Source organism: Peromyscus maniculatus, chromosome 1 (assembly GCF_049852395.1).
Source record: "Peromyscus maniculatus bairdii isolate BWxNUB_F1_BW_parent chromosome 1, HU_Pman_BW_mat_3.1, whole genome shotgun sequence".
Classification (NCBI taxonomy): Eukaryota; Metazoa; Chordata; class Mammalia; order Rodentia; family Cricetidae; genus Peromyscus; species Peromyscus maniculatus.
In genome coordinates, this window is record NC_134852.1 from 139,683,574 (window position 1) to 139,971,931 (window position 288,358).

The 288,358-nt window shown below is 45.1% G+C and overlaps 1 protein-coding gene, 1 non-coding gene and 1 pseudogene across 5 annotated transcripts; all 3 read left to right on the forward strand.

The window, feature by feature from the left end:
• The first annotated feature begins 25,436 nt into the window (after positions 1-25,436).
• On the forward strand, positions 25,437-153,650 carry Plpp4 (phospholipid phosphatase 4). Of its 4 annotated transcripts, none has more exons than XM_006976991.4 (7): positions 25,437-25,575; positions 74,793-74,901; positions 82,805-82,895; positions 87,314-87,377; positions 89,283-89,407; positions 140,006-140,176; positions 153,073-153,649. In XM_006976991.4, exons 1-7 carry the CDS (start codon positions 25,520-25,522, stop codon positions 153,270-153,272), a joined length of 816 nt encoding a protein of 271 aa, XP_006977053.1. In that variant the 5' UTR covers positions 25,437-25,519; the 3' UTR covers positions 153,273-153,649. The 4 variants fall into 4 exon arrangements, with proteins under 4 accessions (XP_006977053.1, XP_076409692.1, XP_076409686.1 ...); XM_076553571.1 differs by lacking the exon at positions 25,437-25,575 and adding an exon at positions 74,457-74,478; XM_076553577.1 differs by lacking the exon at positions 140,006-140,176 and having other exon boundaries at positions 153,073-153,650.
• LOC121826930 (U6 spliceosomal RNA) lies at positions 149,740-149,846 on the forward strand. Its single transcript, XR_006069091.1, has one exon. It is a non-coding gene; the product is annotated as a U6 spliceosomal RNA (small nuclear RNA).
• Positions 153,651-227,395: 73,745 nt separating the features above from the next.
• LOC102927206 (26S proteasome regulatory subunit 4 pseudogene) lies at positions 227,396-228,713 on the forward strand (annotated as a pseudogene).
• Positions 228,714-288,358: the final 59,645 nt, after the last annotated feature.

The following is a 288,358-nucleotide window of genomic DNA, read 5'->3' on the forward strand; positions in this document are numbered from 1 at the left end:
AAAAACACTGAGGACACTTTATGCTGGAGAGGATGTGGAACTTGGGGAACTCTCCTCCACTGCTGGTGGGGATGCAAGCTTGTACAACCACTTTGGAAATCAATATGGCGCTTTTTTGGAAAATTGGGAATCAATCTCCCCCAAGATCCAGCTATACCACTCTTGGGCATATACCCAAGAAATGCTCAATCATACCACAAGAGCACTTGCTCAGCTATGTTTATATCAGCATTGTTTGTAATAGCCAAAACCTGGAAACAACCTAGATGCCCTTCAACTGAAGAATGGATAAATAAATTGTGGCACATATACACAATGGAATACTACTCAGCAGAGAAAAACAATGACATCATGAGGTTTGCAGGCAAATGGATGGATCTAGAAAAAATCATCCTGAGTGAGGTAACCCAGACTCAGAAAGACAAATATGGTATGTACTCACTCATAGGAGGATACTAGATGTGGAACAAGGATGACTGGACTGCTACTCATATCACCAGTGAGGCTACCTGTAAAACAGGACCCCAAGAAAGACACGGGGATCACCCAATGACAAAGAAATGGATGAGATCTACATGAACAGCCTGGACATGAGTGGGAGCAATGAACGGCGAGGGTCGAGGGAAAGAGAGTGGGAAATCCCACCTGGATCAAGAACAGAGAGGGAGAACAAGGAGTAGGAAACCATGGTAAATGAAGACCACATGAGAAAAGGAAGAAACAAACTCCGTCTCTTGTGTCTTACAGAGAAGGCTTTGCAGAAAGGACTGGGAATCCAGGAGGGAGAAGGTGAATGAAGAGCTGCAAAAGACCAGTGAGTAATCACAGCTTCACATCAGCCATAAGGAAAGCAAGGCTGGCATGAAGAGGGCCAGGCCTCTGGTCTCTGTAGGCAGGGATGCTTCCTTGACCAAGGGTCTTGTGAGCCAAGGCCAGGTAGCAGACCAGGCCCAAGCTCTGAGAAAAGTTGAGAGGAAGACTATTTTGTCTAGAAAAATCAGCAAGAGACTTGGTGGTGTGATCCCACATTAACTTGGATAACAAAATCAACTTCAGAACCATATTGGTTTCCTAGATGGTTGTACAGAACAATGCCATGTATTTTCCAGCATCCATCTGTAAGAGAAGCCAATTTAAAGAAAAAAAATATCTTTCATTTATCTAATCAAAATGATATTGTTGAACTAATGGAATACCAGGACAAAGGCTGGGAAGGCAAACCATTTGGATTTTTACAAAGCCTGCATTAGTAGAGTGGACCTTAATGGCTTCACTGTTTTTCCCATCATAGTTACCAGATTTCAAGGGGCCTCCAAAAAAAAAATTGCACTCCCCCTGAGGGTGATGCATCTGCCTATTTTTCTCATGAAATTGGTAACGCCAGGGTGATCTTATTCATAAGAGTTTCCAAACTTGAAGGATGCGGTTGCCATGGCAACTGATGTAAACAGACAACTGGAATCCCAGGATGAGCAGCTGCCTGGAATACTCCTCTCTCCAGGGCTGCCTCTGCATCTGGGAAGCCTTGTCTTACTGGGATTTTGTAGGAACTACAGTCTGCCTTCCAACCCCAATACAGGCCCGATCTGAAGCCCTGTTATTTTGGGATGCAGTCCATCCATAAGAATGCTTACATACTTAGCATCCTTACAACAGCAACAACACCTATTTATCAGCCACATCATAGACCTTGTCAGTGGGGCAAGAGACTTTCGTGATGGTAGAAGTGGTTTCTCCAGGTGGGAAGCTGGAAAAAAGTTTTAGAACCATGATGATTGAAGAGCCAGATACGAATGGGGTTCACTGCTGGAGTAAAACTGTAGACCGCTGTGCTCCCTAAAACACAGCAGAGAATAGAGACGAAAAGATGTGATGTCATTCATTTAAATGTTTTTTAGTTATTTGTGTGTGTGTGTGTGTGTGTGTGTGTGTGTGTGTGTGTGTATGTTTTACCTGCATGTATGTCTGAGTACCATGTGCATGCCTAATGCACTTGGAGGCCAGCAGGGGGGCACTGGGTGCCCTGGGACTAGAATTATAAATAGTTGTGAGCTGCCTTGGGGGTGCTGGGAATTGAACCTGAATCCTCAGGGAGAACAACTAGTACTCTTAAGTGCTGAGCTATCTCTCTCCAGCCCCAGTGATATCATTCATTTAAAAAATGTTTATTAAGCCTCACACTACACGCCAGATCCTGTTCTAGATTCAGGGGATTCGGGTGCTGGGAACAATGATCTATTGGTTAGTATCTTGCTGACATGTGCTTATAAGCAGGGTGTTTTCATAACTTTCTCAGCGTGCTCTTAATGGAGAGAACATCTTAGGATCTATCTTGCTTGGTGTCCTGAGCATGCTTAACACATATTGTCAACTAAACAAAGAAGGTAGGAGCGGTGGCAATGGGTAGGAGGAACATTAGATTTCAATGCCACAGGTGAATGACATTTCCCTCTGTGAGCCTGCTCCATTTAAAGAATGGAAATCATGCTCACAAGGTTGTGGCGTGTGGTGTAGTAATGGCCATGAAAGGGCCAGGGCATGGCTAGCACAAAGGGGCTCCCTGGAAGGAGACCTACAGCCTGGAGCAGGTCACAGGGAGGAGGATGGAGCCACATCAGGACCAGATCACACAGGCATTGTGGATATGCTGCTCATTTGAACTTTCCCTAAAAACAATAGGGAGCCCCAGTGAGGGTTGGGCATTGTTTGGAAACACCATCTGCCTGCAGCCTGGAGTGGGAAGGATCCTTGGCAGGCTTTGGGTATAATACAGGTAAGTCACAACTGTGACCTCTGTGGGGAGAGAGGCTGAAAAGGAGGGCAGCAGATACACCCTGAGGCTTCTCAGGAGGTGCAATTAGCAGTCTCCATGCTAATTAGCTACTGTGAGAGATGTAGGGGAGTACAGAGACACCCTGATTTTGTGGCTCATGTGGCTGGCTGGAGAAAGAGGGCCTCATCTGAAATATTGAATCGCACAAAGGGGAAGAAATTTGTGGTCAAGATGAACCTTGGCTTTGGAGATAAGGGGTCTGTGGCTGACCTGAGTGAATGTCCAGGGGCTCTGGCAGCTAAGGCCTGAGGACCGTGCGCTTCTCTGAATCTGGACCCTGGCTTAAGATTTAGTCACTGTAACTATTCTCGTCCTTCACAACTCTCCAGGCCCTAGCTGGTCACTTTCACTCAGAGGTGTGTAGAGAATGGACAGATCTGGCCCTGCTATGGTGTGGGAGTTTAGTTCACAGATGGCCAGGGTGTGGGCAGGACAGAAGTGAGTAAGTAGTCCCAGCTACTCAGGATGCAGATGCAGGAAGATCACAAATTCAAAGCCTGCCTGGGCGACATAGTAAAGGTTCAGCTTGGATAACAAAGTGAGACCTTGTCTTCAAAGTAAGAAAATCAATGAATAAATAGCTAGTCTGCATGATGCCTTAGGTACAGTACATGTGCATGCGTGGATGCGCACATGCACGTGTACACACACACACACACACACACACACACACACACACACACACACACACACACGCAATGGCTGTTCCATGGGTGGTTGGGGAAGGCCTTCCTGAAGAGGAGACATCCCAATACAATCAGAAGGATGAAGGACCTTGGGCAAGTCAGCGTCCTGGAGCATTGGGTTTAGCACCTACAGATACTGCCTTTCTTACAGACTGATTGCTTTGTCCCGGGGTGTGCATAAAGCTGCATAGACCCATTGCTATGGGCCAACACCTCAGGAACCCTCCCTGCTCTGACCTGGTGTGTCACAGTCCTTCTAAGATGAAAACATTTTCTTACTCCCCGGGAGTTCTCTTAAAATCGGGAATCCTGGCCGAGAAGAAGAGTGGCCCTCACTGACACACTGTGGACCTTCTAGCCATTTCCTCAAGACTCAGGGTGGCTGGTGGGTAGGTGGGGGGTGAGGGGTGGGGGGTGGGGATAAGGGGCGAGGCTTTGGTAGCACTGTGTGTCATAGCCACTAGAGGGCTCATGACTCACAGACTTCAAGTCATACTATTTATAGCTCCCATAGTCACTCTTGACACTATTGCGTTAAATGGAGCCTGGTCCTGTAATGTTCAAAGTTGCTATTTAATTATACACCATCATCAGACCATTATAAACCCTTCTATAATAGCTAAACATTAATTTTATAAATGTTTAAGTGTGTTGTTCATGCAAAACTATTCAAATGCAGATGGTTAAATCAAATTATTGACTTCATAATGTTGGATGGAAGTTTTTACCTTGGAAATTAAATTTCCCCATTAAAAGTTTTCCTTTGTTACCACCCTCCATCAGCTGCCGGGTTCCGGTTCTGGCCCCACAATGTGCTTAGTTTTTCCTTGACTTCTGTTGCCAGATTTGTGAAGGGCCCAAAGTGTACGTAGCTTCCAGGTCCAACCAGAAGTAAGGAAAAAGATGGGTCCACAATGGCCAGGGAGCGTGGCAAAGTGGGTCACTGAGCGGGAGCGTTCACACAGCTGTCTCCAGGTTAACAAAGTGTAGGCGAGGCAATTTGGATTCAAGACCAGCCTTTCTCAGACGGAAAACAAACTCCACAGACACCGTGGCTCCTGCTGATAGAAGGTCAGAAGGGGAGCATCAACCTCTCTCCTGTGGAGCACACTTTCCCATGACCCTTCCTCTGAGGTCTGTCACTCAAAGAACAGTGTGTTCATGGCCACATTGCACAGGGATGCTCCAGCCTGCTGCCTCTGGGGGGTGGGTGCTTGTCCTCACTGGCAGCAACTCATCCATCACTTGTCACAAGGACCTTGTCACCTGAATGGCATGGGGACTTCAAGGTCTTCTTGAGAGAAGAAGCTATTTATTACAAGGTTGTCGACACTGAAGTAAGCATCTTTAAAGCTAGACTATTATCTGTTTATTTGGGTGTATGTGTTTGTGTGTGTCCACACATGTGATTGAATTTGTGGGCCCAAGCATGTAGAGGTCAGGATTCCACACTGAGTGTGTTCTCTGGAGCCATCCACCGAAGTTTTTGAGATCAGAACTCTCACTGGAACCGTGGGTTCACTGATTTAGTTAGGGGGGCTCAAGCCACTGGAGTCGACCTGTCTCGACCTCCCCGGGACTGGGATTACAAACATGTGCCACAGTGCCCAGCTTTTTACTTCTGTTCTGGGGCTTGAACTTGGGTCCTCATGCTTACTGCCCAGCCCGATCCCCATAGACTGTCCTCTTTCTCTCGGCTACCTCACCTGCTGCCTCTGTTCTGCTGCACACAGGCTTGTCCATCCTCTTCGGCATTTCATGTCTGCCCTGTGCACACTCTTCCCCTCTCTCCTGGGTTGGGGGAGATCTGACTGGAGGGACCACCTCTGTACTGCAGGGATCTTAGAGAGAGGAATGTGGAAGTTGGAGGTTTTAACAGCAGGCTGGCTACTGGGAAGAAATGTTGGGGCAGGCAGCCGCTTACGTTGAAGAAGACTGATTTGGTTACACCCCTGCCTGGCTACCCACCGAGTCGGTGAGTCCCCTTTTCTCTCTCAGTTTGCCAACCTCCGACTCACAAACAATTGAAAAACAGTTAAATATCTGTTAAATACTTAAAACTATTTATCAAATGCTATGGATAATGGCAACGGTAGTAATACCAGTGACATGTTGTTATCTTGAGTCCTGGTCACAGTCCATGTGCTGTTGGCATTCTGGATGCATGGTTTCATTGAATTCTTTCCACACCATATATCTCAGGTCTCACTGCTCTCATAGTTCAGACAAGAACACAGGTTTCCTGAGGTTGGACCGCTTGCCTAGGGTCACACAGACAGTTAACCATAACTGAGTCTAGATATACTCTCAAAAGTCTTAGTTAGGACAAGGAATAGATAGACTTTGTTTCACTGTGATGCATAGTGGATTGGCCCCCTTTTCCACACCAGGTTCCTTAAAGTCAGAGGCTTGTAAAGCACAGTGTGCTGGCCATCATACAACACTGTGTCGGGCCTCACAGGACAGTGTGCTGGGCCTCACAGGAGAGTGTCTGCTGCGTAGGTGTTTGGTGGCTCAGAATTTTCATTTCTAACAAGCTCTCAGGTGTGACATTCCTGCTGTTCCAGAGGCCATGGGGTGGGAAACAGTGTCCTAGACAGACAGTAACTGCCGATTGTGTGTTGACTGGAGACATTCAACCACAAGGACCTGTCTTATGTACACCTGACTTATGTCTGATCACATGACTAGGACTCAGATGTCAGCTTGCACAAAATGACACTGTCTTTTCGGCAAACCTGCAGTGTGCTAAGTTATCTGAATGAGGTTCAAGTTCGAGAAGAACTTAGAAATGCAAAGCAGTAACTCTGCACGCTGCTCTCCGCCTCACAGAGGCCAGGACGGTTCCCGGTTGTGACACTGGGCCAGAAAGTTCCTCACTTCACACTTCTCTTTCGGTTCCAACCATGTCAGAGGGCAAGTCCTGTTCTGTGCTCCCTTTCTCTCATCCTCATTGAAGCCATGGCTTCATCTCCCCAGAGCCTCGGGGCAGGGCACTGTGACTAAAGTGTAAGAGATGGCCGCTTTACCGATGTGTTTTATTTGCTGTTGACACACTCCATTAACACACCAACAAGTAGGGAGGAGGGTGTGGGTGGATCTGGGAGGAGTAAGGGGTGGGGGATGGGGTGAATATGATCAAAATACATTGAATACATACATGAAATGCTCAAAGACTAAAAGTATGTCAGAAAAACATCTCTTCATCAATGTTGTTATAAGATTAAATGAGTTCATATTTATAAATCCATTAGAAGATTATCTGAAACATAGAAAATGCTATATAAGTATTTGTGAGTAAATACTTTCATTGAAGTGTGAAACGCGTTGTCTAAAAGCAACTAAAGGGCAGAGAAAAATGTTCTGGTGCCCTAGGGATGCCCTTGCCCTCCCGGTCCATGGCCGATTTTATAATCCATGAAGGCACATCCCAGAGTCCCCTGACTTAGCCACTGCTAGTGTTATTTCATTTTTAAACAAGATACTGTGTAGATCGTGCTGGTTTAAAACCTGCTAGGTAGCTAAGGATCACCCTAAGTTTCTATTTCCTCTTGCCTTTACCTCCTAAGTTCTGCAATTATAGGCTTGCACCCCCATACCTGTTTTATTCGTGCAGAAATTGGGGATCAAACCTCAGGCTTTGAACATTCCAAGAGAGTAGTGTACCAATGGAGCTACATCCCCAGGCCACGTGGTTAAGAGTTAGCATTCAGGGCCGAAATTTATCTTCCCAGCCTGGTCCAGTTATCCTGGAGCAGCCATGGAAAGGCGGTGGATGGTCAGCTCAGGTCAGGCAGCCAGAGTGGATGTACGCATGGAAACCGAGGGTGGCAGTCAAGGCTCCAGTACCAGGCTGGCCACTGCCTTCCTATCTTCATCCACTGGGCATCTCCAGGAGAACAGTGGTCCTCTGTCATCCAGGAGCCATTAGTGGGCAGGGACTGTCTAAGGCTATGAGAAATGGGCATGCTGATGTGATCAGGCAGATGTTCTGGGTCACTAGGGAGGCTATGGGGAGGGGGAGCTGTGGGTTCAGGTGGGAATGTGCCCCTGTCTCTGTTGCTAAATGAACTAACCCTTTGACATAATGTCCTTCTGACCTGAAATGAACTTCATCTTAATCCCCCACCATCTTGTTCCAACAGGCCTCTCTTCCGTGACCAGGGACATTATTTAGTCCAGAGCAGACCTAGAGCCTGTGTTCCCAGAGACGATGAGTCAGGAGGACATCTACATTTTTAATAAGTGCATTAGCGACCCTGAGGCAGGGAGCCCTTGGAACACACTTTCAGAAACCTTGCTTCCCTTCTTCCAGAATGGAGGTGACCTCCCTCATCACTGCGGATCCTGTTTTCATTGCCCCGAAGGTCCCTTTTGAGAGGAAGAGTGGAAAATGCCACCAGCTGGATACAAATGACAGCATTCCAAGCGAGAATGAGTTCATGAGCAGAGAACTGCTTTCCCCGTCTGAACTGTCATTCTTTGGGTATCAATGAATAAGTACCTGAATTACTCTTAGCTGATCCTTTGGTGTGCCTAAAGTCTTAAGCTGTGTGTGTGTGTGTACAAATATTTGGTTCTTATGTGTAAAAATTCCATTCTTGGGAGCTGGAGACATGGCTCAGCAGCTAAGAGCTCTTGAAGCTTTTCCGGAGGATCGGAGTTCAGTTCCCAGCACCCACATTGTGTGGCTTACTGTTACTTACAACTCCAGCTTCACAGGATCTGCCACCCTTTTCTGGCCTTATAAAGCACCCACCCATGCATGGACTATACATGCATAGGTACACATACACACAAATCAAAATAAAGCGAATCATTTTTTAAAAGTCCCAATGTAAGCTTCTTTGCCACATTTTAAAAATAGGAAGCCTTCTGTTATTAAAAATAGGAAGTATTCTGTTATTACAGTCCAATCTCTGTCTAGCACCCCCTACCCCCAATTTCCTATTTCCTATGGGACATCTACTCCATATGGCTTTCCACTTAGCCTAAGTGAGCTGCCAATCAATGACACTGTGTGAGCCACGGAAACGAGGAAGAAGAAAGTGGCCAGATGCCAGCTAGCATTACATGGCCCATGGTATGAGCTTTGCAAGATGCTGTGACTCTCAGGCTAGTGCTTTAAAGACAGCAAAATGGAAATTCTTGCAGCAGGGGATTTTTCTTATTGTACCAAAGCATACACAGTGCAACACTTACCACGTTGCCCATTCATAAGTATGCAGTTCCACAATGTTGCCTGCCCGTCGTCACCATGCACTTCCAGAATGCTTTCACCTTCCCAAACAGATTGCCATCACTGAGTGAACGCTGATGCCCTGCGCCCCATCCTGCAGGCCCCTGCCAGCCTCTACTATGTTCTTTGTCTGTGTGTTTGACTCTTCTAAATACTTCTTGTAAGTGGATTCCTAAGTATTTGTCTTTTATGGTGGCCCAATTTCCCTTAGCATAATGTCCCCAGGGCTAATCTCTATTGTAGCTTGTATCACAATCCCTTTTTAAGGATGAGTAATTCTCCATTACGTATCTGTATTATTGTGTGTATGCACACACACATTTATACTTATACATACATACAGTTTTGCTCATCTATTCATCTTACCTGGCCTTGCGTCATTTCTACCTTTTGGCTGTTATAAATATTATGCATGTGTATGTTTAATAACACCAAGCACTGAATCCTTTCCCACTGTCCACTGCCAAGTCTGGCTGAAGTTCCGGAGCTCTCGGTGGCTGTGGCGTGGCCTGAATGACACTTGACGGGAGATGCGCTGAGCATATGACTACACTCCCAGCATCTCTGGCTGAGGTCTCCATAGCTTCTCTCGAGGCTGGATTTTTCTCATGTTCAACAGTTTGGAAGAAGGACTCACATTTCCCCCACTGAGATGTCACTTTGTATACTTTGGAAATGTTTTGTTAGTATTGTTTAATTGAATAAGACCTAAGCCTTGGACTGTCTGGAGCCATGGAAATTTTGGCTCCTGCTGCAGCCATGGATAGAGGGTGTTATTATAACTATCAGGCTCTGCATGTGGCTTGTGTTGTGTTTACAGTTTGTAGTCAACAGGGAGCTCACAAAGCCCAGCAGAATGGAGGCGAGCTCCTGGAGAGTTGTATTTGATATTCAAGAGGAAGACATACTCTGTTTATTAATCGTCGGATGGACTAATTATTCTGTAGGGAGAGTTGCTGGGTAAAGATGCCTGAGCCACAGAGGCAGGGCCTGTTCTGTGCAGCTGGCAGGAATGCCCCCTCCCACTGTCAATGCCAACTGTTTAGCAGGAAGAGAGCAGATGAGCAAGTGTGGCACATTCAGCACCTCCCCTTGCAAGGCTATTTGAAAGGAGCCGTCGTCCACCTATTCCATCTCAAGGATGGCTTTATCAAGAGGTAGACCTCCCTGCCAGAGGAGTGTGTGCACAGACCAGAGGGCACCAACTTTAGCTGTGTTAGCTTGTTTGTGGTCCAGGCCCCTGGGGATGTAGTCGTGTCTGGGTCTCTTTCTCATTTTAAAGGTGGCAGGGAGATGCCCTCCCCGGCAGGGCTTCCCAGGGCTGCTTTTGAAGACAATTTTTGAAAAGGGCTTTGAAGTGACATGGAGCTATCCTCTCTTCCTGTTGAGTCTCTTTTAAGTCAACCTGGTTCTCCAGTCTCTCCCTAAAGCCAGCCTCCCTCTCCTGGTGATTCTGGGAGGCGACGAGGCCGAAATGCTGTGGGTGCAGCCTCATCAGTTGCCTCCTGTAGCAGGGCAGCGGCATGTCCTTCCTCTAACACAACCCTTTCCTACCCGTCCCCTCTTCAGCCATGTCTCTTCTCTCGCTCTGAGGCTAATCTAGCGAGTCTGAGCATCTGTAATTAGGAGCAGAAAGCCTCATTGGCTCTGCTCAGTCAGGAAATGGGGTCAACCCAAAGCCTGAAATGCTTGCTCCTTCTGAAGGGCAAACCCCAGTGTTGTTGCAGTTCCTGCTACTGACTTCCAGAGAGCGCCCAGCTTCCCGGGGACTTGTCCAGAGAGGAGGTGCCCCTTGTCTCTCACTAGGTGGTACAGCGGCAGGGTGAGGGTCTGGGTCCTGCAAGCTGAGCTGCAGCCATGGTTTAGGCAATTTTGTTTCTAACCTGCTATGGGGGAGAAGAATGATGTAACAGCAAGCATTGCACATGAGAGAGAATACACCAGAACTCGGTGGAATGGGGAAAGGCTGAGACTAAGACTTGGAAACCAGCTAACCCCAGAATCCAATGATAAGTCTAGAGTTTACTGGGGAAACCATGAGTTAGTTATTTAACTTCAGCAAAGCCTCGGTTTCCTGATCTGTAAAGGGAAGGGAAAGAAGGAGCTAAGGAGACCCAGTTGGCAAAGTGCTGGCCACTTGAATATGAAGAGGAAATGAGTTTTCCTCTTCAGCACTCACAAAAAATGCAGGGCATCACAGTCCGTGACTGTACCCACCTACTCTGGGGAGGTAGAGACAAAGGATTCTGGGGCTTGCTGGACAGTTCTCTTTCCACATCAGTGAGCTCCAGGTTCAGTAGGAGACCTTGTCTCCCCAAAAACAATAAGATAGAGAGCAATGGAGGAAGATCCCTGGTATTGACCTCTGACCTCCACATGTGCGCACACACACACACACAGAGAGAGAGAGAGAGAGAGAGAGAGAGAGAGAGAGAGAGAGAGAGAGAGAGAGAGAGAGAATAGAAATCTTTTTTCTTCATGAGTTTTTGTGAGAATCCCATGAGGCAATGCAGGAAGATATAAGCTCTAAGTTGCCAGCGATGGAGGGGGCGGGGGTGTTCCTGACACTCTTTGCACCTGCCCATGCCGACCTGGGCCTTGTTGTACTGTCCCCTCCCTCCCACTCCCTAGCACCCTTCATCTCCAGCCCACTCCCCAGTATCCCTCATTTCTTTCTGGCAGGCTCTTGGTTGCTGCTTGCAAGTACCTCTGCCTCCCTGCCAGGGCTTTTTCTGGCCTCATCATATGCTTGGGCAGAGCTCCAGGAAAGCCAGATGTACTCTGTATTCTTACCCACCCCCATCTCCCCTGGAATGGCCCTAGAACCAGATGTTGTTGGATAAAAACATTGGCCTCCATTGGATCTGGGTGGAGGGTGAAGGTGACTCGGAGGCCCCAGAACACCGAGTCTCACCTGCTGACAGGGACTGCCTGGACTGTCCCTTCTTCTGTCTTGTCTCCTACAGTGCTTCCTGGTATCACATCCAAATAGGCTACAATCACTCGTACCCATGTCTTATGATGGGCTTCCATAGAAACGTGAGCTAAGACACTGACATGGCCTTCCTTGCCTTGCTTTATTTCTGCATTCTCTCTAGATCAAATGTGCTATAATTTAGAAGTGGACCCAAGGGCCCACTCTGGTTGAAGTCTTGGTCACTAGTGTGAAGTTTTTATCCATGAAACTTTAGAGGGCAGGTCCTAGTCGGGGTTCTTTGAGACATGTCTCTGTAGAAGATTGTGGGACTTGGTCCTTCTCAGTCACCCCTGTGTCCTTAACTACATTTCCACCACAATGTGCTGACGTCCGCCATTCTCACTAGAGGCCACCCAATCTTAGAACTGGAACCTCAAAAACCACAAGCCACGCCCAACTCTTTTCTATATAAAGTTACTTGGTTCTGATATTTTGTTGTAGTAATGCAGAACTGATTAACACAACACGGAACAGAAAAAGAAGTCTTTTCACAGAATACTAACAATGGATTTTTAAATGTCTTGCTTTCCAAACACAGTATATTTCAATCAAACTATTCTAGAAACATGAGGGAGACAGTAGTGGCCTGTGGAATGAGTCACTTATAAATCTAATAACTGCTTCCCTTCCGTATATCTCAGGCAGGCAGGAAGCAGCAGGACCCTTTGAGAGGACTGAATCGTGCCTCCAACATGGGGCATTATGCTGATGGGCCAGCTGCACACTTTACTTGGCACAAGTGTCCAAACTTGTCACAACACAGCTGACAGGTTCAAAGGGACAAGGGCATGCATTGAAGTAACAGTGCAGTCTTCCTGAATGCATTCGATGCAAAGAGATATGGAGAGGGTAGAAAATTAAAATGACCTGCATGGAATGCAGTACTTCTGATCATTGGCACCTTCATGCAAATGCCAGGCCCATGCAGGAGCAGAAGGTGGCAATCTCCTCTAACATTTCTACAAAACTCAGCCTAGAAGACTGCACAAGCTTACTTATTGGGGATCTCTGATGCACTAAAGGTTAGTATGCTACATAGGAAAGAGCTTGTTCCTTCTTTTAGTATCATTCACCGCCATATTTTGATTGAGACTCTAGAAGCTAATTTGCAACAATCTTTTCTAGTATGCAGCTTGCAGGAAGGCCAGCCCCTCCTCCCTTCAGTCTTCCTGTTCCAGGGGAGATGGGTGGACACAGGCAAAACCAAACTGAAGAAGACAATCACCAAGGCAGCTTTGTAGAGAAGCTTGTCGTCGTCGTCAGCTCGTCACCTGAGAAAGGAGTCTCAATTGATTGAGGGTTTGCATATATCAGACTGACCTGTGGGCATGTCTTTGGGGATAATTGGATTATTAACTGATGTAGAAGAACCAATCCCACTGTGGGTGGTACCATTCCCTGGGCAGGTGGGCTTAGGCTGCATAATAAATACAGCAAAGCATAAGCCCAAGAGAGAGCCAGCGAGCCCCATTCCTTGATGGTTTCTGCTTCAAGTTCTTGCTTGAGTTAGTGCCTGACTTCCCTCAGTGATGGGCTGTGACCTGGAAGTATAAGCCAAATAAATCCACCCCTCTTAAGTTGCTCTTGGTCAGTGTTTTATCACAGCAACAAAAATCAAACCAGAACAGAGCGTAGCAGCCAATCGATCCCACCCTGGCAGAATGATGATTTCCAAAGTAAAACCTGCTGCTCTGTTCCCCCAGTGCTGGCTGATCGCCACATGCTGTGTGCCCACCACTTACATAGCTCACCTCACTGGGCGCTCTGAATGCTCTGGAGGGCAGGTGTAAATACTCTCACTGTTCCACAGAAACCAAAGCACAGGGGTTAGGTCACTTGCCCAAGGTCACATGATAGAGAAGGAGCAGAATGTAGTCTGTTGACTGAAGAACACATCCAAACCACAGCCTTCATGGGCACAATGATGGACAAAGCAGCATCCACTCCGCCTGCTGCACCCCACCTGTTCACCACCTGATCCTAAGGGCACAGAGAGAAAGGCTGAAAACGACACCACCACCACCCCTCCCCCGCCCCGGAATGTGGCATCTTTCTGTCTATGTGCAGCTCACGGGACTCCGATGATGGTGAGCAGTGTGCAGCCTCCTGTCCTGACCTGTGTGACAAGCTATTCCATGCCCGCAATACTCAGCATCTCTCTCCCACCAGAGGTCCAGCTCTCCTCAAATTTTCGGTTATCACAACTCTTTGGAACCTTGTGGTATAAATAACAAAGATAAGCTTATGAGAGGGGGCAGGCATTTACTGAGGAGGCTGCAAACTCGTCCAGGGATTGGTTTTTCTTTCTTGTTTTAGATTTGCGCAATGAAGGGATGGATTGCTCTCTCAGGCTTCCAGTGGCTTCCCTGCAACAAAGACGTGTCATTTTTTAGGTCTGAAATTAAGACCCGAAGTCCAGTACTAACTACGAGACCAAGGAAGGTTGTGTTCATGCCTAATGTTCCATGGTGGTGGAGGAAGGGTTTGAACAGAGGTCAGCTGACTCCTACATGACCCCTGGGTGCTTCGCATGGCTCTCAGGGGTCAGTGGGTGGTCTGTGGGCTAAGGGACCTGGGCTGGCCTCCAGATGCAGCAACAATGTCTAGATAGTGCTTATCCTGGCCAGCCCCTGAGAGGAGAATTGGTTGTAGATGTAAGGGTGTTCCCATCTGGTGTCAGGAGGTGGGCATCCATGGGACCTCACCCAGGAAGCCATCTGATTCTCCTAATAAGCATGTTAAAAATTTGATTCTATTGGCCTCAGACCCCATTCCTCTATGCTCTACTGAGTGGGTGGGATTTTGGGCCATTGGTCCAGTATTCTGGGGTCATGGGAAGGGCTTTAGTCATTGCAGGGGTGTTGGCAGACAGTTCTGGAATTGGGATGGCAAATTGAGCACACATGATAAAGGTAAGGCTCCAAATCAATACAGGGTTGATAGGAAGGTCCACACCTGCTTATAGTCCATCAGTCTTATGTCTGTCAAATTAATTTCATCCCATCCAAACTTGCCTTCATCATCACGGCGGCTGGGATTAGAGCCTTTATGCTATGTTGCTGCCTGGCTGCACTAGTACTGACTCATGGCCAAGATCAAAATTCGTAAGATGAAGATCTTTAGCACCCGAGGCTGGGTAGGACCTGGTGTCAGTCAAAGAAACAGTATGGATTTACTAATTACAAAGGAAAGACTGCTGGGGGATCTGCTGGTTGCCACTTAAACTGTGCAGCCAAGTTTAGTCCCGTCAATAAAAGGACAGCCCTGGAGTCCTGGGCTCCTGATGTGAGGCAATGTGAAGCGTGGAGACAGTAGAGTGATGGAGTGATGTAGCAGTGCCCCGCACGCTCAGCCTGCAACAGACCAAGTGTTTGAACAAATTGCACACATAGGCATTACTTGGAGCTGGGGTAGAGAAACAAGTTCAAAATACCAGGAGGCAACAGCCAGACGTGGAAAGCATGTTGATTTGACCGGGGGCATCCTGCAAGCCAGGCTGCCTGGGTTCTTCAACAGCTCGGTGCCATGAAAAGGACTGAAGATCCTTGGCGACTAGATGACTGATCATTGATCAGATTCTGTGTGAACTGTAAGATGTGTTTGGAGAGGCTTGATGACTGGAGGGGTGTTGGATAATGCTTTGGAGTTACTGTTAAGTTTTGTAGATGTTATAATGCTATTGTAGTCATTATGTAGGAAAAATGTCCTCAGGCCACCCATTCTGGAGATGTCAGAGGTGAAGATGTTCAGATGTTTTTAAATATTATCAAATGATGTGGGAAAGAACTGTATATCACCATCAACACACATACATATGGATCTCTCCCTTCCCTTTTCTCTCGCTCTCCTTAGCTACCTGTCTCTATAAAGGTAGGGGAGTAAAACACAGGTGGTGACTGTTAATACCCAGGAGGGCCAGGTGAGGCTCTATGCATGCTCATTGTGCTAGTCTGCAAAGTTTTAATATCAAAGTAAAGGCAGGAAAGAAAAGGACCCAGATGATTTGATCCACACATGTGTTAGTAAAGATCCTGTAGGGTGGGCTCCTCATCTGTTTCTGGGAGTAACCAGGGGCTGTTCTAGCCATTTATTCCTTGTCCCAGAAACCCTTACTTTAGAGATGGTGGTTAGTAACTCTACTGCCTCTACCTATTGGTTTATTTTCTGCTTTAACTCAGAAGAACACTACCAAAGAAAATCTTGGCTGTTGTTGGCATGGACTGGGTCGACCATAGAGTACAGACATCATTGGCATTTTGGACCGGATGATGACATGGAAGGGGAGGGTGTTTTCTGATCACATAGACAAAGGGTGGAGGAGGGGAGGTGTGGCACCTGTTCTCATTAGCGCCCTTTACGTGGAGAAGGGGAAGACGTCTTGTGAATATCACTTATTACTCAAGTGTCAGAACATCTTGTGTCCTGGAATGTTACAAAACAGACCTGTGAATTAGGTAAGGACATGAGCCTCAGGTAAGATGGGGAAGGGACCAGTTCTGTCCTAATGACATCACTATCTCTTATTGTCCCCCTTTGACAAATTCTGGTCACACTCATGGAGTATGAGAGGATAAGGAGGGAGGGAGTTTCTTTGGGAAGGCCATTCTGGCCACACTCACTGGGTCAGTGTCTGTGTTTTTAATGTGGCTTGATCACTCTCACCTTGTTTTGTGGATGTTGATCTTGCTTCCCTAAAAAATTCCTCTGTAGCCCCTTTTGTCCCGGGTATCCCCCAAGAATCCTTTGGCGTGGTACCATGTTTGGCACGTGTTAGATATTTGGCTGTCTGTGATAGATAAAGTCAGGTCTCAGAAACAGAAAAAAAGTCAAATTGTCTTAAAACTAAGAGTGTAGTTTCTCATGTAAATCACATAGTTTCTCATATAAGCCAGGAATGTGGTTTCTCATATAATCTGGTGCTCTTGGCTTGAGGCACAGATGGGCTCTGGACCTCATCTAGCATCAACAGGACCCAGTGTTTCCAAACCACTCCTCTTCTCCATATTAATTCTCAGATTCTAAAGGTTAAAAGATGCCTGCTTCAGTCCTCCATCATCCGAGGTCTGAGTCTAAAGAAGTAAGGTTTCCTCAGCAGCAAGGTATATTGTCTATCACCGACTCTCCCTGAATCATGTGTTTATCTCTGGACCAATCACCTTGGCCTTAACTGGTCAAGTTTGAATTAAATATGTACTTCTGAGTCTATTAGGAGGCCAGCTTTGCTGGAAACACAGGGCACAAGAGTAGGAAAGGTGTGGTTATCTTGATTAACCATTGATGAGGGAGGGATTCCTGGCCCAGGGTGTAAGGATGGAGGACACTCAGCTTCTGAAGATTAATGGGCTTTTTCCCAGCTGCATCTGCTCACAGCCTGGGGAATATGACGCTGCATGCAAGGGGTGACAGGAGGCAGATTCCGAAGCATCAGAGAGTAGGGCGATGTGTTGACCTGTTTGAATTATTATTCCAGCAGGCAGGGTATGAATGCCCAACACTGATGGGCATATACTGTGCCAGGTTCCTCTGCTGTGAATATTCAAGGTAGGTCTCTATCTTAATAACAATCAAGATAAACACCCACAGATATGCCAACAGGGCAGTCTAGAGAGTCTTTAAGACTCTCCTTCCAAGTTATTGTGTCAAGTTGATAGGTAAAACTAGCCATGCAAGGGGTCTGTAGGAAACCCCCAGAAACTGGAAAATACCTGAGATATGTATTTATTTTTGCTGCTAAAATATAGTTCTTTTGCTGCTCACTAGCCAAATGAGGAAACCTTATATTGAGGTCATTCTAGGTCCTCCTTGCATCCCTTGAAGCACGTGATCTTGGGCTCCTTCCATATCCCAGAGTGGTCCCCAGAAGAAAAGAGGAAGGACAAATGGATGCTAGATTAAAAAGCAATAGCTGTCTACTCTCCTCCACTCAGTGGCTTCAAGAAAGTTGTCACCAATGACTTTCCACCAATGACTGTCAACTTGTCTGTCTGTCTGGTGCAGTTATCTCTGTGGGGACATATATGTGAAGTATATGGTAAGTGCTTGTTCTCTCATATATGTATCACTAAGATAGTAAAGGAGGGGATAAGGCAAGAAAGTGTGAATGGGATAGGATGAAGCCCTGGGGACCTGTCCTGGGAGGAGGGACATTTCTTTTGCTAAAAAAGCCGTATTTACAGGAAATGTTTTCAGACACCCCGAAGATACCCTGATTGGATGCGCTGCCCTCCTAGGCCACTTGCTCCTCTGTCGGAATGTGTAGGTGTCTGATTCAGTAGAGTCTTTTGGTAGAGTGAGTCAGACCCCAGCTTGGTCCAGTTCCAGGTCATGAAAGTCTGCATTAAATGCCCCCCTCCAACCCATTTCCAATAAGATAGTCTTGTGCATACCAATTCCAGTCACTAGAGAAGTGCCAGTTCATAGATGTGGGGTTCAATGCTGGAACTGCTGCTATTCAAATGTATTTGGGGTCAGAGATCATTTGATTTGATAATTACTAAAGCAGAGAGTCTTGACTTTATTTTTTTTATGATGCTTTCTGGGAATCAGATTAAGAACTTAGCAACCAAATAAAGATGTCTCCCTGATATTTTCCAATTTCTGGGGGTTTCATACAGACCCCTGTGTGGTTAGTTTTGACTGTTAACTTGATGCAACCTAGACTCACTTGGGAAGAGAGTCTTAATGAGTGTCTAGATCGGCCTGTGGGCACATCTGTGGGTGTTTGTCTTGATTGTTAGTTGAGCTAGGGAGACCCACCCTGAATATGGGCTGCACAGTGGAACTGTATAAGAAAGGAAAAGGCTAGCTTAACATTAGCAATGAGCAAGCAAGCGTTATTCTCTCTGTTCTTGATGTGATAAGACTAGTGGCTTGAGTTCCTGCCTTGGCTTTTCTGATAGATAGAGACCTGGAATTAAAAGCCATAAATGCTTTCCTCCTATATTCTGCCTCTTGTCAGGGTATGTGTATCACAGCACAGAAACGGAACCTTAACAAAATCTCAGCATTGAACATACATCGTGATTACAGAACTCTACAGCAGTGGGAGTCCACTTGGAGCAGTTAGTGAGTACCAGGTCACGTAAGGCAGGGTTTATCCATGGGGTGGGGAGGCAGGGGCAGTGCTATGTAAGCTGTCTATACAAATTCACAACTGAAAAGATGTTACGAATATTTTTAAATTATATATATATTTTAAAAGTTCCTTGGTATTGGCAATCACAGAGCAAAACCTAAAATAGATGGATTACACACACACACACACACACACACACACACACACACACACACACACTCAAATCCAATTGTTAGTCAAAGACAAATTGCTAGTCTTCACCAAGGTGCCAAGACAATTCCAATGTGAAAATACAGTCTTTCAACCAATAGTACTAGAATAATTGGATATCCTTATGAAAAAGAGAACCTTAGTCACCACTTCATCCAAAATCCAATTTAGGTATGACATGGACCCAAACAGGAGATCCAACGTGATAACATTTCTAGAAGAAAATGTAAGAGACAATCTTTAAGAGTGTGGAGTAGGCAAAGATGTCTCAGGACACCCAGCGATAGTCTTAAGAGTGAAAATTGAAAGATTTGGGCTTCCTCATAATTGAAAATGTACCCTTTGAAAGGCATTGTTTAGAAAATGAAAAGTTGAGCCAAAGAAGACTTATGTAATTTATAAAACTAACAAAGAATATATTCAGAATATGTTATAAATCCCTTCAAACCAATAATAAAAAGCAAAAGTTGAATTTTAAAAATGATGGAGAGATATGAATAGAGACCTCATACCCATGAAGAAAAAGAAGGTGAAGATTGGTGAGAATCCACATGAAAAGATGCTCACTCCCATCACCCACCAGAGACATGGAAATCCAAACTGCAGAGAAATGTCACTCAAGATGTAGCTGCTGACAGGCCTGACTGACAGAGCCTGGGTCCTGATCCTGCCCAGACTCCCTGGGAACAGAATTAGCTGTGCACCAAGCATAACCATTTTTGTCTTGTATGGACGTTGCAGGATTCTGATGCGTGCAAAGAGGAGCCTGTTGGTAGCTCCCACACAGAGGTTTCTCTGTGGGTGAACTCGGAGAAGCAGCATCCTCATGGTCCACATGACCAATTTGAGAATAACAGACAAAATCCCACTGGGAAGGAAAAATCCTCAGCATTTCTAAGAAATGACACTGACTGACTCATTTATTCATGCATTGTCTCCTTTGGTGGCCTGACATCCCCTCTGCCGCTCTGAAGGACTTCGTTCACTTTCTGTGTGTCTCAACTCTATTCCTGGAAGTGGGATAATTACTTTTGATCACATGGAATTTTGCTCTATGCACAGTGGCGGCAAGCCTGGTGCTAGGTTTTCAGTGGTCTCCTAACTATTACTGCTAGGAGGCGGGTGGAGGGAAGGATAGAGAGCACTTTATTTGGGAAAGAGAAGATCCACTCCCCCTTTCTTCCCCTAGCCCCCTTAGCTGTATTTAAAGGTCTACTGTGTAAAAGAATAGACATTACATTTATTCTGTGTTGTCCCCAAAGCATAATTCAGACCCATGGAGCTCGGCTTCAGGCAATTCTGTTTCTATTCAAACAGTCGATCTCTCTTGAAACAGAACAAACCTCAAATGAATTCTATGTCTCTAGAGGTGTCGAGTGGACAGGCACTTGCCAGGAGATAATTCATGAGCCAGCTTAAACTTGATGACCCATTAGAACTCCCTCTGGATCCTTGATGTTTTAGGCATGCCAGGCAACCCCAGTAGAAAGGCAGTTTGTGGGACCGTATAGGTAAGGCTGACTGTGTTGGCTGCCTGTTGCTGGGATACACAATGAGAGCAGTGAGGCAAGCGCCACTCATGCACAAAGGGTAACTTTTGGAAGTGAGATTGTGAGTTGTAAATTTTGATCCTTGAAGGTGGATTTGGGCTTTATTGGGTTCATCATGTTAGACAATCCTGCCGAACACCGTAAAAGGTGAACGTAATGGAAGCATGACTTCAGAGTGGGCAGGCTGATTTTCCTGGTATGCCTGTAAACTCAATATGAAATACTAGAGTGTCCTCACTCAGTGCCACTTGGATGATGTGTACAGTCATGAAAGTGCTGTGGGAAGCTCTGTTTCACAAGTGTTCCATTCTGGAGGGATTTTTATCAAGATCAGCCTCACACTTTACTGCTGTGGGATGATGCTTTTGTACACTGGTTTAATAAAACGCTGATTGGCCAGTAGCCAGACAGGAAGTATAGGCAAGATAAGCAGACAAGGAGAATTCTGGGAAGAGAAAGGCTGAGTCAGGAGACACCAGCCCACTGTCCAGGGAGCAGCATGTAATAGCAGACAGGTAAAGCCATGGAACACGTGACGACATATAGATTAACAGAAATGGGCTGAATTTAAGTGTAAGAGCTTGTCAGTGGCAGCCTGAGCTAATGGCCGAGCAGTTTTAATTAATATAAGCCTCTGTGTGTTTACTCGGGTCTGAGCTGCTGCGGACCAGGAGGAACACAGGAAAAAACTTTCAGCTACAGTATATATATATATATATATATATATATATATATATATATATATATATCACTGAGAAACCACGATCCAGGTTTATATAATAAGCATAACTAGAGCCTTCTTCTGACACAAGACTTGGGAATGTGGAAGAAGAAATTATTAAGGCAGATGACAGGGTGCTGAAGGCCGAAGTGACGGGGAAGAGACTGGGAGGCTGAAGACAAGCATTGGGAAAGCCATCCAGCTTTGCTTTGGTCTGCCCTACAGTCTGTATTGGCAAAGGCAGCTGATAGGCAGCCTATCGTGGACCGCTCAGAACACATCTCTTTTACCAGACATCACTGATTGTCTAGAACACAGGGTGGGGGTGGGGTGGGCACATGACATTTAGATGTCTTCAGTCTGCAGGGTCCTGACACAGAAGGTTGTTCACTACCTCATCCAACATGCACTGTGCTCCAAAGTATCAGTCATGTCTGTAGACTCACCTTGGCCCCATTCACAGTCAGGGGCTTTGGGATGAAACAGTGACCCAGACCTGGGACAAGCAATCCATCATGATTTTCAGGCCATGGTTCTTGGTTCAGGTTTTGAAGCAAGAATGCCAATCAGCAGTGACTCTTTTGTTAGGAGTCATGGAGTCAAGGCAAGGGTCTTGCTCCCAAACTAAACCTGAGTAATAAAATTCTTGCAGTCATCTTTAAACTCTTAGGAGTCCAAAGAAGTCCTTACAGGACAGATATAGCTAAAAGCCTGGAGAAAAAAAAATCAAGCCCTGATGGTGCTGCTTGCAATCTGAATGGAATGGAACCCGAAGCTGATAGGACCATAGACCTTTCAATCATTGGTCCTTATATGAATTTAGGTGGGAACACCTGTTGCTTGCTATGAGGCTGCTCTGACCGCAGTGGCTGTCCACAGCCAGGAGACAGGACCAGGGCCGGCAGGGCTGGCAGAACGTCTGTACTGAGAGAAGCTGCTGAGTAGCGACTTCCCTTCAAGGCAGGCTTTCAGTGGAGCTGTCTGAAGGCTAGAACACAGGGCGGGGAGTGGGGTGGGCACAAAGCTCTCTCAAAGGTGACGGCTTTTCCACTTCCAGGGTGGGCAGCTGCACAGAAAGGCTCAGATGACAAAACACAGCATTCACGCAAGCATTGAATCAGGAGTGGGGCTTGACTGGGCTGCTCTTTAAAGTTCTTTTTTCCCTTTTATTGAAAATAGACTTTCCCCCTCACATAATACATCCGGATTATGGTTTTGTTCCTCCTCCATCTGGATCCACCCTCTTTCTGTCTCTCATTAGAAAACAAGCATAATAATGAAATAAAATATAATATGATCAAACAAAAACTAACACATCAGAACTGGACACAATAAACATTAGGAAAGATAGCCCAAGAGAAGGCACAAGAAACAGAGTCCTGCCTGTTCACACTCTTAGGAATCCCACAAATACACTAAACAGGAATTCATATATATATGGACCTGGAGTAGACCCATGCAGGCCCTGTGCATGCTGCCTAAGTCTCTGTGAGTTCATATGAGCTTTGACCATGTAGATTGAGAGGATTTTGTCTCACTTGTCTATGTGGTTGGTACTCCACTTCCCTCTACTCCAGGGAAGAGGTGTCCTTCATCCCCTCTTCTGGCTCTTACATTCTTTCCTCTTCCCCAGGGTTCTCTGAGCCCTGAGTGGAAGGATTTGGTGTAGACATCCCATTTAGGGCTGTTGTTTCAAGGTCTCTCACTCTCAGAATAATGTCTGGCTGTGGGTCTCTGTATTTGTTCCCATCTGCTGCAGGAGGAAGCTTCTCTGCTGATGGCTGAGCAAGGCACTGGTCTAAGAGTACAGCAGAATGTCATTAGGAGTCATTTTATTGCTACTTTTAATTTTTTTAAGAACAGTAGTATTTGGTTTTACCCTGGGCCCCTGGGCTATCTTGTCTCAGGTTCTTGGTCACCCAAGCAGTGTCAGGTATGGGTTCCATTTCATCGAATGGGCCTTGAGTCAAATCAGACATCAGTTGGTTACTCCCACAAGCTTTGTGCCACCATTGCCCTTGCATATCTTGAGGTAGGACACCTTTGTAGATGAAAGGGCTTGTGGCTGGCTGTTTCCATATCTCTTTTGGTTTGAGGTCACATGCCCTTTCAAATTCTTTCTCCGGGTAACTCGATTACAAATAAGAAGTGCAAGACATAATACTTATCATGACATAAAGATGGCACATGCCTATAACCCCAGCATTTGGAAGACAGAGTCAGTAGGATCAGAAGTTCAAAGCCAATCTTGCAGGCTACATAGAGGATTTGAGGTCAGCATGCCTCGAACAGACAACAAATATAAACAGGGTTCACGTTTTGTGATCTCCACTACAGACCCTGGCGAGTAGGACTGCCACAAGGAGGTCCCCACCACCCACCCACCTGTCTCACTTCTCTGTGTGTGATCGGTGCACTACTTCCCTCCACTCCAGGGAAGAGGCGGAGTATTCATCCTCGTATCCAGCTCCCCACTCTTCCTAGCAGCTTAGTTGGTGCTTACAGTTAACTGATGTCTCAACATTAGGATCCTTGTTAGCACCCCCCCCCCCCAGAACACGTCTACCTGGCAGCCTCAACTGCAGGCCACCAGAGTTCACCAGGGGTCTCCTGTACCACTCTGTCAAGCTGTGGGAGGAGAGCTGTCTTCATAGCAGTTGCCAGGCCCAAGTCACGGGGGACACAGAGCGACCTCCTTTCCTTCTACAGCCTCCCTAATCTCCCCGCACGTGATCTCCCACGTGCCCAACTATATATGACTATATAGTCATGCATGCATTTGTTCGTTCAGCAATACACTCCAAGCACCCATGGTGTACCATGGACAAAGCAGCCACTGCTCCCGTGTCTTCAATTGCTGGGATGGTGCCCCTTCCACACAGCCTGGATCCCTCCCTAGGGTGCCTTGGCTCAGCCATCTAAGGTCTGGCATGTGCCCTTGGGAACAGGGTCTGCTTACTCTGGGCTGATGCCCACGCCTTCCTCCCAAGGCTTGCTTTCTACCTACTCCTACTTTGGTCCAAGTCAGAGATCCAGATGCCCAGGACCAGAAGCCAGTTTCTAATTCATCCCCACTCATAAAATCCTGGAGAGGTCTTTCCTAAAATCCAGGAAAGGTTTGAGCTCCCCAGAGACAACCCAACAATTATGACTAATAACTCCAACAGGCGATGGGGAAGCAAAGCCAAGACCTAGCTGGACTCAGGCTTGTGGTTACCACCCCCAGGCCACCGATATTTATACTTGAATTTTTGACTGAGTCCTGGGGCCAAGGCTCCTGCTTCTACCTGCTGCCTAGCTGCCTAATGATGGCCTGCCATGTGCAGGCAGGGATGCATCAGGAGCTGCTTTTCACATCCACAGCACAGTAGCAGCTCAAAGCCACTGGGGGTGGGGAGAGTTGGATGATGGAGGAGAGGAGAGATGGGGTCCCAGATACTACCTAGCACTGGTGGCGGGGACCTGGGTTCACTTTTGCGCTCAGTCTGTGCCAGGGTTTTTGTCTGCCTGTCTGGCACCTTCTGAGAGAAAGCAAAGCTCCAGAGCAATCTTGTGGGAACTTCCTAGAGTCATGGGTGGGAAAGGAAAGAATTTAAGGTTGGTAAGGTGTAGGGAGGCCAGAAAGTGGGAAGGAAGAAGTGTTCACAGGTAGGGCCAGAGGATGTCCTGAGCGACAGAATCCCCAAAGCACCCATCTACTTCATGCCCACGTGCGGGCGTGTGTGGAAGGAGCAGAGAGCAGGAGCCGGAGTCGCGGGCTGGAGAGGAGGCGCACAGGGAACGCCGGCAGAGCGTGCTGCCGGGCGGGCGCAGAGCCCAGGGGCCGCCCAGTAGCTGGGAAGCCACGCAGCGCGCACGGGAGGCCGCGGTTACAACAGCGGGGCTTCCCCAGGCTTCCCCTCCCGGGTCGCAGGTGCCAGGCTGGAGCCCAGAATACAGAAACTGCACTGGGCGCAAAGGAGAAGGGAGTCCCGGAGGCGCCCCCGATCGGCGGGATCGCGAGTGGGACCTGGAGCGGCCGGTGTGGTGTCTGGGTATCCGGGAGCCCAGAGCGGGAGATTGGGGCTGAACCCTCCCCGCTACCCCCACCCCGCGCCCGCCTCCCGCCCCCGCCCGCGGCCTGCAGCGCGCCTCCCTCACCGCCCAGGCTCTGGCGAGCCGCTCGGGCCGAGCCGTGGGAGCCACGGACAGCGCCAGCTGCTGCTGCGGGAGCTACTCCGGCTGCACCATGCGGGAGCTGGCCATCGAGATCGGGGTGCGAGCCCTGCTCTTTGGGGTCTTCGTGTAAGTAGTGGTGCGCCGCGGGAGGGGACCCAAAAGACATAGCCTCTGGGAGCCCCAACTTTTTTTGAGCTGCTGCATCCCTCTGGGGCCTGGGTTCGAGGATCTCTTCTCGGTTGGTGCTTGGGATGTTCCCTGTGGGATCAAAATAAACCCTCTCTTCCTTTTCTTGGGACCCTTGGTGCACAGTGATCCTAGCATGCCTGCCTGGGACTGGGACCTGCTTCCATAGTAGCCCCTAGTCTGGATGCGTGTCTGGCGGCCCCTAGCTCGGGTGCCCCAAGTCTGAGTCTTTTACCCAGCCCTGCACACCTGTCCCTGGGATTCAGGATGCTGTTTAAGACCAGGTCATGCAGCCTGGCCGGTGCCCTAGGGAAGTTTCTCTCTCCTGTGATCTTTTGAAGCTGATGATGGCTGGCTGTTTTTGCTCTTGGCCCCATCTCCCGCCACCCCATGCTGTGCCCGGGCTGCCAGGGTCAGCTTAGGAGACTCCTTGGATGTGGCTCCTGAGCTGCCCGCCCTACAGAGCACCCTCCCAAGAGGTGTCTGCGTTACTCCTCTGGCTGGGAAACTGTTGCCATGGAGGGCTGAGCAGGTCAGGAACTGCAGCTGGCTGCGGGGCTGGGGACACCAGGAGCTCTTTTTACGTGTGGGTGGGTGTTCTTCTCCTGAGGGGCAGAAGCCCTTCAGGGACAGCGTTGAAATGTCCAGGTTGCACCTGGGAATAGTTATTTCCGAAAAAGGAGGGAGCCTGGCAATTCCTTCAGCGATGTCTGTGCCTCCTCAGGCACCCGGACTGCTTCTGCTTCTGACTGGTCCTAAGGCCCACCACAGCGAGCTTTCTCATCTCTCTCATCTGTCTTGTTCAAACCCACCTAGTAGCCAGCCTTAAGCGCCTGTCACCAAGGCCGACACGTCTGCACGTGTCCCTCCAGTAGCAGGCGGGGTTTCCCTCTCCCACCATAGCTGGTTGACACATTTTAAATATTAAAGTTGCACAGACTCTGGATTTGCTGGGATCTCGGGGTGTGTGTTGGGGGGAGGTCCCATAAGACAAACAGGACCCCCCCCCCCCGAATTTCTACCCCAACCATGGCAGATGTGTGTGTCGTATCAAAGACTACTTCTGCATCTCAGGGAATATGCAAGGAAAGTGATGCTTTTTTTTTTTTTTTTTTTTTTTTTTTTTTTTTTTTGTGTGTGTGTGTGTGTGTGTGTGTGTGTGTGTGAGCACGTGCACATGTGTTTAAACTAGGGATTAAATTTGTCCTGAGGGTTCATCCACACCATCAGGAAAGGCTGGGAGCTCTCCAGATGCAGGCCACCCCCGCCCCCCAATGCTGCCTTCTGACTGAACACTAGTGTTATTCACTGGGAATGAGGAGCGGGAACTTCAGTTGGATCTTGATGCATTTGAAAAAATGAAGCCCTTCCCATCCCCTCCCTCCAGCTCTCTACCTTTGGAGCAAACGTTCCAAAGAGTGAGTGGTCTCTGGGCAGATAGGCTAAAACCCAATTCAATTATTACGTGCTAAAAATGATAGATGAGTGTTTAGTGCATGGTAGAATCTAACGTTTGTGGGAGGAATGCCCGTACCCCCCCCCCAAAAAAAAAAATTCTGGAATAAAGTGAAATAGGCCCGTGGGCTAGCTGCTTTAATTGCTTCCGGGGATATTTTCTCTAAAAGGGTCTAACCACATGTAAAATATTTATATGTTCTCACATTTCCCTTCAAACATACTTCCGAACACTTATGAAATGTTTATAAATATACAATGGCTGGTGTAGTGAATTAGAAAACTTGGTAGATATTGTTTATATGTGTCTGGCTTCTTCTAAGATTGTTATGTAAAACAAACAAACAAACATCACTTTTCAGTCTTTTCTCCAGAGTCCCCTCCTGTGTTACTCAGTGGGGGATCTGCAATCACCCCCTACTGCAGGACACATATGGACATTGATTGTGTTTTGGCATGATTCGTAAGTGTCCTATGAAATTGCAAATATTACTACCAAGACCAGATTGGCACTGAAGGCAAGCTGGGGGTGGAGGTTCAGGCAGATAATGGCTTCCGGGAGAGCCTAGGAGGATCGGGGACACAGATGACCCCTTGTTTTCTCAGATAAGCTCCTGGCACCTTGACAGAAGCTGGCTTTGGGAAGGGAGTTTTCTCCTTCCTTTTGGCAGCGCTGTCCTGGGGAAGAGACTTGAGTGAAGACTCCTTGTCATGAAGATGGTGGTCCCCAGAGCCCTGGACTATTTGGGAAGTCCCTCCGGGCAAGCTGGTCTCCCTGCTACACTGACCAGTGTAGATGATGTAGTTCATCACCCGTTTGAACTTGTCATGTCTGTCCTCTCTCCCAGGATGAGAGGCTGGTTTTAAACCAGAGAGAGCAGGTCCCCTTTGTGCTAGCTCATGCTCTGGGGCAGCGGTTCTCAAGCTTGCTAATGCTGCGACCCTGTAATACAGTCCCTCATGCTATGGTGACCCCCCAGCTATGATATTACTTCGTTGCTACTTCATCATTGTAGTTTTTGCTACTGTTATGGATTGTAACATAAATATCTGATGTGCAGGATATCTGCTATGCGACCCCTCTGCAAGGGTCATTAGACCCTAAAGGGGTTGTGACCCACAGGTTGAGAACCACCACTCTAGCCAATTCCTGGACATGTACCTGCCCTCTGGTCACCTTTCCCTGCCTGGAAGCAGGCCTGTCATCTCTGCTGATGCCCAGACTACTCCCTGTAGGCTTTAAAAGAGGGCTAGTGAAAATGTTCTGGACCCATGGGCCTGTAAGCTGTCCCTTGGTGACTCCTGAGGGAAAGCCCTTGGTGAGGAAGTCAGGTATGGTGCCCAGGATTTGCGCGTTCAAGTCCCAGAGAGGATTATCTGCTGACGGTCTCGGACGCGGTGCCTTTGGGGCAGCCCTGCTTCAAAACTTAACAAGGGAACAACCACAAAGGAACAGCTGTAAAGGGCAATGCGTCTGGGGCTGCGTATCAACTTCAGCCTAACAGAGGGTGACGTTTATGGGAACTCCACGGTTAGGGAACTTTAGAGGGCCACATGCAGCTTTGAGGGGACAGTGAGTGCTCTGATGCTGGTGGGCCTCAGGGGTCCTGTTGGTCCTATCCAGAGACAGGGATAAGCTGTCACCCAAGACTCCAGGAGAGAATCAGCAAGTGTGTCTACAAATGCCAGCAAGAGCTGGACCTTGCTCATCCGCTCTGAGCTCCTGGTCACCAGCTCTGGGCCCTAGGTTTGCTGGTACCAACATTCCAATAACGTTTACTGTCGTTCCCAATATGGGGGCTCCCATTCATTGGGGGGACGCTATATGTGAGGTGGTGATGAAGGCTGTCACATATGGGGGCTGGAGAGATGGCTCAGGGGTTACGAGAACTTATTGCTTTAATAGAAGAGGACCCAAATTCAGTGCCCGGGACCCACATTGGGCATCTCACAAACATCTTTAAGTTTAACTCCAGGGGACACAATGCCTTCTTCATGTTTCTGCTGGCACGTACACTCCCACAAGTACATACCATACACAGGCATACACATCACGTATGACATTTGTAGGACTCCAGCCTGGGTTGGTTACGGTAGCTTGGGCAAAATGCTCAGTGTACTGCAAAGGAGGGGTAATTAACCCGGGGAGTGATGAGAAAGAGGGTGGGGACAGATGCCAGGGAATGTTGCCCGGAGTTGACTGCTCACCTAAGCATCCAGTGCCAGGTGTATGAGGCCGGCCTGGGCTCAAGGACATTCCTGCAGAGTAAAGGCCTGGCAGCCTACAGGCATAGTCTGGACTGGGACCAGCTCGCCAGGTGTGGCTGCAGGCTGTGGTTTTACGGACAAGGTGGGATGTTTTCTGATGGGGAGCGAGCCTAGAATGTAAAGAGACTGTAAGGAGGCCTGGTAGGTGTGTGTGTGTGTGTGTGTGTGTGTGTGTGTGTGTGTGTATGTAGGCCAGAGGTCAACCTTAGGTTTTGTTGCTCAGGCACTGTTCACCCCACCCCGCTTTTTTTTCTTTGACTGTCTCTCACTGACCTGGAACTTTCCTAGCAGTCAAGGCTAGCTAGCCAGTGAGTCCCAGATATCCACCTGCCTCCATCTTCCCAGTGCTGGGACTCCAGTCATACGCCACTATGCCCAGCTTTTTGTTGTTGTTATTTTTGAACCTGGGTTTTGGAGATCAAACTCAGGACTTCAAGCTTGCGAGGCAAACACTCTTCAGACTGTGCCATCCCCACGGCCTGGCTCTGAAGATTAGAAACAAAGCCATCTGCTCGGGTATTGGCCTAGGGGTGTTAAGGGACCATTCTGTTGGTCACACAGGTCTTGTTCACTTCCGTGGGTAACAGTGTGTGGCTCTGCCGTTGTTGCTTGGCTTCCCCGCAGAGCAGGGACGGACGTGTGTGAGCACCTCTCTCAGCTGGTCTCGTCCTGTGCTCTGTTGACTCCGTGCTTGCCTGGCACTGCATTGCCAACAGCTGCTCTAGGGTTTGAGACACATCTCAAAAGGCACACCCCAGCATTTCTTTCGCATAGGCCCATGGGTTATGAAGTGCTGAACTGGACTATGGGTAACTGACACAGGTGGTCAAGAGACCACCCTTGGAAGTAGCTTCCTTCTGCGCTGATGCAGCACACTCAAATTTCTAAGAAAACGACCGTCGGGAAGCTAGATCAGAAGGTATCAATCCAGCCCGTGGCCAGATCACATGGGGAACCAAGGGGGAAAGGCAAGAAGATGGAGATGTGTCTTAAACCCTAAAGGCAGCTGTTGGCAATGAATATTCCCCTTTAAGGGTCTCTCTGCTTCTTCTCTCCTTCTTGGCCATTTGAAATAGCTGCCCTCTCTGCCCCTGCTAAGGGATTAAATGAGGCCAGGCAAGGAGTCCTAGTCCATGGAGCACTGGGTAGAGGCATCGTGACTTTCCTTAGGGGAGAGCATGGAGCTGTATGCCGACATATATAGTTTTGAGACAGGGCCGCCAGGACAGTTGTCATGGAGGCTCATGATATTGCAGGTGGACTCTGGGACAGAAGGTAATTCTCTGCTAACTGAGATGTGGGGCATGGCTAGCTACTGCAGCACTAGCCTATTTTGTGATAGCATACCTGTAGTAGTTTTGTCGCCATTTATGGCAAGATCCAAATGATGTATTGGAAGCAAAGTGGTATAACAGAAGACCATGGGCTTTGGAGCTATGTGGGTTCATGTTTGGATTTGTGCTGTCACTAATCAGCAAATTGCTTTGGACCTCTGAACCTTAGTTACTTTATATGAGAAGTGTAGATAATAGCTCACCAGATTTGATTAGAATGGGTGCTTTTAGTGCCTGCAGGAGATGCCACTCTCTCCTCTCCTCGCTCTCATTAATCCTTATTACATATATGTAGTGTCTGTGAATGGCACCACGGTAGAGTGGTTATGACTGTGGCCTTTAGCCTTAGGTTGCCTGAGTTTCTGTTCTGATTTTGCCTCTTATAAACTGTGTGAGTCTTTGGGCAAATTATTTATCCATCTTAAAACTCCATGTCCCCATCTGTTTAATAAGAATATGTAGCTATATTCATGAGCATCAGGCTTGTGCTTATTAAGTGAGACGGTGTTTAGCTCATTGTAGGCATTATAAAAAAAGCTACTGCCATCATTGTCCTTTATTAAAACAAATCCATAATGTGAAGAGAAATCCTGTAGATAGATAAGAGTATTCTTATCATAAATTATTTAGTGTGGGATTTCTAGCAAAGAATAAAGTCCTTTAAGTATATTACGAGGGATTTCTTTTAGCCTGACCAGAGTTTCAGCTTACCATAACTCAACAAGTCCAGCTCTCGTAGCTTGATCATGGGTCTTGCTATCAGATGAGGTGGAGAGCTCAGCCCGTGGCTTCATAATGGGGACTCAACCTATGGACCTTCGTAATAGCAGTTCTGAGACAGTGGACCCAAAGTGTCTCCAGTACATCTGTATCAGATAATGCATTAATGGAAACAGTCTATTCCTATTGCCTTCAGAGTCACTGAGTTCAGTTAGACCCACGTTCAGGAGCTTTCTCCATCCAATACCCTTTTGCCTTCATCTATGCATGTAGGAGTAAGTGTTCCTGAGCATGCCTTCTTGCCCTGGAAATGCATCTTATGGACTGACTGACAAATAGTGCTTCTGTTTCAAATAATATTGGCCACTGTACAAGAGATGACTGTGCCCAGAGTTCTCAGAATTGGTGGTACTTTCCCACAGGGAGATGACAAAAAGGGACCATCAGTTTCAGAAGTGGTGGATACCGTTATCTCAGTTAGTTATAAAGATGATGCCCTTTATGAGCCTCACAAGGCTTATAAAAGCTTGGCACTTCTATTTTTCTGGGGTAGTATTTGTATATAAAAATTATCTCTGTAATATTGCTTCTTTAAAAATGATCATCTTGATGCCATGTGTGGAAGAGCTGCAGACCCTGCCTATAGACAGCTCCTCTTGTTCAGCCAGGACCATGATGGGGCTAGGGGACTTTGAGGTTCTGGGGATAAGGAAGAAGATGCTGCAGGAAGCCTGGGACAGCTGCAACACAAGTGACTCCGTAGGAGCTGGGGGCTGGCATTACACTGTTTCTACTGAAAACAGAGGCCCAGAGAGTAGGATCCACTCAGAGGGCATTTAGGTCACTTTCCAGAAAGCTAGGGATCAGCTGGTCAATGCCGGATGCTTCCATCTGCCCTACCAGAGGGGTTTAAAGGTATATTTCCATTGAAATGGGAGTTTGAGCCTATGGAATTGTAGTGTTCGGCTGATTTGACCTACAAAACTGGAAATTTCATTTAGTTCAATCCAAAAATAACATACACAAAGGAAAGTACCCTATTCATATTTGTGCAGCAGCCCCCACCTGCAGAGCCTACTGCCACAGCCACCCTAACACAAGTTTTTGACTCAACATGAATGGACTCACGGTGTGCAGGCTTCCATGTGACTTTTGTCTCGGCATGTGACAGTTCATTCCACACTGTCGAGAGCACTTGTTTATTCTCACACCACAGAGATACCTATGCATGCCCGAAACCCTGCTTAGTTACTCATGTTGCTTGTTTTTAATGGTTTTGACAATTAAACATAATGCTGGTATGATTTTTGACAAATCTATTTGTAATTAGGGGGAGCTATACCTTGGGTGAATGCACTTTTTTTCTTTTAACAAAGTGATTGGCTTCTCTTTGTCCAACAGGAACTCTGAAATTGCAATCCAATTTGTATAGCACCTTACTTTCCCTCAGAGAGTTGCTCAGAGAGACCTACAGCAGCATCCCACCCTGTAGAAGGGTGTACATCATGACACATGGTCACATAGTTAAGCCCTCACTCTGTTAGGGATAAAGATGAGATCTTACCCAGGAGAAGTGCTGTAAATGCAAGTTGATGTAATATGTGATGGATGCCTAAGACAGCATATGATTAATGTTCAAGTTCATCTCTTCATTCCCTTTGTGTGACAAAACTTTTTCTGGGGAGATGCAACACACATATCTACTCACCCCAGATAGTGAGCCCGTGATACACCAAAGTATGGATACCACCAAAGTCCAGCCTGGTGAACCAATGCATTTTATTGGGGTTACTTATAGGAATATGGGTGAGGGGTTAATTACAGGAACAGAAATGACTCAAAGACAGCTGCATCACCAAAGCCCTCCCCAGCAAGGGTGACAACTCCCAAAAGCTAGGATCCTGTAGCACACAGCACACCTATAGGTAGCTCACCTGTCTGAAGAGGGTCCCTTCCAGGTGCCCTGGTTGCCCTAAACCTCTTCCAGGAAGCTCGGCTGGTTTCTGCATCTTTCAGGCAGCTGATCTGCTCTCAAGTCTTCTTTGTGGCTTGTCTTGTCTGGGTGTCTTCTTTAAAACTCACCTTTCCTGTGTCTGAGGAGCACTCTCAGCTTTTATTAGTTATCCTGGCAGAGCCGGGGCCTAATGAATTTGGTCAGTTTCAAGAACTTCCTGAAGCTATTTTGAGTTGTATTACTTTCCTGTTTGAGGAGCTTCCTGCAGGATGGAATGTTTCAATCTCAGAGGAAACTGTTACACAACACCCCTTCTTCTCATCCTTCCTGTGACTGAGCTGTGACAGACACCAGTGAAAAGATGCCTAATACTGAAGAGATGCCTAATACCACAGAATGATAATAATAGGATGCATGCAGCTCTCAGGACCACAAGAGAGAGCTGAGCCTTGTACTGGGATTTAGAAAGTTTAGGGATGAAAGAAGTCATTGAGAAAATGCTGGTATGTGTTTACATGTAGGTAACTTTAATTGGCTTAATGTATATATGGTGGCTATAGGAAGGGGGTGACAGGGAAGAGCTCTAGCACCGACTGTGCCTCTTGTCATGTTAGATGACTGGATCGTTGTAACCACTCAGGCAGGAAGTGATATTCTCATTTTACAGAGTGAAGAGCTAACACCTTTCATATTCAGAGAGCTCCTACCAATCAATATGAAGAGAGAAAAACCCCTCAATAGAAAAATGGGCAAGGGCTATGAAGAGAGATCTGCTGCAAACACAAAGAACAAATCTACCTTTCAGCATGTGACTTCTGTAGAAATGCTAGATGTGCCGCTGCAAACAGCTCAGTGACATCGCATGCAGATGAGCCCAGCTTTTCAGGCGTGCTGGGAGACGTAAACAGCCATTACAGTTAGTCATTCCGGTTGACTATCTCTTGACTTGGACGACACCTAACAACTATCAGTAAGTGATAAGGCAGAGGACAGCAGTGTGCACGGATGTTTTCATGGGGTGATGTGACACATTCAATTTGTTCTTCTAGTTATGATACCATCCCTCTAAGGACCCACAATAAGACACCTTAGTGGTGGTTTTTGTTTTTTGTTCAGGGGTGGGGTGGGGTGTGCTAATAGAATTAGATAATATAAATTTGGTGGGTTTTTATCAGGCTACTTTGTCGTTTCTTTGTTTTGTTTTTCAAGACAGGGTTTCTTTGTGTAGCCCTGGTTGTCTTGGAACTAGCTCTGTAGGCCATGCTTCATGCTACTTATATTTTAAATAATTTTATGGTAAAGATTTATGATTTTTATGCATAACCAGTAATAATCAACATGGATATTTCCTGTTACAGAACACACACACACATACACACACACACACACACATACACACACGAGTTCTGAATGTGACACTAGGGTTTCTTTGGTGATTGCTACAGGATATTTGAAGCGGGAATGTGCCTTGAATCAATCTTTCTGCATTTTACATCATATAGAACATTTAAGAAAACTGAAAGCCTAACATCCCAATTATAATTTATGTTGGAAGGGGTATTTGGTCAGTGATCTATTGCTGGGAAGAGACACCATGATTAGGCAACTTTTTATGAAGGAAAACATTTAATTTGGGCTTTCTTACATTCAGAAGTTTAGTTTATTATCAAAATGGGGAAAACATGGTAGCATGCAGGCTTACATGGTGCTAGAGTAGTTGCTGAGAATTCTACATCCATGTCCATAGGCAGCTAGAAGAGAGAGAGCCACTGGGCCTGGCTTGGGTTTTTGCAACCTCAGAGCCCACCCCCAGTGACAAACTTCTTCTAACAAGGCCACACCTGCTCCAAAAAGCCATACCTACTCCAAAAGGCCACACCCCCTAATCATTTCAAATAGTGCCACTCCCTGTGAGCCTATGGGGGCCCTTTTTATTCATACCACCACATTTCACTCCATAGGCTTATAGCCACATGGTAATGTAAAATGCATTTAGACCAACTTCAAACGTCTTCATAATCTATCCCAGTCTCAGCACTGTTGAAAAGTTCAAAGTCTTTTCTGAGACTCATGGCAATCTCCTAACTGTAACCCCCTGTGAAATCCCCTGACACTTGCCTGGCTTAAGTGGCTTTCCTTAGCCATGGAGGAATATTCATAACTCCTTTCTTATATCCTTGACTCTAAAGCCAGAACCACGTGGCTGAAACTGGCAAGTTCTGCTGCTTACTGAGGCTGTAACATGGTACCCTAGTTCCATTACATCTACACCAGCTTTCTGTTGTCAGTGATTTCATCCATTGCTTAAGCTTTTTAAAAATTCCTTTCCACAAGTTGGAAGCTAAGCTGGATGGGGTCTTTGCCTGAGGTCACTGCTCCCTTTATTCCATTGAACATCAAGCTTTTCTTTCAACTTCTTATCTCCTTAAATCCTGTATTTAGCTCCATTTTGCTTCCTGGTGTTCCTTTTCTCCTCAAACTGTACATTTTGTATTTTTGCTTGCTCAGCTTGCTTTTTTAAAAAAATTATAGATCTGTATAAGAGTGGCCACGGATAACCACATGACAAAGTCAATACTAGGCTGTATTGAAATCTCTTCTGCCAACATTATTAATCTCAAACTCTTCAATTTAGCCTCAGGAAGAATTTTTTTGGACCGGACAAAAAACAACCACCTTCTTTGCTAAAATATCACAAGAACAGCCTCTAGGCCACTTACTAATATTCTTCTTTCAAACCTCTTGAGCCATGCTGTGATAATTCATCTGCATTACTCTTAGTATCACTGTCTTCTGGACTTCTACTGGTATGGTCCATGAGGCCCTGCTTAAAGTGTTCAACTGCTTTCCTAATCCAAAGTCCCAAGTCTACATTCTGCCAACAAGCAGCATGGTTAGGCTTGCCACAGCAATACCCTGTTTCCTGGTACCAGCTTCTGTTTTTGACAGTGCTCTCTTGCTGTGAAGAGACACCATGACCTAGGCAACTTTTATTTTAAAAAATGCATTTAATTGAGTCTTGCTTATAGTTTCAGAGGTTTAGTTCATTGTCAGCATGGTGGCATCCAGGCAGATATGGTGTTGGAGAAGTAGCTGAGAGTTCTACATCCAGATCCACAGGCAGCTGGAAGAGAGAGAGCCATTGGGCCTGACCTGGGCTTTTGCAACCTCAAAGCCAACCCCCAACAAGGCCATACCTCTCTATCCTTTCAAATAGTGCCACTACCTATGAGCCTATGGGTTTCATTCGCACCACGACAAGGGACATTGACAGAGGCAGCAGGTAGAGTTAGAAATGGCCATGGCCCTCTTTCAGAAGCAATGTTGTAACACATTGACCACAAAATTAGTCCTGCCCCTTTACTCTAAAGTTCTGTAGGGAAATACATTGAAGTGCCAAAGTAAGAGGCATAAAAACTTCACCTGTAAAGACTTTCATTGCAATGGTACCTACACATCTAAGGAAGTATGTATGCTAAGTAAAATGAAATGGATCAAAACTCAAATGGTCCACTTGGAAGATGGCTTGCAATTACAAACACAGAGAGAATATAACATTGCTATTTAAAAAAACCTCCTTCTGAAAATCTTTTAAAACAGGTAGATAAAATTTTATGATATATGTGATAAAAACATTGCACAAGGTTATCCCAGAGTCACAGCTATTAGAAGTGTGTTTGACTTCACAAATGCTAGAAAGGATGGCAAGGCGGACGTGTTGTAAAGAGTGCATTTTCCCCCAAAGAAAGATGAAATGCTTCCTGAATCCCTTCATCTACCTCTATCAGGACCACTCCCTTCACTTTTCAAATGTAAACATTTTGGCAACCAGCTTTGGTCTCATAGTGAATTGCCAGCCTAGACTAGAGAATGACCCCGTCTCAGCCTCACTTTCAGCCTGCAGAAGCCCCACAAGAGTTACCTTCTATTACAGGTTAATTTTCCCTACGTTCTTTATCTTGTAGATATTTTCTGTCTGGGTAAATTATGCTTGATTATTTTTACTAGCTGTCTGGATCCTTAATCTATTAATCTAGGAATAGAATTTTAGAATATTTCATTATTTATGTGACAAACAGCATTGTGATATTGTTGCCTAAGAAGCTTTTACAGTGGATTTTTCTGGATCAAAGCCCTTGTGTAGTTTTTATTTATCTCTACAATGACAAGCTAGCCATTCAAAATGGTCTACTATCTATATTTATGTGTCACCAGACATGTGAAAGTTGACCCTTTTTTTGGTCTAATGCTGGATGTTAAATTGGTTTCTTTTTGCTATCTTATCTTATGAGTAGGTGTGTATGTTTTTGTGTGAGTGGATACTACATGTGTACAGGTGCCCGCTGAGGCAGAAGAGAGTGGTTAGTCCCTTGGAGCTGGAGAAAAGACAACTCTGAGCCACCCAGCTTATACTGGGAAGGGAAATTGGGTCCTGTGCAAGAGTCACAAACACTTGTAACTTCTGAGCCATCTCCAGCCCCTGTATAGGATGTAAACGTCTGTTATGTCTGGGAGGAACTGTAGCATCTGCTTCTCATGTCTCTGTATTCAGTGTTGAGCATCTTCTTACCCACACACACTTGGTCTTCAGTAAAATGTCCAGCTTTTCTTTTGTTCATGCTTCTACTGGATCTCCAGATTGCTCTTCTTGATGTGCAGGAGTGCTCTGTGCTGTGTGGATGCTATGGTTTGAATGTGACATGTCCCCCTTGGCTTATGTGACTGAATACTTGGTCCCCAGCTGGTGGCGCTGTAGTGGGAGGATGTGGAACCTTAGGAATTGGGTCCCTGCTAAAGGAAGTGAGTCTTGTCTTGGCATGGTGGGTGGAAAGAGGTGTTGAAGTTTATAGCCTGGCTTTTCTCTGCTTATTGGTCATGGAGAGGTGGGAAAGCAGCTGCCACACACTCCTGCCCACATGGAGCTGACTGTCACCAGGATTTCCCACCATGGTGAGTTGTACCCCTCCAACCATGAATCAAAGTAAACCCTGCCTCCCTTAAATTGCTTCTTGTCAGATATTTTGTCAGAGCAAGGAGAGAAATATCCAGTATGACAGATATTAGACCTTCACATATTGCAAATGTTGTCTATACCTCCATGGTTGGCTTTGAAGTTACTTTGTGATTTCTATTGCTCACAAGTTTGGATTTTCATATGATTAAAACTGCCATTTTTCTCCAGTACGATTTCTTTCTTATTTAGAAAGTCATTTCCCACCTAAAATAGAAATATTCTTTGTAGTGTCTAGTATTATATGCTTTAGTTGTTTAATATTAATTCTCTAGTGTAATGGTTATTTCTTTTAACTGTGTGTTTGTGTGCATGCTTGTGTATGTGTGTATTCACAGGTGCACATTCATGTTGAGGACATACAGGGGAGGCCAGAGGTCATGTCTTCCCTAGGTGTTCTCCACCCTAGCTTTTGAGATTGGTTCTCTCACTGAATCTGGAGTTCAAGCATCTCTTAGGGATGCTCGGGTCTCTGCCTCTCCAGTGCAGGGATTACAGGTGCACACTGTTGCCCCTGGCTTATTACGTGGGTGCTGGGATGGACTGGGTCCTCATGTTTACACAGCAAACGCCTGACCAACTGGGCTGTCTTCTCTCTCTTCCCTGTCAGACGGTTTCTCTGTCATGAAGAGACTCTAGTTTGTCTCGGTGACACTTTTATCAGAGGCAAATATCATATGTCTGCAAGCTTGCAGCTGGGTCCTATTCAGATTTTCTATTTACCTGCTGTGATTCAATTGACATTTTAATTACTGTAGTTGGTATTTTTTAACTATTCTGATATACATATATATGTATGTGTGTATATCAAACACACACATACACATATCACATATGGAGAGAGGGAGGGAGAGAGAGAGAGATAGAGAGAGATAGAGATAGATAGATAGATAGATAGATAGATAGATAGATAGATAGATAGAGAGGAATGAATGAGAATATCTTGAGGCAATGCCCCCACCTGTGTGGAAAGTAGAGTAGCACAGTGGTTAGTGATGTAAGCTTCTGGTTCAGAATGTTCTAGGTCACAGTACTTATGTGCTATTAACTAGCTGTGAAAACTTGGACAAGTTACTTTCTCTTTCTGTGTATTGGTTATGTAATTATCAATATGGATTAATGATGGTGTAAAAATAGCTTCATTGTATTGAGATCAAAGGCTGTAGCTTACTCATCTATTTAGTTATGATTACCGTTTTCTGTGTGGCCATAGATAGTGAATTTTAAGAGTAAATGTACACATCTTGAACATAATGAGCAGTTTCTGTTTGGTGGGCACAGAGTTCTAAATATACTAATGCAAGTTGACTTTGCTATTTAAGCCCTTACAAACGTGTTCTTCAGTGTAGCCCTTTAAAAGTGATGGTGGGCTCTCTCCATCAGAGGGGATAATTAAAGTCTTTGGGTTGTTTTATTGTTGCTGTTGAGATAATTGTTGTTTTGTCCTATTGATGCCAGCATTCCCTGTGTTTCTTTTTGTGCTATTTTATATTTTGATGCTTCCCTCCTGCTGCGGTGAATACATTCCCAATGTTCCCAATAAGGACATGTTAATCTCCAGTGTAACTGTGTTAGGAGGTGGGGCCTGATGGGAGGTGGGGCCTGATGGGAGGTGGGGCCTGATGGGAGGTGGGACCTGATGGGAGGTGCATAGGTCCCCGGGCTTCACCCTCATGGTGGTTGGTAAAGAGCCTGCTGCTGTCAGTTCTCTTCCTTGTCCTCATCTGCCCTTCCTGTCCCGTCTTCCTTTTTCCATGGAGTGATGCAGCACTATCCACATTGGATCCTGTTGTGATTCAATTGACATTTTAATTACTGTAGTTTTTTAAAATTATTCTGATATACATATATATGTATGTGTGTATATCAAACACACACATACACATATCACATATGGAGAGAGGGAGGGGGCAGAGAGAGAGAGAGAGGAATGAATGAGAATATCTTGAGGAAATGCCCCCACCTGTGTGGAAAGTAGATGCATATCCACATTGGATGGATATGCAGGAGCACTTCTGGATTGGACCTCCCCCAAACAGGTTTTGCTTGTTATAAATTACTCAGTCTCTGGTATTAGGTAATAGAAACAGAAAATGGACGAAGACACTCCCAACCTCATGCATCTTACTTTTAACTGAGTAACTAACAATATTTTTGTTACTGTTCCTTTTCTCTATTAGTCATTTGCATGTTATAATTTCTATCAATGTGTTTCTAGTTAATGCATCGCTTTTACCTCCTGATGAATTTATTTTATTTTATTGCTCTTATTTTCTTTCACATCCTGACTGCTCTTTCCTCTCTCTCTTCTCTTCCCAGCCCCTCCACTACTTCCTCTCTCCACCTCCCCATCCTTCTCGGTTTCTCTCCAGAAAAGGGCAGGCCTCCCATGGATATCAACCAAACTTGGCATATCAAGTTGCAATGAAACTAGTCACTTCCCCTCATAATTAAGGCTGGGCGAGGTAACCCAGTATAACAAAAAGGATTTCAAAAGCAGGCAAAAGAGTCAGAGGCAGCCCCTGCTCCCACTGTTAAGAGTCCCCCAAGAAGACCAAGCTACACAACCGTAACATATATGTAGAGGGCCTTAGGTCAGTCCCAGGCAGGCTCCCTGGTTGTCGGCTTAGTTCCTGTGAATCCCTATAAGCCCAGGTGATAAAACTAATGAAAATGTCATTTTTTAAATGAAATTCCTTATTTTGAAGTTTATCTAACATTAACATATTTCTATATTACCTTTCATGAGACTAATATTTATACAAAATATATTTTGTATCCTTTTAATTTCAACATATCCTTTTTACTCTCTTAGCATTTTTTAAAGATGTTTCTTATAAACAGCATTTAGTTCTTTCTTTAATTTTACTCATGTGGCCAGTCTCTGTCATTAGTTAGAAGTGTTAATACATTTACAGTTAATGCACTAATATCTATTGTAGGTTTAAATGGATTATTTACTTTCAGTTTTCATTTGTCTCATCTATTCTTTTTTTTTTTTTTTTTTTTTTTTTTTCCTGGAACTCACTTGGTAGCCCAGGCTGGCCTCGAACTCTCAGAGATCCTCCTGGCTCTGCCTCCTGAGTGCTGGGATTAAAGGTGTGTGCCACTACTGCCCAAGTCATCTATTCTTTTACCTTCTTTTTCTACAGTCTCTCAGGTTTGTCAAATACTTGTTGATATCCTCCATTGTATCCTTTCTTTAATGTTAACTTATACCCTTCTAATATAGTTTGCTAGTTTCTCTAGAGATCAGGGTGTATTTTTGCTAGTCATCATCATCCTTAGGGAAGTACCACATTTTCAATGTAAACATCTACGACAGCATCCGTCCTTCTTGCTTTTCAGCCTTTGGTAAATTACCCTAGACTTTGTTTTAAATTATAAGTCCCATAAAATATCCCAACAATCTTTGCCTTGAATTTCATAAATTAATCCAATTGATAGTCTTTGTAAATATTTGCATTTCCAACACTTGATATTATTTCTTTCAGATTTGATTTTCCGTTGGGAATTGTGTCTTTTACGCTTGAAGAATTTCCTTTCACGTTTCTCGTATAGTTTGCTGGGAATGAATTCTGCTGGCTTTTATTTCCCTGCAGTTGTCTTCATTTTGATTTTACTTTTAAAGCTATTTTGGCAGATATAGAACCCAAGGCTGTCAGTTTTTTTGAGCGTTTTGAGGCTGTCTTTATCTTGTTTTGCGGGCTCTGTCATTCCTGCCTTCATTGCCACTGTCCTAAATATCGTGTATTGTTTTATTTGACAGCATTAAGGCTTTCTCTTTGCATTTTGTTTTTCAAGCAGTTTGACTGTGATGTGCTTGAGTTCATCCCATTTGCATCTTCCTTGCTGGGTTCAGTGAGATTCTTCAAGCTCTGGCTTTCTTTCTTTCATCAACTGAATAGTCTTAAGATGGTGTCCCCCCCCACACACCCATATCCCTTCTGCTTCTTTCCTTTTGGATCTGTATTAGACTGTTTGCTATTTCTCATAAGCGTTAGGTACTCTGTTTTGTTTATTCCTGACTTTTCTGCCTCGTGACTCAGTTTAAGGGATCGTCTTTAGACTGGCCTTCATTTTCACTAATTCCTTGTTTGACTGTGTCTATTCTGCCTCTGAGCCTGGGTGATGCGTGCTTTATTGCAGAAGTTCCTTTCAGTTCTAGTTTTTTTGAAAATCTGGTTGTTTTTGTCAGAGCTGTAGTTTCTCTGTTGATGGCTTCCATCTGTTGGATTGTGTACATTTCTCTTTATCCTCCTTTAACATTTAGACTAGATAATCCTTACTGCTAATTCCCACCTCAAGACAATTCATAGTTTTGATATTTCCCCCCACCTTGATTGTGGGTAACATCTCTTTCCTCTCTTTGCAGACCTTCCTATTTTGTTTTACTCGTACAGGCGTTGTGGCTTACACACTGTAGAGACTCGGGATTGTTAGTCCCCTCTTGGAGTACTGTTTACTCGCTTGCACTTGCCTCGTGCCTTGGCTCACCTTTGCCCTCAGAGCCGTGGCTCTCGGCTGCCTCAGCCGTCACCTTTGATGGTATGTTGTACACTTTAATCCTGGGATGTGCTTTGTCCTTCATTTGCCTCTTTGGGATTTCAGTGGAAAGTTACAGTTGGAGAAATTTCAATTCCAGACTTACCTGGCAGCACCAGTTAACTGCCGAAATCTCGGCTGGACTCTGCAGGCTGCAGCTGTTCCTTCTCTCTGGGGTCCTTGGAGTGGCCTGTACATTGCAATTTCTGAGCTACCAATGAGTGGTGAGAAACTTTTGTGCATAGTTTGGATCCCTCCTGTGGCTAACCTCCTTTATAGGGAGGTTTCTTTAGTACATTAGTCTTTATTTCATTCCCGTGCACTTCATCTTTCCCATATTCCTTTACCTGTTTTGGCTAACCGATTATTATCCTTTGAGGCTCTTCTGCCTGGGTGTGGATTTGCATTTACGTTTTCATTCTTACCAGCAGTGGTTTTCAAGGAAAGAAAGAGAAAAAACATGCCAGGGGGTTCCATCAGTCTTGAACTGCATGTTTCTTTAATAAGTTTTTTTCAGTCAGGTGGCGATGGCACACACCTTTAATCCCAGCACTCAGGAGGCAGAGCCAGGTGGATCTTTGTGAGTTCGAGACCAGCCTGGTCTACAGAGCGAGATCCAGGACAGGCACGAAAACTACACAGAGAAACCCTGTCTTGAAAAAACAAAAAACAAAACAAAACAAAATTCAAGGGGGCTGGAAGATTGCTGAGCAGTTACGAGCACTTATTGCTCCTTCAGAGAACTGGCATTCAGTTCCTAGCACCTACCTGGTGGCTTACAGCCATCTATAACTCCAGTTCAAGGAAATCCAACATCCTCTTCTGTCCTCTGTGTCCACTAGGCTCCCATGTGGTGCACATACATGCATACATGTATACATTCAGGAAAAACATTCATACACATAAAATAAAATAAATCTAAAAATTTTAAAGGTTTTAAAATGATTTCCAAGGGTTGTGGGTATAGCTCAGAGTTAGAACATCTGCCTGACTGTTATAAGGGCTAGGGTTTGATCCCCAGGGGAAAAAAAAAAAAGAACACTTGGAACATAGTTTATGTGTTTCATCACAAAATTGTATTTAGTGAAAAACCATCAGGATGTGGTACTGTAGCTCAGTTGGCAGAGTGCTTGCCTAGCATTACAAGGTTCCTTCCTCATTAGCATTACTTCCCCATTACTATACAAATCAGGCAGACCGGCACAGACCTGTGACTCCTAGAACTTGGGAAGTAGAGGCAGAAGGGTCAGGAGTTCAGGGTCATCTTAGCTATATGGCCATTTTAAGGCCACTCTGGGCTACATAAGACCCTGCCTCAAAAACAAAACAAAATGACAGCAAAATCACCATCAGTTCTCATTTCTATCATGAATATATTTATGGATTTTAGAGTCATCATTCCAATGGTCTTGCTCTGCCATCTAAAATTCTATGTATTTTCTAAATTCAGTACAGACTTTACTTATCCGGAATGTTGTGTCACTCCATATCAGCCCCAAATTAATAAATATAACACTGCTGACAAAAGTCCCTGAAATTCTCAGTTATGCTTTTGTTTAAATAATTGACGTACTTGGCTTCTGGATGTGTTTACCTTTAATTCAGTCTGGTAGACAATTGACAAGCTCTTCAGTCATCAATGAGAACATGCAGAGTTAGACTTTTAAATATTAACACCTGTTTATGAAAACCTATATGAAAGACAAATACGTTGCCATTCCGTGATATAAGAGATCCTGTCACTGTTTGCTAAAAAAACACAAACAGTAACAGGGAATGGGGTGGGAGAAGAAAATGATAGCATTAAATCACTTCATGAGTTCTTACTGTGTTCCTGGCTGTGTGTGATAAGGCAATTGGCTCCTGCTTCATGGATTCGCAGCAGCTGTGTTTGCCTGCATGAGACCCGTACAAGATCAAGCTAGCCAAACTTCCAGAAGAGACAGGGAGGAGTTCACCTGGCCCCAACCCTAACTGAATGGTTATTGGTCCTTGATAGCTGTTTGGGGAGTGTCATAGTTTGTTTCTGCTAACTTGACCCAAACCCAGACATAGCTGGGAAGAGGGAACCTCAGTTGAGGAATTCCTGTGTTAGAGTGGCCTGTGGGTCTGGGTGAGGCATTTCTTAACTGTTCATTGCTATAGGAGGACCCATCCCACTGTGGACAGTGTGGTCTCTGGGTAGGTAGGCCTGGGCTGTATAAGAAAGAGAGCTGAGCAAGCCAGAGGAAGCAAGCTGGTAAGCAGCGCCCCTCCATGGTCTCTGCTTTAGTTCCTGCCTCAGCTCCTGCTCTGGCTTCCCTTGACGATGGGGCATAAGCTATAGGCAGGTGAACCTGCTCATCCCCCTTTGGTTGGTGCTTTTGGTCAGGGTTGGATCTTAGCGATGGGGAAGCAAACTAGGACAGAGAGAGAGGATTGTTCCTTGCAGATGCGGCTGTTGGAATGTTCCCACACGCCAGCGAGTGGTCTCACATCCAGGCACAAATGGGCAACACTAATTGCACTTAATAGATTATTAAAAGACACAGCAGAGGGGGGAGGGAGGGAGGGAAAAAACAATGTTAGGAAGGAGAAGGGGCAAGTTGGTTGTGGGAGATCTGGAGGAAGTTAGAAGGGAGAAATGAGGAGTGGATATGATCATGCTTTATTATATGCATTATTAAATTCTCAGGACAAGTTTTTATAATAAAGTTTATTTCTAGGAAGATAATTATTATTTAACTCTTTAACTCTATGGGTTAGAAAGATTTTTTTCTCCCTACTTTTTTATTTTCAAGATTATAATTTAATTGTTTTTCCATTCCCTTTCCTTTCACCGAACCCTCCCAGGAAGTTTATATGTTCTTTTTCTCTTTGATGATGAATTCATGGTTTAAAGAGGCTAATGAACTCACCCAGAACACACTCCCAGTAACTGAGATGGTCAGTGCTTTGCAAAGAAATTTGAAAGTGAGTGTTTCCTATGTTGGGACAATTTACACGAGATTTGATGGGAAGAGGAGATGGGACCAGCTGTGAGGCTTTCTGATAATCAAGTGACCCTGATGACCTCAGTGGAACCCTGGACATGAAGGACATGGACATGTTCTGAGCAAATGGAACTTTGATAGTCCCAGAATAATGCTAGATGAATTGTCTTATGCCCATTATCTGAGCCAGGAAAGGCCTTGGGAAGTATTTTGTATCTTTTTCCTTTAAAATGTTTTTATATCTTCATCATCATCATCATCATCATCATCCAGGGAGCTTTGTCAGAGCATTGTCCAGTGGTAGGGCCTTTCCTCCTCCTTTGTTACAGAAATGCAAAGTTCTGCAGGTGTGGCCTTGTCCTCCCCACCCTGTTTGTCTTTATGTACAAATGTTTTGAATGAATGTATGTGTGATATGCATATATATCCATATATTGAATTTGCATGTAGTGGGGGTTCATGTGTGTGATGCACATGTGTGTGGAGGCCCCAGGTTACAAAGTGCCTTTGTCCATTACTCTTTACCTTCTACCCTGAGGCAGGCTCTCTTGTTCAGCCCAGAGCCAGGCCACCCCCTGGGCAGGCTCTGAGAATTCCTGACTCTGTCTCCTGTGCCAGGCCACCACACCCACCCCACACCCACCCTGCTCTTTCATAGGTTCTGGGGATCCAAACTCCGGTCCTCACACTTGTGTGGCAAACACTCTGCCTGCTGGACTCTCTACCCAGCTCCTTTCCTCTCTTTCTTGGGGTCATTTGAATGTAGCTGTGTTTCTTGGCAGATTTCAGGGTGGTACCTTGGGCAAGCTTCTTTTCATTAAAAGCAGATCTTTCCCTAAAGGAAGGCCTGGTGTTCCCCTCAGCATAGGGAATTATGCTTTCCTAGGAAGCACAAGAGCTGTGTCACAGGCCCAGGGAACAAGATAAACTCCAGGCTGGGGTCTTTTCACGTCCTTGTCTTCCCAGAGTGAACTTTCCCATGAGTCTTTGCTTGGGGAAGCGATGAAACCTAAGGTTTGCTGGGAGAGGCACTTTTTTTTTTTTTTTTTTTTTTTTTTTTTTTTTTTTTTTTTTTAAGAATACAAAGACCATCTTGAAAAGGCCAAGGACTCTGAGAGTGGCATTTCCTCATTTAGGATAATATCCTTGGCTTCACCTCTGTTGCCCTGTACAGATATGGCTGAGCCCCCTTGTGTCAGGTACTGCATGAGGCCCTGGAACCAGGGTGAGTAGGAGCGTGTGCTGGCTTCGTTACACCATTTGGTGCCGTGGGGGGACAGCAGGGTCCTGAGATCCTAGGTTGTAGTGAGGCCAACCATACTTGCCTGGGAAATTCGGCGTTGCATGGGGGGCTTGCCAGGGGCAGTGAGGGGCTAAAGGCGAGCTGGGGACTTGGGCAGAGCTGGAGCAGGAGGAGAGTTGCGGGCATCAGGAAAAGGCTTCATCTGTGGCTAGTGTGCTCTCCTCTGTGTAGCCCTGCTGTGGCTCTGGCTACCTGGTCTGTCCTTAGGGCTGCTCTCCCATGGGTCCTAGTGGTGGCTCCTCCTCCTCCTCCTTCTCATCTTCCTCTTCTTCCCCTCTCCCTTTTCTTCTTTCTCCCCTATTCCTCCTTTCTCCATTCCTCTTCCTTCTCCCTTTCCCCTCTTCTTCCTCCTCAATACTCCTCTTTTTTCTCCCTCCCCCCCTCCTCCTGCTCCTCCTTCCCTTCACCTTCCTCAGGTGAGGCTCGTATACTTGATGTGCAGTGAAACTACCTAAGCCACCACGACATTGATACTCTCAGTTATCTCACATGTGAGAAACTGGAGCTTGGGGAGGGACCCTTTTCCCTGTGGTCATTTGCCAGTGGGCTTCTTCCCATTCTAAAGTCTCTGTTGCTGCAGGTGGATGGAGCACTGTCTCCTGAGTCTCTCACACTGCAGCCGGTGCATCTAACAAAGCGGTATCCAGATAGACTGGACTTGAATGGCAATGATCCAAGGATCTGAGCCAGAGGTCCTGGGATCAGTTCTCCATCTCTTTTTGGCTCCTTCATCCTCTCCTTCTTCCGTTCACTGATCTACAGAGAAGAGGTACAAATGTGTCTACAGGATGGAGTCATCCAGGCATACACGCTGGCAGTTTTGCCTGGCACATAGGGAGCAGGTCACACATTTCACCAATATCTTTGTACTCTTGAGAGCTGGTCTCCAAGCCCCTGTCTTTACCACCAGTACATGTGTGCATGTGTAAATATGTGTATAGGAAGAAGAAGGGAGAAAGGAGGAAGAGGGGAGAAAGAAGAAAAGGGGGAGGGGAAGAAGAGGAAGATGAGAAGGGGGAGGAGGAGCAGTCATTGCTAGGACATGTGGGAGAGTCACCCTAAAGACAGACGTCCCCATGTGCAGCCACAGAGGCCAGAGGAGGGTGTCAGGTGTCCTGTGCTATCACTCTTTGTTTTATTCTGCCAGTGTAGTGGTTTGAAACAAAATAGCCCCCGTAGGGGGTGTGGCCTTACTGAAGTAGGTGTGGCCTTGTTAGAGGAAGTGTGTCATTGTTGGGGTAGTCTGAGATCTCCTGTGCTCAAGCCATTCCCAGTGAGTCAGACTCTTTCTGACGCCTCTAGATCATGATGTAGAACTCTCAGCTCCTTCTCCAGCACCATGTCTGCCTGCATACCTCCATATCCAGCCATGATGACAATGGACTAAACCTCTGAAACTGTAAGCCAGCACCAATTAAATATCCTCCTTTAAAAGAGTTGTCGTGGTCATGATGTCTCTTCAAAGCAATAGAAACCTTAACTAAGATATCCAACCAGTCCTCAGTCTCTGCCTGCTCAGCACTGGGGTTACAGGAACACTTGACCACACTTAGTTTTTTCCGTGGGATCTGTGGATTTGAACTCAGATCTTCATACTTGCTCAACATACATTCTTACCCACAGATGTCTTCTGTGTCCCTTTCCCAGTAGCCCTCTTGTTACTTGGACACTCTCCTGCCCATGTAAGCCATCTGCTTATAACAACTGTCTGTCTTAGTTTACTACAATCTTGGGCTCTTCTTTAACAAGCACGGTGTCTCCTTGGATGTCAGAAGACCTTGTTAGAAAGCTGTCTTCCCTTGAAAAGCCAAGCCAAAGTGTGTCAAGGGCCTCGGCCAGAGCCTGGGGAACTTTCTGAGTCTTCTGTGTCTTAAGAGTAAGTTGTGGCTTCCATTTTCTTCTCAAGAGTGTGAGCAATGTGAGCACCTGTTTTGAATTAATCCAGAAGAACAGTACAAAAAGAAAAACCAAGAAAAAAAATATCCTCCCAACTGCTCTGTCAGCACTTCTAACTCATGCCCGAGGGCTCCTCCTTCCTTCTTTGTGAATCTGAAGGTATGTCAAGGAGCTTTTGGATTCAATTTAGTTATTCCAAGTTTAAATACAAGGAGAACTTGGTGAGGGCTGTGGTGGATGCTGCAGACCTGGATTCCTCTTCTATCTCCTGTAAGCAGGGACTCAGATGCAGGTCTGAGTCTGGACAGGGCTGAATGAAATTTTACACTGGACAGTTCTAGTGTAAGTACAGACCAACGGTAGTTATGACCAGTCTGGGTGCCATTTATCTATGTGGCCTCGGGTCAGGACAACAGTCATCTTTAGGATCTGAGATCTCTCTGGCCCAGGGGCATGCCCAGGGGATAGTAACTAACTAAGTGAATAAATGATGGACATGAAGTGCTTTCCAGTCATATTTTTACTGACTGGAGAAAGACACCATCTCTGAATCTCCTGTGCCTGAGTACAAGATGATCACGGCCAAGGCTGGGGTCTCAGGGTCATCATTTTTTTCCCAGGGGGACACATACTGAGGTAAGGAGTGGCTTCAAGATGCTCTGTGAAGTTTTCAACTCTACTCCTCCATCCTGACTAGTAGCTCTAGACCTGTCCTCACAGTATTTAGCCCTTTGGAGGCTATGCATAAAGGACAAAGCAGGATGGAGGTGTAGACATGTAGGTGACTCTGGCAGGCTTCAGCCCCTTTCTCCAGGTACCTAGGTGCCTGATCCATCTCCCCAGGAAGGGGGGCTCCTCCTCCTCATGGCTAAGCACCCCCTTGCAGAATTACAGCTCTGAAATGAGTTCTCCTCTTGAGGATCCTTTTCTTTTATCTTAAATAAAAGATTACTTATGAAACAAATATAAGAAAGTTATATAATACAGAAGGAAAACTGGAAAGAAAATGAAATTATTTATGAGCCTACTACCAAGAGGAAACAAGTTAACATTTTGATTGTATCTCTTTAGCTTTTTTTCCCTCCCCCTTTCATAATACAAAACATTTCTGCACAAAAGATGTGCTTCAAAATAAAGCCCCTTACAGGCCGCCTCTTCACATGATGTTGGACCCTCCTTGTTTGCCTGCCTTTTGAGGATATTCTCCTTCATGTGGTTTTTTGCAAGACCATGACAAAGGCAAATAAGTGAACACAGCCAGCCCACTGGTGCTAGAGGTGGCCAGGCTTTCTCTGATTTCCCCAGGCTGTAGAGAAAACCATGACGGACATCCTGGTCCACCAATGCTGTGAATCTTGTGCTCCTCTGCTCAATTCCTTCAGGAGGAACTTCTACGGCAAAGGCTTTCCCTTCTACCCTTGCCAAATTGCCCCCATAGAAAGGCCAATCCATGTCTCTTTATTGGCACCTGATCTGACTGGTTCTCCCCATCCGTCCTGCTCAAATGCCCCACATGGGCACCCTTTCATAGAGCACTCTCTGTAATTGTCCCATGCCTGTGTGTCTCCCCATGGCATTGACCTATATGCCATAGCATGCTTGAGAAGGTCAGAGGCCAGCCTGGGATATCCGTCCTCACCTTCCACCTCATGGAGACAGGGTCTCTTGGTTGTTTGCCATTGTTTGTACCAGGCTAGCCAGCCCACAGGCTTCTAGAAATTCTCCTGTTTTCATCTCCCATTTCACCATAGGAACACTAGGGTTATAGACTCAGGATACTGTGCCTGACTTTTGTGTGGATTCTGGGGCTTCAAACTTGGATCCTTAAGCTTGTGTACCTTGGGCATCATCTTCCGAACTTTTTTGTCGTGGTATTGCCGTCTGAGGTGATGCTATCTATCTCTTATTGCCATCCCTGTTTATTGTAACGAAGTCTTTCCCTCTACTGCCAGATCCCCAATAACAACATGTATTTTTAATTATGAAATCTCGCCCTTAGCTTAGGCTTGTCCCACTAGCTCTTACAGCTTAAACTAACCCATTTATCTTAATCTGTGTTCTGTCACGTGGCTCGTTACCTCATCTCTCTGTATTGCTCATGCTGCTTCCTCCGCCTCCGCCCCACATCTGGCTGGTGACTCCACCTTTCCTCTTCTCAGTGCCCTCTGTGCCCAGAAATCCTGCCTAGCGATTGGCTGTTCAGCTTTTTATTAAACCAATCAGAGTGCCGTATCTTCACCGTGTACAAAAAGATTATTCCGCAACAGTTTATCATGTCTTTGCTTGGCAGGTTGCACTCTTGCGGGTGTGGGGATCGTTCTTGTTGGGGGGATCTTTCTTACTGGGGGTCACTGCTGTCCTGCACTACTCTCCACCTCGACTATTCCTGAATGCCTGCCTTCCTTGTCTCGTATGCAGGATGTGAATATCATCAGAGACACTCATGATTATCATGCCCTAAAAAGCCATTAACAGTGAGGCTTGGTGGCACACACCCGTAACCCGGCACTCTAAAAGTGGAAGCAAGGTGTTTGGGCTTGATGCCAATCAAAATGACTGGCCACAGAATGTCCGTGAGCAGCCTTCAGCTAGTTATATAACGGAGGTGGGAGGCCCCTTTCCCAGGGACCATCCAGGGGCTGCAATTATTATAGTTTCTTATAGCATAAAACCACTTCCCTTTCCTGAAAGGCTAAGATGGCAGGTGTCTAAAGCAGGTCACGCTTCCACTTCTGACTGGCTGCTGATAATCTGCCCAAGGTCTTGAGAGGAGATAGTTAAAACTACGTGCAAAAGAAGAGCAGCTAGGCCAGCCCAAAAGCCTCTTAGAGTATGGGTCACAACCCCACGTGGGACTGAATAGCTGGATATGGTGGTGATGAAAACCTTAACAAAGTGAAAGATTTGCAAATGCTCGATAACCAGTGACATGAATTCAAAATCAAATGCCTAATTAATGGAGGTGGCTTGGGCCTTGCTTTCCCAGGTTGCACTGCGCAGCTTTACCACAGCCTTGGCTCTGAATGCACGGCTCACACACTTTGTCCTGTGCAAGCCGTCCCACCACACAATGCCAATGACCTCGACTCCAGTTTGTGACAGTTGTATGTTACGAAATGTAGTGCTTTTACTATGCATACTGAGTTTTCAGCTCTATAGAAACATAATGGTTTAATTAGCGAAAACATAGGCTTTTAGTAGGTGCCTTCCATTATTCCTCAGCACGTAAGAATCAAATTAGTATATCTTTGGATTGTATTGCATTAGACAGATAAGAACTTCCATCTTATTAATGTGAAAAATTTGCTTTAATCTTTAATCAGGCAAAATCATGTCTGACAAAGAATTGTTTAAAATAAATTTCTTTATGAGATTTACCAGTGAATGTTTGATTTGCATACTTACTTTATATACTTGTATTCCTCGAGTCCCATGAAGATTTCTCAGATGAAAGAGGTTGCTGGTGGGAAATGTTTAGGGAGCCCAGTTCTGTGCGTGTGAGTAGCTCTCCAGTGCTCAGTGCCTGAGTCTTCTGCATGCCTAGAGACTTGTTGGATTGCATCTTATATAATAGACAGATGGTCTGGGTTGGCGAGTCCCAGGTGAGATAGTATAGGTAGAATAGTCCTGGTCACCGTTCTTCTGTGTGTTGATTCCAGGGTACAAAGGCCACTCTTCCTAGGTGGAACAGGAAGTGCCAACTGTGACTCTGCATCTGGGGCACAGCTGGAGTCACTGCCAAGAGTTGGGCCTCGGGACTCTGAATCTGCTCTCTTCTGTGTAAGGATTTGTCAGCAACTTGAAGGCAGGCTTATCAAATTTATGAATGACACAAAACTGGGGTGGAAGACTAATATGTCAGATAATAAAATCAAGATTCATAAAAATCCTGAGAGGAATGATGGGCCTGTAACTAACAAAATAAATCCTAATAGGATTTGAGCCTGCAGCTGGCTTGGGCTGAGCTGCCAGTGCCTGCCTGCCATGGAAGAACATGGGCAGTTTGGGGACCTAGGAAAGCCTATGAGTTTTCCAGATGTTAATTGCAAGTTAATTATGCCCCATACATGATCAACAGCTGCTCTGTCTCTCCTTCTACTGGAGGGATTTCCCCTTCTTCCATCCCATCCCTTTCTTTCTTTCCTCCTCAATTTCTAAGGGTTCCAGGCACAACTGGGAGCTGAAAAGGACCTCTTGCTCTCTAACTTTCCCTGAACCCACTCAACAGACTCCCTTTGTTGTCCTTCCAAGGGCTTGCTTGGGTGGCCCTCTCTTCATACCGGAGTTCTTGTCACATTTTATAACCAGGCTCTCATGGTCTGCCTTGCCTTTTGGACACAAGGTTACTGGAAGGCAGCGACTAGATCTTCCATACCAGATGTTCTGCTCCAAGAAAAGGCATCACAACTGGCACAGAGGAAAAGCTGGTGGTGCCGTGCCATTTCTTAGAACTGGGGAGAAGTGATGGGATTTCAGGTGGGTAGTCGGGATGGTAACAGATGTGGGTGAGGGCTGAGCTGTACCCAGGGTACCAAAGAGGTCATGTGGACTCTTCTGAAGGGCTTCTGGGTAGCTCAGTAGACATCGGGGAGAAGGGATGGCTTGGTTTTTGAATGAAAGGACTTTAGAATGACTGTGAACTGCCACCTGCTGACCTCCAGTGCTGAACTCTGGAGAGGGCTTTGAAAATGGATGTGGAGCAGTCGGGAGGCAATGATAAAGAAGTTCGAATCCATCTCAGACTCTCCTGAGCTTGCCCAAGCATGAGGCGATTTATATCACCTCTGCCAGCCTTGGTGCTCTTACTGCCTCAGTGAGGTAGAGGATACCAAGGCTTTCTTGGGAAGCCTGTGGGTGAGCTGTCCTCAGGAAGACTCTGAGCCGTGCTTCTGCACATCTATCTCCAGTGTGTGAGAGAAGAAACTTTAGTTCATGGCCTTGGTAGACTTTGTGTCTGTTAGTAGAGTCCTTGTCTGCCCTCTCTATCCATGTTCTTGCATCAACAGCTGACCCTTCACTGTTTCGGGCATGACTCACTCTAAAATAGTGCCAGTCAACCAAGGATACCAAACATCCTTCTTGAGGAAGTGTGATAAGGAAGGGCTTCACCGATCAGAAGCTGAACAGCCTGGTTTGAGTCCCTGCTGCCCTGCTGTGTGGTCACGGTCCAAATGCTTAATCTCTCTAACCTAGATTGTAAAATGGAGTTAGTCTCCAGTTTTGTAAGACACTCTGCACAGGCACCTTCTTGACAAAAGATGGCTTCTCTTTAGACTGGAGTTCCCTGAGGGCAGGGACTATGCATTGTTCACTCTAGATCTCAGTGGCTGCCATGACCTTCAAGTCCAACAGATGTGTGCTACTCTCTGTGTCTGCTCAGAACTTGGGTCTCTGGTGTAAGGATGGAGAGGAGCTTTGGTCTCCTTTCCAAGTCTTGCTAGGTACCACTTGGAATGGCCTCTAAGGTGGAGGGACCGACTTCTGTATCAGGCTGGAGTGCTGCCTGCTGGCATAGCTCACAATAAATGGGACCTCCCTCAAAAGGGGAGCTGCTATTAGGCTGCAGGATTCATTGGCAGGACTCAACGCGTGCGCGTGTGCGCGCGCGCGCACACACACACACACACACACATTTCTGGTGCTGGATACTGTAAATCTCTTATTTAAAAAAAAAATGAAGAGTCCCATTGTTACTGGTACGTTGAGAAAGGAAATAAATGAGGCAAAGATCATGTCAAGGAAAATTCCAATAAAAGAAAACAAGTAAAAAGAATAAAGAGGCATGCCCCACTGGCTTCTTCAGTTACAAGAGGCTCTGTAAGGAGGCTCCTTGGCAGGGTATACCACCCTGGATGCCCTGGATTGGGAACCCCAGCTTAATTCATCCAGAATAAGACAAGAGCAGAATCTGAGAAGCAGGCAGCTGCCCTAGGTGTCCTGTCCTGCTGTTCTCTGGAACTAAACGCCATGCACAGACCACCCAAACAGCCCTTTCCTTTATGGAGACACGAGGGTTTAGAGAGGCTGGTGTCACCCTCCATGTCATGCCACATCTGGTGGATGGGTTGAGACCAAAGCTGACTTCTGTGGGTCTCGCATGCCCACCACAGAGCTGATGGATGCTGTCAGCAGTGCCGGGTCAGGCCAGTCCCAACAGGAAATGGTTTTCTTTCCATTTCTGACAAGATTTCTTGCTTCTTCCAAAATGCTCCTTTGAGAGACGTAAAACTTGAGCCCACTTTACCTCTCAGTCTGTCCCCACCTTCTCTTCAGTAGTGGAGACAATTCGCTGCTGTGGGCGTGGGCTCTGGAGTCTGAGAACCCCCATTTGACAATCTGTAAAAACAGGCTTAATACTAATCCACAGTTCATAATGGTTGAGAGACTGAAAAAACATGCATTTAAAATATCCAGAATTCTGCGCAGTATTTAGGGTGAAGCTGTTGCAAATAATACTGTTTTGATACCCTATTGATATTGAGAGAAGAATGGTTCCTGAGGTCTCAGAGCTGTTAGCAAACATGGAAGGACTCGGTTTTCATGGTGGCTTCCAGTATCCTTGGGGTATACTGGGGAGGTCAGGATGTCTACTTTGACTAGACAGGGAGCAAGTCCTCACTTGGGGCCAGGTTACAGTGAGTTCTCAAGTGGGACAGGTCCAAGGAGCTTGCTAACTTTGGAACTGGCTCATGAGACATCTGTGCATTACTTCCCCTACCTGCCTAAAAGGCAACCTACCCCAGATGTTTCCTATGAGGCATGTCGGCTCACAGACGGAGCTGAGCCCTGGCTCAATAGAGGACTCACAAAGTATCTGAAGCCTTCTTCACTGTCTCCATTACATAAAAATTTTCCATGCAAGTAATTGCAGAATAGAGTAACAAGGAGGATAATGGGGGAAGGTAATTGTGGATAAATCAGCTTGATTACACTCTTTCCCAAACTTGATTACCTAAATTTGCAATGCTGTACAAAAAAAAAAAATCTTTGAAACTGACTAAGACCTTTCAATAATGACTGTAGATTCTGGGGAAGTCTCTACCAAGTCCAGCAGGTCTGGCAACAGGTGAGGAATGGTGAGAACAAGGCTGTTGCTTCTGCGTTTTATATTTCAGGGTGAGCCAGAGAGTGATGCTGTGGTAGTTTGAAAGAACATGGCCCCAAAAAGGAGAGGCCTTTATTAGGAGGTGTAGCCTTGTTAGAGGAGATATGGTCTTGTTGGAGGAAATGTGTCATTGTGGGGGTGGGCTGTGAAGTTTCATATATGCTCAAGCCACACCCAGTATCTCAGTTCATTTCCTGTTGCTTTTGGATCAAGATGTAAGGACTCTCCGCTCCAGCTCCATGTCTGCCTGCATGCTGCTTTGCTTCCCACCATGACGATAATGGACTAAATTTCTGAACTGTAAGCAAGTCACTCCAATGTAATGTTTTCCCTTATAAGAGTTGCCATGGTCATGGTGTCTCTTCACAGCAATAGACACCCTAACTAAGACAGAAGTCATAGTACTTTTCAGCACGGTGGGAAGGCAGTTCATCCATGGACTTGGCATGTAGTTGATTAGGCAATCCCCAAACTGGGTTTTCTAACTGTTAATAATTACTTGTATTAGCAGCCAGTCTAGGGGAGGGAACTCCAGAGACCTGATCCCAGTTCTGGTAGGAATGCCATGCTCCTACTTGGGGCTTATCTTGCAAGTTTCATAGGAAATCTTTGGGTGCACAGTTAGAGTCTCCAAGACAAGTGGGGATTCAATACAAGAAGGCAGTGGGAACCTAGGGAATCCTAGAGGACCCCTGTGAATAGAGAACCTAGAGATTGATGAGAACAAGCCCTGGAAGTCAGGGTCTCCATGGAGCAGGGGTGGCCTGCATGGAATGAAGGTCAAGTCTCAAGATGGCCTCATGGGGGTGACATTATTCACAAAGAGACTGGATGGAGAGAAGTAGAGCTGGAGAAGAGGAAATGAGCAAAGAGAGGCACAAAGAGCCGGAGGACAGTCCCCAGGGAGCCTGGGATCAATGCTTGTCCTCTGTAGGTGGGACCCTAGCTTGTGAAGTGACTCCACATTGACTGTGTATTGACATGGTTGGCTACCATTGTGCACCAAACTAAGGTGGGAATAAATAGAGAGTAAGTAGCAGCTGCTTTCATGAAACTTGCCCCTGGGTGCTGGTTGTTGTACTTGTCAGAACTCTTTTTACAGACGATAGACCAAGACACAGAAATAAGATGGTTTTGGCCAAGGTCCAACCCAAAGAGGCGCATTTCAGGACTCAGACTTTTCCTTTACGGTGTCAGGCTTCAGGTGAATGTATGGGTTTGTAAGCAGTGGAATGTCCATTTCACCCCGCCAGGAATAGCAGCACTGAGGGGTGGGTGACTTTCCAGCAGTAACAGGGTTAATGCAGGTGAGGCAGGACATGTTAGCTCCCACAGCACTGCTCTGCATCCTCATATTGCCAAGGGCTCATCCTCTTGTGTCCCCATGTTGTCAAGCTGTCACGTTGAGCCCACTCATGGCCACGACTACTCTTCGACCATATTCCCCAAAGACCCAGTTTGCTCCTGTCAGCTGAATGCCCCCAGGTGGGTCAAGAAGCCGCTTTGTAACTCAGTTTCTCTCTCTGAAAAATGGAGCTGACTGCCTACTTTGCACAGGTGAGGAGAGACCGGGATAAGGTGTCAGAGGCATCTGGCAGAGTCAGCAAACGATCCTCTGGCACCTCCCCTGTTGCCCCCTCACCCCCTTTTCCTCACGGATGTCTGTGCTGAGATCTCATTTACTCTGCGTAAAGAGGAGTGTGTGTGACTCTAATTTATCAAACCTTGTCCTCAGAGCTCAGAAGGCCAGTGTCCCTTACCTGGGACAGGGGAGGGCGCTCGCCACACCACACTCACAGTCAGGAGGGAAAGCACAGTGAATGAAATCTTCAGGCTTCCAATCAGTCCGGGAATGCAGGTTGCCATTGGCACCACCCACATTCAGGTGGTGTCTTTCTTCAGTTAAACTTTTCTCAGAGGCTGGCCCAGAGACGTTTCCATGGTGCTGTTTCCCTGTCAAGTGGAGAAACAAGATTAACTATCGCAGAAGCCCATCTGCCCCTCAGCCCAGTGGCTATGAGAGCAGGTTCCCAACACAAATGGAGTGGACATCTACCTTGCATACAGCAGGCGGCTGCTTCTGTGTCTGTCTGACTGGCAGCTGGCATAGAGGGGTGCAGACCCAAGGTAACCAGAACTGATTCTTTAACAGGATCCGGAAATTCAGGTGTTGATGAAAAACTCCTGGTTTTTTAAATATTGGCTGTGAATTACATTTTTATAACACCGAGCAGTCGAAACCCAATCTCGCAGCAGGCTGTATCCAGGCTGCCAGCCAGCAGCCTCCAACTAAAGCTCACGTAGCAGAAGACTGTCTCTTCCCTGAGACAGCTGCCGTGGACTTGTTTCTTCAGGCACAGGTTCAGCAAATGTTTGCTGACCACCTACTATATGCTGGGCATTGTGCTAAATGCTAGTGGTGCATCTGTAATCAAAAACAGGTCATGGGGCCGGAGAGCTGGCTCCATGGGTCTCAGCATCCGTCTGGAGGCTCACATCTATCTGTAACTCCAGTTCCAGGCATCTGATACCTTCCTCTGGCCTCCATGGGCACAGGGCATGCTTGTGGTACACATACATACATACACACATACATACATACAGGCAAACATTTATACACATAAAATAAAGACAAATATATCTTCAAAAACAGGTTAAAAAAATCTATGTTGTAGCCTGGTGGTGGTGGTGGTGGTGGTGATGGTGGTGGTGGTGGTGGTGGTGGTGGTGGTGGTGGTGGTGGTGGTGGTGGCACACACCTTTAATCCCAGTACTTGGGAGGTAGAGGCAGGTGGATCTCTGAGTTCCAGGCCAGCCTGGTCTACAGGATGAATTCCAGGACAGCTAGGACTACACAGAGAAACCCTGTCTTGAAAAGCAAAAACAAAAGCAAAAAAAAAAAAAAAAAAAAAATCCATGTTGCCATTTGGAACTACTGTTCTTCCATGGTTCTGAATCTTTGCAGCAATGGCAATGGCCTTGTGACATCCTAACGTCTTCGGAAGATTTCAGGTGAGCAGCTCAACCTTACCCATAGAGCCCAGCTGTGTCAACAGGCCCCCATTACTGAGCCTTGGCTCAGACTCTGGGTTACGGACACCAAGCAGTGTGGTGTCTCGTCTCACTTTGCATTGAGGAGTTAAGAGTTTGCATATGGGTGGTTATAAAAATGCCCAGTGATACTTAATGTGAGCAAAATTTACTGTTTTAGTGGGGGACAAGTATGAGGTTCCCCTTGCTACTTAAAAACTGTTAAGTGTGGATATTTCTCAGGTAGAGGGGTTGGTTCATAGGGTTTATCTCCCACTTGCTTGTTATCAACCCTGTGGCCCTGCCCCACCCTCCTGTAGGATTGTGGGCTGCCCTCAGGCCTGGGCCCTCTGCTCTGTGGCTGTTCTGTTTCCTGCATTTACCAGCCCATCCAAAGACCATGCTAGGAGAACATAGCCTTGACCTCCTGGAGGGGTGATAGGTCGTAGAGAGATGCTCAGGCTGAGGACATGGTGGTGTTGCTTTCAAGGCCCTTGGGAGAGATATTGAGTAGCAATGTGAAGACCTAATGCCACCTGCACTGCTGACCAATGGAGAATTCAGAGGTTACAGTAGATGAAATTCTCAGATATGCTCTGCCCTGTCCCCTGGTCCAGAGATGATACACCCTGGCTGGTGTTTGATTAAAACAGGCTCCGAAACCCCCTTCAAGCTGTTTCCTCTTCACTGTGTTTCCCTGACCACTGAATGGAGTTAGTTCTCTTTGGCTCAAAGTTCTGTCTTGATCAGTGGCCTTTCCTAGGATCATGCTGTGGCCTGGTTCAATTTTTTTTTTTTTTTTTTTTTTTTTTTTTTTAGAATGTTCCAGTGTGTTTTGAGATCTGAATTCCTAAAGATCCCCACTTGCTACAGAGCTGAACACTTTGCTGGACACTGTAGGCAGCGAGTTATTGGAGAATGAGGTCTCTTGGAAGGAAATGGACAGTTTCACAGTTTTCTCTTGTCTGTCTTCTATTAGGTACTTTGATGTACTTCTGCTTCTGAGTGTCATACACAGCCGAAGAGGAGAGGGTGTATGCTCCTGTTCCAAACAGCCTCTCTCACTGGGAAATTTGCCTGCCTCAGAGAGGAATTCCACCTGGGAGATCACTCTGCTCTGGTCCTGAGGAGGGGGAGTGTGGGGGGGGGGGATACCCAGCCTGCTTCTGCTCCGTTGAGGTCCAGACTTTGTTTGGAAAGCTGATTCTTGGCTTGAGTCTTGCAAACCCACTGGCCTGGCTGTACGACCGTCATCTGCCACCAGAGGGCTCACTTTTCCAGCCCCTTCTCTGGGTTGTTGGGCGACTCCTTCAGGGGGTTCCACACAGCCTCCAAGCCCTGGTGGAGACTCCTCAGCTCCCCCAGACTGGACTCCAGAGTCCAGAGGTATGTGTGCCCATGGGGAGGCCAGAGGACCATGGCAGGTCTCTTCTTCAGTGGTTCTCCACATTGTTTTTGAGACACAGTCTCTCACTAAACCTGAAACACACTGATTTTGGCTAGACTGGCTGGACAGCAAACCCAGGGTATCCTCCTGCCTCTGTCTCCTGAGTTCCAGGATGGCAAACATGGTTAACTGTGTTCATCTCTTTTACATGGGTTCTGGGGATCAAATTCAGGTGCCTGTGTAAACAGCAAGCACTTCACCTACAGAGACAGGAAGATGTCTCTGCAGGTGAAGCACCTGAATTGTTTAAGGTGATAGATTTTATACATGGCCCTGCATCTTTCTGGCTCCCTCCTTCCTTCTGGTTTTCTCTTCCTGCCAGCTTTCTCCTTTCCTTTCCTTTCCTTTTTTTTTTTAAAATCATTTCACATCTAATTATCACATTGTACTGAAATGCAATGGAACTAAATACTTCCCAAAAGTAAGCTGTTGCTTTGACAGACATAAACACTTTTGTTAGTGTCTCAGTGGAACTGAGCAAAAGCATTCTATGAAACATTGTTGAACAGGTTTGCTGGCACATACCTGTGACTCTAGCACTTGGAGGTAGAGACAGGAGGATCAGGGGTTCAAAGTCATCCTTTATACATACTGTGTTTAAGGTCATCCTTGGACACATGAGCCCTGTCTAAACAAACAAACACCAAACCAAACCAAACAACAACAACAACAACAACAAAAAACCCGTTTTCAAATACCTTCTGCCAGCAATCAGCCCAATCACTTAATCTATTCCCTTCTCCCTGTCATATGGAATCTTCTAAAGCAAATCCCAGACATGGCACCATCTCATAGGTAAATACTTCACTACATACTTATTCTAATGAGGAAGAACTTCAAAAATAAAGTCAGTTAAACAGTTAACAAAACAAAATAACCCCCAGAACTCCTTATGCCTGCTAATATTAACAGTCCCAGGGTGTTTGTAATTTGGAATTTTCCAACAATTAGTATTGTTAGTACAGTGACTGAGTTCCTGTCCTGGGTCCTGTCAACTGTGCTAAATGTCTGTCACCCTGCAGTGGCTTTTCTGCTTGTTTTATAGATGAGGAGGGGTTTATCAAATGAGAAGAGTCCACGAAGACCCCCAAAAGACCCTCCTGCATCAGCCTTTGCAGTCTGGACTCATGAAGACCAGGGATTTTGTTTGGCTCCGTGCCACTGATGCATGTCCATCTTCTGTTGTGTACCCCCAAGGGGAAGCACCCTGTGCTTTGTAAACAGCCTTGCTCTGAGTGTTTGGACTTCTGGGAACAGCTTTAATGGTTCCCATGCACTGTGCCAACTCAGCTTACACACATGCTGGGTGCCCAGCAAGCACATTTGAGTGTGTGTTGCTGCTTTGGTGAAACAGAAGTCAATTGCAATATGCTATAGACATAAAAGGAGACCAACTCCTGGGGGAAGGGACTGTGACCTGAACAGAGTGCGGCTCAGCGCCCAGCCAAGTCCCTTCTGCCTTCCCTGGCATAGTTCTTGTGATGAGCAGAACCCTTGCTCCTCTTCACGGGACTCATGGGGGATAAACCACATGAGTGGTCAGAAGAGTGTGTAGGCTTTGGGATTTAGAGGTCTAGCTCCCACCATCTTTCTTAGCAATTCTTGCCTTCTCTGCAGCCTCTCCTTCCCACTTACTTTTTTCTTTTGAGTCAGAGACTTACTATGTAGCCCAGGCTGGCCTCAAACTCAAACCTCCCTGTCTCCGCTTCTTGAATAGTGGGGTTACAGGTGTGTGCCGTCATGCCCACTACTTACCCTCCACCTCTGAGGTACTGTTGCTGGACTTTTCTGTGCCAATGTTTTAATCTGAAATAGTTCAGGCATACCAAACAGCTGAAGAGTAGGATGATCCCCGTGTGCCCCACAGAGGTGGAAGTTGTCAGTAGTTGTCACATTCACCCCATGCCTTGGCATTTGTGAACATCTACAGAGAAATAGCTGACACTCCATGCTCTGGAGCCGCCTGAAAGCCTCAGCTGTTTCTGCAAAGGAAGCGTCCTTCTATATACCCCTGTCCTCACTGCGGGGAAGGACACCAGCCCTTCCTCTGTCACCTAATACCCAGTGACGTCTCCCATCCCACAGTTCCCCGTCATCCCCGTTCTAACATTGTTTAAACCCAGTCAGAGCATCCGTACTGTATTTGTGGAGGTGTTTGGATTGGGTTGGTCTTTTGGTCTTCGGTCACCTGGCTATTACTTCTGGTTTTCTTCCTGTGTCCATCTCAATGTTCCTTGAAGGTGTCTGGTTGGGATCTCTTGCCCCTGTTGGATCCAAAGTCTTGGTGAGGTTTGGGGTTTCTGTGTTTGGAGACAATGTTTGATGGGAATGCTGTCACAGTAACGAATTTGTTCTGACCATTGAGTGACAGCACTGACCTAAGGAAGACCGGGTCTGTTCTAGCGCACGGTTCGAGGGGACGCAGCCCACTGTTGTGGGGGAGATGTGGAGGCAGGAGTGGGGTGTAAAGCAGCTACTCACAGAGTGTCTACAGCCAGAAAACAGAAAGAGATGGATGCTGCTGCTCAGTTTGCTTTCTTCCTTTTTTACTCAGTCCTGGACTCCAGCCCATGGGATGGTGCCACCAACATTCAGAGTGTGTCTTCTCTCTGCACTTAAAAAAAAATCTCTCTGAAAACTCCTTTAGATACACCCAGAATCGGCCAGGTTGACAGTGAAGACGCCATGTACATGCTTTCATTCAGGAAGGGAACAGTGGATGCTGTGCAAGGCTACAATGAAACAGAGTCCCTGGGCAAGGACTGAGGCATGTTCCCAGGGGACAGTTGAGTGTTGGCTGACAGGGAGCTAGGACTTACTATTCAGGAATAAACAAACTGTCTGGCTCCTCACTAGGACAATATTGTTTGTTTAGGAGACATTATCCCTGCAAGTGGAATAGGGGACAGACTTGTGATTAGGATTCTGAAACCCTTCTGGTGTCAGATGCTGTGCTCGGATATGATGTAAAGTCTTGATTTTACTTTCCAATGTCCAAATGTAACACCCACTGGCTGACCCACGTCATATGCATTCTGAGGTAGGTGCTGCTCTCGGAATCACTTGAGAGATGAGGGAGACAAGGCTTGAGAGATGAGGAGCCCAAGATCACATGGCAGAAAAGAGAAGAATGGATATCCAAGCCAGCCAGTTGTCCCCAGAGTCTGTGGCCTCAGCTAGAAAGGGCATATGTTTAGGGTGAGAAGCAGAGTGTGTGTCCAGGCTTTGCCTCAAGTGCTACTTACGTCTGTGAAGTCAGTGCCGGTACCCAGGTGGGAAGCTGATCTCGGAACGAGGAGAAGGTGACACGCGGAGCTGAAGGTGACACATGGAGCTGGACCTTTTCTGGTCTAGAGCAGATGGCATCGGCACAGTTCTCACCTGGTGAGGGCAGGCCATTTGATGAAATCACCGGCTGCAAGGGGAGCTGCCGTCTGAGTGACAGGCAGGGCATTGGTGGCAATGATCTCTTGGATCTTGTTTCCTTCTTCAAGATCCTCCCACCCCACCCCCACCCCCCAGTAAACACAGGAACTGCCCTCTCCTAAACCCTGACCTGCCATTCACACTGAGTGAGGCTGGAGACCAGTGTGGGGGAGACATGAGAGAGGAATGAGACCCCAGACTTCCTGAAGCTTGCAGGATATACCCTGAAGTATAATGGACACTAGCAGGCTGAGCTGTGTGGGCTGTCGGTAAGAGGGCTCAGTGAGGAAAAGCATTTGCCATAACCTGATGACCTGGATTGTCCTCCTGTCTTCTGACTTCTGCACTCACAGCAGGGCATCCCTGCACTCACAACAACAACAACAACAACAACAACAACAACAATAATAAAAAAAAACATGGCATTCTTGTGCTCACAACAACAACAACAATAATAGTAATAAATGTGGCATCCATGTACTCACAACAATAACAACATTTTAAAAAATCATCATGGACGTAGACAGGCATCCCACAGCTTGTAGCTTTGGTGCACTTGACTCTGAGCTGAACACTGCCAGTGTCCCCCAAAGGTGGTTCTGAGGATTACTGAAGCTGCTATGGAAAACACTACCAAAGTGCTTGGCACAGGACAGAGCCCAGTGTGATGGGTCGTTTGGCTTGTGATTCTAATAATTACTTTTGTACCTGCGGTCTCCAAGGACTCTGCCTCGGAGGAAGACCTACCTGGAGTCTGGCCGATGGTTTACTGGCTCAGAGATAATCCATCAATATGTTCTCTCTACAGATGCTTTCCACCCCTCATTTCCAGCACTAATGAACAATCTGATAGAGCTCCTCCCAGCAAGTGTGGAGCGGCCAGCCTCTTCTGCTGGCCACATTTGATGTCTATTTGCAAGGACCCAGTGGAGAGGAAAAGTCAATAGTGTAATTAGGAAACATGCTTTGGTACTGGCTCTCACCTGCAAAGCCCTTTTAGCACACACCAGGTCTTCCCCCCTGTAGATCTCAGGGTTTGGAAACAGCTTTCTGGGTCACAGTTGGCTCACTGAAGGGCCAAAGTCAAGCAGTGGTTGTAATCATTCTTCTGTCTGGACCCCTCCCCAACACACAATTCCACCAACCTGGGGGAATTTAAGGGACAGTCTCGGACCCAGTCACCTCCCAGGGGAGTCATAGCTGTTCACACTGTCAAGAAAAGCAGCCACCTCTCACTGTGGGAATTTTAGGGCTCCAGCCAGATCCTAGCATTTGCTGCTGTGAATAAAGTATTCCCAGTGGCCCTGGAAGGTGTGGTCATCCTGAGGAGTTGGGGGAAATGTGAACTCTGAGAAGAAGTTAAATGAACTTTCTCATGCCACCTGAGAGGCAAGTGCTGAATCAGAGATTTGTGCCACGTCAATGATCTGACAAGTTCATATTTCTGCCTAATTGGAGTAGTTGGGGTCGGGGAAGGGATGGCTTCTAAATGTGTGACATTTACTATCCTTGGAGCATTCACTTATCTTGGGAGAGGCCCATGGACAAACAGATTGAAAGGCTATGTATTTATTGGCTAATAGGGAGACAAGAGCTTTGACAGTTTGTGTTAGAAAAGACATTAGTGCCCCTTGGCTTGGAACTTGTTATTTCTAATTTCTATTAGCGATTCATTGAAATGGACCGTTCTGGTTCCCAACTTTGGGCTGAGTCTGTTGTTGTACCCAGTGAAATGTCCCTGGAGGAGCAGGGAGTGGTTCTGGGTCTGTGTGCTGGTGTGTGCGTGTGTGTGTGTGTGTGTGTGTGTGTATGTGTGTGTGTGTGTGTGTGTGTGTGTGTGTGCTGCTCTTACAGAATAGGGACCATAGCGGGGTCGCTGGTGTTAGAAGACACTCCCAGGCATATTGTAGGTGGTGCGTTGATTGAATAAAAGCTGGCAAAGGTTAGAAACACTGTCACCTACTATACCTTCCTATAGAATCAACTGTGCATCAGATAAGTGCTGAAGCCAAGTTAAGCTATAGAAATGGGACTGAGTGTGTATGTGTGTGAGTGTGTGTAAATGTGTGAGTAGACGTGAGCTTTGTGGCACATCTGGTGCCAGTCTAGACTCTGGCCCTCATTTGGGATCCTCTAGGGGTGGCCAACCTGTGAAAGGGCTTGGACAGTTCACAGTGGTACTCATCCCCCCTGCCCCAGAATTGCACCTGCTGCTTGGAAGAGTCAAGTGACTGAAGGAAGAAGGCAGGAGGAGGGGGTGGAGGTCCACCCAGAGGAGAAGCTTTGGTTTTCTGTCCATTAGCTTCGGCCTCAGTCCTTCATGCTGTAGTGCTTTGCCTGCCTCTCCTTCGCTGTCATTAGCCCCTCTTTTCCAGCTCAGCACGTCTTAGTGTCTTCTCTCTTTCCATGCTCCCCACTCACTTCAATCAGTTTTGATGTGTGGGCCTGCATTTGGATGGTGCGCACTGCCTACGTGTGTACATTGTGTGTGCGAGAGATGCACTTCAGGGAGATTTAAACAAATACTCTGTGCATGAACTATGCATGAATCAAGGGGAGAATTTCTGAGCATAAGGTTAGGATCATGTCTGTGAAAATGTATTCTGTGTGTTTTCTGCGTTCTTCACACTGTGTCATGGGAAGCTGGGGAACATCGTTGCCCTTTGCTGAGGGGACAGTAAAGCATGGGTGAACTCAGAGGACTGCCCCTCTCAGACAGTGGGGAAGCCGGAGGACTCTTCAGGTTTTGCCCAGTTTAGTTACTCAGTTTTTTTTAACAGAATATTTAAAGAATATGATCCATGTACATATTTATGTTAGCCCTTAATGATATGTATTTACTTTAGTAGTAGTAGTAGAAACATTTGACTTAGAGAGTTCAGACATTTTGTTTTTGAGTGACCTGAGGTTGACAATAGTTCATGTCTTCTACATGCTGATAATGAAGGGGAAGACACCATTACTTAAGGTTAGGCTGATACTGCTTACTGATCCTGGGCTTCTTGCAAAAGTGTTCCACCTTTACTTAACCAGTCTCATTGTATAAGTTTTTGGGTTTTTTTTTCTTGGAAGTGCTGAGTAGCTGCCCACTATGACCTGCTAGATTTCTGTGCTTCCTTCTGGTACAGCATTCTTCCCCTTCTGTTCAACTTCTGTCATCAAACTTAATGACTTCCTAGGTGTCTTTCTTTGGATCGCACTGCCTACGTGTGTACATTGTGTATGCGAGAGATGCACTTCGGGGAGATTTAAACAAATACTCTGTGCATGAACTATGCATGAATCAAGGGGAGAATTTCTGAGCATAAGGTTAGGATCATGTCTGTGATCTGGGCATGGTCCATGCAATCTGCGTGCAGAGGGTCCTGTATTGCACACATAGTTACTTCAGGTCTTTTCTCCCACAGAGCCAGGGAAGTGCCAATCAAAATGGAAGCAACAAGTTCCATCTTCAGCCTGTCAGAGCTTTGGGCAATTAAGATGTTGACCTCTGCGTTATGTTAGCTGGGAATGAAAGTAAACTAAATAATTTCATGTACCTGACAGGGGTCGAGGATTTGCCCTTATGTTCTTCATCCTTTTCTTGCAAAGCTAAGGACGTGATCTCCATACTGGCACATGTTGATATGGACATTGCTAATGCTGCTGGAGCCACTTTCCTTCAGAATGACCCAGATCGCCGAGCCTTCGGGTGTTCTGTGTTGATTTTTATATCCCCACACACACACTCCCGTATGACCCAGTGGGGTTTGAGATGGTATTCGAGGCTTTACGGGATGAATGTGATTAGACATGGGCATGACCTTCCTCACAGTAGCAGTGAAGGAGTTCAATGGTCTCTCCAGCCCTCTTCCACCCTGCATGGGAGGGCCTCCTCGGCCACGTTTCTGTACCCTCTTCAGAGACCATGGTCACTGTGCAGGGCTAGTCAGCAGCCCTGTGATTCCATTGTGTTCATGTTGAGGCTTAGCAGATGTATTAGAGGCCGTGCTGGTTTTATAATTAAAGTGACATGAAATTTCATCTAAAATAATCAGAATAGCTTCCAAGGGGATTCTGTCTACAGAAAAATAATAGTACAAATCAGCCAACCTGGTTCTTGAATGGCCAGAATTAGGAGACCCTGGCTTTTACTGAGAACACCAAGTCTCAACTCATAGAAAGCACACTAATCCCCTGGAGTTTGCTAAGTGAAGGTCCAAATTGCAGGTCTGAGGTTGAGACAGACTCCCCAGGTCATGATGTACAGGTAAGCATCATGTCATCATCAGGAAGGAAGCTTGCTAGAAATTTCAGCTCCCAGTTCTTGTACCTGGATCTGTAGTCACAACCCCCCCCCTCCCCCAAATGTGTTTCCTGGGCACATTAAAGTGTGGGATCCTAAGACCTGTCATACCGTTGGGTGTCCTCAGAGTGAGCCTTGGTGATGAGGTAACTAAAGACAGTACCTCCACAGCTCACAAAGAAGCAAGGTTTGTGCATGTGCGTGTGTATGTGTGTATGTGTGTGCATGTTCTTGTATATGAGGTACCCTTTGTGTGTTCAGTTGCATGTGGAGGCCAGGGGACCACTTTGTCTTTCCTGAGATTTCAGTTGTTCTCAGATGACCACCAACCTTGCTTGTTTATTATTATTTCTTGAGATAGAGTCTGTCACTATCCTGAAACCCACCAGGTAGGCCAAAGGGGCTGGTCAGTGAACTCCAGGGACCTTCCTCTCTGCCTTCCTCCATGGCGGATCACTCCCACTCCTTGCTTTTTTGTGCACGTTCTGGGGATGAAGCTCAGGTCCCCAAACGTGTGCAGCAAACACCTCCCTGACTGAATGACCTCCCCAGTCCCAGCCCCGGAGTTTCTGCTTCTTGCTTTACAGCCTCCTTCCAAAGAGCTTAGGGAAGGAGGCCCCAGGGCTGGCTGTGCCCTCCCTCGGAAGCACTGCTAAGTCTCCAGGGTTTTCCATCCTCCACATGCCCTCTTCTGACCCCATCTGCTTTTATCCACCCTGGGTCCTCCGAGCAGCTGCCTTCCCGTCTGGACTCCGAGGCAGACGCCAGTGGCTGCAGAAGGGACATCTATCTTTCTTAGCACTCTTGTTCCCAGGAGATACGATTTGCCTGATAGATGTGTTTTGGCTGCAGCTAGTCAGGATGCGGTGAAGGATTGTTCAAAAGTCTCAGTGTTTGACAACATTTTAGAAAAATTGCACCTGACCTTTAGAAAGTAAAACTTGTGGCGGGGGGGGGGGGGGGGGAGGATGATATGACTTGAGTAAAGTGTTTGACAGGAACACATAAGGACCCGAGTTCAATCCCCACTCTCTTCTTAAAAAGAAGGGCGCAGTGACACATACTTGTAATACCAGTGCTAAAGAGGCAGAGCAGATGGGTCCACAGAGCTTGCTGGCCACACAGCCTCATCTAATGGGCAAGTTCCAGGCCCGTTGAGAGACCCTGTGTCAAAACACAAGGGGGCGACATATGAGGTCAGTATCGGAGGTTAGTTGACCTCTGGCCTCCATACTTACACATGTGTACATGAACACCACCCGAGGGGGTGGGGCAGAGACAGGGAGACAGACAGAGAGAGAGAGACAGAGAGAGGTACCCAGGACATAGACAGTGGGAAGGAAATTGCTCAGTGATGTGTCGAAGTCTCCTGTGGCCTGCTTTGTGAGAAGAAATGGGAGTCAAGGCTCTGGGTGGGCTGTAGGACCGTTAGAGTTAGTGACCCCCTGTGGGGGGCAGATGGTCCTTCAGTGGTGGCTGGAGCCATAGTCTGCATCCACCTGCTTTTCTGTAGTCAGGGCTCAGTACACCTGTCAAGAGAAGGCGTCTGTCTCCCTTCCTTGACGCTAACTGCAAGATTTGCCCCAAGTGTGGTCACACTGACTGCATTCAATAGTTTTCCCATTGCTGTGATCAAGTACTTGACAAACAACAACAACAACAACAAAACTCTTAGGGGATGGAGGGTCTTTTCTGGCTCGTGGTTTAGGGGTAGCCCATCGTGTCAGGGAAGACAGAAGCAGCTCTTCCATGTGGTGGCAGGTGCCTAAGGCTGCTCACTTACATTTGGACAGATTAGGAAACGGGACAGGAAACAGGGTAAGCCTATAATGACAAGTCCTGGGGCTGGAGAGATGGCTTAGTAGTTATGAATACTGGGTGCACTCCCAGAGGACCTGGATTCAATTCACAGGACCTACATGGCAGCTCATAACTGTCTCTAACTCCAGCTCCAGGGGGTCCAACACCCTCACACAGACATACATGCAGGCAACACACCAAGGCACATAAAATAAAAATAAGTAAATTATTAAATAAATAAACATTAAGTCTTGTCCTCAGTGACCCATTTCTACCAGCTAGGTTCTATCTCCTAAAGGTTCCACACCCTTCCAAAACAGTAGCACCTCCTAGGAATGAAATGTTCAAAACACCTGAGCCCTTGGGGGTCATCAACATCCAGACAATGAAAATGACATTACATGACTCTTTTTTATTTTATTTTATTTTATTTTATTTTATTTTATTTTATTTTATTTTATTTTATTTTATTTTATTTTATTTTACAATACCATTCAGTTCTACATATCAGCCATGGGTTCCCCTATTCTCTCCCCTCCCACCCCCTCCCCTTACCCCCAGCCCACCCCCCATTCCCACCTCCTCCAGGGCAAATCCTCCCCCGAGGACTGCGATCAACCTGGTAGACTCAGTCCAGGCAGGTCCAGTCCCTTCCTCCCAGACTGAGCCAAGTGTCCCTGCATAAGCTCCAGGTTTCAAACAGCCAACTCATGCAATGAGCACAGGACTTGGTCCCACTGCCTAGTTGCCTCCCAAACTGATCAAGCCAATCAATTGTCTCACCTATTCAGAGGGCCTGATCCAGCTGGGGGCCCCTCAGCCTTTGGTTCATAGTTCATGTGTTTCCATTCATTCGGCTATTTTTTTTCAATAATTGAGTATAACCGAAATTTATTATAAGCCACAGTCGTCCTAGGGACCTCCATGCTATATATATAGCCTCCATGGTTCTATGGGTTGTGGTCTGATTGTTCTTTATTTTATATCTACAATCCACTTATGAGTGAGTACATACCATGACTGTCTTTCTGGGTTTGGGTTACCTCACTCAAGATGATTTTTTCTAGTTCCATCCATTTGCCTGCAAATTTCATGCTTTCATTGTTTTTCTCTGCTGAGTAGTACTCCATTGTGTATATGTACCACATTTTTTTCATCCATTCTTCCATTGATGGGCATCTAGGTTGTTTCCAGGTTCTGGCTATTACAGAGAATTCACAAAACAAGAATCACAAATGGCTGAAAGACATTTAAGGAAATGCTCAACATCCTTAATCATCAGAGAAATGCAAATCAAAATGACTCTGAGATACCACCTTACACCTGTCAGAATGGCTACGATCAAAAACACCAATGACAGTCAATGTTGGAGAGGATGTGGAGCAAAGGGAACACTCCTCCACTGTTGGTGGGAATGCAGGCTTGTACAACCACTGTGGAAATCAGTATGGCGGTTTCTCAGAAAATTAGGAATCGAACTACCTCAAGACCCAGCCATCCCACTCTTGAGGATATACCCAAGGAATGCTGATTCATACCATAAAGATACATGCTCAACTATGTACATGACTCTTAAGGCTGGACCAGGAGAAGTCAGCCAGCATTTGCCTACCTCTGTCCGGATGCTGGAGTTCTCAGGACCCTAGGACTGCTGGGAATGTGTTGGTACTCCAGTGCAGCTACAGCCAGGCTGTCATCAGTGGGCAGCCACCTTGGTGGGTAGCCTAATGCCGCCCTCAGATAGCCACAGTGTCAGCCAATGTTGTAAGATATTGAGAGAGAGCATCTAAGTAAGAACACTTCAGCTGGACCCCCGGAATTTCTCAAACCAGAAACTCACGAGTGAAATCAAATATCTTTGGATGATTTATTGTAGAGTCACAGTAATCAGAATGTTCAAGACATTGTAGTTATCGCAAGCAGGCTATATGGCCTAAAAACATCTTTTAAATAAACTTTGCTGCCTTTCATTTTGTTTAAAGTGCCTTTAAAACACCTGGGAGCAGGGAGTCAGCTGTGACACAGCCAAAGGAAATACTTAAAACTGGTGGAAACACACACTAGAGACTGGAGTACAGCGGAAAATGGGGGGAAAATACTAGCTTTTCTGCCCATGTTTTGTTGGGTAGGTGTGCACCATCATACCCAGTTGATATGGTGCCAGGAATGGAACCCCTGGGCCTCGTGCATGGCAGGCAAGCATCCACCAACTGAGTTGCAGCCCAGTCTCCATGTGTATTCTTTCCATTTAATTTCCGTTCTAGCTCTGTAAGATAGGGTCAATGCACAGACAAGGAAACTGAAGAGTGCAGGTATTGAGAGGACTTTCCAGGCACACATAGCCAGGGCTGGATTGACACACTGGGATTGTAAATGATGAAGATTAAATCATCAAGTTTCTTGGAGTCAAAGAGTGCGGGACCCTTAAGGGATCACTGGGGTCAAAGCTGGAGTATGGCACCCAGAGAATAGTTTAAAATCCACATCCCCAGGTCCTAACCCTACTGCTTATACAGCTGGCTAGCAAGTCTCTAGAAATTTTTCAGCCACCTCCAGCTCTGGCTTCTGGTTTAGTCACAAGCTTCCCCATTGCAGGTGAGAACATGGTAGCCCCACAAGGGGCAGGGCTTTACTCAGTAGCGTAGAGCAGCGTCATGGGTGGGGTGCTGTGATGGGGAGTTTTCTGATGCTCAGGGAGGTGCTCGGCATACCTTGATTTGAAGACAGTCCACGGGGCCCATGGCAGTTTTGCAGTCCAGGTTCTTGGCCCACTTGGAGCTCCATTCTGCAGTAGACATATTCTGGGCTCAGGCTGGTGAGGGCTTGGCTGGTCTCTATGACAGTGACTACTACACTGACAAGTATGACCCAGGCGACTCCTAACATTCCAGGGGGGCGTGTGTGGACACCCGGCTGAGCAGAGCTGGCAAAGGCACCTCTTTCTTCTTGGAATTCCTAAGTCCACAGGTTCTTAGCATGTAAAACCCCACCCACAGGTGAATGCACAGGGAAGGAAGAAGGGAAGGAAGGACAGAAAAACATGGAGAAACAGACAGGGAGGAACTGCTTCTTTTAGGTGCATGTTTGAGTTGACTGTGAGGCAGGTCCCTTTGATGGTGGACTGCAAGGCTCCTCAGAGTGGATGTTAAGTTTGGCAGGATCGGAGCCTCCTAGTGGGCCAGCCATCCTAGGAGGCTCTCAGCTCACAGTCCTTGTGTGGCCACTGCTGAAAATGTGCATGAAAAATACGGATGGACTGTGATCATAGGACACTGAAGCTTGGGATACAAATTGAGGTTGTGAGGAAACCAATTTGGCTAGGACCTGGTTCTTGGATGGCTTTTTTCTTTTTTCTTTCTTTCTTTCTTTCTTTTTTTTTTTTTTTTTTTTTTTCCTACGACAGAGGGAATTTCTGGATTCAGGACTAAAGCAGGGATGGCTGTGGGAAGACTAAGGCTGCTAGGTACCCTGAAAGTCCCTAGAGGATCACGAAGCTGCCCTCCTCTTCTTGTAGGGGCCACCCCACGCTCCCCATCTTGGTCCACAGTACCCCAAACTGGAAGCTTGGACTGGACTCCACCCACCTGCATGCCCTCCCATGTGTCCTCTCAGCCACTTTGCAGACGTCTCTTACTGGGGCAGTTGTGTACCCCTGAGCAGATCCTCTTGCCTTTATTTCCTCTGCTCTTCTCTGAGTCCTGTGCATCGTGTTGCCAGGGGCACCACTTTGAGTGGCTCTTCCCATCCTGTTAGCTCAGGCTCAAAATTTCTCAGCTTGGCAGAGGAAGACTGGAACCTCCTGATGCCCTGGCTCCCAGCCATCATGCCTGAAACCATTCTGAATGAGGTTTAGGTGGAGGTGGGGCTGGGCAGAGGCTAATGGGTGAAATGTGAAAAAGTAAATTCATATTGCCTGTCTCCCACACCCCCACCATTTCCCCTTTAACGGTTGCTTTTGGTTGTCCAACTAAGGAAGATGTAGCCCAGGCTGGGGAGTGCGGTGGGTTACCATGGCAGGGCGGGTTCTCAGAGGGTGAAAAATGAAGATGAAAGATGTCTAGAGCTAGCCCCTTAGCGGACCCAATCATCCCTCGCTTCATCTCATCCTTCCTCTGCCCCCTAGTGGAGGGAGTGGCAGCAGCATGGCCTTGTCTGGGCAACCGGAGGGAGGGCAGGACACTTCCTGTCCCCTCCTGGGTAGGTCACGGGAGCCTGCTGAGTCTCCACTTCTGTCTCCATTTTGTTCTCAGACAGTGTGCTGCTGGCCTGGCTGTGACCCTGCGTGAGCCACTGTGAGACACTTGAGCTTTCAGCTCACGTTAGGAGCCTGAGTTCTTAGAGTCTTTGTAAAACAGTTTCAAAGCTGTTTCCTTACCCGGAGAATGAGTCTTTGCTGCCAGGGGAGGTGGGACAGAGGATTCTACAGTCTCAGTGTCTCTTTGTCTTTCTCCAGTTGGAACTGGCTGAGGACCATCACTGGGGGCCATTTCTCCCCTTCCCAGGAGTCTGGAAGATTCTCCTAAGGGCGTGCAGAAGTGGCTTCCCAGGGTCTGTCCCCAGCAGCTGAGTGCTCAGCTTTCATGTCCTTTTCTTTGTTTTCTTTCAGTTTCACAGAGTTTTTGGATCCATTCCAGAGAGTCATCCAGCCAGAAGAGATCTGGCTCTACAAAAATCCTTTGGTGCAGTCAGACAACATACCTACCCGCCTCATGTTTGTAAGTACGGTGATTTGGTGGCTGATGTGTTCACCATCCCAACTCAAACCAAATGGGCCTTGATCCTTGCTGTTCCAACCCCTGTTGAAGACAGTAGTCAACTTTAAATAAAGAGCAAAGCAGCCCATCCAGTTAAAACCCGCTTCCAGATCATGATGGGCACTGATTGCTCACTTGAGAAATTGTGATTATCTAGCATTTTGGAAAGAGAAGGAACTTGCTTACCTGAGTTATGTTGAGTGTTTCCACATAGTGACAGTGTAGTTAAAACAGATTGGAAGCGAATGACAAGAATTCTCTGTCCCCCTTTTCAGGATAATCCTGAAAATCACTCTAGAGAGCTTTGCTAACCACTTCTCTAGTTTGGGCTGAGCGGTTATTGATCACTGACAAGATTTCCCTGTGGTGGGTCAGGAAGTATCTCATTAGGTAAAGTACTTGCCACATGTGAGGGCAGGAGATTGGATCCCCCCAACTCATGTAAATGCTAAGTGGGTGTGGTGGCCAGCCTGTAATCCCAGCACATAGAAGGCAGGCATGAAAGCTGGACTAGGCAAATCAGTGTGCTCTAGGTTCAACTATGAGACTTGCCTCAATATATAAGGTGGAGCGCCATTGAGGAAGACATCAACTTTAACTAGAGACCTCTGTACATGCTATACACACACATACCTATGCCCACACACATGCCAACAGAAATACACACATGTATACCATACACCCAGACACAAATGAAAAAATAAAAAGGCTACCCCATAGCCTAACTACGAGATGTTGTCTGTGTCTTTCTCCTAGAATGAATGAGGAAACACCCAAGCGGCTGGTGGATATAGTGGGCTTATTTTTACCTCCTTCTCTTACCATGTGGCAATTATAGCCTTTGACCTTTCCCTCCCTGTGTGCCAGTACCTATGGAAAGGCTACCTCATATAGTCCCAGCCTGTGTCAGAGAGGAAATGGTCATTACTATCCACAGCCTGCAGGGTCAGAAGTGCTTCCAGAGAGATGAGGGGACTTTCCTGAAGCCACATGGTGAGTGACAGTGTCTGATCGGAGGTCAGCTGTCCACCCTGAGACTGCCCTGGATGTTCCAGAGGATCGGGAACTCCTTACTGATGCACAGTCACTCTTGGAGCATTGCCAGTGAGTCATTCTGTAGCAAAGGAAGCAGTCACATGCTCCCTCCACCGGAAACAATAACAAAACTTTCAGATGGGCTGCCTAGCGGCTTCAAGGTGATTCCTGTTGACCCACCATGATGCTTGTGCTTCTGGGGACTACAGTGACTATTCCAGAACATTCACAATACACATGGGACTGTTTGAAAGAAATCCCTTTATTTCACAGAGGAAAGCTTTTTAAGTAACTATGGTTGGAAAAAGATATTCATATCTGCAAATGGAAATGTCTTCTATACTGCGTGAACATTCAGGTGTTATTACAGTTGCTTTTAATAATTACTTTTCAGCCTGGAAAATGAAATCAATTTCTGTAAATTTTAGGCAAAGTGAACTATTAAGGTCGGTTGGCAGTAGGGCATGACAGATACTCACATATTACAATAAGATCCTTTTCCAATTGTATCCTAACTCAATAAATCCCAGATATGAAGGAACCAGTGTGTTGCTAATGACTTCACAGCACAATTAGGGGAAAACATCTGTTTATCACTCAGACCCATTCTTCCCAGGGTTTTGCATTTCATGTGCCATAAAATGCAATTTGGAGCTGAATGTTTGTATGGGAAATGGAGAGAAATTCACGGCTCTGGCCTAGATTTATGAACAATGGATTGATTTGAAGAATGGATGAAGATGCCACAACGATTCTGTCTAGAGACACAAATGGGAGGAAACAATTTGCACATGGCTAGTGGTTTGGATGAGATGCAAACAGGTCATTTTGCGCTGATTTTTGAAGAATAGACGTGTATTTGGCTGCATGCACTGACTCGCTCTCTAACCTTATAGTGAAACCAGGTCAGTCTTTTACTTTGCTAATAGTGGTTGATGGAGCACATGCATCTGGCTACCAGATTCAGTGCAGTCCACAAGAGCAGCAGGAGAGCAGAAGCGCCATTTGAAATACCTGCCACTCAAGGGTGGAAAATCCTTTGTCATTCCGTAATTAGATTTGTTCGCCTAGATTTTATTAAGAACTTAATGTGAGCTATTGTTTGCCAATTTTGGGTCCTGGGAAACTTTCCCAGTGACTGCAGAAGAATGTTGAGTGGAGTATATAGTCTCCCAGATGTCTAATCTAGATCAGTTTCTCTTGGAGGCACATTTGTCAAGTGTGTGTGTGTGTGTGTGTGTGTGTGTGTGTGTGTGTGTGTGTGTGATGGTGTGCCTGTCATAGTCAGAGAAGAGCTGTGAGAGTTGGTCCTGTCCTTAGTCTGTGTGGGTTCCTGTGATGGAATGCAGGGGGTAGCGGTTTGGCAGAAAGTACCTTTGCTGGCCTGTCTGCCTCACTGGCCTAAATTGCATTCTTTCATTCATAAAATCTTGGCTCTTTCATGTAGGTTGGAATGTTTCCATCTGAAGGTGAATTTTCTAACTTTCTAACTAAGATGTTTATCGAGTAATTAGTGGCCCCAAGTCATGATTCATGAGTGTGTATGTGTGTACATGCATGCACGCATGTGTGTTTGTGTGTGTCAAAATCATTTGGTCAAATGTAACCAGAAAAGCAATATAGTGAAAGTTTGGTGACTGGGTCAAGTGTGATCAAAGGGAGAAGAAGTTGTATTGACATCCTCAGAAAAGGCTCAGCTCATGTTTTATCTGCCTGTGGCTCCTACAGTGCAGGTAATGGGTCTGGGCATGGTGGGACTGTTTGATGCCAAGATCATGTTTTCCCATGATGACCAGAGAGACAGACCAAGGATTCTTTTAGAAACCCTGAGTCTTGACTTAACATTTCTTCATCATCCCCCTAGCACTCAGTCCCCCGCCAGAGGCTGTGCTGTTATTCAAAAGAGGTCATGAGTCCTTGCTGAGTGTGTGGGGTTTATCAGAGCATGATTAAACACCTGCTATTGGTGCAGGGAATGCCAGTTGGTCATGAATGTGACTTTGTATACCCTCTGTTGATGTCATGTTGTGCATTCAGGGCATACTTGCAAAGAACATGCTATAGGTAGGGGAGCCCACAAGGGCTGTGGAGAACAAGAAGTCAGGTCAGGCATGGACTGTACCCTCAAGGATCCTGCTATACTCTGATATAAAATAGGATCTGGAAAGGTCAGAGGGGAGATTCTATGGAGCTTCTTCACCTTCATCATCATCATCATCATCTTCACCATCATCTTCCTCACCACCATCTTCATCACTACCACCATCATGAGCTACCACAGTGGCCATGGTTTCTTGAGGACGGTGCTTGTGCTCCACACATAGTGAGTGGCATCTCAGTTGATGCTTCTCAGAATCTCTGATGGCACCATTTTTTCATCAGCTCAGTAATCTGAGGATGAAAACCCAAACAACTTTACCAAGGTCTTACAACTGTTAGAAGCTAGACCAGACCCTCTCAGAACATGGAGAGGCCCTCAGGCTCTGATGCCACCTTTTGTGGACTTGGGTGAGGTGCAGAGCTGGTTCCAGCATGTGACACACAGAAAATGCAGACATAGAGGCTCCAAAGTGGGAGGACAGGGCCACATGGACCCACTGAGTCAGAGTTTATTGGGGAGCACCTATCGGGTGAACTGAGTCAGAGTTTATGGGGGTGGGTATCTATAGGGTGAGGGTGCAGATAAGGCAGGGATGGAGCCAGCTGGTGGATGCCTTCAGATTAATGATTATTATTGTTGTTCCTCACTACGCAGGCAGTGATGAAATAAGGACCTGCCATGAGCCAAGCCCAGGGCTGGACAGTAGGGATGCAGAGCTGAATACGATGTGGCTTCTAGTCGAGTGGAGGTGCAGACCCAAATGTCAGCTGGGCAGTTCAGCACTGCTGGAAAACCTTTAAAGACCAGTTTAGACTTAAAAGGGAAACTGAGATAGAGTTCTGCAGATTTTCCCCTTGTCTTTCAAGGAAATGTCCAACTCATTTTCTTTGTCTTTTGTGGTTATAGCCAGAGATCACCTGATTTCGTCTCCCAGAATCTTCCTGTCACTGTGATGATTTGCTAGGAGGATTTACTATTCTGGGATGCTTTTAAGGAAGATGGGAACTAGTCAGTTCCGGGAGAGGACGGAAGGAGAAGACAGACTTTGCTGATGATAGACAGTTTAATTTGTAGTCTCTTTTTAAGTCATTGACGGCCCTTTCTTTCGTGACAGGTTGCCATTGTTTACCCAAAGTGGGGCCTTTGCTAGGTGTCTGCGTGTGTTGGAGTTATCTTTAAAATCGCTTCACTGACCACTTTTATGTAAGGTGCCAGAGCTGTAGGCACTTTGATCCTGTGCTGTGACTTGAGTGAGCCTTGGTGGCCGCCTCCCCGGCTGGAATCTTGACATCAGAATGTTGCGGACTGGACTCCTTCAGTTGTTGAAGTTTCCTGCTGTGGTCACCTCCTCCGTCTGCAGATAGGCTGCTCTAAGCTGCGCCCTTTCCTAGACACGTCTGGGACAGCCTGGTGCTTTGCAGCAGCGCTGAGGCAGATCCCGTTTCTAGGTGGAGTAGAAACTGGACACTGAGGGCACTTCCTACATGGGGTTCACTAGTCGGTACACAAGGTGGGAACCCACTTGGAGACAGTGGTCATGTAGTACTTGGGCAAGATGCCTGGGAACCTCTGTTTTTTATTATTTCCAACCTTCTTCCTTTGCCCAGGATTCTCTACTCAGGTCATGTGGGTTCATGTGAAGCACACTTTAATCCCGTATGATATCCTGGTACTTTGTGGGTATATTCTGAGTACATGTTAACATTCATTTTGGCATATGGTGAGACATCATGCAACAGACAAGGGGTGGGAGGGGATGGTAAATATAAATATATCTCTGCTCTGTCTTGGGCTCTTTGCTCCCTAAGAGCTTATATCTTAAACCACAAGCAGGAAAAGATGGACATGTGGCTTTCTAAACTACAAAACCCCCAGTGACATACTTCTGCCAGCACACCTTCTAAGTCTTCATAGATGTTGCTACCAACTGGGGACAAGTGTTCAAACGCATGAGACTACATAGGACAGTGCTTCTCAACCTGTAGGTCATGACTGTTGGAAACCACACATTTCTGAAGTCCTAGGAACCCCCAACCATAAATTTATTTTTATTGTTGCTTCATAACTGTAATTTTGCTCAGTGTCTCAGTTCCTAAGATCATCAAAAACATGTGTTTCCAATGGTCATGACCCACAAGTTGAGAACTGCTGATGTGGGTCATTTCTCCAAACCACCATACATGGCCAGGACAAAGACATGAGACTGGTGTCCCCAGTGTTGCTGGGACATAGGAGAGATCACACCCCGCCATTGTCCACAGATACTCCTGTTCAGAGATGGAGCACTCTGTCAGGTTGCAGCCCTTTTCTGGAGCTCTTGAGGTGAGGAAATGAGCTGTCCCCACTCCCCACCCCAGGCTTAGTACTGGCTCAGTAAGCAGGCGATTGGTGGTCATAAGAATGACCCCAAATAGCACCTCCTTAGGAAAGTTGCAGAGTGGGTACAATGAAGGCTGGTCTTGGCAGAGCCAGAGGGGAGGGAGACCTGGTTAAAAACAAGAGGTCTGTGTCAGGGGATGATGCTGAAAGAAAGTCCTCTGCCACCAGGCCCCGGTGACTCCCCAGCTCTCATTCCTGGCCGTGAGCCCACATGGTTGTTACCTGATGCCCTATCCCCTATGTGGGCTAAAACGGCCCACTCTATAACCTCTTTTACTAGCCTTAGGGCCTCATGGGAAAGCCTTTCCCACTCATAGTTCATTTGAAATTTTATTCCTGCCTACACACATGGGAGCATGCCGGCTAGGGAGGTCTCTTAATGCTTTCTTCTGTCCAGTGTTTGTTATCCTGTTGAGGCTTGACTTGGTGATGTTGTCCTTTCACGTAACTGTTTGGTGACTTGCTCTCTCCTCTTAGGGAGCATGTGGCATGAACTATACCTAGGGCTTTAAGGGATGGAAATGATTAGGCTACTGAGCTTGGAGATGAAAAGGATTCTTGAGCCTTGACTGTGGTCTTGGCTGTTAGAAGGAGGTATTCTGGACATCAGTTTTCAGGATCTGAATGTGAAGATGTGTTACTTAATCAACAGCAATTGTTTGGGATGCTTGTTTAAAAAAAAAAAAAAAAAACGATCCTTGGTTCCCAGACTGGTCGTACAAGTATGCCAGCATGTCTGCAAGCCCTGAAGTTACTCAGATATGAGCAGTTGACTTCCAGACTCCAACAGTTATTTTCAAATAACCCATGGCATCCAGAGCCACAACTAAGGGGGACAACCCTAACCAGTTACTACCTCTCATGGTCACAAAGACATGATGGCAAATAAGAAGGAAGGCTGTCTGATGTCTCATAAGCCATCTCTGAAGAAGTACCCAAAATAATTGCCTGAAATGGGAAGAGGCTGTTTTGAAAGGTCATGGTCATTTGCACAAATTCCAGCCATGACTTTGTCCCATCAGGAAGCTTCTCTGTAAAAAATGACGATCTCATCTGAGCACACTGAAGAATTCCTAAACGGGAACATAAGGGGTCCATAGTTCCCACCCCCTCCCATCACTTACTGATTGATGCAATGTTCGGTCCATCCAGACACTGTTATCCTGAGATGTTACCCATGAAGAGTTAAGTAAATACCTTTCCTCCTGGAGGCAGTGGTAATTAAAGAAACTCTATATTGGAGGCAGAAAACTGGCTTAAGAAGACCAGCCTCGGGCTGAAGAGATGGCTCAGCCATTAAAGGCCAGGCTCACAACCAAAATTATAAGAAGTTCAGCCTCATAGCTTAGAAGCTGTGTGACCCCAGGCCCGTCACTGAACCTGAGAAGTTGTCTCAGAACTGTCTCGAGTCTAATGCAGTTCCTAATACAACCTCCTGGGGTGCTTTAGGATGTGTGTGACTGCATGTGGACCTCACCAGCTTCATTCCAATGTGTGTTTGGGTAGATGGTACCTGAGGTACCTTTCCTGTGGCCATAACCAAATACCTGACGAGAAGCTACTTAAGGAAACACAGATTGATTTTGGCTTACAGTTTGAGGGGATATAATCCATGATGGTAGGGAAGTCATGCCAGTAGAGGCAGGAAGTGGCTGGTCATGTTGCATCTGAGGCAGGAAGCAGAGAGGTGGGGGAGGGAGATGAGTGCTGGTCTTCAACCTCTTTCTCTTTGTCATTCTGTCTGGGACCCCACCCACGGAATAGTACTGCTCAGAGCTGGGTTGTCTTCCTACATGGATGAACCCAATCTGGAAACTCCCTTACAAACATATCCAGGGGTTTGAACTCCAGCTGATTCTATATCTTACGATGTTGGGAGGAAGAATTTGAATGAAAGGACTCACTTCTAACCTAAAAGCGAGAAGAACTCCAAAAGGGGACGAGCTGATTGACTGTCATTAAGAAGGCCTACCCTCTCGTGTTTCTAGGGAGGTGGAACCAGAGCCTGGAGTCACACTCCTCAAACACACAAGGCGGGGAGAAGGGGGCGTTCCAGGGTTTCCTGGTGCTGATGAACTATCATAATGCTACACTGTTCTTTACTCTTTAAAAAGCTCCCACTTTAAATGTGGCTCAGAGCAATTACAAATCAATTAGAACCTGCAATCAGACCTCTAGTTTCCCAAGCCTGTGTTTTCGCTGCAGATAGACAAATTGCCCTTCTTTGTTTAAGGTCAGTTCGGTAAGGTCATTTGACTAGCGAGTTGAAGTTGACGGGGACTAATTAAGAATTGCTACATCTGAAGCAACTCAGAGTCCTCATGAGGGATTATTTGTTGTCTCTTCCAGGCAATTTCTTTCCTCACGCCCTTGGCTGTCATTTGTGTGGTGAAAATTATCCGGCGGACAGACAAGACTGAAATTAAGGAAGCCTTCTTGGGTAGAGTATTCACAGTTCTTGCTTAGGGGCTGGGAATGATCTTAATTAGATAATCACATTTGGAAAAGAAAAACCTAACTCATTTACACCCAACTGATTTTTTTCCCCCTTTGGTCAAAATTAAACTCTGGGAAAATAAGACAAGATAAGCTTAAAAGGTGCCAAGTCAATGTGAAGTAAAGGGCACTCACAAGCGGACATTCTCAGAAGGTGCCCAGCATGCCTGCATGTGCATGGATCACACGCGCACAGAGAGAGAGAGAGAGAGAGAGAGAGAGAGAGAGAGAGAGAGAGAGAGAGAGAGAGAGAGAGAGAGAGAGAGAGAGAATGAATGAATCAGTCAATCCTACTGGGGTGTTCTAGCAAGCAAGGTAATTTAACCTGTGTCTAAATCTCTAGCTTTTTAATCCTCTGGAGAACTAAATTGGATATGTATATACTTTAAATAAATTATCTAGACCTTCATCCCAAGCTTGGGTTTAGTATATTCTATGGACTTGCCATCCTCTGGGGTGGTAAGTCTGGAAACAGAGGTTCCTCCCTAAGGGATGTGTTTGTTAACTACTGGGCTTAGGGAGAGGAAGATGCAGCACAACACTCCTCTCTTTTCCTAGTGAGGGAGAATGAATGAGGCAGAGTGTGTGTCTAAAGGAGGAAGAATAGAGGCCATTTTTATGTAACCAAGCTTTAGTTAAGTCTGTCTAGTTGAAAAGAATAATGTTGAGTTTCCTTTTCAAATGAGCTCGAGTAAATAATGGGTTTAAAGACAGAGCTAAAATAAGCAATCTTATCAACTCCAAGCAAAGGGGGGCTAACACAGCAGTGCCCCGTGGGGCTGCAGTGGGGAAGAGCTGTAGTGTCAAGATCTCACAACCTGCTCTGTCTCAACTATGCCCGCCCTCATCTCCCCCACTTCCTGTCTCCTCCCCAGCCTGGACTTGGTTTCTTCTGCCCCAGACCTTTGCTTCCTGTGGGCCGTGGGCTCACAGTGGTGTTGCTTTCTCCCTGCACGTCTGACTGTTCAGCCGTGGTGCTGAACATGCTCCCCCCCATGCTCACTCTGTTCTTTGGTCCCAGGCTCCTAGATGGAGACTTTGACTCCCTTGTTTCTCCAGGCTGAAAGCAAAGCAGTCCTGACTCTGGCCAGCCTGCGGTTACAGGCTCTCTCTCTCTCTCTCTGTCAGGTCAGGTGCATGCTCCAGGCTGCTAACCTGTAGACTGAGAGTTTGGCCACATGACCTGGGTCTCTTTAGTTGTGATGACAGAAAGTTTTAAGTGTTTTCATGGGGCGTGGGGGCATTGGTACTTTATCATGCCTGGCTTTAGTGGCAGGGCAGTATTTGGGTGGCTATTCCTGTGGTCCTTACTGCATTCTATTGGGCACCCTCTCTGTTGGTTTGGGAATCCCTTCACCTCATGTTATATTGTAGCTGATGCCTCACATAGAGTCCCAAGGTAAATGACAGTGGGTAGGAATGGCTGTCACTGTTGTGGCTGTAGTTTACTGCTGGCTATGGAGCTGTGTTCCTGTGATGTCTCTAAGCAGCCCTGGCTACCTCCTCTAGACATTTTCATTCCCAGCTAAATCTCCCTTAGGGTGACGCTTCAAAATTGAGCACCATACCCTGCCTCCTATACGGTAACTAAAAAGGAATTATTGGCTGTTCTGTTTGCCTAAATCGATGAGTTCCTGTCCAGAAAATGACGAAAAGCCAGCAGTGTGCACAGAGGTTGCAAACAACCCATGCTTTCAGGCAGGGTTGGAGGCAGGAAGGGCGACCTTCTACATCAAAGTCGGAAAACTAGGTGGTTTCGAATCAAGCCTGGAATTCAGAACTCTCTCAGGGAGGGGAGCCTAGTTGTCCTTCTGTACTGAGGATATATCGAAGATTTTAACTCAGGCACTTACAGCCGAGCCCCAAGTGTTCCCCACTGCTACATACAGACAAGAATGGTGGTGTTTCCCCTGTGCAGCATCTAGCTTGCAGGCATTCGGGCTATAGAATAACCAGGAACTCTGATATGGAAAGACTGGCATGCTGGGCTGCCTAAAACTACAAAAATAACATCGAAAGCTTTCAAGTCCTCTGGCATACCCCCCCCAAACTCCTAGTACCCTCAGAACCAGCCCCAAGCAAACCAAGCTGTAGGACATGCCACTTTGAATTTCTTTATCAGTCAGTCTTGTTTGTGTTTCTGATCCATCAGTCAAAATGGTGCTGTCAGATGCTGTAAAAAATACCACGTGAGCTAGACCTGTGGGGCTCTTGGTAGTCAGCAAGTATTCTTGCCTGGGGCTGTGTATTCTCCTGGCTTTCCGGGCACCAAGGATCTGATCAGAGCCCAGTCTTCATTCTAGAGAATGAGGAACATTGGAAGAGATACCTCACGGAAGGTCCCTGCATCAGTACCCTGTCATTTTGCTGCCCTCCCATCAGTACCCTGTCAAACTGTATCATTCAGATAAAAATTCATCAGTCCCATGTAATTCCAGGATGCTAAAGCAACTCCCACGCTCCCAAATGTCATCACTCGAGCTTACCATCCTTCTCTGTCTCTTTCGAGCATTTGGATCACACAGCGCATTTGCTGGTGTTTTCTAGCTCACTTACTTCAAGCCTTTGGAAAGACTGTACTGACTACAAGTCTACTCAGCCCCGAGTGTTTATGGGGTGTGTTGGGCTCTGGATCAATGGAGCTGTATATGAAGTTCACTGAGATTGATGTGGGACGATGAGAGATCAGCCAGTGATGCTTGCTCACAGATGGCTTCTCCAAACTGAGGCCGTGCTCCTAGGATAAGAAGGCATGGCGCTCCCCTAGAAAGCACAGCAGGGCCAGCGCTAACAGAGAAACGCCCACCACTGTCTGTCCACACTAGCTCACAGTTTGGTCACTCTCAGGACTCTGGGAGAACTCAGCCAAGACAGCCTAGGGGTTTTTTATGTCTTCTGCAGAAGAGAAGGAAGCTGGCATTTCCAGCAGGAAAGATCTGTATGTAAAGACTGTAGTCACTGGACCTTCTCATGTTCTCCGCACTCAGAGCCAATCTATACCCCGGGTTGCATGTTTGACGTTTTGATGGCAGTACTGTGGTACTGACTCATGTCCAGCTCTCCAACAGGGACCTGTCCCTTTTCCCACTCCATTCATATATGGCCAGGAATGCTTCATCTCCACTCAGGTGTTAGTTTCTCCTTTTCATCTCAGCCCTCCCCATTCTTTCTGTTTCTTACAACCTGCTAAAAGCGCGTGACTTTGTCTCCATCTCAGTAGCGTGTGCCCTGGTGGCTGGGATGGCTATACCACAGCACTTTCTGCATGTAGAGTGACTCATCTGTCTCCCTTGATGATAACGAATCACTTGATGAATGGCCTTCGTGAAAATGTCCCTCCACTGGGCTCATCTTACACAAATCTCTGCTGGTATCAAGGAGTTAAAATTTGCCAAAGAGAAAGGGTAGCTCACATGTTTTATTACTCAACAGAGCAGAAGAGCGCCTTCCTGAGTTTCTGTTGCTAACGTAAGACAGTTGACCTTCATCACACTGGCGGTGATGACTGTGCCCTTCAGGCCTCTTAACAAACTGTAGGAGGCCAGGGCACAGTTTGTGTAGGAAAGGGTGTTGATTCCCCTTCTGTTTGATCTGCCCCTGATCTAACAGATTTTCAGACTGCTGGGAGAAGGTCCCTGGGCTGCATATTTTAAACTCATATATTCTAGAAGTTCTTGCTGGTTTAGATGACAAAAGTTACCTCCTGGACTCTCTGCCCTCTTGGAAACAGTGATGGACAGCTGTTGGCAGGTGATGGGTCAGGGATGACAGAGGCCTAGCAAGGCTGTCCTGCTCTTCAGAAGGAGTCTGGCAGCTGCTCTGATTCGAATTATGTCTGGGGAAATTGCCAGGAGGTAATAAAAAAAAGTTATGTCTTGCTACGAGTAAAAGAAATTCTACACGCTGTTGTTGTGTTAAATCTGTTTATATCAGGCTAGAAAGTGATGGATGGGCTTGTTTGTGAAGCTGAAAATTCTGGTCAAGAAGGAAAGATTTCATGTCATAGGAATGTGGCATTTTATGGGACAACCTCCATAGTTCTGCCCCAATTATGTTTTCCCCTAGCAACAAAGCTCCATCATGTTCCAAGCGTATTATTTAACAACTCTGTGATCATAAACTAAGTGCAGTTAGAGGTGGTGATGATGATAGTTGTGATGGTAATGATAGTGATGGCTGATGGTCACAGTGATGGTGATGGGTGATAATAATGGTGATGATGGTAGTGATGATGATGGTATGTTGATGGTGCTGGTGATAATGGTGCTAGATGGTGATGATGATGGTGGTGGTTCGAGTGGTGATGACTTTTTAATGTGAGACCCAACTCTTCTTTTTCTGTCTGTTGGTTTTGTTTTGTAGCGGTGTCCTTGGCTCTTGCTTTGAATGGAGTCTGCACAAACACTATTAAATTAATAGTGGGAAGGTAAGTCTCAAGAAGAAACAAATGCTCCCTTATACTACCAAGTTCATCTCTATGGGAACCATGGCCAGAGGACACTGGGTAGGACAGATTCCACAGTGTCTGATTTTCCCTTAAATTGTTACCCTTCTGGGATTTCTGACCTTCAGTCCAGACCTTTTCTTTCCTTTGAACGATGAACTCATTATTTTTAGGGAGTTCACTAGGAAGAAAGTGTCCACTGGCTGACTGGCCACACTTTCTTTTGGCCCAAGCCTGCACTTGGCATTTCCAGAGCCCTCCACTGCTGTCCCAGCACCTGGCCAGGCTTATATACTTGTCAGTTTTGGCCTTTAACAAATTAATAAGATCACTTATGAATTGTTTTCTTTGGGAGGAGATGTATGGGTTGGCATTTCAGATCTGGCTTTATGACACACTTCTCTTACTACTCCTGAGAAATGATTTCTGATGTCCATTTGCTTTCCCTGTCCTCTTGGCTGCTCTGGTAGCGAGTTGGTCTCTGCAGCGATGAGAAGCCCCACGGCCTCTCAATACTGCAGCTCACTGGGGCTCCGACTACTAGCTCCTGGCCTTGAACAAATGAGATTCAATGTACAACCTCAGCATTTATAGATTATTGGCATGGTATGGGTGCTAAGCTAGGCATCAAGGGGTGGAATATGGGTAAATCTGGGCTAATAAAAGACACTGTGCTGGGATGTCCTTCCAGATCCCTCCATGCTTAACATGCACTTGGGACCCAGATGAAGTGCTGGTTCTAGGGCTCACCCCCTGAGGTTCTGGTTGAGTGGGTGGACAACCACACTGGAGAAACACTGGCCAGGTCTGGAAAAGACAGCACAAGAGCAGGTCTGATAGATCATAGAGGCATCTTATCTAGATCCCAGAGCTAGGAGGTTCAGTATGAGTCCGTATGTGATAACAATGACCCAGTGTGCAATGTCAAAGGGAGACGTGCTCGCAGTATTAGTAAACCTACCCATGTTATGTGCACAGAAATACTAGTTGAGTTGCTACAGAGTAGTGGGCTGGCACATATCCACACTAGAATCCTTGCTTGAGTAGAACACATGGTCAAATGTTGATCACAGGATTCGATTCTAAGGCTCCCAGCTTGTGTTTGCCACATACTGCTCATGAGTGATCTTGGCAGGAGTGTCATCTCCTTCAGACCCCTGATCCTGCCTCTAAGATTGCCATAGGCTTTATATGGCATGGTGAGTGTGCAGTGCCTGGTACTGCATATACACTCAGCAATAAGTTAATATTAGCTGTGGTTGCTCTGGAAGGTGTGGCTTCAGGGCCAGAGTCGCCCTTCTTTCCTCTAGAGCCCTCTGCCCGCTTCGGGCTTTAAGCCACAGACAGCAGCCTGGGTCACTGAACTCCTCATACTGTGTGGCTGAGTTTTCAAGTTTCCCAGCCAGGTTGAGGGCCACTGCTTGAGGAAAGGCAACTGACCACCAAAAATGGCATGTAGGGATGTCATGTCCTGGACTCTCAGAGACTGGGGGCAAGGTCTAGCTTGGTAGAGCAGTAAATCAAGAGAGGTAGTCCCTTCTCCTCTGCTGATACCGGGCTTCGGTGCCTCCAGGAAGTCCCACTATTTAATGCTCAAGACCTCACCTTTGCTCAGGTATTGATTCTCCCTTTTACAGATAAAGAAATGAGACTGGGCAAGGCTGAGATCTCCCTAAGGCTACACAACTCGCTCCAGTTGAGCTCTTTCTGACCCCAGAGCCTGAGGATCTCCCCAGAAGCTGTATTCAGGAGGCTCTGGGGAAACTCCTGTGGTTGTTGACAGAGGGGACTTGCAGAAGGGCGGGGGCTGTGGGGAGGAGGGATCAGCTTGGGGCTCGTTGTGATGGCAGCGTTGTATATTGAAAATGTCCATGGTGTCTTTTGTAGACCTCGCCCCGATTTCTTTTACCGCTGCTTTCCAGATGGGGTGATGAATTCAGAGATGCACTGTACAGGGGACCCTGACCTGGTATCCGAGGGCCGCAAAAGCTTCCCCAGCATCCATTCCTCATGTAAGTTCAAGGCGAGGATGCTTGTTCTCCTGCTCACTTTGGGGGGGGGGCATTTGAGTGAAAAGAACAGTTTTGGTGCCTGAATGTCAGCGTGGTGCGGTTTTCCTCACTGTGGGGTGGATGAAAAATAATGTTCCAGGGGAGGTCATGCGAGCTGGCAGCCAAGGCTCCAGACTTCACATAGTGCTGTGTATGTTGCTTTTGTGAGCTTGGAAGAATGTGGCATGTGACATTTCACCCCTGGATGGTATGACTCAAGAATTTGACAGTGCAAAGGGAACTTACCAAGCTCCTTGACACTGATGTTCAATTCAGCTTCATGTCTAGTCTTTGGTCAAGTTATGATACTGTGTGTGTGAACAAATATGGAACATTTATGCATATACATAATGCATATGAAAGTGTGTATGCTCACACACACCTCAGTGTATTGCAGATGCCAGAGCCTGGATTAGCCTCACACACAGACTAGCCTGAGGCAGCAGCAGTGTGATACAGCAGCAAAAGCACAGATCTCTGAACCGTGACAGGTCCTTAGTTCTTCCAATGCACCTTTCGGAGCCTCGGGTCCCACCGTGTCTAACAGAAATAGGACGGCCTCCGTTCTCAGTAGGAGTGAAGATTAAAGTCGGCAACAATAATTACTAACATTTCTGGAGCACCCTTCAAAGCAGGAGGTGGAGATTCATTGTTTTATTAAATCCCTCAAGTATAAGGCACTTGGGATCTGGACTTGTAACCATCGTAGCTCTCCCTGTTATTATTTATTTCCAGGGCTGGTGTTTCCATTCACTCCAACAGTGTTTATTGAATGACTCGGGCACCAGACATTGGTGCTTGGAATCCAGAGATAAATAAGACAGGGTATGGCCCTAGACACGCACAGGTGTAGCAGGTGTAGCAGGCTGTCTGTGGTGTTGTGACTCTTGGGGTAACTGGAGACAGCCTACGGCTGCAGGTGACTGACTGCGTGGAACGGGAAAGGCGCCTGTCAGACTGTGAAGCCCTTGGTTCCCCACACATCTGACCAGCATTTACTCTTGGCAGGCCTCTTACATTAATGGGATTTTTTTTTTCCAAATCCTGTGCTAAAGATGCAACTTACCAGTGACTGGCTGAACTGAGAAACATCAGAAAGCTTCTCTGTATGGACATTTTGCCTGGAGATACTGGAAACTAGGGTCTGTCAATGAGCTATGGGAGTGGCGGACACTTTAAGGGACCCTCAGCAACCCTTGTTGCGGCACTTCAGCCTTCCTGGTTGGGGCTGATGTCTTCTTACACACAAGACCATGAGACTCAGGCAGGATCAATTACTCATCCGAGGAAGGCAGCCTCTGGCATGATGGTGTTTTCAACCTCTCAACGATTTAATACAATGGAGTGTTCCTATGCCATGTTAGCTAAATAAATGCCTACAGCTGTGAAGGTTATAGTACATTGAATACTGTCCCCTAAGTAAATCCAGGCCCTAGTCCTAGAACTTATAAATCTGACTTTATTTTTAAAAAGGTTGTAGTTAATAATACCATAAAAAATATTAGAAATTTGCCAAGGGACTTACTTCAGGAGTTCTCAACACACACACACACACACACACATACACCACCACCACCACCACCACCACCACCACCATACCATATCACACCACACATACACACACCACACCCACACACCACACACACACACCACACATACACATACCACACACACACACACACACACACACACACACACACACACACACATTGACTACATAAGAAAACGGATGTGTTAAATAACTAGACTGCACTTATCGTTCTCCATGCAGGCTTTTTGCTTTAAAGAAATCTTAGTGTTTAATTGCCAAAGGAAAAAAGACCCACAAGTTAAGAATATTAAGATAAACGGTTAGATTTAGGCTATTCCCCAAACCAACGATAGATGTCCTTATAGGAGACAGGAGAGGAGGATGGAGATAGAGGTGGGGAGAAGGCTCAGTGAAGACACAGCAGGATGGAGTGATGCAGCCATGGCCAGGGAGCACCTGGATCTACCAGACCTGGGAGATGCTGAAGGACTGGTTCTTCTGTAGAGCCTAGAGAAAGTGTGGCCCTGCTGATGTCTTCATTTTCAATTTAGGAATTTTGGTCTCCAAAGCTGTATGGGAATGAGTGCCTGTTATGTTACCAAATTTGTGATAGCCTTTTTCAGCAGCCTAGGAAGTGCATAAACAACCAGATCCAATGCCATAAGCCACTGTTTCATCATGCCACTGAGGTGCCTACAGCAAGGACATGGGGATAGGAGAAAGAATAGCCCATGGTTGCTCTGGGCCTCAGTCAGAACGCAGGGGTGCTTCCTTCCAATCTTGCTGTTCTCAAGTCATAGTTAACATGAATGTGTGTTTTGTGGTTAGGTGCCGGCTGGACAGGTTCCTGCTGTATTAGGTTATTATGCCCTCATTGTCAAGGGTTCCAAAGCTGTAACATTTTAAGGGATCTGGTATAGTATTTAGGGTGGGGGATCAGCTCCTATAGGTTTTCCATCTGTGTCATTGTAGGTGGGTTCACTCATGTCCTCTGTCTTTGATTTGTCTTGTTTCTTGTGTATGTGTGTATTGCGTATGGTGTATATATACATGGGTGTATATATTTGTGTGTGTGTGTGTGTGTGTGTGTTGCATGTGTGGAGGCTAAAGGTTGACATGCAGTACCTTCCTTGGTTGCTCTCCACCTTATGCTTTGAGATGGGGTCTCTCACTGAACCTGGAGCTCAATGATTGGGCTAGGCTGGTTGACTCGCAAGCTTCAGAGATCCACCTGTCTCTGCTTTGCTGGTCTGCATTCCAGATATGCATCGCCGTGCTAAGCTTTCTTTTTTTCTAAAATGTGGACCTGGGGATCCTAACTCAGCTTCTCATGCTTGCATGACAAACACCTCATTAACTGAGCCATCTCCTCAAGACTTACTGCTCATGATGCGTTCTAAAGGGCTTTAAAATTTAGGATCACTAGGAAGTGAAACCTTTCCTAAAATAGAAAATCTTAATCCTGGCTTTTTCAAATATTTGACTGAGGGCCATAGCACAGGTTAATGTCTGCTGGTGCATTTGAACTTGGGCAGGAAGTAGCTGTCATGTGCACACCTCAAGCTGGCAGACTATGGACCTCAGATATTAGTGGCCAAGCTTTAACGAAATGTTTATTTTAGATGTGTGTTCTCTCCTCCTGCACCAAAAGCTTGTTTTCTCACAGGCTTCCTCTGGCTGGCTGCCTTGCAGATGTGTGGCTGGCAGGGATCTGTACTTTGGGGCGAAGGCTGTTATATCTTTTGCCCCAGATGCTCTTTAAGACATTAGCGTTTGCTCTTCTTGGCAGACACAGTGATGCCCATCACAGTCTCTGGGCTTTGATGTTTCCTGTTTGTACTCTTCTCTGACTTGTGAGACTTGTATTAGCTTGAAGGGAGCTGCTTTATCCAAGACAAACTCATAAGTGCTGTGATTGGTGCTCATGATTGGTGTGGCTTTTTGCTCCTCAGAAGGGATGACCTCAGTGGACCCTCATTTTGCTATAATACTCGATGTTCCCTACAAGATCAATTTTCTAGTCTAGACTTGAGTGACTGGATGAGGCGGATCCCAGGCTCAAGAGATGTGGGTCGGGCTCCTCTATTCACAGATTGCTGGTAGCTGGATGTAATCCACATTCTCATATTATCCTGTAGAACACTTGGTTTTTCTTCAGACTTAAGAACAGACATCAGTTTGTTTTGGAAACAGAAGAGCTTGGTTTGAATCTCCCTTAAGCAGCTGAATGACTCTAGTGTGGTGTGTTCATACAGCAAGCAGCAAAGCCCCGTCACAGCATTCTCAGGGGATCTGCTCTGTGAGACAGCCTGAGTTTTCTTGATTGGAAGAGCAGAGACCACAATTGCACAGAGCAAGTGGTTGTAAACTTAGTAGTTAAAAAAGATAGAGATAGCATCGTGCCTTCTCCAGGGGCTGAATATGAGGGTGTTCGGAACAGGGAATTGTCTCAATTTTTGATTGGGTATCAATTCAGCTTCTAAGAGGAAAATCTGTATGAGGGAGATGTTGGAGATAACAAATCACGGTCCTGTCAAGCTATAACGAAACCGCTGTCCTCCCAAAGTAGTGGGAGTCGAGACCTCCTTCCCACCTCTGGTGAGAGCCATAGCATCCAGGTGTCAGCATGTGAGCCACTTGCGGCCACTGCTCCTATCCATAGTCAGTCCCTCTGTACTGGAACATCAGGATGCCCATCCATCCACTTGTTGTATGGTGGCTTTCCCTTTACAGTGGAAGAGCTGAATAACTGTGAAAGGGACGTAAGGCCCATGGAATTGTAGTTATGATCTGCCCTTTGTGGAGAAAGACCAGCAGCCTTGCTGGTACCAATACTGCACAGCAGCAGTATCATCACAAAACATTACTAAGGCAGGATACCTATGACTGCAGAGAAAGGGAGGTAGAGGCCAGAGGAATCGTGGGGTTGAGGGCAGTCTAGACTGCATAGTGAAACTCTTACCTTAAATTGGCTGGGTTGGTTAGGGTTTTTTTTTGTTGTTGTTAACTTGACACAAGCTAGGGTCACCTGGGAGGAGAGGACCTCATTTGAGAAAATGCCTCTACAAGATTGGCCTGTAGGCAAGTCTGTGGGAGCAGTTTCTTGACTAATGATTGATGTGGGAGAGCCCAGTCCGCTGTGGGCAGTGCCATCCCTGGGCTAGTGGTCCTGGGTGCTATAAGAAAACAGGCTGAGCAAGCCATGTGGAACAAGCCCGTAAGCGGTGTTCCTCCATGGCTTCTGATTCAGTTCCCGGCTCCAGGATCCTGCCTTGAGTTTCTTCCCTGGCTTCCTCAGTGATGGACTGTGATGTGGAAGTATGAGCCAACTAAACTATTCTTCTCCAAGTTGCTTTTAGTCCTGGGTGTTTATCACAGCCATAGAAAGCACCCCAGGACACCAGCCAGCACACTAAACAGACAAACAGCTAATACAAGGCCAGAACGCTCAAAACACACATATGAAGTTCTTGTTTGTTTTTAAATGGTGCTGGGAATGGGATCCAGGTCCTCAGGATTGTTAAGCAAATGTTGTACCACTGATTTGCATTTCCAGTCCCGGAACTCTCACTTTTCAACAACTCTGGCACTGTATAAAATGGGACAGTTGTTGCTTACGGGATACATGTGTATGGCAGAGAAGATATAAAAGCATATGGATTATAACTGACTTTGTGAACCCTGAGTATTTGGCAGGTCCTGGGCTGAGAGCATTGACTGGGTGGAGAAGGCAAGGATGAACTTGACTGTGCCCTTCTTGAATGTGAGGGCAAACACTAGTGTTGGGATGCCGTGTGATGAGAGTAGGGGGCCCTAGAAAGGCAGTCCAGGGGCAGGTTCAGCCTCCAGGAGAGGAGTTTTCATAGTTTCTCACCAGAGAGTAAAATGAGTTACATGTCTTCTGGTTTTTATGCTTTTTGTGTGGAAGTTTGGTTTTCAGTCATTTCCATGAGGGTCTCCAGGTTGCAGTGTGCCTGGGGTGCGTGTGATGGAGGTGCTTTCTTCGTCTTTGTCTGGGGGGCTGGGGTTGTGGCTCAGTTGGTACCCATGTTTGCCTAGCACACACAGTGTTTGGCACTGAACTGCCTGGGTATAGCGGTGCATGCCTGTAAATCCCAGCAATCAGGAGGTAGAGGTAGGAGTTCAAGGTCATCCAAAGCTCCATAGGGTGTTCAGGGCTAGCCTGAGCACATGAGATCCTGTCTAAAAATAAGAGCACTTAACTTTTGCTTTTCCCCGCTTTGTGACTTCTTAAGAACCTATTCTCTACCACTGGCCATCTGAAACTTCACAGTGACACATCCCACTGAACTTCTGTTTCTGTACTTAACTGTCCTGGCCACTGGATGTGTCTTTTTAATTGGGAGTTTTGTCACTCTGTTTCTGTACCCTGTTTCTTTTCTAGCTCTGTATGGGCAGATACTGAGTTACTCTCTTATTATCTTTCTTTCCTGTTGTCTACCTTTTGTTTGCTTTACAATCACCTCTTGGAGATTTAAGACATAGAGAATGGCATAAAATTCTATAGAATTGTTATTATTTTTTTCTATTTTTAATTTCTAAGAGCTTTCTCAAACTTTTGGATTTTAATAAACTTAATACCTTGTTCTTTTTCTCACCGATGGGATGATAACTCTTGCCTCTCTGTGTCTCGAGTTTTGCCTTCCCTTCTCTGTGTCCTCACATGCTCATTTGTTCAAATACCTGGTCGTCTCAGCCATGTGTCCTACTTCAGTGTGGATAGCTAAAGCTGCCTGGGCAAGGCACATTCACTGGTCTTTGCCACAGGTGACTGGGAGGGAGCTGAGCTCAGTCAGGGGCCCTGCTTGTTAGCATCTGGCCTTCACCCTGAGTCTGTTGGATCCCCAGGGGAGGCTCTCCAGTTTCTTCTAGATATGTGAACTAGAGCTCCTGATGCTGTGCAGGAGGCCCTGGTGCTTCTTGGGTTACCCACTAAGACTTTTGTTAGTCACCCTGTTTTCAGTCTGGTTCCTCCATGGGACCCTCCACTTCGCTCTTTTTCCAAAGCCCAAAGCTTTTAGAGTCAAGTTGTGGGTGACTTCCAGGCTTTACAGGATGGAGAGTGTGAGGCTTGGCTTCTCCTTACAGAGACTCTGTGCTCGCCTGTTTCTGAAGTCCTGGCTCTCATGCCTTTCATTGTACCCGATACCTCTGGCTCCTACGTTTGCAGGGTCCCATGGGTTGAAAGGGCTGCTTCTTGTCATTGCTATCTTCTGAGGACAGGAAGAGTGAGCCATTTTCAGCTCGCGAAATTAACAGCTGTTTTGTTCGCTCCTTCTCTTCTCCCTGCAGTGGGGTGGAGTTCAGGCGCTGCCAGATGGAATCCAAGTTCTGTTTGGACTTGTCTGGGTTCTCCAGAAACACAGAAGCATTAGGATGTCTTTCTGTCTTCTTCCTCAAGACATTTATTTGAAAGAATTGGCTCATGAGACAGTATGGCTTGTAGTCTAAGGAGGGCAGGCTGACAGGTTAGAACATCAAGGAAAAGTTGATATTACCATCTTAATCCAAAATATATCAGACAGCTCATCAAGGTGGGATACTCAGGCAAAGTTTCTATGTGGTATTGATTTCTTTTTTAAAGAAGAGTCTCTTGTATCCCAGGCTGACCTTGAACTCAGGTTGAGTATCTGGGTGCATGTGAGCATATTACCTGTGTGTGTATGTGTGCATGTATAGTCAAGGGAAGCTTTGCTGATCCTTCTGCCTCCTCCTCGAAAGTGCTGGCATTACAGGCATGCCCCATCTTATCTGGCTTATAACATGCCGAGCATCAAACACAAAGCTTTGTACAGGCCAGACACATGCTTTGCCACTGAGCCCCGTGCCCCATGCTGGAAACTGAAGCCGGGTGCTCACACATGGTAGGCAAATGACCCAACACCGAGCTGTGTTCTCAGCCCTCTTTGTGACACTTCTGAAGATGAATTCTTTCTTATTGAGGAAACCTCAATCTTCCCTAGTAAGGTTTACAGCCAATGGGAGGCTGTGCAGCATGAAATCTGGATGTCTAAAGTCAACGGACTATAAAACTGGGACTTCCCAGGACACAGCCATGTTTAGAGTGGGTTGGATCAAGTGACTGGCAACCTTAAGGAGCTACACTGGTCAACAAATGGTTAACCACCATTTGTTGCTCCACTTCTCTGCCATTTTGAAGTCAGAAACATCACCATGATGCTCCGATGCCTCCAGCATAGAGGCTCCATGTGCTGTTAGGTGCTTGTTCAGCCTCGGTGGTATTTCTGACAGCAAAGTCCTTGAAAGCAGTGTGTACACTAGTGTGTCTGCCTTCTCAAGCTCAGCGTCTGGGTATTTGTTCTTAGCAATGGAATCTGAATAGGTTTTAGCTACAACTTGGGAAATTATCACAAGATCTCATCTATGCCAGGTTGGACTCCGTTAAGCATGAATATTCAATGTCATAAAGCAGCTGCTGCTTAAGTAGCTGGGATGGCTTTTGTGTGGAGAAAGAGGAACCAGGGGAGAGGAATGGCAAGACTCATTTGTTGTGCGTCCTTTGATGAAACACCATTGCTATCATGGGTTTCTGTGGGTGGACAGAATGCTTGCAATTGCTTCTTTATGCTTCTTTTAAGCATTGGATAAAAGGGCATGGGCTACATAGGTCCTTGGTTCAACCAGGACATACTGCCGGTGAATTGAGGTCACATATTATGTGGTTTGTCTTGTAGTGTAAACAGTAAAGCTTCCAGTTTTATTGTCATGACAAGGAACATCAGCAAAGCAGACATGTGTGGCACAAGCCCCTCAGAGTTCTCTTCTCCCTCCCCCTAAATTATTATCCTCCATCCCAAGCTTCCAGAACAATTGGAATTGATTCTGAGGAGCTACTGAATTCATTTAGTCCTGTCATTCTACTTATGGGAAGAACTGGCTCCATGCTGGATGGCTTGTTTTGAGCAGACAAAAGTCTGGAGTGAGAGAAAGCTGAGTTTGGTACTAGAAATTAAACCTAGGCAATCACAATCACACATGCTAGGCAAACATCTAACTCCCAGCATGGCAAGCATCACACTATAGAGCAGTGTGTCTCCATCTGTTTATCCAAATCCCCTCTCCATCATCTGTTTATCAAAGTCCCCTCTCCATCATCTGTTTATCATAGTCCCCCTCCATCATCTGTTTATCAAAGACCCCTCTCCATCATCTGTTTATCAAAGTCCCCTCTCCATCATCTGTTTATCATAGTCCCCCTCCATCATCTGTTTATCAAAAACCCCTCTCCATCATCTGTTTATCATAGACCCAACCTCCTCCCTGTGGAATTGGTAGACTTTCCCTCTTAAGTCCCACTATGAAATTTTAATGCCACAGATTATATCTCTTTTAATGTACTTAGGAATAAAAGCTCCCAATGTCAACATCATGTCAAGAGACACCAGGGAGCTTGGCAAGAGTTTCTCATAGTTCCCCTCCGATGATATTTTTTCCAAGTGGCTATAATGTGTATGTAAGACTAGTCATCTTTCCAAAAGCCAATTTTCATTCCCCAAAGGGATGGATGGCATCTTTGTCAAGAATGTATATAGTCTAGGGCAGGCATTCTTAACTGGGCCGTTTGTCCCTCCACAGTAACATTTAACAATGTCTGGAGATATTTTGGGTTATCTAGTGTGTGTGTGTAATATGCCTGTGCACATATGTCTGTGTGTATGTGAATCTGTTTATGTGTGTGTGTGTGTTTATGTGTATATATGTATCTCTGTGCATTTATGTATCTGAGTTCATTTGTGTGTGTGTCTGTATGTCTGTGCATTTGTGTGTCTGTGTCTATATTCACTCGTGTATGTCTGTGTGTCTGTGTATCTGTCTGTGCCAATGTTTCTCTGTGTGTTTATGTGTCTGTGTGTGTCTATGTGTCAGTGTGAATGTGTGTGTCTGGTTATAGGAGGTTATTCTGCTGAGCATGGAAAGCTTAACAACAAAGGATTTTACAGTCCAAAAATGTCAGTCCTTCTAATCCAGGCTGTTAACCTGGCCTAGGGCACTTATGCGGAAAGGGAAGATGTTGGTTATTCATGTGTTAAATTCACCCATTTCCCCAAGTCCCTGCTCTGAATAGGTATAATATCTTTAAATGGTTGTTATTTAATTGATTCAAAATAAACTGTCTCAAATTGACTTGCTGTTGAATTTCTGTGAAAAAAGGACCAAAGTCAGATGAATGGTTCCAGTTGATTCCTTGTCCGCCAATCTTCTCCCTTCCTATTTTCTTCCCTTCCTCCCCATTTCTCTGCCCACTTTATTTAGTCCTAGCATTTTATCATAAAAGTTTGGGGCATAGAAGTGAGAAATGAGAGCCTGAGGAATCCCCATGCCGCAGGCAGACCAGCCTGGCTCATCAACTGGCCTGGCTTGAGAACCACCTAGGAGACTAGGAAAGCACAACTGTGGTGTCTGTGAGGGTCTCCAGAGACCACTGACTGGGGGGGGGCGGGGAACCTGCCCCAAATGTGGGTGCCGTTGATGGGACAAGAGGGACAGATGCTGGAAGGCCCCAGTCACAGGCATTCTCTGTCTGCTTCTTGACCGCCATGACATGAGCAGTTCCTTGAAGTAACCAAGGAACAATAGAGCCAAGGACCTGTGAACTGGGACCTTCTGAAACCATGAGCAGAAACAAGGCTTCCCTCTGTTTAAATGCTTCTCTTGGTTATGGTGATAAAAGTCTAACCCACACTCTACTCTTCTCCTTTCCTGTTTTCCACTTGGTTGGTTTTGTTTTTCCTGCTGCTTCCCCACCCTGCTGACAGAAGGTAGCAATTCTTTTCTTTTTAGACTTTAACTGTGTTCACCCTTGGTACTTTGAAATGTGTAAGTTGGAGCCAATCAGCCCTGACAGAGGACTATTCTGCTCACTGATGTTTCCTTTCTGTCCACTTCCAGCCAATCAATCCTCTTCCACTGGTGTCAGGCATCTGCTCTTCAGCTCTCCTATACCTTCTTTCTTTCCTTTTTCTTTCTCTCCTTTTGAACTACAGATTAACTTTGTCTATTTAAATTTCATATATGGAAATCATTCAATGTGTTCTCTTCAGTGCACAGAAGTGTTTGTCAGTACAATGTCTTCTAATTCATCCATGTTGTTGTAAATATCAGTAATTTATTCCTTTTTATTGTATGTCACCCTACTGAGTGCCGCCAAAGCTGCGTGTCCATTCTATTCTTGGCAGCACTGGGCATTTCTCCAGTTATAAGTAAATCCTCCATGAATGTTTTTATGCAGATCTTTCCATTGATCCATGTTGTTTTGTTTTTTTAAATGTCTATGAATAGCACTTGTAGGTACCTATTTTTAACATTAGAAGAAGCTGCTCCTTCCTTTTCCCATCCTAGCTGGAGCAGGGATGGAGTTGGGGAGCAGTCAGGGAGATACCGTAATGGAGGGAGACGCCATGGAGATGGGGAGAGGCCAGGTGCTGGGGAGGTTCCCAGAAATCCACAAGGATGACCCCAGCTTAGACCACTAGCAAGAGTGAGAGGGTTCCTGAACTGGCTTACCCCAGTAGTCAGATTGGTGACTACCCTAACTGTCATCATAGAGCCTTCATTCAGTAACTGAGGGAAGCAGATTCAGAGATCCACAGCCAAACACCAGGCCGAGCTCCAGTAATCCGGTTGAAGAGAGGGAAGAGGGATTCCATGAGCAAGGGGCATCATGATCATGATGGGGAAACCTACAGAGACAACCAAACCAAACTAGTGGGAACTCACAAACTTTAGACCGGCAGCTGTGGAGCCTCCATGGGACTGGACTAGGCCCTCTGCATAAGTGAGACAGTTGTGTAGCTTGATCTGCTTAAGGGTACCCTGGCAGTAAGATCAGGATCCATCCCTGGTGCATGAGCTGGCTTTTTGGAGCCTACTGCCTGTAGCCTTGATGCAGGGGGAGGGGCTTGGACCTGCCTCTGCTGAATATACCAGCCTCTGCTGACCCCCCATGGGAGGCCTTACCTTGTTGGAGGAGGGAATGGGGGTGTGGGTTGGGGGAGGAAGGAGGGAGGGGTGGGAGGAAGAAGAGGGGGACCTGTGATTGGTATGTAAAATGAATAAAAAATTTCTTAATTAAAAAAAAGAAGCTGCTGACCCCTGTTCCAAAACACTTGCCTCAGTTTACCTTCCCACTGGCAATGTATGATAACTCTAGGCTTTCCGTATCACACTAGCATTTGGTGTTGTTAGTCTTTTTAATTTTACTCATCTTGGTGTGTATTTAGTGGTACCTCTTGGCAGATTTACTTTGCATGTCCCCGATGACTAATGACACCGTGAAGTCTCTCCTTTTGCATAGTGACTGTTCACATATCTCCCTATTTGCATATCATCAGCTCAAGTTCATTTTCTCTATTTCAGGTTAGTTGGTAGTGTTTCCCATACTCTGTTTATAAGCACTTTTTCTTCCTTTTTGGCCAGATAAAAGTTTTGTGATATTTTCTCCCATTGTGGTAGAGATGTTTGTTTGCTGTTAGTTGTCTTGATGGTGTCCTTTGATGAGAGGTCAGTTTAGAATTTGAATAAATCTTTTTTCTTTCATGGTTATTACTGTGTACTGGGTAAGAGTCCCTTTGCTACCCTGAATTTGCAAAGATATCTTCATTGTTTCCTTAAAAAAAAAAAACCCAAAAAACAAAACTTTATTGTTGGGGCCAGAGAGGTGGCTTAGTGGTTAAGGGTGCTGGTCTCTAATGTCCATGTCAGGCAGCTCGCCTGTAACTCCAGCTTCATGGCACCTGATGTCCTCTTCTGACCTCTGTGGGCACCCGCACATGTGGTGAACACATGCCATGCACACACATGTTAATAAAAGTCAATCTTTTTGAGAGAATCTTAGGATTTTTGTTTTGACTCGGAAGCTTTTCTCAAACCAGTTTTTTTTTTTCCGTAGTGTGAAGTCCAGTTTGAAGCTGATGTATTTCCATATTGAGATCATTGTTCAGCTTCCTTTCTTGAAAAGACTTCCATTTCTCCATAATATTGCTTTAGTGCCTCTGCAGAAGTTAGTAAGTATGGGTCTGCTTTTGCATGTGTGTGCTTCTGCAATTCTGTGCCGTTCCCCTTAAGCTGATCTCACCCTATTGATTACCACAGCGGCACAATGGAGGTTGAAGTCAGGCAATTTGAGCCTTCATCTCTGGTCTTTTTTTTTTTTTTTAAATCAAGATTGCCTTTGGAAATTATAAGTCCTTTCTTTTTTTCCACGTACTTTAGCATTGGCTCATAGCTTTCTCTGAGGCCTGCCAGGGATGGGATGGAGCTGGTGTAGAGCCAATGGACTGCCCTGAGGGAGAGTAGACGTCTCTTTACCATCAAGTGTTCTGCTCCATCAATAGTCTGTTTCCCCATTTATTCATAAAGTTCTTTTCTATAATGCTTTTAATGGCTTTTGTTATGAATAGCTTGTGCGTTTTCAAAAACTAGTCTTTGAAAATTTTTATTGAGCTAAAATTTACTTATGATACAGTTCAACCATTAAAATATTTTGTGGTATATACTTATAGCTTGTAGTTTACAGTTCATTCATAGAGTTTTTATAGGTTCAGTCTTAGCCCAGGACATTTCTGTCATCCAGAAGAGATAGCCTGAAACCACCAGCTCTTGCTTGGCCATCTTGCGCCTCCCCAGAGCCAGCCAACCACTGGTTGTCTCCTCCACTCAGGTCAGATAAATTAAGTCATATGGTATGCATGGGGAGGGCTGAGCATCCCACAGTCCTACAAATTCTATTGTATGAATATAGGACACAACTCATTTCTCCACTTACCAGTTGGTGGACACATGAGCTGTTTTTAAACTTTGGACTGTGAGAAATAACACTACATAAATACCTGTATAAATTTGTATGGATGGGTACTTTTAGGTTTTTGGGGGGAGGGGCTTATAACCAGCTATGGAATGGTGGACCACATGGCTGCTCTGTACTTGGAGAAGCTGTGTTCTTGTTTTTCACAGCATTGTGCCATTTTCTATTCCCACCAGAAGTAAATGAGGTCTCTGGCACTCTTTTTCTTTGTTGCTAGCTACATCCCATTTTTGAGGTATGTTTTGTGGGTGTAAACTGTTGTGTGCCTGTAATTTTCCTTCATGACTATACCTGTGATTTTTAATTAGTGCTGTGAGATACCTGGCAAAAATACCCTAAGGCAGGAAGGGTCTATTCTGGCTTGTGGTTCAGGACATGCGGTCCAAGATGATGGGGATGGCTGGCAGCAGGTACACACGGCACTGATGAATTTGTGGAGGTAACTAGGAATCAAAGAGGCTCCATCGCAAAGGGGGGTCAGGGTGTAACACTCAAGCCCAACTCCTCTGGCCCTAAGTCTTCCAGCCAGGTCCCACCTATATCCAGGGACTATCACAACTCCCAATATTGTACCACCAGCAGGGAACCGAGTATTTGAACACATGAACCTGTGCTCAATATGGCACATTCAACTCATGGCTAAAATCTTTTCATGTGCTTATTGACCAGTTTTGTATCTCCTTTGGACAGTTTTCTCTGCAGACCCTTTAATAGTTTTGAAGTTGAGCTATCTCTATTGTGGAGTCTTAAAGGTGAGTTACCATCCAGTGCCATTTTCTTAATCCAGTCCAGCTCTGCTCCCATCATCCTCTTCTGTGCTGTTATTAGCAAATACATTTCCTTTTGGTACAGCAGAGACCCAGCAATACAGTTGATACTGTTCCCTACAATTGCTTTTTTTTTTTTTAAGAACATGATGAAGAGATCCACATTTATGTTGTCTTTAGGAATGTCAGTGATTTTCTCTGGTTTCTGCAAGAATTTACATTACTACCTAAAATCACTCATTTCCGCTTGAAGACTTCCTTCACTGTTTTTAATAAGGTGAGTTAGCTAGCAACTTAATTTCTCCGAGGACATCTTTAGTTCTCCTTCATATTTGAAAGGTAATTTTCCTGACCTGATTGACAGTTGTTTTCTTTGAGCAATTGGAGTCTATGATGCTGTTTCTATGATGCTGTTTTTCCTCCTGGGAAGCCAGCTATTAACCTTATTAGGTTCCCTTCTATACAACAAGTCATTTTTCCTTCCAGCTTTAGTACATCCTTATCCTTGTCTTCCCTTATGTGTGTAATGATTTGTCTCTGTGGGAATTCTTTATTTTTACCTGTTTGTAGTATGTTGAGTTTCTTAGGTGTATACACTAATGTGTTTCATTGATTTGGGGATGTTTTAGCCATTATTTCTTTAAATAACTTTTCCGTTGCTTTCTTTCTTTTGCCTCTTCTTCAGGGGTTCCCATTGCACATATATTGGTATGCTTGGATGTCTCACATTTCTCTGAGACTCTGTATAATTTTGTTCATTTTTCCCATTTTCTTCTTTGAATTATACACTCTCTATTAGATATCGATGAATGCACTAATTCTGTCTCCTGATACTTCTGATCTATACTTGAACCTCTCTGAGGAACTCTTCATGTTAGTCACTGTACTTTTCAACTCTAATGTTTTCATAAGGTTCTCTTTTGTGTTTCTGTTTCCTTTCTGACATTCTCCATTTGTTGGTATATTGTCATTTGTCTTGATTATTTTGGCTCGTAATGAGGCAGGACATCATGACAGGAGGCACATGCTAGAGACAAGCTGCTTACCTGATGGAATGGAGTCATTCAAGGACAAAACCCCAGCAGCCTCTATTACCTCCTGAAGTTTCCATCATTGCTTTCTTAGTTCAGGTTCTCCAGAGGAGTGTGTTTCTGTCCCTCCCTCCCTCCCCCTCTCTCTCCCTCCCTCCCTCACCCCCTCCTTCCCTCTCTCTCTCCATCCCTCCCTCTCTCTCTCCCTCCCTCCTTCCTTCCCTCCCTCCCCTCTCTCTCCCTCTCTCCCTCCTTCCCCCTCCTTCCCCCCCTCTCTCTGTTAAATAGTAGTAATAGACACATTTGCCAAATTCAAGTAATTTCTGAAAACACCAGCACAGACACACCCAAAAGTGTGATATTCTAATGTACTAGGTGCCCCTCAATCCAATCATGTTAATAATCAAGATTGATCATCATTGGTACAATTAACTGAGACACCAAGACATCAAACATGAGATTGGAGGAGGGAGCATTTAAGATTTAACCCATAATAAACATCTTGAATATATAGAACTTTGTTGTCAGTCATACCTCAGTAAGGCTGAAAATAATTTAAAAGGTAGATATCAGGAGCCAACAGTGTTCCATAATTCCCTTCTTTGGAAATATAGCTATTTCTGAGATGAATGACCATGACCATCCTCAGCCTAGGTCTTGCCATAGAAGTATTATCTTTTAGGTTCAGAATCACCAAGCTGTGTGTGTGTGTATATGTGTGTGTGTGTGTGTGTGTGTGTGTGTGTTTTCCACATTCAAATGCATTTCCTCAGAAGAGTACTTTATTTCCTCTTTTGAGTAGGACTCATTAGCATACGTATATTTCCATAGCCTCCATATTGACCACTTTTTTCCAGGCTTGCTTCCCTATGTCCCCCAGTAGTTTCAGGGAACACTTTCCCCACCATTGGCAGCTGCTGGGAAAATGCCAACTCTTTTGGATGGCAGCCCAAGTCAGCATGGTCAGAGAGTTATGTCTGCCAAAGGCAAATGAAACAGATCCTTCCACAGCCAAGCCTGGGTACCTTAGGATGATTCAGATCAATATAATCTGTCCTTCCATCAGTTTTTGGATTCCAGTTATTTGATGCAAAGCAGCACCTTCATCCTTGGCCATCAGCAATCTTAGCATGGAAGATGAAGAAGGAAAGGTGACTCATATTTTTGGAGGCCACTACATCCTAGAATGGCTCTTTAGCAAACCCCTCAGCTCAGTCTTCAGTGGCTTCCAATCCACTCACAACCAATACCTAGACTACAACATGGATATCCAGGCTTCCCATGGCATGGCCATTGCTGCTCTAATGGCCTCAGGTCCTCTGCTTCCTCTTGTGTCTGCATCTTAGCCCTTCACTCCCATCCTCTTGAAGAAACACAAGATAATAACATGTCTCAGGTGTTGTGTTAAAGGCCTGGAGAGCCCGACTCCATTTAATACTCATTATATATTTCTGAATTCGCTACTTATGATTTGTCTTATTGCCCAGGCTCAGATAGGATAGTAATCTTCCCCAAGTGACACACCGTCAGCCTATGACAGAGCTGGCATTTACACCCAGATTGTCTGACATCAGAACCCAGGCTCAACTTCGCAGCAACACTCTAGATAGTTCCTTTCCTTTCTTGACTTTTGCCCTCCTTGCCTTCCCCTTTCGTCCATGTGCTGTCGTGGACTGCCCATGTTCACCCACTCAACCCTACCTCTGTCCCTGCACACTGACCTGATGCCCAGCCATCAGCAGCCACCTTCTTTGCCAAGAGTTTCTCCTGGATTCTAGCCCTTCAGCTGGTGCCCACAGCAGATGAGATGCTTGGGAATTGGTGTCCAACCATCCTTAGAGTGAGCAGCCTCCAGGCAATTCTGACTGGGGAGGTGGATGCACACCCCATCTCCTTGTGCCCTGTGTGAATTTCAAGAGTGCCCAGAGCCACCAAGTGGGCTATACCTAGGGTCATCACTTGCTCCTCCATACTTTCTGACAGTTTCCTCCTCAACTGGCCTCACTTGGGGGTTTCCTGGTTCATCTTGCTAATATACTGTTGGTACTTGAATCCATCTCAAAGTCTCATCTTGAAGGAACCCAAAACTAGGACATCCCATGGCTACCTCCTGTGTACTCCCAGTGTTCCTGGCACCATGGGCCTTATCAAAGACTCTAGATCCCAAACCCGGACTCTCCCCCTCACTATTCCTTGTCAGAGTGTTTAATCGAGTCTGCCTTCATCATTGTTTATAGTCATTTTCTTGCAGTATCTACCTTTACACAGCATGGACTGTGAAGGACTCGGCTCTGAAGTGTCTCTACTGTCTGGTGCAATTAACAGTCCAAAATAGCTCCACCAGATATTTATTGAACAGAATGATTAGTTGGCTTAACTGGATAAAGCCTAACTAAAGCTATATTTGTGCTGTGTGTGTGTGTGTGTGTGTGTGTGTGTGTGTGTGTGTGTGTGTGTGTGTGTGTGTTAGGATCCCAATGTCATCATTGAGGTCATATTTTTGGGACATTCCACATTGCCAAAAGCCTTGTTTGAGAAAGGAATACATTCTGCATCTAAGAGCACTCTGACCCTTGGCACACTAAGAACAGAAAGAAATGATCATTCTCACTCAAGGGAATGGGATGTGCTTTCTTGAGATGCAAAGGCTTGTCTTGCTCCCATATATTTTCTGTCTACAGCTCCTTGTCCTTGTTCTGCCTGGTGATCTATTAAGCAAAATCATCTATTCCTTAGAAACACAGAGTTAATTATTGTATAGTATCTTTGCATATAGTCATCCCTGATTAAAAAACAAAACAAAACAGCATTCTAGGTCTTTCAAGCTCCCGTAGGCTCATGGACCCTCAGCTTCTCTGATGAAACCTTCCATTTACAACTCTGAGTCTGGGTTCATGAACTGAGTTCTACCATCTGTGGCAAGTCCATACCTTCCTTTGTTCCTAGTAAGAGAGACCCGTACTGTGGCCTCCTCACCACCCAGGATTTTCCTCTTCCCTCAGGAGATGACAGGGCCAGGGCAGAGCTACCATTTCCTTTGTTCTGCGAAATCAGTGGTCTCTGTTGCCTTCTATTTCATCTACTTCCCAAGAGGGCTTCACATGCCTACAGAAGACTAGCGTCTTGTTGGGATGAAGAGTGTTGAGTACCCAGCCCTGTTGCCAGGTGTGTAGAAGGAGACTGGTATGTTCTGGAGCCCTTCTGCCTTCTTGTGTTGAGCCATGGGCCTGGCCCAGGGTTGGAAAGAGCTGGAGGAATGCCTGTACATTAGGTGCCATTCACCCAGAAGCTTGGGATGGAACTGGGGACCAGGGAATTGTAGGAGTGGAAGCAGATGAGTGTCTTCACTCCGCAGATCAGGTACTCTATATTTTAGTACATGGACATTTCCAGAACTTTGAAGCTTTTGTGCTTATTGTCATCCATTAGTGGACCCAGTTCCAGGATCCGAGTCATTCTTTCTCATAGGGTGATCTGCATCAGATTTCTGGGTCATGAGGAATGAACTAAGGCCTTGTCCTTGCTGGAGTGGGGAGAGGAGGAGGTTGATCCTGGCTTTCCTTGGGCTTATTTACTAAGTGGAACATTTGATTGTCACCCAGGAGTGCCTTCTAATGGAGAACCTCTCCCCAATACTGAGAAGGCTAGTGACCTTGTAAAGAACTTGGCTCATATTGTTATTTTTTTTGTCCTTTATTAATATAGTCTTTGGGGAAAGTGTTTGATATTCTGGCCTGGGTATTATTCATCTTATAAGTTAGGCAAGATTCTAATCATTTAAAGAAAAAAGGAAGACAATTGCTGACTGTGGTCAATTGAGGGATCTCATATGCACTGCTTACTTTTCCCATGGCTTTGTCCTGTGACCCTGTGGCTTAGTTCCTATCTTTGGTAAAACTCCCAGTACCCTGTAAACTATTTTAAAAGCACTCATTTGGGCTGCAGAAGTGGCTCATTGGTAAAGTGCTTGCTGCATCAACATGAGGGCCTGAATACAGATCCCTAGCACCCATGAAAGAACCGGGTGTGGCAGTATGTATCTGTAATCCCAGTACTGGGGGTGGAGACAGGTGGATCCTGGAAAAGAACCAGGTGTGGCAGCATGTATCTGTAATCTCAGTACTGGGGGTGGAAACAGGTGGGTTCTGGGAAAGAACCAGGTGTGGCAGCATGTATCTATAATCCCAGTACTGGGGATGGAGACAGGTGGATTCTGGGAAAGAACCAGGTGTGGCAGCATGTATCTATAATCCCAGTACTGGGGGTGGAGACAGGTGGATACTGGGAAAGAACCAGGTGTGGCAGTATGTATCTGTAATCTTAGTACTGGGGATGGAGACTGGTGGATCCTGGGAACTTGTGTCTAGTCTGTCTTGTCCAAACAGTAAATAGTCCAGGTTCAGTGAGAGACCTTGCCTCCAAAACAAACAAGAGAAGTTGTTGAGCAAGACATCTGGACATCAACGTCTGGCTTTCACACATGCTTGCATTGGATACACACACACACACACACACACACACACACACACACACACACACACACGGTCATGCATGCACACAGGGAGAACATTCATTCCACACATGCTTACTGAGTACTTTCTATGTACTTGGCTTGGGTTTGATGCAGGAAGAGACAGTGGTATAAAACTGCCACAGTCCATAGTCCCTGTTTTCACAGAGTTCACAGGGTAGGACCACTGTGAGCACAGAAAGTACCCTATGGCAGTTAAGCAAAGGTGTCCCTTCTTGCCAGCAGATGTGCATCCCTAGGCACAGAGCCAAGTGAACAGGAGCAGGCCTCCCTCCTGCACTGGGCACCCTTGGACAGTGGACATCCTAAACAACCTTCCTCGGCAGCTGTGATGTATAACAGTGGATAGTAAATAAATAATTATACAAATGGCCATTTAATTACAATACCAAAGCACACTAGTTGGAAAATGCATCATACATAATTATGAATGTACACAGCCAGAGGGATCTAGAACAGGAACTTCTGAAGAGTGGGGTGAGACCAGGTCAAGAGTGCTTATGGGTAGAAGAGTCTCCATGCACCTTCCCCTCACCCTGGTGCACATGGCGACACAGCTTGCCCTGGTGATGGATAAGGGGCTACCACTTGCAGACTGTTTCAAGACATTAGGTAGATACTGTGGCAAATCCTTAGAAACTACCTTTTAAGCCAACGGCTGCCACGTGGCCAGCTCCCATCCATGTGCTCATAACTACCTGGTCTTCCAGTGACTTAAGTCCTGGGTGGTGGCCCAAGGCTTTATCTCCATTGGGATAGCAGTTTAGTCTGATAAGAATGATGTCTGGTGATTACTAATCGTCATCAGACTTTGGAAAGCTGGGGATTGGCAACACAAAGTCAAGGTCTTGAGAGGAATAAGGCATTCTGTCTTCCTTCTTAGGTGTGATAAGCTCAAGTGCTTCTAATCTCTGTTCATTTTATCCCCATGGTCCCAAACTCAGAAGAAGGCTGCACCTGTGTTCGTCTTCATGTTTTCCTTTGGCATTTGGGACCTCAGATGGTACCACTCATGGAGGGGAAGATCAAGTCATTGAGCTTTGATGAGCACCTTGCTCAGAGCTGCCTGGGCAGGGAAGCGACTTAAGAGGCAGCATGCTCATGAAGGATGAGAGGATTACAAGCTTTGATAAAATCAAACCAAACCAAACCCAAAAGAAACCTTTACATCAACCCAAAGTTCCCGAGGTGTGATGATGCGTGCCCTGAGGGCTAATCAGAGTCTCTCAGATTGCTGTCATTCTAAGCAGAAGTAGGTCCAGGAGCTGCTTTTGTCCCTTGCTCTGGCCTAAAGTAACTGCAGCATGAAGGGGAGCAGGGTGAAGGCTTGGCTGGCCTCCAGCTTTTCATTTCAACTCTTGACAATAAAATACTGTCCTGGATTCTGTGCCTCACCAGACCTCTCTACCTGCTCTGTGGTCTTCTTCCATTCCCATCATAACCCAGGAAGCCTGAAGCTTGCCTCTGCGGCCTCAACCCCAAGAACCTGCCTCATTCACAATTACTCATGAACTTCTTTCATAATGCAGGGGTGGGTGGGTGAGGAATTGCAACCTGAGGATATTTCCAAACAATGCCTGAACCAATATTCTTCATTTTCTAAAATAAGGCACTCCGTCAGGAAGGTCCCCAAACAAGTATGTGGTCTACCCATTGTGCTTCTTGACTAGGAAGAACTATGTGCCTTTCAAAGAAGGACTGGAAGTTGGGAGTGCTGTGGTTTTATCTAGACACAGAACACCGTGTCCTTGCAAGTGGGATTGATCACCCTCCTCAGTCACACCTTTGGAATGAAAGGTGGGCATTGTAAGCTTTTGAAAAAAAAAAAAAGTTGACTTTGCAAGGAAGTTTCAGTGGGCAAGTGATGGGTTCCTAGTCACTCAATGTGGATCTGTATCATCTGTCTACAGTTGATCAAGGAGCTGCTTTCTGTCAACAACTGTATTTTGTTGAGCACATGGGGACCCTTCTTGACCCACATGGAAAGATCCAAGGGTATCTGTCTTAGTCAGGGTTACTATTGGTGTCATGAAATGCCATGACCAAGAGCAAATTGAGGAGGGAAGGATTTATTTGGGTTATACTTCCACATTGTAGCCCACCATTGAAGGAAGTCAGGACAGGAATTCAAACAGGGCAGGAACCTGGAGGCAGGAGCTGATGCAGACGCCATAGAGGGGTGCTGCTTACTGGCTTGCGCCCCATGACCTGTGCAGCCTGCTTTCTTATAGGACCCAGGACCACAGTGGGCTGGGCCTATGGGAGTCCCCCTCCCACTTTTATCCCCTGAGGAGGGAGAAGTAAGAAATATTTAGATAGAAACATAGAGGGGAGAGAGACCCATAGAAGCACAGGATAGCTTCTGGAGGGCCTGGATCCTTACCCACCAGCCTCTTCTGTCTCCTCTAAAGGGCTTGTTAAAAGGAATGCTAAGGGGTGGAGCAAAAGACCTCCCCCTAGCACGGCCAAGTGCAGACCCTTCCAAATACCTGGTAACCACACACATGGTCAAGCAATCCTCTAATGTAGCTCTGCTGGATAAAGCAAGCTCAGATCTCACTAGGAAACCTTTGTGGGCCTCCACATGGGTGCTCCCTATCAATCATTAATTTAAAAAAAATGTGCAGGGCTGGAAAGATGGCTCAGTGGTTAAGAGCACTGGCTGCTCCTCCAGAGGTGAATTTCCAGCAACCACATGGTGGCTCACAGCCATCTGTAATGAGATCTGGTGCCCTCTTCTGGCCAGCAGGCATACATGCAGACAGAACACTGTATACATAATAAATTAAAAAAAAAAATAATAAAAAAAATGCCTTAAAGGCTTGCCTTACAGCCTGATCTCATGGAGGCATTTTCTTTTTTTTCTCTTCCTTCCTTCCTTCCTTCCTTCCTTCCTTCCTTCCTTCCTTCCTTCCTTCCTTCCTTCCTCCCTCCCTCCCTCCCTCCCTCCCTCCCTCCCTCCCTCCCTTCCTTCCTTCCTTTCCTCCCTTCCACCCTCCCTTCTCTCTCTCTCTCTCTCTCTCTCTCTCTCTCTCTCTCTCTCTCTCTCTCTCCCTCTCCCTCCCCCTCCCCCTCCCCCTCCCCCTCTCCCTCCCCCTCTCCCTCTCCCTCCCTCTCTTTTTTTTTGGGGGGGGGGGTTGGTTGTTTTTTTGAGACAAGGCTTCTTTATGTAGCCTTTGCTGTCCTGGAACTCACTGTGCAGACCAGGCTGGCCTCAGACTCAGAGATCCGCCTGCCTCTGCCTTCTGAGTGGAGGCATTTTCTTAATTGAGGTTCCCTCCTCTCAAATGACTTTAGCTTGTATCACGTTGACATAAAACTAGCCAGCACAGCTCCTTTTCTTCTTGTGCACCTCTCTTTCCCACTGTAGGCTGCTCAGGTTCATGAGATACAGTCCTCTTCCAACTGTCAGTCACTGTGGCACTGTGTTGATTATTGGTTCACAGGAACTTTGAGGCTGAGTGGAACGTTTTTGGGCACTGAAATGTGGAAGGCAGAAGTGTAAGTCCAGGGTAGCTGCAAGGACTTTGGTAATCTGACTTACCTAAACCTTGATTTTCTCATCTCTAAAGCAAATATAGAAATATTTTATAGTTTTACCATAAGAACAATGTCATTGGCCTTTCAAAAATGTCAATATCTCTATTTTAGTCCCATGTGATTGAATCTCATAATGGCATGTGCATATAGATGAATTGATGTTATTATTTGAGGGGTTAATTTAGATGATATTCCATAGGAATTCTGAAACTTGATTTTCATACATACATGCATTGAATTTAGATCAATCTTACATTCTCAAAGAAAATAGAGAAGGAATCAACTAGTTTTCTCAGATGACACAAATAGGTCACAAAATAATCCTGATAGCAAAATCTGACAAAGACATTGCATGGAAGAAAACTACATGCCAATATTCCTCAATCACAGAGACAAAATTCTTAAATAAGTTAGCAAGATGAGTTTAGTAATACATTTTAAAAAATCTAAATTTATCCTATAATTAAACAGATGGTTTAAAAATGGAAAAGAGTGGGTTGGAGAGGTGGCTCACTAGTGAAGAATACTTACTCCTCTTGTGGATGACTCAGATTCAGTACCCAGCACTATGCCCAACAGTTCCTAACCTATGTAACTCCTGCTCCAGGGTATCCAACACCCTCTTCTGGCTTCTGCAGGCAACTGCACATGTGTAGCACACACACATGAGCACACACATGCAAAATAAATTTTAAAAAATCCTTTAAAATTGAAAATAAAACTAATTTGTGTAATTAACCACACCAAGAAAATAAAATAAAAAGTTGTATGAATATTTAATGGATATTTTAAAAAAGCAAAACTTGATAGTTATAGCATTTTTCATTAAACTGGAAACACAATGAAATTGCCTTAGGCTGATGAAGGCATCTGTGAAAATCCCACTGCTAAATTCATACTTAATGGTACAATACTGAATGCCTTTCTTTTTTAAAGTTTTGCTTATAAACAACATGGAGATATGTCTGTCTCCAATGTATTTATTTAGCATTGTGTTGGTGGTTGGTGCAATTAGATAAGAAAATGAAATAAAATACAGAGACTTCTTATCCAAGAAGTCAACAAAATGTTCTAGAACTAGTAAACTAGTCTTGCAGGATCATGAAATATAAGGGCACTATGACAAATCGATTGTATATTTATAATAGAAACAAGCAGTTAGAAACTTTAAAAATGCCATTTACACTAGCATCTATTTAGATATCCATAAGTAATAAACAAAAAATGAAAAGCCTATATTTTTAAAACTAAAAAAAATATTTGAAGAAGACTTAAGTAAGTAGAATATATACCATGTTCATGGAAGGATGATACAATACAGCTACTAATTTTCCCGAGGTCAATGTATAGATTCAGCATAGTTCTATTTTTAGTATAGGTGTAGAAATTTAAAAGTTTATTATAAAATTTATCTGACAACTCAGAGAACCCAGAATAACCAAGGAAATTTGAAATGCTTAAAGTACTAATTCTAAGAGTCATTATAAAAACTGTAGTGACCCTGTGTATTTTAAGAATAGATGAGTGAACAGAGAGATGGCTCAGCAGATAAAGATGCTTAATTTCAAATCTGGTCACCTAAGTTTGATCCCTCAGATCCACGTGGTAGAAGAGAACTGACTTCTTCAAGTTTTTCTCTGACCTCCACTTATGCACAGTGCTATGGTTATGCATGCACATACAAAAATTAAGTAATAAAGTAATGAAACTTTTCCAGAGGCATGTTAATGGAACAGTACCATGTTAATAAGTAGACCCACATGTATGGTTGGTATAAATTCGACATAGATAGCAAGGTAATTTATTGATGAAAGGAAAAATTTCAGTCAGTGGTAATAAAAAAAAACCTGAATAAAAACTGAAAGAAAAAGAAAAAGTTTGACTCATAACACACCATATGCAAAACTAATCCAAAATAGATCAGATATTAAAGTAAAAGAGAGAAATCCTCTAGAGGGTGCTAGCAAGAGCATCCTTAGTGCTTTGGGATAAGCAAGATTCCTTAGAGGGGATCTACAATGCAAGCAATCAAATAAATGATAAATAGAATTTCACCAACCCCCCCTTTTTTCCTATCTCTCCAAAGGCATTAAGAAAATTAAAAGTCAAGTCACAGACTGAAGGAAAATATTTTCCAGTCATGTATTTCACAAAGGCCTTCTTGCAGATCAATGATTTTTAAAAGAGAACCCAGGTTTGGGGTGTGGGATGTGACTGAGAGGCAGAGCTTGTGAGATGGCTTAGATAAAATGCTCAGTGTAGGGGTGGGGGTGGCAATATAGTAAAACTGTAGGCAAAAGACTGTCCACAAAGGAAGGTTATTGTAAGGATGTGAACAAGTGCTCTGTTATTGACTTACAGAGAAATGCAAACTGAACCTATACAAGACAGTGCTTCACAACATGACTAAATTAAAAATGGACTACATCACATGTTGGGAGTGGACTCAAGTTACATGTGACTTGGGTGGAACTCTCAGATATTGCTAGTAGAAGTATCAATTCAAATGACCACCCTGAAAATTGGTCTTTAGTTTCTGGTGAAATTCATTCACATACTTGTCTTATTACCCAGCAGGTCCATTTCCTAGGCATTACCAAGAGAAAAGCATGTATCCACAGAAGAATGTATACAAAGTGTTAAAATAGTAGATTTTCTTTCTAATAACCCCAAACCAGAAACAATACCAATGTTTATCAACAAGAGAATAGAAAGCCATGGAAAGGAAATTGCTGGAACTGGAGAGATGGCTCCTCAGCTCAGAGCACTTGCTGATCTTGCTGTGGACCTGGGTTCAATTCCCAGCATCCACAGTGGGTGGCTCACAACTGCCTATAACTCCAGTTCCAGAGACTCCGATGCCTTCTTCCTGCCTCCTTGGACACCTGCCTGCATGTGGTGCACCTGCAGACACATAGGCACATACACATAAATTTTTAAAAAGTGAAAATAAATAAACATCTGAACAGATGGGTTGAAGACACTCTAGTAGGTGGCCACACACACCAAGATTTACATCAGCACTAAGGATGGGCTTAAGAAAAACATGAGGACACAAAGTCAGGTGGGTAGAGAAAAGGGAATGGATCTGGGAGGAGGTGGGGAGGGGGGGTGAAGATGGTCAAAGTATAATGTATAAAATGACCTGATAGAGGAAGTGAGAAAAGGGACTCTCTTTAGCAAGAGGGAGGGAAGTAAACAAAGATGAAGGAAGAAGATGATAAAATAACGATTAGGATATCTGAAAAGGCCACAAGGAATTGTACTATTAACTATTTACCAAAATAAAAAAATTACAATACATATAATTCTATGTAAAAATATACATATATAGTTTTAATGAACCTTTCTCATCTGGATTGTTAGTCTTTTCACCAAAGCCAAAGACCACCTAGCAAAACCCACTCTCAGACACAAGAAGCCATCTTTCAAGCTGCTAGCCAGAGCAAGAAACTCCCAAAACATAGCCTATTGCCGTTGCCCTTGGTTACTCCCTGGAGGTGGAAGGTTAGTCTCTGTTCCTGAAGGCACCATGAAGTTCAGACGCAGGGCAGAGAACTTAAAACTGAACTGACCTGAATGCCTCCTTCCTTTCATGGTGGGCTAACTTTCATGGTGCCAGAAAGCGCCAAGCAAGCTTCCAGAAGAACCAGTGATACTGAAGTTCAATGGCTCCTTACTGGTCTTCTGGAGTCTCCTTTGCTCATCTCCCAGCCATTCATACATATCCAATTCATTTCCTGCTACCCATTGAATTTCTTGGGATAAAACTGATTTAGAATAAAATTGGAATGACCTACTAAAAGCTCTGAGAATCTAGCCCTGCTTATTCCTGAGGCTTTATTTCATGCTGTTCTCCCTTCCAGCTACACTAGCAGTTTTCTCCTTTGTTTGCTGGGGATTGAACCCAGGGTTTCACATATGCTAACCATCGCTGTACCTCTGAGCTCTGTGCCCAAGCCCTACACTGGCATCTGGCGGTACCTTGACTATATTCAGTATTTCTTCTCCACGGATCTGTACTGATCCCTGTTTGGCCACTCTGTAGTGTAAATTCTAATTGGTCTTAATAATAAAATCCCAGAGTCAGATATCAGGGTAAATGCTGAAAGATCAGAGAAGTAAAGGAGCCAGCCACTTGAGAGACTTCTTACCTCTGCCGAATCCTCAGATCAAAGGGCTGAGCTCCTGTCTCCTCTCGCATTATATTCCTCTCTTCACCCAGCCATATCACTTTCTGTCTCCAGCTCCCTAGTGCTAGGATTAAAGGCATGTGCCTCCCAAGTACTGGGATCAAAGGCATGAGATCCCAACTGCTGGGATCAAAGATATGTGCCACCACTGCTGGGCCTCTATGGTTAACTAGGGGCTAGCTCCACCCTCTGATCTTCAGGCAAGCTTTGTTAGAGCAAAAAAAAAAAAAAATCACCACACCATTCTTTCTAGTACTCTTTATATAGCCTTTCCCTGCCCATCATATGATGGTGTAGCTCTCCTGTTCCCACCCAGCATCCTCTCTCCCAAGAGCCTATTTTGCTTCTTTGCTGATACTCTTGGCAGTTAATAATGATTTCTATACCTAAATCCATTGGGATTTTAACCAAGTCTGATATTTGTTCCCTAGAATCAACATACTAGCCAAGAATGTAGCAGATCTGAACAAATATTTGTTGACTTAGTGACCTCATACAAAACTCTCACCCTATAGTTCCAGGTGGTGGGTTCTGTGACTGTGCTAATCAGACAGTGTGTATTGTTTGTGTGTTTTATGAAGTCCATAAAAATCCTAGCAGGCTGTATTCCTAGACATTGACACAATCTTACATCACCTTAGGGCTTAAAGCTAAATCATTTCCTCCAAATCCAATGTTTTACTGCCTATAGTTGGGTGGTGTGGTGGTTAATCTCATTTGTCAACTTGAGATATAGAATCCTCTGGGTGACAGGGCTCTCTCTTGTCATGCCCATCAGGGTCTATCATGATTAGGTTAAGTGAGGTGGAATGATCCACCCACATGAGTGGCACCATTTCCTGGGTTGGGATCCTGGACTATATAGGAACAAAGTGAACTGAGTATAAGAATTCTGTACTTGGTGCTTCTTGACTCTGGATGCAATGTAACCAGCTGCTTCAAGCTCTTCCTCTTGTGATATCCCCACCATGATGAACTTTAACCTTGACCTGGGAGCCAAAACAAACCCTTTCCTCCTTCCTTTAGTTGCTTCTTGTCAGGATATTTTATCACAGCAACAGTAAAAGTAACTAATAATATGACTTTTCCTTACTGGATCAGAGCTGCTTTATGCAGTGGAAACACAGAGACTGTTACCTTTCTCTGAGTGGAAATGTGGAGTCGACTCTGTCTTGACATTAAGGCTTATTTTCATTCTATCTCCATTGACCATCAAAAACAGTCTCTTGGGAAGTCTCAAGGGAGTTCTGTTGTTTCAACTCAATGTGCAGATTCTGTGTTCCACATGTGCACAGTATGGTACTCATTTGCAGAAAAGCAGTCTGGCTGGTAGACCAGATGGAGCATTTTGACAGACTTCACAAGTGCCTTGGCTGCTATTGTATTTTTTTCCACTGAACTTTACTGAATCTCTGACCTACTTTGGCACTGCAATGCATAGACCACCTGCCATCCCTGAGTCTCATCTCTTCAAAGTTGTGGACTTGCATTAGTGATTGGAAAGGAATGTCACACACTGATTTCAGAATCTTTTCAAGAAGTGGGTAGACAAGACTGGAGCTGATGGAATGGATGCAGGGTGAGGTCTTTCTGAAGGGTATAATGAAGGAACCTGGGGTTCTCACAGATGCTCCCCTATTTATTGTGCTCCCTCTCGCCAGGAAGGGGCAGAGATTCTGGCTTTTTGTGAATGAGCACAACCCTGTGCGCCTGTGGAATACAGAATATGTACCTAAAGTCGAAATGACAAAGTTCTCCAAGTTTTTGTTTCCTAACTGGTAGTCTCATTCTTTACATTTAGGGGATGGTGTGGGAAAACCCAAGTCAGCATGTTATGAAGAAAGCAGTCGACCACTTCTAAAAATAGCCTGCTCTCTGTCATCTGTTCCTTCCAAGCCCTAGGTGGGGGTGAACCTCTCACCCTTGCTCAATTCTCCCTCATTCCTGGGTATTTTAATATGACTATTGCTATAGACTGAATGTCTCCTCCCCGAATTCATGTGTTAGACATCAAGCACAAGTAGGATGGTGTAAGGAGGAAGACTATGAGAGACATTCACAAAGGCAGAGCACTCGGGATGGAACTAGCACCCTTCCTAAAAAAGCCCCAGGGAGCTACCTTGTCACTTTGCCATATCCATGATGAGAAGATGTAGCAAGAAGGGGCCATGTAGGACTTCTTAGGAAGCTACTCTCCATAGACATCCAGTCAGCCTTGGTCTTGGATTTCTCGGTTTCTGGAACTGTAAGAAGCACATTTCTGTTGTCTGTAAGTCACCACTCTACAGTACTGAGTTACAGCAACCTCAGATTAACATGGCAAGTAGAACAAGGCAAACACACCACACGCTGATGCCGAAGGAAAGCTGCTCATTTTGAGAAAGACGCAGAATTTCATAACGTCAAAGAAGATGGCTACAGAGCTGCGGGCATTCCGGGTCGGGAGCTGGCAGTTAGAGGCAGCAGCAACGGAAGATGAGCAAGTCTTCTTGGAGGAGGCCAGTAGGATTGTTTCAGATGAGGTAGATATAAACCTAAATGGATTGTGAGATATGGCTGAGAAGCAGACATCTTATCAGAACATAAACATCCAGACCACAGCACCTGGCTTGCTTCTCATTCCCAGAGCCTTCTCATTCCATCCATGTTCCAGGTAGAGCTCCTACTAGTAGCTGGAAAAAATTCTGACTTTTTGTGCTGGGTTTTTGCCCTCAAGGAACAAGACAGCTTTTCCTTGGACTGGCAGCATAGGTCTATGTATTCCTTTCATTATGTGTCTGTGATAAAAAAAAAAAAAATACCCTAACAAAAAGCAACTCGGAGGACAAAGGGTTTATTTTGTCTTTCAGTTTCAGGTTATAGCCCGTCATTGCAGGGAATTTAAGGCAGCAAGAACTTAAAGCAGCTAGTCACATCCACAGTCAAGAACAGAAAGAAATGGACGCATGTGTACTACTGCTCATCCTGATTTCACCACACGTCTACAGAACCCAAGCCCAAGGAATGACGTCACCCACTTTAGGCAGGGTCTTCTCGAATCGGTTAATGTAACAGAGCTAACTCCCCACAAACATGCCCACAAGCTAACCTGATAGGGATGGTCTTCCAATGAGACTCTTCCCAGGTAATTCTTCATTGTGTCCAGTTGGCAAATGAAAACTAAGCATCCTCATCAACACCACTCTCATCCCAAACCTGCCCTCGGGCGGTATGAGGTATGCTGATACCCTCCCAAGCCTGCAGGTGGAAGAGGAGGGTAGATTCAGGTAGTGCAGCAGGAAGAAAGCAGAGAAAATACCAACGGAGGGCAAACAAACAGCAAACTCTAGCAGACTAGAAATGGCAAAGCCTCTGAAGAAGGAAAGGGAAGGTCGGCTCCATGGAAGAATGTGTGTGCCCATGGGGTAGACCGGAAACTCTTTCTCCTTGTTCTGTGGCTGATCTGAATAAAGGTTGGCCCCACTAGGCTCACATCCTTATGCTGGAGTCACACTTTAATTTTCTCTGCCTTGTGTCGAGAGCGTGGGGACTGCTTAGGTACAAAGGTCTTTGAATTCTCATCAGCATCACTGGCACTGTACTTGGTACCGGCTTTTCATTTTCTCTCCAGTCATATGGAAACAGTTTAAATAGAAAACAACAGAAGAAGCCCCAGAGGTGCATGGCATCTGTACTTCCTCAGGCTAGCTGTTCAGTCAGTTGCCATGGGTCCCCAGGAGTCCCCGATGCTCTTTCTGATAAGCTTCTGGGTGGAGGCTTTGATGAATATTGACTGAACCCAGACCCACTAGGTATAGAAGGAAAGAGCCAGGACTTGGGACCTGCCTCACTCGGTGTCTGTGGAATTGGATGGGTGGGCAACTAGAAGAGTGGATAGACGTGATTGCAAGTCTTACATCTATCACTTAAAAGCCAGATTTTGAACAAGTTTCTGGACATCTCATCCATTCATTCTACAGGTGGTGTTTGATTGCCTCCTGGGTGCCAGGCATTAGAGGAGGTGCTGAGGGTCCAGAGGTCAACTGTGGTGACACCAGTCCTATAGAAGTTCCAGTTAGGAAGGACAGAAACACAACAAAAGGGAGCTTTGCACGGGACCTCAACTGCCTCTGTCTCCTGGGAGACCAACTGGAGGTGTTGTTACCTCTCAATCTGTTGTTTGCTCAGCCTTGGGGCTTGTGTCCTAAAGGGCTGCCCATCTTTCCTCACCTTAGGGAAGGGTGGGGGCCGTTAGGAGATTAGACACACTGCTCTGAGAACATAACCAGGAACCGATACTGACAATTTGGGTCCTTAACATCCACAATTTAGTTTTTGGGGGTTTTGTTTCTGTTTTTTTGTGGGTTTTTTTTTTTTTTTGGGAGGAGGGGTTGCCTTAAATCATTTTTCTCAATAATTCAATGATTTTCCCTATCACCGAGCACTTTCCCTGGTGCCTGTGTTTTGCAAAGATTCCTGGAAGTGATTGTTTTTTTTTAAGTCACATTGATGAAACTTCCTGGTAGTGTCCTGGGAAGCGCATCTTCTAGTCCTACAGAGAGCAGAAACCCGGTAGTCCTACAGAGAGCAGAAACCCGGCTCCTTGACCTTACTCACGTTTGTTTTCCTTGTACTCATAGCTAAAGTCACAGAGGGAATGGAAAGGTTAAGCTTAAATAACTGTTTCTGCCCTATGCATCTGTTTGGGAGCAGGGTGTTTCAGATGTCAGGGGTTGCGTGCCAAGCAGTGTGGACACAGCCATGAAATGTTAAGATTGCCGTTCACAATAAAAGGGTCAAGGAGAAGTCCAGTCACCTCCTGAGAATGTTAAACTATGTACAGAGGTTTGCAACCATGTTTCAGCTACATTTATTGGGTACTTGCCCAGTGCACAGTAAGTTTTTGACATACATTATCTTATTTAAACCTTATTAAATCTTATTAAATTGTCACAATGACAAATACTTTATCCATTTTCCAGGTGAAAATTAAGGGCTACGTGCCCTGTCCAAAGTCACACAGCCACGAAATAGTGAAGTTAAGCACCAAACGGGGAGAGATTGTTTTGTATAAATACATCCTTATCTTATGCAGTCACCACTCACTGTTTGTGGGGATTGGTTTCAGTGCCTCCTACAGACAAGAAATCTCTGGATGCTCAAGTCCTTTGTATAAAATGATTTCCTATTGCATGTCACCTGTGTATATTTTCATATATATGTGCTTTAAACCTCTGATCCCCTGGAATATTGAATACAATGGAAGTGGTATATAAATAACCATTCTACTTTATCGCTCAGGGAATAATGAGAAGAAAAAAGTCTATATGTGTTCAGTACAAATGCTGTATTTTCCCAAATATTTTTCATCTGCTGTTGGTTGTATGAATCCATAGATGCAAAGGCTACTGACAGGAAGGGCTGACTGAATTTAGATCAAGACATTGTCAGCAAAGAAATCTCCAGTTGATGATCCATGCAGCTGTGGTTTTTTTTTTCCTCAAAAAAATTATAACAAAGGAACTTTATTTCATTTTCATGTGTGTGAAGTGCATTTCATTGGTATTAATTTTCAAAGAAAAGAAATAATCCAAGTCTTTGGTTTAGAATTTTTCCTGAGCTTGTGAAAATCATGCAGAATGTCCTAACAAATGGCGGAATCACGGGTAATGGAGAATGAAGTGTGTTTTCACCTTAATAAACAGCTACACTTGGGACAGCAAGGCAAGATGGCTTACCCAGTAAAGGCTTGAGAATCTAAGCTCACTCTCCAGACCCCACGTGGTGGAAGGAGAGAGTTAACCCCGACAAATTGGCTACTGAGCTCAACACACGTGTCATGTTCCCCAACCTGTCCCCCCTACACACATAAATTAACATTAAAATAGCTACACTGGAAAAGTAAAATAGTGATGAAGTCTGAAATATGGTCCAGTCTAAGAGCTGGCCCAGGCAGCCCAGCTAGTCTCATTCATTCGGCCTTCATTCCCTCCACAAGCCGAGTGTGCTCCCTGGGCCCTTTCTGGCTGGGTCTGTGTGTTCCGAATTTGCAGTAGCTTGAATTCTGTAATCTGAGAAATCAATCAAGTGCCTCAGGAGATGCCATGTCTCATTCTCCTCTGATCTTCCCCGCGCCTCTCGTAATTAAGCATTAGTTGGAGTTCATTGCACTTGAATAATGAGCCGACGTTCCGGTAGGCTACCTTCTCTGCTTTCTCTTGAGGAACATGCTTTCTGTTTTCTGGTTAACCAAATCACTATCATCATAAAAATGCAATTTAAAGGCTCTGTAATTATAGCTTGTATTTGTCTCTGAAAAACCAAATCTAGCACTTTCTGGTCATTAGTGTCTTATTCTCCCTGGCTCGCAGAGCCCTGGCACGTGGAGGATATGCCCTGCAAAGATTGAGCTGTCACAATGAAAAGAGCTGCAGTTTGAGAGACTTGAGCAGGAGTGTCCTGTATGAAGTGGTGCCTGGTGGCCCCGTGGGAGCCTGCACAGTCCTTGTTGTGATCACTTTGATGACATTTCCAGCTCTGCATTTGCTCTCGAAATGTGTGATTTTCATGGCACCCTGCCATTATTTAACAGGGGTGATTAACTAATCGTGAAATATAGGCACAAAATCATATGCAAATGTTACCATGTGTTTTCAAGGATATAATTATTGCTAAAAATAGCAGTGTTAATAAAAAGTAATATTATGTTAATATTGATTCCAGCTTTCTAGTGTTTAATATTTGTCTAGTATTTTTTTCTATTGTCTATACCCTGATTATGTACTTAAAACTTAAGACAATAATTTCATTTGCATTTCTAGTCTTTATTGAAATATGAGACTATGTATAGTAATTTTGTATGCTTTCTCCTTTTTTGTACTATTCTCACATCTACGTCTATATTTTTCTTCTTTGCCTTTGAAAGTTTTATAAACTTCAGTTTTAATACACATAGTTAACAAAGTTTTGAGTGAGCAATTTTTTCTTTAAACAGTGTAAAGACAGTGGTTGTTTTAGGTCTGATGAGTATAGTATAAGTTACTCATTTTGTCTTGGGTTTTAACGCCAAGCCTGATTTTTGGTTCCTTCTTTCCAATAGAGCCCCCAGCCCAGGCATAGTTCAGCTAATGTCAGCGTCTTTCCTTGTCTTTCCTTCTAACCCAACCTTCCCACTCCTCACTGAAAATATATGCTTTCGGTTTCCTTATTTTTTTCTGTAAAAATTTGTTTCAATTTTCTAAATTTTATGTGCTGTCATTTTTAGAAGGCAGCTTTATTCAATGTGGGGTTCTAATTTAGCAGTTTTTCTCTCAGAACCTTATGAATATTATTTGATTATCTTTTAGTGTTTAGTTCGGGGTTCATTTGTAGTTATCTGTAAGTCTTGTTGCTACTTCAGAATGAGTTTTCCTTTTCTTTTTTGCTAGTTTTTTTGGTAACATTTTGCCTTTTCTTTTATTTCCTAAAGATTTACTATTATATTTCTAGGCATAGCTTTTCTTTCCCATGTCTTATTTGGGATTCATTTGACTTTATGAACATGTCTTTCAACATTTAGAGATACCCTTAGCTGCTATGGATCTGAATCTTGTTTCTTCTCCATTAATTGTTTCTTCATTCATGTGGAGTATCAGTGATTTGTTAGATTTCCTCATCCTATTATCTGCTCCTGTCTCTATCTTTAAATTATATGTCTGTCGATGTTTACATGTGAGTCCAGGTGCCCAAGGAGACCAGAAGAGATCACTAAATTCCCTGAAACTGGAGCTACAGGCAGCTATGAGCCCTGCCTCCTGATGCTGGGAAGCGAAACTGGGTCTTGTACAAGATCAGTAAATATTCTTAACAGCTGAGTTATCCTTCCAGCCCCTCTTTCTCTTCCAACTTTTCCTTTATTTTCCATTCTTCTTCCTTTGTTGTCTTTTAGTTGAATTCTATATAAAAAATGAATCTTCTATTTTGTTTATTCTTTATTCAATTTTGTCTCACGTGCTATTTAACCTCTGTTAAGTTTATAAATTTTATAGTTAATATTTTTCATTTATGGAAATTCTCTTTTGTCTTTAAAATACATACTCTGGAGCTGGAGAGATGGTTTGGTGGTTAAGAGCTCTTGCAGAGGACTCAGGTAGTCCTATCTTCCAAAAGCACATGTATGCACATGGTGCACATCAAGTCATGTGAGCCCACATGGATATACATAAATTTAAAAAAGAAATCTTTAAAACACCTATCTTATAATTCCTTAATCATGACTATCCTGTTCTTATTTCCAAACTTCTCAATAAACCTTGACACATACTGAATATAGTGATTTTATAGTCTCTGCTTTGTCATTAGGATATCTAAGGTGATGGTGAGTCAGCTTGCTCTGTGTGCTCTCATTCATGATACCAGAAATCTTTTGTGATTGAGTTTTCTTACTAGAACTTGCTATTTGGGAGAGTCTGGGTGAATGTTAAATTCCTATATGAATTGTATCATAGCACAACCTTGTCGGGACCACTCAAAACGTTAATTCTTCACTTAAAGATTTGTGGAGCCCATATGAGGATCATAAACTAAACAGCAAATCCATGGATACTGGCTGGTAGTTCTTAAATCTCTCCACACAGCCCAGGGATGGAGGTTGAAAAGTGTCTGTGCTGTCCTTTTTCTTGGGAAGGTTGTGTAGTCTTCAGGTCCTGGGCCTTATTCAGTTCTCCTGCAACACAGTCTCAGCCTTGAGTATACTGAGATTTTGCCCCCCAGGGAACCCCCACCATATCCATGGGTATAGATCAAGAGCCTTCATGGACGATACTCAAGTGCCTATGGCCTAACTCTTTCCTTCATCTCTTCGTTCGGGAAAATCCTGCTCTCATTAATTCTTCTTTCAATGCAATGATGTGTTTAAGGGGAGATTGTTTTTAATTTTATCAACATTTGGTTGTTTAAATCATAACACACATAATAAGTAACATACTAATAATAAATAACCATAATAATTATACAGCTTCAATTAGAAGATCTAAAGTCCTGAGTTTGGGGATTGTTGGGTGTATCTATGCTGAGAAAAGGAAGGAAAACTAATTTAAAGTTAGAGAGGCAGATAATAGGGTGAGAGGGTCTATCTGACAGCTGTATAACTGGAGCTCTACAGTCACAAGGAAATGACAGAGAGAACGGAGAAAGCACCTGTGTTTTAGGTCAGCATAAGACAGGTCTGAGTTTGAGCCCAGCTTCTCCAGTCAGTAGTCCTAGGTCTCTGTTTTCCCGAGCTCTGCAAATGACAGCACTGTACAGCTGTGTGCTGGGTTCTGGGTACAAAGTGCTTTTCTACAGGTGTGACTGTCCACATTTGGCCAATAGATGAGATCTCTGTGGAAGACGCCATGCCCATGTAAGCTGATTTAGAACCCAAGTTTTCCAACACTCAGGAGATGAGGCTAACTTGGAGTAGATAGTTTAAGAAAGCCAGCAGAGGAGTTCCGTTCGCTGACATCACTTACACGCTGTCTTGAGAGATCTGAAGCCTGAAGCTGACTTTCTGGATAAAATCTCTTGATCAGTTTTAGCAATTGTCTGTGAACATCATAGAGATGATAGTATAATACATTTTCTTCCCCAAATTCAACATGGCCCTCCAGACTTAAAAACACAATCCCATGTTTTTCTTATAAACAAAACACTCATCTATTTAGGTTTAAATATAAGTGATAGGGAGACATCCTTTTCAAAGGCCAAAGAAGTGAAGCTCTCTGACATATTTATGGTCACTTTCTCGTAATATGAGAGATGATCGTGGTTGATCTATAGCTATACAAAGATTATTTTCAAAGGGAAAAACACAAGTAAGTTTGGGGATCTCTGAATGCTACTCCGTCAGCTGGGGAATGTCTGAGACTGCTATTTTCCTCACAAGCACAACAACAACAGAATGGCCTGTCATAGCTCAGGATGTAACTTCCTGTCCAGTCCCTTTCCCCCTTCCTTATTACAATATGTATTTTTTTTTCCAATGGAGTCTGGAACTTAAGTTGACCTGAAACTCGCTGTGTATCCCAGGCTGACCTTAATTCAAACCATCCTACCTCAGCTTTCTGAGTGCTGAAACTATAGGTATGAGCTACCATGCCTGAGACTCCTTCCATTATGCAGAGCTTAGGAGCTTTGCATGGATTCTTGGCCAGCACCCATCACAGACGTCTCTCTTGGCCATGCCCCACAGAGGAAGCACATCTGCATGTAAAGCTTACTTGCATGCCCTTCCCATGCAGGCCGATACCCCAAGGGCTCTTGAAGGCTTGTTTTCCCTAACAAATCCTGCAGCCAGTACTACTAATGGAGGTTCTTTGAGAGTGACAGAGCTATCCTTAGCTCTTTGTGGGTATAACTTCAGAAGCTGGGGTAACAGACTGTTTTGGTCAGCAAAGCACCCTAACGCAGGACTTCTGAACTCATTATCCCATGCCCCAGAAGAATAAGGAAGCAGATGGAGTGAGCTGAGCACATGTAGACTTATTAAGGAAACGTGGTAAAAGCTCAGGAGAGTCTTTTATGGCTCTTATGGCAGGAACTGTATAGAAATAGAGGTCATCCTAATTGACATTGGTCACTTCTGAATGCAGCTTGGGCTGTACCAGTGAGGGGTTCACACATCCTATTCATGCTCCTTTGACCAATCAGAGTTACTTTTCTATTTAGGGGAGAGTTAACATGATTAGGGCTGTGCTATGTGCTTGGTTCATCATCCATTATGATCCCTGCCGTGACTGCCTTAGGGATGCTCTCTGCTGTCTCACTATAGCATCTCTTAAAAGACAGGTGGGTGGAAGCTGTTTTCAGAGGATACCAGGCAGTGGCAGCCACTGCGACTCTGTAAAGTCCAGTAGCCAAAGCCCCCCCACCATCCAAGTAAAGAAATCAGATAAGCACATAGAACAGGTCAAATCTACTGCCTTTCGGCCTTTTCCAAGCATTCACATTACTATTCAGACCCCATCATCAAATTTATGTTATGCCAAGGCTTTGGAAGTGGAATAAAAGCATTTTCCATTAAAATATTATCTTTGTGGGAATCCTGCCCAGGCTCTTATCAGCTCCCCTCAAGGCCTAATGGGAAAGGTAATTTCTCCCTTTTGAAGGCTTAGTCTTATATTACGTTTCAAATCATTGTGACATATCATCCAGGCTGAGAAAGGAAAAGTTGTCCCGAGGCTTTAGACCTGCCGTAGCTAGGGATATTCTAATGTGCAAAACCACTTCCCATCTTCCCAGTCAGTTACCCACAGCTCTCGACAGGCCCAAGAAGAACATTTCTGAATCCTGATAAACATTTTTCAGCCATCCCTGGGGTGGGTGAGGGAAGCCATGGTGGATTCTCTTATTTAAAAAAAAAATTCTCCTCTGCTTCTGCGTCCTCTCCTGGGCCAATGCCTGTTTCTAGGATTGATGCCTCTAGAACGTGGACAAAGGGATGGGTACCATTTATCCTCAGTTATCCTTTTTGTTACTACATTCTTTTCTACTGCTCTTAACCACTGAGGAATCTCTCTGGCTCCCGTGTCTGTACGTTTTAGATGCTCAGCAAATGTACACATTGACAGAGAGGAGGCAGACATGATGATAAGGGAAGATTTTGCAAAAGAAGAAGGCAAGGGTGTGCCCAATAGAGGGGAAGAAGTTCAGAGTCAGGTTTGCAAATGCACTGTCTCCAGGCAACTGTGAGAGGGAGTGAGACCGCATCATACCCTCTAGAAATTGTGGAGGGGGTCAGGGAGAGACTGTCCTGTCTGCTGTAGTGATCTCACAATCCCCCGGGCTTCTGAAAGAGCAAGGCCCTCTCTGTTCTGTGGGGATGGCTGCTCAGAATCTGGGCCAGACTCAAGGAACAAAGTGAACTCCCTGCGTTCATAGGCCAGAGGAAGCTACAGGAAACAAAGAAACATGGGATTCTCAGGTCTAAAGCCTAGGAAGGTGAAGCAGCTTGTCAGTGAACTTGAAATATAGTAGAAACTGCAAGATTTTAAGCAAGTACCAAGCTCTTCCCATCAAAAGGAAGACAGCCAGGTTGTATCCACCAGGTCCACTTGACTCTTCCTCTGTAAGTGGTCCAGGATGGTTCTCGGAACCCCTTTGGACACAGGACAGGACAGGACAGGAGAGGGTAGCTTCTGTGGTCCCAGGCTCACCTTGCCTTCCCCCAGGGTGCTTAGGGCCCAGTCCACCACCTTTGCACAAGCAGATGGCTCCCAGCAAGGGCTCAGCACACCATTTTTTGTGGCATCTTAAGGCTCATGATGCTAGATGAAGTGATTCTTCTGGCCATTCTAGCCGTGCCTGAACTCACAAGCAGCTCTCCGCAAGGCTGGACGCTGTCAACCCTGATCTGCACACAGCCAAGGTCACCCTCAGCCCTTTCCCGCCTCCCAGTCCGTCCTCCATGCAATTGCTTGTGTTATTTCATTTTCCCTTTCTTCAGTATCACTTCCCCAGGGCAGGAGCCAGGTCTTTGGTGTCTTAGCTAGGCCAAGTCTGTGAGCTGAGAAACTAGGAAAACCACAAATTGAGAAACTGGTCACATAAAGCCAGGCATCATGGTGTGTGCACTTGGGAGATAGAGGTGAGAGAATCAGGAGTTTAAAGTTGTTCTTAGACACATAGTTTGAGGCAGTTTGGGCTACATAAGACCCTGACCCCAAAATTCAGATGTTGGGGGAGGCAGAGAGAGCTGGGGAGAAGGTGAAGAGGGAGAGGGTGAGAGAGAACTCATTTCCAAGGAGTCATCTAGGAAATAACTTCTGGAATAAATCACTTGGCACAAGAGTGTCTGTCCCTCTGAGCTGAGAGCTCCAAGCCTACCACAAAGCGAGGAAGACAAACCTCTCCACCGCCTGTTCTCTTCCTGTCTTCGAGTTTGTTAATTTTGCTAACATCTCCTGAGAGACTTGGGGGCTGTGAAGAGCCCTGGATGCTGACCCTGGGATTCTTTCTAAGTGGATTTGTAGTTATGTAAGCAAAGAGCTGGAAGCTGCAGAGGGAGATGTTATAAAAGCTTCTCTTTCACAACGGGGCATCACAGAATGGAGGCAATGGCAGATGCCACAGCCAGTGATAAGAAATGAGCTAGCAGCTGGGCTGTGGTAGCGCACGCCTTTAATCCCAGCACTCGGGAGGCAGAGGCAGGTGGATCACTGTGAGTTTGAGGCCAGCCTGGTCTATAAAGTGAGTTCCAGGACAAGCTCCAAAGCTACTCAGAGAGAGAGAGAGAGAGAGAGAGAGAGAGAGAGAGAGAGAGAGAGAGAGAGAGAGGAGCTTGCACCGGCTATGGAGACCTGAGCGGAGGGTCCGAAGTTTCCATTTGCTAGTCTTCACAGTAGTATGGAAAATCAGACATCACTAACCTACTGTGCAAATGTGGACATGAAGGCCCCAAGAGGCAAGCTCATGCAGGACTCCATGGTAGTACTGGGTACTACAGACTCAGTGCTCCTGAAAGCCCCCATTTCTCCTTTACTCACAGTGCTCCCTGGAATAAATGAAGTTATCATCACCTGCTCAACTCCACTTGGAGCTGTTATCACCTTAAGAAAAATGACTCGAGGTCCATCGGGTGATTTTTTTTTTCTCCAGTAGGGAGAGTCGGGCAGTGGAAGCTTAGGCTCAGAGTTCTCTTTGAACACTGTGGACATCGGAAGCAGGCCCAGGGTGAGATCTTAGAGTGGCATCCTGAGATCCAGCCCTACTTGCTCATGGTTGAATTTTATTCAGTCTACACAGTATTGATTGTGGGTTAATTGTTTGTGTTTAAAACTGGAGACATTTCTCAGAAATGTCAGGACATCACTCTTAAGGTTTTTTATTTTAATTACATTATTTGCTTATTTAGTGTGTTTGTGAATGTGCGTACACCCAGCCTCTCATTACTAAAGCCCAGAGAGTAAAAGCAGCTTGCATTCTTCTAAGAAAGTAGCCAAGGTAAGGAAATCAGTCCCTTGACTCTCGCAGCCACGCTGCTCCTATGAGGCAGTGGTGGCATGCTTGTGGCCTGTACTCTTGGCTTTGGATGGTCTTGCCCAGATGCTTTTGAAGCCTCTACAGAACACCCTCCAAAACTGTCGTTGAGGTACCAGTGATGCCCATATTTCCTCTTAGGGAAGGAAACCCAGATCTTTGAATCAGATGGAAGATTCATGCAGTGTTCCACAAATCCTAATTGATCTTATAATAAAAACCTGGAGCCAGATATTGGGGTAAATGCTGAAAGATCAGAGAGACAAAGGAACAAGTCACTAGAGAGACTTCTCACCACTACTGAATCCTCAGGTCAAAAGTGGAGGTGAGATCCTGTCTCCACGAATCCTCAGACTGAATGCCCCTGAGTCCTCATCCGAAAGGGCTTAAGTTCCTCTCTCCTTCCACCTTATATTCCTTTCTCCACCCAGACACATCACTTCCTGTGATTAAAGGTGTGTGTGCTTCCCAAATACTGGTAGCAAAGGCATGAGATCGAAAGTGCTGTGATTAAAGGTGTGGGCCACCGCTGCCTGGCTCTGCTTCTCTTTTAGATGGGATTAATCTAGTGTAGTCTAGAACTTACAGAGATCCAAACATCTCTGCCTCTGCCTCCCGAGGGCTAGGATTAAAGGTGTGTGCCACCACTGCCTGACCTCTGTGGCTAACTCTGTGGCTGGCTCTGCCCTCTGATTTCAGGCAAGCTTTACTTGTTAAGAGCATAAACAAAATATCACCCGATGCAGGTTGCCCCATTAAAGCACAGCTGTCTCCAGTTCCAGGAATGACGCTTGCCTGGAAATTTTTCATTACTAGCAAAAGTTACAAATACAACAGGAAAGGCAGGATGATTCTTCAATTCTTATGTCATTTGTTCTTTTAGTTGCAAGACAGTTTTAATTAGCTAATGTTTGAGCACATCTTGCAGTGAGTGTGATAAGAAAGCAAATGTCAGTATTTTTTCTTTATGTGGTACAAAAACAATAATAAATCTAAAAATCAATGGCATCTTGGGTATGGGGACACATAATGATTTAATTGGTTCTTACACATCTTCATTTCCCCGGAGTTTCACTTACATCAAATTTCCATTGCTCATCGTCTTTATATGTGTTTTCTATTTTCCTTGTCCATGGTTTCATAAAGACGATCTTTTTCAGGGGTGTCATTAATATGGACCATACTCATTTCCACATTCTCCTTTTCTTTTCTCTCTTGCTCCCTCCTCCCTTCTCCAGTATCCCATCTGCTGTGTTGCCATATATCTCAATAATTTGTTGCATCTATAGAAGATCTAACATCCACAAATGAGAGAGAACATGTGATGTTTATCCCTCTGAGGCTGGCTTGTTTCGTTTAATATGATTATCTCCAGTTACATCCATTTTCCAAAAAAATGGCATGATTTCATTCTTCTTTAGGACTGAATAAAGCTCCATTGGTATTGAGACCACATTCTCTTTATCCACTCATCTGTTTATGAATGGAATCTGTTAGGCAGATCCCATAACTTGACCACTGTGAATGGAGCTGCATCAAACATATGTGTGAAGGCATCTTTACCATATGCTGACTTTAAGGGTCCTTCAGACATAGACCGAGAGTGGTAAAGCTGGGACATGTGATGGACCTGTATTTATTCTTCTGAGGAACCTCCACGCTGATCTCCACAGTGGCTGGATTAATTTCATCTTCCACTAGCAATATAAAGGGCTCTGTTTGCCCCCCCTCATGCTCACCAGTACTTCTATTGCCTGTTTTCTTGGTGATAGCCATTCTCACTGGAGTGAGATGGAATCTCAAGGGAGTTTTAATTAGCGTGTCACTGATAGTTAAGGATATTGAACATTTTTTCGTATACTTCTTAGCAATGTGTACTTTGGGGAACTATGTTCATTTTATTATCCCATTTATTGATTGGGTTGTTTGTGGCTTGGGGGTTAGGCTTGGATGTCACCATGTCATGAATCCTCTTCAGATGTGGAGCTAGCAAAGAGTTTCCTCCATTCTGTGGACATGGCGGAACCCAGCTGTTTCCTTAGATGTGCAGAAACTTTTGAATGTCCTGTTATTCCATTTGCTGACACTTGCTGCTGTTTCCTAAGCCCCTGGTGTCTTTTCACAACGCCCTTACCTGTACCTATATCAAGAAGTGTTTCCCTCTAGAAGTTTCAGATCTTATATCGAAATCTTTGATCCATTTTGAGTTGATGTTTGTATGGGGTGAGAGATGGGGATCTAGTTTCCTTCTTCTGAGAGACACCAGCTTTTCCTCACCGTTTCTTACAGAGACTCGTTTTCCTTCAGGCTGTTTTTTTAACACCTTTGTCGAAGGTCTGGTGGCTGTAGGTAGCTCTCTCTCTCTCTCTCTCTCTCTCTCTCTCTCTCTCTCTCTCTCTCTCTCGTGTGTGTGTGTGTGTGTGTGTGTGTGTGTGTGTGTGTGTGTGTGTTTAATTCTGGACCCTCTGTTCTAGTCCACTGATCAGTGTGTCCGTTTTTGTCCCAGTACCACCCTGGTTTTATATCGCTCTGTATATAACTTGGAATCAGGTACTGATACCTCTAGTATTGTTCTTTTTGCTCAGGGTGGCTTTGGCTATCCGGGGTCTTCAGGCTTCCATCTGAAGTTTAGGGTTGTCCTTCCCACTCACAAGAAGAATCATCTGGTTTTTGAAGAATCTTCTTCCATGTCAGTTTTCTCACATCTTAAGTGTGAGAGTTGGTTTACGAGTCAGCTGAGGTGGAAAGGGAAGCCACATGCGATCCTAAGCGGGTTCAGTAAATGGACTTTCCTTTGCCAGAGAAGAACTGCAAACCTCTGCTCATTCATCTGGATTTCAAGGAGAGCAATGAGTGATCACTACCCAGTATCACTGGGGAGGCAGGCCGCCCTGTCACTGGGTGGACCCCCGCACACCTCCTGGACCATTTCTCTTGTTTGTGTCATTGAAAACAGTGAGTGAGCATCCACGTTCATGAAACAAGGTGAGAGATTCTCACTTTGCCTTCTTCCTAGCGGAGAGCATCTTTGCCGTTCTCTGGCAGAGCCTCATGTCAATATTTACAGTCAATTGCTTCCAGCCAAGAAAGCCTGCAGACTCTGAAAGCAAAAGGCACAATGCTTTTCTCACAGAGCACCATGCCCACTTCCTTCCCATCTGTGGTAAAGGCTGTGTGTGTGTGTGCATTTGTGTTCCAAATTCTGGAACACCTGGGAGTTTGCTACTCCGAAAAAGCAGGTTCTTGGAACACCCTCACTTCACTGTTTTGTGTATATGGGGGTGGGGGAGGCAGTGTCTGCTCATATCTCTATTCTTGGCAATGTTGACAGATATGTGTTTTGTGTGTGTGTGTGTGTGTGTGTGTGTGTGTGTGTGTGTGTGTGTGTGTGTGTTTGTATCTTATAAACCCATCTTCCAAAGTGGACAGTGCACTGGCTATGTGTTTGAAAGCCCATTTCTCCATTTGGGTTGGGTTCTCCCTCCCTCCCTCCATTCCCTTTTGAGACAGAGTCTGTAGCTTGAGTTTTTCTGCCTTGCCCACAGTCAGGACAAATCTTTGTCACCCGCCAATCCCACAGCCTCTCAGACCCAACCAAGTAAACACAGAGACTTATATTGCATACAAACTGTATGGCCATGGCAGGCTTCTTGCTAACTGTTCTTATAGCTTAAATTAATCCATTTCCATAAATCTATACCTTGCCACGTAGCTGGTGGCTTACCGGCATCTTCACATGCTGCTGGTCATGGCGGTGGCTGCAGTGTCTCTCTGCCTCCACCTTCTGCTTCTCAGAATTCTCCTCTCTCCTTGTCCCACCTACTTCCTGCCTGGCCACTGGCCAACCAGTGTTTTATTTATTGACCAATCAGAGCAATTTGACATATAGACCGTCCCACAGCAAGAGTCTCCTGGTTTCCAGGATGGCTTTAAATTCTATGCACCTGAAGATGACCTTGAACTTATGACCTTTCTGTCTCCTGCTCTCATTGCCTAGCTGCTAGGATTATAAATCTGTGCTACCATGCCTGGCTTATGTGGTACTATGATCGACCCAGGGCCTCATGCAAGCACCCTACCAGCCTTGCTACATTCTAGTCTCAGTTTTGTTTCTTAGTCAGGTTAGAAAGTGGGGACACATATAAAGGAAGACACAGAACAGACTCTCACTTCCAATGGACATCATCTAACTGGTTCCAAGGTGGGGTGAAGTGCCCCAGCAGCTCAGCTCAGTGTGTTGCTTTGAGAAGAAAATGGGGTGTGATATGGTTAGAGTTGTAAAATTTGTCTGTGATGACTTTCTTGTTTACTCACTCTCCTCATTGAATTTGAATCTAGGATTTAGGACCTCAGAGCAGAATGGCTCATGGAACATTGCATCCTGATCCCAAACCCCCTGTCACATAAGGGATGACAGTTATTCAGCCATAGCTTGGCGGGTCTAATGCAGACTCAGTTGTTGATGAAAAGGCAGAGGTGCAAAGGACCAGAGCTGCCTGATGCTCAGTTGTGTCTGCCAAGCCAGAAGGAATCCCCTCCGAAGCCTTTTGTCAGAAACCGTTACATCAGTTCAATAACTGTATAAATGTCAGCAAGAAAGTGGCAAGCATAAGGTTTAGCATGAAATTGGAGCTTTATATTGTCACCTAGAAAAGTAACAGCATACAACAGTTTTAAAGCACTGTCCAAAGGACCAGTAGCATGTGTCAAAGGAAACTGTCTGCTGCAGGTCCCCAGGCCTCCGAACTCCTTCTCCAAAGAGAGGCAGAGGCCTCAGTGCTTGGGAGAGGCTGTATTCTGGTGCTGCCTCCCACTGGGCAAAAGAGAAGACTCTGCCTGCACTCCAGAGAATGAGGCAAAGTCCTTGATGCCCCAGCTGGTGCCGGCACTGCTGGATGAGAGCTCCTGGGTGGCGGAAGTCAGGAAGAAGTTGGAAGTTCCTTCGCCATCTCTTGAAGATGCCAGAGTGCAGATAGAATTGGTAGCCTGAGCTGTTGACTCATCAGTGTTGAAGTCTTCAAGATATTCTTATATGGGCCGTATACAAATTCCTCCTCCTCATCGTCCTCCTTGTCCTTCTCATCCTCCTCCCCGTCTCCTTCTCCTCCTCCTCATCCACTCAGTGTTCATTGGCTTTTTAAGAACTCTGTTTGGCATTTCTTGGCTCTCTTCTCTCTGATTCTGGAGACTTCCATCCATAGCCCAACAGAGCCCCAGGGCTGTTCTTTTCTGCTCCTCACACTTAGGGTAATTAGGTGGATAGATTTGCTAAGCTATCTCGATTGACTAAAGACCATTTTATTCCTCCTGGAAGAGCTCAGGATGAGGCCAGAGCCAACAGGAATGAGCTGTCCAGCCCTCCCACTCCTGTACCTCATGGGAGAATGTAAATGAATGGGAAGGAGTCCAGTGCATGTGGGTGGGAATTAAGAAGCTATTGAACCAGCTAGGATGGTACCCAAATGATTCCACTTTAGAACACTATGGAAATCACTTAATACCCTTCTATCATCCTAGCATACCACTAGGATGGGCAGTGCCATGTCTCACATTTTAGGTTAAGCTTTATCCTCAACATGTATATGCTGTTGGAATGCTGGTAATGAGAAAAATTTCAGTGCACACGTACAGCTTCCATTTGTTTCCTGACTTTGGTTTCATCTGTGTACTTGAGACAAACAAGGTTTAACATCTGTTTAAAAGGCAGTGGGGAGCCAGGAGGTGGTGGCACACGCCTTTAATCCCAGCACTCGGGAGGCAGAGGCAGGAGGATCTCTGTGAGTTCGAGGCCAGCCTGGTCTACAAAGTGAGTTCCAGGATAGTGAGAGTAGGCTGCACAGAGAAACCCTGTCTTGAAAAACAACAAAAACAAACAAACAAAAAAAGGCAATGGGGATCCATTATAACCGTGTTTGCTTTGGTGGCTGAGGAAGGCTTACTTTGGTACAGGTTCATGCTCCTAACCAAGATCCCTTTTAAGTAGGTACATAGCTTCCAGAGATAATTTGGAAAAGCTGAAGGTCATTCACTGTCATACACGACAGCTGTGCTGACCTGGAACCTGCTGCTGAGTCCTTTTTTCACTCAACACTGCCACATAATCTGGGTTTTCATGTCGCCTCCCTGGCTGTTGAAGGTGTCACAGCTGGGTTGTTTATGCCTCCGAACAAATGCTTTCCATTTTCCACTTTTGTAAACAACTTTGAGCAGAATATTTTTTAGTTCCCCCTCAGAGTTTATGCTACCTCCTTGAGATAGATCTAAAGACCGCCTAGCAGGATGATGGACACATTCTAGCCAGGGCATCTCACACTGCAGTGTGCATACGATCCTTTGGGCAGTGCTGTGGAAAGCCAGTCCTCACTTACGGGTCTGGAGCCCCCCTGAGAGCCTGCATGTGTAATAAAGTTCTTTGTGATGCCCACACTACAGCCAAGGCTTTGCACTTGGACTTGTCGGTGGACTGACGAAGCATTGGTCAGACCTGTTCTCCCCGAGTCACTGTGTGGTCTGGGTGTGTAGGAGCTCTCATATTTAGCAGTGTCTTCCAATCGAGATGAAAGTTTGGTAAATCCGCCATCCAGAGGTGAGCAGCTGCAGCACCTGACCTCAAGGAAAGCCCCTGAACTCAGTCACGGCAGCCATTGTAACCACGGGGAAGTTCAGTTATTCACACAATGCTGCACCTAGGAACAGATGCACCCAACTAGCGACCATGCCAGACCACTACAGATAATGGGATCTGGATACCAGTAGTTTTTAAGTTTCCTGTCTACTGAAGGAGACTGTGTGTGTAGCCAGGGTTGAGCACCATTGTTCTTAGCCCTCAGAGACCAACCTTAAATCTCACTGAGTTACAACCTCAAATTTTTTTTCCAACATCAATTCTTTTAAAAAATTTTAGTGTTCACAATACTTGTACCTATTTATAGGGTGGAGTATGATAGTTTAATACTTGTAAACAATGCAGAATGATCAAGTCAGGGTAATTAGCATTTTCAACTCCTCAAACACTTACATTTTGTAGGGGCCTTTGGAAACTTATGTTTATCTTAAAATACACAACAGATGTCATAGGCTGTAGTCACCCTGCTGGGCTATAGAGCATTAGAACTAAGTCTTCCTATTAAGCTCAGTGCCTTTTACCCAAACCCTCTCTATTCCAATTATTCATCCCAGCTACTAGTGACCTCTGTTTTACTCTCTGCTGTGAGGTCAAATTTTTAGATCCTGCACAAGTGAATACGGATGGTGTTTTTCTTTGTGTTTATTGGTTTTAACTATTGATTTGATGCAAACTGGAATCACTAGGAAAGAGATTCTTAATGAGGAATTATATAGGAAAGGTTGGCCTGTGTGTATGTATATGGGGGGGGTATCTTAATTGGTAACTTATGAAGGAAGATCCAGCTCATTGTGGGCAGCACCATCCCCTATGCAGGGGGCATCCTGAACAGTCCCCTATAAGAGATGAAAACTAGCTGAGAGCAGGCAAGCAAGGCTCCATGCACTCAGTTCTCCCCACTACTGGCTATACATCCGATGCTTTGCTTCCCTGCCTTGACTTCCCCACAACAATGGACTCGTAAGGACTCGTAACCTGGAATTGTTTAGTAAATAAACCCTTTCTTCCCTGAGTTGCTTTTTTCAGGGTATTCATCGTAGCAACAGAAACAAAATCAAAACAGTCCTTCTTGGGCACACTTATTTCACTTAATGGAGTGTCTTCCAGAGCCATTCATATTGTCATAAAAAAATGGATGAAAGCTTGAGGGGGGGAGTGTATACTATATCCAAACTCCATGGTTTTAAGTCTTGGCATGTCTAAAATACAATAATTTTATATTTTAAGAATAATTCAAAGTGGTTGCCATGGCCATCTTCTCCATCAAGTCAACTCCTCTGTGGCATTTGCTGATGTCCCCCTAGCAGATGCTGCCATTGCATGTTCTGTCCATACCAACCACAAGGGGTCATCTCAGGCTCCTGACTTGTCCCAACCCTTCTAATCTAAGCAGTTCGTACCGAACTGGGTACACTTTTTTCTTACTGAATGTAGCACATTTTAAAATAATCTCTCAGAATGGCCATGTCCTTCCATCAGCCCCAAAGCCCTGGGTCTTAGTTTGGGTTTCTATTGCTGTGAAGAGACACCATGACCACAGCAACTCTTATAAGGAAAGCATTTAATTGGGGTGGCTCGCTTACAGTTTCAAAGGTTCAGTGCATTATCATCATGGCGGGGAGCTTAGCAGTGTGCAGGCAGACATGGTGCTGGCTGCATCTTGATCAAAAAGCAACAGGAAATGGTCTCAGTGTCACACTGAGGGAAGCTTGAGCAAAAGAGCCCTCAAAGCCCACCAGTGACACACTTCTTCCAACAAAGCCACACCTCCTAATAGTGCCTCTCCCTTTGGGGTCCATTTTCTTTCAAACCAGCATGCCCTGTGAGAGCAGAGATGGTGTCCTGGGCATTTTTTCTTCCCTCGTTTAGCATGTGTCCATATAGCATATATTGGACAGCTAGCTTTTCTGTGCTGTGATAAACCACTGAAAACAAAAAGCAACTTGGGGAGTAAAAGGTTTATTTCCCCTTAGATGTTACAGTCCATCACTGAGGAAAGCCAAGGCAGGAACTTAAAGCAGGACCTGAGTACTGGCTTGCTCTCTAGCTCACGTTCAGATGCCTTTCTCAAATAGCCCAGGCTCCCATGCCTAGGGAGGATACTGCCACAGTGGGCTGGGCCCTCCTACCTCAATTAGCAGTCAAGAAACTGCCCTACAGACATGCCATGGTTAATCTGATGAAGGCGGTTTCTTAACTGAGGTCCCGTCTTCCCAGGTGTGTCAAGTTGACAGCCAAGATTACCCATCACAAGAATCATTAAACCTTGTTGAATGAATGAGGGAGGGAGTGAAGTAATGCCACAGAGTAGACACATACAGGCCTGGAGGGTCGTTCTCATGGTTAAAAGTTTATTCTAGAATGGTTGTGGCAGGAGAACAGATTTGGCTACATGGTGCCTAGTTCCTCTTGGCCTTGGCCTTGACGTTGGGGCATGAAGATGGCAGGCAGGAAGGCTGAGATACGCCAATTCTTGCTACTGCTCACTTGCTAGGGTAATGCCTGCTTTGTCTCGTTGGCAGTTGCCTTCTCCGGCCTCGGTTTCACCACATTCTACCTGGCGGGCAAGCTGCACTGCTTCACGGAGAGTGGGCGGGGCAAGAGCTGGCGGCTCTGTGCTGCCATCTTGCCCTTGTACTGCGCCATGATGATCGCCCTGTCGCGTATGTGTGACTACAAGCACCACTGGCAAGGTGAGTCTCTGCTCAGTCCTCAGAGTGGCCTCACTCTTCTTCCAGGCATGGGTGCTGGGCGGTCACTGAACTGGGGAGAACTGAGTCCCTGTTGTCAGAAGCCAGACTAGATGTCATAAAAGACACGGGCCCCTTCCCGTGTGTCCTGGCATTCATCTTGCCCCTACTGAGTTCTGTCTTCTCGTTTGTTCTCAGGAAAACTTGGTCAAGTCCTGCCAGGTCTTCAGTGTAGTCGTCACCCTGGCCTCAGGCCCAGATGTGATTTCTCTGCTTGACTGGTCTCCAGACTCAGTGCCAAGCTGGTTTTTGGCTCCTTTTCCATTGTAAATCCAATCCCCAAGGACATATTTCTCACCAAAGAGGCAGTGCCAAAGGGTATGCCCAGCCCAGGGACCCATATCATCAATATTTTTAGTAGCTACCACAAAGCTAGAGTCAGGCTTAGTTCTATCGCAAGGCTGGGGTGAGATTTACCTCTGTCTCAAGGCTAGGGTGAGACTTAGCATCTGACACAGCTGTGGTGAGGCTTGTCTCTATCACAAGGCTGACCGGAGACTTATTCTGTCTCAAGGCAAGATTCCTATCACAAAGCAGGGATGAGGCTTGCCTCTGTCTCAAGGCAGGGGTGAAGCTTGCTTCCATGTGTCGGTCCTGGGATATTCATTAAAATCTAAATCACAAGCAAGTGAAGGGTTTGTTCCTGGAATGTGACTGACCTCACCATGCCTCTGACAATAAACTGCAGCTCATCAGTTGGCCTGAAAGAGAATCTCCACCTGCCATAATAGACAGGGAGCAGATACAGGGGTGACAATCACAGTAGTTATGGCTTCTGGGGACAGCAGAGTCTATAGTATGGCTTCCCCAAATGGCATCCACAGACCACCTTGGTCAGCCTCACCCCTCTCCATGGAGTCCTGGACTTGTATCTAGGAGTAGGATGGAGTCTGATGTGGTGTCCAGAGGGTCTGCATGCTGACAAAGGATTCCATCCTTTCTGGTCACTTCTGAGAGTCACCAGTAAAGAGTCAGTTTTCCCTCCTGCTCCCTCCCAGCTTCTGGTCTACTCCCAGCCCTCTTGGAGCTCATGTCTTGGGAGCCATGCACCTGAAATGGCATTTTAGAGTTAGAAGGTGCAGGGTGTGGAGAAGAGATGCTGAAGCACAGTTTAGACGCGGGACGCATCAGCATCCAGTGCCCCCTGAATGGAGGAGGTAAGGAAAGGACCACGGGGCTGGAGCTGCAGCCCTCCCTTGGTCTTCATTTTCACCACCGAGTTGAAGAAAGTGCTTGGTGTCCTGAAAGCCACATTACATGAAGGAAGGAGGGACAGAGTTCCTGCGCCAACAGCCACAGGGGCGTGTCTTCACTGCAGCTGGCTCTAGCGGTGTTTTCCTACCACCTTTGTGGCCTGTGGGGTGAGGGCATTTCTCATCAGGAACAGTATGGACCAACGGCCATGTGTGAATTGTGTCCCTGTTTCCCAGGGAGCTCCGATTTCTTCTTTGCCCATAGAATAATATCTGAATATTTCACAGAGCAATGTCATAGACTGAACGCAATAATGAATAGTCATTGGAAAATGCAGATGCACTATGCAAATCGATATCTCTGTTGGCTTCCTCGCGGTTACTGAGGAAGGATGTGTAGCGTTTCCTAAACAACTGACTTGGAGGCAGGTGCATTTTTGCAACATGATCTGTTTACAAGCAACTGATACTGAGTTGCCACTCTTAATTGACCAGGTTGGATTTGGGAAACAAGGAAGAACTTCAAGGGGCTAGAGATGTAGCTCATTGGTAGAACGCTTGCCTAACATGCATCAAGTACTGGGTTCCATCCCCAGCACTACATAGATTGGGTGTGGTGGTGTACATTTACAATTCTAGCACCAGGGACGTGGAGGCAGGGTAACCTGAGGTTCAGGGTCATCCTTGGCTGTACAATGAGTTCATGATCATCCTAAGATGTATGAGACCCTGTCCCAAGATTTAAAAAAAAAGTTTTAGAATTGATGTTTGCCCCCTTCATCTTTGCGTAATGATCTTGTACTGACGACCTGAGATGTGAGGTGTGCACCTCCTCACCCCTCTGACGACCTGAGATGTGAGGTGTGCACTTCTTCGCTCCTCTGACGACCTGGGATGTGAGGTGTGCACCTCCTCACCCCTCTGACGACCTGGGATGTGAGGTGTGCACCTCCTTACCCCTCTGACGACCTGAGATGTGAGGTGTGCACCTCCTCACCCTCTGACGACCTGAGATGTGAGGTGTGCACCTCCTCAACCCTGTGACGACCTGAGATGTGAGGTGTGCACCTCCTCACCCCTCTGACAACCTGAGATGTGAGGTGTGCACCTCCTCAACCCTGTGACGACCTGAGATGTGAGGTGTGCACTTCTTCACCCCTCTGATGACCTGAGATGTGAGGTGTGCACTTCTTCACCCCTCTGATGACCTGAGATGTGAGGTGTGCACCTCCTCACCCTCTGACGACCTGAGATGTGAGGTGTGCACCTCCTCAACCCTCTCTGACCCTCCCCCGGCTTGTTGCCCTTTTCTCTGTGGCTGAGTAATGTAGCCAAGAGGAAAGAATGAGAAATTGTGTTTATTCAGTGCTCAGCTGTTTGGAGAGAAATGGGGGTGGCCTCTGAGGTTTGGAGCTTGGCAAACACAGAGCAACGAGGCCTTTGATTGCAGTGTAGGTGGATGTTGGAGGCAGGATGCTTGATTGAGACAAATTGCTTGTTTCTCTGTGGTGAACTGAGATGCCCAGGGACCATGGGCAGGGACCATCAATCAAGGTGAAAATCCATGTGGAACTCCATAGGCGCCGGCAAAGCCCAAGTCCTTCTCATTATTAATGTTAGTTAACAACATTGCTGTTATGGGATTTTACGACTCCATTTCAGTGTGGTTTAAGCAGTGATATCAAATATGGAAATAACCGATTACTTCGTTACATATTCATACCAATCAATATCCCGTAATCTCCCATGGCTTGCTCTGTTAGTTACAATGGTTGTTTTCTGTTATTTCGACCTCCCTAGTCCACTCTAAATATACAAGCCTACTTTTTGACTAAACGAGGGCACTATGGGGCATAGGAATAGACAGGGCTACACTTAAATATTTAGGGAAACTTCCCAAGAAAGAGAGCTGGCTGGATCGATATCAGAACTCTGTGTGGCAGGTGCTCCCCTTGACTTTGTGCCAGGTTGGCTTCGGGTCGTTTGGAAGCCAGAGAGACTCACAGGGGGTGCCAGTGCCGAGCCCTGCGCCTGGCAGCAGGGCTCACCTTTGTGTTTAACCATGAGCACAAAGCATTTGAACTTTGAAATTTGTAGAATCCCCATGCTGGAGAAAACCCACGCAGAGAAGGACAGGGCATGCCTTAAGGTAGCCTCTGCCTCTGCTCTCTCTCGTGTATTTTGTGGTTCCTGGTCAGGGAAGAACCAGAGCTAGGACTGGTAAGAACAGGAACTTGGTGCCATCCCAGGGTGTATTAGCACTTATGCAAGCTCAGACACAGGCACACACAGGCACATGTGTGGGCATAGACACACCTACACATGTGCGCGCGCGCGCGCACACACACACACACACACACAAAGGCACATTCATGAGCACACAGGCACACACGGGGGAGGGAGGGAGAGACAGAGAGGAGAAGAAGAGGAGGAGGAGGAGGAGGAGGAGAAGGAGAAGGAGAAGGAGAGGAGGAGGAGGAGGAGGAGGAGGAGGAGGAGGAGGAGGAGGAGATTGATTGATTCACCGGGCCTCTCTTAGGCTATCAGAAGCAATCCTTTGATTTTCTAAATGAAGGGACTTGAAAGGGCTTCTTAGGACTGTATGGTTGTTCCCACCAGAAACCTACCAGTCCTAGGCTGAACAAAATCTGGCCCTGCGGCTCTCCCTCTAGTGTACTCCATTCCAAGTGGAGTATCTGCCCTCCGTTGGCTACCTGTGTGGCGCGGCTGAACTCACCACATTTCATGCTGTTTAGGAACCTCCGAGCCCAGGTGCCCATGGTCACACCATGGCTGTGTTGGTGCTCAGGGAAGTAGGAGCAGTCTGAAGCCCCATGGTACCCCTCTGGCCATGCAGAGCCCTCCAGACAGACAGAACTAGGTCCATGGAAGTCTTCCTCGGCTGGGCCTTTTGCATCTTTCCACACTTGGTTGGCCCACTGCCCAGTTTCCTCAAGGAAAGATGTTGCTTGCTCCCGAGTACCATGGGCACCTTGCTTCACTTTATTCAGGGAATGCTTCTCTTCTCAGCCTCCTGTGGTTTCCTGTGGACTTCCATGTTCAAGATAGTTCTAGAATCCAATCCCTCCCATGCTGGTTCAGTGCTTCTGGCTGGTCTTCATTCTTGTTCCTGAGCTGTAGCCAGTGAGCCTTCAGGACCATGGCTCTGTCCATAAGTTCCTCCATCGATGCTCTGCTCCTTCAACATCAGGGCCCATATCCTACAGTGACCTGCAAAATCCCACCCTTCAGACCTGCCTGCTCATGTGGCTTTTTGCTGTTCATTGAACACTCTAGGCTTATCTCACCATGGTGCCTTTGCATTGGCTTCTTCATGTGCTACAACCCTGTCCTTCTTGACGTGGGTATACAGCGGTCCTTTGCCCTCCTCTGGCCTTGTTCCATACATCGCATTGTTATAGACCTGACATATCATTTCACTCACAGCACTCCCCTCATATCCTGCCCCTCTACCCTAACTCATTTGCTACCTCCTAACAACTAATTTATGCACAATGAGAATTGTCTGTTCCTATTCCCTAGAACAAGGCGAGGAAGGCAGACTTTGTAAATACTGTACATCGGCCTTCTGTAGATAAACCATTTCTGTGACAGTTATGTGAGGGCAGCCATAAATGATATGTAAATGAGCAGAATGACATCAGTGACTGGCCCCGCCAATATAGGCAGGGATGTTTGCATGTCACATGCTGTCTTCTGATGGAGTTCCCTAGACTTTCTAGAGCAAACATCCAAACACCAGGTGTTAAGAACGACAGCAGTATATTATCTTACTATTCTGGAGGCTGGACAAGGGACCGTCAGGACAGCTGTCCCGGAAACCTGAAGAAGGAATCTTCCTTGCCCCTCCCAGTTTCTCATACCCAAGATGTTCCTTGACTTGTAGAAGTAGAGTTCCGGGCTCTGTCCCTGTCCCCCACGACGTCCCCTGCATCTCTTCACATCACTCCCTCTGCCTTTTTCTACCCTAACCTCATTATAAGGACACCAGCCATATTGGGTTAATGTCCAGCCCAATGACCTCATCTTCTAGAAAGAACCCATTTTCTGCTGTAGATAGAGCTACTTGGTAGAGTGATTACTGTCATACATGGGGCCCTGGGTTCTGTCTCCTTTGGTTCAAGGTCATATTTGGTTCCACAGTGAATTCAAAGCCTTAAGACCCTGCTCCCTAATACTGTCTCACTATGTTATAAGGGATTGGGAATTTGACAGAAATTTTAAAAGGACATAGGTCAGCTCAAGAAATATGTGCTACATAAGTGAATGATTTCGACTAAATTGTCCCTTTGTCTTCTGTTTTGCCTTATTTGAACCAGCCTCACTATGTGCTCAGGCTGCCCTAGAAGTCATTCATCTTGTAACCCAGGATAGCCTCAAACTCAAGATCCTCCTGCCTCAACCTCCTGAGTACTGGGATTACAAACATGCACGTGGCTTACAACGTGCTCCTCTCTTACTGGTCACATTCTTTGCCCTGGTGACATCATCAGCCAATCTGTATTAAGGCAATGGGGAAAGCTGCCTAGAGATGGAAGAAAATGCTCAACAGTGTGTGGGATGTTGGATCCCTGTAACATCCTAACAGAAAGAAAGACGAACAGGAAGTGTGTAGGAACACAGATGACATGGGGCAGTTGATGCTGGGTCCAGTCGTTGTGGGCTTCAGGAGACCACTCCACAGTTCCCCCTTTCACTGCCCTGCCCACTGCAGGGAGAGGGTTTTGTGTTAGACTACGGAGCCGGAACATCGTGAACTTAGCTCACTTCATCTTATAGGACAACATTCCAGGCAGTAGCTGAGTAGAGGACACTGCTGTGCAAGAAATAGTTCCTCTACAGCTGATGCCAGCCTGCTGGGCTCCCAGCGTCCTTGGGGGACTCCATGTTGGCCTTCTTGGCCGGCTTCCATCACTCGCTTGGCTTAACTAGAGGCTTTGGATCAGAAACTGGTATTTGTGGGATCTGGCAGGTGACACAGACACTCTGAATTTTTTCTGAGCTCATCTGACTTATTTTAATATAATAAGCCACATTTTCTGTAAGCTTTCCTTTTAAAAGTAAAAAATTGAAATTTGCATTTTAAGAATTTATTTGGTCATGCCTCCTTTGTGCCTGTGGGCACAGTAAGGCAGTATGGTCTATACGCCTCCAGCCTACAGTGTACTAGGTAGGTTGGTATTATATAAATTCTTTTCTAGAAACTCAGTCACAAAAGCAGGAATCTCATTAGACAGAGACTCACTGGAAAGAATAAAAAAGAACAACAGAAACAAAACAAAAAGATTGGATGCAATTGTTGAATTTTTCAGAGTTGAATTTTGCCTGAGTGCCTTGGGTCATAAAGCCCAAGACACATAAGGTCTCAAGTCAAGTGAACTCCATGATGTTGGATGTTGCCATGGTGACAGGAATGGATATGCTCTTCCTGGGGACATGCCAACACAAATAGGAAGCCCTTGTTCATGTTGTTTTATTGGAGCAGGTATACATAGTCTGGCATGTTGGTTGTGGAAGACCTGGTAAGGTCATTTCCTGTCCTTTGATCTCATAAGATGAGGATGGGTTTGTGCCCATCTTAAAGGCAAAGATTCATTTCTCAGGTTGCTGGATTCAAAGTCACAGTTTCTGGTCCCATTGGAAACCATCTGGTGTTGGTTTCCTCCCTCTGTTTTTATAAAGAAAGGCTTCATTGAGTTCTAATTTAGCACCGTAAAGCTCTCCCCTTTGAAGTGCACAATGCCATGGGTTCTATCTGCATGTTCAGAATAGTGCAACCATCATAAGCTTACTACTAACAGTCACCGTCCCCTGCTCCTGGCAACACTGATCGACTTTCTGTCTCTGAGTTTGCCTGTTTTAGGTGCTATGGAATGCATGGTCTTTTGTGGCTAGTAGCGTTGACAGTTTGGTGTATCTTGTAGATGATGGTCAGTGTATCTGTTGCCAAATATTTACAGAATAGAAACTACTGAGCTCTGAGGAATGCACATGAGCAAGTTGTCTAGGATCCTAAACACCATCTAGTAGGCAGACAGTCTTGGAAATGGGGTGCCAAACAGGATGGAAAGTAGGAGGCTGCAAAATGCACAGATGATGCCCCAGAGGGAAGTGGGACTCTGGTCCATGCTGAGGGCTCATTAGAGCTGTACAGGAATGTGACAAAATATTCTTCACCTCAACCTGGTGGGTGACCTTATGTCCTCTAACCCTTTTTTTAGATGGGCTAACCATCAGTTTCTCAGTCTGACAAGCCCCTTTCTTCCTTGCTTGGCTGCTTTATGCAGTTTTTTCCTTCTTCCTAGAAAACTGCAGATGCTCTTCTTGCCTCTATGTCCCCTCATAATGTCTTAGCCTCTGGGTTCTACCCTCAGCATAACCCTGTGCTCTAGGTTAGCCCAGGCCACACTGCTGAACCAGCTCTCAGACCACCACCCCCCCCAACACACACACACACACACACACACACACACACTTCTCATTCCTGGTGCTTATCAAAGCTGCAGCTCACTGTTAAGCCATCATTACATGGCATCTGTTTTGTCCCTTGGGGCTGTAAACTCTGGGTAGCAGGGTCTCCTACGCATCCTTTGGCCTGACTCCAGTGCCTAACACCTGATACACATACAGTAAACACATAGGTTGAGAGATTGACACCAGTACTAGGTAAGGAGACAGCAGCATTTGGGTGCTAGAGACATAGAGATCCATTCATTTCTTTTCTGAGTCCTTCAAGAGCATGCTACCCTTCTTGGGGTGAAGTCAATCCTAAATGGTTTTTTTTCCCAATGAAGACCTGCATGCCCTTGCCTGATATCTGTCAACAGGATGTGAGTGTGAGCTGATTGAAACAGCAGTTGCCCGCTTGAGCCCTTGGTAACAAGCTCCCTCATAAAGGAAGTTATTTCTTGTCCCCACTTTGGTAATAAATGCAGCCGCGAGTAACTGCTTGAAGGTGGCTTGGATAGGACTACCTCCTGTTCCTGTTGTTTCCCACCCCTCTTGGCTTTTCATTTGTTCCATCAAATGGGAAGATGCTTGGGCTGGCATCACCATTTCCTTGCAGCATCAGTGAGCCCAGGAAGCATATGCCTAGAGCTGTTAGATGTCTTCAGTCAATGACCCTCCTCTTGAAATGCTGGGCCATAGAGAAGCAGGTGGTGTCATTCGTACACCTAGCTCTTTGGTCTGTTTGACAATCAATGGCTCAAATGCAGGTTAGGTTTTGTGGTTTATTTTAGATGCTCATAAAAGTAACACCCTGTGGGACTGTTCCCTGAGCTTGGACAAGATAATAAAACGAAATAATCGTGCAGCTCAAAGACCTTGAACTAGAAAAGGTTGTAATGTGCTTTATGGACTGATATCCATTGATGACATGAAGAAATTCTTCATTTGTGGTGCTGTTTCATTCTAGGATGCTAACTGTGCCTGGGAGCCCTGTTCAAGAATTCATAGTCTATACTGCTTTACAGGTGCCTGGGTAACGCATGTTTTCCAAGTTTATTTAAAATACTAGAAAGGGCTGGCAAAATGGCTCAGTGGGTAAAGGCACCTGATGTCAAGTCTGACACTTAAGTTTGTTCTCTAGGACATACAGAGTGGGAAGAGAGAAACAATTCCTGCAAGTTTTCCTCTAACTTACACGCACGCACGCACACACAATTAGTTAATCTTTTGTTAAAAGAGTACTGCATTTAAAAATAAAATAAAATGCTTTATAAACATTATGGCCATGTTCCTGAGGTTACAGTTCTGAACTCTTGGCTTCCTGTGTGGGAAGAAAGATGGAGAAGAATCAAGAGCTCCCTGTAAGCACCGGAGTAAGATGTGAAAGGGACACGATGAGACTAGCTGATTTAGGTCCTGTTGTGACATGCCCGGTGGCATCAACTTTAGAAAGAGTAGCATGAAATTATTGTCATGGGCAATGGGGAGAATTTTGAGACCTTATCTCCATCCGAGAGCTAAGGAGGCCAAGGCTCAGGGAAGTGAAATGATTCACCCTGGCAGGGGCTTCTAGTGTCTTAGACAGAGATCCCACCACAAGGATGCTCTGAGTTTGGTGTGAGAGTAGATGATGAGTGTATTACCATGTCCCAGGTGTACCTGCTTGGCCCTGGGGATGGATGAGGATGGGCTACTTCCCGAAGCCCATGGTCTCCTAATTCTGCTATTATCTCTCAGACCACCACTTCCACCTTAATAGCTGCTCCTCGGGACCAAGCAGACACTCCTCATATGTGTTCCTGGCCTTTATGTCAGACCACTCTTATATAAGAAGGCCTCTTTGTGCTCACTTCAGCCCCACATATACTAAAATTGGAATGATGCAGAGAAGATTAGCATGGCCCCTGCTCAAGGATGACACACAAATTCATGAAGCGTTCCTTTTTTTTTCTGATCAATATTTATATGTATAATTCAGCTATTATTTGGCTTAAAAGGGCTTATTGGGAAATGTTATCATTTTTACTATTTTCTATAGAGAAAATGTTTCCCAGTTTCAAATAACTCTGGACTGAATTATAACCTATTTTATGTTAAAAAAAATTTAAGTGGAAAAACAAGAAGGCTTCTTCATGGCTTTTTCTATACTCAGACATAACCAACAGGGTGGCAGAGGACCTCAGGAACAAGGGGCTCGCTTAAGGATACACAGAACAGAAGTCAACTCTAGCCCTTGACTCACTGTGCATTTACCTCCCTCAACAATCTTAATTCCACTATGAGCATCAAGATATTGGCCAAGTGTCGAGGGGTCAGCGGCCAACAAGACCCGCAGCCCTTCCCCTCATGAGTTCTAAACCTGGTGCTAGCCATCCACAGTTGTAAAGTTTGCCTTTACTCACCACTGGAGTCGCACAGGAGTGGGGAGGGGTCTTGACCACGTGTCCCTGGGCTTCATTGTACAAGGATAAGGAGTGAAGTGGTGAAGCAGGCCAGGGAGTAAGCAGGATCCTTTTCTGAGCCCAGGATGGAAACTACACGTATGCAACCAATAAGCAAGTACAGGCAGGAAGATTGTGCATGAAGGAGACAAGACTGGAGTATGTGTCAGAGCCGCGTGAGCAGCTTAGATTAACACCAGGCCTTCTTGATTCTTAGGAGCAGTGGAGGTCCCACTGAGCAGAGGAGCAGTTCCATCTGTTTGCACATGAAGGAGGTTCACCCGCTGTTGTGACCAGAGTCTAGACTCTGGTCATTAGAGCAGCAGCTGGACATTGGGCTATATGCCCTTGACATCCTCCATCATGGAACTGTCTAGAATACAAGCACTCTTATCTATACTTGGGTTTTTTTTTTTTTTTTGGTTTTTACTATTGTAGATCAATAAAATTACACACACTAAATTGCTACATTTATTTGGAAGAACTTTAAAGTGTATGTTAGGGAAGACTGTGTTTGCCTGTTGGCCTACTGTAAATTTTAACAGCAGCAGTTGTTGGTTCTAGGGTGGGCAGTGACATACAAAATTTTGTGCCCATTAAAAATTCTGACAGAGCCAGCGAGACTGCTCAGGAGGTTAAGGTATTTGCTGACAAGCCTGATGGCTCGGATCCTCGGATCCCACATGGTGGAAGGAGAGAACCTACTCCTGAATGTTGTCCTCTGACACACAGTAACTGTGGCATGCAGATGTGCACATGTAGACATGTACATTCATGCACTGAATAAATTTAAAAATGGGACATTTTTAAAATTATTCTGATAGATCAAGGTAGAGCCTAGATACTTACAACAAGACCAGCAGTGACTAGTATCACACATATAACTACATACTGAGAGGTTCACTTTCTGGAAAGATATAAGGCTTTGACCACACCTCATTATGGTCTCACGGGAAGCAAAAGGCAGGTAGCTGGACTTACCTGAGGTAGCTGCACAGTGTCTGGCTTCCTAAGAAGTATGAAAAGAGTTATTCCTTGTTTGACCCAGGGTGGACATAGCCTTTATCCCATAGGCCTGTTGTATTTTGAAGGCTGGGACCTTAGAGAGTCACAAGGTTATCAAGCCTAGAATGAACCTGTAAAGATTTACACAGCCCCTGGACCAGCACAGACTACAGACTCAGGTTAATAGTGCTCCAGCCTTCCATGTCCTGGCCAGTTTTATCTGTCAACGTGATACAGCCTGGTGTCACCTGCAAAGGCATCTAAAATGAAAGGATTTCCCAGATCAGACTGACCTGCATTCATGTATATTCAGGGAATATCTTGATTGTTAATGGATGTAGAAGGGCCCGGCCCACTCTGGATGACACAATTCCCTAGGCAAATAATCCTGGGCTGTTTAAGAAAGCTTGCCAAGCATAGGTCTTTGGCTGAGTCACCAAGCAGTGTTCCTCCATGGTTTCTGCTTCAAGTTCCTTCCATGGCTTCCCAAGATGATAGACTGAAACTGTAAGCTGAGATAAACCTTTGCCTCCCCTAAGTTGATTTTGGTCATGGTATTTACCACAGCAATGGTATTAATGGAATTAAGCTGGAATGCTGGGGAAAATGGAGGTGCTTCCAACTATCTGTAGGAAGTCTGCATGACTTCACAAGATAATTGGCATGTAGAGAATGGCAGCTGATGGTGGCAGTGACTACGACATGCGTTTCAGATTTCTCTTACTGTGGGAGGTTCCCACTGTGTTGGGATGTTTTGGCAGAAATAGTCTGTAGAGAAAGTTGGGGCATGCATCACACACACACACACTGAGGGTTGATGGGTAGGCCACCTTCGTGGGGTCTCTCCTGAGCTCCTGGAGGCCCTGTGTGGTAAAGGAGCCTGTCTTTGCCTACCGATGAGTCATCCTGCTTCATCTGCCCTTCATTACCCCTTCATCTCAGCGATACCTGCATCCCATTGGAGGGATCAAGCTCCTTTTTTACAGAGCTTGAAAGAGTTTGCCAAGTCTCAAGGACTGTGAAAGGTTTTATTCACCATATGCCTCTGAGGGTTTATTTCATCCCTGAGAAACCCCTTACTGTAAGGCAGAGACCAGAACACCTGCTAGGGTTTTGTGGCTCACCAGCAAGATTGAAAGACGCCAACAAGACTTGCCTAGGGAAAAATAAATGTCAGCCCCTGCGGGTGCTCAGATGTGAGAGAGATGGCTAGGATTCTTCTTCTGCTCTGAAAAATCTAAAATACCGATCTGAGCTCATGCAATGCTTGGGTGTGAGTTAAATGGCGGGGTCACAGAGTCAAGTCCTTGATTTTTTAAAAAAAAATTACAGGGGTGGGGTGGGGCGGTGCACATCTAAGTCAGAGAGTCACTTTGGAGGGTCTGTTCTCTCCATCCACCTTTATGTAGGTTCTGAGAATAAAACCCAGGTCATCAGGCTTCTCAACAAGTGTTTTCCATGCTGAGCCATTTCTGTTGTCTGAGTCCTTGGTTTTTAGCATTTAAGTGCTAGAAATGTTTGCAGAGACCACCCCGGTTTGCACCTTCAGTATGCTTTCTTTCCTTTGGTTTTCTGGGGGCTGGGTGGGGGTGGGAGGGCTTTGGGGTGGAGAGACTGAAAGCAATCCATCGTCAAGGGCAAGTGGGAAGAGACCTTTCTGGAAATCTGGGCTGGTCATGTGAAGGAAGAATAACTGTTTTTTTCCCCCTACTTCCTCTCTCCTACCTAGATTCTTTCGTTGGAGGAGTGATTGGCCTCATTTTTGCCTATATTTGCTACAGACAGCATTACCCTCCTCTGGCCAACACGGCGTGCCACAAACCATACGTCAGTCTCCGAGTGCCCACTTCACTGAAGAAGGAGGAGAGGCCTACGGCCGACAGCGCACCCAGCTTGCCTCTGGAGGGGATCACCGAGGGCCCCGTATGACGGGTGTCTGGGGAAGATGGACGCTGAGCCCCTGGTTCATTCTTCCACCCTGATGTCATTACACAGTGGAAAGGATTTTCTGTAATGTGATTCTCATCAGTTACTCTGAAGTCCTCCCCCCCCAGCTTCCGTTCTGTGGATGGTGTTCCCGCCACTCTCCATGTCTCCCTTCAACATTTTCAACTTGTAAGGTTGGGACACCAGCAGCAGTGTCTGAGAGACCCAAGTACCAGGAAGGAGGATGGGAGGGTTTGGTGGGCATGCGTGCTCCACCGGCGATTCCTTTCCCTGAGGGTCTGCGGCAGCACCCACCCTCCTCTGTGTTCATGTTGTGAAATAGAATAAAGTCTCCCACCCAGAAGACGTGGTGCTGGCCATGAGTGCGTCAAAAGCTATTAGGTTTCACGGTAAGGCCCAAAGTAGGCTCTGTCCCTGGATCATTCCAACTTTGGAAGCAAGGGGCTCCCTGTGTGGGGAGGTTGCCTCACAGGTCCTGGGTGCAAGATTCTTGCCACCTTGCAGTCTAGATTAGGGAGCCAGTTCTGAATGTAATTCCACCCCGGCAAAGAATTCGCAGAGGACAGAGTGAGCTGGCATGCTGGTGAGGGTGTCAGTCCTGTGGTGGCTTCCCTTGGGGATTGGCCAGGGCAGCAGCAGAGGTAAGAACTGACATTGAGGTGTCTTACCCCGCTGGGAGTTGCATGTAGCACAGCTCTGTTCTGAGGGGTCTTTGGCGGCAGCATAGTCTGGTTGCAGGCCAGGAGGAAGCATTAGCGTGGCAGGACCTGGGAGAAGGAGCAGGAAAAGAACAGGGAGCTGCTGCCTCTGGGGCTCTTTGAGTTGTCAGATGCAGCCAGTTAATATTCATCTTTTCCAGGCTGAGTACAGTTCCCAGACAGCTTGTTCTTTTCAAAGCTGAGCGTGTTCCCTTCACTCCTCTCTGGCTTTCCAGATTGCTGGGACTGGATGCTATGCAAGGTGATACGTCTTTGATGTCTGAACAGTGTCATATTCGGGCAGTTAACGTAACAGCCTGCACTTTAAGAGACTCATGTGTGACTGTGTAAATCATCAGCTGAGTGCTCTGCGATGAGCAGTCCAGGGAGAGGCAACATCATAACATTTCTGTTACAAGCTGCACGTGGAGCTCATGGAGCTCATGGACCACCTGTTCCCTGGCCCCCAGTATGGTCCTCTCCAGCTGTGGCCCCCTCCAGCTGTGGTCCTCTCCAGCTGTGGTTTGGCATAGAGCCACATGATTACTAATGGTGGAGTGAGGCAGGGAAATGCCTGAATGAACTTCCAACCCAGTTCAAAGCTTAGATTACAAAAAAATTACAGCAGCTACATTCACAAGCAACCTTGAAGTGAACGTGAGGGCCAGTGAGATAACGTGGTGGGTGAAGTGTCTTACGGTGTTTACTGTCCAGCCTGGCAACTTGAATTCAATCCCCAGGACCTATTTGGTTGAAGGAGAGAGCCAGTTTCCACAAGTTGTCCTCTGCTCTCCACTCATGCTCCATGGAATTCACACACACACACACACACACACACACACACACACACGCACGCACGCACGCATGCACGCACGCACGCACATACACACATACAAATGAATAATAAGTTTTTCAAAGGAAAGTGAATATAAGACACTTAATAATGAAATCATGTTAGTTCATAAAACACAATTTTAAATCCGGAGATAAAATTCACATGAAACTTAAAAATTAATATCTGGCTCGGAATGAAAACTTCTAGCATTTTTAAAACCAAGCACAAGAATAAAAGTGCAAGAAAAGGCGCTACTGTTTGAAAACGGGGTCTCTGGGCTCATTTGATTCCAGCTTAAACCTGGCTCTGCAATGGCAGTCAGAAAGAAAAGAGAGAATTACACTTAGCGCATGGCTACTTAAAATTCTGGACCAGGAGGTGTCCATTTGTATAAATACTTAACATTTAAAGATAAATGGCCAGAAGGGTTCTGTAAAGCACAACAGAATATTGTTAATGCTGATAATTAAACTGAAAGCCTTAAAATAGACCTTGTAAAAGCTTTGATTAGAATGTAATTAAAATTGCAAAGGACGTAATAGCATGAAGCACGCAGCCGGATCCTTAGGAGCGGTAATTAAGGACCTAAGCCAGCTCACAAAAGGCAGGCGTTTTTTTTGTAGATCCATATGTTTAATTTCACAGTCTATTAATGTGAAGTAACTGTGACATCATGCTGCACCAGTAAGGTGGCTGTGGAGAGGGACACTTGGGCCTCGGGCCCTGGTCTGTTCTGAATATGAAGAGACTAGCTCAGTCTCTGGTCAGGGGGTTCAGGTTGTGAGTCAGGGCTCCCCCTGGAAGATGTGAACACCAGACTCCCTCCTCCGCGGGGTCACCTGCTCAGAGCACATGTTAGAGGCCGCATTCTCAGATCGGGCATCAGGAGAGACTGGGAAAGGAACATGGTGAATGAGGTGGCCCAGGGATACCAGGAGCCGTAGGGACTGGAGCACCAGCAAGTACTGGTGCTCAGGTGCCATAGCTCAAGGTCAAGAAGTCAAGCCTGGTGTGGCCAGGTCGCCTGAGTTTTCAAAGAAGTCGGGAGTGTGGCCCAGGTCAAGCAGCCTTGGTTGTGGGTGTTGGAACAGGGTTGAGCTGTCTTAATACAGACAGCATTCTAGAGAAGATGAGCACACGCCTCTAATTCTAACAATGAAATGATAGCTCATAAAACACAATTTTAAATCCAGAGATGAAATTCACAGAAAACTTAAAAATTCATATCTGGATTGAAATGAAAAGTTCTAGCATTTTTAAAACCAAAGCTTTCCTTTTTTGTTTCCTGCCTCCCTGGGGAGGTTGCTCTGCCCTCACACCAGTCCTGTGAACCACCCAGAGCCTGTCAATACAAGTCATGATTGGGGGGAAAAAAGTGGTGCCCCAGAGACAGTAAGAGAGGAAGTGAGGAAGTGAGGTTGAACTCTGGTGACCACTTCTGTCCACCACAGCCTCACATGGCACTATGCTCTGGAAGGGTCACCAGACTGATACAGTCCACAGTGGCAGACACCCTGTATTGCTAACTACATGCTCTGTTCACACACACCTGGCTCCCTTCAGTAGACAGTCATACTCCTGGAAGGAAGGGGGCTCGGTAACTCAAACAAAAGAACAGCACAGTGTAGATGAAGTTCTAAATGGTCTTATTAAATAAAAAACAGGGAGCCAGATATTGGGGTGAAAACCTGAGAGATCAGGGAAATAGGGAAAGCCACAGCTAACCTTACCTCACCAACTCCACAGCTTCTAAATGAGAGATACTTCCTGTCTACCCATGGCTATATGCCTTGCTGTTCTGCCATCTGATTTGCTCTCTGTCCAGCTACATCACTTCCTCTTCCTGCCCAACTCTGTCACTTCCTGTCCGTCTGTACAGACCTCCAGATCTCCATGGTTAACTAGTGTTGGAATTTAAGGCATTTGCCACCACACCTGTTTGTTTCCAGTGTGGCCTTGAACTCACAGAGATCTAGACAGATCTTTGCCTGCCAAGTGATAGGATTAAAGGCGTGTGCTAACTTTGCATGATTTTGTGTTTACTTATAATGGCTTGGTTTTTCCTCTGATCTCCAGGAAAGTGTTATCATTTAGAGTACAAATAAAATATCACCACAGCACAGGACTCCCCTGTGTTCTTGAAGGCTTCTGAGCTGAAGGAGGAATGACAACAGCAGCTGACACACACTGACACCTTCTCTGTGTCCAGGCTACCTCAAGGACCATCTTGGTGGAGAGCATGGCAGCAGGCAGGCAGGCAAGGTGCTAGAGGAGTAGCTGAGAGCTTATATCCTTATCTACAAGTAGGAGGCAGAGAGAGAGAGAGAGAGAGAGAGAGAGAGAGAGAGAGAGAGAGAGAGAGAGAGAGAGAGAGAGCGCTAAGAACAGTATGGGCTTTTGAAGCTTCAAAGTCCAACCCTCCTCCAACAAGGCCACACCTCCTAATCCTTCCCAAACAGTTCCACTGACTGGGGACCAAGCATTCGCATATTTGAGTCTATTGTGGCCATTCTCATTCAAACCACCACAGCTTCCTACTTGGAGTCATTCATTTCCAAAGGGATCCTGAAGCTGACAGCATATACTTCATCAGAACCCTTGGCCTGGCGCCTGTCAGAATGGAGATGGAAAGTTGGAGTTTTACCTTTCAAAGCCATGACCTCAGTCTCTGCTCTGCTGTGGTTTGCTCTTCAATTTTCCTGTCCTGGAGGGTGATGTGTGACTTTTTTAGTGACTAATTTTTGAGAATTTCGTACATGAGTACTGTAGTTATATCATTTCCCCCTCCCTTCTGCCTTTCCCCTTCTACTCCTCTCATTCCCCTTCCCAAATTCGTGACCTTCTCTTCTGTATTTATTATTGTTTTACACACACACACACACACACACACACACACACACACACACCACAGCAGCAAACTGGCCTACAAACCCAGGGATAGTCTCCAGAAGGACCAAGTAAAGGAGAGGCCATCTAGGTTCTAAGCAACACTGGAGGGAAGGTGAGAGACCAAATTCAGCACAGCAGATGCCTGCAAAGATGTGTCAGGGTGTTAAGGATGGCTACAGATCAAAAACACATTTCTTTAGTGGCTGATTGCCTTAAATATTTCTGCAAGGGCAATTGTCTTTCCACTGAGGCAGTGGTTCTCAACCTTCTAATATTACAACCCTTTAATACAGTTTCATGTTTGATGACCCCCAACCATACAATTATTTCGTTGTTACTTCATAACTGTAATTTTGCTACTGTTGTAAATCATCATGTGAATATCTGTGATTTCTGATGGTCTTAGATGACCCCTGTGAAAGGGTCCTTTGAACATAAAGGTTTACGACCCACAGGTTGAGAACCTCTGCTCCGAGGGGGTCTAAATGATGCAGCCACTGCTTTAACTCAAAATTAGCATGACAGACAGAACACGAAATTCAAGATTTGACGCGGCTGCTCTCTTCCCATTTCAGCCTCACTTATTTGCTTGGTATTTGTTTCTGGCATTCTATATTGCTGTGTGTCTGTGACATCAATGCTCACGTATCTCTCTACGTGTCTATCCCTCTCTCAGTGTCTCTGTGGGTGTGTCCCTGTCTTCCTCTTGTGTCATGCTGCTGTGTGGTTGAGTTTGACAGGCTCTCTGGAACTCCATCAGCCTCCCTGACACTGAACACCCAGCTCTTTTGTGGAACAAAGAGCCCTCGGGAGAGGGAAACATCCCTTGAAGTATGTGGGTGCAGTCTCTCATTATCCAGGGATAGAAGGAAGGAACCTCTCAACTTTGTCCTTTCAATAAGAAAGACCTTTGAAATCCTTATAACTATTTTTTACACTCATGCCTTTTATTCCTTGGATAGCTCAAAGATGGAAAAATAATTCTGAACACTCATTAGTAGATCCATGGAGAGCAGGAGAATTGATCAGGACTTAGGTTGGTTTCCTTTGCTGCTGAAGGAGGATCAAAGTTCTGTCAGAGGAAGCTTTGCTGTCCCATTCTCTAGGCTTCTCCCACCCCAGGTCCTGAGCTGCTTAGCCCTAGCTGGGTAGAGATGTGGCCAGCAGGTGGGCTGAGGTCATGGAAAGGATGATGCTGAATGTCAGTTCCCTTTCCCCGGGCTGTGATAAAAATCCCCGACAAACAAAACTTAGGAGAGAAAGGGTTTATTGGGCTTACAATTCCAGATTCCATCATTGTGTGGGGGAACTCAAGGCAGCTGAGATGTGAAGCAGCCAGACACATTACATCCATAGTCAAGAGCAGAGAGCACTAAATTAATGAATGTACACCAGTGATCAGCTCCCTTTCTCCACTCTTAGTTTAGAATTCTCAGCTAGGGAATGGTGCCACCCACAGAGGGTGTATCTTCCCACTTCAATTAACAAAAAATCAAGATAATCCCTTACGCAGGTCTACACAATCTAGACCATTTCTCATGGAGATCCTCTTCCTTGGGAATTGTAGATTATGTCAAACTGGTGATTGGAGTGTCAGCCTAAGCTGTGAGCAACAGTGGGAGGAAGGAGTATAAACGCCTCTCAGCACAGACAGGTTTTCGGGCTCACCTTCAGTACTTCCATTGCTTTTGAGTTAGCCCAGTGAGTCCAAGATGGCTACGCCACACTGGGCAAGTGTCATCTGCCCACCTAACTCACAGGGTGTCTGCAGGATTCATAGGGGACAGTAAGTATGAAAGCTCAGGATCTGATCTCTTGTAGTGATGGGAAGACTTCATGTCCCCATGTTGGTTTTTTATTGCACTTATTTAGTGTGTGTGTGTGCCACCACATGTGTGTGGAAGTTGGAGTCTGTTCATTGCTTCCACCAAATGGGTCCTAGGGATCTATCTCAGGTCCTCCAGACTGGTAAAAGTTGTCATGTCTACATTGGGAAGCAGCTGTGAGGAGAAAAATCTCTTTTATAATTTCTCTACAGTCATGGAGGGGCTCTCCCTCCACTTCAGGCCAAGTATGTAGCAAGATTTAGAATCTGGTAACATAGCTGTCATCTTCTTGGATGAGGGGAGAGCCTGGCATTTCCCTTAGTGGCAGTAGGAAGGATGGGTCTGACTTCTACTCAGAGTCTCCAGGCCCAGGTCTCACAGTCCCCTTGTTCACAGGAAGAGGACCCTGAGTCCTATTTGGAGTGCATGCATCCCAGTTCCAGGGACCTGTGGTGGGATGAGAGGCCTGGGAGCAGAAGCCCCTCTTGACCATGGGGTCATGGTGAAGGAGATCTCACTGGGACTTTCAGAAACGTTGCAGGAATCTCTCTGGAATAAACACTCTTACAGCACTGAGAGTGGGAGAGAGGAGGTGTCTCTGGGGGGACCAGAGCCTTTGGTGACATCTCCTCTCTTCCACGCTCATTGATGTCAGAGCACTTATTCCAGAGAGATTCCACAACATAGCCAGGCACTTGAGAAGTGAGTAACAGCCAGGCCTGGTCTTTCCCACATAACACTCATCACTAGATCCCTTTGATTTGTAAATACTATTCCTACTCTCCTCTTATTTCAGATTTCCATGTAGCCAGGTCTTATCTCATGGGAACTGCTCTGAGTCAATCAGACCAACTCAGAGACTCCAGTGGGAAGACACTGCCATGCTGTGCTATGGCCTCTTCAGAGAATCCACTATTTAAAGAGCTTTATGTTTGCTACCCGTGACTTTCAGAGTGGCCTCTCCCAGTTGTTCAGCATTAAGGACACTGGGAGAAGCATCACCAGAATCGATGAATTTGGAAATGATGACCCTTGACACTACTAATAAAACCTGCAACTTGAAATGTCTTCAACTTTTGAAGTTCACACTGGAAGCCCTAACAGTGGCTTCACTGATAATAGTCCGTGAAGAAAACACAGAAACCTACAAGCTGTCAAAAATACTAAAGACAGGGCTGAGAGATGGGTCAGTGGGTAAGAGTGCCCACTGCTCTTGCAGAGCTCACTCCCCAGCATCCATGTCCAGTGGTTCACACCTTCCTATAATTCCAGATCCAGGGTATCCCGTGAGCTCTTCTGGACTCCGTGGGTACCTGTACTTACACATATACAAGACCACTTGGAGACATTTGTACTCACATAATTTAGAATTTATCTGCACACACATAATTTAAAAAATAAATAAAAATTGTAACTAAAGACAACCACTGTGTGTGATTAGGTGTTATGGGCCCTCAAGACTTCTGACTGATAATGAGAACGAATTCGTTTCTGTTTGTCCTTGATAATCTTGTGCTTTTCCAACAATGGCCATCGTGACAATGACAGCTGGCAAGAACAGAGCCCTGATGTCTCGGGGAGTCTTCAGACTGTGCGGATTCATTTGGAACCGTGACAGAGCCACCATTTAGTGCCATATTTGCAAGTCCTCAGCCACCCGTAGACACTCTTGCTCCCGCAGCTGGCTGCTCTAAAGTGACTGTGGTCCCATTTGCTGCTGTCTGTAGCCTTTCTAGCTTGATAAAATCCAACTTTTCCCGGGGAAATTAATAATGTTTCCCACTGCAGACCTGTCCTCACCTTAACCTCAGAGGTCAGCGTGTGACCTAGTCAGGCTAATCAATCGGGTGATCACATCCCTTTGACCTCAGGGATTGATTGGATAAGGGAAGACCATGTGACCTGCAGGTAACCAATCCGAGCTGCTGTGACTCGGTTCCAGAGGCTAGAATGGGAACCTGGAAAACGTGTAGCCGTTTTTACTAGCAGAAAAGAGTTAGAGACTGTGGGTGAAACCTGCAGTGAGGCAGCCAGAGCTCAAAGACCGGGGGAAGGAACAGATGGCCTCATTTGGGTTCGGGACCCCGCTGTGCCAAAGGCCAGCTATGCCTTTGGCTTCTCAGCTGTTGGAGATGATGCCATTTTGTGTTTTCTGGGGTCAAATTTAGACCTTTCATCCCATGGAGCTGAGCAGAGCGGGCACTTCTTTTAGCTTTGGGGCCTCCTCGGAGGTAGAGGTGTATCCATGTCCTCCCTGCTCACTGCTCTTCTCTCCAGGGGTGGGGCTGTCTCTCAGAACCTGCCCCAAATGTTCTCTCTACCTGCCAGGTTTTTTGTTTGCCATGCCCATCTTCAGTGGCACTCCGTGTATCCAGCTCGCTTTAGAACCTGTCAAGTGAGACTTCGTAGCGTTCAGCTCTCTCTCCTCTCTCATTAGCACACTGCCTTTCGGTCTGGGTGATGCAGGCTGAATGCTAAATGCTGCTGTGTGCTGGTTTGTATTCTGGAGCTTGCCCTCATCGGTGAGAGGCTGTGCGCATGCAGCTGGGCTTCATCGGCAATTTCCTCTGATGGCTCAGAGCCATGATGGCACCCTGTCATTGATGCCCATTATGCCATTTTGGAAAGTATAGGGACATGGAAGTCCAATTTCCCCAAGTACCTGTTATATAAATAAATAAATAGGCGTCCATTTAAACCCACTCTTCCTCTGATGGAATCTGCGGGGAGAAACGTGAAGAGATGTAAGGAGAAGGCTGGTTAATACATCATCAACAGCATGAGCAACGGGGACATACTTTAAATCCCATTTGTAAATTCCTTTTGTATGGACTTTCTCAGGAAGATGTGTAGCAGCTGTCTCCTGCATTGGGTAACTTTCGTCAAGTGGACACAGACTATGAGTCACCTGGGAAGAAGGAACCTCAGCTGAAAACGGCCTAGATCAGGTGGTCCTGCGGTCAAGTCTGTGGGGCATTTTCTTAATTGCTAGTTGATGTGGGAAGGCCCAGCCCACCACTGGTGGTACTATTCCTAGGCAGAGGAGCCTGGGCTATATGAGAAAGGTAGCGGTGGTGATGTTGTGTTCCCCAAAATATTGTGCACCCTAATAAACTTATCTGGGGTCAGAGAACAGAACAGCCACTAGATACAGAGGCCAGAAAATGGTGGCATACACACCTTTAATCCTAGCATTCCTAAGGCAGAGATCCATCCGCATCTCTGTGAGTTTAAAGCCACACTGGAAACAGCCAGGCAAGGTGACTCACGCCATTAATCCCAGGAAGTGAGACTTTAATCCCAGGAAGTGATGGCAGAAAGCAAAAAGGTATATAAGGCATGAAACCAAGAACTAGAGCTGGTTAAGCTTTCAGGCTTTTGAGAAGCAGTTCAGCTGAGATCCATTTGGATGAGAACTCAGAGGCTTCCAGGCTGAGGAAACAGGATCAGCTGAGGAATTGGTGGGGTGAGGAAGCTGTGGCTTGTTCTGCTTCTCTGATCTTCCAGCATTCATCCCAATACCTGGCTTCAGGTTTGATTTTATGAATAAGACCTTCTAAAGATTCATGCTACAGGTAGCTGAGCAAACCAAGGGAAAAGCCAGGAAGCAGCATCTCTCCATGGTTTATGCTTCAAGCTTGTGCTGTGGCTTCCCTCAGTGATGGACATATAACAAACTGTAATGAACCCTCCCCTCCCAAAGTTGCTTTTGGGTCCTGGTGTTTGCCACAGGAACAAAAGCAGGCTGGAACACTTCCTCTCTTGAGGGGCACATCCACCTTTTGGTAGACAGAAAGATGTCTGACCTTGGATCTCAATGTCTGATAATGAAAAGAGAAGAAGCTCTACTTACCAGGCCAAAGTCTGGACTTTGTGTGCCTTCAGAGGTGACGTCTGCCCATTACACAATGTTGTGGGGGCCTGGGACCCTGGCAAGAAATGGTCATGACAACAGAGTGCTTCTTCTTCTATCAGTTCATACTTTAAATGGACATTTTCCTGCATACAATCAAGTAATAGTCTTGAGTCTTGACTCCATTTTGTGCACAGAAAACCAGCTGTGCTATGTGATGGAAAGATGAGATACAGCTGCAGTCGATACTGATATGTGGGGACAAAAAAATGCCACAGCACACTCTTCACCCAGCTCTTGAGTGAGTAGAACCTAAAAATCTATTTTATGGAGCAAAAATAAACCCTTGCTAAGAGCAGATCACGTCCAAGAGCTTCCCGAGAACCTAAAGGACTCAAAAAGGCACACACTAGTGTTCCCAGACAATATTTCCAAATTGTGTATGTTTGGAGCTGAAGGAAGGAAGGAAGGAAGGAAGGAAGGAAGGAAGGAAGGAAGGAAGGAAGGAAGGGAGGGAGGGAGGGAGGTGGCACAGAAGGAAGGAGAGGGAGGTTTTAGAAGGAGAAGGGAACAAAGGAAGGAGGGTGAGAAGAAAGCAAAGGAGAAAGGGATGGTGGGATCGAGGGGGAGGAAGTGAAGGAGGGGAGTGAAAGGGGGAAGAAAGAAGGAAAAAGCCAAAAAGGAAGCAAAAACTAGATTATCAGAGTTTAGTGTGAATACCGCAGTCCAGTGGGGAGTGGCCCAGCTTGGAGCATGCTTGCAGGGACAGGGGCAGGGTGTGGCCTGTCCAATGCCACTGTGTAGAACCCCCAGCCGATGTGTTTCTTACACAGTGAAAGGAAAAAAGAACACAAGGTAGTAAAGAGAGACCTCAGTTCCTTTTAAAGCTTTCTTCTTAGAAAACTGGGCTTCCCAGTGAGGTGGGGAGTTCCTGCCTACAGCCATGCTGGCAGAGCCCAAACATGCCGATGGCATGTTGACAGAGGAAGCCAGATATTGGGGACATGTTGAGGTTGCTGAAGAACTGGATTCTGTGCTTCACATTGTGTAGCTGAAAGTTTTCCTGTGTCCTGCCTGGTCTGCAGCCACTCAGACCCAAGTAAACACACAGAGGCTTATATTGTTTTTAAACTATGGTCATGGCAGGCTTCTTGCTATCTAGTTCTTATATCTTTAATTAACCCATTTCTATAAATCTATAAGTTGCCACATGGCAGTGGCTTACCAGTCTGATGGCATGTTGTTCCTTCAGTGGCAGGTGGCAAGCTTTGCCTCTCCTTTCTCTTCCTGTCTATCTGTTTGGATTTTCTGCCCACCTCAAAGCTGCCTTGCCATAGGCCAAACAGCTTTATTTATCAGCCAATCAGAGCAACATATTTTCACAGCATACAGAAAGACATTCCCCATCACTTCCCCTTTTCTTTCTAAAAAAAAAAAAAAAAAAACAAATGAAGGCATTAACTTTAACCTAGTAAAATTACATATATCAAGCAAGAATTACAGTTACACTATCTAGTCTATTTGTATTTTGTAACATTAAAGAAAGCATTCTATTTATCCCATATTTGTGAGTCTAAAGTTTTATATGTACCTTATCTCTTATCATAACCAAGGAAAACCATAATTATAACTATCTAGTCTTCAGCTACATCAAAGACCTCAGAAGGATACAATATTATCTAAGTAAACAGGAAATGCATTGTAGGCAACTTTCAAAAGTCTGGAATGACAGAGACAGCTGCCTGCCTGGAAAGTCACCCAAACTTCTTCTCCAATGTTGGGGCATCCATCTTCAGCCCATAGGCCTAGAGTCTCTCAGTCACTTCTCTCTGTGTCCTGTAGAATGTCTGATGGTTTCTTCTGCGAAGCAGGAACCTGAAGGACCATTTTGCCTTGAAAAGTTCAGTGGTCACCTTCCTATGGGTCCTGCATGTCCAGTCAATACAACATTTTGTCAAGCATTCCAGGAAAGAACAGTTTCTTGCCCAAATGACTATTTTTGGCAAGAAGAAGATAAATTCCATATGGAGTGTCTTCAATGCTCATCTTTCTTTTTGAAGTAAATCAGTGCTGCCAAGAACAGATATGTCTTACTGTACAGAAAGTCTAAGTTTTTAAAACATTTTAAATTCCATATTCTGTAGGTATTTGAAGCATTTGAAGATTATCTACCTAACTGAATTATATGTATGTATACCTAGAAAACTTAGCATGACTATATGTTTGACTATCATAGAAGACTAATTATTAATCTGTATTTTTAATTATCTATTACAATTTAAATGAGCTGTACAAACATAATACCTTAAACAAGAGTAGAAATATACATACAGTATAAAAAAATTAACTTTAAATTTGTGTCAAAAAACTAAAATCTATACCAATTTAAACATTTCAAACAAGTTGCTCTTTAAAAGTAGGTTCAACAATCCATCCTTTTATTATATCATATTTGTATCCTATATTTTCATATCATATCCCCCTTTTAGAACAAGATTATATTTATATCATCAACCCCCTTTAAATAAAAATAAGCATTTATAAACAATATTTTGGGAATTGGGGCATAGTTTCTCATACTACTTCCTGCTGGTTGAGGGCACTGGCAATCTTATGGTGATCCTGAGAAAATTAAGAATTATAGTTAAGTCCTGACTGGACTGGTCTGTGAGGCTGCATTGTTTGAGCCAATCACCTTGAGGCTGTTTTGGATGTTGGATCATCTGGGCCATGGTGTCACTGAAAACTTTTTAGGAGGTCTTGGCTGGTCAAATCATATTAGCCTGGAAGCAATCCATAGGTTCTCATTTTCTGTGAAAACAAAAGCAGAACCTCCCTTCCAAAGCAGCATAACCTTAGATCCAAGTTTCGAAGTCAAAATACCTTTACAATATACATATTGATTTAACTGAGTAGCCTTTTCAATCAAATGCCTTTCTGCAGTTAAAAATTCCAAAGACAACATAATCCAGATTATTTCTGTGATTTCCATCTTTATGTGGCTTATTTTTAAATTACATTTACTATTTCTTTAAAGATTTTATTTTTTAAACTATTTCTTTATATAATTGTCTATATTCATTTTCTTCTCTCTTCCAAGCCTATGTACATTTTTACATACAGTGTAAACCATTTAAAGTCTTATTCCATCTGAATCTGCCTTATTGTGAATCAATTGCTTTAAACTGCAGCATTACTAGGACTGAAATGGCAGCTTTGGCTGCTGGCTCCACTCACCTCAGTTTTCTAACATGGTGGAACTACGTTTACCACTGACTCTGTGAAGCAGTGGGTCTAGGCCTCCATCAAAGCAGCATGTAGCCTAGAAACCATTTTTTTTTTTTGTACTAACAAAAGCTAAATCCACCATGCACCACACTTCATGGCTTGCAGATGCTACTGTGTACAATGGCAGGAATCTGCCTTGCTGCACACAAGCCCATACACCACTGCAAACCCACCATCCTGCTTGATAACTATTTGTTATATGTAATTTTACTATGTTAAAGTTAAAACCGTCCTTTTTAATTAAACAGAAAAGGGGAAATGCTATGGGATAATGCTTTTGTGCACTGGTTTAATAAAACATTGATTGGCCAATAGCCATGCAGGAAGCATAGGCAGGATAAACAGACAAGGAGAATTCTGGGAAGAGGAAGGCTGAGTCAGGAGACACCAGCCCACTGTCCAGGGAGCAGCACGTAGTGGCACATGGGTAAAACCACAGAAAACGTAGTAACATATAGATTAACAGAAATGGGCTGAGTTTAAGTGTAAGAGATAGTCAGTAGTAAGCCTGAGCTAATGGCCGAGCAGTTTTAATTTATATAAGCCTCTGTGTGTTTACTTGGGTCTGAGCCACTGCAGACCAGGCGGGACACAGAAAAACTTCCAGCTACCACATTGACTCCAGGACACAGAACAGCAGTCTTCATGGCCTGCCTGAGTAAATGAAGCCACTTGGGAACAAATGCTTCTCAGACTGGGGCGGAGTTCAGAAGAGACAGAAACAGTGGCAGCTACAGCCAAATGTGTGCCTGGGTAATGCTTTGCTTCCCTTCCCAAACCCCACAGGGAACAAGAGTGGGCAGAATTAAATCTCTAGCTTCCCCCTCATCATCCAGCAAACAACTAGAGCTCCCTTCTAATTAGTGCCTGCATGCAGCCCTGTGCGGCTGGCTCTGGATAACACTCCAAGATGGTAGCAACATTACAGGGTCTCAGATCCTCCCGGGTCATTGTGGGCCAGAGCACTGCCAGCCACATAGTGACTTGAGGAAGAGGTCTGAAGGGGACAACTGCACTCTGGATACAGAACATAATAACACCTGTGGCTACTGTCTGATCCTTCACCTTGGTGCCAGCAAAGTCAGAGAGTGACCAGACTCCTTGTCACTTTGGCATACAATGCTACATATAATGAGAAATGCATACCTGTGTGTTGGAGGTGCATTGTATATGTGTGTGTACCCGCATGGGTGTGGGTTGAGGTTTTATATGTATGCGTGTATTATTTGCATGTGTGCATAGGGGTTTTATGTTTGTGGAGAGGGTTATATATTTGTGTGTTTTGGAGGACTCTGTGTGTGTGTGTGTGTGTGTGTGTGTGTGTGTGTGTGTGTGTGTGTGCGCGCGCGCGCACGCGCGCGCGCACATGTTTAAAATGAAGACCTACATTTAAATTGGACTTTTTAAAATAAAGCTTAGCACTGAATATGTCCTCAGTCTACCACTTAAGGGGTTCTATTGGAGACTCACATCCTCCACCCTCCTGGGCACAGAGCGGTCCATTCCACAGCCACATGACCACTGCCTTCTGCAGGCTCTGCAGAGCTGCTTGTTGTGAGAAAAAGCCATAGGTATTGAATGAATGTTGGGACACTTTTTAATGTGCTCACTAAAGAAAAGGAAACAATTTGTCACAATCCCTCATGGATCACAGAGAGCCAAAGCACCATTGAAATGGAGCTCACTGTGTGGCTGCTTGTCTCCTGGGAGTCTGTCAGTGTTTACCGTGTAGCTTTTTATTTTGCTTTGTAATCGCTGTAGGTAAATGGGGTGGGGTGGGGTGCAGCTTGGGGACACAAGGACAAAATCTACAGGGGCTGAAGAGGAAATGGGCAAATGAACTCTCTGGAAGGAATCCATCTGCTGGGCATTATTCTCATGTATCATGGTAAGCTACACCTCATCTCATCCAGGCAAACCCAGGTTCTTAGCTCTTTCAAGGCAGCAGCTGTCAGAAGACATCCAAGGGGCTTTGGTAAATGTTTAGTTAATTAGATGTCAAGAACGTCAGCTGGGAATAAACAGAGTAACTTCATAGTGAGACAGGCTGACAGAGCTAAAATCAATTGCTAATTAAAAGGCGGATTGAATAAGGGACAAAAATAAATCCGGATTCAGAACCCCTGTCTCTATTTCCACCCTCCTTTTCCTGCTGGTTATAGGGCATTGGCTTTTACATCTTGGCTTAATACTTATTTCATATTGTATCCTAGACCTTGTAAAATTGAGCATCTAGATGTTGACACCTTCTTTAAAGAGAAATGGACTTGGGCTGGTAGTTAAGTCATTGGAAGATCAAACTCATTGATCCTTTAGGCTTGGTCTTAAACTCTATTTTGGGGGTCCTAAAATAGCCTTTAACCTAGAGTTTTATCTCACTACAATATTCTGACCTTCATGAAGTCTTTACTACATTCCCTGAGTATTTAACATAATTTCTCCCCTCTGGCTGGTTATAGGTGGACATCCACCAACCATAGGTGAGTTCTGAGGATTGTATACCTCACAACTCTTAGGTAGCAGTTCTTGCCCAGTCCTGGAGTTTCACTCTAAAAATATATAGCTTAGTATTGAATCTGAGACTTGAGGAGACACCGAGGGGGAGTTCTGGAGCCCTTTCTTTGCACATCTCCTCCCTCTCTAGCATGCTACCCTGCAACGTTATCTCAGTTTCCGTGAACCCCACTCTGTCTCCTCGGCTTAAGACTGCTTTTTGCTGGGGATACCTCTCTTTGCACTGAAGTGTGAGGGGTGCTTCCAAAAAGAAAAATAGATTAATGTTAGCTTCGATTGACAAGTTCCTTAGATGAATAAGTAGTTAGAGTGCTGGTGAGGTACACCTTTGGGATGAGGGTAAGAAGGGGAAAAGGAGCTGGGCAGTGGTTGCACGTGCCTTTGATCTGAGCACTCACAGGCAGAAGCAGGTGGAATTCTGCAAGTTCAAAGCTAGCCTGGTCTACAGAATGAATTCCAAGACAGCCAGTTCTGTCTCAAAAAAACAAACAAAAAACAAAACAAAAGAAGAGGAAGAGGAAGAGGAAGAAGGAGGAGGAGGAGGAGGAGGAGGAGGAGGAGGAGGAGGAGGAGGAGGAGGAGGAGGAGGAAAGGACAAGGCCATCAAACACATGGGAATTCTACATGTTTGCTTCCTGAGCTACAGAAAACGTGAGGTGGCAACTTCCTGCCATCACAGACCAGATCTGGTCCCCTGCCTACCATGCTTTTCTCACCCTGATAGACTCCTTTATCCTCTGAACTGTGGACCAAAATGAACTTCTCTTCCTTTAAATGACTTATGTCAGACAGTGTGGTGATATATTGTGTCCCCCAATATTTTGTTCACCCTAATAAAGCTCATCTGATTATCAGAGGAAAAAGCCAGCCACTATATTAAATGTAAAAGTCAGGCAATGGTAGCACACACCTTTAATCCGAGCATTGGAGATCTCTGTGAGTCCAAGGCACACTGCGAACAGAGCCAGGTGTGATGGCACATGTCTTAAATTCCAACACTAGTTAACCATAAAGGTCTGGAGGTCTGTAGAGACAGACAGGAAGTGATGTAGCTGAGTGGAGAGAGGAAATGAGATCCAGAACAGAAAGGCATATAGGTGTGGGTATATAGGAAGTAGGTCTCTGGAGACTGAGGTGTTGGTGAGATAAGGTTGGCTGTGGCTTGTCCTATTCCCCTGATCTCTCAGTTTTAACACCAATATCTGGCTCCAGGTTTTTTATTAGTAAGACTGTTTAGCAATTCATCTTATAATTAATAAGTGTCTTAGTAATTAATGGTGTTCATGTCGTGTGGCAGGCCTTATTTCTTCTCTCGGGAATCATGGTCATATACCACCTGCTTTCAGTGTAAAGCTGTAGTTGGTAGTGGGCAAACATATCTGATACTGGTTACTTGGTTGTGTACAGAAATGGGAGTTCTTAGTGCTTCCATTTGTGTGTGTGTGTGTGTGTGTGTGTGTGTGTGTGTGTGTGTGTCACATTGTTGCTGCTGCTGGCGCGTTACCAAGAAACAAAGTTCAATGGAAAACAGGACCTGGATATTGGAGTGGAGTAGAGAATGAAACTGGATGGGGAGACTAAGAAATAGTCCACCATGAGGGAGAAGAGTGGAGAGCCAAAGGCTGGGTATGCCCTCCTCCTCCCCATCTGAAACCCTACCCAATATCAAGGCAGATCCATTTAGTCCTTAGTACTGATGGGTGACATAATGCTAGATTTTTGTCTTGTTTTTTAATGAAAGAAGATTTTGTTTGGTCTCACAGTTCAAGGTAATCTATTTCATGAAAGCTGAGAAGGGAAGGGGTCACATTGCATCTACAAATTGATTTGTATGAGTGTGTATTCTGTGTGTATGTGTGTGTGTGTGTGTGTGTGTGTGTGTGTGTGTGTATTCTGTGTGTGTGTCGATGTGTGTTCGGGAGTGCATGTATGAGAGTACATATGTGTGGAGACCAGAAATCAACCTTGAGTGTCGTTCCTCAGGACGCTGGCTACCTTGGATTTTTCACCAGGTCCTCTCACTTTGAACTGGAATGTATCAATCCAGCTAGCTCCTCAAGCTTCTGTGGCAAGCAGTTTACTGGCTGAGCTATTTCCTTGGTCCCAGCTATTAGCCTTCATTTAACAAACCAGCCGGCCTGACTATATGCTCCCCTGGGCTCTTAGTGGGCACCTGGATAATGGTGCCTCCATACAACAAGAAAGGCCTGTTGGAGTGGTTGGCAGGGGTAGGGGAATGTGAGTCCAATTTTACGGTAGGTAATTGTCTATAGCCAGTGGCTGCCCTCAATCCCAACTCTATAGCTTTCCTTAACTCTCTTGTTTCCCCAACTTCCTGGCCAGAAAAGTCCTTCTGTCCTCTCTGTCCATCCACCTAGCAGGCAGGTTCTACTCTGGCTTCTGTAGGTTTCTTGGTCACATGTGTCAGGATTTTTCTCTGGTGCATGGCCTCTGACCAGCATGCATTTTGCTCCTGGAGCTGCTTCTTAATCAAGCATGTGGGTCACTGGAGTGTCAATGTGTGTATTGTTCAAACTGGGGAAGGAACCGGAAAGCTCTCCCGTGTAGAACAAAAAGTTTGTTCAAAGGATGAAAATAAGCCCAAGGGAAGAGCACAAAGTAGCAAGAGCAGTACATCCTAGCTGTAGTCAAATGGACTCAAGAGATGACTATTAATTGCTGCAGGTAGAGCTGCAAATGCTGCTCTTTTGATCTTTTTTAAAGAAGATAAAATTCTGGTTCCTGAGCTATGTTAGACCCTAAGTTAACCTATAAGCCCCACCTGCCCAAAGACGGGTAACTTTCTGGGATTCTGGGAGTTGTAGTTCTTGAAAATAACAACAAAGCCTCATGGGGAAAGTACAGTGAGTGCCCTATGAGTTTTGTCCATAAAAGCCCCAATAACACGTGTCTCAGAGCCACTCAGCTGGAAAATTTCCAGGAGTGGTCCTGACCAAATTCTGTCTTGGTCAATATATAACGTTTTAATAAAAGCTTGCTTTAATTCAGCCAAAATGGTGGAACTGGTTTTTCTTTGGCTAGAGAGATGGTTCAATAGTTAAGAGCACTGGCTGTTTTTTGCAGAGGGCCTGGGTTCTGTTTCCCAGCACCCACATGGTGGCTCACAGCTGTCAGTAACTCAAGTTCCAGGCATCTAATCCCTTCTTCTGGCAGGCACATACATTCATGCAGGCAAAACACTCAAGCACATAAATAAAAATAACTCAAAGAAGTTCCATTTCTGGACTGGTTTTGCAACCCTCAAATCTAGCAGAAGCTCACATCAGCATGTGAGGCCTGATAAAGCTTTCATTGGGCATAGTGAAGCTATCTGGATGGATGGGCAGTGTTAGATTCCAACCCCCAAACCCCAAAAATGGCAGTGCCACTGACAGTGTCCAGGCTGGACTCTAACAGGATAAACAGAAAGACTGAGACACACTCAGTGTTCCTCTGAAACTTGTGACCTGGGTTTCTGTCCACCAGGAAACCCTATCTCCCCCTAACCTCCAGCGAGCGGGGGCACCTAGTTCTCTATTAGCATATAGCTGTAACACATATCCAAATCCCCCACAGATACTCTAAACTTTCGGGCTGTTCTGTCTGCCACATCTTGCTCACTGACGCTCTCCCTCCCTCTCTTTATAACCAGCAAGGCTTTCCCTACCTTCTTGCTATTCTCTCTGCCTCCCAGGAGGTAGCCATGGCAGCTCCGGACTCCCGCAAATGCCCCTGGCTATTCTTTCTCCACCTGAGTGTTAACCACACAGCAGTTTCATATCCCCAATAAACCTCTCCTCTCCACCCATGGGGTGGTCTAGTTCAGCTGTCTCACTGCACCCTCCTACCAGGCCGCGGGTCTGAGACCCAACTGGTGTAGTCCGCAGATGCATCTTCCCCAAGCAGGAGACCAGAGGAGGAGCAGCAAAGAGCTGAGGGTTTGGCTGTATGTTTTGCATTCCGTCAGAAAGAAGGCTGGCTGTGATGGAATTTACAGCAATTAATTTGGGTTTAGCAACTCCGACTTTCCAAATCCAGACTTAATAAGTCCCGTGGGGCCCCCCAGGTGCTGTGTTGACATACTTGGCTCTTTAGCTGAAGATGGATTGAATGTGGCTAGGAAATGTCTGAATCTGCAGATGTGAAGGAAAGTAGATTAATGTTAACTGCCTGGGAGGAAACCACGCCAGCTCTGACTCCTGGCCCTGCCTTTTCTCTCCAAGAAGCCAGTTAGGATGCAGGCGCTCCTGCCTCCCTCTTGCCACAAACCACGGCTAACAGTAATAGCAACTGTAAACCAGCAACTGTTCGCCTAAGAAATTGTTCCTTTGGACTGTGGGGCAGGATGGGGCCCAGGAAGGGGAAGGAGGCCGCACCGCACAGCACCGCGGAGGCAGGCTGCAGCATCTCACTGGTCAGCTGGGAACCCACATTTCTTTTATATGACGGTATTTCAAATGAGAATGTTAAAATAACAGTGAACCATGCTCGAAGCCCAAACCTTTGTAATCCAGCTCTTTCCCGGTTACCTCCTAAAAGCTGGCAATCAAGACTCTTTAACTTTGTTTATAGTGAAAACGGCTTAGCTCTCCTAACAGCTCTCTGAGGAGCCAGGGGTTTATCTCATCAGTGCTAATCCTATCTGCTTCGCCTCAGGAGCCACTCTGTGATTTCACTTACATTCCTTAGCAACCTTGAAAACCAATAACTTCTGAACCCACCCCCCCAAATCCCTTACAGACAGAGACGTGTGACTGCCCTGAGAAGTACACACCCACGACCTTGTCGGCTTGCACTAAGCCAGGGGTTCTCAACCTGGGGGTCGCGACCTTTTCACAGGGGTCACCTGAGACCATTGGAAAATACAGATATTTACATTATGATTCCTAACAAAAATAATTTTACTGTTGAGGGGGCAGTCACCACAACATGAGGAACTGTATTAAAGGGTCGCAGCTTTAGAAAGGTTGAGAACGACTCCACTAAGTTCTTCTCTTTTGTTAACTCTTTTACTTAATTTTGTGCTAAAAAAAAAAAAAATCTCTTTTAATAAACCCCAGCTCTGATTCACCCTGATGGGTTCTGAAATTATTTCCTGTGGTGAACTCAAGGATCCTGCTTTGCTTGAATGGAGGGCTCCTCCGGGAACTCCTCAGGCTATTGCAGAGGCGGGGTGGAGCGGGGTCTCTGACACATACTTGCTGTCTTGATTGACTTTTGGACTCTTCTTTCCCAGAACAGTGGAGAACCCTGTGCGCCCCAGACTACTGTGACCCCTCAAGTGCTCCCATGGAAATGTCTGCGTCCTCCATCCTTCCCTTGTGGCTGAGGGCTGGGGTTCTCCTGGGCAGATGTGTTCTTTCAAAGTCTGTCCCCTACCTCTAGGCCCTGACCAGTCACTTCCCTGTTTCTTCAAAGTGAAGCCCTCTTCTAACACGGCCCGCAGGGTGCTGCTTGCCTGCAAGAAGGCGGGCCCTGGCAGAGAGAGCTGCTGCTGTCTGCCTTGGCAGCATGTCACATTTACATCTGTCTTGTCTGCGGAAGCTGTAATCTTGCTGTAGGCTCTTCAGCGGAGGAGGATTTATTAAATCAACTTTATTGAAGTGTAATTTACACTGATAAAATTCACAGATTTTAAGTGCACAGTGGATAGGTTTTGACAAATGTATACATCTGTCTAACTGCTACTTCAATCTAAAGCATTTTAATTCCCCCCCCCATGTCATTTATACCCCTTCAGAGTTCATCTCTATCCTACAGGCAACCAACAATCTTATTTGCATCAACACTGATAAGTTTTGCTGGTTTGAAAATAGTGTATAAATACAAGTTAATGGCATGCATTCTTAATGTCAAACTTCTTTTACTTAGTTCGTGATGAAGTCTACGTGATCCTGGGTATTTTTCAGTCCTCTGACTGGCATTGCGTTTTACTAGTGGATTGTATTCTGTTGTGTGAATACAGTGTAGTTTTTCATATATCTGTGAACACTGAATTTTGGCTATTGTAAATGAAGCTGCTATGAACATTTGTTTTTCTAGGACTTTTATTGACAAAGGTTTTTAATTCTTTTATATGTGTGGTATGTGTTGTCACGTGCATTTATGTGTGAGTGTGCATACACATGCATTCACATGCAGAAGCTACTAGAGAAGAATCTCAGGCTGAAAAAAAAAAAAAACTATACATGGCAGACCCGGTCATAAGAGAGCTGAAATGGTAATATTAAATAGATGATGAAAATTTATGATTGCAGGGCTGTTTCCCACTGAGCCATCCCCTCGGCCCCTAGCCGAGACCTGTAGTACTAGAAGGACTCTGATGTTAGAAGGGATGCCAGAGGTTAGGCTCCTCCCATGCCTGCCTGCCTTCCCCACTCCCTGTGTCTGTGATAGCTCAGCATCACTTCTTGGGCTAGCCCTGGCACCTGCTTAGGCTCTTGTTTGTGACTCACCCCCAAGCCTCACTGTTCATATTCTGACACACCCCTTAAAATGCCACCCCTTGGTGCCAACCTGTGTCCTGACTAAAAGCCCCATTCTAAGGAAAAACTCCTCCCCTTCCTCTCTCTCTCTCTCTCTCTCTCTCTCTCTCTCTCTCTCTCTCTCTCTCTCTCTCTCTCTCTCTCTTCTGCTTCCTTCCCACGAGGTGTGCACCCTCGAACCGCCTCTCTCCTCCCTCCCTTCCCCTCCTCTCTCTCTCTCTTTCTGTCTCTCTGCCTCTTTATCTCTCTGTTATAATAAACTCTCCAAGTGGATGCATAGTCTGGGTTGTGTATCACTGGCCGCCACTGCCGCAGCCCAGCCATGCCCCACAAGGTATGCATCTGCCCAGCCCGCTGCATCTGCCGGCATAATTCCCTGAGCCTGCGGGATACCCACGCCCCCCCCCCACCACCACCACGTAATAATTCATAACACTCACCCCACAACATGGCTGTTGTGCTGGCTAGTTGTTTTGTTTTGTTTTTATCAACTTGACACAAGGTAGAGTCATCTGACATGGGGGGAACGTCAATTGAGAAAATGGCTTCATCATATCAGCCTGTAGGCGAGTCTGTGAGGCATTTCCTTGATTAAAGTTCAATGTGGGTGGACAGTGCAACCTCTGGACAGATGGTCCTGGTTGTATAAAAAAGCAAGCTAGTGAGCCATGGAAGCAAGCCAGTGAGCAGCCATCCTCCAGAGCTTCTGCATCAGCTCCTGCCTCCAGGCTCCCACTGGGTTTGAGTTCCTGCCTTGGCTTCCTTCAGTGAACTGTGATTCAGGATATGTAAGCCAAACAAACGCTTTCTTCCCCAAGTTTCTTTTGGTCACGGTGTTTCATCACAGCAATAGCAACCCCAACTGAGACAGCAGCCCATATTTTTGTCACTGTCTATAGACTATGTGCTCATAGGCTCATTGTCTACACCTGTGCCTGCCCCATCTCCCCGCACCGCCCCCCCCACACTCTACCTCTCACCTCCGTGATCTTTTAACCTCCTGTCTGCTCTCAACCCTGCTCACATGCCACACAGAGTTGCTAGCACACCCTTCTAAGACCACCCCAGAGCATCAGTTTGCTCAGGAGCCTTCTGTAGTGGTTTGAATGATAACGGCACCAATAGGCACATATATTTGAATGCTTGGTCTGGAGTATATGGAACTGTTTGGGAAAGATTAGGAGGTGTGGCCTTGTTGAAGGAGGCATGTCACTGGGGCCAGGTTCTGAGGTTTCAGAAGCCCATGCCATTCCAAGTCTCTTTCTGCCTCCTGATTGTGTCTCAAGATGTAAGCTCCCAGCTACTGCTCCAGAATCTCGCCTGCCTCTCTACCGCTGTGCTCCCTGCCATGATGGTCGTGAACTCACTCTTTGGAACTATAAGCCCCCAATATGCTCTCTCTTCTCTAAGTTGCCTTAGTCGTGGTGTCTTATCACAAAGAAAAGTAACTAAGATGCCTTTTTTCCCTGACTCTACCCGACCCTGCGTGTACCTTTGCCCTTCTCCTCCTCCCAGGCCCAGTAATAGTGTACTCACTAGCTGTGCCCAAGCTGTTCTTACCTCCAGCACGTTAGCTATCCTCTCATGATCCAGTTCACACTTCAAGTACTAGTTTAATCCTAAGACATACTATGGACACCTTTTGTACTAGTTTGTGTGTTTTAAACACCCATTGGATTTGCCTCATAGGTGAGCTCATGCCGAGACATTACTCAGAAATTACTCTGCAACCTGCTGTGGGATGTTCTGTATGCTGTGAATGTGTTGCTCTGATTGGCTGATAAACAAAACGCTGATTGGCCAGTACCCAGGAAGGAAGTATAGGCGGGATAAACAGTCAAGGAGAATTCTGGGAAGTGGAAGGCTGAGTTAGAGTAGATGCTAGCCTGTTGTCCAGGGAGCAGCATGTAACAACACACAGGTAAATCCATGGAACACATGGCAACATATAGATTAACAGAAATGGGCTGAATTTAAATGTAGGAGCTAGTCAGTGGTAGGCCTGAGCTCATGGCTGAGCAGTTTTAATTAATATAAGCCTCTGTTGTGGCTGAGTGACTGCGGACCAGGTGGGACACAGGAAAATTTCTAGCTACAGTAACTTGTTCTCACTGTGGTGCTGACCTGAGAAGCTCATTCTCTTGTCTAGAAGCAGCCTGGTTAGGGAATTCACTCTTCTCTGGGCCTCTCTTCACCATGTCTGCTCAATGCCTGTTCATCTTAGTAACCAGAGGAGGGATGTGTCCTCTGCCCTAAGAACCTTCTCCTCTTTCCTCCAAAATGTGTGTTTCCTCATTTCCATCTCTTCCCAACACAGAGGACAAGTGATCTACTACTGAGCTCCATCCTCAGGCCTTCGGTATACTATGAGATAAGACCTTTCTTTGCAGCCCAGATGGTCCTTAACTTGTGATGCTCCTCTCTCAGTCTCCTGAGTATCTCAGATTACAGGAATATACCACCATACCCAATGGAGAGTTTTTTTTAACTTTGAAATTATGTGAGGATAAAAGATGTCACTGAAAATGAAACCCACATTACAAAATATCATGTACACACACACACACACACACAACACACTCACACACACACCCATATATACACAGCACACAGACTCACACATACCACACACACATACACCATACAAACTTCACACACTCCACACACACACCACACACTCACACATACCATATACACACCACAAAGACACACCATACACACACTATACATACCATACAGCACATACACACTACATATACACACTCACGCTCATACACACACACCACATATACATAGCACACACACTCACATACACTGTACACCACATACACATAACACCACACACACTCCACACATATACACACTACACACACACACACACACACACACACACACACACACACACACCCCACAAACACACACTTTAAATGCAACTCAGGTTTAATTAGTTTGGGTAGCAATCTCTACCAATCTTTCCTCACAAGGGCAGATGAAACCTTAGTCTGAAGTGTTGGGGCCTCGGTTTCCTGTTTGTCTTGGACCCTCTCCTCCGCTCACCCTCTAGCATCAGGTCTTCTGCCATCTTTGGCCAATGGCACACCCAACTTGGATCTCTGCCTGCCACCCAGTCTGACAACCTCGCCAAAGTCCTTGGCATTGCAGCCAAGTCTTTCTTCCTAACCACCCCAGCTTCGGGACTGCTTTTCCATGCCATTGTGGGGAGCCCCGGAGACTAATTACAAATCCCTGCTGTGGGGTGATGGCTAGCAATGTGCTCTAGTGTCCCTGCAGTGACAGTGATGGCAGCCGGAGGAGGGTTAGGGCTCACCGGAGATGCTGTGGGGATCAAACCCTCATCGCCGAGAGCTGTCCCTCTATCCATTCCCAGAGAGAATTTGTGGTGAGAGTCTCCCTCACAGTTCCTGAGGAGTCAGAACCCAGAAACCTGTGAGCAACAGGAGACTGGGAAACCGGGCCCTGTCATGAAGCTCTTCCTGAACGGACGTGGCAGCATTTGTGGGATAGAAACAGGCAAGAGAAAACTTATCTCCAGACCCTGCCTCCAGATGGGGAGGGCGGCTCTTGGGAGCTTGAAGGGTTTTTTCTTCTTTTCTCTCTCCCCTGCACCCCCTGCCCTCCTCCTCCCTCCCTTCCTGGTGTGTATATGTATGTGCTTGCATATGTGCACATTTACACATGTGTTTGTGGAGACATTAACATCAGCAGTCCTCCTCAATTGTTCTACACCTTTTTGTTGGGAGGAGGGAATTGAACCAAGGACCTGGGGATTGAACCAAAGACCTTGAGCATGCCAGGCAAGTGCTCTACCACTAAGCTACCCCTAGCCCGATCACCTTTGTAGGGGGATCTTCACTGAACCTGGAACTCAAAGCTGGCTGATGAATGAGCTCCAGAGACCAGTCTGTCCAGTGTGGGGAACACAGACACACCACTGTGCCTGTGCCTGCCTTTCATGTGGGTACTGGGGGTCCAATTTCAAGTTCTCATGTGTGTATGGGAAGCACTTTACTGACCAAGCCAGCACCCCAGCACCCCGAGGGGTCTTTAATTCACTTGCTGAAGACAACAGGGCTCTCTAGGTGTGTGGGAGCAAGCAGAGCCAAATTACATTTCCCAGAAAGGGGTTGGGGGAGCACTGAGACCGCTCTTCCTTTATCAGACCCCCCAGAGTTAAAATATGGATACAGCAGCACGGTGGTAAGCTGTCCTGGAGCCCAGCGCCTGCACTGCCACCTGCACTGCCGCCTGGCACCTGCACAGTCACCTGGCACCGGCGCTGTCACCTGGCACCTGCACAGTCACCTGGCACCGGCACTGTCACCTGGCACCTGCACTGCCACCTGGCACCTGCACTGTCACCTGGCACCTGCACTGCCACCTGGCACCTGCACTGGCACCTGGCACATGCACTGCCACCTGGCACCTGCACTGGCACCTGATGCCTGCACTGCCACCTGGCACCTGCACTGCCACCTGGCACCTGTGCAGTCACCTGGCACCTGCACTGGCACCTGTGCTGGCACCTGGCACCTGTGCAGTCACCTGGCACCCACGCTGTCACCTGTCACCTGCACTGGCACCTGGCACCTGCACTGTCACCTGCGCTGGCACCTGGCACCTGTGCAGTCACCTGACACCTGCACTGTCACCTGCGCTGTCACCTGGCACCTGTGCAGTCACCTGGCACCTGCACTGGCACCTGCGCTGGCACCTGGCACCTGCACAGTCACCTGGCACCGGCGCTGTCACCTGGCACCTGCACTTCCACCTGGCACCTGCACTGCCACCTGGCACCTGCACTGCCACCTGGCACCTGTGCTGGCACCTGGCACCTGCCCTGCCACCTGCACCTGCACTGTCACCTGACGCCTGCACTGCCGCCTGGCGCCTGCACTGCCACCTGGCACCTGCACTGCCACCTGGCACCTGCACTGGCACCTGACGCCTGCACTGTCACCTGGCACCTGTGCAGTCACCTGGCACCTGCACTGGCACCTGCGCTGGCACCTGGCACCTGTGCAGTCACCTGGCACCTGCACTGGCACCTGTGCTGGCACCTGGCACCTGCACAGTCACCTGGCACCCACGCTATCACCTGTCACCTGCACTGGCACCTGGCACCTGCACTGGCACCTGGCACCTGTGCAGTCACCTGACACCTGCACTGTCACCTGCGCTGTCACCTGGCACCTGTGCAGTCACCTGGCACCTGCACTGGCACCTGGCACCTGCACTGGCACCTGGCACCTGTGCAGTCACCTGACACCTGCACTGTCACCTGCGCTGGCACCTGGCACCTGTGCAGTCACCTGGCACCTGCACTGGCACCTGCGCTGGCACCTGGCACCTGTGCAGTCACCTGACACCTGCACTGTCACCTGCGCTGGCACCTGGCACCTGTGCAGTCACCTGGCACCTGCACTTCCACCTGGCACCTGCGCTGGCACCTGACACCTGCACTTCCACCTGGCACCTGCGCTGTCACCTGGCACCTGTGCAGTCACCTGGCACCTGCACTGGCACCTGCGCTGGCACCTGGCACCTGCACAGTCACCTGGCACCTGCGCTGTCACCTGGCACCTGCACTGTCACCTGGCACCTTCGCTGCAGCCTGGCACCTGCACTGGCATCTGCACTGGCACCTGGCACCTGTGCTGTCACAAGCTTGTTTACAGAGGCAGAGAGACAGCAGTTAATGGTCTGTCAATAAACCTTTAGGTCAGGGACAGATTGTATAGAAATGTATGGCTGTTCCAGAAACCAGTTTACTCTGGGAATTTATAACGTGATCAGAGATCAGTTTAACCTAAGATGGTTTTAGCAATTAAAGTATTCTTAGGAATACTTTCACAAGATGGCATAACTATAGTTCTGTAGCCCAATAAAATCAGGAACTAATGACACTGAGATTTCTGGGCAGGAGAAAAGAGTTATCCTGGGGATGCAGCCAGGACTCCAGTAGGTAGGAACAATGTGTTAGTAACTTGTGGTATATGGGCTTATTTACCGGTTGCTATTGCATTTATTAAACCTACCCTGCTGGGCCAGGATTTTTCTGGGGCATATGAGAGGAGCTAATGTGTTGTATTTTAAGTTTTCATTACTATGCCTTAGAGATCCATGAAACAAAAATGCCTCTGAGCTGCAAGCCCCTTGCCCAAGGACAGACAGTTCCTGAAATGCTGGAGGCTAATTGTTTATGGGAGATAACAAGTCACATGTTTTCACTCCCCTAAACTAGTTTGTTTGACCCATCTTGCACCAGATCTGCTTGATCATATGTGGATGGGAGGTTCACAGGCAGGAAATACATCAGGATGTATGCTTGTCCTTGACTGATGGGAAATGCCATGAATTATGGGTTTTTCCTCTTAAGCCCTTGCCATACTTGGTTCTGGGCCATTTCCCCCAGAACCTGGGTATGGACCTGGCCAGAGCCCATTCAATGTGGCCAGCATTTAATTAAAGCTTGCTTCAATTTGGCTTTAAACTGTGGTAGTGGTCTTATTCTTGATTGGTGGTGTTAACACTGAGCCCCTGGGCAAGGCAAAGTCAATATGCTGCAGAGGAAGAACAGCTCATGCTTGGGACCAGTGCCCATAGGCTGGGGTACTCGGGTGTTGCTGGGCTCAGATCCACAGCTTTGCGTGTCTGGGGACCAGAGGGAAGTATTCCAGCTGATCTATGCAGTGGGAAATGGGTACAACTGGCAACTCTTGCAGTATACAACTTAGTTTACCACCTTACCATCTCAGGGAGGGCAGGGGTCATCTTTAGCCATGTTTTCTCACAAAGATGAGAACCGTGGTGGGAGGGCTGGGGGCAGCAGTTTCTTGAATGATAACCCCTATACCCCACCACATACCAGCCAGACATCATTATCAGCTTCCTACCCAAGGGCCGTCTCCACAGCCACTAACGTTCTGCAAAGGCTTGGGCTTTGCTGGGCTTTGCTCTTTGACAATGTGGGCTAGGTACTTGTTCAGAGGCTACAGAGGTAATTGGATAATGGCCTTGGCTTTCAACCAATCCAGCCTGGTTGCCGCAATTACACACTCCTTCCAGGAATGCTCCTGCTGTGGTCCAGAGCATCGATTCCTTTTGTATACAGGTGTTCTCTATAGGTAATGGGGCAGAGTAACAACTGGACTAGACCACTCTGTGAGCAGAAAGAAAGATTTACTGGGAATCTGTAGCCAGAAGTTTCTCAGGTCCTGCCTGACCTGCCCTTCGGACAAATCTCTCCCACCCACGTCCTGCAGCTGCTTGGTCCCAAGTAAACACACAGAGGCTTATGTTACTTACAGACTCTATGGCCTATGGGTCAGGCTTCTCAATAGCTAGCTCTTATAACTTAACTCAACCCATTTCTATCAATCTATGTGTTGCTACGTGGCCGTGGCATTACCAGTCTGCCGGTATCTTATTGCTCCTTTGGCAGCAGCTGGCGTCTCCCCCACTCTGCCTTTCTCCTTCCTGTCTCTCTTCTTGGATTTCCCGCCTGCCTATAATCTGCCTTGCCATAGGCCAAAGCAGCTTGTTTATTAGCCAGTGGGAACAACATATATTCACTGCATACAGAAAGACATCCCATAGCAGGGATCAAACTGTCAGGACCATCTCTCAGTGGGGGTGGAGGGTACGGGTAGGGGCAGAGAGAAGAGCAAATGGCAGAAAAGCAAGCAGTTTTTATATGGCAGGCAGCAGAGTAGGGATGTGAACTGCTCTTGCCAGAGGTAGCTGACCTCTGGGGAAAGGTTAAGGGAGGTTCCTGTGAGCAGAAACCACCCAAGAGATCTGCTTTTCTACTGAACAGAAACCATGAGGCTTATTTGCCTCATAACAACCCTTCTGTTTCCCTGGCCAGATCTCCTTCTCTATAGGACAATGTCACCATCATAACCACTTTGGGGGAACAGGGGCTTTGGACCTGACACTCTTTCTCAGGGGACATCTGTCTTCTCAGTCTTGAATGTGGCTGTGCATTGGGCTTGTCACTCACCCTTTATACTCATGAGTGTGTGTGTGTGTGTGTGTGTGTGTGTGTGTGTGTGTGTGTGTGTAAAGAAAGAAGGGACAGAATGAAGAAATCAGAAAGGAAGGAAGGAAGGAAGAAAGGCTATAGTTTACTGTGTCTAGATAAACCCTTGTGCCAATTTGAAAATACGTGCAGATGCAGTTTGGGACCAAATTTAACAGATCTTATTCAACAAGTGGTAGGAAAAAATTTTCATTTGGGAGCTGGTTAGGAACACTTCTGAACAAGGTTTTAGAACTTGCTGTTAATCCCACCGATGGAGAATAAGACCACTACCACAGTTTAAAGTCAAATTTGAAGCAAGCTTTAATTAAATACTGGCCAGGTGGATGGGCTCTGGCCAGGTCCATCTCTGGTTCCCCAGAAAAATGGCCAATCAGGTACAAGCATACATACTGACATACCTTCCAGCCTACATCCAATCAGGGGCAAGCGTACATCTTGATGCATTTCCTGCCCATGAACCTCCTGCCCACACGTGATCAAGCACATCCAATTCAGGATGAGTCAAACAAACTTGTTTAGGGGAGTGAAAACACGTGGCTTGTTATCGGCCATAAACAGTAACCGCCGGCATTTCAGGAATTATCTGTCCTTGGGCAAGGAGCTTGCAGATCAGAGGCATTTTTGTTTCATGGAACTCTAAGGCATAGTAATTAGAACTTAAAAATGTAACTTTGGCTCTCAAACTGGCCCCTTTCTGAGCGGCTCTGAAACTCTCTGCAACATCTTCCCATCTGGCAAGGAGAGTGACTTCTCATTTGGGAAACCAAAAACAAAGCCTGGAGCTTTCCAAGGGTGGCTGCTTCCTTTTTTCCTTCCCTTTCCAAGCTTATGGAAACCTCTTGATAGATTATGGGTTAAAATGACAAAAAAGGTATTATATTAATATTTAGATGTCATGTGGTGAACTCAACTACATGTTAACCTCCAACTAAAAGTAAAATTTGAACATTCACTCTACAGAAAAATGTGAGGTGAAATGGGACTCTAAAACCTTATTGAACAGTCATATTTAAGCTGTAATGAAGAGGTTACCAGCCTTCCAAAGGTACTGGGGAAAGAGGGGAATCTGGTGTTTTATTATTGAAATGACATGTTTACACAAATGCAAATGTGAGTTTACAACATTTGTAATTCATTTGTAAAATGGAAATTAGGCTGGTTCTTCCTTTCTTTGTCCCAGTTGATCTTGACTTAAATGAGATTCAGCAATCAACTTCCATTTAGGAGGCAGAAAGATGCACTAAGTGATGGGGGAGAGGGAACAGACAGAGCTACAATTCAGCAGGGGGCTGAAAGACAGTCAAATTGACTTCAGAGCAGCTTATCTAGAGGAGACAGGACATGCAAACTTTCACCTTACAGAGCAGAGAAATGTTATGCTTAGATCTTGGGACCCCCCCAAAGACCACTAGGAAGACCAGAGACTGACCATACAAAAAAAAAGGAAGAGCCTTTATTCAAGCTCGAGCTTGCTGTCCGACACAGCAGTTCGATCACAGAGTGAGGAGCCTGGACAGGGTAGGGTTTTTATCATAGTAAAGGTTGGGAGTGAGGGGATTTCCAGGGTTCAGGACCCTGATTAGCTGTCTAGGGGTGTCTTGGTGAAAGGGAAATAGGTGAGTGCTGGGCTCAGGGACATCTGGTGATCTATCTAACCTTATCTAATGATTGGAATGTTTGGAATGTCAGATACTTCCCCTTAGATGCTGGCCCATCTCTGGGTGGTGTCAGCTTATGGCTTCTTCCTGGAACTACCAGGTGCTGCCTGCCAGTAAACCAAAACTCAAGCCTATTCCCTGACTGGTGTTTAATTAAGCCCGTCATGCAATTGTGTGACTAAGCTGCCCTAGGTCCCATATAAAGTAGAAGGTCACACACAAATGACTTGGATGAATGGATGAACTGTCCAAGGCCAGTGTAGGCTCAGGTGTCGGGGGGACCTAGGAAATGGGGTATCATTGAGCTTAAAGGACTTAATGTCAGAAACGGGGGTTGTTGGGTGTTGGGGTTGCACAAATAACAGGAAGCAGACCACCGAAGTCTATTAACCAGAAGCAACTTTATTCCACCACCCCAGGGTACCAGAACTTTTAACTAGTTAAGGTCACAGACAGGTCCGGATCTGCACTGTGTCCCTGAGAAGGGGCCATAAGTGTCCTTTTATAGCAAAAGACCATACGCAGGACAGGGAGTGCATTTCGGGATTACAGCCTCTGGGGAGTGCATCTTGGATCAGGATTTACAACCTCTGATTACAGGGGTTAGTTCAAGATGGTTACATAGCTATGGGTCTGTTTTAATTACTTTTCCTGTATCTGGGGAGAATGTAGGGCAAAGGGTCATGTAGTAGCTATCAGCCTCTAGAATATCCGTATAGGCTATATAAATAGGCATACAATTTTTCATATTCCTGGGCTCTTCAGAATGAGGCATGGGGAGGGGGAGGGGCTGGTCCTCAGGGGCCTCCTCTATCTGTCATAATTCTTGGCCATTCTCAGGGAATCTTGGGTATGGACCTGTCCAGTGTCCATCATCCTGGCAAGTATTTAATAAAGCTTGCTTCAAATTTGGCTCCAAACTTGTGGTAATGATCTTATCCTCACTTGGTGGGATTAACAACTATCATTCACATCTTCCCAGGAAAAGTCACACACTGCTGGCATGGCACCTCCAAAATGAGCCAGTCAGTGAATAGCAAGTCTGAGAAGCCTGCCACAGGGCTAGGAGAGTGACAAACTTAGAGACCTCCCCTCTCAGGCACATGCTGATAGATCCACAACACGTTCCCACCGTTGGGCACATCCGGCGGACCTAGACACTTCCGCCTAGCCAGTTCCAGGTCAAAATAGCCATTTCCAGGTCAAGGCGTCTCACATGACCAGGATCCTGTAGCTTTGCATGGTTGTGTAAGAGCCTGCAAAGCAACTATGTGATCTACGCGCATGCGTGGAGTAGCCACCTGTGTACTTGTGTGCCACCCAGCCTTTATAAACCGGCACCATATTCCTGGCTTCCTTCTTCTTCTTCTCCACACACGAGTCTCTTCAGCAGGCCTGAGCACTTGTCTGTCCTTTTCTCTTATCTTAATAAAACTCTTGTTAGTGGATTCTGTCGTGTTGCGTGACATTTCCTCGCAGGGTAAGAGCGCCGCTAAATAACTAACACATGCTCCTACAATTCTGCCCTTTAGAGAAATTTAAAACCTGGAACCCATGGAAGTTAAAAATGGCACAATGGACACAAGCCAAGCTCAGTGGCTGACCCTATAGACACACTAGTGCTGACAAGGATGAGAGGCCTATGTCTAGGCCTACGTAACTATTTACCTTTTCCTCTGCTCTTCTACACAGTTACAGACCATGGGATGTGTGTGCAGCACTGTTGTAATGCAAGGCAATTGGCAGCCAGACTCAAGCATCTCAGGATGTTGAGACTTTCAGATAGGTGTTTAAAATCATGACGCACGTGTTGAAGGATCTCTAGAAATGGTAGATATCATTGCATATAGATGGATACTCTCAGCAGGGGAACCGAAACAATTAAGCCAGATGGAGGTGTGCAGAGAAAAGGCTCAGGTGAAGGGTGATGACTGTAGGCTCTCCATCCCGGGTGACACCTGTGGACTGTGACTGAGGGAATTGGAATGGAACCGCCACTTTATAAAATGAAAACAAGTGGGAGTACAAGGGGATTCTCAGGTAACCAGGTAACCAGGAAATGATAATGTGTATCAAAAAGACTAAAATATAAAAGTAATTACAGTTCTAGATGAGAATCCTAGTTTAAGCTAAGATTCATTAGCGTAATATGTGGCAGCTGTCAGAATCAAAATGGAGTCACTTGTGACAAATGCTAGCTCCAGGTGAAGACATGCATGAGGCTAATAAAAGAAGATTCTCATGCAGATGTATTTGTGAAAAAGTGATTAAAAAGAGTCCCTGGAGGAAATATATCAGGAACTTTTCCTAAAAACTGCAGTTTGCCCCAGGAATCCCAAATACAGCAATTCAATGTAAACAAAAAGAAAAACCAAAAAACATTTTCCTAACACAAAAATGAACCAATGACTCCAACAATAACCCCCAAGTAATTGAGCATACATTCACTTTTCAATTGTTCCCCTTGCTTCAACCTCATCTCACATGCCCTTAGTCCACCATGGGATATAGGCTGCATAGTCTTAATTGCAATGCTGATTTTAATTTTTGAATGTAGAACTCTGTGTTGCTATTTAGGCTGATAGATCAGAGGAGACATCTCTAATGTGAGCAGATACAAACAGAGGCAGAGAAGGAATTGAGCTGAAAGCCAGGGCACTCAGAATCTTAAGCACCCTGGACAGAATTTAACCAGTCCTGAGATTTCACAGGAAGGACAGAATGTAGTATTGATAAAGCTATAAGCATCCAGTCCCACAAGAACAGCTCCTTCTAATTTTGTGAATCACAGATGGTGCCAAATATGGAAGCATTTGATCATGAGTGGACTTGGGATTCCTTCACTACACACATTTGGAAAAGGAGGAGTAGGATGGTGTATACAAGTGATGGCCTCTGCCACTAGATTTTAGCTTTGACGTCTAGCACACACGGGGAAATGCTCATGTTGAAGGTGTTTAGTTTGCATAACCTTCCGGCTGAAAATACCCTTGCAATCAGTCCCAGGATCAAGAAGCATCACCTTGCTGGCTCTTCCTAATGTTTGCTAATGTAGTCTTGCATTGTCTAACCTCCCCACAGGACACGTCTGCCTCTTTGGTTCTTATGCAAATGGAACCATATACTGGTATCCATTTTCTTCTGGATTTTTCTCGCTTAACATACACTTGTGAGATTCATTCATATTGTAGTTGTTCTCCTTGATACTATATCCCATTCTGTTGACTGCTCTTTGGGCTGTTTCCAATTTGGGGCTATCATGAATAAACTATGAACCATCTTAAACTAAGCATTTTGTGAGCAAGTGATTAGTTTTCTTTTAGACAAATACCTTTGAGCTCAATTGCTGAGGATAAGGTATGTAAATGCTACGAAATTGTTTACAAAAGTGGTTGTACCTATTTACATCCCCACAGCCACAAGTTTGCCACTCTGCAGGGAGATGAAATTTTAAGCAACAGCAAATAGTGTAATCAAGTGTGAAGGGCTTGATGCTGTTATCTGACTGTGAAGACTTAACTGTTGAGAGCAGAGAGACATTAGTGAGGGTAGAGAGGGTGGTGGGTGAGCTGAGGGCCATAACAGGTAAGGCCTTTGGCTCAAGTCCAGATTATACAAATTGCATGTCTTTGGGAAAGTTACTTAAGCAGTCTGAGTTCTAATCAGGTGGTCATGTGTATGAGTATATGTGTGTGTGTGTGTGTGTGTGTGTGTGTGTGTGTGTGTGTGTGTGTGTGTGCATGTGTGTGTGCCAGAAATCAATGTCAGATGGTATTTCTCCTTAACTGCTTCTCCATATTTTTGAGCCAAGTTCTCAAGTCTAGACTGATTCAGGTAGGTTGGCTGGGAAGCAAGTCCCAAGGAGCCTCCTGTCTACCTCCCCAGGTGTGCACTACTGCTCCTGGCTTTTTTATGTGTGTGCTGAGAATCTGAACTCAGATTCTCATGTTGGCACAGCAAGCCTTTTACTGAATGACCCATCTCTTCATACAATAAAGAGTTTCAGCTTTATTGTATGAAAAGTGAAGAAAATAATGACACCATTGTTAGGAGTTAAATGGTATTATGAATGGAGGACACTTGATAAAGAACTCACACAAGGCAAGTTATTATTAACTTACTAGTGTGATAAATCATGAGGCAGAGCAGTCATTGGGCTTTGGGGAATGGATGAGATTGGCTAAGTGGAGGGTGGAAGAACTCTCTGGGGAGGGCAAACAGTGTCCAGTGGAGCATGGAGATGGGTGTGGTATTTTCAAACAGTACAAGGACTGTGACTGTTTAGATTTGTTCTGAAGGGTCAAGTCACCAAAGTAGAGATGGGCAAACAGAGAGAGACCCTAAAGCATAGACTGGATATAAAAAATAAGATGCTGGGTCTGGAAAGATGGCTCCATATTTGTGATAGTTTAAATGTGAATGACCCCATAAACTCATAGGGAAAGGCACTATTAGGAACTGTGGCTTTGTTGGAGTGGGTATGGCCTTTTTGGAGGAAGTGTGTCATGGTGGGCGTGGGCTTTGAGATTTCCTATGCTTAGGATACTGCCCAGTGTCTCAGTTGGTTTCCTATTGCCTGCAAGATATAGGACTCTCAACTACTCCTCCAGTACCACTTCTGCCCTGTCGTGGTGATAATGGACTGAACCTCTGAAACTGTAAGTGAGCCACCCCAATTAAATATTTTCTTTATAGGAGTTGCCATGGAGCTGGGCTGTGGTAGCACACACCTTTAATCCCAGTACTCGGGAGGCAGAGCCAGGTGGATCTCTGTGAGTTCGAGGTTAGCCTGGTCTACCGAGTGAGATCCAGGACAGGTACCAAAACTACACAGAGAAAACCTGTTTCAAAAAACAAAACAACAACAAAACAAAAACAAAAACAACAACAAAAAAGAGTTGCCATGGTCATGGTGTTTCTTCACAGCAATAGAAATCGTAACTAAGACAGAAGTTGGTACCAGGGACTGGGATATTGCTGTGATGGGCCTGACCACGTTTTTGTTTGGAGGAATTTGAACTTTGGTACTTTGGGTTAGGAAAGCAGCACACTGCTTTAAGCACTGCTTCATGGGCTATACTAGTAGGAGCATGGAAGATAGTGGTGCTGAATGTGGTTTGATGAACTGTGGGGATCAAGAGGTTTCACAAAAGAATTTTAGTGTATTTCCTAGAGATCATTCTTGTGATATTTTGGTGAAAAAAGAAAGTGGCTGCTTTTTGCCCTTGTCAGAAGAGTCTGCCTCAAGGCTAAAGTGAGGAATTTTGGATTAATTCTGTTGGCAGAGGAAATCTCAAAACAGCCTGGTACAGATTCTGTTGTGTTACTACTGGTAACTAATGAATTATAACTAGACTTAAAATGAAAATGAGCAAGTTGAACAAAGAAAAATATTTGAGAAGAAAAAGAGCACCAGAAAGTGGACTAGAGCTAAGTTCTCTGTTGAAGGAGATAAACTGATTAAGAAAAGAAATAAAGGGAGTGGTGATCTCAGGCCAAGATCCCACCCAGCTAAGTTTCCAACTTGTGAAAAGGAACTAAAGAAAAGCTTAGAGCTGGGTGTGGTGGGGCACACCTTTTAATCCCAGCACTGGGAAGGCAAAGGCTGGCAGATCTCTGAGTTTGAGGCCAGTCTACAGAGCAAATTTCAGGACAGCCAAACTTAGGCAGTGAAGGACAGAAAGCTGATCAGGGTGTAATTGAACAAGTCCCAGTAAGCAGCAGAACTTGGCAGCTCCTGCCACGTGGTTCTGGCTTTAGCATTAAGGATGGAAGAAAAGGGTTATAGAATTTGCCTCTGTTCCTAAGGAAAGCTGCTGGGGCCAGGCATGTGTCAGGGGTGTCCCTGAATGGAGGCCTGGTAGAGAAGCCATTGCATGAAGCCGAGAAGTTGAAGCCTGGATTGCCTTGGAGAACCCAAGATGTTAGAGATGCAGGGTCACGAGATGCCTGCCAAGGAGAGCTGATAACAGGGAGTGGAACCAGCCCAAGATAAAGAAGTGTGTGGCCATCAACAGAGCTGAACAGAGTTGGAGAGCTGAAGAGTGCTTTGACATCAGACATGGAGAGGCAGAGTTTGGGGTTTGCCCAGCTGGTTTCCAGTCTTGCTTTGGTTCAGGATATTCACTATGCTCCCTTCCCTACATTTTGGAATGGTAATTTATATCTTGTGCCATTATATGTTGGAAGTATGTGATCTGTTTTTTAATTTTGATTTTTTAAGGAATTACAGTTAAGAGATTGCATGAATCTCAGAAGAGACTTTGAATTTTGGACTTTTAAACATTGTTGAGACTGTGATAGACTATGGGGACTTTTGAAGTTGGACTAAATGCATTTTGCATTATGATATTGTTATAAGTGTATGGGGGGCCAGGGAGTGGAATGTGTTAGTTTGAATATAATTGACCCCCATATCTCATAGGGAGTGGCACTCTTAAGAAGTGTGGTTTTGTTGGAGTGGGTGTGGCCTTGTTGGAGGAAATCTGTCACTCTGGGGGTGGTCTTTGAAGTTCCCTGTGTCAGGATACCACCCAGTATCTCATTCTATTTCTTATTGCCTGCAAAATGTAGGAGTCTCAGCTAACACTCCAGCACCACCTCTACCTGCATGCTGCCATGTTCCCTGTCATGATGATAATGGACCAAACCTCTGAAACTGTAAGTTGCCATGGTCATTGTTTTTCTTCACAGAAATAGAAATTCTAATTAAGACTGTGGCTAAGTATGAGAGTGGCTCTTATAGGGGACCTGAATTCTGTTACTAGTACCCACATTGGGTAGCTCACAACCAACTAAACTGCCTGTAACTACAGTTCCAAGGGATCCATCCTCCTCCTCTTGCCTTTATGAACACTGAACTCACATGCACAAAACAACATACAGATACACACATATACATATAATTAAAAAATAAAATTAGAAAAAAAGAGTGTTTTTTTTTTTTTTTTTTAAGACAGGGTTTCTCTGTGTAGTTTTGGTGCCTGTCCTAGATCTTGCTCTGTAGACCAGGCTGGCCTTGAACTCACAGAGATCCACCTGACTCTGTCTCCCGAGTGCTGGGATTAAAGGCATGCACCACCACCGCCCGGCAGAAAAAAAAAAAAGAGTGATTTTGAGGACTTGCTGGTATGTGACTTTAGGAAGGTTATGGGCTGTGTTTAGGAGGGTGCTGAGGAACTCCCAGTAGCTGGTCAGGAAGTCCAGCCAGCCCGTAGGGGCATTACTCTGCACGACTGGGTAAAGCCTGGCCTCTTACAATGGCTGTGGGATCAAAAGGGAAGCTAATATCTAAGTGAGGACTCACAGGACCAGCTGGATGTGGACCTTGCAGGGACATGGTGATTCAGAGTGTTACTGAAGTCTGGACTGTGGGTTCTGACACCCAGATGTGAGGCGAAGAGGCTGGTCCTAGGGACCAAGATGTGACTCTAACCCACACATGCTCACACTGTGCTAAGGATGGTCCCAGCCCAGAGAGTGGGAAAAACATAAAGATTTAGTTCCAAGAACCTATCTTTTATATTTTAAAAAGACTGAATTACAAATTAGCCCATGCTAACAGTATAGATTTAGGAAACAGAGATAAGCAAAAAGAATTTTAAAATATCATGATATCCCCAGTAATAACCAGTCTTAACATAGAGGCGTGTTTCCCTACATTCAGATGGACACACTGTTGAAGGGTTGAGGATATAGCATAGTGTGATTATCACATATACAGCCATGGATCAATTCCTGACACACAAGTCAGGATGAATAGTTTTATCAAAGTAGGACCATGAGGGTTGGTATTGACTGTCAACTTAACACAGCCTAGAATCACCTGGTAGACGGGCTGCTGAGAACATCTGTGAGGGATTATCCTGATTATGCTGACGGAGTGGGGAAATCCAGCCTACTTTGGGTGGTACCATTCCTTTGGCTTGGTGTCTTGGAAGGAATCAATTCACTGCCCTCTGCTTTCTGATGTGGGAGCAATGAGGCCTCAAGCCCCTGCTGCCTAGGCTTCCCCTCTTGATGAACTGTACTTTCAACTCTGAACAGAAGCAAACCATTTCCCGCTTATTTTGTTTATGTCAGGGTATTTTATCATAACAACAGAAATGAATTGGACAGAAATCATAGCTCAGTTTCCGTGCTGATTTTTTCTCCATGTTTTTTAATTTATGTTGCTGTTTATTTGTTAAGACTGACTTCATCCACTTAATTTCTTATCTAGATCCTGAGTTGACTTCATTACATCAGCCACCTGTTCATTTGAGTCCTCTTTGTAACTGTAGTCGTTGAACATTTTATTTAAGATCTTATTTATTTTTATTTACTTTGTATGAGTAATTTACCTGCATGTATTTCATCTTACCACGTGCACACAGTGCCTATAGGGGCCAGGAGAGGACATCAGAACCCCTGGAACTGGAGTTACAGATGCTTGTGAGGCACTGTGTGGGCGTTCGGAACAGGTCCTCTGCAAGGACAGCAAGTGCTCCTAAGGAGGGAACCATCTCTCCAGTCCCTCGCAGAACATTTTAACAAGTAGGACTCTGAAATCTTTTTCCGGCAATTCAGCCATCTCATGAACTTGGCTTCCGTGTTTGAAGGTGTTCTATTTGGAGGCATCACAGGGCTCTCTCATACTTTTGTGTTTCTTTGTTGTGTTTTGTAGGTTTGTTAGGAGGGAGGTGTCCTCTGGCTTTTACTTTCCTTCTCTCGGTATTTTTGTTTGTTGTTTTGCTTTATGCAAGCCTTCATGTATAGTTTTCACTCAGTCTTATGCTTTCCAAACAACTGATATAATGTTATCAAGCAAATCAAACGGAAAACCATTCAGCTGCTATTTTTATCCCCCAAGGTGGGAGACTGTATAATGTCAAAATGCTTGACTTTGTAAACATGGCCACTGTTCTGTGTTGACAGAGAAATCATTCTGCAGTCCATTGTCTGCAGGTCCAAAGGACCATATCTCCTCCTTCCTTCCCCCTGGCATCCACTGGCCTTTCTGTTCCCCACTCAGAGCGGCATCCTACCCCTGGGCCTTTGCACCCTCTGCTCACCTGGAATAGGCTTTTATGGAGGATACAGTGGCTTGTTTGTTCTTTCTTTGAGACTCTCTTCATATTTTGCTTTCATAGAAAGGCCTTTTCTGACCATTTTATATAAGATAGCAGCCCTTATGACTCTGTTTTACCCTGATTTATTTTCTTCAGTTCACTGGTGTCCTATTATAACATTATTTCATTATATCTTCCTCACATGCCAACACAAGTAGGCTCCTGCAAGTAGAATCTTCTGTTCTGTTCAATGTTATACTCTTATCACTTAGGACAGTGTCTGACCCATGACAGATACTCAATAAGTATGTACCAGAGAAATAACAAATTAACTTTATTAATTAACAAATGGACCTACCAACCTTTAAAAGTAGTTTCCCATTAAAGAACATCTGGGTTGTCTCAAGATTTTGTAAATATAATGCTGGGACAAACCACTTTCTAGATATATTTCCCTTGAGAGCCAAAGCCTGTAGATCATTGTCCTGTTAGCTCATTAACTGCCTTAATGGTCATGGTAGGCAGCAAAGAAGAGGCATTGCTATAGGCCAGATAGGAAGAAGGCAATCCTTCTGCCTGTCGCTTGTGTTTAATACATGGGGTCACCTTCTGAAAAGTCCCTTTGCAGTCCCCCAGCAGCCCTGCACGCTCATAGCATCTCCCGGGTATTCTCTAATGGTACTTACTGTCCCAATTGACCTGTTGGATAACTGGCCTCTTTCGGTCCCACGATTGGTTGGCCTCTGTATTAGTTATTTCTCTCACTAGTGAGACAAAACACCTGGCAAGAAATAATTTAAGGGAGGAAGGGGCTATTTTAGCTCATAATTTGACAGTTCAGTGCATCATATCAGGGAAGCCATGGCATCAGGAGCAGGAGGCGGCTGGTCACATGGTATCTGTAGTCAGGAGGCAGAGAGAGAGAATGCCACTGCTCAGCTGGCTTTCTCTTTTAAATTCAGTCTAGGGTTCCGGACCATGGCATGGTGCCACCTACATCACACTGAGCCTTTCTCCCTTTGTTAGACCTTTCTGGGAACACCCTCACAGGCACGCCCAGAGGTTTGTTCCCATGGTGATTCCAAGTCCAGTCAAGTTGACAATGAACTACAGGTTTATAGTCAGCTTCAAGTTGACCCCTACAACCTCTGGATAACAGAGCCTGTGACTCACTGGACACTGTTGGGCTTCAGTACCTGGAAGAGGTATATCATTTTACTCCCACAAATTGTTATCAAAATGCTTACTTAGGCTGGAGAGATGGCCCAGGGGTTAAGAGAGCTAGCTCTTCCAGAGGACCCGGGTTCAGTTTCTAGCACCCACAGAGTAGCTCACAACCATCTGCAACTACAGTTCTAGAAGATCCAACGTACTCTTCTGGGTTCGGTGGGTACCAGGCATATAAGTGGTGCGTAGACACACATGTAGGCAAAACAGCCATACATATAAGAACAGAAAACAAAAATCACTTACCATATGGCAACTGCGATGCTGAGTGGCCTCTGGGGTAGACAAGGAAACTCATTGCGGTGTTCAGAGGGCAGCAAATGAGAAGGTCAGTATATAGGTCCAAAATGTGACTGATCATAGGACTTGTATCTTCTATGAAATCATGAAAACCTACATGACAAAGATATAAAGAATTGGATCAAAAAGAAAAGTTTTAATCATAGATGCTAGTAAGTGGAATTTATACTGTTCTAGTCATGATTCGGGTTAAGGGCTACCAAACAGCAATTTCTAAGTAAAAAGTAAGGTGATGTAGCACGAATTTCTAAAGGTCTTGTAATAAAAAAAAAAAAAAAACAGTGCCAGCTATTGGGGTAAATGCTGAAAGAACAGAGAGGCAAAGGAACAAGTCTCACCTTGCCAACTCCATGAATCCTCTGACCAAACACCTCTGAGTCCTCAGCTGAAAGCTCTCTAACCAAAAAGCCTTTAGTTCCTGTCTCCTCATGTCTTATATACCTTTCTCTGTCCAGCTATCATTTCCTTTTTAGTGCTAAGATTAAAGGCATGTGTGCTTCCCAAATACTGGGATTAAAGGTGCGTGCCACCACTGCCTGCCTCTGTTTCTCTCCTAGACCAAGTCAATCTCTTATAATCCAGGATGGCTTTGAACTTACAGAGATCCAGACAGATCTCTGCTTCCTGAGTGCTGGGATTAAAGGCGTGTGCCACCATTGCTTGGCATCTGTGTTTAATCTAGTGGCTTGTTCTGTTCTCCGATCTTCAGGCAAAGTTTATTAGGGTACACAGTATATCGCCACAAGGTGATGAACACTTTGGGTTTGAGAGTGTTGCACTGCAGTATCATCTACACCTCTGCTTCATATTTTCCCTTGAACCCCTTAGGAAAGGACAAATAGGGAGACTATCTCCCCAGAGGAATCCTTAGGTGCTCTGTCTTCCCACCTTGATGGCACCTTGGAACAACTGCACTGCCGGAGGGCAGAGAGGAAGGTGGGATTTGGCAGGAGAACTCAGGAAAAGAAACAGATTCAGCAGTAATATAGCTCCCGCACACTGGAAAGGAAAGCGTTCCGTAACTTCACAAAGCACCCGCTGTTTCGCTTCCCTGGTGAATTCCCCCGAGGAATGCAGCAGGCTCCCGTGGTTTTTCAAGCTACCCTAGGAAACTGGGCATTTTTAAAAAGGAATATAAACCAAACTTGGAATAGCTATAAAGTTCAAAAGAATTCAGAGAAGAGACAACATGAGAGTTATTAAAATTGAAGACGAGGTTGGCTCAGGCAGGAGTGGACCCTGGCAGGACAGAGACAGAGGCAGGCTAGGTGTGAGGTCTTTGGGGGCACCTTCCTTGGTCTGGCTTTCTTGGGAAGGCAGCCTGGAGGAAGTGGGGTTTGTTAGACCGTTCCCTTAATGAGGGCCCCGACATCTCAATTTATAAATCATACGACTCCCCAACTCCTCAAAAGAGCTGAGTGCCTTCCTACAGTATGTTCTATAAGTATTCCGGTCAGCCATGGATAACGTTGCTCTCAGATGTCTAACTATAAGTAACAGCGGGGGTGGGGGTGGGGTGGGGAGATGGGGGGGATAAATGGGGAGGGATGGTCCCGGCTGAAGGTCACTCATGCTTCATGTTTCTCATGCTGGTTGCTTGCTCGCTGCTTGGACCTTGTTAGGAATTTTGGTTTTTTGAGACAAGGTTTCTCTGTGTAGCCCTGGCTGCCTGGGACTCTGTAGACCAGGCTGGCCTTGAACTTAGAGATCTGCCTGCTTCTGCCTCCCACGTGCTAGGATTAAAGGCGTGCGCCATCACCTCAGGCTTGGTAGGAATTTTGAAGGAAACCCACTTACAGTGAGGTATGGAGCTCCTCTGACAGGAGACCTTGAGTTCAAGGTCAATTCCTTAGTTTTGCCAGGGTCTTAGAAATTCTCTGTGGTCTCAGACTCATCCACTCTGCTTTCTTCATTTTATTCTCCCACAAGGACTCAGTTATTGGTGGCTTTGTCTACCCTCTGCTAACTCCCTCCCAGTTCCCCCACTAAATCTTATGCTCCTGGAATCCCATCTTCTCAGAAGATCGGAGAAAAACACAGGAATGAACTTTCTGAAGGTGGTTTTGTTTACAGTCAGTTGCTTGTGTGTTAGGTTCTTTCTATGGGAAGTGAGTAAGGGGATGAGGAGGCAGGACATTATTAGGAACTTGGGTTTGGGGGCCCCAAGGCTAGCATACACAGAATGTACTTAACTCCTCCAAGCTGTGTGGTTTTGGTAAGATATTTAGCCTTGCTCATTAGCAAAACAATCAGGAAAATAGGTATACTTTACTTACTCACACGGAAAAAAAAAAAACAAAAAAACAAGTAGGTGCAAGGTCTCAGGGTGCCTAACAGTAGCTGCTACATGTAGAGGGCTTGCTCGGTGCTTTGTGTTTCTCACTTAATACTTTTCCCACACAAGGCATGAAGCTACGGTTTCCAATTTACCCACGGGGAAAAAAAAAAAAAAAAAAAAAAAAAAAAAAAAAAAAAAAAAAACAAAACCAACCCCTAAGGCATGGCAAGGCAGAACCAGAATTTGAACTCATGACTCATGGCCTAGAGTCCAAGCTCCAGGGCCCAGGGTCTTCATCTTTTTTCTAGCAGTGTATGCTCAGGACATGATTGCTGTGATTCTACCTAACTCAGTAGAAGTTTCCACTTTCTACCCAATGACCTTGAGAATGGTTTGAAACAGAGAACAGTCTTGTGATTATAGCAAAGGCAGAATGCTGAAAGGTCTGTGAAATACCTGTGTCTAATGCTTACTCGGCACCTACCTGTCTTAGTCAGGGTTTTTATTGCTGTGAGGAGACACCATGACCATGCAAACTATTTTTTTTTTAACCATTGCAAATCTTATAAAGAAAACGTTTAATTGGGGCTGGCTTACAGTTTCAGAGGTTCAGTCCATTATCAACATGACAGGAAGCATGGCAGCATGTAGGCAGACATGGTGCTAGAGGAGTAGCTGAGAGTCCTACATCTTGTAGACAAATAGGAAGTTGGCTGAGACACTGGGCGGCATCCTGAGCAGAGGAAACCTCAAAGCCTGCCCCCAGTGACACACTTCCTCCAATAAAGCCATACCCACTCCAACAAAGTCACACCTGCCAATAGTGCCATTCCCTATGAGATTATGGAGGCCATTTACATTCAAACCACCACAGTACCCATTTAATTTTAGCAATTCTTAAAATTATCTTTGTTATAAGCTTTGACCTTCAAGTCCTGTCTGCAGCACTAGAGTTCTCTTTATAGACAGTGGAGGAGCAATAGCTATGTTGCCAGTTTTCAAATGGATCTGCTAAGTGGGAACTGATGCTTCCTGTGAAGGAGCTGAGTTATAGCCCCCGATACCACAGCTGCAGTGGAGCATAGAGTAACTGCTGCAGGCCGCAGGAATATATCATAAGAACTCAGCTGGTTATGGCAAAGTCACTACCTGGAGGAATCAGGGAATTCCTCCAGAGAAAGCCAAATCCCAAGGTGTTTTTGGTGTTACTTGGCTTGTTATATATCAGCTGTATTCTGTTATGAAAATCATGTGTGCCTTCATAGTTTTCCCAATTGACTTTTCCCTAAGAAGGGCTAACAATGTGGACTGATCACTCTCTGGACATACACATTCCAGGTATTTAGAGAACTGCCTCAGGAAGGCTTTCTCTGGAATCAGATCTCTCCCTTGGCCACTTTCAAGCACTAGCAGAAATAACAGTCCACATGCAAGTCTCCTGACTTAAGACAAATTCCACAAGGAGACACCGCCTAGGTCAGGTGGATGTTCAGTAATAACTTTACACAATTTAGCTCGGACCCTCCTTTCTTACAGCCTTACTAACTTTATAGACCTCTAACTCCTTATCTAACTACTTCTAGGAATATTTGGATAACCTTCTGCACTGACAGCTATGCTCAGCCAGAACCCCAGTTCAAGCCTCCCTGTAATTATCATCCTTGGCAGCATCCGGCCAGGTCCATCCCCAGATAGAGGAAAGAACTTTATCAGAGATACCTCTGTACTCTCTAAGAACAGACTTAAGCATCCAGGCTACCTGTTTGAGAAGGCCTGGTGGATGTGCCAATTAAGCTTTACTTCCTCTTTTCCAAAACCTTACCTCTAGTTCCAGATCTCCCTTTAACTATCACCAGAGGCATCTAGCTGTACAGGTTGCCTAGCGACTGAGCACACTTCCCCCACCCTGCAAAAAAAAATGGCAGATAGCTTGGACAGATATGAGTCACAGGAAAAAAGAAGACACTTTTTTTTTTTAATATATATTTTTTAAGATTTTTATTTATTTATTATGTATACAGAAGAGGGCACCAGATCTCATTACAGATGGTTGTGAGCCACCATGTGGGTGCTGGGAATTGAACTCAGGACCTTTGGAAGAGCAGTCGGTGCTCTTAACCTCTGAGCCATCTCTCCAGCCCAAGAAGACACTTTTATTTTCTTCCATTGACCTAGCAACTTATAGATTCTTAACATTTTCTACCAATCACGTTTAAGATTATAGTTGAGCACATAAGAGCCCTCTTCTTAGATATTACCTGAATTTAGCCTTTAGTTAATTCATTTCCCCATTGGTCACTTCCCTTTGGGGTTGCAAATGATAATTAATGGTTATTGCCTCCCTATGTGATTCTTATCACCCCTCAGTTTGACCCTGGAAGCCTGGCTTTGCACTGCTAAGGGAACACTGCTTGTAAGTGTATATATACCAGGACTTCCAGGGCATGGAGAGACAGAGAAGAGAAAAGAGAATGGAAGAACTAGATGGGTAAGAACTTGAGAGGAACAAACTGAGATGGGGAAGAACTACATTGAAGGGCTAGAAGAGAGGACTAGAGGAACGAGATGGAAGATGAGGAAAAGCCAGATGGCCAAGAACAAGATGAGGAAGAGCCAGATGAGAGAGAAGGAGATGGGAGAGGAGCTGATAGGGGAAAGAACTAGATAGATGAGAACCTAGGAGGGACAGAACTAGATGAAGGAATTAAGATAGAACCTAGAGGGGACAATAGATAAATATAGAGAGAAATCAGGCAAGAAAAGAGCTAGACATGAGAGCAGAATAGAAGCTGTGTAGAGAGAGAACTATCACAGAATAAATAAGTGTATGAACTAAGGAGTTTTGTGTACATAAATTCATTTCTTTTCATCAAAGATTAATCATCAGCTGGTTGTAGATTCTTCCCAGACCCTGGGAGGGGACTATCGAGGGGCTGGATCCTCATAGTCCCCGATAAGTAACCACTCCTGGTCTGCCCTCTGCGGCCTTTGTCCCTTACAGGAATGCTACTCATTGGCCCCTCTCTGGCTCAATCTGCTGCTTACCCAGGCCCCTCAGTAGCACGTGTCCTTGTGGACAGATGAAGGGCATTAAAGGCAGGCAGTGATGGATCAGAATGTTTTCTGGAATCAGATCTCTCTCTTGGCCATTTTCAAGCACTAGCAGAAATAACAGTCCACATGCAAGTCTCCTGATTTAAGACAAATTCCATAAGGAGACACTTTTATATAGTTGTAGACTATATAAAAGGCTGGGTCCAGAGGCCACCATAATCTACCTAGAACCTGGTGAAAAATGGGGTGGATTCACAGGCAACAGTTGTTGGAGAGTTTAGGTCAGGTCGCCTTTCTATACTTGGTACAGCTCAAATGAGTGCATTTTCTCTCTTCCTAAAATGGCAGTGAGGCCCCGGGGAATGTGCTGAGCAGTTAGTTATTCTTCTTTCCATGTGTGCCATGCTTTATTAACAAGGTCAGGTGGGAGCATGCAGGTGTTCTGGCACATCTTTGGTGAAATCTCTCCGAGCCTTTGTGCGTCTCAGTATCCTGCATCTGAGAGGCATTCTCAGCTTTCATATTTCTGCCTGGCTTATGTCAACATTTACATTTGTCTTCAATACACTCTCTTGGGGTTCTATTTGATGAATACTGAATGTTAAACTTACCCATACAATCTAATTGTGTAGACACACGGATGCCTACAGTGCTATCACACAGAAGGACACTGCGTCGGCTACTTTTATGTCAACTTGACACAAGCTAGAGTCATCTGACAGGAGGGAGCCACAGTTGAGGAAATGCCTCCCTAAGACTGGACTACAGGCAAGCCTATAGAGCGTTTTCTTATTAGTGATTGATGGGGAGGGCCCAGCCCATTGTAGGTAATGCTATCCATGGGCTGGAGGTCCTGGTTTCTATAAGAAAGCAGCCTGAGCAAGCCATTGGAGCAACCCAGTAAGCAGCACCCCTATAACGCCTCTGCATCAGCTCCTGCCTCCAGGTTCCTGTCCTGCTTGAATTCCAGTCCTGACATCCTTCAATGATGGAATACAATGTGGAACTGTGAGTCAAATAAACCCCTTCCTCCCCAACTTACTTTTGGTCATGGTGTTTCATCATAGCAATAGAAACCCTAAGATAGACACAAAAATGTAAACTGTGACAGCTTAGCAAGGACAAGTGCTCTGGCCAGTGGTTCTCATGCTATGCCAGCATCAGAATCCAGTGCAGAATGCATTCAAACACAGAACGCCGGGGTTTCTGACTCAGTGGAGACAGAATAGTGTCTGATAATTTGCTTTCTGAATAAGTGCCATGTTGATGCTGATGTTGCTGGTCCAGAAACTACTTTTGAGAATATTGGTCTGGTCTGAGACATGTGTTCATGAGTGTGGAGGTCACTGGTACAGCATAGGTCGTATTGCTGTTTGGTTAGAAGCTAGGTCATGAATGGGTCACTTAAGAGAAGAAAGCTTCTCTGAATGTGGATCACAGGGAACTTTTGGAGGCAGTCATTTTCATGAGTGACACTGTGGTGCTGTGACAAACCAGGGAATAAGCGTGGGGCTGGAAAGCCACTTTGGCATTCCTGACAACCATTTATTGCCTGTCCCTGTGAACTTAGCTGGCATGTGCCTAGATTCAGGGCAAGAGAGGGCTGTTTGTACCAAAAAAACACTTGTTATTCATGTTACAGAACAATTCACTTATCTGAGTGAATGTTCTAGAACAATGGAGCCAGTGACAGATCTTTTAAGAAGTAATAAAAAAAAAACATGCTGAAGACACTTATTCAATACATAGCAACCTGCTGCCCAACTGAGTGACCAGAACAAAACAGAAATGATAATAGCAGAGTCTCTGCTATTCAGAACTCTCCTGAGCCTGGTAGAAGAACCTCTAAGGAAGCCCATGGTCAGCCACACAGGACAGCATGAGTCACCTGCTAAATGGTGTTCATATCTCCAAATCTCTGTTAAAACTTAATCCTTGGTGCTGTTGGTCAATAGTATTTGTAGGTGGGACATTTGAGAGAGAATCTGGATTGGATAAGATCCAGAGGTTGTATTAGTGGCTTTATTTAGAGATGAAGAGGGATTCAAATTAGTAAGATTGTCTGTCTTGACATATGCTTCCTGGGTACTCTGCAGAGATCTCCAACAAGAGGACCTTGACTGGACATGGCTCTTAGAACTTGGACTTCTTGGCCCCTACAACTGTGAGCTGAGTAAACCCTTATTCTTTAGCAGTCATTCAGGACTTGGACACAACATTTATTAATTTGTTCACTTGCATTATTTAAGAGACATCATTGAGCACCTAACAAAGGACATTGATACAAAGTGAATATTGAGTATCCCTCCAACCCATGTTCTAAGGTTAAACTTCTTAGTAAGTTAGGAAGTTTTTTAACATTCATTTACTTCCATCCCCTCTTGAAGCCACACTAAAGCAACAGGAAAAGGATTTGTGTTAAAAGCATAAAACCCCATGACCACAGAGAACAGAAGTAATCATAGAATGTAGAAGTAGCCATAAATGTAGAAGCTTGAGAACATATAAACAAGATAAAAATCTCGTCTGAATTCTGAAACTGCAATGGGAAGGATCAAACCAGATTTCATCACAGAATCCCACCAATGCTCTGGAACTGCTGCACCAGATGTCTTGGTATGTGGAGCTGAAGGGAAATGTACTAAAAAAGAATGAGAGACAAGTGGTCTAAGCAGCAGCTGATCCCCAAGTGCCTCCTCCTCCATCTGTGAGAAGACTATTTTCCTTCCCCCAGAGAGGACAAAACGAAGAATTCACACTTGGATAGACACAAGACTATCATACTCAAAATACAGAAAAATAGGAGCTGGAGAGATGGCTCAGTGGTTAAGAGTGGTAAGTGCTCTTGTGATGGACTGGAATTCAGGTCTCTGCAACCACATGAGATTGCTCACAGCCAACTGCAACTTCAGCTCCAGGGACTTTGACACCCTCTTCTTTCCCTACATGGCATACGCTCACATACAAACAAATAGAAAATAAAAATACAGAAAATAAGTACTAAATATGAATGTCAAGGCCTCTGGCCATGTTTGACACTTCTGATGGTTAGGAACTCTGCCCACTGTGTCCACACAGCAGAAGAGGAAGAAAGACCTAAATATCTCTTCATCAGACTCTCCAAAGTCCTGTTAGCTCATGGCTTTAGTGTAGTTTGTAATCAACCTGTGTCAGCATGTGGGCATGGCTTCTAATAGCCCACTTCTCCATTAGAGTTGGGAAGGCATCCCAGGCATGAGGAGAGTCTCTGGCGTGGAAGGCAAGGTCACGGACAAAAGCAACTTGAAAGAATAAGTTGTGCTGGGAGAAAGGGAAATGTCATAAGTTCTATATTCAATATCCTTAGAGATATAAAAGAAAGCATTGGAAAAAGGAAACAAGATGATGATGTCATTAGGAAGAATACTCTGTCAACAACAGCACAAGCATCAGAGATTAAAAATATAAAAAAAGATGAAAATGTGCTATACTATTTGGAAGATGAACATTTCAGAATGCAGAGCATAAAATGCCTAGTGCAAACAGGAAAGAGGAGGTGGGAGCTCAGATCACTGGGCTACACTTATAATATCTGAATAACAGGAACCTAGTAAGTGATGAAGAGGAGAACAGAAAGGGGTACCATTTTGTGAAAGCAGTCAAGAAAGTTTTGTGGATTGTAAAGGGCCCACAGAGTGCTGAGTAGCAGGAGTGAAAATCAACCCTCATGGTAGAACTTTCAGATCTATAGGAACCAAAGAGCTTATGACCTTCGAAGACTAATGCCTACTCAATATGAAGGGATCAGGACTAGGGTGGCTCCATTCTCTCTGGCAGAGCTGTCCTCTCATGGTCTGTGGGCATGATGTAGCCCATGATAGCTTGTTATATCCTAGTGTCATACAAAATAAACATATGTATGCTCTTACAACCCGAAGGTCCTAGGTTGGACACTTGAGGACAATTCTTCACCTAGTGTGACCCAGACAATCCAAAAGATTGAGCATCTTTAGAAATCAGGATGCTTCAGTTCCAGAAGGGCAAAGATGCACAGTAGATGTCAGTGTATGACTCTTTCTCTAGCCTTTCCTACTATCCCAATGTATGGATCTGTGCACAGTGACCTGATGACTTCCAGGACAAATACCTATGCCTCTGGCTGAAGACTCTAAGGGCACTTGAGTGTAGTTACTCCCAAGGGAAGTCTTTAGCATCTTTGCCCTTTGGGTATGGCTCTCTGAGGTGTCATCTTTGTAGCTTCTATGGGTTCCCGGGGAGACTGAATCAGTTGCCCATTGTGGAAACTTGACCATTAATCCTGTTCTGCAGGTCTCCTACCTGTGCCTTACACCACTATTGCTGTTTCCTGGATTACCTCCCAGGTAAACTCCCTTCTTTGTCTCAGAATCCACTCACGGAGAAATTCAGGTGAAAATGATGGCCAAGCAATGAAGTGTCATGTTAGATCAAAGACATCTTCTGACATATGATGTCTCACAACACAATTCCTTCTGGCAACTTTTTAGAGGAACATACCAGAGAATGTGCTCTATAAGATGGGACCACAAATCAAGGAGGCAGACATGAATATAGCACACAGCATCTGATACAAGAGAGAGGACAGCAAGGTCCTGGGAAGCAGCTGGTTTCTGGGTCCCCAGAGCTACTAATTCAGCCTGGAGCATCTCTGAAGACTCTGGGAGAGATTCCTCAAGAAGATAGACTTCAAAGTATTGATTGCACTGGACCTCTTGGGAGGATGCTCAGACAGTTGTTTATGCATTTGATTTTAAATTAGTGGTAAGAACATAGTATATTGTGCAAACAGAGAAAATGATAATTAACAACTCCAGGGAAAGTCAAGATAGCTATGTTGTAAAATAACAACATCAGAAACAGCAAGTATTAATGAAACCCCAGTAAATTCTCTGGAGGGAGAGGTAGAAAGGGTCCTCATGAGCTTGGGAAATAAAGCCTTAGTTTTTGCTAGTGTAAAGAAACTGCCTAACACTGAAAAATCAAGGCAGAAATTCAAACATAATATGTAGTTGGCTGTTTTTGCTCTTTGTTCCTTTGACTCTTGGGGGGGGGGGCACGCAGCCACCCAGCTCCCAAATAAATCACACACATGGAAGCTTATTCTTAACTATAAATGCCCAGCCTTAGCTTGGCTTGTTTCTTGCCAGCTTTTCTTAAATTATCCCCATCTATCTTTTGCCTCTGGGCTTTTATCTTTCTCTATTTCTGTATACATTTTCTTTCCTTCTTACTCCATGTCTGACTGTGTGGCTGTGTGGCTGGCCCCTGAAGTCCTCTTTTCCTTGTTCTCTTGCTCCTCCATCTTCCTTCCAGATTTCTTCTATTTAATTCGCTCTGCCTGCCAGCCCCACCTATCCTTTCTCCTATCTCGCTATTGGCCATTCAGCTTTTTTATTAGACCATCAGGCGTTTTAGACAGTCACAGTAACACAGCTTCACAGATTTAAACAAATGCAACATAAAGGAATGCAACACAGCTTTGCATCATTAAACAAATGTTCCACAGCATAAACAAATATAGCACATCTTAAAATAATATTCTACAACATTAATATGTAAACACCCAAAGGTGAAAATGAAAACACTCAGCATGGGGGCGGGGATGGGGTGGGGTGGGGTGGGGCGCATAGATGTGGTCATCTGTAGATGACCCAGAAATGGTAGAAAGAGATAACTGTCTAAGTTGAGATGTCCAACTCACAGCCCACAGGCCACATACAATTTAGGATCTCTGAATATGGCCTGACACAAAAGTCTTAAACCTTCCTTAAACACTATGGAATTCCTTGTAGTTAATAATTTTTTGTAACTTGAGTACATGATTCTTGCTATGGACTTTGTAAATGACAGTGTTGGGTTACAATGTCATGCAAAATAAATATATGTGTGCTCTCACAACCCATGGACCAAAAGTTGGACACCTTGGGACTCTACAGCTCCCTAACACAGGAACAACAGTAGACACGTCTGATGCTCTGCTGGGATTTCTGTATAAGGGCTATTGAATGTATCAGCCTGGTTAATCTGCCTAGGTAGACCCCTAGCTCCTTCATCCTAGAGACCCAGGGGTTATGCTAATTGAACCCTGTACCCCAAGCACCCAATATCAGGCCCTGGTGCACACGGTGTTCCACTGGTGCTTGCTGAACACGTGAAGGAAGGGCATCCAGCTCCAGAGAGACAGGAGGGCAGTGCGTGAGGCTTGAACTGGTATTTAAGGAGTGTCTGAGGAGGTCTGGGTAGATGGATGGGGGCAGAGTGCTACACACAGGCCAAGGGAGCAGCTGTGCCGAGTGCAAGGGCTCTGGGCACACACACACTTGTGTGCATGTACATGCTTAGAGAGAGGAGTGGTCCAAACTGAGGCTGTTCTGACAAGATGATGGTAGCAGGAGCCTTTGGGGCCACTTTTAGAGGCCACTTGGCTTCTTCAAGTCTAAAAGCTGATCTCCCATCAGAATCATTAAGGAAGTGTCTTAAACATTCATATTCTTGGCCTTTGCCCGGAAAGTACAATCCACGGGGTAGAATGCAGGAAACTTATTCGTCAGAAGATCTACAGGTATAGAGTCTAACCGAAGCTTAGTGGCAGACTGAGGGTCGGGCTATGAGGAGGCCAAATCTGGTTAACGCAGTCAAAATTCATATGGGACTTTCCCTTAAACCCAAAGTGGATGTATTTGTAACCTCTTTGAGCCAGGTGAAAATGAACACTACCTTTGTGTTGACTTAAAGCACAAACTGTATAGAAGTTATTCTTTAAGCCTTTTATTTTGGCTAAGTCAATCTAGTTATTGTTGAAATGAGGTGATTTGAATGTGGAACTTTAAGATAATTTCTTCATTTCATTACTAGAATTTAATTCTTACATACTTTTAAATTGCTGTTAAGAGGCATCATGACCAAGGCAAGTTATAGAAGAAATAGTTTATTGGAGACTTACAATTTTGGAGGGTGAGTCTATGACCTTCACGGCAGGGAGTACGGCAGACACAGCCCTGGAGCAGCATCTGAGAGCTTACATCCCAATCCACAAGCATGGGGGGGTGGGGAGAGACAGAGACAGAGACAAAGACAGAAAGAGAGAGACAGAGAGACAGAGAGAGACAGAGAGAGAATACACTAACAGAATGGCATGGACTTTTAAAACCTCAAAGCCTACACCCAGTGACACACCTCCTTCAACAAGCCCATATCTCCTTCCCAAAAAGTTCTACCAGCTGGGGACCAAGCCTTCAAATATATGTGTCTATGGGGGCCATTATAATTCAAATCACCATATAGGCTTTCAAACTTTCTTCTGTACATTAGTAACACTGAAATAAGTCTTGTTGTGGGCTGACGTATTTCAATACCTCATATTTAACATTGATGCTAATCAATATATGTAATTTTACTGAGGGAAAAATGCTTTTGAAGTAACCAAAGAAAACACCTTTCCTGAAATATGCAGTTTGATTCCTACCCTGATATATAATTTAGTCTTAGCTCACTTTTAAATCAACCAATATCCACTGGGCTCCTGCTCTATGGGGAGCCTGATTGGGAAGCAGGGAACCAGCTTGCTGGGGGGACTTAAGAAAGTACAAGCTAGAGGCTCCACTCAAAATCTGGCTGTGGTGATAAAGTGCATGGAAAATTACAAAGGGTTCGAAGTAGTGGGTGCCAAGATCCAGCGAGTGGTGTGGTCTAGGAAGTTAGAGGACTCCAGATGTGAGGTGTGAGCTGCAGACTCAGCGGGTCTGGGGGAGCTTCCTGGAGGAGATATGGTCCAGAATGGCCTCAGAGGCAGGGCAAGATTTCACTGGACAGATCTAAGCAGAGAGACTCCTGATTCTGGGGATGACAGAGGATGTGAGTCCAGACCCACACAGGAGAATGTGCAGATGGAAGAAAAGTCCTTCCTTGGCAATCACAGGAGGTGAGACTGGACAGGTGAGAGAGCGACCGTGAAGGATCCTGGATACAAAAAGAGTGGCCATAGGGGATGGTGAGGAGATTGGATTGGGTTAGAGAAGTGACGGGTGGACATAGTTCTGGGTATGTTCATCTGGAGGAAGAGTGCCCCATGGGTTAGGAAACCAAGGGGAACAGCCAGGTAGGAGACTCTGACTGGTGAGTGTAAGGGAATGAGGTTCTGAGTTAGGTCATGAAGTGGACATTCGTAAGAAAGAGTGCTATTAAATAATTTAGCGTTAAAAGGAGAGGAAAAGGAGTTCATAAGGTCCCGGAAAAAAGACACTGAAGGACAGTGGGTTAGCCTTTAAAGGATGGAACCTCAGCACAGTTTCAGGAGTCCGGAGTCAGGCACTCAGGGCATACCTCCTGGGGTCCTGTCTTCAGAATGATTTAGTGGATCTGACTTCATCCTTGTCAGATTTTTTTTCCAGAGCTGACCTGAGAGCTGAAGGCTTGGTTCATGTCACATGTCCTTCCTCTGAGCCAGAGAAGAGACTATGGGATTGGCAGAGTTCCTGACCAATTTCAAGAGCTGTTTTCTCAATGGAGGTGGGAAGGAATAATGAAAAGATGCGGAGAAGAGGTGATAATCCAGGAAATCTGGTGTGAAACCTAGGTATCCATTGATTCCCCAGAGGGCTGTGGATACATAGTTCTGCCTCCGTGTAAGACAGGAATGCTAGCCATCCAAATAGGCTGTGTGGATATTACATTTAGAAAGTGCATGAACAACGTTCGCTTAGTTCCTAGCATGAAAGCGATACTTCACAATGATAATTTAATCGTAAAATAAAAATCTCCAATAACTTCATTTGGACCAATTCCAGATGAGTTCTGGCCAACCTAGACGTCACTTTTTAAACTTTCGTTCCAAGAGTTTCACTGTAGCTTCCAAACTATGGTTGGGGTCGTACTAAGCTTCTCCTTGGTGAAAATGTTGAAGCGGTTGGAAAGATAAATTGTCCGTCCCAGGCTCTGGGCAGTTTACGCACAGAGCTGCCTTGTAGGGTGATGGGGACCAGCCACCTCCTGGCCTCAGTCTTGCTCCCCACTGGTGACTTCAGACACCTTGGTCCCCTGACTTGAACTTCGTTGTTTTCTTCCTCTATAAAGAGGATTTATCCAAACAATGATAAACACTCCAGTGCCACGTTTCAGAATGTGAAGTTCTTTACCATCTATCCTGGTACTCCATTTGTCAAGCATATCCCTCAATCATCATATAAACTTAATTGAAATCCCTGCAACCTCCCTTCATCAGTGAGAACAGCTGGTGTCTTGATGTTCTCACGGTCCGTGAGCAGGTGGGTGAGAGTCATCCCTCTCCAGGAGCCTGCAGGTCCCACAGCCTCATCTCAAGCTCTTTGAAAAGCAACTCAGGAGAGGAAGGGGGGGCAGCCAAGCATGACAGAGCCCTGGAGAAATGGGTCTGAGTGAATGAGCTTCGCTGGCATACCTACATCAGGAAATGAGGCCATGGTGTGGTATCTTAGCAGCAAGGCCCTTTATCCTACCTCCATAAATGATCACAGATGCACACCCCCTTTCAGGAGGAAGGCATATTGCACCTAACTTCTTTTTCCTTATCAGAAGCCATCTTACCTTTGCATGGTCCAAAGTGGACTTAGTTGTGGCTGGAGAATTTCTCTCCAGCTCCCACCAAGCCCTGGCAGTCCAACAGCCCACTTACAATATAAACACACAGACGTTTATATTATTATATTATTTACAAACTGTATGGCCATGGCAGGCTTCTTGCTAACTGTTCTTATAGCTTAAATGAATCCATTTCCATAAATCTATATCTTGCCACGTGGCTTGTGGCTTACCAGTGTCTTCACATGCTGCTTGTCATGGTGGCAGCTGGCAGTGACTCCCTCCACTTTCCTGTTTTCTCTGTTCTCCTCTCTGTTAGTCCCGCCTATACTTCCTGCCTGGCCACTGGCCAATCAGTGTTTTATTTATTGACCAATCAGAGCAATTTGACATACAGACCATCCCACAGCACTTAGTTGTACTTGGGGAGAAGGGCAGTAGGGATTTGCCCTCTAGGTCCCTCCATCTTCTCTATTCCACACAGCTTGGGGAGTGCCTCAGTGAGCGAATATCTCCTCCTTCCTGGTCCTTGATCCTGAACAAATCACTCGATTCTTCCACCTTAATAGATTTTTCAGTTATTCCTATCAGTATTATTTGAAAGCATTTCTTAGTCTCCTGCTTAAGGTCACAGTTTGGACGGATGGTAAGGGATTTTGGAGATAATCCACTCCTTTATTACCATGAGAAAATTGAATTCCTGAAAGGTTAAATGATTTGCTCTAGGCCACAGGGCAGAGAATTCAGAATCCAGAGAGTCACACAGCACCCTTCACGCTTGAGCAGTCTGCCCGGAAGGAAGGAAAGCTGTAGGACTCTGTGATCTTTTATTACCTCGGGTGACATTTTGTGAATAAATAGTGCTAAAGAGCCAGAGGTCCCCAGGAGCTGGCCTGAGAGGAAACGGAGTGGGAACAGGATGGCATTGTAAGCTTTGGCATAGGTTATACATAACAGCAGGGCAGCCAAAAGCACTATTCTGGGAGTTGGTTTTGCAAATTCCTTCCTCCAGCCACAGTGTGGAATGAAGTGCTCGACCGTCACAGCTTTCTGAAAATCCGGGAAAGTATTTTCTGTTTTAGGAGCTCAGTAAGACATTTGTAGGCATGTGTGGTGTTTAAAACTGGCTAGCCAGGCACCAGGCCGAGAGTCACCCATGTCAGAATCTCCTTGAGCATGTCACAGAGATGTGTGAGGGCTCTTTGGGGGCCAATGTGACACCTGATCTATCACACAGCATGAAGAATAGGTGTCCGTGGTGCCTGGGGTCTTCAAAGATGGGGCTAGAACGCCTCAGGCATGCCTAGGGACTGAAGCTCAACATGAGTTCATGGGGCTGCAAAGGAAGACAGGAAAAATAGTCCATGTGCCTAAGAACTGTGGGTGCATACCATAAGGGTCCCGATTGGAGGAGCACCAGCCAGCGTCTTCATTCTGGGAGCAATCTCCCTACCCAGACAAGAACTCACCACTTATCCCCTCTAGCTGACAAATGCCCTGGAGAGTTCTGTGATTTTGGGCCCTCTGTCATCTGTCTCAGCAGCTCTGGTTCCTTCAATTTCTGGTGTGGTTCCTCTCCTTTACTGGTGTTCTGTGTAGTTACACAGCACAGAAAGGTAACTCAGTCTCTGAAAGAGCATGCTGACAAGGACTGGCTGGGTTCAGCTTTACCTCAGAGCCATGGATGTTAACTGTCAGGTGCCAATCAATCACCACCCAGCTCAGATGGGGCCTCAAACATCTCAACTCAAAGATCCAAACATCACACCTTCCCTAGAGAGGCCTCTGGGCTGCTCTCCTTGGCCCTCCTAAGGTTGGAGATGGTTTTTGTGGGACTGAAGAGCAGACTATGCTAAGAGAACTTGAGATCTGTTCATATATTCCCAGCAAATTGTTGGATGCCAATGAAGTGAAGGTGTTGGAGATGCCTACCCTTGTGAGCTTGGGGCAGCAGAGAGGGCCTCTGAGGGGAAGTCCTGGAATGTTCTGAGATTTGCTAATGATGACAATTCACCCCAGGTGGCTCCTTTCTTAGTTTTTTTCACCCTTACTTAAAGGGTACAGAGGCCCAGGCTTACCAAAGGAACAACCTGCTACTGTTTCTTTTCTTAATAACTACTTTTTAATTATTTCATTGGGAATTTTGTACAATGGGCTTTGAATATATTCACCCCCCCCAGTCCCCCAGCTTCACCCACTTTTCCCCACTCCCCCAACTTTGTGTTGTCTCTCTCTCTTTTTTTTTCCTTTTAAACCTGTCTCCTCAGTATGTGTGGCTTATGTACTCTCAGATGTGTGGCCTTCCCTGGAGCAGGGTCAGCCTACCGGGAGCCACACTCTTAAAGAAAACTGACTCCCTTTCCCAGCCGCTATCCATCGCTAACAGTTCCTCAGTGAGAGGTGAGGCATCGTGCCCACCTCCCCTCTCCACGCTGGCATTTGTCTGGCCTGAGCTTGCTCAGGTCCTGTGGATTCTGTTTTCCTGTGTGCACTGCCCTCTTGTATCTGGAAAACACTCTGTGTCGTCGTTCACCACCTCTGACTCTTACAATCTTTTCACCCCCTCTGCCACAATGATCCCTGTGTCTAGGGAGGAGGGGGTGTGGTACACGGGCTCATTTAGGCCTAAGCATCTCCCAGTCCCTTCTTTTCTCTGCCTTGACCAGTTGTGGTTCTCTGTGTCAGTCACCATCTGCTGCAAAACTCGTCTGTGATGAGGATGGAGAGATGTGCGGGTGTAATGAGAAATCACTGGAGTCTGGTTAATCCTACGTCCACTTAGCAGAAAAACAGTAGCAGGTTCTCCCCAGTGTCACCTTCTGTGTGGATGCCTACTGTCTCTTGTTGTTTTTTTCTCTAAAATTTAAACTTGAACTAAAACAAACACTTAAAATGCCTACTCTAATAATGGGAGAAGCACCTGTAATCAAACTCCTTACACACACGTGCCACACTCTTGCCTGCATTTGAAACCTCACTCTAGCTGAGATGATGTGTTTATGACAGGGAAGGCTGCTATCGAAGAGTCAGGGTCTCACCCAGGGGGTGTAGCTAGAGTTTTCCTGCCTGGCTTACAGTCAGGACAAATCTCTGTCACCCGCCAGTCCCACAGCCGCTCAGACCCAACCAAGTAAACACAGAGACTTATATTGCTTACAAACTGTATGGCCGTGGTAGGCTTCTTGCTAACTGTTCTTATATTTTAAATTAATCCATTTCCATAAATCTATACCTTGCCACGTGGCTTGTGGCTCACCGGTACTTTACATCTTCCTTGTCATGGCGGCAGCTGGCTGTTTCTCCTTCTGCCTTCCTGTTTGTTTTTTTTTTTTTTCTCTTCTCTGTTAGTCCTACCTATACTGCCTGCCTAGCCATGGGCCAATCAGTGTTTTATTTATTGACCAATCAGAGCAACTTGACATACAGACCATTCCCCAGCACAGCCAAGTGCAGACCATCTCAGACACCTGCACTCAGGCTTGTGGTCCTAATCATCCTCTATGCGGACCTGCTGGGTAAAGCTACGAGGAACCCGAGAACGGGCTCCCACAGGACATACAGAACATCCCACAGCAAGGGGGAGCCAAGCCAGCTTAGTGAGCTGCTTTCCCTGACCATCTACTGCAAGACGAGAGGTGTCTATGCAGAAGGTGTCTACGCTGACGTCAGAAGGCTTTTCCTTCTCAATCCTCCTGATCCCAGGCCTAGACCTCCCTGGCCCAGCTCAGATGCAGTATGGCCTGATCTCCATCCATTGCCTGTATAACCTTGAGGAAGTTGCTGACCCTCCCAGAGTCACAGTCTCCCCATCTACAATGTAAGGACCGTATGAGTCATTGTGTATCGTGAGGATTGAATGAGTTGGTGGGTTCTTAATTGAGCAAAGAGGCCATGTTCAATGATCAGCACCTCTTATTGTGATTTGGGGGGGATAGTTAGCAATGTTTCCCTTAAAGAACTTCTCTGTAACCACTGCTCTGCCCGTACAGTGAAAGCAGTCACTGGTAATATGGCATGACTTTGGTTCAGTGAAACTCTCTTTACAAAAAAATAAACAGCTTCCAGTTGGGCTCCCTCAGGCTGCCCCGCTGCAGAGGATGAGAGGCTACAGATGGAGAAAGGTGCAGACAGCCCATTCCCACCACACCTGCTCAGCTGAGCCATTACATCCTGGCTCCAGCTCCAAAGATTTAAATGGATTGCTCATTTCCACTAGTTCTTTCTTCGCATTTAGTTTCAAACATAGATCTCCCAATCCTTCAAGGATCAATGAGGCCCTGACTCAGAAGGAGCCTAAGAACCTAATCTCCCCGAGAAAGTGATGCTGCCCACTGGCCGACCATACACTTTCATTCTGGGGGGATGTAACAAACCAACTGCTCTTTGCAGACATCCAGATGTTGGAGCTTATACGCCACAGCACCTAGTAGCTGACTCAGCCTTTCCTGTGTGGCTACACTTAGTCTTTATGAGCCTTTATTTTAGTGGAGGATTCTTTACTACACTTTATAGAAGAGGTGACCGGATTGGTAGCAGTGTGCCCGAGGCCAAGGAGGCAGTTGGAAACGAGTTTAGATCTATCATGAATCTAATGAAGTTTAACCTTCAGGGTGCTGTTTTTATGTATATTACTTTAAGATTCTGGAATGTGTTAGTGTGGTTATATGTTCGTGTAAAATTTATGAAAGGCAAGTATTTTGTCTGCCTTCAGTAGGTCTACCATCTCTTTTCCCGCCAGTTTCACAGCCTCCATACTTACTCCTTTTGGTTTGATGTTGGAGTGGCTGCAGGCATGCTTGGCACCTGGCTAAAAAGATAGCGAATTGGCTAATATTTGATTTTATTCATGGATGGCAGTCATTTCTGAACAGTTTAATTATTCTTTGCCTTCTGGCTATAAGCACGATTTCCAGGCATGTTCTCATATACTGTCAACTCTCTTCAAATTATGACAACCCGTGGCTGGTATCTGCCACGAGAATTATGTCAGAAGGGAACAAAAGAGTGTGGACCTTATGAATCCATGAGCTAGTTTTTGGGAAATTTTTCATTCCAAATATATTCCAGCTCAAATATACTAAAAAAGTGATAGAGTTTGCCTGAAGTCAACAACAATCCCCTAAATCTTATGGCATTACCAAGAATGAGTTGTACTGGTTAAATACATCTTTTAAGTTATCAACAAATGAGGAGTAAATGCTGATTGAATGGGAGAGAGGAGGCTCAACTGATTTCCTATTTTACTTCATCAAAAATGTTTCCAAACTGAGATCAGTGCGATGGCTCAGCAGGTAAAGGCCCTTGCTTCCAAGCTTGAAAAACTCTCCCCAGGATCCACATGGTGGAGGAAGAGAACTCCTACAAGTTGTCTTCTGACTTCCACATGTGTACAGTGGCATGCATACCCACACATAGAACAAGTAACTGTAATCAAAAGCTTATATAATCATTGTTACATGAAGAGACAAAAAAGTAGCTACAAAAGTAAGGAAAATCTTGTAGAAATCAGGCAGTTAAGAAATTTTTAACTGTTTTGCTATTTTTTTCCAGATATTTAGATTGGAGAATGTGTCACATTTTGTAAAAAATTGAAATTTGATATATTCATTTTTTTATATTTGAATTAAACTTTGCAATGATACTTTTTAACTTTTTTCCAGAAAACTTAAAAAAACAAAAACAAAAACCCAGTCTTTTTACCTCACAAAATTCTTACCTGTCTAGAATCTGTGAAGCACATGTCCCTGACACCGAGGCCGTACCATGCCAGATCTGGTCACAGCTGTGGGAGCCCCTGGAGAAAAACACACTCACTCACACCTCCAGCCGCTCTTCATCTGAGGCTAAGTCACAGAGCATCTTCCCTGAAGATGTCCTGCGGAGTTGGCTGTATATGTGCTCCCCATTTTCCCTGTCTGTCTTTTCAACCCCATCAGAAGATCATTTTTTCACTTCTTTTAACTTCATTTACCATCTCCAGAAATTATGGGGTTACTAAGAGGGAATCTGGTCTTCCTGGAGGACATGGCCCCACGTTGTATAGATTTTCTCTGCTGGACCTTGGTGCCTCTTATGTTTTAAAAAAAGGGCCTGGGAAATCCCTGCCTTCTCCATTTCCCCAGGTCCAAGCTCATTTTGAGTCCTTCAGATTGTACTGGTCCCAGTAATTTTATCTGGGAAGCAGGACAAGGCAGAGGAGGAGTCAGGCATAGATGCCAGGTTTGCATTCCCATAATTCCAAGTTTCATTTTATTTGTATATTCACTCGTTATTCATGTTTACTATTCTCTCTCATTTCCTGATTTAGAACTATTCTTAGATGATGTCTTAGGGTTTCTATTTCTGTGAAGAAACACCATGACCACAGCAACTCTTATAAAGGAAAACATTAAATTGGGGCTGGCTTACAGTTCAGAGGTTTAGCCCATTATCACTATGGCAGGAAGCAGACAGACATGGTGCTGGAGAAGGAGCTGAGAGTTCTACATCAGGAACTGCATGCAGCAGGAAGAGAGAGAGACACTGGGCCTGGCTTCAGCATCTGAACCCTCAAAACCACCCCACCCCACCCCTGTAACACACTTCCTCCAACAAGGCCACATTTCCTAGTGGTGCCAGTTCCTATGAGCCTATGGGGGGCATTTTCATTCACACCACCACAGATAAGAAGAGGCTGTGCTGGGTTTCATTTCTTACTGTTGTCTTGATTTTCTTTTCTTCAACGTAAATATCTCACTGTTTGCTTTCTTTGATGTCCTAGTGTGAAGGAAAGTCATACACTGTTAGTACGTCCACAAGAATAGTCAAACAATGCACCTTGCTGTGGATATCGCTCTGTATAAATAAAATGCTGATTGGCCATTAGCTAGGCAGGAAGTATAGGCAGGACAAGCAGAGAGGAGAATTCTGGGAAGTGGAAGGCTGAGAGAGAGAGATGCTGCCAGCTGCCGCCATGAGAAGATGTTAAGATACCGGTAAGCCATGAGCCATGTGGCAACTTATAGATGAATAGAAATGGGTTGTTTTAAGATATAAGAACAGTTAGCAAGAAGCCTGCCATGGCCATACAGTTTGTAATCAATATAAGTCTCCGTGTGTTTACTTGTTTGGGTCTGAGTAGCTGTGGGACTGGTGGGTGAGAGAGATGTGTCCTGACTGTGGGCCAGGCAGGACAACTCTAGCTACAGCACCTACACCTTCTGACTCAGTTAAATGTAAAAGTGAGACATTAAGGATGCTTCTAGTTACTCTGTTCTTTCTGTCATAGGATCACTGGGTTCTGGTGGCACCATATGGACCTTCCTGTTATTGAATGTATTTTTACAGTGGTGTTTACACATCTGTATTTGGGATGATTATAGGTCTGGGTATTGGTTCATGTGTTTGTTTGTGTTGGGTGGGTGTTTTGTACCTTTATTATCTATTTTATTTATCGTCTTCTGGCCTGAATGGCCAAGGGTTCTGGTGATGGACAGGTTTTCAGGTCCAGTAGGGTGTCTCAGCTGAGGTTTGTAGAGGTTTGGATGCTCAGATCAAGAGCATCCTCCTGTTCTTTTGACGTCCTGGTGTGGGCTGTACCTATGCCTATGGAGTCTGCTGGAGTTGTGGGGAAGGGTTGGCCAAGGGGAGGATGAGGAGGTGGGTGGGTTGCACAGCAGAATAGGTGGCAATGGTGGTGGTGCAGGCTGCAGGCAGGACTCTCACCTGCTGGCCGGCTGGTGGGGACTGCCAGCGAGACATGCTTTTTCTTTATTTTTCCTCTGAGTCCATTAGTGACTTTTTACTGAAGTTTTGGACCTGGTGAATTTTGACAGGGCCTGGGCATCTGAGTATTTTTAAGAGAGCCAAATAGTTCTCTATAGAATCTGTTAGACTAGAACAAGTCAAGGCACCGGAAGTTAGCTTCTCTACTATCACATTGCAGTAAATTGTGCCTTCTGCTTTTCCTGTGTTTCTTTCACTCAGGAGCTCCTTGCACACAGATGAATGTTCTGCTTGCCCTGCACATTCCCTACTGCATCTACCCAGTGGTCTAGAGAATGGAAGCATTCCACAAAGAGCTGTTGAACTGAGATGGGAGGAAAACTAAAATTATGGATATTCTGCACGTGGTGGTATCACCCATTGGCTTGTCAAAGACTGTGGTCTTCCAAGCTCCGGGAAGCCTGCTTTTGGTTGTCTGGAATACACTAGCTGGTTGTGTTCTCTGGCCAGCTCTCCCTGGCCTTACAGCATGAAATACATCACTGGGGAGTAGAGACTCATGGAGTCCTAGACAGAATCATCAGAGACAGCAACCTTCCATGAAGGAAACATTTGAGTTCTGTGAAAGGTTAGAAGCTATAAAACAAGATGAACCAAAATAGTCTCTCCCCTCTTTGGAGTCTTCTGAATCACCTCTTTCTAGTCCACATAAGACAGAGCCAACCGCCCCATGACGAAAGTGTCTGGTGAGCACAGCTCCTGCCGAGAAATGGATGCCAAGGACTGGGCATATATGGAGGCAAAGCCAACTTTGTTTTTTGTTGTTGTTTTGTGGAGTTGTTTTTGTTTTTGTTTGGTCTTTCAAGATGGGGTTTTTCTGTGTGTAGTTCTGGTTGTCTTGGAACTTGCACTGCAGACCAGGCTGGCCTTGAACCCACAGAGATCTGCCTGCCTCTGCCTCTGGAGTGCTGGGATTAAAGGCGTGTGCCACCACTGCCTGGCCAAAGCTGACTTTGTGGACTAGTAAAGGCAGATTTTCCTGTGTGTTATAGAGAAGATGTTTTCAGGAAAATAAGCCAAGATACATCAGTTCAAAAGCTGGCACTCTAGTATACTGTATTCTCAAGCCTCTGTGTGAAGCAGATTGTAACCAGAAAAAGAAATGTAATTTCACATCAGGATTCCTGATTTCAAACTCACAAGACATTTATTATGAGTTATTAAGTTTACCTGTCTTTTAATGAAAGTGAGAAACTATTTTTGGGTTTTTTGTTTGTTTTTTGAGATAGAATCACATGATGTTTTCCCAGCTGGTCCTGAACTTATAGAGATATGTCTACCTCTGCCTCCTCCCAAGTACTGGGATAAAAGGTGTGTATCACCGTGCCCTGCATAAAAAACAGGGTTCTTGGAAAGTCACTAAGACTGTCAACATTGGCTTGACAGGAGAAGTGCTTGGCTGAGCAGGGGCCAGTTTATGTATTCATTTTTTCAGCCAATAGTTATTGTCTATCTGCTATGTGCTGGACACTATATGAGATGCTGCCAGTCTAGGAGAATGTATGAACATGAGTGTATATCTCTGACCCCCACAAAGAACTTATGTCTTTTGCAAAAAATTCATACACTGGACAGAAATCATCAGTAGAATAAATAGCTCTGCTGAGATACTTGACATGCATCAATTGTACACATTTAAAGTGTTCAATTTGATAAAAATTGACATATGTGTGTCATGGTGGCACTGTCACCACAGTGGAGTAGAAACATACTTACCACCTCCAAAGAATTCATTTGGTCCCTTTTTAATTCTTCCTGGCTACTCCTATCCACTTCCTCACAAACAACCATATTACCGAATTCTTTCATCACAAATCAGTTTGCAGGTTTTAGCTTTTTTATAAATAGTGCCAGACACTGTGTACTCTTGGCTCCTTTCATCCAGGATAGTTGTTTTGAGTCTCACTCATGTGGATGAGTATATCAATAATTCATTTCTTCATATTACTTAGGATTATGTTGTATGTATACATTGAAATTTGTTTATTCTTTCACTTTTGATGGGCATTTGGGTTGTTTTCCAGTGTTCAGCCATTCTAAGTACAGCTGCTATGATTATTCATGTGGAAGTCTTTGTCTAGCTACAGAAGTTCAGGAAAAGAACAGCTTTATTTACATGATATTATTATATGTAACTTTTAAAGCACAAAGTAGGCATACTGTTTTGCACCTCAAAAGTAATGCATGGAACTTCCATTCCTTCTGTATCCTTGCCAACACTTAATACAACCATTCAGTCTACTTCAGCCATTTGCATTGAGATTTAAATCTGCATTTCGCTGCTGACTATGTGAACATAATAATTATTCAACAGTGATTGTAAAAGCTTTGATGGAGATGGATATAACTTCGTATACGTGAGGACTGCCTCTCCGCTACTTGACTGCCCTTACCACAGTTTCCAAAGCCCACACTTTTCTTGCAGAGGATCTGGCCTTCAAATGCATTTGCCAGTCAGCTGGGAGCAATTTCATGTTTTGTGCTTCCATTTTTAAAACTATGGGCTAGTGCTCTTCGCTTGGAGATGGATATGCCGAAATCTTTCTCTGAACGGGGCTGTTTTCAGCTCAGTGAACTTATGGAAGTTGAATCACTGGCTAAGCTCCCGTGTCTCCAGTTTTCCCCCTCACATTCCACTTGTGCTGGCTTTCGCTGAAGAATGCATTTCCTCAGCAAGTGGGACGTGAGGTTCTCAGAGCTATCCTGGAATTTCAGCCGACACAGGACCAAGTACAGCCAGGCCTTTGTCTGACACTACTGATTGCACAGCAGGCTCATTGGTCCATTGACGGTGTTGACTGTGTGTGTGTGTGTGTGTGTGTGTGTGTGTGTGTGTGTGTGTGTGTGTGTGTGTGTGATACAAGCTGAGTCACTCAAGGAAAGAGAAGGGGCAAGAGCTGGCTTACCCTGCCACCTGCCTTCAGGCCATAACTCCTGCCTCATAATAAGGTCTGGCCCCACAGGAAGGCCCTGGCTTTGGCTATTTATAAGAGGGACAAGGACACCTGGGGCTGGCTCTGGGAGACAGGAGCCACCATACTTAGGTTTCGGATCTTCCCTGCCTCTCCGTGTGAGATTGTGTAGCTCCCTATCAGAAAGGTGGGCGAGGCAAGGGTGCTAGCAGAAGTGTGTTTCTTCACTGTTTTTTTCTTTGGTAAGTTTGTATACAAATACGATGTATTTAGGTCATATCAACCCCCACTCCCTCCCTGAACCCCTCTCAGCCCATCCCCCATCTCTCTCCCAACTTTATGTCACCCTCCTCCTTCTCTTCCTCCTTTTAACTCTCCATTTATTTTCGCAGCTTCTGTTTATTCTCTACAGTTTGTTATTCCTTGGTCAAAATGAAATGTTTACTTCTCATTTCTGCAAATATTCAAAATCATAATATATTTATAGACCAAGAAGAATTTTAAAAAGAGAGAAAATAAAAACAATGTAACTGAATGTCCTTTGGAGATGTCTTCAGGAAAAGTGAGGACACTACCCGTTTCTAGAAACCATTTCGAGATAACTTGTGAAAATAAGGAGGGGTGGACAGCAGCAAGGAGTCTAGGCAATCTCCATAGAACATCCATCCATCACCTCTCCTTGGTTCTAAGCATTTGAGCCTTGGCATGGCATTTCTTGGTGTTTTCTGTACCTCCAGCCAAGGTATCTTCTCTCTTGTCCCCTAGAATGCCAAAGATGGGATAGAATACATCTAGCTTAGTGTCCATGATTACCAATTTAAAGTCACAGCCTATTTTTCACTTCTAAGAACATTCCATCACAAGTATCCATTGTTAAATCTTTACATCTAAATTAATTTGCTCATTGGTTGTGAAGAAGCTTGCAAAATTGCTTGAGATAATATGGCACAAACCAGGTTCTGAGAAAGGGGTCATGTTGGCATAGTTTAGGCTTGAGGTCTACCTCTAGTTCATTGTGTGGTGGGGGAGGAACTGGGAGGCGACACACACAGGACAACCGGGATCCCTTTTATATGTCCTTAAAGAACAGAAGGAAAAGATAGTTTACACATAGAGAAACCCTTCCTTGTCTATATCGGAAAATCAGCTTTTTATACACAAGACAACCCCTTCCCCAAATGACCCCCCACTTCTTCATTTTCAGTATTTTGGATACTTTCTAAACAACACAAGTTTAGCCATAGAGTGGCATCCAGCCTTAGTCTAAGGTGGCAATTTGTATGAGTGGCACCATCCTGGTTGTAAATGTTTGCTGGGTGGCAGGCCCAGCGCTTGGGATTCTGAGCATCATCTTCTTCAGTTTGTAAGCAACTCTGAAAGTTGGAGACAAAATTGTGCTGTGTCTTAGTGTTTCTATTGCTGGGAAGAGACACCATGACCACAGCAACTCTTACAAAGGAAAACATTTAATTGAGGTAGCAACTTACAGTTCAGAGGTTCAGTCCACTACCATGATGGTGGGGAGCGTGGCAGTGTGCAGGCAGGCATGGTGCTGGAGACGTAGCCAAGAGTTCTACATCTCGGAGGCAACAGGAAGTGGTCTGAGTCACTGGGTGTGGCTGGAGCATAAATGAGACCTCAAAGCCCACCTCCACAGTGATGCACTTCCTCCAACAAGGTCACACCTACTTAGACAAAGCCACACCTGCTAATGGTGCCACTCCCTTTGGGGGCCATTTTCTTTCAAAGGACCACAAGCTGCTTGCTCAAGGTGTTACAACTGAAAGAGGCAGAAGGAAAGTCAACTCCAAATCCATTCATTGTGCTGTGACACGGCTCATCGTTTTCTGATGATCCCTTTAAATATCTGTTACATCCTAATAAGCAATTTCCCTTCTCTGTCTGGCTATGACAGTGTTTGTTACAGTGCAGGGGTCTTGAGCCTGTTCATTTCCTCTGCCAGTTAAAGAATTAAAAGGCAGGGGAAATCTTGAGCACAACAGGCAGCAGCAGAGAAATCCTGAACACTGCCAACAGGAGCAGACAGAATTAGCAGTTGAAGGAAGGCATTTATGAGGGGTGAGGACACACTCATGCAGCAGGCACACGGAGAAAAAGACCATCCGCAAAGCAGAGGGAAGATGTGGGAAGCCAAAAAATCCATTTTGTTCTTGAGGGATTTTTTTTTAAGTCTCTGAAGAATTTTCATCCCCTAATTTAGGGTTGTTCAGTTTGAAGAGAGACAGGGTGGTTGATTGACCTGCAACTGTGTCCTGATTAGGCCTGGAACTTGTTGAGCTAGTCTACCAGCAGGGGGGCTAATGGATGAACTAACTGCCTACAAGGCCTTTGGTTGAAGCTGCCAGGCCTTTATCTCAAGTGAAGGGGGAGAGAAAGGAGCTGGCCATCTTGGACGTTCACTACCTTTATTACCTATCCATGGCCCCTCTCCCTGCCTGTCTGTCCGCCAGGGAGTCTGACTCTCAGTCCTCCAAAAGCCATCACACAAGATAACTTTGGGCATAGTAAACTCTCTGTTCTTACTCCTTTGCCTTGAGCAATATTTGCTACTTGAAAGATGTTTTAAATCATAGGGTACTTCTTTCCTAAGGGCCCGTGGAAACAGAAAGAATATGCTGTGGATTATGCTGTCCATCACCCTGTAAATATACTATGTAGACAAATAGCTAAATGGTCTTCTTAAATAAAAAACCCAGAGCCAGATATTGGGGTGAAAACCTAAGAGAACAGAGGAATAGGAAAAGCCACAGCTAACCTCACTTCACTGACACCTCAGCTTCCAAAGACACCTACTTCCTGTTTACCCACACCTATATATCTTTCTGTTCTGCTATCTCATTTGCTCTCTCTGTCCAGCTACATCACTTCCTCTTCCTGCCCAGCTCTGTCACTTCCTGTCTTTCTGTATAGACCTCCAGACCTCCATGGTTAACTAGTGTTGGAATTTAAGGCGTGTGCCACCACGCCTGGCTCTGTTCCCAGTGTGGCCTTAAACTCACATAGATCCAGACAGATCCCTGCCTCCCGAGTGATAAGATTAAAGGCATGTGCCCCCATTGCCTGACCTCTATGTTTACTATAGTGGCTAGCTTTCCTCTGATCTCCAGGCAAGCTTTATTTATTAGAACATAAATAAAATGAGCACAAATAAAATATCACCACAATACTATCTCAATGCTCAATTCAAACCCCATTTCCAGCTCTTTCTAGTCATTCTTGGTCTAGAGCCAACCTGGAGTATTTGATTATAGTTTTTGTGTTATCATCTTTGCAAGAGAAATCAATCACCAAAGCTTCCACTTTTATGTTAGTATGCGCCATAAATGATTCACTTAATTATTTGCCATCATCTTTAAGGGTGGAGCTTTCAAAATGTTAGTGCCATTTTAGGAGCCCATCTTGGTGTTTGATCTGATGTGGTTTGTTCCCTCTCAGAAGAGAGCCTGCAATTATCTGGGATGAGTACTATCCCCCTTCATTCAGATTATGAGGAATATTCATGAGTAGGCTATCAATATCCAAGTGGGATACATTTAATTTTGCTCCTAGGGAAAGCTGTGTAGGGTCAAGCATGCACTTCAGATCATGTCTGCGTTTTGCTAAGATGATGCTTACCTCCCCTAGTGAGAAAGACTCACAAAAATTAACTGCTCCCAATTCATTTCTTTAGGGCTGATGTTCAGCTCTTTTCAAGTCCTAAAACATTCAGAGGATGTTTGTCCTGAAGGACTTCTCAAAGATTTATGATACTACTAACTAATGTCCTCCTTCCTCTCTCCCAAATGTAGGAGGAGTAAGTGAATATTTTCTCTGCAGAGGCACTTAGAATGGGTAATTGCTTTCATGCCAGGCATTTCTGTGAAATTGGATAATAAACAGGGTCTTAAATTCTTTGTTTCCCTTGAGTTGCGTGAGCTTAAGAGAATTTCTATGGAGAATTTTATTTCTTAGGCTGCAACTTTAATAACATTATTTAGACTCTTGCTTCTTTCCCCTTCCTGGTCCCCAGCTGGGCACATTTGGGTGTGGAATGTACTTTTCTCTGGCTATGACTGGGAGGAAGTTTCTTAAAGTATTCATTTTCTTCTGAAATATGAAATTCAATCAAGTCTCTCCTGTGAAAATAATGGGCATTTATTGATGGGCTCCAAACTCTGCAGACTTTCCAGCAAAGGGCCAGATGGTAACTTTTTAAGGCCTTTCAAACTATATGGCTTCTGTGCAGTACGAAAACAGCCACAGATAACACCAGGTAAGGATGGCTATGGTCCAATAAAACTTTATTAATATGTGTTGACACTTGAATTTTCTGTACAAGTATTATATTACTGCTTTGATTCCTCCACCCCTCTAACTGCTTAAAAATGCAATCACCATTCTTATGGTGCTTATGAGAATCAGACAACAGGCCAGATTCAATCCACACATCAGAGTTTGTTGACTCATGTACTAATTCAGTGAATCAAGAAATATTTTGAGCAAACTATTTGGTATAGTGAGAAAAACAGTTATACACCCACACTTGTTTTGCTTTTAGAAGGGAAATTTTATAAACTGATGGTGTGAGTGCTCCATGGTATGGTTAAGGGGAAGGTTTTAATGCAGATTTGAGAGAACAGCCAGAGGCATCTGGTGTCTAGAACAGAGAGAAAAAGAAATAGACTGAACATGGCTAGCAGATTGGACCTGGCCACCAGAGAAGATGGAGCAGAGCAGAGAGATAAAGATGATAGATAGATAGATAGATAGATAGATAGATAGATAGATAGATAGATAGATAGATGATAATAGATAGATAGATAGATAGATAGATAGATAGATAGATAGATAGGACATATCAAAAATAGCAGGTTATAAGGAGAATGAGTAGAATGAGTAGCTGTGGGAGGGAAGCCAATGAGCTGGATGGAGTTTGGGGTAGGGGAGGAGGTGAGAAGGGCTAGGATGCTAGCTGGGACTTTAAGAAGTACTTGTGATACTGAAGGACCCTGGAGGCCAGCATGTGCTCTGGTACCTGTGGAGGTACTACAGATAGCTATTTGTCCCTTCTCCCAGAGAAACCAGCTTCATAAGTTCCTGAGTAATGCTGGCTTTTCTATAACAGCCAGAAATTCTCTTATAGTCTAGGTTGAGCCTATTTCTGGGTATTTGGACTGCTTTTTGGAGTTTTAGGAACTGGAGTTTTGTTTGGACCTAATGGAAATCACTTGGGAAAAACTGAAAATGAGATATTCAAGTGTAGGTGAATAGATCACTTGTATTTAGCTATGTCTCAGGCAATGCTTCTGAAGAGGTGGAGCATAAACAGTTCTCCACAGTCTTCTCTGGCTGTCACCAGCAACTTGGAAGTGGGTGGCTTGAGGTGTCTGAGGCTCCAAGCAGCAGAAACAGTAGTTATTTCTTAGTCTGTGAAATCCAGGGATTTTGCAGCTCATTTCTATAAAACAGCGCAAGCTACCTAAAAGCAGACATTATATTTGATCTGTATTCCTCTACACAGACCAACCCAATGGAATAAGTAAGTCTCATGAATAAGAGATTTTGTTAGAACTGCATCTTCCAGTATGGTAGCCATCAGTCTATGTCTACTTACATTTAGATTTAAGTTCATTATATATAACGTAGAAACCGCTCTTCTTTTCTTCTTTTGCTCTGAAGTACTCCCTGGACAGCAAGAGGCAGGTTTCCATGAACATAATGTTTCCTTGGATGGAATCTCTTTAGAATGTGGTCATTTTCTTTTTCCCTCTACTATTGCAGTCAACCAAATCCATCTGGGTGGTGTGATGTCTAGAATCTCACTATCCCTCGACTGGGGAAAGATGGGTCAAAGTCAGAGTGGTGGCCATGGTCCTGGGGGTGGCAAGAAGGATGACAAGGACAAGAAAAAGAAATTGAACCTCCTGTCCCAACCAGAGTGGGGAAAAAGAAGAAAACCAAGGAGCCAGATGCTGCCAGCAAACTGCTGGTAATGCCTCACCCTCAGTGCCACCTAAAATCACTAAAGTTGAGAGAATAAAAGACTACCTTCTCACGGAGGAAGAATTCATTAAAGATCAGGAGCAGACAAAACCATTGGAAGAAAAACAACAGGAGGAAAGATGGAAAGTGGATGATCTCAGGGGAACCCCCATGTCTAGGAACCTTGGAAGAGATCATTGATGATAATCACACCATTGTGTCCATCTATGGGCTCAGAACACTATGTCAGCATCCTATCATTTGTGGACAAGGATCTGCTGGAGCCAGGCTATTCAATCCTGCTCAACCACAAGGTGCATGCCGTGGTAGGGGTGCTAACAGATGACACAGATCCCCTGGTCACAGTGATGAAGGTGGAAAAGGCCCCCCAGGAGACCTATGCAGATATTCGGGGACTGAACAACCAAATCCAGGAAATTAAGGAATCTGTGGAGCTTCCTCTTACCTATCCTGAGTATTATGAAGAGATGGGGATAAAGCCCTCTAAGGGGGTCATTCTCTATGGTCCACCAGGTACAGGTAAAACATTATTGACCAAAGCAGTAGTGAACCAAACTTTAGCCACTTTCTTGAGAGTGGTTGGCTCAGAGCTTATTCAGAAGTACCTGGGTGACAGGCCCAAACTTGTTTGGGAGCTGTTCTGAGCTGAAGAATATGCACCGTCCATTGTGTTTATTGATGAAATTGATGCCATGGGGACCAAAAGATGTGATTCAAACTCTGTAGGTGAGAGAGAAATTCAGTGAACAATGTTGGAACTGTTGAACCAGTTGGATGGATTTGATTCGAGGGGAGATGTAAAAGTTATCATGGCCACAAACTGAATAGAGACTTTGGATCCAGCACTTACCAGACCAGACAACATTGACAGAAAGATGGAGTTCCCTCTGCCTGATGAAAAGACCAAGAAGTGGGTCTTCCAGATTCACACATGCAGGATGACACTGGCTGATGATGTAACCTTGGATGACTTGATCATGGCAAAGGATGACCTCTCTGGGGCTGACATCAAGGCAATCTGTACAGAAGCTGGCTTGATGGCCCTGCGGGAACAGAGAATGAAAGTTATAAATGAAGACTTCAAAAAAATCTAAAGAGAATGTTCTTTATAAAAACAAGAAGGCACTCCTGAGGGGCTCTATCTCAAGTGACCCACAGTTGCCTTCAGGGAAGTTAATGAATTACCTCACCTGGGAAGACGGGAAGCTGCCCCAAGGAGTCCATTTTTCCAGTGAGTTTTGCTAGTAGAGAGCCTATCTTGAAGGATGCTGTGCAAGGTGCCCATCCGGCATCTCCATCTGCTGGTCATTGTGTTGTGCTGCTCTCTGATCCCCATAAAGGATTGTCTGGTTTGCTTTAAAAAAATCTCACTATCCCTCAGAACCAGTGACACAGAAGCTTGGAATATGAGAAAGAAGGTGCTGGAATTCCATTTGGGCAGCAACCTCGTAGGACAGTCACTGGCCATAAAAAGCACTATGTGAAAAGAGTTCCCCACAAGGTCCATCCTAAAAGGGGTGAGGGAGAGTGGGCAACCTGCATCAGCCACAACACCCATCCATGTGGAAAGAAGTAGGAGATCATGGCGTGGAAACTCCACCTACCCAGAAGATGGCAGCTTGGAAACAAATTGTGTAGATTTTGAACAGTGGATAACACTGGGGGACAGGAGTGGAAGAGGCTGTCAGCAACTCCTGAGAAGGGATGGAGCAGTCCTGGGAGCTGAGAGAGACGAAAGCCAGGCTGTCATTCCAGGACAGGCACTCAGAGCAACAGCAGGGAGGGAGAGGTGAGGTAGACAGGAAGTGCATGGGCAAGAACAGTGTAGGTGGATTTTCCGGTCCCTCCTGCCAGCTCCCAGGTCATGACACGGAGACTTCTTACTCATTATAAAAATTCGGCCGATAGCTTGGGCTTGTCTTTAAGCTAGCTCGTATAACTTAAATGAACTCATTTCTACTCATCTACTTTTGGTCTTGTGGCCTTACTACGTCCACTCTGTACTGCCCATGCTGCTTCCTCTCCGTCTGGTTGGTGACTCTCCTCTTCTTCCCAGAGTTTTCTCTGTCTGGCTCTCCTGCCGATACCTCCCGCCTAGCTAATGGCCATTTAGCTTTTGGTTAAACCAGTCAGAAGGCGCCTTGGCACGGACGCATCTTCACAGTGCACCGAAGATGAGAAAGAACTCAGAAAGTGAGGGGCGACGCCGGGCAGTGGGAGGGCAAGCAGAACAGGAGCTGCTGCTTTGCAAGATCATAACCGAAAGAGGGAACCCCACGTGAGGCGTGGTGTTCCATGCCTTGCCTCCCACAGAAGGAGCCAGATAAAGCTAGTTCATGGAAAAGTGAGTGATGATGCCAGGTGAAGTTCACTCAGAATTAGGAGGGGAAACTATGAAAATGTGGATGGGAAAAAGAATTTCCGTAGAGACAATGATAGCCTATCAGAAGCAAAAGGTATTTGGAAAATGAACCAAGACATAAAGGTACACATCAGTCAGCATTAGAAAACTCATAGTGGAGACACCGGACTTAGGGAAGAATTAGTAAACAATAAACTATTTTAAATCAGAGGGAAAACACAATACTAGGTGACTTTAAAAATAAAAAAAGAGACTGGGCGGTGGTGGTGCACGCCTTTAATCCCAGCACTTGGGAGGCAGAGCCAGGCAGATCTCTCTAAGTTCGAGGCCAGCCTGGGCTACCAAGTGAGTTCCAGGAAAGGTGCAAAGCTACACAAAGAAACCCTGTCTCAATAAACAAACAAACAAACAAATAAATAAATAGAAAAAGGAAATTAAGAAATAAAAATGAAAAGAAAGAGGGGAGTGAAAAACAATGATTTGCCCACTTGTGGTCTTAAAACGCCATTTCCTCCCAAAAGAAATTAGAACTGATCCCAGCTCAGAAACAGCTAAAAGGAGGCAATAAGCCTGGAATCCCATGTCACACCAGACGGCACCAAATTATCAGGGAGCACTGGGTTGTGCCGGGAAGATTCCTCAGCCTGCTTCCCTAGCCTCTCCTTCGCAGAGAGAGCACGCTTCTGTGCTTCATGAGGATAATAGTTACAGTAATAGTAGTTTTAAAAAATGGTCGCCGGGCGGTGGTGGCACACGCCTTTAATCCCAGCACTCGGGAGGCAGAGCCAACCGGATCTCTGTGAGTTCGAGGCCAGCCTGGGCTACCAAGTGAGTCCCAGGAAAAGCGCAAAGCTACACAGAGAAACCCTGTCTCGAAAAACCAAAAAAAAAAAAAAAAAAAAATGGTCAACTTTATGAGCTTTGATTATCTTGTGAACTGATAATAAAGGGAATTGTATCGTTGAGTAACTAAAATAGGAGGCATCTGTATAAAAGCATGTGAGTTAAAAAAAAAAAAAAAAAAGAACAGAATTACCGAATCACCATTCTGAAGTTTCAACTCATCCAGGCATCGTGGATCAACAGCAGTTAAAACAGAAAGAGACAAGAGACAATCAGGCTTAGTCTGCCTCCCAATAAAAGAAAACACTACTCTCTAGTCTTGCTCATTGGATCAAATTGATAGAGGTCAAGACTAGATCCAGCCTCATTTTGTAGGAAACATGTGTGTGTGTGTGTGTGTGAGAGAGAGAGAGAGAGAGAGAGACAGAGACAGAGAGACAGAGACAGAGAGACAGAGACAGAGAGACAGAGACAGAGAGACAGAGACAGAGAGAGAGAGAGAGCACCATTCTGAATTTACACACAATGAGAATGAGTATGGAACCAACAATACCCAAGGATTAGAAGCTTCCAGTGTTTCAATATACAAATGTAAGAGGAGGAGTTCCAGGTATTAAGAGGGGCTTTTGAAATGTATCAAGTATTTTAAACTTGGCAAGATGAAGCTGGCATTTATAGGAACCCAGTGGCTGTGAAACTCCGGAAGGAAGCCGCTCTAACGAGGGAGGGGCCGGCTGGACTCTCCGTGTCCTAGCACCTCAGTGATGTCACCTGGCTGCCTTTCTGCTGAGGGGGGTTAAAATGAGCTCACATGCCTCACTGCACTTGTAGCAGTGAGTAACATGGGCTGCATTTTGCTTCTATAATTTTGCCTTTTTCCTGCCTAGGCTAACCTCCCCGCCTTACCTTAAGAGATTGTTACAAAGTAACCATTTTAACCTCGTGCTTCTGTAAACGGCTGCAGGTGGGTCTCGGTTCTAACCCCTCACCCCCCAGTAACAGAAAAGATCAAAACAGTGCTTTACAGTCTATACATGTTGTATATAACTGCAGAGGGGGCGCTCAGTGTCTCTCCAAAGCAGTAGGTGCTGGGTCTGCTGGGTGGGCCCGCCAGCATAATAAAGATGGGTTCTCCAACTCTCCCGGTATATGCTTGGCATCTGGGAGCTGTGATCTCTGCAGCAATTACAGAATTCTTGTAGTAATTCATGGAGCTGTACCTTTGTTTCGAATGATTAATGCTTTAGAAAAGTATGGGTAAAGCTTAGTCCCAAGAGGCAAGATTAACTGATGTGAGGCAGAACTTTCTGCTTGCGTATTCCACTTAGATCACAGTTTGAGAGAGAACCCTGGGGTTACTGTGTCCCCAAGATTCACAGGAGAGTCTAACACAGTCGCGGTTACGAATTTGTTCTCCAGGGTCAGGCCACCAGTTTCAGGATGTTCTGAGACAATTACACAGTATGTGTTGCCCTCACTTGAGAACATGCTAGAAAGGCAGATTCCCGACCCCACTTTACCAGCTGACTCAGAAACTTAAAAGTCATCGGTCTTTTAATAAGCTTCACCTGTGCCCGGAAGACCATTGCGCTATATCTAATGGAGCCTTCTTTCCCTTGTTACAGGTCCCAACCTGGACCAGGGGTCACAGAATGAAGGCCTTGCAAGAGCTAGGAGGGGCTTGCCATATCTTGATTGCATTCATCTGCACGGAGGAGCCCTGGCCTGACTTCCTGGGATAGTAAGTACCACTGGAATGCAAAAACAAAAAAACAAAACAAAACAAAACAAAACAACAACAAAAAAAAACACAACAACAAAACACATTTGGGCTGTTTTGCACACCATGGCACTGTGTTCGAGCCCTCCACAGATACTGTGTGGAGATGATGATGATGACTTCAGAGCAGTCATAGCTTCGACTTGAAGCCGCTTCCATTACGAACCTTAATGAATCTTAATGGCCACACTGCTGAAATGCACATGTAGCTTTAATGTGCAAAAATCAGCTGTTTTGAACACTCAATTACAGCAACAGGAAAAACCATGAATTTGTGCTCCTTTGAGTCCTGGGAACACAGCCAGGGTGGAAACAGTGGAGCGATACCCCTTCAAGCTCAGGGACTCGGCCAAGAAAGCCATCATTTTGTTTGTAAATGCTGAGGTAGGTTTTCTGGGCAGTGTGTTATGTGGAAAAGACAGAAAGCGGCTGTTTCTTTCTGAAAGCACCTGTTGGAAGATGTGGCTCTAAAACTGGGAAGCTTTGTTCCACTTGGTTATTTGCAGGGTAGGGGTGGGGCACGTATTTTAAACGTGATGTCAGTAGAAGAATATAACTGTTCCCTCTGGGTTGGCTCTGGCCGTCTGTATCGATTCAGTATCAAGGATTGTATGCGCTCTGCTGACTACCACACACCAGGAAGGCACATGCTTTGTGCTGCTTCTCCAGGTTGCAGGGAGATTTGCTTTCCTCCATCACATAAGAGAGAGCTCTCCTGGGTTGCATTTCTGCCCCAACCAGAGGAAGATTCGGGGTGTACCTGTGCTGAAGGCCTGCGACTTCATGGCTCTTAGGTCCTGGGATTCCCACTGTAGTCAAGATCACTTGTCAGGAGGAAAATTGCTTTCTTGAAAATCTCCTACACTAGTGGTTTGTTTGTTTTGTTTTTTTTGTATTTGCCTCAGACACCCCAGTGTGAGGAATGCTGGTATTAAACTAAGGTCCACAGCTGACTGCAAAGGCAGATGAGATGGTCCCCAGCAGCTGCCATTGAGCAGTGAAAGGTAGGCGGATACCAGAGAAGAGCAACAGAAAAAGCAATGGCATGTGCATGTTCAGAAGGAGGGCACAAGGGCCCTGTAGGGGAACCCAGGAAGAGTCCTCCGGAGGACTTGGCTTTGATCTGAGGTGTAAGAGTTGCAAAGGAAGCTGAAGGATGCTCCTCAGAGGTGAAATGGCATCTGTGTGCATGCTATGATGGAAGCAATAACAATTGAGCCACAGGGGGGCTTTGTCCTGCCTCAACTAAATGTACCTGACTTTGTTGACTCCCCAAGGGAGGCCTCACACTTTTGGAGGAGTGGATGGGGGGGGGGCAGTCGGGAGGGAAGGTGTGTGGGGGGGAGCAGGGGGAGGGGTGGAAGGGGGAACTGTGATTGGTATGTAAAAATGAATAAAAAAATTAAAAAAACAAAACAAAAAACAACTGAGACCCAGTGCACAGTCGAATGTGAACAGAAGGCAGGTAAAGCAAAGAGGGGAACAGATGAGAGGGAGATAGATGGGAACTATTCCTTCTGGACCTTGTCACCATCTCAAGATCTCAGTCTTGGGAGAGAGAGGGAATGGGAAGTTAGTCTAGAACTTTTCTGATCTTAAGAGGAATCTTCCACTTCTGCTTTTCCTCTTTTATTTTTTTTCCCCCAACCATTAAGTCCAAGTTCCTTTCTAAAAGCTGAAATTGTTCTAATTTCTCTTTGGGACTAAGCATAAGCAGCCTCCTTTCTCTCCCTCCTCTAGCTTGGCAGGAATGCAGCAGAAGAATTATGGGGCTCACAGTTAACACTCTGTTCTTAATTCCAGATGCTCCGATTTGTAAGCTATTTCTCACATAGTCATACATCTCAGGGCTGAATATACCCTAATTTGTCACCAATGTGTCCCCTTAAAATCTACCACTTTCATGCTCATAATAGTTTCTTTTTCTATTTTATTTTAGTAAGCCCTTTCAGTTGCTAAGGCAAAAGGCTAATAGAAAATACTGTGCCAAGTGCAAGGCTTTGGTTTTCAAAGATGACCCATTTGTTTGCTCTAACAAATGATATTTAAATAATATATATAAAAAGGTACTTAAAGTTTTACTCTTGGCCTTGGAAAGAGGTGAAGTCAGCACTTGAGGGTTGAGCTTGCCTGTTTCTTCTCAATGCTTAATTAATGGTACTTCTTTCTTAGCAAGAAAGCAGGAAGCCTGGGGAGACTGCCCCCTCCCCCTTTTTTCCTCAAAATCTTTTAAGTGCTTCCAGTTGAGAACTTAACTCAGCACAAAGACAATATTTCTCTGTCACCAAGCGTGCAGAGGCACCAGAAAGCAGCGTCCAGAATTCACTGAGTTGTGAGTGTAGCTGGCCAGCCTCATCCGTTGCCTTTTAGGTACCTCCCTGACTCTCCATCGCCAGTCAGTAGAGAAGCAGAATCAATGTTCCCATTCTACAAAGGAAGAAGGGGGAAGAGGTACTAACATTTCTAGTTAGCGTACCCTTTAGATGCAGGGCTTCAAGATCAAGTTTATACCTTGTTAAAGAGCAAAGGTGAAGGGCACATCCCTTCCCAAAGTCTCCAGATGACCCAGCCTGCATGACTACATTGTCTCCGAATGTCACAATAAACCCCTGGATATACCAGAAGAGGCCATTCTGGGGCCAGGGCATCTGCCTTTGTGAAACCTTATTATTGAAATTTACATTGAAATTTAACTCTCAGTCCCTATGTGGCTTTGTTCTTCTCCACCTTGACTGTAGGCTTTGGGGGAAGAACTGTGTTTTTGAGTCTTTCATTTCCCGTAGTGTTTAGCACATTCTCTCACAATAAAATGACTTGAATGAATGAATGTTAGTGAATGAAGCACCATCCGCTCTTTCTGGCAAACCTGGTAGATAAACCTCTAGAAAATCTTTCAAAAAGCCAAGAGCAGACAAGATGAAGGGATAATGCAAAGGGATTGCAAACACTTCTAGATTCAAGTGTTATCTCTGTTGCTTGGCAATTCATGATCCTTGTACAGTGTCAGCCACCTCGCCTGTAAAACATGGGTAACATAATGCCTAGCCTAGAAGAATCTTGTCATGTGGCCCCTAGTGATATTCATATAAGTGGTAGCTATCATTGTTATGCCAAAGATCCAAATCATGCTTTGTCATTGATAAAGTGCTTTGCAAATAGCCTCCCCTGTGATGACTGACAAATGCTTATGAAATACTGTGCTATGCTGAGTATGAACTGGTGAAGACCCAGCTGTAGTCTCTGATGGCCCAAAGCCTGCCCCACACAAACATGAGGTCTGTAGGAAAGCCATCCTACTGAGGAAGCTAGAAGGGACAAAGGGTGTGTCTGGGACTGGAAACTTGGTAGTACTCTGTGCCTGCTTCCCAGGATGCTCTCCTTAGGGCAACCAGGTAGGATGTGAGGACATTATCCTGTGGGCATCCCTAATCAGGGAGCTAGTGTTTAACTGGAGGTGGTGTTCCATAAGTACACTCATGTGCGTGGATGTTAACGTAGCCCTAGCCATTAGCTCTGATTTGTTTGATGTTAAATAAACCTGAACAAATATGACACTGCATAAAATTAAGTACTGCTGCATTCCTCTGTGTATTTACTATTAATGTGTGGTTGAATGCTAACTCATAAAGACTGCAAATTTTTATTTCTCTGTACATGCATAAGTCAGGATTGGTGGAAAACATAAAACATAGTAACATTTCTTAAGAGACACCTCAAAGACAAATCCCCCACCATCACCTCACTGTCATCTGCCCATGGAATATGTCACCCATCTAATTTGTTTTCTGGTTTTCAAATTCTTCTTTTAGTAAAAGAAAAATCATATGCATTTTGGTTTCGTATTTGGTTTGAGTTTTGACTCATAGTAGATAATGTCTACTCATTATGCCTCAAGTTATGTTTGATTGTGACAACTGGCCCCTTGAAAGAACTCCAAATTTAGATTCCGATATTTCAAAGCCAGAATTCCCTTTCTTTCAGCCCAGGTTCCAAAAAGGAATCCTTGCCATTTCCCCAGAGCCACCTTGCACACCAGGGCCTTGAAAATATGGATCAGTCTCTGGAGAGAGTGTTCATTCTAGGGTCTTTGTGGCTGCTTATACGTATATCCAACCTGTGGATATTTGCATCCTGCTGAGATGGTAGGGAATGGGGGTTTGGAAGACTTGGGGGCCAAGCTTTGTCATTCACTTTCTTGTAGCTGTGACCAAGTTTCAAAACCTACTGAGCTTAAGTTTCCTGGATTTTGATATGAAGGTAATGATGGCCCTGGAGGGATCCTTGTGTGGGTCAGATGAATCCATCTTTGTAAATAAGGCCCAGAGGTTCTGGAGCTGATGAGAACAGTCAGTAGGAAAAGCCCAGGGGGATCCGAAGTGGGCAGGTGAATATGCAGGGCTATCTACGATGGCCGGGGTGGGTGCTGTGCACCAGCTGCAGCTGATCAGCCAGTGCTTATAAACTACCATCCCCTTGCTTTGTCCCCTTTTCAGATGGGGAGACTTCCAAGTGGCTAGACCACATTTGTTCCCAGAACAAATAGCATGCTGCCTATATCATAGATGCAGATTGACGGCTTCTGAAAAGGGGAGAACTGTCAGACCCGATGTCGAGCAAACAAAAACCCAAATACCAGCCTGGGAAGGAAAATAATGTGAACAACCGTCAGCAGCGAAAATGACATAAATCTGAGGTTTTTCACCTCATAATTTTCCCAGATCACAGCAAACAAAAACAGAAAATACCCTGAGGCCTAAAACCTCCCTCTCCTTCATCTTTCTCCCAAATGTGGGTATGGTGGGATTTGTGCATCTAAGAGGCTGTGCTCTAGAGAACTCTTAATCAAATCTCCACAGGCAAGCTCCGACTCAGCTTTCTGACAGTGGGGAGGAACACAGTGAGGTGGAAGATCAAGAAAAGGTTCCTCTAAGACAAGCTTTGGAATATTCACACATAGCACGCCCTGCACCATGCTGGGCTAACAGAGCTCCAGGGGAAGAGAGTGGGGCTGACCCTGACAAGCAAGGGCATGGGCAGATCCAGCCATCAGGCACCTTCAGTTCTCATGGATGACATTTTTCTGGGGACAATCCAGAGTGAGGTTGTCAAGGGCTACACCAAGCATCCCCGAGATCTATCTATGGCTCTCTTAGAGATGGTCCAGATGACATTTCTCAAAATAAATACTTGGACTGCTTTTTCATGAAATATTTGAACATGAAGGTTGAAAAGTTGTTCTTATAGAAGACAATTTGGATGCCACAGAGAGGGAAACAGAAAAATGTTTGTGTTAAATGTGTGCTAAACCTTTAGTGTGCTGTTCTGTTTGCTATCTCACCTTTAAAATATGCAGGCCAAGGTTTTAAAGCCAAACTGGACTCACTGCATTTTCTGTTTTCTAGTTTGATTTTTTCTTGGTTGTCATTGTGTCATGAACATTTTTCTCCTCATCCATCATTTTTCAGAGTCAGGTCTGTAATGTATTACAGGATCTTATGGTGGCTCCAGCCAGTGTAGAAATGAGAACACTGTTATTTGGGCAATGATAAGTCCAAATGAGGGAAGTGCGGTGCAGCGAGAACATTCACATGCACACAAGTGTGTCCACCTGCGGTTCCAGTCTACTCACTGAGCAGAAGCCAATGTATGAGGCATCATTGTTAGTCATTTTTCCGTTGTTGATCATTTTGATCCCTTCATGCAAATAAGCACTGAGTGACAGAGGCAGGCCCCAAAGACTTCAAACTCCTGTTCACTCTCTCAGCAGGGTACAGCTATTTATTGGATGTGTATACCTGTAAGAGGCCACAGACATCCTGGAAGGAACTCATTTCTAGACATGAATTCATATTTCCAAGGACTGAGTGTGCAAGGCAGCTGCAGAGAGGTAACAGATGCTACTGACTAGAGTCTCGCCTGGAACAAACAAACCAGTTTCATACACATAAATAATGAATTTTAGTCCTTTTCACCCCCTGCTACCCTGTCTTTTCCCTCTCCCTCTTCTAATGAATTCCTTTCTTTCCAAGAAACTCCCTACTTTCACGCGCATGTAACATACTGAGTTTAATTAGTGTGCCTGCATTTTTCTCCCAGTATTGCTTAATACTGATGTGTGTGTGTGTGTGTGTGTGTGTGTGTGTGTGTGTGTGTGTGTGTGTGTGTTTAGGTATCATCTTTCCTGCATAAGTGAAAAAATGTTACTATAAATCATGGAAATAAGGAAGGTCTAATAAAAATATGGGCTTTCAACACATGGCTGGTACTGTAAAAATTAATACAACCATTTTGGAAAGTAATTTGCAAATCACAAATACAGTTAAAATTTTTCTTCTAAGACAGAGCCTCCCTGTTTAGCCAAGGCTAGCCTATAGTATATAGCTCAGGCTGCCCTTAAAATCACAATCCTCCTCTCTCAGCCTTCTAAGTGCAGGGATTACAGGTGTGTTCCTCTCTGAGTGGCTATTAAAGTTAAATTTTCACAGACTCTGCCTCAGCAACTCATTTGCAGGTCTATACACATAAAGGAGCTACACACAAGTATGTTTTATTTAACAAACTTGATGAGCATCTACTGTGTTTGAGACTTTAGGAATATAGCAATGGATGTACCGGGCAAAACCCTTATCCAGAAAATCCCAAAGAGAAAAGACAAAGAAATAAATAGCTGTGGTGGGAGGGATAAAAATGGCATACAGAAAAATTAAACCAGGAAAGAGGAGTGAGGAACACTGATGTTTTATATAAAGGAGGCAGTTAACACTTGCCTTACCAATAAGTGACACATAGGATATTGGACACGTGGATGTATTAATTATTCTTATGTAGCTGTGACAAACTGCTTAAAGGAGGGAAGACTTATTTTGACTAATAGTTTTGAGAATTCAGGCTATGGTTTCTTGGGCCCAGGTGCTTAAGAGAATATATCACAGTAGTTGAGAACGTGTGGCAGAAGAGGTTGCATGCCTCATGGCCATGAGGAAGGGGCCAGATTGTGGAGGCCCACAAAGGTTTCCTAGTGAGATCTCAGCTTGCTTCACCCAGCAGAGCTGCATTAGGGGATTGCTTGACCATATGCATGATTTCTAGGTGATTGGAAGGGTCTACACTTGGCTGTGCTAAGGGGAGGTCTTTTGCTCCACCCCTTGGCATTCCTATAAATAGCCCTTTAGAAGAGACAGAAAGGGCCAGTGGATAAAGATCTAGGACCTCCTGAGGCTATCCCGTGTTTCTATCTGTTTCTCTCCCCTCTATCCTTCTATCTGAATCTCTTATCCTTCTTTCCTGAAGAGTACCCTGGGATAAAATGTGGGGGCCAGTCTTCCAGCCGGTCTCCCACACTAGATACAGGCATAACCTTCAAGGAACAGCACCAGTTACTTGATTCTACCTTCTAACATTTTCAGACCCTTCCTGGCTATAGGCCAAGCATTCAGCACATGAGCCTGTAGGAGACATTTCAGATTCAAAGTATAGCATCTTGTCCCTGGTTCTTCAAAGGTTCATGAACTTCTCCTAATGCAAAGTGAATTTCCAAGAATCTGCCCACCCCCTAATCTCCATAGTTTAGTGTGCCCTGTAAGTCCAAATTTGAGGTCTCTTAAGACTCAGGGAAAATGCTAGCTATGCTTCACTGTAAAGTCAAAGTATGTTCTGTACCTCCAAATGGAATGGCACAGAGCCAGCGTTTCAAAGGGGAGGCATGGTGGAATAGCAAGGACAGATGAGACCAAAGCAAGGCAAAAGTGTAGCACAGTAAGACCTGTAGTCACATGCCAGAATCTGGCACTTGAAGTCATGACAGGACTTCCAAAGGGCTTGGCTGTCTCTCTCTGTGGCCTTGCCATATGAATCCTACGTGACCTTATACTGGTTATTCACTGTGTCTCTTTGTAGCAGACATTCCAAGCTTCTGGCATCCCCAGGCTTCATTGCAACTTATCCTCACAGGTTTTACCCATCACCTTCTCAGATGGGTAGAGTATCAGTATCCCTGTGGTATACTGCCTGGTCCCCAACTCCTTTCTTTAAAATCTGAGTGGAAGCCCTATAAATTCACTCCACATGCCTAAAAAACCAAAACAAACAAACAAACAAAAACAGCGTCACATGGATGATACCACGGTCTGCCACCAGCTTGAGCTCTCTTGGACCATTACTGCAGCGGCCTTTCTGGGCAACTGAGCCCGGGAAAATGCTTCCTTAGACACCCTGTGCATACACAGCTCTAGTTATAACCTTTTCACCATGGATGCCTCAAGGTGTTTCCTATTGTCCTGAATTAATTACTTCTGCACAGCCGTTATAACACATACGATACAAACAACTTTAGTCTTAAATCAGTTTCAGTGAGTTCGGTTCATGGTTGCTTGACCCCATGAGCTGGGCAGAACATCATTGTGGTGGTTGTATGAGGCATAGGAAGCTTTTCACCTCGTAGTGGACAGGAAGCAGAAAGTGAATAAGCTACTGTAGACTGGGTACCATCTCCAAGTTATGCCCTGAAATGACCTGCCATGTACAGCTAGGGGTCACTTCCCGTGTTTCTAAAAGCTCCCCAAATAGTCACCAGTTGAGAACCAAGCATTCAGCAGAGGAGCCTGTGGGAGATATTTCACATTCAAACCCTAACAGAGAAGAATGCCTTTCTTAGCAGAGATAGCAACCTGGCCAGGCCTGAGGTGAGTTCATATGGAAGGAGGTAACTGGGTCTCAGCAGCGATGGGGGTCAGGGTGAGATCAGAGACACCATCAGTGTCTAATCACAGTGGGTCTTATAAGCAACATAAAAAGACTTTGGTTTCTCTACTGGAGAACATGAGGATCCATCAAGTTTTATTACCTCACATAAAATGATATTCTCTTCCATCAAGTTGTACTTCTCCTGGAGCTCCTGGACTTACTCTTCTACAAAGCACTTAGTACCACTTCCCATCATACGTTTCCTTGTCTCTTCCTGTGCATAGCTGTATGGAGAACATGGGCTTTTCCCATTTGATACATTGCTGCAGTCCCAGTATGTAATTAATGGGTGTTGCTCTACTCGGTAACAGCACCGCTCACTCTAGCTGCTATGTCAAGAGCAGTGCAGGAGAACCCAAGGGCAGGAAGGCCATCTCAGAGACGAATGTAGCAATCGGGCTGTGTCAGCTACTTTCCATCATTATAACAAACTCCTGAGATAATTCGGCTTATAACGAGAAAAGGTTTCTTTTGGCTCCTAGATTTTCAAACTTCAGTCTATGATCATTTGGCCCTACTGTTTTGGGCCTGTAGTGTAGTAGCCCATTGTAGCCAAGCAAAACTGACTATCACGTACTTGAAAGCAGCCATCATCTGCTTCAAGGGCATGACCTCAGTCACTGGAGAGCAGGTTCCACCATTTCAAGGTTCTGGTGCCTTCAGTAGTGGCATGGGAGGGCATTGGCCTTCAACACAGGGACTTGGGGGTGAGAGGCCTTCAGATCCAAACCACCCCATAAGGCTAGTGTTGGGGGCTCATACTAGGCTGCCGTTAATTTCAGCTTAACTTGGATTATGACATTGAGTCAGTGGAGGTTCATTTGTGAGTCACTTGACAATCATATAAAATAAAGCTTGATGACAACTACTGTTTCACATTCCAAATATCCTCTTACTTTTTTAATCCCAAGGGTGTTGCTGCACCTTGGATGACTGTAGTTGGAAATAGAGCTACTTTTCCACACGTGTTGGGTTGTGCCATGCTCATCCCCCATCATGACAACTGTATTCCGAGTTCTGACTCATGATTGCTTCATTTTGAGAAAAACTAAGCTTTTATACTCATTAATTTTCTCATTGCTGTGAGAAAATACCTGAAAGTATTCACTGAAGGAAGGATTTATTTGAGTTCACTGTGTGAGGGTACAGTGCATCATCACGGGAAAGGCATGGTGGCCGGACTACAAGGCAGCTGGGCACACTCTATCCACAGTCAAGAAGCAGGGAGAGGTGAATGCTGGTGTGATTGACTCCCTCTCTCATCTTGTCCTTTTGATTCGGTCCAGAGGCCCCAGGGAATAGAGAATGCTGCCTTCATACAAATCAGGTCTTCCTGCTCATTACACCTCTCCAGCAATGCCCTCACAGATACTCCCAGTGGTGCATCATCCAAGTAATTCTAAATTCAGTGACGCTGACAATGAAGACTTCATTTTAAATCTCAGTTGAGAGTGGAGAAATCTTTCTTGTCCATTCATTTGATATCCAGCACACAGCACGGTAGTACATACATGATAACTGTCTGTTGAAAGAATGAGTGCCTATGAAAAGCAGTTCAGCAGGTCTTCATTTTGAACCTGTGCCTGTAAAGCCTTCACATGACTTAATTTTTAAAAAGAATGAAGAGTGGTTCATTATGTGCTGTGTACTTTGGAAGCAAACTTGTGGTGATATTTTAATTGTGCTGAAATGTGATTTTATTTGTATGTTAATAAATAAAGTTTGCCTGGAGATGAGAGGTCACATAGCGAGATAACATAGTGAGCCATAAACAGAGTCAGGTGGTGGTAGCACACACCCTTAATCCGATCACATGGCAGGCAGAGTCTCTGTGTGGTCAAGGACACAGCCAAGCGCAGTAACACAAACTTTAATCCCAGTACCAACCATAGAGACCCAGAGGTCTATATAGACAGGCAGTGACGAGGAAGTCATGTGACTGGGCTTAGAGCCAATGAGAAGGCAAAACAGAAAGGCAATGAAAACACAAGTCAGACAGGAAGAAACTCTCTCTGGGGAAGCGATGGCGATGAGGTGGTAAGATAAGGTAGTCGTGGCTCTTCACTAGTGCTCTGATCTCTTTGGTTATTACCTCTGTATTTGGCTCTGTGTTTCTTATTTACTAAGACTGTTCGGAAATTCGTCTACACAAACTTGTCTGTGACATTCCGAGAGTGGAGACAGTAGAAGCTGTTCTTCCATCCTCTCAGACAGGTTTTCCTATGCTTCCCACTGCTAGTGACTGCCAGTTGCCACAAGATATAATCACATCTCACAGAAGTCCAGGACATGTGTCTGCAGAAGCATCCATCCTGCTCTGTCTCCTGAGCCATTGTTCTGCCTGTCAAAAATGGCCTCAGGCAGGCTGCCCTTCTCACAGGCAGTGGCTTCGGTGTGACACCTTTATGTTCTGCATAAACACACTGTTTAACTCAGTACTGCAGCAGGTTAAAAAAAGAGCATCACCCCCAGAGGCAGCTGGGGCCAGTCAATCTGTTGTCTATGAGAAGAACAAAATCCAGCAGAAGATCCTGAAGTACACATGATACATGCCTAGAGGCTCCTATGTGTAGTGCTCAGTATAAGCAAAGGTTTGAAAGAGGGCAAAAGGGTTGGAAGGATCCTGTTGGCAGGGAAAGGCTTGTTTGGTTCTGCTTCTGCTTCTGATTGCCTTCATGTGTCCTTGATGTGGTCTCTAGAGGCACTGAGGGTGCACAGCCAACATGTGGAGGGACACTGACCCCCAAGAGCCAGGTCTGCTGGAGGGGATCTTGTAAGCAGGAGCATCCTACATTTAAGCACTGAGTACACAGCTTAACCTGCTCCCAATGCTGGATCTGCCTTCAAATTTTGTCTGTCTCCAAAAGTGCTCTAAAGATGGGGTCCTCAGGCATCAACACAGAAAACCAAGAATGGCTCCCAAAGATGAGATTTCCGGACAAAAAAGCCATGTGAACCGTGGAAGATCAGTGGTTGCCAAGAGCTAGAGTGAGGGAAGGATGGTTAGGGAGAGTGAAAGGCATTATTAATGAAACCACTGTAATGGTAGATAGAAGACATTATATACCTAAACCCATAGAATGTATTATTAATGAAACTACTGTAATGGTAGATACAAGACATTATATACCCAAACCCATGGAATGTTTATTACTTGGAGTGAACCCTAAAATAAACCATGGGCACAGGGAAGGTGCTTCTCTTGCCCACGCGATGATAATGTCTTTCTGTTCCTGGAGGACAGCCTTGCACACTCACCCATCTACCGCTGCTAGAGCCCCTTGGGTCTTTCTGTATTCTTCTTCTGACTGTTCTCATCAGTCATGGAACCTCTGGACCTGATTTACAGAGACAGATTCACCACTGGCCCAGGACAGTAACACAGCTTCCAGCCCTAACATGCTAAGGACAGGCTACCCTCTGCCCATAATCTGCAATTCCCCAGCAGTCTCCTACACAGGCATATCTAGCTGAGTGTTCTCCTCCGGGACTTTGGGGAAGGCTGAGCACAGGAAATTAATTCTATCCTCTCAAGTTTCACACATAACAGAGTTCGTACTTAAGGTAACGTTTCACCCCTCAGTGCAAACCTTAGCTGTTGACTTACCAGCAAGCTGCATCTAAAGCTAAAATGAATTAAAGCTAAATATAATTATTTGTGGAATGAAAGATTCCTCTATTATCACTTTGTTGATTCTTGTCTCCTAAACACCTATTAGGTCATTCATTATTTTCCTAGAATCTATGATCATGCTCATGTCCGTCCTATTGGAAGCATGGGGACAGGTGTATGTTTGAATCTTACTCACGCTGAGACCACAACCAAGCTGTGTGACTGCTCCTAGCTGCCCAAATGCTGCCCCACACATGCTCTGAGCTGCTTCCATAACATGCTGCCCACTTCCTCCCTTCTGTCTCTACCCCATAGCTCCTCCTCTTTCTTCCCTGATCAAACATGTCTCTTCAATTACAGGCTTCAGTCTTGCTGTCCCCTCTTCACCCATCCACTTTCTAGGTGGTCGCCCCACACTCAGCTCTCAGGTCCTTCCTGTCCTGGGCCTGTTGCATCATGTGGCCCCCTGCACAGCTCCCCCTCCCTCTCCAGCCTTGCTGAACTTGGACTGTGCTCTCTCCTTCCCTCTTATATTTTCCACCTCACATGGTTTCTCTCTGAGTTCACTGATCAGCCCCCTCTCTCCTTTGATTATCCCCATAGCTCAGATGTGGTTTTCCATTCATGCTTCCAAGATGGCTGGGTCTAGATTGGATACTTTTCCAGTGTACATCCTTGGCAGCTTGGCCATCTTCCTAACAAGATCACAGAATGTGACAGACCCACCTAATTCTACTCATCTTTATACCTCTATTACTTGGTCCAGAGCCTGGGATGTCATTAGTACTTAATATGTGTATAGACTAAAGGGTTATGTGAATGAATATACAAACATGTCAGACATAGCCCCACAAGGTGTCAAAGCAGGCATCATGATTTCTACTCTCAGGATATCCAGCAGGGGAGGGGTCTTGCTGGATGTCACATAACTAATAAGAAGTTGTAAAGCCAAGGCCTGACCCTCTTAGTTCAGGAAGTCTCTTGGAGCAGTTACTCATGAGTAAGCGAACATTTACATTCCCTCCTTTGCCTCAGCTGCTCTTTCTTGCAAGGTGAAACAAGGACACTATAAATAGTTCTGCCCTGCCCTGTAGCAAAACTATTGAAATTGTCAGGAGGCCAAATTCATATCACCTGTGTTTGCCCAGTGAGTTTTCTCTACTGCGTAAATAGAACATCAGCAATGAAGAACAAGCCACAGTTCATCACTGTTGTATGGGAGCAATGTAGCACACCGAGCCTGTATCAAAATTATGGGAGCAATGTAGCACACCGAGCCTGTATTTCTTATAACAGCAATGTCCCTTCTCATTTGTAAGACCTTTGCAAACACTATTTCTTCCACTTGAATTTCAGCTGCCTTCTTGAACTCTTTTTATTTGCTCATTTGTTTGTGTTTGTTTTTGAGGCAAGGTTTCATTTTGTAGCCAGGGCTGGTTTGAACTGTCTACATAGACCAGGCTGGTCTTGAACTCATAGAGATCTTCTTGTCCTTGCCTCCCAAGTGCTAGGATGACAGGTGTGCACCATCATGTCTGCTGCTGGGAAGGATATGGGAGACACTGAGATGGCTTTAACAACAAATACCAGGTAGTCTAGAAGGACGGGTAGGCTTATTCCTTCACCAGAGGTTTCTACAAATACCATTATTGAACACTAGTGTGCCCCTGGCACTATGCTAAGGATTTCAAGATTTAATTTCATCTGATTTGTCCAATATCCAAGAAGGCAGATGGTAGCCTGAGGTAAAGTGGGAAAATTGTAAGGTTGATATCCTTTAAGTGGCAAAGCCTGGACCAGGCCCTGGCTGTACTTGCATGAATTAGTCTGTCAATCCACATGCATAATGTGTATTATAGTATAAAATCATACCATGTAGACAGTATTCATATGTTAAGAAAAGAAATATCAAGAACACATAAAAGATACCCCTGCCTCTTCGCACCATCTTTGGTAGATCCGTCACTCAACACGTGACGACTGTAGCTGGTTCCTACTGAGAGCAAAGCTCGGGGAAATTAAAGAATCAGAACTCAGAATTCACTTTTGCTGCTGTTAAGAAATTTCCTTTTTCCACTTTCAGATTCTTCAGAAGACCCCAACTGGCTTATGGTATTCTTCTAGTGTTAAAGTGTAGGAATCAAGAAAAAAATGATTGTAGCATGTGATAGTTCATTGGAATTAATCAAACACTGTAAGAGAGAGATTTCAATAGAATTCCATTTATTTAGCCTAGTAAGAATGTTTGTCAGTATGTAGCCAGACAAGCTACAAATTGAAGAGAATAATGTCCTATCCAGGTGTGACTACCCATCTTCAAATACTATGAACTGAATACCTATTCCATACAATGCACAGTGAATTATCCAACAAAAGTAATGGTTCTCTTTCTCTTCTCTCTTCTCTTCCCCCCAACTCTCTCTCTCTCTCTCTCTCTCTCTCTCTCTCTCTCTCTCTCTCTCTCTCTGTGTGTGTGTGTGTGTGTGTGTGTCTCTCTTCTTACACATACTTCTCACATAGAATGGCAGTGTAGCATAGATGTCACAACCTTTTATGGACTTGAGACATTTACAATCTAATGCATCGATAAACATCTACATCAAAAGTGCAATAAAAATTTGCATCTATCTCGGGGGCAGGATTCAAATTCTTCCTGGAGTACATACATGGACCACAATGGTAGTGTTCCTCAATCTTGTCTGTTGCCCAGAATCATCTGTGAAGCTGTATTTAAAACCACACAATACCAAGAGTGTACCATGGATAGTCTAGTTAAATAAGCCTAGTGTGGAGTCCAAGGTTAATGAGAAAGATACATCTTCATAAGGGATGCTGGTAAGAAGCTAGCATAAAGCAATTCAAAACCACACTCTATTAGCTTATAGACCCATGTGGAGGGGGAATCCTTTTCAATATGAGATCCATGAGTTCAGAGGAGGCCTGTATCTCAGAAGCAGGTTAGAGCTGAGGCTTGTACTATTTTTACCATGCAGATAAGAGAGGAAGGCATAAGCAAGATCCACAGTTAGCAAAATGTGAGGCTGAGCAAGGAATGAAGAATTGATTCTTTAGGATACAGAGGAGAATATAGTTAAGGATCAGTAGGTAAAAATGTAGTGCAAAAGCTTCAGGAATGATTTTTGTTATTGTTTTGCTTTTTTTCCTTTTGATAAGAGTGTGTAGGATAGCCTAGAAACATGAGGAACTGAGACCAGAATTACCAGTTAGAGTTCCCTCTACCACTGTGCAGTGCATGAGACAAGGGCCCTGTGTAATGATGAGCATCCTGTAAGGGGACGCAGCAGGACTCTGTAGTGGACTGGTTGTGCAGAGCCAATGGATAGGAGCAGCCCATGTCCTCTATCAGCCTAAAAGTTGCATGATCATAAAGACCATGGCTGTCTGTTGACCATGGCATTCCTAGCACCTGGCACATTATCATCCCATGATGAGCAACAATTTGTCCCTTTAGTGAAGGGACATAGGGATAAGTTCTCTCAGAGAGCTCTTAAGTTCTAAATGTGAGGAATGGGAATAATGGTAGTTCTGTTTGTTGAAAAATAGGGTGGAGGAAGGTGATGGGAAGTGGAGCTGGCCTTGGAGGAGAAATGCCAGGGTGCACAATGTTCATGCATTGGATTAAGAAGGGCTTAGGGTCTAGAGTTTAGCAATGCACTGCCATGTTAGGTAGGTCATGCTTAGATGCTTAATATGGCTCCTGGGGAGCAGACAGGGGCTGGGCTAGACAGGTGACCACCTTGGCCAACAATAAATAGCAAAGGCAAGACCTTGCCTTTCAGGACCACGGATAGCTCCCAGGGTGGCAGGGCTCTGCCTGACCAGCATGTCAGATCAGCCCTGCAGACTGCAGATCCTGTTTGCTCTCCCCAGTTGTCTTCTGGAGGTGGGGTGTTAATGGATGCTTTACACACGTACCTTATGTTCAAATGAGTTAAAAAAGCACTATAGTAAAGTGGAAAGATGTTTTTATTGCTGGTCTTTCTAACAGCCCCTAATATGCTCATTTTCTCTCTGGGATGCCAATGTACTATGAATCTTCTGCATCTTCCTTTTTTTTTTCTTCTAAAGGAAATTGTAATCAGGCAAGTCTCAGCATGCCTGAGCCCTCAATGATGCCTTTTGATGATACAGCTCTTGGTGGAGTCATTGAGAAAGATCTGAACTGAAAGCCATTGTATTGTCCCCTTGTCCCTCAAGCACTCAAAATAGCTAAAGGGACCTGTCTGGTGTATACATCTTCTCTCCGTCCCTAGGAGGGATTTGTGTTGTAGGATATTTGATCACATTATGAAACTCTGAGACTGTGTGAATAAAATTAACCTTGGATCACGGGGCTTACTCAAAGACTAGTTGACAAGAATTAGCCACAGAGAGTATGGAGGAACCAGGAAGATGGATAGAAAGACATACAGGAAGGAGTAGAGAGGGGCTTAAAGATTTGAGTAACTTTTTGGTTTGGGACAGGTGGAAAGACACTCTCTTGCTGGGTCTCTGGCCAAAAAGGAAGGTCAGCTGGTTGATTTTCATCTTCTCTGATCTAGCAGGTTTTCACCCCAACATCTGACTCCTGAGTCTATTGGTAAATAGAAGAATTTAGATAAAAACAACAGATTTGGGCATGTGGTGTCCTAGCTCCAAGTGTGTTTGGCTCTCATTGAGGAAACTGTCAACTACTTCCTCTCCTTGCCTCCCCACTCATAGCCTCCTCCCTTTCCTTCTGCCCCCTTGTACATTTCCTGTTCAATGGGCACTTAGCTTTTTATAGCATAAAATAATGAAGACCCTGAGGACTCCCAGCTCTAAAAGCTGGAATTTGTTTTAAAAGTTTGTCACTAGGCAACAAAATTCCTGTGAAGTGATTGCTGACCACCGACATTCGGCCGTTGGCATGCTCAGGAAGTGGGCTTTCATGTTGTTCTCATAAGTGGAAGGAAGACGGTATAATCCACTTGCCCTTTGATTGCCGACTGTGTCACCAGTTCCTGGAGCAGGGAATGAATGCTGTTAGCTGGAAGCTGCCTCAGTGAGAGGTGAGAGATCCTCAATTAGTCTAATCAATGAGCATGGGTCAAGTTTTTCTTGAAGTATTTCTTGAATCTCTCTGTCACTGTCTCTCTGTCTCTGTCTGTCTGTCTGTCTGTCTCTCTCTCTCCTCTTGTTTGTGCGTGTGATGAGAGAAAAAATCCTTCCCTTGGCCTTCTCTACAAAAACTACTGGTAGGACTTCCCACGGGACCCTGAAAGAGGAGCAGACCTTCAAGTAAAGAACTTCCTGAGGGTCAGGAGAGCAGAGAGCATTTATAGAGAGGAATAATTATCTGTGACAGACAGGGGGTGTCAGATAGAGGCCTGAAGGAGGTAACCCTAAACATTCCTAAAATGAGGGTTGACATCTTGGGCCCCAACCATGAGAGGATTTGTATTAGACATGGTCCCTTCTTGTCATAGGAACTCTGGACTCTTCAAAAGAAGAGCTGAATTGGATTCATCTGTTTCTCTTAGTGTTGCTGCATTTAGGTCAACAAAAATAAGAAGTACTTATGATGGTTAATATTGTCAGGATACAGAAAAATGTAGACAGGAACTAGACTCTCTTAGGAGATAGATCTCTGGCATGTCTGTAAGGAAGCTCTGGATTAGATTGTTTCATCCTGGAAGGCAGGGTCTTATTATAATCAATCCACATGAGTCTATTTAATGGGTAATAGAGATTTATTAAGATATAAATTGAGGAAATACACTACGAGTACAGAACGGAGTAGACAGCTGAAGTCATCCTGTGATCTGACTGGGAGCGATCCACCTCCAGGCAGGAGCAGGGAGAAGGGACATGTGACCCTTCTCCCTCTCCTTTTAAGAGGTCATGAAATGGCAGGAAGCACCACCTCCTTCAGGCCCTATAGCCCAAGGACATGGGTGGAGCAAATACCTCTACAGAGTCCCTTCTACAGTTGGGGTTTAGATATTTTGAAAGGGAAAACTACTAACAATATGCCTGTCTGAAATGCTGGTGCATGTCTTTATTCAGCTCTGATGTTATACATTTTAAAGTTGGTATTTCCATCAGGAAACATCAAAACAAATTTAGACAAACATACTTCTGCCTTCAGATGTCTTACTTGTCAGATGGCTAAGATCTCTTGAACAGTACAAACTCAAATTCAACTGAAAACACAGTATTAATGGTAAAGGTTCGTCCCTTTCATTGTGATGGCAGGCCTGTGAGGGCACTCCAGTGTGGTGTACATTTTCTTTGTCAGTGGGTTCCGATTGCCTTTGAGAGACAGCTCCCCAACACTTTTCAGTTACTATTTCACTCACACTTTTGGGTTGACTTTAGCTTTGTTTTATTTGAGTAGGCAAGATTAACCTAAAATGAATGAAAAGATTTATTCTACTTTCAGTAAAGCTTGAAGTTTAATTCACCAGAACTTTTAATTAAGTCCTGTGGTTCAGTCTCTACATCCTTTTCTTTCAGTCTTTAAAAATTTTAATTAAAGCGCTATTACATCATTTCCCCCTTCCTTTTCCTCCCTTCAGCCCTCCCACGTCTTCTCATTCCTTCTCAAATTGATAGCTCATTTCTTTATTATTGTTTTACACACACACACACACACACACACACACACACACACACACACACATATACATAAGCACAACTTGCTGAGTCTATTTAGCATTGCTTATAGTATGTAATTTTGGAGCTGACTACTTTGTACTAGGCAGCCAGTTAGGGGCTCATCGCAAGGGAAGACTAATTCTCCCTCTCCCGGCAGTCATTATTACTATCATTCTTTGTCTGGGGTGGGGCCCCATGAAATTGCCCTCTTCCCTCTTAGCTTGTCCATTGGTTCTTCCATTGTCCAAGCTTGCTTGGTCATATTGTTGAGGTATCACAGGGATAGCTCCTCTGTCATTTCTAGGAGACACGCACATCGCAGATGTCCTTGTCCTCTGGCTCTTACAGCCTTTCTGCTCCCTCTTCCCCAGGGTTCCCTGAGCTTTAGGTGTAGACGTTGTGTTTGTGTTGTAGCTGTATCTACTGGGCCTGGGCACCCTGCAGTTGGTTTATCCTGGCATTGTATTCACCTTTGCTGCTGCCAAGAGAAGCTTCTTTGATATGGTGTGAGGGCTGCATTTGTATGTGGGTATAAGGGCAAGTTTTAGAATGAAGTTATGTCTGATAAAGTGGCTGTAGTTTTCCTCTAAGAGCTGTGACCTTACAAACTCTGTGACTGGGTTTCTGGCACCAGACAATTTCCCTCTTGATAACGTGATCTTAAATCCAATTAGGCAGCTATTGGTGACCTTCCAGATTTGAGTGGCATTATTGTACCTTTAAGGATATCTTGCCATGCTGGCAATTGTTGTGGTTCATAGGCATCCCAGCTGGATAACACTATTGATTGCTTCCCACTCTTTGTAGCTTGCGGATCGAACAAAAATCCCAGGGCTAGACATAAGAAACTTCTGTTCAAGTTGTTGGTCAGGGTAGTTCAAGGGATTCCCAAAACAACACAGTCTATTCCTGTTACCCTTGGCTGCATCTTCGAGGCTGAAGGTAGGTCCCTAGTGCAGAAGACACTGCAGACTTTAGACGTCAGAAGAAGCTCCAAACTGGATCCAACCCGAAAACCTCCCTGCAATCTAGCTGTCATAGAAGCAGATGTAGAATGAAGTTCCTTTTCTGCTGAAAAAAAAAAAAAAACTAATTAAAATGTTCACTAAGGCCCAAAAGATGTAATCATAAAGTGATAACCTGGGCCGATTCTCACACAGGTAAGACTAAGCCTTCTCTCTTTGAAGGAGGTGGCAGCAGAGCCAGCTCTAAGGGTGACAATTTTCTATTAGTGTGACCTTCTGAGTGCCAGGGCTCTCTGTTCTTTTCTGTGCAGCAGTTTTGTTTTGTAGGAATGGAGGAATAAATGGTTTTGATACAAATATAATCTTAGCACATTAATTTCAGAGTTTACATTTTGTCCTCACTCTGCTTCAAGATGTATTTTGTTCAAGAAGATGCCATCAAAATGAGTTCAGCTCATTCATCTTCCAGATGGGGATATTTTTAACAGAGCAGTTACATATTCGCCAGGACTCAACAGCATTCCATCATCATCAGTAGCCTCTTCCACTTTGCTTGCAAAATGGGAGATATGAAATTGGTGATCCCAGTTCTGAGAAGAGAGAATGTGTTTAAATTACATAAAAGATCTCTCAGGCCAAGGCCTGCCTTGACAGCCACCACAGTTACCACCAAAGAAGGACTAGTTTAGCTGACTTGCCATCACAGAGGGAAGCTTTGCCTTCCTCATGAAAATGAGTCCACTGAACCTGAAAATACCACCATTCCAATGGCACACCATCCCACAACAAAATTAGCCAGAGGGAAAATGGGAACCAAGCACACATTCTGTTTTGTAACACAATAAGGAACAGAAAATAGTAAGGGGTGGTTTCTGTTTCTTAAGATTTTTTTAAAATGATAACCAGAAACACAAATAGGATAAAATGGAATTGGTTTGGAGGAGGCTGTAAATTCCCCATTTCATAGCTATCACTTTTGACAAATTGTATATAACAGTACAAGAATTAGATGTCACCAGTTAATCTCAGGAAGTATCTGGCAGTCAATAGTCTCTGGCCTCTGTAAGTTGGGGACCACAATAAAATGTAATTTGATCTTTTTTTTTCAAAACAGGGTTTTTCTGTGTAGCTTTGCACCTTTCCTGAAGCTCACTCTGTAGCCCAGGCTGGCCTGGAACTCACAGAGATCCGCCTAACTCTGCCTCCCAAGTGCTGGGATTAAAGGCATGTGCAACCACTGCCCAGCTTGCAATTTGATTTTTTTCCAATTAATTTTTAAAGATATTGAATGCAATTTAGTAGCCATCTTTATCAGGCAATGATACTTCTCAAATATTTAGGTTTTCAATGCATCCAGATGGTATATTATTAACCAAGAATTAACTACTCAGATTTTAAAAATAAAATTGTAAAGAAGCTAACCATACATATATTCTATCCACTCTCCACTGGAGTAGTATAAATCAGAATTGGGTGAGATCATGTAATTTTAAAATTAGAAGAGGTTGTACATTTTATTAATGAACAGACATCTGAACTGTAAAGTCTGTTCAAGAAGTGCAGAGAAATAAGTCTTGTCCCAGTATTCAAAGGTAGGAAGAAGGATGAAGAATAAAGTGGCTATTTGCCTTTAACTAGACCCAGCTAATTAATCTGTGACACGGGAAAATTATTTAATCTAGAGCCGGTCATGTATTAGTGGCCAATGAATGTGAAAGTCAGTTTTAAATGTCAGCTTGCTACAGTTTAGAACCATCTGGGAAAGTCATCTCAATGGACTAATTAATTGTCTTTACCAAGTTGGTGCCCAGTCATATCTATGGGGAAGTGCCTTGATTGTCAATCGATGCAGGAAGACGGTGCCATTGCCTGTGTAGGAAGACGCGGACTATATAGGACAGGAGGAAGCTGGATGAGACCAAGCAGGCAACAGGGGTGCAGGTGACTCTTCTTGGTCTTGGTGGATGTGATGCCTTGAGTCCCGGCCTTGAATTTCTCATAGTAATGGACTGCAACCTGGAACTGTAAGCCGGACTTCTACATTGTACTTCCTGCTTGCACACTTCTTCTGCTCTCCCACCTGAAGGCTACCGAACCTGAGGCCAGGAACTGATGCCATTACAGAGTCATCTGGGTGTGGCCCACCAGGATAATAAACTTTCCTCTCTCCAACGGAAAATGGCTCGGTGGCTCAATTTCCTAGAAATTCCTACAACATTTTGAAGTGGAAAGTCTCCTCTGAGTTTATGTAGGACCTTAGATTGACAGAAGACACATCATTTAAAGACACCACCAACTCACAGTGAAGGAGGACCCCCCTCCCCAACAGTGGGGCCTTCCTCCCAGACCCTGGATAGGGCACAAACCATACCCAAACACCTCTTTTCACAGAGATCCTTTATTAAGTGAGGAAGAAAAGTTAAAGTGACTGCTTTCTGACTCAGGCAGAAAACATCAGCAAATGACTTTTCAGGTGTCAGTTTTGAGAGGAGAAAGGGAGGTCTGCGTTAGAATGGGCTGGGATGCAATGGTAAAAAAAAAAAAGACAGAGAATGAGGGAGAAGGGGACGAGGACATGGGAAAGGGGGCAGGGATATTTGTCCTGGAGAATCAAAGGACTGTCTCTGGATAGAGAGGAAACAGATGTGGCCCATAGGCAAATGGTGGTTTATAAAGGTAAAGTGGAAAACTCTGTGTTAGGATGAGGTGTTTAATTTTAACTAAGCATGTTAATTAGGGGAACCAAAGGGGACTTTTGATTGCTGGATTTCACTACTTTGATAGCTGGACCTTGGTAGTCAGCCTCAGGAGGAGGAAGTGGCCAAATAAGGGACTAGACCTTGAGGGCTAGCTTCAGGAATGTAATCTAAGGGTTTTTAAGCAAGGCAGAGGGAATGGAAGAGAAGGTCTGCCAGAGCCACATGCTTGAGTGGGCTAGTGTCCCTTCACACAGTAGCTTTTAGGGGGTCTCTGAGGAAGGGCAATGGGCCTTGGAGATCTCACTTGTGACGTCTCATCGTGGTCTATTGGGTAGACTGAGTCAATGGGTTTATGTTATATAGAATACTCATCTCACAGGTCAAGACAGGAGAGGCAAATCAGGCTGAGGTAAGTCCCAGAGGGGCTCCAATTGGCAGACTGCTGCAACTATTCAAGCAATGGATCTTGTGAAGAAGAAGATTAACTATTCAAGTGTTAGATCTTTAAGAAGATTATTTTGTTTCTTCCATGAGAACTACCTTACCTATGCGATGCTTAAGGAACTATCTCTCCCTCATTTTCTTGGCCCCATTCTGTGGGCCTGGAGTGAAGCTTGGGAATTTATATGTCTCCTAAGAGTAGTGTTTCCTCCATCTCTCACTTAAGTGGGTCCTCTTCACAATCCCTACCTATCGCTTTCTTAGCAACTGAGTTACTTTCGCAGTTATATCCCAGTGTATGATTGCTATAATGTGTGTGTGTGTGTGTGTGTGTGTGTGTGTGTGTGTGTGTGTGTGTGTTGTATGTATGCATGGTTCTAAGTATTGAGCCCAGGGCCTTATGTATGCTAAGTAAGTGTTGTACACTTACCTACATCTCCAGAATCTCACAATTGTTTTATTTACTTTTGAATTCAGACTTTTAGGCTTTGTCTGTTTTTCTCATTGAAATGACTAAACTGAATATTCAGGAAGTTAGGGTTAGTCCCTATCTTGTCTATCATTTTTATTTTGGATCATGTGTTGCATAGCTCTTTCCCCTCTAAATAGAAATATTCCATCCTAGAGGCTTGTAAGAATCAGGAACTAAGTGAAACTTACAAGGCACAGGAAGGAAATGAAATTCACAAGGCCCAGGAAATAGAGTAAATTTACAAGACTCAGGAAACTACTTAAAGGGTTACATAAGAAGTAACAGTTGCTGGGGAAAGAGATTTTTCTGCTACCCAACCTGTCTGAAAGTTGTACAAGAAGCTCCAGGGAGTTTTCATGACTTGTCACTCATGTATCTTTGGGATCTTCCATGACACAGTTGCCTTGGCGTTGCCAATGCTCCTGTAAGTAACCATAATAAACACTGTCCACTAAGTCACACTTGGGTAGAATTGTTTCTTTAAAGCCCCATCTAGGGTGAATATATGTTTGTTTATATCTCCCAAGAAAAGGTCAAGCAACACCTTGAAATATGCCTGCCACACAGAGAGAGTCATGTGTGACTTGTTCTGTGAACAAATAATAAATCCCTGTTTAGAAACAAGCCTTCCAGGTGATTCCAATGCAGTGTGTCCATTGACCATACTCAGATAAATAGTTCAGTGTGCTTTTGCCTCTTTTTTTTAGTCAGTAGTTCCCAGTTTAATTTAATTTAATAACACTTAATTCAACCTAAATGTATAGCAGTGCCACAGGGCAGGAGCTACATACAACCTGTTCACTTCAAACAAGGGATCCTAGATACTTGGCTCTACTCCAACACTCTCTGGGCAGTAGTCAGGGCACAAATACATACATTCAAACTCTGATACTCTGGCATAGCAAATGTGCAGCCAGTGTGAATACATGTCATTCTATCTCTTTAGTATTCAACTTTTGGAACAGTGCATGGCTTTTGGGAGAGGGCATGGGAAAATTTTCTACCCTGTACTTGTATTGCTTACTTTATAGTGAATATTAAAATGCTGTCTATATATAAGAGGCAGGCTCTTGATCCAAATGTGACCATTCCTTTTCTCAGTCCCTGTACCTTCAGCTGAGTAGGGCAAAGACAACAAGAACTCCTTTCTATGCACTGATGCCCATCTGAGATGGTCAAGAAGTTTTTCCTGCCTCATAGACAGACCACCATGCTACCCATTTGTCACTGAGTTTTTCTGAAGCTTGGTCACTCTCTACCCACTTGGCTTCTCTCTTTCTGTCTGGACAGATTTCAAACTAACCACTCAGTATCCCTCTGACTCCATGACTGTCTCAAATCCATTTGGAGTGGCAATATATTCCCCTCTAAACAAACACTTTCCTGTTTCCCATGGCTCTAACCAATGAGAAAGAAGCAGAAGAAGCTGGGTAAATTTTCTAATAAAATTCATTGAAAGAAGAGGCCTGCCTCTCCTGTGTATTTATATCTCAGCATCCTTAAGGAAAGGGTAAGGCACAGATGCTATTTCTCCCTCTCAGCCTAGGCCACATTCCATCACGAGGAAACAGATGTGAAAATATTAATTTATCAGACAGATCATCTGATTCATCACATTACAAATGTTTCACTTTTACTCAAAATACCCTTTTCTTGGTTCTAATGCTACCTCACTCTCCCCTGCATAGCCTAGCTGCATTGAAAATAAATTCCAGGTGCTTCTTACTTCAGTACTACGCACTGGTTAAGAACTTGAGTGCTGGACACAGGTAGAACTGAGTTTGAATCCTAGGCCTGCTCTTATGCCCTCAGGAAAGAGAAACAGCCTGGCTGAGCTTCAAGTGCCACAATGAGAAAATTAGAGCCTGAACCCCATCACTTCAGAGAGTCCTGAGGAGGAGGAAATGAGTTAAGGCTGCTCCTGCAGTACTTGGCCTGCAGGAATGGCCATGGTGGTTCCTGTTGGTTCTTGACCTCATCCGTCCTGGTGGTGCTTCTGTTGTACGTGACCTTTTAAAAGGAAAGGAAGAGGGGTCACAAGGCCCTTCTTCCTGCTTCCTGGTGTGGTCAAACTGCCAGGGGATTCACTTCCGGTCAGATCAGAGGACAGCTTCAGCTATCTACTCTGTTCTGTATTCATGAGTGTATTTCCTCAATTTATATACTAATAAATTCCCTAATACTCCTTAAGCAGACTCCTATGGATTTCTCACTTTGCAACACATGTGATTTTGTGTATTTATGTGAAATCTAGGATCCATAGATGACAGAAAACACAATATTTGCCATTCTGAGTCTAACATAATTTGCTTATGTTACCTGAAAATGATGTCATTTCATTCTCCTTTACAACTGAATGAAAGTTTACTGTGTATTTGTATCCCCGGAGGACGCTAGCTACCACATCACAAAATTACTTGCACACTGATGTTTGCTGACACAATATTCCCAATAGCTAAGCTATAGAACTGGCCTAGGTATCCTTCCTAGCTTTCCTTCTGGTGATGTAATAAATTACTCTGACTAAAAACAACTCAGAACCAGAAAGGTTTACTTTAACTCCTAACTCCAGGTCAGAGTCCATCTCTGAGGGAAGACAAATCAGGAACTCAAAGCAGGAACCTAAAGGCAATCCTGCTTGCTATTCCCTACAGTATTACCTCTGACTGAGAGCTCACTTCTTAAATTAAAAAGTACAACAGGGACCATTGAGGGTGCTACTTGCTAGCTGCATCACAGGATTCAGCTAGCTCTCTTACATAGCATAGTGCCCCCTGTCTAGAGATGATACCACACACCGTGGCATGAGCTAAATCCTCCCACATCAATTAATATTCAGAACAATCTTCCACAGATATCCACAAGCCAATTAGATCTAGGCAATTCCTCAACAGAGGCTTTTCCTCACAGATGACTCTAGGCTATGTCAAGTTGACAGTTAGAACTAACAAGAACATCATCCATTATAGAGGGGCAGCAAGGAGAGTGAGATATACCTGCAAGGTCACCTGTTTCTGGTTTATATCATTGTTACTCAGTTTTGAGCATTCTAGGACCTTGTGCACATAAGATCATGCAGTACATGTTCTTTCGATTGCTGAGTTCCTTCTGCTGAGACTCTCCCATGCTGTGGCTGTGCATGGCAGGGACTCATTCCTTTTTGCTGCTGAGCTCAGTCCAGTGTATGAGACAGGAAAGGACATTTGATGATATCAATGGATAGTAGGGTTGTTTCCAGTCTTGGGCTATTAAGGCCATCTTTAAAGTTTTATATTACATTCAAATTTTTTCCATTTCTGCTGGGTAATAGACTTCCTGCATCAGAAAGAAGATGCATTTTTTAAGAACCTTCCAAATACTACTTCAAGGTGCATAAGCCATTTAGTATTCCCACCAGGAACATATGCCTCTATCTCGTAGCCTTAGATGTTGCCGTATTTTCTCCCAAACCAGTTTTTAAAGATTTGTTTATTTATTTAATGTAGATTGGGGTTTTGCCTGCCTGTACCTCTGTATGAGAGTCTCAGATCCCCTGGCACTGGGGTTACAGACAGTTGTGAACTGCCTTGTGGGTGCTGGGAATTGAACTCAGGTCCTTTGGAAGAAGAGTCTGTGCTCTTAACCACTAAACCATCTCTCCAGCCCTCCCAGAGCATTCTAATTTATTCCCTTTCTCTTCCTCCTCCACCACTGCCTCCTTCTCCCCCTCTTCTTTCTCCTCATCCCACTCTTTTCTTCTCCTCCTTGTTCTTACTGTCTCCTCTGAGGTTAATAAGATGCTCCGACTGTTTTACTTTACCCCTTCACTAACTTCAATTTTCTATCGTGCTTTTTCCATGTACATCTCCACCTCATGACCGTCTGTTTTCAAATAAAATATGCAGCCTCACAATCCCGAAGAACCACACAGATGCACTAGTTCACGTAGTCCTTCACATACTATATGTTTCTTGTCCTGTGTTTGACTTCTATATCTTACTTTAAGCAGCTGGTAATCTTTTCAGTAAATAGTTTGTGTTGCAGAATGAAAATTTAAAAACAAATCACAAGCATTGCCCTCTCTGAGAGCCCTGATCCCTGCCTGCTAACGTATGCATCCATGTGGCCTCATTTCCCTCCAGGTGAAAAAAGATCTTTGAGTATTTCTTCTTGTTTAGGTCTGTTGGAGACACCTTCCTGTTTTTTATTAGAGTTTTGCTGAATACCAATACTATATTGATGGGCGGCTAGTGAGATCGCTCAGTGTTTATGAGTACCGACTGTAACTCTAGCTCCTGGGAATCTGATTCCCTCTTCTGAACTCTGTGGATACTGCATGCATGTGCATAAACCCACACATATACACACATGCATACACATAATTTTAAAAAAGAAAATAAATATTTTTAAAGAACTCTACATTGATAATATTCTCTTTGTTGTTTTGTTTTGTTTCTTTTTGCTGTTTAAAGCCAGAACTGTAAAGAAATTATTTATGCTTTTACCATTAATTATTATGAAAAAAAATAGAAATGACAGACCCCATCTGAATTGTTGTCTCATGTCTGTGTTCTTTTTCTGCTGCTTTAAACTTGGTTTTATCCTGATTTTCAGCAGTCTGACTATAACATACCTTGGTGTCATTTGCTTGTATTTACCCTTCTTTGTTTCATGTCTTCTATCAATTTAGGAAATTTCCCATTTGTTATCTCTTTAAATACACATTTTATTCATCTATTTTCTCTTTCCTCTTGCTCTGATACATCAATGGTGTATTTAGAAAGCCATTTAAAATGGTCCCACAGATACCTGTTGTAGACACTTAAGGCTACAAGGAAACCCACAGTTTACTATCTGCTTAAGGGGACTGGGGGGAGGGAGAGCGGAACAAAAGAGGACACGGGGGGAAAGGAAACAGGAAGTCATGTCTCCCGAAGCCACCCAGCCTTGTACATCACACTACTGACAACCGCAAGCAGACTCTCAAGTTCATAGCAAGAGTAACGGCTAAAGATGCATATGCTGTGAAGGGCTGCGTCAATGGGGACAGACAAGGACAGTTTCTGAAACATGAATGTCCTAAGAAGAGGCCAAAAAGAAAGACACCTGTGTTTCTAGATGTAATTAGGATGGAAGCCCTTCCTACAAGACTGTTTTCGGGAAGGCTGCCTTAGCTGTGTAAGGAAAGACACCAAAGCGCAGCAGCTAAGTGTGTATGCTGGGGGCGAAACCAGAGAGTGGTTGTGTGTCACCTAGTCTCCTGTCCTCAGTCCCCTTCCCATAGACTATTTGGGACACTTGTCAAAATCAAGACTGTCAAATCAGGGTATACTTTCTTTTTTCTTTTGAAACAAAGAAGAGGAAGTTTCCGTGACACCAGGAAACCTAGAGAACCCCTAGAATGCATCTGTACCCATTTCCCCCTTTCTTTTAAAAACTTTTTTTCCCATTTTTAATTTTTAATTGTGTACATTTCTATAGATATGTGCATGTGAGTATGTGTGCCTGGAGAGGCCAAAAGAGGCATCAGATCCATTGGAGCTGGGGTTGCAGGTGACTGTGCGCTACTACGTATGCAGGGAACGCAGATCCTCTCCAAGAGCAGTATGTGGTCTTCACTGTTGAGCCACCTCTCCATCCCCACCTCACTGTTTTCCTTAACAAAAAAAGCAGCATAGTCTTTACCCGGACGGAAGCTGGGCATGATCTGTAGTGTGGCTGTTCCCAATGGATCGATGTCTGGGACTTCTAGGACCTCTGCGTGTCCTGGGCCCTGTGGGTTTCCTATTTACCTTGGGAAGGATTCTCTCTCTCACCCACAGATCCTCCTCCACCATGACATCTTCCCAGCAAAATGGGGCCAAGTGAGCTTCGAGTAGGAAGTGGGATCGGTCGCCCTCGGGAGTGATGACTTGCAGCTGAGTCAACTGGATGGCCAACAGAAATGTGTGGCAGTGTGCTTGGGTCCAAGGGTGTTTGAAATCAGCCTGCAGTGTCCTTGGCCCACTGGGAAGTGAGATGGCTAGGCCTGATAACAGAAAACCTGCTGTGCCCTGTAATTCCCTGATGACCTTAAAAAGCCATGTTAATACCAATGTGGAAAGCCATCTTACATCCTGAGTTCCTGTAATCACAGCACTGGGAGGGAGGCAGAGACAAGAGTGTGAGGAAGTTTATAAGCTCTAAGGAACAGACCCTCTCTTGAAAAATAAGCTGCAACGCCATAGAAGACACACCTGACCTCTGGCCTCCACAGACACACAGACACACACACACACACACACACACACACACACACACACACGAGAGAGAGAGAGAGAGAGAGAGAGAGAGAGAGAGAGAGAGAGAGAGAGAGAGATTAAAATGAGTGATGGACACTGGCAAATTTGTCTGACCCTGGCCTTAGACACAGGGGCCACTAATAAGTTGAGTCTGACACCTGGGCTATCTGCCATGTCTGCTCACAGGGCAGCCCGCACACAGTACCCCTCTTTGAATCTGCATTCATTCACTAGCAGCTCCATGAAGCTCAGCTCCCCAGATTACATTTCAAATAATGGAAAGTTCCAGAATGCTGCTTGCAAACCAAAGCAGGCTTTGTAAATGTGAGAGAGGAGTGTGGTTGGCCTCTTAGCGCAGAAGGTACACTCCCCAATTCTAAGCTTCTTGGTGTTTCAAGTGAACATTCTGTTCCGTGAGAGCAATGGCTTCTGGCTGCAGCATTGTGATTCATGGGAAGCTCTGATGAGAAGCGATTTCTTCCCCGAGCCCCAGAACACCTCCCCCCTCTAGCCGAGGCTGCAGCTCACTTGTCTCTATCCACACTTTAGTGTCTTGGTGATCTCAATGCTCACGCGCTCCCACCTTACACCATGACTTCTCCTGACAAGTCAGTTTCAAGATGAAAAGCATGTAACTGGGGCAGCCTGTCATAGGCTCACTCCAGGATGGCAGCCATGCCGAGGCATCTGGGAATCGAGGCAGCTCTCGGACCATTTCCGGGAACTGCCTGAATCACCCAGTATTCCGAGTCTCTTCACACTGCTTCACTGACAATACACCAGGGACAAAAATTAACTCCATAGGGATGCCGCTGGCTTCAGCGAAGTCACTTGTTAAAGGGGAAGACGTGGATCCATGACAGAGTATTGCCCAGAGAACTTTCAAATTAATCTAAAATATCTGATTGGAAACTCCTGCCGATTCTCAAACTATACCCCGGCATCTCTGCCATGAACTCTACTTTCCATGTAACCATAGATTCCCCCAGGTCACTGTGATGCCTGTTGCTCTGTGGGATGGTCAGGGTGTGACCTTCTGCTCACTGGCTGTCAACGAGACTCCTGGGGCATCCTAGAGTCTGTGAAGCTGAAACAATGGTCAGTGGGGACTGCACTCTCACTGTGCTGCTAAAGCATCCAAGGGCCTACATGTCACAAAAACGTGCCACACTGTGAGGAAAAGTCAAGGATCTCACACACTTCCCAATTTCTCAACATTTGTTTTATGTTTTTCCTCAAATCTCCTTGTGTGTCCCTGCCAGCTTGATAGACATCAAGCCCCAGATTACAGGTGTTCAGCCTGTGCCTGTTCTTATTACACATGGTGAATTAAGACAGCTTTTCTCAAGTGTGTGTGTGTGTGTGTGTGTGTGTGTGTGTGTGTGTGTGTGTGTTTAATTTTATCTGTATGTGTACGGACCTGAATGTATGTATGTGCACCACAGGCATGCAAGTGCCCACAGAGACCAGAAGAGGGCATCAGGTGAGTCCTAGGTAGCCTAGCCTTAGGATGTGGGTGCTGGTCCCTGGCCCTCTGCAAGAGCAGCAAGTTTTCTTAACCCATTAACCATCTCTCCAGCCCCACCCCAGCCCCTTTGAGCTTTTGGATCCTCATTATATTCTACTGTGACTTCACCAAGATCAAACCATTTCCTCCAAGACCATCTCCTAAAGTCAGAAGGAATTAGAAATCGCATCATTTCCTGAAGGACACCAGCCATCATCTCAGTGATGAAGTCTGTGGGTATCAGAGTGGCCCACCAGACCCAAACAAAACCCACTTGAGAATATAGATGGCTATGATAAGCATTCCCTCATGGGTAAGAACTCTCAAATCAAGATTATTATTTAGTCTAACTAAGGCCAGAAAAAGTCACGGGGGGGGGGGGGGGGGGGGAATTACATTGAAAACCACCCCTGTGTGTACAGTGATGAACTTTGATAGCTTAGAAAAAGGATGTTGGGGATGATGGTTGGTTAGGGACCAGTGTTGTACACTGTTACCAAGGGGCAATCAGGGGCAAACTCATGCCCTTATTGTACCCTGCCATAGAGATTTGGTTTTCACTTAATAAGAAGCATTTGGATCAATTCCACCTGTTGTAGGGAAATGTAGGAGTAAGAGATAATCACAATATTACCTGCCAGAGGATTTTTTATAAAATTATTTCTGTTTTGCTTAATTTATGACCAAAGGGAATATATATATATATATATATATATATATATATATATATATATATATGCCCATAATGTTCCTAGGAAGAAAATAAAACCAGTATGAAGTTCTTAAAGCATGTGGATTCAGTTTGCAGAGGGTGATTTTAACACAGCAGTAATAAAGATGATAATAGTTCTTTTAGTACCAAGAGGATCCAAACTTTGAGCTGAAGACCAAATAGGAAGCGCTTCATTAAGCCCTGAAATGTCATAAAATATGAAAGCTTACTGTAATCCTGAAGAAGTATGCCTTCTTCAAACTGAACTCACAAAGTGTGTGTGTGTGTGTGTGTGTGTGTGTATGTGTGTGTGTGTGTGTGTGTGTGTGTGTGTGTGTGTGTGTATGTTCTGTGGAGGCCAGACATCAACCTTGGATGGCATTCCTCAGGAGCCATCCACCATGTTTTTTGGGACCAAGTCTCTCCCTGGCCTGGAATTCACTGATTAGGTTAGGCTGGCTGGACATCAAGATCCAGGGGTCCATGTGTCTCTCTTCTCACCATTGAGAGTGTAAATGCATGTCTCTCTATCTGGTTTTATGTGAATCCTGGGGACTGAACTCAGATCCTCATACTTGTGGGGCAAGCTGTTTACCAACTGAGCTATCTCCAGAGACTCTTCACAAAAGGCGGTGTGGTTTGCAAGAAAAGGCACCAGTGTTTCCAACTAAACAGCTCATATTTGAGTGTATTTCCTGAGTGGGAGCCTCACTCAGATAAACTGAGACAGTAGTTAGCTCTCAATTACTGCCACAGATAAGAAGTCAGAGCGCTGTGCTCCACTTCAGTTTTATGAATGGCTGGACCGGTCCCTTAGAACAGGGCTTTGCAACCAGGAGCACATCTGTCCACAGGGCATACTTGGCAGTGCCTAGAGACTGTGGGCATGGAGGATGCTCCTGGTATCTGGTGTGCAGAGGCCGGGGACTCTGCTTAGCATTCGTTACTGCAAGGACACTCCCACAACCGAGAAGTATCTTGTCCAAAATGCCAACAGTCACTGGCCTCACGTGGAAGCAGAGCTCTGTGGAACTCAAGCTTCACTCTGAGAGCAGCCAGGCTTGCAGCGCCGTGACAGGAGGCGAACAAAGAATAATGTTTGTGGGGAAAGAAACACAGAGATCAATCCAATCCAATCCAGTGCTTCTCCTGACAGGCCTGACGAGTCAGCCAGCAGCGAGGAGAGCCAGGGACTGAGAAAGGGAAACTCAAGCTTCAGAGGAACAGATAGGAACAACAGCTTGGGATGGCTTAGAAGGCACCCGCTCCAGGGCTTACAAACTCACAACTGCCTCTAACTCCATCTCCAGAGGATCTGACGCCTTCTTCTGGCCTCCACAGGTACCTGCACTCACATTCAGATAACCACGCACAAACACACACACACACACACACACACACACACACACACACACACACACAAAATTAAAAAAAATAAAATAAATTTTTTAAAAAGAAACCTTGATATTAGAGAGTTGGTATTCCCTTTTAATGGAGTATTTGCTGAATTAGCAGGAAAAAGAAAAGCTTGCAAAATAAAGAATAGTAAATAACCATTTTAGGGCTGTATTTTAGGGCTACAAACCTTCATTCTAGGACAAGCTGCAAAGTTCATCCAAAAGTGAGGGTGAAGGAGAGTGGCTGGATACTTGAGGGGGCTATAGAGATTGTAATGAGTCTTTATTTGTCCCACCAGCTCCCAAATAATGACACGGAGAGGTCTTTCTAATTATGAATGTTTGGCCTTTAGCTTAGGCTTGTCACTAGCTCTTGTAACTTAAATCAACCAATTTATATTAATCTACATTCTATCATGTGGCGTTACCTCTCTTCCATCTTGCACCTCTTGTTTCCTCTCAGTATCTCATTGACATCTCCTCTGCACCTCAATTATCTCTTCTGATTTCTTCCCTCTGCCGGAACTCCTATACCTCCTGCCTAGCTATTGGCTGTTGACCTCTTTATTAAACCAATCACAGCAATATATGTTCACACAGTGCACAAATATCCCAGAACAGGAGACTGTTGAGGGATCCTCAGCTAAGCCTTGAGCTATAAGGAAGGAGAGTGTTGAATGAGAACCTATAGCATCCATTTGCTGAAGCAAAACTTGCCACTCTTGGGCCCTGATATCTTCATTGACAGAGTGGGGATTACTGCATAGTTTAGACCAGGCAGTGTGATGTGAGCACCCACCTTACATAATAGGAAGGATGTATAAGTGAGAAGACCTGCCTCTCTTTGTATTTAGAGGGTGTAACACAGCACAAAAGTCTTACCTCTTAAAAACCCCTGGGAAAGTAAAACATCACTTACAATTCTATAGTAAACCATTCTCTGCAAGTTAGAATTTATTAGGTAGAATTCTTTACCCTTAAGAAATCAGAAATGCAGACCTCTTAAGGGGTGAGATTCAAATCCAGTAGTAACAGAGAGGAACTGATCCATGCCCATCAACAAAAAAGCCAAGAAAGTCCATTGTTGTTGTGTGAGTGGTGTATTCATCCTGGGGGTGCTAGAAAGCCTGCACCAAATGGGATGAGGTGATTGGTCCAAAACTAGAATTTCCTGTAAGACGGACAGGGCCTTTTACCTATTCTTATGATATTGCCTTTTACTCTCTGAGCTATGAAACCTGTGCAATGAACTTCAATGGCACCCGAAGTTGAAAGCCAAGGCAAACGAACAGGGAAATGGTGATCCATTGTACAAGAGGGCTCAGTAAGGCCTGGAGTTTATGCTAGCAAAAAGCGCATTACAGTTAGTTCAGGCACCTCAGCACAGTTACAGTCCCCTAGCACTCATATGCATGGTCAAACAGGTGATCTTTCCTTGCTAACAAGGGGCAAATTAAACCACTGGGTAGTACATTCCCCATATCTGTGTGCACCTTTCTTGGGTATAAATTTCTCTTTAGTTCACCAAACAGGTGTTTATCTATGCTTATGCTGAATCTTTGCTCCCAGGGTGTATCAGTTGTGACAGGAAAGGACTGTTTCAGGTGAGGGGCTGGAGTCAAGTCATGTTCTGAAGTAGCTACATAACCCTCTGCCCACTGAGCAACGTGAGTGAGTCTGCATCTGTGGAAATGTGTGTGAAAAACTTAACTTCGTGGCAAAGAGCTGAAGCTGTGTGGACATTTCTAGAGGTTGAACTATATTATTTTTAACAAGGAAAAAAGGATAACAGAGTAATCCTGCCTGGTTTCCTAGGTCTCTGGGTGCTGCACAATTTTCTTCTCTTTGCTCATTTCATAAAGAACAAAAAGTAGATTCCTTCAGAGAAGGAAGACAGTCCGGATTCTGTCAAGTGACTGCCACTACAAGATGAAAGGTTGCCATTCTGCAAGGCTTGGATTCAAAGTCTTGAGTCAGGGCCTCAGGATCCTTGAGTCTCCTGCCCTTTGTCCCATTACAGCATCTTCATATGAATGATTCCAAGTACACTGATGTGTGTGCTATTTATTTTAAAAAATATAGAAAGGTGGATGTAGGGAAGGATGGGAATCTGCAAAGTCGACTGTTTTACCCTAATTAGGGATGTAAAATAAAGTGTATTGCCAAACATGGAGGATTCTATGTCTCTGCAAAGGGCTGGAGGCCAGAATTAAATAAATTGTCATAATTTCTCTTATCAGTTGGTCAAATGGTGAGTTATTTCATTTGTAGATTGTAATATCCCCACAAGATTCCTCTGAAATGGAATAATGTTAGCTGGCCTCAAAATTTCCTATGCTGCTGAGAGTTCAGAATCTTTAATGACCGAGGAATACATGAAGAGTACAGTGGCTGCTTCCTATAATCCACCTACAAATACATCATATACACAGACAAGTAGACCAAGATAAACCCATCCCCATTGGTAATAAGGTTAAGTCCAAGTTAAGTTAAAGATCAGTGATGCTTAAATGGGTTGAGACTTGAACAGGAACATTTTTGAAAGTAAGAATAAGTTCTTTATGTAGTAAGTAAAGAAAAAAGGAAGCTGTTGAGAAGGAGAAGAGAATGGGGGACAGCGTTATGGGGATCCCCACAAGAGATGACCACTCTGAGACAGTTAATAGCCAATTGAAAGTGTTTATTCTAGCCTGCTGGAACTACACTCAGGTATTTGGGACCCAAGTATAATACCAAGTGTTTAGAATAAGGATTTTTTTAAAGGCAAAAACCACATCCTGGTATCTCCTGCTGCAGCCTTAGGGGGAAATTTTGTGCAAGCAAACAGTTAAACAGAAGCTAGGATAGTAATAGGCTAGAAGAGGAGGTCTGCACAAGCAGGCAGTTTAACAGGAACCAAGGTAAGTTAGCTGGGGCATCTTGACCTTGCATTCCTGGAATACAGTTGGGTAATTTTCCATGGGGCTTCTCATCAAAGAGATAAAATTCTAGTTAAACTTAAAATGATCCCAGCAAGAATCTAAGATGTAGGAACCTCTGCACTGTCTTTCCCTGTCACAACAGTGGAAGGGTGAACATGAGCAAAGTACAACATTAGGAAAAGCCATGACGAAACAAGTAGTTTATGTACCCACTAAAAATAAATTTCAGAAGTGAGAAAAAAAAATCAGTGAAAACTCTCATGGAAGTGAGATAACTGGTAGAGAACTCAGCAATAAACAGCAAAACAAAGGCCACTTTCCAGCTATGGTACCGGGATAAATTTATATTCTATTGCTTAATCTCAAATATAAATGGCAGCATTGGCCATTCTTGTGTGATTGGATACCACATTATCTTGGCGACAGTAAAAAGTTTCGTAGCAAAGCAGTATAAATGAGCTAAGGACTGCTCTAAGTTCATTTTACTCTGAATGTGACCGCCAGGGAAGGGGTGAAAAGAATTAAAATGTATAGCTGCTGCTCATACAGGCTTCTCAAAAGGCATGAGGGTCAAGAAGAGGGAAGGGCTCCCCCTGCAGGCCGGAGGAGCTTAAAAGAGCAGATTCCTAAGAAAAGGTCCCTCTTCTCTAATTCAAAACCAGGGTTGGAGTTTGGCAGGCGGCAATAACCAGAGTGTGTTACAAACACATGTGAAACTGTCAAAGAACACATTGAAGTTTAACAAAAATTATGCATGCTATGACGTTAACAAAACAAAACGAAACAAAAAAACACCCGGGAGGTGAGCTGGGTATGGTAGTGCACATCTTTAATCCAGAAGGCTGAGGTACAGTTCTCTGTGAGTTCGAGGCTAGCCTGGTCTACCCAGCCCAAATGTTGTAAACTAGTCTATTTAATACATTCTCTCTGTAATATATATCTTTGTGTCCGTTCTGTTCCTCTAAAGAACCCACACCCACTGACTAATGCAGAAGTGCATGCAATCATTTGTGCATGGTTAACCTAGTCCTCACTGAACATAGGAGGACTGCAAACAGTTTGGAAAAGGATTCCAAGAGTTTGAGTGTGGAAAGAAAGAAAGAGAAATGTGGGTGTGAGCAAACTATTTCCCCAGAAGAAAGACAAGTTGTAAGAGGCTGTCTGATATACATAGCAATCGTTAATCTTAACTAAACTGGCAGAGTGTCCCATGCAAGTGAGTCTTGCCTGGAAAACTCGAAATCTGAGAGCATTGATAACAGGCTGGTGTGGGAAGGGATAAATGCCTATAGCTGATATCTGGGTAACAAGTGCTATAGTCCCACACAACTGGCTGTCTGGAGGACGGACTCCAGGAGACACTATCTCAAGCCTCTCACAAAATAGAGTCTTTTATTGTGAGGTCAGAAAAAGAACATGATGAAAAATTGGATTTTGAAGGAGTCAGTTGAAAGAAGGAATTAGGTCTTGGTATTTGAAATTGATATCCGTTTGCAATTACCAAGAGGAACACTGCAACCACCTGGCCACCTTGCAGTCTGGGTTCAGTAAAAGGGGTCTTACATTCCTTCTTAAAATAAAGCACTTTTTACAGAGAGGGCTATGGCATCGGACATGGAGCTGCCTTTAGAAATGAGTATTGAATGCCTCATTCACTCTTCTTATGAGAGCTGGGTACTGGAAGCAGTGATGGTTAAGACGCCCACCCCAGCCATCTCTTTATATGTAGGAACTGGCTTCCTGCAAGAAATCACCCTTCCCATGAGACTTGGGTAGGACTCACAGATGCCTCCTTCTTTGCTGGTCACAATGCCAGAGAGATCCTCTAAATTTCTGTTCTTGTTGTTATAAAGGAATAGCTGTGATCAACCTGAGCAAACATTTTGTCATTTAAATTTGGGCAAAGACTATCTCCTCACCCCAAGTCCCTGAATTTCTAGTCTGAACCAGACAATGACTCCCTTAATCAGACTGGCCTCAGAGCAAAGCATCCTGGATCTACTGACTGATTCCTCTGCCCCACCCCTCGCTGCATTTAGACTTTCTCTGTAAGAGCCCTTTCTGGTGGAGTTTGGAGATGCTTGAAGATCCCGTGTTCAGATCTCCATTGCAAGCACCACACTGCATCACACCCTCCCTTAGTCGCTCCTTGTCCCTCTCTGCAACCCTTTTGGATAGCATCTCATCTTACTCAGGTCTAGAACTGACCTGTACTTGTTAGCTAGAAAAATAAAAGGGAAATGGGAGCAAGGGAGTTGATCTCTGCCCAACTTCAAGTCCATGGGCCCCACTGGCTTCCTCAGCTGGGAGTCTTAGAAAGAACTTTTGGTTCTACTTGACAGGCTTCCTTGGGGTGAGATTACTGGGATATTGAGTCAAGAGAGCATGGGGCAAACAGGAGCCCTGGTCTCTGTTCTCACATCCGCCCCTAACAACAGGGGTCATGTGACTGAAGGTAAGCTGGAAACTCCCTGTTGTTGCTGGGGGGCTTCTCTCCAGGTTCCCCAAGCCCCGCAGTCCCACAATCCACTTATAAAATAATCACTGAGACGCTTATATCACTTATAAACTGTATGGCCGTGGCAGGCTTCTTGCTAACTGTTCTTTTATCTTAAATTAACCCATTTTTATAAATCTATACCTTGCCACGTGGCTGGTGGCTTACCGGCGTCTTCACATGCTGCTTGTCCTGGTGGTGGCTGCAGTGTCTCTCCCCTCAGCCTTCCGCTTCCCAGAATTCTCCTCTCTCCTTGTCCCACCTACTTCCTGCCTGGCAACCTACTTCCTGCCTGGTCACTGGCCATCAGTGTTTTATTTATATAGAACAATGTCCACAGCACCCTGTACTTCAGCAGAAACACCTTCAATGAATCTTGGGTCATTTATTTCCGTTCTATCAGCTGCAACTTTTGTGACTGATTGGACTTCTCCAGCCACTGACTCTAAATTCTGGGAGTGTTTTTCTTCCCAATCTTTTCCCTAGACTTATGCCAATAAGCATGGCTGTTTCCTAGCTGTTCTCTCTCTCTCTCTCTCTCTCTCTCTCTCTCTCTCTCTCTCTCTCTCTCTCTCTCTCTCCCTGTGTGTGTGTGTGTGTGTGTGTGATTATGTATGTGTTGACATGAGTGTATTTGTGTGCATGTGTATGTGAGCATGAGCATGTATATGTTTGTGGAGAAATAGGCTGGGAATGTCTGTGAAGATCTCGCTACACAAAGTATTCTTTTGCTTCTTGCTTCGGGCTTGAGCTGTATTGATTAGCTCTCCTTTGTCTGCCCTTCTGGATGTCTGTGAGCAGTTTCCTGGTCTAAACATGGAGGTCCATGAACTCCATTTCTCTCTGAGGGCCTCCTCTGTGGTTTTCTCAGGCCCATGTCCTCTACTTGCTGAGTTGTTCTTTGTTTCCTGAGGTCACAGAGATGCTCGATGAGGATCTACAGGCCTTTCAGTGAAATGTTCAAAGCCTCAGAGATGACCATGACCATATGGAGACCCATTTAGGTCACAAACCAGAAGCAGTGATTGACAGCCTGACATCGTCTTCTCTCTAAATCCTCTACAGTACTAAAGGGACATCGCAATGTAAAATCACTGACCTTGGCCAGCCACTCACTTTATTGACAAGTGAACCTCAGACAAGCTTCCTGCTCATGACTATCAAACTGGTCAGGACGGAGCTGGGATTCTGAGTCTTCAGTTCTCCTCACATGGGACACCTCCCACATGGAAACTGCTTCCCTTGCTCAGTCCATCTTCATGTGCCAACCCTTCAGTGGAAGAGCCCCATGCATGCTTGACAGGTGCACAATGTGTGTGTGTGTGTGTGTGTGTGTGTGTGTGTGTGTGTGTGTGTACCTCTGATCTCATTGGTTTTGGGACTGAATTATTCTGGAAGAAAAGAATGAAGCAAAAGAGGAAGGCCACAGCTTCAATGGGTGTGTGTGTGTGTGTGTGTGTGTTTACAAGTGCACATGCACATGTGTGCTGGTACGTACGGAGCCCAGAGGTTGGATGAAATTGGATGTTTTCCTCCATTGCTCTTCACCTTAATTGAGACAGTCTCTTGTATAACCTGGAGCTCATTGATTCAGCCCGAGTGGCTGTGCAGCATGTCCCAGGTCAGAGCTGCCTGTCTCTGCCTGCCAGCACTGGTTTACAGGCCATTAGTGTCCCCTTCAGTCTGGGTGCACAAACTGGGATCCTCATGGCTGCATGACAAGCACTTACCAAAAGAGCCACCCCGCCCCACCCCCTTTCAAGGTGCTGAGGGCTGTCTGTGGCTCTCAAACACCTTTGAAATGCAGCTCAACAGAACTGTGGTAGGAACGGAACGTTTGTTGTCTTTTGACTGACAACACACATTCTTTATTTTAGGGCCAGACCTCAGTCAGTTTTTAAAAGTAGATTTGCTTTTAAGAAAAATACATCTTCTTACCAACCTCAGACTGGCTCTGGAAGCAGAACCGAGCCAGAGATGTGTACGAATTTGAATAAAACCTTAAACTCCAAATTGCATCATTAGTAACATACCCTGCAGGCCACCATTACTGGCTGGCAAGATATACATCAGTGCCAGGAGATTATGAACTGAAGAAGAGCCACAAAATTTGCAACCTAGTGGATTAAAGAAATCCATCAGGCTGATGGAGCACTGTGCCCAAGAGAGACCTGGAGTCTTAAATATTTAAGCTTATTGTGTTTGGCTTGAATATGCCAGTTTAACAAGGTAGTCTCTCTCACTCACTCTCTGATTCTCTCATTGTCCCATTCCCATCCTTCTTCTGCTTCCAGAATGCAAAGAAGTGAGCCAGAGTCTGTGCTGCGGGAGCAGTATAGTTCTTTAGATTTCCTTGCACGACTTACATCTCCTACTTCCTTTAGGACCCTGTGATTAGGTCTGGTCAAAGGGCACTCAGAGGAATCGGCAGGTGTTGCTTTTTGCAGGGAAGCGGATTTAGTTTTATTATTTTTTTTTAATTTTTTTAATTTTACAACACCATTCAGTTCAACATAATAGCCACAGATTCCCCTGTTCTCCCCCTCTAGCCCCCCTCCCCCTCCCCCCAGCCCACCCCCCATTCCCACCTCCTCCAGATCAAGGTCTCCCATGAGGACCTGGATCGACCTGGTAGACTCAGTCCAGGCAGGTCCATTGTTGAAGCCAAGGTTGGATAAAGCACAGGGACAAATAACCAAATGAATGGAAGCACAGACTCTATGAACCAAAGGCTGAGGGGCCCCCAACTGGATCAGGCCCCCTGAATGGGTGAGACAGTCATTTGGCTTGATCTGTTTGGGAGGCAGCTGTGCGTTGGTGCCGGGTCCTGGGCTCGTTGCATGAGTTGGCTGTTTGAATCCTGGGACTTATGCAGGGACACTTGGCTCGGCCTGGGAGTGGGGGAATAGTTTTATTATTTTTAATTGTGTGTGTGTGTGTGTGTGTGTGTGTGTGTGTGTGTGTGTGTGTGTGTCTGCATGATGGGTGGCATGTACACATGAACGCCCTGGGAAGCCAGAAGCCTAGGATCCCCTGGAACTGGAGTTAGAGGCAATTGTGAGCTTCCATGTGAGTTCTGGGAACCAAACTTATTTCCTCTGGGAGAACAGCAAGTGTTCTTAATTGTGAGCCATCCACGCCCCACCCCCCAGACTGCGGGGGGGGGGGGGGGGGGGGGGGGGAGGCACTTCTAATGTGAAGCACTGAAGAGCAGGGGTGAGGGCCTCATACCCACAGATAGAGAGACCACAGATGTCCATACGATGCTCTTGGTGTTCACAGTGGTTGCTTGACTTGGAAATATTTACCAAGTTGCTCCACAGTGAGACTGTCCTGGTTTTATCCCTTATACTTAGAACTTTGACAGGTAGGCCTTACGCTCAGTGGATGTGTAAGGGCTGAGACTTTGGGTTCCTCAAAGGAGTAACCACTGGTCCTAGTCTACTTTCTGTTGGTGTGATAAGGACCATGAAGCAAAGCAATATGGGGAGGAAACGATTTAATTGGCTTGCATGTCTTGATCACAGTCCATCATTAAAGGAAGCCCAGGTGGGAACTCAGGACTGGAACCTGGAGGCAGAAACTGAAGATGCATGGTAGAAGAATGCATTGCTCTCCTTGGCTCACCCAGTTTAATGTTTCTAGAACCCAGGACCACCAACCTAGAGGGAACAGGCCCCACAACAATTTGGCCCCTCCAACATCAATCATGAATCAAGAAAATGCCCCCACAGACTCACCTCCAGGCCAGTCTGATGGAGGCAGTTTCTAAATTGAGGTTTTCTGTTCCCAGAAGACTCCAGTGTGTCTCACATCGACAACAAACAAACAAAAACAAAACACAGTTGACTAGCAAGCCATGTAAATGACTTGAAGATCTCCTGAGTGTGGGGTTTGTCTGCTTCTCCATTTCTTCAGACACTGATTCATGTCAGTGTGGACTCATGTTTATTTGGTCTGTACTTTGAGCTACAAACTAATTCATTTTCTTGCTCAAGTTTTTCTTACTTTGACCCCAGGTAGCTCTTGAGGTGGCTCTGTAACCTTTGATACACTCCACCACTGCGGGTGTTTGCTGGTCAAGTTCTTCCTCATATTCTGGTGGCTAGGTAGTCCAGGCATATATTCTTCTTGTGTATTTATTGGCTCTGTATTAGAATCAGTACTTTTCCAAGGAACCCTGCTTCCTCTGACTGGAGAACGGCCTTAGACACCAAGACCTGGGAGCTAAGTGCTCTAATGAGGTAAACAAGCTTATAGAGCAAGGAAATTTATATGCTCATATAATCCATATAAATGCTCATTTTTAAATATCTTACAATAATATTTCATTTATATTTTGCTGTTGAAATAGCTGAGATGGATGCTGAATTTGATAACTTTGAAATTTATTGTTTTATTATTTTGCTGGGGTGGTGGTGGTAAGGGATGAGGTTTCATGTAGCCCAGGCTGGCCTCAAACTCACTATGTAGCTGAGGATGACCTTGAACTTCTGTTCTCCTTGCCTTTGACTCCTGAGTGCTGGGGTTATAGGTGTGCACCACCCAGCTCCTGTGCTTCTGGGGATTGAACCCAGGGCCTTTGTACATGCTAGGCAAGCCCTCTACTGAACGCGCTGCATCCTAGACACACTTGTTACTCTTAACATCTCTGCTAGGGACTATGATATTTCCTATAAGCATGGTGTTAGCTCTTCCCTACAAGTTTTACATTTGCTTATTGATTCAATTTATTGCCATTTTTTGTAAATGTTTTATACATGCTTGAAAATGAGTGCACAGTCTTCGATGGTATTATCCATTATACTCCCCTTATCCCCGACCCAAAAAAGTTCAGAGAACATAGTGGAAGTGAGGGGGGAAGAATCTAAGAGTCCGAGGATAAGGTGTGCTGAGACATGCTGGTTTCTAGGTATAAGATCTAGACACACTCACAGCAGCTGTGGTTACCCTCACAAGATCAAGTCATCATCAAAATTCTAGCATAGATAGGGTAGATGGCCTCACTGAGGATCATAGATGGTGTCCAGGGAAAGGAGGGTCACTCTTTTTGAAGGATATGGCCGCTAGTAGGATTTCCATGCTCCAGTGGTCAGCCCCACACCCATGCACCAACTGGACTTAGTGGGTTATTTAAAGAAAAGACCTAAAATGGGGAGTAGGCCATGGTGATGGGGCTATAGTAAAGTAGGAATGAGGGGATGGGGGTAAACACGATCACGTATCACTGTATGCATATATGAAATCAAGGAACACAGTTTTGAGAATGTATGTGTCCTTGACACAGTCCCTGGCTCTACATTTCATGTCTAACGATGCTGTTGTTCTAACAATGGTGCTGGAATCTTCTGAACCATCACTGGTGCTTTCATTTGCTTGTCCAATAGGTTGTCAAGAATTAGATCAATTTCTCCTTTGTGACTGTAGAGATTGAGAGTTGGAAAGCCTGAGACATTAAATGTTGTCACCCTTGTACTTTACTGTAGAAAGGACAAATCTAAAGAGTGTTCCCTAGTGGTATATCTCAAAACAGTTTCCACAATGATACCCCATTCTTAGTATTTGCCAGAAATTCTTACTATTTGCCCAAGACTTAATAATAACAATGAAAACCCCTCCAAATGTATCAAATTTATTGAGAAGGGAGACAAGTTTGACAAGGTTGTCCTTTCTGGTCCACTATGCAGACTATGAACCCCTTTCTTCCTAACTTTTCCTAGGAACTAGTGCTGATGACTTTGGCTCAGACAGCAAAGTTAAAGTATTATTGATTTTTATTTACTTGTTTACTAGGGTATTGTATAGATGCCATGGTCCTTAGAAAATGAAGATTCTTTCCAAGTAAATAGATTCACTGTGTACTAATTGGGGTTCAGGAAAGGATGCCTTTCAGTGGCTCAGCCATTTCATCAGTGACTTAACATCCAGCATGTGTAAACATGAATTCCTCTCTACAGATGCTATTTCTAAATTTATAGCTTCCAAACAGCCATTAATTTTGCTACCATGTGGGTCACAAGAGGCAAGCTGATAAATCTCGCATCTGCAACAGAGTAATGCTTTCCCATATGCACATTTATTTTCAGAATCCATGCGTATTTCAGCCAGGGTATGATTGATCTCCTACAAATGCTGCGCTGGTGCATGGAGAGAATGAATATCACACTGGACCCACCTGCTCTTCATAGATTGTCTCCCTGAGTTTGCAAAGGAGAACCCATGGAGCCTCTGACTGCATCCCATCCCATGTAGCAACTTACTTAAAAAGTCAATGCATAGTGAAGCTTCACCTTTAAGTAGGTAGCAGCTTGTATCCATCCCATCATTGGGCAGTGAAGTGATCTGCCATAATCAAATCACTCCCTCCACCCCTCGAACAAAATCTTTTTCCAAAATTAAAATATCACCAAATTCCCTTGTTATTACTATCATTAATGGGCTAGATCAACCTCCTGAGATATTTGCTGCTAACTTACCCCCGAGACACAGTAAGTTCTAAACCGGATAGTTTTCTGGTCAACCCATTCATAATGGACTATATATTGGCATGGCATGCACAAATGTAATTTTAAATTTTTGGTAGAATAAATAGAACAAGAACCAGATAAGCTTTGTATACAGAATGGAAGGCTCCTTATGCTCATTAGGATGCTATTCCCTCTAGGTGTTTAAAAACCAGATGTGGCTCTTTGTGAATTTTAAATGTCTTGCAATTAAAATTGTTTGGCTTTCATACCCCATGAAGTGTTGCTCTATGAAACATGAAGACTATTTCCACATTCTCAGAGAAACTGAAGCCCAGAAACATAGATGACTATCTAGAGGACAGTCTCTTAGCACTGAACTGGACCAGGGCTCAGGTTTTCTGTCCCTCAAGTGTTTTTCTTTTTCTCTTCCATGTTGCTTCTTCATATGATGTTTTCATTCTCTCTCTCTCTCTCTCTCTCTCTCTCTCTCTCTCTCTCTCTCTCTCTCCCCCCCCTCTCTCTCTCTCTCTGTGTGTGTGTGTGTGTGTGTGTGTGTGTGTGTGTGTAATTGTACATGTGGAGGCCCAATGTCAACTTCTGATGCCATGCCTCAGAAGCCATCCATACGTTTGTCTCCCACTGAGACCTGCTTGGGGCTCACCCATTAGACCAGGCTGCCCGGCCAGGGAGCTCCAGGATCCACCTGCCTCTGCCTCGCCAGCAGAGATTACAAGCACGTGCCACGGTCCCTAGCGTTTTTATGTCAGTTCTGGGAATCAAACTCAGATCCTCATGCTTGCTTGCAAACTGAGCCAGTTCCCTCATCCTGGTGCTGGGGTTCCTCTTGCCTGTTAGTTTTCACAAGCCCCACACCAAGGCCCCCTGGAAACACCAGTGCACTCTGGTCATTGTTGTTCAGAGTCTACACCTTTCTATTTCAATACAACCACTCACATGCTAAATGTAAGTCTTTGTCATGCAGATGGATGTCATGCTATTTCCACTGCAGATTAGTGTGTTCTGTCATGGGTCAAGGTTGGTGGGGGACTTGGCATTGACTTTAAGAGAGAAGAATCTGCTCTCTCTCTTCATCAGCCTAGGACACTTACATGTTGCCCCCGTGCCTTTCCTCAGTGGCTTCCTCAAAGGGACAAATCAAATTCTTTCGAGAGCATCTTGAGGTAAAGCGCACCGTGTTGGCTTCCTTGCATTTGCATAGAAATTAAAGGAAGACAGTATTTTTGCTACAGAAATAACTTCATAATAACAGCTTGATATGAACTAATTGCTTCCATGGCTTTGCAGGCACCCGCGGGAGTTATTCCATTAGTGCTGCGCTCTGGCTGCAGGCTGGGTGAACTGGAGAGATGCCCCTCCCCTCCAGGCATGCGCACTCCCTGCGGTCTTTACTTTTCGGATAAAAGCAGTGCCTCTAAGTAGCTACGCTATAAGAAACATTCTTTGTGAACTTCCAGGAGCAGAGGGCAAAGGTTAGTTGGGGAAAAAAAAAAAGTCGATATTGGGCTGGGGAGATGGCGTAGTGGGTGAAGTACATGCTGTGCAATTGTAAAGACCTGAGTTCCAGTCCTCAAACCTCCATAAAACTAGGCAGGCCAGCAGGTGTCTATAATCCCCGTGTTCCTTCAAAGAGAGAGACAGCAGGTGGAGACATGAGAAGTCCTGGAAGCTCCGGGGCAATTAGGCTGGCATGCAAAATGGCAAACAAGAAAAGAGACCCTGTTTCAAACAAGATGGAAGGCAAGGACCAATGCCAGGGATATCCTGACACATCCACAGTGGGCCAAGGCACAACAGCACCTGCACTCTCACACACTAACGGACCCGTGCACACATATCATGCACACACATGAAAACCAGTGATTTGACTGAAGATGTCCTTCCATGGTCTGTGTGCAGGGAGTTCTCTACCGGAAGTAAGTGTTCATGTTTGCACACCTGGGTCGTTTATTGTATGAAGTCTCTAGAGTGAACCATGGTCATCTTCAAAGAGAAATTGAGACAGTTTTTCTTTAGGGATGAGCATGAGAAAGCCCTCTTGCTTCTGTTGAACAACGTGGGGCTTGGCCTGAAGATGCAGGTGAATCCTCATGGAATCCTTGCAGGCACCAAGACAGTTGAAGGGAGTAAGACATGGTTGAACCAGGACTCGAGGGAGTGGGTCGAACACACATCTGGACCTACAAAGAACGTCTACCAGTTTAAATGATTTTTGTTTGTTTTTAAGTGGGAATATCACATTTAGTAAAAAATAAAATAAAATAAAAACTTACCAGTTTGAGAATTTGTTGACTTCCCTAAAGGCTAAGGCTTTGGTGGCACTAATTAGGAGAGAGTTACAGGACAGGGGCAGAGAAGAACCCTGAAGTCTCACCCATCTGTTCCACATCTAGGTGGGAGCAGAGCCTTAGGCTTCCAGTTTGCTAGCCCAGAACTGGCTAGAAAAAATGAGCTGAACCTAGTCCATTTGCAGTTTGAGAGCTAGCTGATACTATGACTAGAGAAATCCCTGTCTAAAGTCAAAGGTGGGAGGGTGGATTAGGTAGAGTGGGGATGTATGTTAGGCTCGGAGGTTGACATTGTATCCATAGATATCCTAGAATCCTTAACATCCAACTGCATTAGTGAACTTATCATCTGAGCAGCCATGGCTTTGATTAGTGTTTCCGTTGTAGCAATGGTATGTGGACAGATTCTGGACCCAGAGTAAAGAAACTGGTATAATACATCCTCGGAGTTAAGAGGGATGTGTTGTTCCTCTGGTAGAATTGTGTGTGCCATCTAGTGGACAGAGGAGGCATTTTTGTCTTGCTGTCCTGGCTGGAATGTTAGGGTTTTGCTAATGTGGGCTGGGGAGGTAGATTAGTTGGAAAAATGCTTGCTGCTCAAACACAGCACTGAATTCAATCCTCAGCACCCATATAAGAAGCTGGGCTTTCTCTGCGAGTTCGAGGCCAGCCTGATCTACAAAGCGAGTTCCAGGACAGCCAGAGCTGTAACAGAGAAACCCTGTCTCAAAAACAAAACAAAACAAACAAACAAGCTGGGCTTGGTGGTGTGCTCTGGTCATCTTAGCGCTGGGGAGGGAGACAGGGGCTTCCTAATTCGGTCCCACTCTAACCTGTTCTTGTTTTTTTTTTTCCATACAGCATGTTTTTTTTTTCCCATACACACACACACACACACACACACACACACACACACACACACACACACACAGAGAGAGAGAGAGAGAGAGAGAGAGAGAGAGAGAGAGAGAGAGAGAGAGAGAGAGAGAGAGAGTGAGTGAGAGAGAAAGAGAGAGACTAAAACAGAGAGACAGACAGAGACAGAAATCAGTGGTGGTATATGCAGTGGAATGATGGAAGAAGAATTCAACTGTAGAAAGAAAGCTTTGGTGTCATGCCCAGAGAAGACAGAGGCAGGACATCTGTGTGTTGGGTGCAATGGTGGCCCATCCTGGATTCATAAATACGGGTCTCAGTTAAACACAGTGACGGCATAGCAAGGGAGTTTTGAGCTGTGGTTTGTGTTCTAGATGACCGTTGATAGGTGGACAGTCACTCCCAGAGTTCTTGTCACTCCATCATTTCAGCGTCTTTCTTGCAGCAGCCACTTTGACTTGAAGACAGGTTGGTCACAACCAGTCACCTGTGTCCTCACTGAGAAGAGTCACTGACCTGTGAGAGGAAGAGAAGGAGGGAGTGGTGTGCTGTCAGATGGCTTAAAGAGGGAATGGGGAGGGTCTGAAAACAGAGGTCATTCCACAGTACACCGGAGTCCTGCCTGGGCTGAAACTTCGGCCATTGTGAGGACTTGGTCCAAAGGGAAGAAAGCTTACATATGTACAAGGCCAGTGAAGGAAAGAGCGTGCGGCCATGTTCACCACATCAGCCCTGCCCTTTGATGCCCAGCCTGCTCTTTGCCAGCTCTGTGGGTAAGAGCTGGTCCACCTCAGCCGCCTGTGATGTAGTCCTGACTTCCCTGAGCCTCAGTGTCCACATCTGTGAGGTGAGCCTAAGAAAAGATCTACCCTTGACTACAGGGCTGGGGAGCTAGCTCAGGCATGAAAGTGTTCTCCGTGCCAGCACGAGGACCCAAGTCTGACCTCCAGGACCCACGGAAAAAAAGACAGATGTGGTGATGCATGATTATAATCCCAGTGCTGGGGAGGTGAAGACAGGCAGATCTGTGGGGCTCACTGGGCCAGTGAGAGACTATGACTTTAAAGGGGGGGGGGCTTTCTTGAGGAATGACACTCAATGTGAACTTTGGCCTCTAAACGCCAACCCCATATGTACCCACGCACACTAAACAGGTACACTTACAGACACACAGACACAGAGAGAGAGAGAGAGGGAGGGAGGGAGGGAGGGAGGGAGGGAGGGAGGGAGGGAGGGAGGAAGGCAGGGAGGGAGGGAGGGAGAGAGAGACTACCCCACAGGCACTGTGAACGCCTTCAGCTTGCTCTGCAGAGGACCCGGCACATCACTGATGCTGACCTGGGAGCAACTACAGGAACTTTCCAGGACGAGCTCCTCTCCAAACAGCCCACCCTCGGCTTATCCCGAACCAAGAACTTACTGAAGCTCCTTGGAATATAGCATCTCCTCTGACGCCTGGGTTTCTGCAGCTAGGATGGAGCTGGAGAGGAATGGTTTGAGAACTTCCCTCCGTTTCTTTGAATCTGGACACTGACTAGAATGTCCTCATTCTGAATATTTAGGTGTGCTTTGTTTCATCTTGCCCACTTTCATTCAGTAGTCCCAGTATTTTTGCCTTGGGTCATTCTAGAACAACCCAAAGTCAAACCCCAGCTTGGCGAATTTTGCAGTTAATTAACAAACTTCCTTAGGCTCTTCATAAGGAAAAGAACAACCGCCTGTCCCTTCTTGCTGCAAGCGCCTAGAGAAGTGAGGGGGAATTACTGTAATTAATGCTAGCTTTAACAACACCAGCCCTGGGGAACTCGCTGCCATCTTCCAAACAGAGATGAGCTGGAGCCTGAGAAATGATAAAGTGCTTAGATAAATGCAATTTATTACGTGAGCGGAGAGAAAACATTAGGAAAGGCAAGAAATAGGTCATTGGCATTGCTCACCAGCATGAAAATTGGAAGCCATACTCGTGAGCACTCTACTGGGTAGAGCAGGTTTGTGACTTTGAACCAAATATAATATATTATAACCAGTTCTGTCTATATATTCCCTCCCAACAAAGGACAGGAGCCTGAGGTATGCCAGCCATGACATTTTGGATAATCAGTTTGTTTTCTACTGCTCTGCCTCTCAGTGCTTTACCCACTGTCCTTCCTTTGAAAAGTCTGGTACTTTCCACAGTCGCTGTTAGTATGACATCGTAGAAGACTGAGCTGAAAAATCTAAACTTCACAGAGCTCTGGGGACCTCTCTCCGAAACAGAGGAATAAATCTTTGTTTCGGGTCGCTTTTATGGCCAGTTTGAAGAACAATCAAAACAAGGTTTGGGAGAAAAATAAAAGCTGAGGAACTAATAGAAGGTGAAGTGGAGGGTGTGGGGGAGGCCGGGAAACAGCTCCCAGAAAGCTGCGATCCATCAGGAGTACAGTAAGTGTTTCTCCCACTGGCTCATGGGTCACTGGTTCATGCGATCAGAAACAAAGAGAGACGGGAAACTCGGGGCCTGACTCTGCGAACTCGTTATCCTGTGAGTTTCCAGCAGTGTTGCTTGGGAAGAATGGGAGACAGGCATGAGCTCTGCACAGAAGATGAAGAACTGGATCAACGGGATCCATCAACCAGGGACTTCTGGTCTAGGGTGGCTCAGCTTTTTGCCACCATTGCCTCCCCAAGGAGTGTTATTTTCCTAGCTAATCCTCCTCCTGAAACCAGAGGTGCATGATGCAGCATGTATGGACTACAGCCTTTGGAGGATCAAAACCATTCTTATCTTTAAAGTTTTTCTCTCAAGAACCACTGTTGGCCTCCTGGTGCTTCCTGTGACCGTACTCCACACATCACCCCATCACTTAATGATCTGCCTCCCACTACTTGCATTCCTTTATGAGACCCACTCTTCCCACTCACCATGCACAGTTGAGGAGGATCAGATGCATCTTTTAGGACAGAAAGGAGCGATTTGACCCTGAGCTTTAGTATCAGCCTGTCTCCTTAATTTCTATACTCCCTCTTGGGTTAGGAGCCTTTACTTGATTTGTCCTAAACCACCATACTCTTCCTGCCATCATTCTGAAGTGTCAGACCAGTTCAGCTAGAGAAAGAAGACACACACACACACACACACACACACACACACACACACACACACACTCAACACACATGGCGGGGTGGGGGGAGGAGAGTGTGTGTCAAAAGTCCAATAACACTATCATAATGACTAGTGTCGAAAATTTAAAATATTTCCCATTTTTATCTTAAGACTTAAACACATTTTTCACTAGAGGGGAAAACACATGATGACTCTGGGTCATGCTCATTTAAAATCCCCCAGAAAACCAGGGCTGAAGCCATTAAGAGCACTTGCTGACCTTGCATAGTGGGTTCAGTTCCCAGCACTCACACACTGGCTCATAACTGCCTGTCACTCCAGTTCCAGGGGGATCTGGTACCCCATTCTGGCCTCTGCAGACTCCTGTATGCATATGGCACACATAAACTCATGCAGGCATGTGCACATACATACAAATATATATATATATGGAAGCATAGATCCAGAGCATAGCTCCCTTTAACACAATAGAATGCAAACACAATTCAATCCAAAATGGCACCAGGGCTTTCCCCTGTGCATAGGTAGGTGGGCTTCCTTTTCATATTGAACCATGAGGGTGACTGTTTGCTGAACAGTCCTGGATTCCTCTGGACTCTATCGTAAAAGGAATCAGAAGGCCTAGGTCACGTCCCCATGTGACTGTCACCTCATCTTACCTATGCGTCTTCATTTCCTGTGATTCTCTCCTCACTCAGGACCCTCCCACCAGCTGTAGCACCCGTCTAGAACGCACTTCAGATATCCAGGGTGGCCCTCCTGTGTCACCTCCTCAGTGACAGCCACCCTGGCCACTCCAGTTAGCATTGCCTGGACCTCCTGTGCACCCTCCTTCACGTGCTGTTCTCCTCAAATCCTGCTAATCCCTTTACCTGTGTTTTGTGTCTCTCCCTCTAGAAGAGACTCTACACAACCTTTTACCAAATATACTTTATATATAACTCTTAGCCTATCAAACTCAGTGTTTTGATGTGGCATATCTCTCATCAATATTATACACTGTTTTGCTTATAAGAGACCAATACCTGGCCCATAGGTGGCGTCTGATCAATAGTTGGTGGTGACTCGATTATTTCTCTTTTAGTGTTGCTTGAACCCGTGTTGCATGGCGTTTTTTCAGCAAAGTCATTCCGTCAGAGCTTGAGTTTTGGTTGTTTTTATTATTATTATTATTATTATTATTATTATTATTATTATTATTATTAAAGAGCATAACTGAGGTAGTATGTGGGAAAGTTATGCATGCTGTGGGTTAGAAAAGTTGCTGTGTTAAAATATTGAAATTTATAAAAATCACCTCAAGTTTAATTTTATAATTTTGGCACAGTAATAAATAAACATCAATAACCAATAAGAAGGTAGAACCATTTGAAGAATTATTATTCCATTGTATCACTGCTCTTGTTCTTCAGAGTGTTTTTAAGTAATATGAAGGTTACTTGAACCCAAGTACTGTAAAGCTTGTGCAAGTGACTGACGGGCAGGTACGGTATACAGAATGGATACACTGGACAAAGGATTGATTCCTGTCCTAGTTGAGATAGAACAGCCTGGCTTGAGAGTTTGTCTCACTACTCAGAATGTAAGTCCAAACTTATGAAACCACCCAGAGATACCTGTAATTTTCCACTTAATATTCACAGATTGCAGTTGACCATGGGTAACTGAAACTATAGAAGGCAAACTCATGGATAAGAGAGGCCTCCTGCAATGCATTTAAATAAGAGATCTTTTTGAGAAAAATGTGCTGCTAGGGGCATTTTGTGCTTTGTGTTTTGCTGGAAGAAGTTAGATGCATAAAGGAGAATGTGACACTCAGCATGACATTAGGAAACATGCACAATGAAAGGACAGAGACAGGAATGGTCCCAGGCGTAAAGAAAGAGAAGGACACACACAAATCGGACTTCTCAGTAGTCACATCTGGTTCTCCTATTCATTGCCACCTACTGTCTGCAAGGTCATTATGAGAAGAATTGACAGCAGGGAGAAAATGGGATGTGGAACAATCAAGGCAAACAAATCACAGGAGGGGTGTCTGTGACAGCTCCAACCTGAAGAAGACATGGCTGAAAACTGATAGGAATTTGAGGCAAGGTCATTATCTGGGATCAGATAAGAAAGGGTGTAATGTTTTTAAGAAAGGAAAAAGGCCACCCTTGGTCAGGGTTCCCCTTCTGCATCCAGTGTAGATATCCCAGTGCCCACGAAGACCCCTTGCATTGCCTGCCTGTGAGCCGCCATCACTGATGAAGTAACTCTCATGGGGAAATGAAAGCACTCGAGCTGAGGCTAACAGGATTGGAATGATTAATTTTTGGAGCTAAGATTATGATTGCCCTGAAGGATTAGACCAGGGAGTACATGACAATCCTCTGGGAACTACAAAGGATGGACACATGTCAATTGTTATTTTTTATCCCAGTTTTAATATCCATTTAATACGATGCCATATGTTCATTAAATTACAAAATACCAAAACACAGATGTCTTGTAGAGATTATCTGATCACTCTCTTATTTAGCACGAATTCCCCTTACATCCATTCTGTCAGACTTAAGGATCAGCACTGGTCCAGCAAGAAATAGTGTCAGTGCCCTGATTTATTCAGCCATGGGAGAGTAGCAAGCAAAACATGGAAGACAGTGGAATGTGTATTGGGAGGACGATACCTACAGGTGCTTTGGAAGCATACAAAGGTATTTAATTCAGGAAGAGGCTTCTGGGTGACAGTAATGCAATTGGCCCTGTTTTGAAGTCAAATAAGAGACACCCAAATATTTAAGGTGAAGGGAAGCATCCGAAGCCACAGCTTGTTTAAGAAAATGCCAATAATTTGGATTAGATGAAGTATAGAGGTGGGCGAAGTGGTCAATGAAGGGTCTTGGAAGGCTGAAAAATATAAATAAGGTTACAAGTTTTATTTTAAGCAAATGATTCTGAACTTAATCATGGGGCAAAAGTGGGGGAAAAATGTGTATTGGTTTGTACAAAGATCACTCAGCCTGCAGTGTGAATCCAGGAGTCAATGGAGATGAAATCCAGCAAATAATTGGAGAGTCTATCTACAGAAGGCAGAGTCATGATAATGAGTGTGGGAAAAAATGAAAACAAGATAGTCGCCCAATAGGATGAGGCAATCCTGTACTCCGAAGTCCCAAGAGAGGAGTGTTGTGTCCTTATGACACTCCTGGACTCTTAAACTTTTTGTCCTTCCTGAAGGAGACAGAGAGAGAGATTTAATTATTGAAATTAGAAGGATGATTGGGCATGCTCAGTTCCATTCAGCTCTATTCTTTCTTCTGGAGAGTGAACCTGTTCCTGAAAACACAAGGTCCCTGCTTCCTGCCTGGATCATGGCTATACAGAAAAGCCATGAAGGATGTCCCTCCTGGTGCCATGACCAAGTGGGTGACCCTTACAAGCTGTGAGGTTCCATATTTTCAAGTCCATTTGAGCCACACACATAAAGACATGCCTTCTACCAAAACTCTCCCAGGAGTAGCTTCGTGGTGCCGTGTGGTGCCATGTTCAGGTCTTGTGTAGGCAGTTATAGATAGCATGAGTGAAGCTTCCCGGGCATTTCTAGAAAACTCGGTCTCATAGCAGATTTCCTGGTCCTCTGGATTGTACAGTCTTTCTGCACCCCTTCCGTATCGTTCCCTGAGCCTTAGGTGTAGGAGTTATGTTATAGATGCAGCTTTTGGGGCTGCACACCCCACTTTCAGTTTTACAAGTGTTCTGACAAGTTATGATTTTCCGGAAGGGTCCTCCTCTGTTGTAACAAGAAGCTTCTTTGATGAGGGGTGAGTGCAACACTTACCTGTGCATTTAAGGATAACTATTTAGAATGCAGTTAGAAATTTTGCATTAGAAAAAGTGGCAGCCGTAGGTGTTTTTCAACCTTTTCACCTATGGGGTGAGTATGGAGCACCAGAAATTAATCAGTTGCGCTTATTAAACCCTGACTCGGTTGAATCAACCCCACCAATATGCACATTCTGACACATTCCTATTGCCTTGGAGTGTCTAGTGATGTATGGACCTGACAGCTGGAGATAATGCTTTGTCCGATAAAGGGCATCTTCATGCCAGCAGCATCCGCCCCAGCCTCTCCTTCCTCTCAATCATATCTCAGCCCTCCCCACTCAGTCTCTTTGTGCTCTATTATTTTGAAATGGGGGACAAGGTTTC

Coding starts and splice junctions, on each gene's coding strand:
- Plpp4 (XM_006976991.4), top strand. CDS start 25,520: ATGCGGGAGCTGGCCATCGAGATCGGGGTGCGAGCCCTGCTCTTTGGG. Junction 25,576..74,792: donor CTGCTCTTTGGGGTCTTCGT/GTAAGTAGTGGT, acceptor GTTTTCTTTCAG/TTTCACAGAGTTTTTGGATC. Junction 89,408..140,005: donor CCCCAGCATCCATTCCTCAT/GTAAGTTCAAGG, acceptor TCTCGTTGGCAG/TTGCCTTCTCCGGCCTCGGT.